General features: G+C 40.2%; 4 protein-coding genes across 15 annotated transcripts; all 4 read left to right on the forward strand.

Moving 5' to 3' along the window:
- The first annotated feature begins 7,036 nt into the window (after positions 1-7,036).
- On the forward strand, positions 7,037-66,653 carry si:zfos-588f8.1. 10 transcript variants are annotated; one of them, XR_009783948.1, is made up of 45 exons: positions 7,037-7,412; positions 32,653-32,872; positions 33,001-33,220; positions 33,567-34,076; positions 43,333-43,427; positions 45,288-45,350; positions 49,004-49,103; positions 49,542-49,642; positions 50,004-50,133; positions 50,224-50,313; positions 50,549-50,665; positions 50,764-50,898; positions 51,173-51,294; positions 51,454-51,595; positions 51,721-51,916; positions 52,412-52,487; positions 53,022-53,114; positions 54,553-54,666; positions 55,493-55,532; positions 55,649-55,771; positions 55,864-55,944; positions 56,118-56,228; positions 56,513-56,638; positions 56,733-56,882; positions 57,014-57,174; positions 57,283-58,464; positions 58,957-59,032; positions 59,152-59,270; positions 59,853-59,968; positions 60,245-60,438; positions 60,544-60,651; positions 60,763-60,933; positions 61,021-61,062; positions 61,160-61,271; positions 61,352-61,425; positions 61,678-61,870; positions 62,035-62,163; positions 62,444-62,549; positions 62,748-62,879; positions 63,025-63,148; positions 63,331-63,381; positions 64,162-64,277; positions 64,361-64,512; positions 64,614-64,668; positions 64,958-65,037. XR_009783948.1 is itself a non-coding variant. In XM_061738303.1 (45 exons), exons 2-44 carry the CDS (start codon positions 32,718-32,720, stop codon positions 64,625-64,627), a joined length of 6,450 nt encoding a protein of 2,149 aa, XP_061594287.1. In that variant the 5' UTR covers positions 7,037-7,412; positions 32,653-32,717; the 3' UTR covers positions 64,628-64,668; positions 64,958-65,093. The 10 variants fall into 10 exon arrangements, 8 of the variants coding, with proteins under 8 accessions (XP_061594287.1, XP_061594282.1, XP_061594288.1 ...); XM_061738303.1 differs by having other exon boundaries at positions 64,361-64,500; positions 64,958-65,093; XR_009783949.1 differs by lacking the exon at positions 63,331-63,381.
- A 5,145-nt stretch (positions 66,654-71,798) lies between these two features.
- Positions 71,799-77,133, forward strand: use1 (unconventional SNARE in the ER 1 homolog (S. cerevisiae)). Its single transcript, XM_061737145.1, has 8 exons — positions 71,799-71,931; positions 73,362-73,411; positions 73,652-73,730; positions 73,969-74,121; positions 74,470-74,485; positions 74,615-74,645; positions 74,754-74,916; positions 75,863-77,133. Exons 1-8 carry the CDS (start codon positions 71,833-71,835, stop codon positions 76,043-76,045), a joined length of 774 nt encoding a protein of 257 aa, XP_061593129.1. The 5' UTR covers positions 71,799-71,832; the 3' UTR covers positions 76,046-77,133.
- A 21,449-nt stretch (positions 77,134-98,582) lies between these two features.
- insrb (insulin receptor b) lies at positions 98,583-182,386 on the forward strand. Its single transcript, XM_061738306.1, has 23 exons — positions 98,583-99,915; positions 121,873-122,421; positions 154,313-154,521; positions 154,608-154,741; positions 162,342-162,481; positions 162,575-162,719; positions 162,806-163,020; positions 163,653-163,779; positions 164,088-164,338; positions 164,794-164,961; positions 166,515-166,713; positions 167,927-168,065; positions 168,519-168,672; positions 168,984-169,132; positions 171,075-171,231; positions 171,496-171,592; positions 171,741-171,808; positions 171,923-172,152; positions 173,061-173,171; positions 173,293-173,455; positions 173,564-173,693; positions 173,798-173,932; positions 174,238-182,386. Exons 1-23 carry the CDS (start codon positions 99,822-99,824, stop codon positions 174,590-174,592), a joined length of 4,119 nt encoding a protein of 1,372 aa, XP_061594290.1. The 5' UTR covers positions 98,583-99,821; the 3' UTR covers positions 174,593-182,386.
- Positions 182,387-185,481: 3,095 nt separating this feature from the next.
- arhgef18b (rho/rac guanine nucleotide exchange factor (GEF) 18b) lies at positions 185,482-243,212 on the forward strand. Of its 3 annotated transcripts, XM_061738308.1 has the most exons (33): positions 185,482-185,584; positions 186,406-186,624; positions 190,803-190,957; positions 192,201-192,832; positions 193,150-193,267; positions 195,107-195,233; positions 195,319-195,376; positions 195,985-196,029; positions 196,470-196,538; positions 197,933-198,041; positions 198,397-198,577; positions 214,095-214,162; positions 215,928-215,973; positions 217,497-217,704; positions 218,915-219,021; positions 219,700-219,840; positions 220,259-220,509; positions 220,688-220,813; positions 220,910-221,027; positions 221,132-221,386; positions 221,539-221,615; positions 221,819-221,997; positions 223,292-223,365; positions 223,640-223,825; positions 223,998-224,144; positions 224,430-224,545; positions 226,896-226,964; positions 227,092-227,139; positions 227,323-227,604; positions 228,744-228,893; positions 237,785-238,142; positions 238,821-238,964; positions 239,375-243,212. In XM_061738308.1, exons 2-33 carry the CDS (start codon positions 186,549-186,551, stop codon positions 239,683-239,685), a joined length of 5,031 nt encoding a protein of 1,676 aa, XP_061594292.1. In that variant the 5' UTR covers positions 185,482-185,584; positions 186,406-186,548; the 3' UTR covers positions 239,686-243,212. The 3 variants fall into 3 exon arrangements, with proteins under 3 accessions (XP_061594292.1, XP_061594293.1, XP_061594294.1); XM_061738309.1 differs by lacking the exons at positions 185,482-185,584; positions 195,985-196,029 and having other exon boundaries at positions 185,601-186,624; XM_061738310.1 differs by lacking the exons at positions 185,482-185,584; positions 195,985-196,029 and having other exon boundaries at positions 185,601-186,624; positions 195,322-195,376.
- The last annotated feature ends 17,068 nt before the right edge of the window (positions 243,213-260,280 follow it).

Below are 260,280 nucleotides of genomic sequence, written 5' to 3' on the forward strand. Positions count from 1 at the left end.
GCCAGCACATCCAACTCACCACCAGGTGGTGATCAGTTGACAGCTCAGCCCCTCTCTTCACCCGAGTGTCCAAGACATGCGGCCGAAGGTCAGATGAAACAACAACAAAGTCGATCATTGACCTCCGGCCTAGGGTGTCCTGGTGCCACGTGCACTGATGGACACCCTTATGTTTGAACATGGTGTGTGTTATGGACAAACCGTGACTAGCACACAAGTCCAACAACAAAACACCGCTCGGGTTCAGATCGGGGAGGCCGTTCCTCCCAATCACGCCTCTCCAGGTATCACTGTCATTGCCCACGTGAGCGTTGAAGTCCCCCAGTACTGTTCCCAAGAGTTATCATCATAGAGGTCAATTCTCTGACTATGTTGGCTGAATTTATGTTTCTGTACTGTAATTGTTTATGAAATACTAACTTTTTTTTTAAATGTACAAATCTAATGCAAACTTTAAACAAAATCAGACCAATGCCAACCTATTTAAAAAAAAGAATCCTTTTGCTTATCAATTTAAAATATTGTTTTAGAACTACAAACTGCATGAAATCTTTTTTTTAAATGTATAAAAATAATTAAAATTGCATGGTGTCTCCATCAACAGTAATACAAAAAAAAGAAGAAGAAAAAATTGCATTGCAGCTACGAGACACTTGACCTACATTGTCTTCAGCTGCAGTCAAGCATAACATTTCGGTGCATCTGTCAATGAAGCCTGAGTGGCTAATTTCTTCTATGACTTCCCCTTTTTTAGTCTTAAATTGTCAACCAATAATAAACTTGCATCAATAAACAAAAAATGATGATGCAATATGGATAGATCAAAAGATATTTTGGTGAGTCGTAATGGAAATTTAAATGAGAAAAGGAAAAAACAAATTTGAAAAAAAAAGAAGTGTAAAACGCACCCATAACTGTTAGTGAACGCCCTTTACTTTGAAAATATATCTACATACGAAGGTGAAACCACAGTGTTTGATAACCACAAGTATGTGTGTGTGTGCGTGTGTGTGTGTGGGGTGGGGGGGGGGGGGGGTGTACTGCCCCTGCATATTTTAGTAAGTTGGTTATTCACAATGCATTTAATACACCAGCAAATTCCTGCTGTTACACGGACATATATATACTTCGACTGGCATGCAACAAATGTCTTTTATATCTTTTTCAGGACTGCAGATACTGAATAGTTGCACTGTGCTGTGGCTAAGCGGGAGCACCCACAGTTGCACTGCGGTGCCGTTGCAAGGATAACACCCAAACAGGCTTTCATGGGCTGCCTCCTTTTCCAAACTGTTATTGGGCGAGAGACCTGGATGGTCATCACAATATCAACCAGAGACAAACACAATAAATGACCTTTCACACTAAGATTGACAATTCAGAATTTTATTCAAGACCTTGAAGAACCACCTTTAGCAACAGTGGCTTGAAGTAATCCTTTCCTGTATGATGTTATGAGTCTCTCAAGTTGTTGTACATACGTTTTGACTCACTACTCTTTACATTTCTTTAGTTTATTGAGGTTCAGGGGGGCACTCATTTATACGCTGCTCTCTTAAGGGTTCACCATAGCATTTCAACTGGGTTAAGGTCTGGGCTCTGATTGGGCCATCCCACACCTTGATTTTTTTTTTTTTTTTTTTACTATTCTGTTGTGCACATATACTGGTATGCTTTTGCTCTTTGTACTTTTTTCTTTTGCATCATAAAATTATAACTTCATCTTTCAGATGATTGTCTGCACATTTGACTCTAGAAATATTTTCCGTACAGACGAGTTCACGCTCAGCTCAGTGACTGAAAGAGGCCCAGGCCTTGAAGCTGTGAAACAAACCAACACATACACATAAACTTTCCAGAGCAGCACACCACAGACGTTTGCTTTCATAGAGGCGATCACATATCAGTTCAGTGTGCAACAACCGCCTGTTCCAACACTATTACAAAAGCAGTCTTTGCATGCTATCATACCAGTTTGAATTTCATTTGAAGGAATATCTGATTTCTTTTAAAAGGTGTCATGTAGATCTCAGTCTATCATCCATCCTCCAATCCAAACAAAGCAAAACAAAGAAGAAACATCAAAAGTAACTCTGGACTCCCATCCAGATTGTCTCTTGGTCAATGATGAAACAAGCTCACAGAGCTACAGTGGAGGTGACTAAGAAGGAGTAACCGAGCAAGAGACTGAACAAGAGTAAATCTCTGACAGCGTTATAAGAGCCAGGTAACCTCCACACCTACAGAGAGACCCACTGAGCTAGAAAGAGCAAATATTTCTTTGTACCAATTTAACTACTATGAAAGCAGTAAAAGTGTAGTTTAATTCATTTCCAGCACACTGCCTCTGTATTTTGGCATAGTTTTAGTTAAATACATAATAATGCAGTGTAAAAGGTCACGTTATACTGTTCATCCGAGGTTGTATTGTTTGTTCTTAATGGATACATTAAACCTTAGACCTGCAAGAGATTGGGCTTTCTCTTTCACAGGACTGGATTTGTGGCCCGGGAGAAAACGTACATCAGCATTCATTTATTCATTTTTTGAGTTGCATTACTGAATTGGGGGGCGTTCCATCTTAGTTTATTTTCTCTGGGGGGGGGGGGGGGGGGGGGGGTGCATCATAAGTTAAAGGCAGGGTGTGGATATTCAGTTTCCAGTGTGAGTCACATCTCTGAATTGATAAAGACCTGACAAGATTTCCTCAACCTTAAAAAAATGTCAAAATATTCTAATGAAAGCCTGCAAAGAAAACCGTGCAGACTGTTGGCTAACAACAGCACACACTAATGTTGTGCGCGATGTCTATGTCAGCAAACACCTCCCTAATTAAAAATCTATTTCAGCACCACAACATCAACATAAGTTGATGAAGTGCCACCATGAGAAATATTGATTGAGATCCCATAAAACATTTAGTGAAACCGCCTTTCTTCCTGCTATTTTTCTTTTGATGTCAATATCCATTGGGTGTTGGGGGAAAGTAGTGATACTGTACATGTCAAAAGTGCCTGATTAAAAGATAACACAGGGCCATGTAATTATGATTATAATTATTATAATTATAATGGCAGCCACACTCCATTCGTAAAAATGTCATTCTAACTCACAAGAGTTTTCCATTATAGTGACATAAAGCGAGTTGATTTTCAGTCTGAAAAAGCTAATTTCTTACATGTTGAGCAAGTCTATTCCAGTTAGAGCCTTTTAGCTAAAAAAGACTGACTGGCTTCTAGTGACAGGGCAACACCTGGTGACCACAGACTAGTACTACAACTGGGAGTTTTTCATATGGTTTACATTTTACAGTATGTGTCAGAATCTAAATTTGGAAAGTAGTAGTGGAAACTAAAGCTTTTGGATAATTTTAGTATGTCAGTTATCTAAATAGTTATCTCTTGTGTGGAGTACAAGTATCAAAATTATGAATACTCCAGCAAAGTAGCCCAGTTTTATGCTTACTTCTAATGTTTGAGGAAATGCAGCTACATTACATCACTAAATATGAAAAAAATCCATCATGACAAGAAAAAAAACTATAACATCCGCACCTTTTTGCAAGTCAGATATTCACCCTCTAGTATGTACATAAAGGTAATTAAGCAACTACCAATACTCATGGTCTCTGCAAGAAGGAGTAAGAGTCTACCACAGAAGCTTGTGTTAATTAATAAATGCAGCTTTGAAGGCTATGAACAAAACATTAGCCTCTACATGCTCACTACACACAAATTAGAGGAAATAAGAATTAATAAGTCATTAATCAAATGTCACAAAATCATGCATTTTTAAGGCTCCCATCAAAACATTAATTTAGAGGATAAACAATGCCTGTTAATGTTTGTTCATTCAAACATTAAGCATATATGAACATGTGAATAAATGATAATGATCATAAATATAATAGAATAGATTAGAATAGACTAAATAGAATAGATGGAATAGAATATAATTTGAATTCTCTTATATTGAAGTAGTATTAAGATTAAAAACAAACAAATGAATATAACCCCATTTCAAAAAGTTGGGTTGATTGAGGCGTGCACGACCCAAATCTATGAGACGTTAGAGGCACAAGTAATAAAAAAAACGTCCTTTATTAAAATTCATGTCATCCAAAACAGAGACAAAAAAAAACAGGAACATGGTGGGGTAGTAAATAAATTGACTGGCTTGGAAAAAGGAGGATGACTCTCAGAAGTAAAGGTGGTGAGAGGTTTGACTCACAAATTGTGAAAACGTTTCAGGTAATCTAAGGTACATGCAGCACCAAACAATTTTGAGGATCTGGACAAATGTCTGTGCGTGGGAAAAGGCAGAAAATCTATTCCTATTATCTGTAAACTCCAAATCCACATCTGGTGCTATGTTTGAATCAGGCAAGATTGTGTAAGGAAACTTCCATAAATCACTGTCTAAGAAAACAATTTTCTGTGGCATCCACGAATGCAAGTTAAATCACTATCATGAAAAGTAAACACTATTCGTGGACATGGTACTGAAACCCCAGCCTTGGTTGAGCCAAAGTTAACATTTAAAATGGACTGAGGCAAAGTAGAAAACTCTCCAGCGGTCAAATTCATATTCAACCCCATGATGCTCTGTCGTAAGGAGGAGAAGGACCATCTGGCTCATTAATAATGTTCTTTTCTAAGGAAACATTTATGCTGAAAGGTATATACAGGTTTAAGGGCAACATATGCCTCCATCCAGGCTGCCTTTTTTAGTATTTTGTCAGGGAAGACTACATCTTTCAGCAAGACAATGCTAAACTGCATTTCCATCCATTAAAAATATTTTGTACATGGCTGCACAGTAGATGAGTCAAGATGCTAAAGTGGCCTGCCTGCCAGTCCAGACTTCACTTAACAAAAGATTTGATGGTCATCAATAGTACCATTAGTAACAATATCATGTCAATAAAATAAAACAAACAAGAACAAGATGGCTGAGTAGTTTGAAATGTTATTTATTTAAATTTAATTTGTCATAAAATGCCATAAATATGTTAAATGCACTGCTCTCTACATTTGAATTCAGCTCACTAAATTAATTTAAACATTTCAGATGCATTAACATCTGACTGCTGGTGTTATGACTGATTGTCACATGTGCTATCTATGACAAATCTTGAAGAATTAATAATAAGTGTCTGTTGCCTTACATATATTTACATACATATATTCTTTTTTTCTTTTTTTTTTTTTCTTTTTAGATACCGAAGACAAAACTGACTGTTGATCTCCATGAGCGTCAGACTTCAAGCAGTCATGAACTGCAAAGGATTTTCATCTGAGTATTAAGAATGATTGTTTTATGTACAATTACTTTTGACCTTTGAAAGTGGAGGATCTTTTCTTAAAGTTGCTGGTCTACAAAACACTGAATGGTCTTGGACCAAAATACATGCTGGATCTGTTGGTTCCCTATGAAGCTCCCAGACCCCTGAGGTTCATCTGGATCTGGTTTGTTGTGTGTCCCAAGAACCAGAACCAAGAAAGGTGAGGCAGCGTTCAGTTATTCTGCTCCTCACCGGTGGAACAAACTTCCTGTAGACCTGAGGTCTGCTCCAACTGTCAGCTCCTTTAAACCAGGGCTACAAACATTACTGTTTACTGAAGCATACTCTTAGATTAAATACTTACCTGCTGGACTCTACTGCCCGTACTTTTTAACAACTTTTGCTTTTTATTATTTTACCTCTTTTCTTATCATTTTATTTGTTATTTACTGTTTAATTGTGTCTTGCTGCTTTTAATGTTGATGTAAACCACTTTGAATTTCCTAGTGTTGAATTGTGCTAGACAAATAAACTTGCCTTGCCTTGCCTTAAAAGGGGAATAATTGCTAAACTTTGAATAGCCAATTTTTGTGAAACCCCTGAAATTAAAGTTGAGAATCAACACTTTTATCATATCTTACTGCACACCCATTGTGGTGGTCAGGGGTGCAGATCTGATGTCAGGATTGGGGGGGACACCAACGTGATTTTAATTTTAAATTTTTTTGCCAATATGCAACTCATACCATGCCATAAATTGGTAAAGGCTCGCCAAAAAATACTGCACAGGGAATAATTTATTGTGCTTACCTTTCTGGTTTATTTGTCCTAAACAGCCAACAGTGTGTGTCACTGCTTACTTAACTGTTATATTCGTAAATCATAATTTTAAGGGTTTTGGACATGTAGTGTCTACTCATCTCAAATTCTTCTCACCATCTTCCTTTTATCCTATGGGACTACTGTATGCACGATCAATTGATATATGAATGAAATATGGAGCCCTAAACAAGTTGTTTAAACTAACTGATCATGTTTTAACACAGTTATGGTGGTAAACAGTTCTAAAAAAAAAGGACCCATTGCTAAGAGCACAACACAGCACAAGTTGACCCAACATCAAATTTATTTACATAAATGTCCATGTTCGTTTTCATCTGTCATTTTCCAGGACTCCCTGGAAGAAGAGATCCTGTATCTTAACAGGCTAACTCTTCTTGTCTGTATAAATCTTCTTATCTGTATCTAGACAACTCATGGATAATACAACTTGACAATAAATTCATATTCATTCATTTATATAGTCATTTATTTAGAGAAGAGACAACAAAATCATGGAAATGATCAACAAAATGTACCCATGTTGCCCTGTTTATCATCAATCTGACCAGTAGACACAACAAAATCCAGAAAATCATCAAAATTAAGTCTGAAAATACATTTGTTCAATTTTGGATAATTTAGGGTATTTTTATTGGGGGGGACAATTCATGTTTTTCAGAAATTGGGGGGTGGGGCATGTCCCCCCCGTCCCCCCCGGGATCTGCACCCAATGTGGTGGTGTGTAAAGGCAAAATCATAAAAAAGACAATCACAAACACGCAGTGCCATTCGGCTGCACCACCGCTTCCGTCCTGCAGGGGTCGCGGTTCCTCAACAAAAGCGCCGCAGCAACAGGGCGCCCTCGCTGCGTTCAATCTGCCTTTTTCCTCAACTTTTTTTTCACCGCTCTTATTAAGACAAGGAGAAAGGAAGTAGCGACAGGCTAGCTGGTTAGCCGCTCTGAAACCAACCAGCCTGCTTGGAAACAGTCCTCCTTTGAGCCAATTTACACCAGAAAACGAAGCTTCGTAGTTTAATGTACGCGTCGGAGAAGGATGCGATTGTTTTTTTTTCCACGTTTCCTCCTCGCTTTGAAAGCTCTTCAGCTGACACAGCTCTGAGCTTTGTCTGTCTGGCTCTCCACCGCTGTTAGCCTCATACAAGTCTGCCTGGTTTCCTTTAAAGGAGAAAAACAACGCTAAAGGACTCAAAAAGCTGCGACGTGCCTAAGAAACCCTATTTTTTCACCAGTGGGTTGCTGTTGAGGATTATTTCACCAGGACAATGAAACACACGCTTGGAAAAGGTTTGTGAAGTAAATACTGCTGAACCCTTTTCCTCAAGCACAGTTTGTGGTATTATTTTGGTTTGGTTGTTGTCAAACGGTACATTTATTATCTGTATGTGTGTGTATGTATATGTGTATATATATATATATATATATATATATATATATATATATATATATATATATATATATATATATATATATATATATATATATATATATATATATTGACAAAGCTGTGTTTGAGAGTTATTTCTAAGGGGCTTGTAACATTAACATTTTCAACATCCTAGGCTGTCAGTCAGTATGGACGAATGGAGGAATACAGGACTGTCTCAGAAAATTAGAATATTGTGATAAAGTCCTTTATTTTCTGTAATGCAATTTAAAAAAACTAAAATGTCATACATTCTGGATTCATTACAAATCAACTGAAATATTGCAAGCCTTTTGTTATTTTAATATTGCTGATTATGGTTTACAGTTTAAGATTAAGATTCCCAGAATATTCTAATTTTTTGAGATAGGATATTTGAGTTTTCTTAAGCTGTAAGCCATGATCAGCAATGTTAAAATAATAAAAGGCTTGCAATATTTCAGTTGATTTGTAATGAATCCAGAAAGTAAGAGATTTTTGCATTACAGAAAATAAAGGACTTTATCACAATATTCTAATTGAGACAGTCCTGTACATTTAGTCACGTATTGAGTAAATGTGTCTGTCTGTCCTGGTGATTAGTAATAACTGCGTGGTCTCCGTCTGGTCAGTGACACATACAGTATGTAACATTGCTGCAATTTGCGTATCCATGAGCTGAAAATCTCAAGCTGACTTGTTGCAGGGCAGTATCCTCATGTGTCCCCAGTATCCCCATGTGTCCTCATGTGTCCCCAGTATCCCCATGTGTCCTCATGTGTCCCCAGGCCTGGAGCAGATTTGTCACCAGCCTGCATGACCGTGGGCAGGGAACAACCCACAGTCTCATGATTCGTGGGCACTCTTGAGAGAAATGCAGCCAGAATGTATCTGGAAGAGGCAGCTGAAGCTTTGTGAAATAACCAGTTGTTTGTAACTGGTGTTTTTATGGCTTGCATGGGGCACAATTTATGTCGGACTGCAGCTATGATTGCCAGTCATAGGTGAACTTGGTAGAAAGAAGACGGCAACAGTGGAAATCCCTAGAGAACTGTGATGTATGAAGTTGTCATTGTTCAGTGGGCTAGATAATCTCTTCTACCTTTACCCTGCTATAGTAATTAACCAATTTTACTTAACTAAACCAATTGACTGTAATATTTGCAGTGAATGCCTCTAGCTACACAGTTCACATCCGTAATGGTGTAAAAATGTGTCACTTGATCTCTCCTAGAGTAGATAGTTTTGAGGGATGTGGTTAGTTCATTAACATGACAGATTGTCTGTTGTCAAAAGGGAAACAGAATCTTCTTTCCAAATATTATTGAATTGAACCGTTTTGGGTATTAATTTCTGTCATATGGCAACATTGTCAAAACTCTGCATGACTGGGTGGTTGGAGAGAGGAAAAAAAACAAAGCAAGTTGGAAATTACCCACATTAGCTCCTTACCAAGAGGTTTCTCTCCTGGTTTCACTCTGTGCTTGTTTCTCTTCTGCTATATTTCTCACGTTTTGTGTTGAATAGAGGCCCAAGTAGCAAATCATTTAACATATACACTTCTTTCTTTCTCACTGTCAGTCGCATACTCTTGGACAGGAATTTAAATGAAGAGTCAGACCAAAGATTGGGAAATAATGAATATCAAATGTATGGCTTGATGTGCAATAGAATTTAGAGATGCACTGGTGGACTCTTTTGAGCAATAGCGATTCATATTTTAAAGAAAACTTTGTTGTAGATTTTTTTTTTTCTCAATTTGAATTATTTAAAAAAATAGAGATTTACATTATCCAACTACTGAGTTAAGGTAAAATCAACAATGCTTTATCTCAACATGATTAATCAAGTTGGGCTATTGCATAAGGTTTTGATGACTGATCAGTGAATTATCTCAGCATCGGCCCCCAACACCCATATCAGATTATATTGGTCTCCATTTCTGTTAAATTCACCATTCGTTATTAGGTTATAATATTTAACAGCAGTGGATAGCCAACATTTTGAACAATTTTAACCTGACTCAAACTGCATTTCACTTTAGTTTAATTTTAGTTTTTCAGCAGCTATCTTTTGTTTGTTGCTGATGTTACCAAATCAGGGTTTTAATGTGAGATCTTCTAATGAAGTTTCTGTGTTAATTATGCTGTTTCTTTGCCTAATGATATTTGAATTTTGGGATGGTAAACTCACATTTCATTGATGTAGCATCAATGTATTCATAACTAGTGCAATAACTAGTCATTTCTTTACCACATGTGCATTTATGTTTCTTCCACATGCAACCTAACTGCACATTACATCTCATTAAGAAGCGGAGCATGTCCCGACGGCTCCTGAATCAAGTATTTTCGTTCACATTTTATTCATACAGTATATGCAACATTGCATGAATACTAATGGAACTAAAATCTAATTAGGGCTTATAATGCAAGAGAACTGCACAGTAATAATGTTAAAGTCCTTGGTTGGTTTCCATGAGTAAAGTGAATGGAAACAGGAGGCGTGTGGGGATGTTGTGGCTGTGTGCACATGCTAGCTTCACTGTGTAGAGCTCGCCAGCCAACCAAACATTAGCATATTCATTATAATGGAGTACCCAGATGCTGCATTCAAATTTCAAGAAACATCTAAGCCGGTTGATAAAAGCTTAATCAATTCAAGACAGTCCTAATTAAAGCTCAACAGTTTTGAATTATACAAGCTATATAAATGGATGGAATATAATGCTTTCTGAATATGCATAGATTTATTTCTATATTTTAAGCTTTTTTCAGCACTGTTAAGTGTTACAAATACATAGCCCAAACCTTCTTAAAGGGCTTCAAAAGACTCAGGCTCTACGGAGTGGCTCGCTGCCATCCATTGAAAGAAAAGGACCATATGGCCCCCCGCTAATGGTTTGTGCTCTGAAGCCCCTCCACAGATCTGTGACAGTGGTTAAGGATAAGAAGGGGGAGGGGAAGGAATACTAGTTGCCCTCCAGCTCAGCTTTGAGTTTAACTGTCCACACATCCTGTGGATGTCATTTTGTGAAACTGTGGATGAAGAGATAACTGGCTCAATCCTAGCTTTGCTGATTTCCATCACATTCGATTAGATCCTGCTCTTCAGCTTTCTCATAATCATTTGGATTTACTAGATGTCAACAGTGCTACTATATACTATTTTGTTCAGCAGGTAACACACCGTAAATCTGCTTTATTAACTCTGTGTGCTTTACAAGTCTACAGGGTTGTTATGTCCGAAAAGGCCATGGTCTCTTTATTGTAATATGCAGGTGTTTTTAAATAAAAAACGTCCTGCAGCTAAATCACATTAGTGAAACTTTTATTGTTTTCTACTGGAACTCTTATCAAATGAAGAACTTTCTGCTATGAAACTACAACCTAGTAGGCATGATAGTTTAGGCCAATGTCTCAAAAACAAAAAACGAAAGAAAATCCTTCAACAATCATTTTTTCTATAACCTTTTTTTAGCTGCTCTTGCTAAATCAGTGAGTCATTTGTGGTCAGCTGCATATGAGCATTTTATTTTTGATTGATGACATAAAAGGTTTGGGGGTCGGTTCTTCAGGTCGAACAGATGAAGAAACTTTGTTGAGGCTGCAAAAGATCTGTCAACGGCTCAGTCTGTGTATCTTATCTGAAAGTGTTTTCAGGGTCAGATGGGTTAGGGTTTATTTTGTTGTTTTTTTGTAAAGAATGACAGAACTCAAGTTTCCCACAGCAAATTTTTAAATCCTGAAAAGTAGTGAATATGATTGAAATGGGGCCTGTATGTTGGAAGTTCACATCTGATTTCATTAAATGTAAAGTTTGTGGAATATTTCAGGTTGGCTAACCTTATTTTTTTTCAAGATACAGGTGTAAAAGTGCTGTCTGGAGCCCCGTTCTTGTTATTTTAATAACTTTTTACTCAATTATTTCTATACTTTGCTTCAGAATCTGATGAATTTAAGGCCCCGTTTGCACGGAGCAAAAACGGAGGCGTTTTCATGCGTTTTGGCCGTTCGTTTACACGAAAACGCAGCTCAAAGCCCCCAAAAACGATCATTTCTGAAAACTGGAGATTTTCAAAAACTCAGTTTTCACGTTTGCGTCTAAACAGAGGAAAACAGAGGAAAACAGAGGAAAACGGAGATTTAAGCTTCAGAACGTCACATTATGCACCAGAAACTCACCAGCGTCATGTGTGCGACCTGTGTTTACAATTAGTTTGGCCACCGTCAATATTTTCTTGTATTTTACCTGTTTTATATTCTAAAGTCACACTTAAAAGTTTTTCCAGGATTCTGATTGGCTGGAATGACGTTAACAGCGTTTTTTTATGCGGGTCCGTGTAAACGAGGATATTTTTGAAAACGTAGAGGGGAAAATATCCGCTTTTGTAAATACCCGGCTACGTGTAAACGTGGCCTAAGTCTCTTACAGAACCAGGGCAGATGAACAGGTTGAACTGTGTTGTGATGTGGCAGCAGAGAGAAATTGCTAATGAGTCCCTTAGCAGCATCATTGTCTCTGAATGCACCTGGTGCACTTCTGTATGTAGGCTACTTGGGTTGGGACGCAGTTTTAAACCCCAGCCTCACTACGTAATGTAGAAAAACTAGTTCAACACTCATAAGCCCTGGACAACGCAGCTTTCATCACTAGATCAGTGATTTAATTCCTTAAGCGCTGTGGTTGACAGATTCAAGTTGTTTTAATATCTGATCACTGGTGAATATTAGCCGGATTCAATGCAACCTATTTCATGTCGTCTATTCCTGCATGCACTGCTCTGCAGGTGATTCTCTCCCTGAAATGCTTCTTACAAAGAAATATGTATGAGGGAACATCCTCCAAGGTACTGTTGTAATGGCAACTGTATGTGTTGATATCAAATTGACCTTAAAATATTAGATGTTGGTTTCTGTTGGGAAAGAGGAAGAAGCATTGCTGTATACAGACACATTTTAGAACTGCAAAAGATGGTAAATATTTCTGTTTCAGTTGATTGAGACAATATGTCTCTTTTTTTAAATAATATTTACACATGGATTTGACCATGTCTCAGTCATTTTGGTCTGAAATGAGGTACAATGAAGGGCTCAATGTAAAAGGCTTGTCAAGAGCACTGATACCTGTAGGGACTTGTCTTTCTATTTTTGTTTGTACTCATCGAGAAAAATGTCTCTGCAACTCAGTTAACTTACTCTGCTGCTGAGGAATGTCAAAACAAGATTGGCTAGATGTCATTCTGACTGTTATAATTGTTTGTGCTCAGGCTCTCATGTTATAACTTCAGTGCAGATAAATTACCTGCGGGCTCAGCTCCCAAATGAGCTGTCCATATCTTTCCACCAAACACCGAAAGCTGATTTAAAAAGGCTGCAATTTGTAAAATTGGATATGTCCCATTGGTGTTGACCATTAACCTCCTGCAGCAGGCTTGATCAATGTAAGTAAACAGTGAGTTAGATGGATGGAAAGAAGGGTCGAAAGAAGACTTGGGACACCTGCATATTCCACAGAATTCCTTTCAAAGAGATGAGAAAGGAAGAATTAGACAGTATCCCCCTATTCTGCAGAAACAAGTAACCTTATTTTGCAGCAAGTAGTCTAATTTTAGTCCCAGTGTGCTGAACCAGGTGTGGAGCAACATAAAAGATACTAAGTGAACTATGTAGTTTATCACCACTTAAGTATCTCTTTGGTCTGGCTTTTATGTAGCATCACATTTTATAGTTTTAGTTTTATTCCGTTTAAAATTTTTTAAAGGTATCTGTTTTATTTATTTATCTATCTCTTATAATGTTTTTACTGTTTTTATTGTTGTAGACTGATTTTTTTTTGTAGCCTTAATCCTTGAACCTTTATCTTTTTATAAATTTTATATATTTTATATTGTATGTCAGGGTGCATTGGTCTCCCAGTTTTTATCTTTTTGGTCTCCCAGTTTTTATTTGTTTATTATGCTTATTTTTCAATCAAAATGTCAAAGCACCTTGTATTTCATGTACTTGGACGAAAGGTGCTATATAAATAAAATTTGATTGATTGATTGATTGATATCTATCTCAATCTAAATTATCTATCAAATACTGCACTTATTTAATGAGGCTCTGAATGTAGATTAATTATTTTCCTGTTGTACTAAAAAGCCAGATGTTAGCTGATGTTGGTGGGTTTTTACCCAATAGACAGGCTTATTAAAGTAATCGAGTACAGCTATAGAAGAGGAGAGTCAAGGTGTTAATATGCCACCAACCCTTTAGTAACTGGTTTCCCTAATGATCTTTCAGTGCAGTTAGGTGAATTTATGGGCTTTATAAATAGATGCAAAGTGACTTTTCAGGGATGGCCTAGTTACAGTGCATTTGTATGTTGCGTTTTAGTCCTCATTTTTGTACCCCTGTGCTGCTGAAACACCTTCATACAAGCTGATCAGGAACAAAGCTCTACTGTAATTATGATTGTGCTAATATTGCATGTTTCTGTTCTGTTTATATGGTCAGGGAAAAGTCAGAGGTTTGACTTAAATATGCAAGTCAGGACTTTTCCGCAATGAATGGTAAAGTTGTCCGTCAGCGTAATGGAGGACACATTGATTGGACCACTGTACGGCAGCTAGTCATGTGGTATATACATCTTTATGTTGCTGACTGTTCTGAAGGATCAAGTCTCAGTCATTTTTTTTCATTACACCTGATACTCTTTGGGGATCAATGAAGTTTCCATCTTTCCATCCATCTATCTACTCTTTTACTGCTGAAATGTTATATGTACTTCTTTTGTGTTGGTTTCTGTTCTTCTCCCAGTTATCCCCTAGTGAGAGCTTTCAATATATCACAAAATGAAATTGCTTTTTTTCCTTTTTCATTTTTCCACCAAAAATGTTTTCCCCCTGTCATTCCTTTCAGTTGAGGAGGGGTGTGTTGTGTCTGTGGATACAAACTGATTAGTTGATAGCTGTGGCGAGTCTTGTAATGTCGCCCCTTTGTTCTTGCGGGGGTCACTGATCCTGTCCATTGACTCTGGATTATGGGCAAATAGAGGTCGCTGCCTGAGGCTCTGTTAGCTGTTGCTCTGCACTAGAGTGTAAAATGAAATCATTAGGCTTGGCCATGGCTAATGAGAGCCAGTCCCATACACTATGTTGAGTATATCTTATGTACAGTGTGGCAAAAAAGTATTTAGTCGGACACTAGTTGTTCAAGGTCTGCAGGTCATTCACTAGGTCCCCCGTGTGGTTCTGGGATTTTTTACTCACCGTTCTTGTGATAATTTTTACCCCACGGGGTGAGATCTTGCGTGGAGCCCCAGATCGAGGGAGATTATCAGTGGTCTTGTATGTCTTCCATTTTCGAATAATTGCTCCCACAGTTGATTTCTTCGCACCAAGCTGCTTACCTACTGCAGATTCAGTCTTCCCGGCCTGGTGCAGGTCTACAATTTTTTTTCTCACGGCCTTTGACAGCTCTTTGGTCTTGGCCATAGTGGAGTTTTGAGAGAGACTGTTTGAGGTTGTGGACAGGTGTCTTTTATACTGATAACCAGTTAAAACAGGTGCCATTAATACAGGTAACGAGTGGAGGACAGAGGAGCTTTTTGGCCAAATACTTATTTTAACAAGGAATTTACCAATTCATTCAGTAAAAATTCTACAATGTGATTTCCTGGATTCTTTCCCCCCATTCTGTCTCTCACAGTTGAAGTGTACCTAGGATTAAAATTACAGGCCTCTCTCATCTTTTTAAGTTGGAGACCTTGCACAATTGGTTGCTGACTAAATACTTTTTTGCCTCACTGTAGCTATCTTTACTTTATCTCAGTTTTTCATTTGCTTACCCAGGTTGTGTGCTTACCTTTATGGTCACTTTTTTAGACTGCAAACTAATATTTAAAGTATCTGAAATCCTGTTTTTCATAATCGGTATGGCCGTCACTGTCTTTATTAATATATATATATATTTTTTTTTAATTGAACAGGCAACGTGTTTAAAAAAAATAATGTCTGTATAGTTTGGTTTATTAAAACTTTTTACCTATGTTTTAAATGTTTTAAAAGTATGAACGTATTACTACAAATTTGACTTGTTTACATATTTGTTGAAGTATAATGAACAAGTCTCAACAAACGAACATGGGCTGTTCCTTACTCATTTTGAAATAATGTGAGGAAAGTATGAATAAATGTCGTCAGGCCAGACAGCTGACACACTATTCCCATTACATGCGGCCTGGTCGAAAACAAGCCAGTGTGTGTCAGACAGCAGTGGACAAGATGGTAAAGACCAGTACAACCAAATTCTCAGTCTCAGTGCTGCTTAATACACAACATTTGTCATTTTTCAATATGTAGACTATCTGTGTGTTTGTGTTAATAGTTTTTTTTTTTTTATTTAAGCAAAAATTCAACTTTACAGCAAAATTACTTCTTAAATCATTGATTCATAATTCCTCAGTTCCTCTTTGATGTACATTTCCCATCTTGATGCACCAATACAGGGCTTGTATTATGGATGGTTTGGACACTCTGTATTCAGCATGAGGGTTGAGCTCTGTGTCCCAATGTGCTGACTGCAGCTCAATCTGACCACCAAATGCCTGAAGGGCTGCGAAGAGTGACAGGAGAAGTGAAAAAAAAAAAGCAGAGAAGAATACAGACGAGAGGTACAGAAGGGGAAAGAGATGGAAAAAAAATGGACAAGAGAGCATTAGAGCGGGAACAGTAGACTTTGGCTATGTGCTCACTATTGGCTGAGTTTCTTTCTGTTCTGTTTGTTTTTACTCTATTTTTACCCTGCAGTCAGACTCTGGCCACTGATGAACGACTCCATATGTAAGTTACATTTCATCTGACAAAAATCATTCAGGATGTCTGGGCCAGGTAGTTCAGGGGGAGCGTGAAGAAACCCGATATGATCAGTTAGAAGAAAACAGAATTTACTGTTGAAGAAAATGTTAGGGCTTTTGGAAAATGTCTTTGGTGGTCTTGAATTTTTTGTCAAAAATGTAATTTCTTACAGTTTTTAAAAATCTGATTTTCTTCATGTTACCCTCTATTCCACTACTTTTAAGAAGATGCGGATGGTTAGACTTCCATACCTCCAAACCTCAGATCTTGATTCTCTCTTGGAAAAGGGTGAGAAACCAGAGCAGACCCAGGACACGTGATCATAGCTCCCAAGTGGCTTGGAAAGACCTCAGTATTCCCTCGGAAGAGCTAGAGGGAGGTGACTGGGGAGAGGGAGTTCTGGGCCTCTTGGCACAAGCTGCTGTCCTCCACAACTCAAGCTTGGATAAGCAGAAAGGGATGGATGAATGGGAAGATCCACACGTTGATGCATTAAACTTCCAGCTTACCCATATGTCATCGTAGCAGACCTTTTATTCATTATGCGGTGGTGTATATACACTCACTACTTTATTAGGATTTCATTTCATTTTTCATTTTATTCTTTATTTTCATTCAAAAAACAAAACAATTCAATACAAACACAAATACAAATGTTCCTAACTTATGAATGAAAAGGGAGCAGAAAGAAGAAGAATCTTATCTGATCTGCCCCTTTCACAAATAACATCATTTAATAATAATTAAAAAAAAAACAAAAAACTAAGTGAATAAAAACAACTAAAATAAAATTAAAATAACATTAAATAAAATTACCACGCCTACGGGTATGTCAATCAAACTCAACATTTTTCGTTATATTTCCTTAACATACAGGTTTTAATTGTTCTTTTAAATGTAATGTTTGATTTGGATTCTTTGTTTTCTTTGTTCAGATTGTTCCATAAACTGATTCCTTTCACAGAAACACAACGTTCCATCAATTTTGTCCTGCATCTTGGTTTTATAAAAATCTCTGTTCCTTTTAAGTTATACTTGCTTTTTCTTTTTTCAAATCTTTTCTGAATGTTGATTGGTAAAGTTTTTTTATGAGCTTTAAACATAATTTGCAGAATACTATGGTCTACTAGTTCATGAATTATGAAGGATTACCAAGTGTTCCTAATAAAGTGGCCTGAATGCACATCTTACATCCAACAGACATCTTTTTTTTTTGCTTCAAACTGAAGTTAAAGAATGTATTAAATGTTGCAGACATTTAAGATTTTACTCCCTGTCAAAGACGATCAAATACTATTATAAATTTGTTTTACACCTACAAATAATCATAATAGATGTTCAGAAAGCGACTGTATCCACTTGTCTGGACCCTGTTTTTCTATTGAACACAGAAAAATTTGCTTCCGCATGTGGTATGCGATCAGGCATCGGTAGTAAGTATGTATTTGGTGCAGTGCGACAACTATTCTGGTTTTACAATGGAGTCATGTGTTTGGGAAGTGTTTTTAGTGTTGGGTAGCCCACATGAGTGAGCGTGTACAATAATCCCCTCTGTCTGCCTCCTTAGCCTTGCTTCCTTTTCTCCTCTCTTCCTGGTTTCTGCCTGCAGCTGCCTCACATTTCCAGATGACATGCTCTATGTTTGTGTGTGTGATTGTGGGTCATCATGCTAAATGGGCAGGAAGTGCTTCCCAGACTGGAGACTGCCCTAAGGACGTGATGTTAACCAATATCAAATGCACCTGAATCAAACAAAAAAATGAAAAAAAAAATTCAGTTTTATTTGATATCCTTCTTGATACAAGGAAATGTTAGCTTTTTTTTTTAATGAAAAAATTTGAATAGGCGTCTACTCATGCAGCCCAATAAAATGATGCTATCTCCAGTGGATTGTACGTCTGTCTGAACAATGTTTTGAGGAGGATGGGGTTGTGGGGGTTGGTGTTGGTGGTGGGGGAGTGTATCTTCGTTATGGTTTATTTCAGCTATGCTGCTGTTGAGTACAAAATGCCATTCCTGATGATTGTAATAACAATTTACAATGACTGTGAGAAAACTAGATGGAAAGCATGATCAGTTTCTTTATTAGTTCTTTTTATTTTTAAGTAGTTTATTTTTTTTTTGCCGATAATTCACTGCAACTGTTTAATTTTCCTTTTGGATTATTAAAATATTTTTCAAAAACCTGAAGGGAAAAATGTACCCATAAAACAGATTTAATGTCATTACAAATAATCACCTGATTATTATTATGTAGTCCTTAGTGTCAAGTAAACAATGCTAATTTAATAAACTAGACTTTTGTTTTCCCAAAGCAACACTTAAAAAATACTTAAAATAAAAGAGTAACAGCTCGGGGTGTAACGGTACACAAAAATCACGATTCGGTACATACCTCCGGTTTTCAGTTCACGGTTCGGTCATTTTCGATACAGTAAGGGAAAAAAAACACAAAACGTAAAAATTGCTTTTGGTTTAAATTTCAACTTTTGCAAACAAAGGTGCCCCCCTTTGTACCATTTTAACATAATAACATAACATTTTAAAATTAAACATTAAAAAAAGGATCTATTACCAAGTCCTCTCAAATTAAACAAAATATAATACAAAAAATGTATCTAAAATTATACTTAAACCCCCCCTCTTTGTCCGTTATTATCTTTCACTGGGACACTGAAGTGTTCCCAAACAGGAGACCTTAAAGATAAGGGATGGTCTTCAAGCTCCGTCTTCTTGTTATCATCAGCCATGACGTCTGCTAGCAGAAAAAAAATATGTGGGATTCCAGTGCTGACTACAAACTTCCACTTAAGGTGTCCATGTGGGAACTTGGATTTGAAGTATGCTCTTCCTGCAAAACAAGCCTGTTAACTAGCTACTGTGAAACATTGTATTCGGATCGGTACACATCTGCACCGTACCGACAGCCCTGTACCGAAACGGTTTGGTATGACTGCGTGTACCGTTACACCCCTAGTAACAGCTAATATTCTGTTTTTCAAGTGAACCAAGAGAAATTGTATTCTTTCAGAAGGATTTTCACAGTATAATTGTTATTTCCGAGAACTTAATGGTTTAGTTGTGATTGCTTACTCAATAATTTCTTAATATCACCAACCATTCTGGCAAGTCATCAGTGGCCTGACACAATCTGGCATCGAATCAAACTTTGAATACCATAACATAATATACATAATACCGATGTGATGTTATTTTTGCCACCAATGGCAAAACATATGCCACCCATCTACCCTCTGTAATACAGAAACTGCATATTTTCAATGTATTTTATTTGTCTGCTGCTGCTCTAAATATTGCTGCCATGGCTGGCTGGAAAACTCTCCCAAATCTTCCGTCACCACCAACCAGTTTGGAATGAGACGAAGCAGAATGAGACAATTTTTAGAAGCGGAGGCTTCTGGATTGCATTAAATCAGACATGCTATGGCCTCAATGGTCTGGTGTATTTCACATGAACACATTGCTGTGGATCTACAATTTCAGCTCATCACACTGATTGAAAACATCTATTCCTTTCCTCTGGTTGCTTTGTATTGTCTTATCCTTCTATTAATCTCTGCTTTAAATAACGTTGGGCCTTAGCTTTACAAACCTGTGATATACTTTTGGGGAAATTTGAACCTATATTTCCAGGAATCTGTGTGGATCAGCCAAACGCATCGGAATCTTTTTTTAGGATTATGATAAGTTTGGTGAAATTCAAAGACTTGTATTGTATTCTATTTGAATCTGTTTTGGGCTTTCCGCTCTGTTCAGCGGAGCTTGATCTTTGGTGCGAGTGTCTGAGTAGAATAATGAAGTGGCTGCTAATTAAAAACACCAATATGTGGGTGTTTATGGCAAACCCAGTTTCCTTAACATTGCACTTCTCCTCTTGCCTTTACTCACTAAGGCATGTCATCTGGACTGAGTTAAAACAGCAGTACCAAAAGTTAAGCGGTTTGGAGCTGAAGGGGGTGGCCAGTGGGGGGTCATTTAGGGGAGTTGGAGGGGATTCTGTGATCTAACAGGAGTCGTGGAAGGAAAGGCAATTTTAAGGAAACTGTTAAGAAACAGCAGTACAGCTAAAGTCGACTGGTGTCAAGATATGGGGGAGTAGTGTAAGGCTGTACTTGGCCCTCTTGGATTACTCACCTGCTGTGAAATGTACATGAACTAAGAGTTCATAAAAATGTTGGCTGAAAGTGATATTTCAATGCCTCAAGCACCAATTTAGAACATGAAGGCCTAAAGGCTGAATTATGCTTCTGCGTCAAAATGGCGCCGTGCCTACGGCGTGTGGTTTGGATCGACGCAGAGGACACGCCGTCACCTGCGCCGTCTCTGACGTGCACCTCCCGAAAATTGTAACTACGCGTCGAGGAGACGCAGACCACACGCAGACCGAGAGGGCTGTGATTGGTTCACTTGGAAGCCAAGCATTTCCGGTTTCCGGTTTGAATCAGTAGTGAACTTCCAGGGCTCTTTTCTTCGTTTATATGTGATTTTTTTTGTTTTTGTTTTTTGCACAATAGTTGTCCTTATCTCTTTGATTTACTGTGACCGGAAAAAGTCGGATAAACCATTCAGAAAAAGATCACTAACTAGTGGCCGTGGGGGGTACTGCACCGCGACCAAACGGAGAGACGGAGAAGTAAGAAGGGTTCAGCACGGCGTCACGGCTGCGGCGTGTGCTCTGCGTTGGTGTGACGCAGAACCATATTTCAGCCTTAAGAGGAGCAACAAAGTCATGATTTCAAATAGTTTGAAATTAGACTTCCCAGTATGTTTTCAGGTCACTTGGGTTCCTTGTGTGTGCATTTGTCAAATTGCACTTTTCCAGTAGTACCTAGTCGGCTCTACTCATCTCGACTCAACTTTGCCTAGTTTCTTTTCCATTACAATCCAGTACCCGGATCAGAAGTAGGCGGGGTTGGAGCGAAGCTGCTGTGACGTCCTTGATTGTGTGACACAAAGAAAAAGAAAACGCCACTAGAGATGTAGAACCTGGAGATGGTATATGTACTGCTTGGTCTGTGGCGTGTGTTCAATATCAAGTTATAAAATGAGAGTGATTGAAGGCTTCAAGCGGCGAGGCTTCTTAATTTTTTTTAGCTTGTCTCTGCACTGCTGAAAAGTCTGTTGGTAGCCATGAGCAGCTATGGACACCTGGTAGATATTTTCGTTCCTTTTGTCCCATCTAGATCCCTTTGAATTGTCTCCTCAGCCACCAGATTTAGGAATGCCTGCACCTCAGAGTTGGACCACGGAGCAGACTTTTGTTTTGTGTTATTGATTGTCGAATACAATGAACAAGAAGCCGTCGTCAGAGTCGCTCTTAAAACGATGTTCACATCCTGACTCGGACATCTGACTGGCCAACCCCCTGACCAATCAGTGGCATGTAGTGTGATGACATCAGATACAGCCCTCTTAGAACCTCGGCAGAGTAGTTACAGAAAAAGTATCTACTCGGCACGGTTAGACCCCTAGTGGAAAAGCGTCAAAACCAGTGTTGTTCACGAAAACTGAAACGAAATATGTTCGTCAACGCCCATTTTTCACGAAAACGAGACCGGACTAGACAAAAAACACGTGTATAAACAATAACTAGGACAAAATCATTATGCAATTTCATTGACTAATAAAGACTAAACGAAAATATAGTTCACAAAATAAATACTCCACTAAAATCTATGGTCATTTTCGTTCACGAACAAAGACGATACGAAATATATAATTATAATGAACGTATCACTTCCTCCTGTCTCTTTTGCCATAGAGCGCCGCTGTGCGTTCGCAAATGCTCACCGGGACTGTCCGGGAACACAGTTGTCTATCACTTTGTATTGGCATTGTGGTCAGGGTGCATATATCGAACATACCCTTCCCCCATACACACACAAACAAAGCTTTTGAAGTTGCCGCCAGCCCAGCATGCAGCCGCAGCTGCACACAGACCCAACACGGAGGTTTCATAAAATAAAATAATAATGCTTTGCACGGGGATCGGTCATAAGTTGAAAGGAAAGAACACTACAAACCTGAAACGACACATCTCCATTTACCACAAAGAAATCAAGGTAAGCTAAGTTAACATAAAGTATGCTGCTGGTTGTTTACAACATTAAATCAACGTTGTGTTGTTGAGTGTACTGTCAGCTTAATGTTACTACAATAAAACCTACCCAAAACTAGTCTACTAGTTAACTTACGTTAGCTTCTTAGCATGTAGCAATCGCAGCCACTTATAGTGTAGAATTAATGAAATGTACTATTCTATTGGTGGGGCAACTATGGTTTCAGTTGGATTGCAAGTTTAGCCTATTTAAAGCAGACATACGTCGTAAGTGCAGTTTTCAGGAGAAAATATCAAAAACAAGAAATTGCCAAAATGCTGATGTTTACAGTAGACTATTTTGTTATACATTGGGAGTGAACTAGCCCATTAGGCACTTTATTTTATTTTCATCGCAGATGTATATTTATTTTAATGTAACCATCAATGTGTCTGAATTGTGATCCAAATAAATGTGCAAATTCATGTCAATTCATGTTCCCTTTCTAGATGTATTTCTTAAAATTGACATTTTTATCAAAAGGATGAGAGAATGCGATGGAAAATATTTTTCGATTTGATCTAGTGATAAATGTCTAAAATAATTGTCAGACTAAAATTAGACTAAAATGCCAATAGTTTTTGTTGACTAAAACTAAACAAATAAATTTGCGGTTTCATGGACTAAGACGAAGACTAAAATGCTCGACTTTTAGTCGACAAAAATGTGACTAAATAAAAAAAGGATGAGTTCGACTAAATATGACAAAAAATAACAACGGCGATTGAAACAAGACTAAGACTGAAACAAAATTTAAAAATAGCCGACAAGAACAACACTGGTCAAAACAAGGTCGAAGTGAGCCGATCCGACTAGGTACTAGTGGAAAAGCGCCAAAAGAGATGGGGTCATAAATACCTCAGAGGGATGTCAAAAGAACAGCCGCCCTCTGTAGTTTGTCAATACATGACTCTGACACATGATATTGGGAGTGGCAGATCAATGCAGTGCACTCAGATGAATGATTGATTATCATTCTCCATCACTGTCATGGTAATTATTTTGGGGTCAGACAGCTGGTTGGCTTGTATATAGTCATGGTTTGGAAAACTAACCAAAGTAAGAGAGATGTGAATAGTTTTGTCAGTAGTTTGGTAAACATTGGTGAATGTATGATCTCCCTGTTCCTTTGTCCCTTTTTCTAGCAGTTCACTCGTGGTAGGGATGATGGCCTTGACTATAAGAATGTGCTCTGAATGAATAGGCTAATATCACAAAGTCAAAGACTGGATCCCTGCGGCTTCTCTCTCTTTTATGTGTTTCTTTTGACGGAAGCAACAGATGCTCCTTAGCTCAGTTTTTATTGTTTGCGACCAGCCAGCCTGGAAGCTTACTTAAAGATGGGGGGAGGTGATGAGCAAGTTTCTTTTGGGTTTTTTTCTTCACACTCGCTTCATAGTTCTCTGTTTGTTTTGTTGAGGCCAGTTGGTGTTTCTTGGATAAGTTGATTCCCTATTCTAGGCTGTAGTGCCTTTAAACAAAAGCCTGCATATTTAAGTAGATCACATGGCTCTAGCCGTTTTCAGCACAAGTGCACCTTCTAAGTCTGAGGCCTGAGGCTGATTTACCACTACTCGGCAGCAACAGGAGCAATCACCATCAATGGCTCTATGAATCTTTTAGAGAGCATAAGCCCGAAAACCGCAGGGTGAACACATACAAAGAGATGCAACACAGAGTGAATCTGTACTTTTCCTGCTTTAGTGTCTCCTTTTGCCCAGGGGACAATACTGCCTGCTTTGGCATTGAGCCAGCCCCTCTCATCCCCATTAGGTCATGCAGAGAGAGTTGTAGCGGTGATGGATACTTCAGTGGCCCCGGCTCCACTTTCCCTAGGGAGGTGATAGGGGCTTGATATACGTCATGGCAGCTAGGCACACTTATGCACCCTTGAATGTGTGTAAGCCCACCAGGAAATTTCTAAGTCTTTAAAATTCACCTTAAAGCAAAATGGTTACATTAAAATAAGGCACACATGTATTTGTAAGTGAACTTTCTTCACCCCACAAAGCCTAAAGCACAGTGACTGCATTTACATGCAGTCAATAACCCTTTTAAAACCCGAATATTAGCAATAACTTGGTTTTGCACGGCCATGTAAACACCAATAACCCCTTTGAATAACCTGAATTTGCTCATATTCCGGTTTTTAAAAACCCAAATATGACCCCTGGGTTACTCCCTTTTTAAAACCTGAATATTCGGTCATGTAAACGCCAAACGGTATATCCCGATCAAACAGAACATGAATTTGTTTTCTGCGCATGCTCTTTTCGCAAGGAATCTTGGTCTTTTGAGTCCAGGACGTACTTATAAACACGGAGAAACGCAAGACCACGCCACACTTTTGGAGTGAGGAGGAGACTAATCATTTTATAAATGTAATGAAGGATATGAACATTTTGGCATTTGTAGACGGTAGAAAGTACGGGGATAGCAAGATTTAAAAGAAGGTGAGTGAAAAGTTGCGCGAAGCAGCATTTGTTTTGAATTTGGATGCAGGAAGAAGAAGCGGAAATGACGGTAATTGCGTCATGATGTTCTCTGCGCGCCGCTGTTTTGATCGAGATATCCCAAATGATTAATTACCATGTATACAGGGATAACCCTGTTTGCTCACGCATGTAAACGGAATATTCCGAATGTCTCAGCAACCGGAATATTAGCAATAACTTGAATTTTGACTGCATGTAAACGTAGTCAGTCTGTCAGAAAGTCAGAAGAAGGGCTGTTGTAGAATCTCATCAGTATCAAGAGTTGTGAGTTATGCAACTATATTTTATAATAAAGCTATTAAATTTAATTTACACAATGTATTAAGTAAACAGTCATATTTCCAGATTGTCATTTGTTGCTATGAAGTTGCAATTAGAAGTCAACTACTTGCACACACAGAGTGTAGCTTTGCATTAGCAGAGTGTCAGCTTCAGTGCTCCAGCTCTGTCTGTACAGGGTGGCTTTTAGCACAGGAGGACTGAGTAAAATACCTCATACTCCTGTCTCTTTTTATATCACTCCAATCCCTTTAAATAAAGGAGCAAATTACATGTTTTGTTACAGAGCATTTATCATGCAGCTGTTTAGTGCAATTAGCCCTAGAAAGTTTGTGTTATGTTACTGCTTTCCTTCAAAATGTTTTATATTTTAAGTTTGGGGTCAACTAAGTAAACCAGTCTCCTCTTCCAAATGTTGAATCACACAGAAAGCGTTACATGAAATACATTTTGTTATTACAGTCTTTGCTTCATTTAACTCAGCATTGCCATTAGAAATTTGGACCTAAAGCTCACATGAGGGTCTCAAAGAACTCTTTAAAAAATATGGACCATGTTGCAAGCAGAAGTAACTGGAAGCCAGCTTGTGCAATCATCATGCATTGTTGTGATGGCAAGAACCTTACGCCTGCTCTGCACTTTGCAAGCAGTGCACACATTTTTTGTCCAGTCCACCCTCATGCTTCAGTGCCCATATAAAAATTTAAAGCAAAACAGAGCATTTTAAAAATTCCTAACACGGAAGGTCCCCTTATATGTTTGGAGTAGCTTTTACAGCACTGTCCAAGAATTGTTTTTATTTCGTTTCTTGCTCTGTCACTCATTTTCTCTTCTATGATTAATTACTTGAGTGACTTAATTGCCTCTGTTTTGAGGTCCACTCTTGCTATGTTGGCTAATGGCTAGTTGCATCGAGGTTGATGTGTCACATAGTGCTATAAAGAAAAACGCTTTGATCAGGAGTTAGATTGTTGGGACGGGAGATGGCAAGAACTACACAATGCTTTCCAAAGGAAATGAAATTGAAATTGAAAGCTTGATGTCGAATTTAATATATTGGTATATACATTTATTGTATTTCCCACTTTTCCCCTCATTCTAAACAACTCTTGTATATGTATTTTTATTTACATCAACCCGGTAGTTGAATTATTTGTTGAGAATTCTGTTGTTTTTTGTTTTTAATTTTTAACTGATTTTTATTCACACATTTTAAAACTGTCTGAATTACTTACATCATTTTCTTGTTTCGAAACTTGGAGATCTTGCAATAATCATTCCCACTTTAGCTAGTATTTTTTTCCACAATTACAGGACTCTCTCAGAAAATTAGAATATTGTGATTTTCTGTAATGCAATTACAAAAACAAAAATGTCATACATTCTGGATTCATTACAAATCAACTGAAATATTGCAAGCCTTTTATTATTTTAATATTGCTGATCATGGCTTACAGCTTAAGAAAACTCAAATATCCTATCTCAAAAAATTTGAATATTCTGGGAATCTTAATCTTAAACTGTAAGCCATAATCAGCAATATTAAAATAATAAAAGGCTTGCAATATTTCAATTGATTTTTAATGAATCCAGAATGTATGACATTTTAGTTTTTTTAATTGCATTACAGAAAATAAAGAACTTTATATCACAATATTCTAATTTTCTGAGACAGTCCTGTAATTGTGGAAAAAATACTAGCTAAAGTGGGAATGATTATTGCAAGATTCGAAACAAGAAAATGATATGACTGAGTTCATAGGGTCTAAGGCCCCATCCACACGAAGACAAACCCAGGCCTAAACGCAATTTTATAAAACCACCATATCATCCATACGAAGCCAGTGTTTTGGGGGTCCGTAAACGATCATTTTTGAAACAAGGTTCCAGAGTGGAAATATTTGAAGACATTGTTTACATGACTCTGTTGTTACTGGCTCTCTGCTGTTTACAGATTTCTGCGCAAGTGTGAATGTCCAGTGTTTTGCTGCTTGTTTTAGCTTGTTACCGTCAAGGTATCACAGTTCCACTAACAGGCCTGGCATGCATTTTACAGCATTTTCAGGTGTATTGAGTACATTCCTGTGGATGCACACATTTACTGATACATCCCAGTCTTTACGAAGAACGTTTTTGAATTATAAGCATTTTGTCTTCATGTGAATATAGCCTAAGACTTTCTTGCTTGTGTCGGTGACCAGCTGCGTCATCGGTGAGGCATGCTGACTCATGAAGTCTGTCAAGGATCCTCTTATGATGCTGGAATGGAGTCTGGGGAGTCGCTGCATTTTTGCCCCATAGACACACAAGGCTGACATCACAAATAGCTTCCTTTTTTGAATTTTTGTATTGGGATTGCGATTCTAAAAGTAAGGTATCAACAGTGGCAGAGAGAAACTGAGTTATCATTAAAGAGACAGATGGTACAATCCACTTGAAGTTTGTTGACCTTGCATATGTCATTGGGTCATTGACTTCCTGCCTGATATCTGAGTCAGCCGCTGGTGTCTCACTGCTGACTCGTTGCTTTGTTTATACAATCTGTACGAGTTTGAGAGTTGACCTTGGGAGGTCCATTAGGAAGAACATTTTTACTGTTTGTAGTACAGAGAAAATGCATAACACCTAAGCTCACACATCCGTAAGCAAGTTCATAAACCTCTCAAAAACTGCCCATAAAAAGACAAACTATTTTTTCTTACTCAACAATAATTGGCACTCTAGTTTTGCAATCACTCACCCTCCTTTTCATTCCTCTCTGTGTTACATTACAATATGCTATTTGCAGTTTGCTTGAAGGTAGGTTAGGAAGATCTCGTTGGCTTAGACTGACTGCCAATTCAATCATCGGTTACAAATAACTCCTTGTTTCATCCAGCCATTTCTTTTTCCTCCCTCAGATGATTCTTTACTTTGCTTAAACTTTATACAATTAGCTGTATTGCAAAAACCAGAGGTGTATAATCCAGGTGCCATAAAGTAAAAACCCTGCCATGTTTCTGGATCAGCCTGTACATTTAGAACAGGGGTTTTCACTAACGACCTGCCATCTACCTGCAGAGGAGCTGGTTTAGTGATTGGTTGGAACAACCGCTGGACTGGATTTTTACTTTATGGCACCTGGATTATACACCTCTGGCAAAAACCTAGGATTTATATTGCTATTTATTGCTATAACTTTCAGTATAAACAGAATAGTTCAGCAAAGTATTAACATCACCCAGACAACTTTCTTTCATAGCTACTGAGCGGTAGGAATAAAAATCTGTTTTTTATGGCATGCGTAAGTGTAATATATCTGTTTAGGGAATAGCAAAGAAAGTACTTATAGTTGCCAACATTTTAAAGCGTCTTATGTGTGTTTGTGCATGAATAAAGTAGCAGGTTATTAACATTTTTGATATGGCTGCTGCTGTAGTTGTATTTATGTCTTTGACTTAGATAAACTATGGTTGATGTCCACAAACCGTACGGTGGAATTAAATTGCTGCAAGCCTATTTTGCTGCCAGGATAATGAGGGGTTAGATAGGATGACTTAGTTCTGTTCAGTGGGGATGAACACTACCAGTTCTTTAATAAGAAATCTCAGTCATAATGAGCTTGCTCCTTGGGCCTTCCTCCTCCTGCCCACAGTAAGCAGGTCCATAGCCCACTCGGATGTATCCCCATCAACCCCCTGTAAGCAGCTAAAGTGCCGGGCTAAGCCTGTGCAAAGCAGACAACTCCGAGTCTTATCTGTGGTATGCTGGGCATCGTCACAGAGGATCTCCTCTGCAGGGAGGAAGCAGTATAATCTCAAAGCCTCCGTCTCCTTTGTTTGTCCCATGAGACCTCTCCCACTTTTAGATGTTTACCCTTCTCCCTCTCTCTCCCAAAGCTTATGTCTCTCCTTTTTGGCCTTTTTATGCTATATTTCAATTTTGTTGCAGCAGGAATAGGGATGAAAATCTTTTATTTTTACACGTATACAATAGTTTTATATTTCCTATTCCTTTGAATCTAGTTTGAGAGCAGCTCAAGAGTTAAAGTGACAAATTTAAAACAGACAGAGCTCATGATGGAGGATAATGATGATGCTGTCCTCTGTGGTCTCTGCAGTTTTGCATGCCATAGCATTTTACGGGCTTGCATGTTTTTGGGACTGTGGTCAGCTTGCCTGGCAATAAGCACAAGCTCATGAGTCTCCAGTTGTTCTATTTTTCCCTGATTCTCTACTGTGACCCAGATCATTCCAGTGGGCTTTGTGAGGATATCTTTGTTTTCCCTGTTTCCATCTGTGGTTTGCAGTGTTCATATATCCGTTATAAAGATTATTACAGGCAGACTCTGAAACAAATTGATAATGCTTAATCATCATATTGGCAGAAATGTAAAGGACGCATTAAGGCAACTCCACGTTGACTGGATAAACACATCCATCTAGTTAGTTCTGGGAAGCACCATGTGGTCTGCTCATTTGAGATCTTGTGATTAATACTTCTTAAGATGTTCCAGTGATAATAGAGGCAGAAACGAGATATTATGGTTGCCATTTTTTCTTTAAAGAGCTAATTAGAATATATCTGCAGCTGTAAAGTTTCTATGAAACGGTCCCTGAAACCTTTAAATTGACAACTAAGCCCCAGTTCCCTTCTCTTGATTATTTTGGCTGAATTTCTGCTTACCGGTATTTGTTATTTCATGTTATACTTAGAAAATGAACGCCTTGCTTAAATTACAGAAGTGTGAAACTGTGGCTCTGTGCTTGCAAGACCCAAACCAGGATCAGTTTACCAAAGCAGTGAAGTCTGCTCGCCACGCAGAGATGTTAAAACAGTTTCTCATTTCCTCAAGGGGTTTTAAGCATGCATTACTGATGCTGCGACTTCCTACATGATCCATCATTAGACCTAACTTTTCTCAGCTGCCGTCTGTGCAATTTAACACTTAACTTTAGATTACTATTTATCTTTTGTGACAGACTGTATTTACTTGGACAGTATTTCTTTTGGTGGCGATCCAGCAGGACATTGGACAGAATCAGATGTGAAACACTTCAGTGTTGGTTGATACTACTAGACTTGACTTTCAGTGACTCTGTAATGATGATAGGGCTTTCTGCTCTGTGCTGATGCACAGCTGTCATCACTGTTGTCCTGACTGGGTAACCACAACAACAGACTCTTATCAGTAATTGGTGCAGTGTGAAATGAACATGAAGTTAAACAAATAAGTATCATTGTGCAATGATTTTAATGCTAATTGCAGATTTGTGTAAACCCAAACGATATCTGCAAAGACGCTACTGAATAGTGTATTACATTGTCTAAAACTAGTTGCTGAACGTACGGCTCGCAGTTCTCACTGCTTATTTTTATACAATTTTGATTGTTTAAATATGCTTATTTATATGCTGATTGTTTATTGTAGAATTGTTTATTTCTGAAGGTTAAGATTTGATGCCAGCCTTAGTTGGTTTATAATTTTTAGGTCCTTTGGCTCAGCCCTAGTAGACAGAAACATTAAAGGTGCAAACACCTCTAAGGCTTGATTTCTACTAAACTTTACTACAGTTTACAGAACATTGTGTAAAAATAGTTGTCAAACCTGTTCTTTTTTTATTCAAGCTTCTGTAATTAAACCTTGTTAATCTGAACAGTAGGGCTGGGCCATATGGATGAAATATTATACCGAGGTGTTTGGCTGATACATTGTTAGAAATACAGTTTGATTTCTTCATGAAATCAGTTTAAATTGACTTGAAGGGTTTGATTCTGCAGCTGAATACCAACCATTAATGCCAATAATGTAACTCATTAGTAAGAGTTGTATCCCTTAAATGTGTTTGGTTTGTAAAAACCCTGGCTTGAAGTAGCAGTTTGACTTAGAATTTCTATTGCATTAATGTGGATAGTGTTACCATTTGTTCAGTTCAAGTTTATTTCTAAAGCACTTTAAGAACAACAGCTGACCAAAGTGCTGGATAAGTGAAAGAAAAAAATAAAAACAAAACAGGACAACGTAAAACACATAAATGAAATACAACAATCATGGCGACTTAAAAGCTATTGAGTAAAAAATGAGTTTTAAGATGAGATTTAAAAACAGCCATAGAAGGAGCCATTTGTTATAATCGTATTTTGGTGCTATCCAGGCTAGAAATTGGACCAGTTTATCACTGGTCACTGATGCTTATCCCTTCTTTGCAGCTAAAAATAATTAATCTGGGAGTGCAGAAATGAATTGTGTGTGTTGAAGAGAGGTTAAAAATCCTTTTATCCTGTCGCCATTTCTACAGTCGTACACCATTAAGTGTTTTGACTTTGAGTGAGAACCGTGTCTGTGCAGTCATTACATAATTTGTGGTCTACCCGAAGTGCTCTGTTTTCATATTTGTTGTCACTAAGCAGAAGGGTTGAATTTTTGTGCACCATCTGCAGCTGCAAGTTATGCTCAAGTTTCAGTAGCAAAACCATTTACAGTTGCCATGAAACGATGCAGCATCAGAATACTTAAGCAGTATGCCTCTTTGTTTTGTTGAAATGGATTTTTCTTAAACCTGCTCTAATGATCAAAGCATAGTTTAAGATGTGAAGAAATGACAAACTGAATTGCGCTGGTTGCATTTACTCCATTTATCCATTAACTTTCTTTAAGTCAAATCAAAATATCTTTAAAATATGACTCCAAATAATTGTGTTTATATTCAGACTTTCATATTTTATCTTGTAACATTCTTTCTTTTTGACATTTTCCATTTTGGCATTAGCTGAAAAATAATTGTCTTTAGGTTTAATATTGTCCCCCTTCTTTAACTGAATTGTTTTCATAGTATGCTGGGGCAATTTTGAGAATTTAGTGAAATGATTCTCCTGTTTTTATCATGAGATAGAAAATCTGTGTATATATAGCCACTAATTACACAGAAAGAGGTTTAGATAAATAAATAGCTTGGCAGAATGGAGATGTCACAGCCCTCTGACTATTCATTATCCTAAGGCCTGTGTGCTATCAAACTCTTACTTTTAAAGTGTTTTGGCCTTTTTCCTGGACAAATTAGAGGCACACCTCTGATGTCATGCGTCTGTTCAAAATGAAAGACGGTTGAATATCACAGGTTCCCCATGCCCTCTTAAACAGTTTGAAAATGAAAAATTGTATTTTCATCTTTACATACTTTGTCTATAGGCCATCTTATTTAATTATTACTCAGCGGAGGGGTAAAATATTTTAGATTCTAAATGTGATCATATTATGTATTATTAAGTATTGTGTGTCTTTTAAATAGTAATTTGCAATTACTGAAATTAGTCATCTCTTCAGCTCTCAACTCAAATATTGGACCATGATCAGCGAGGGTTACATAACATGAAAATAATCAATTATGAATTCATCTGTCATCTTCAGGTGCTGCTTGGTGAGACAGAGGCAGTGGCTGTGCGGCATGCTGAGGCCACTCCCCCTGGCTCAGGATGAGTGTCAGAGATGGCGCTGCAACCGTGGCAACGAATGCAGGTGGAGGAGGGGGAGGTGGGTCAGATGGCCCTAAAGATCAAGATGGCCGCTCATACGTGCTTCAGATCTATCCACGTTTGGCTACCCAGTCATCTACTTGTTGCAATCTTAGGTGAGTGTCCCACTATGTTTTCGCTAAAGAGAGTTGATGTAACTTCACCATCATCAGCTTAGCTATTATTATTGTAGTTAAGGTAACGTAATATATCTAATATTTGTTTCCTTTTTCCTGCTGATCAGAGTGCAGAAAGATGCAACAGCAGCCTCTGTGATCTCGGATGCTGCTACAACACTGGGGCTGGACCCTGGCCGCATGTATGTGCTGGCAGAGGTGAAGGAATGTGGTGGGGAAGAGTGGGTACTGGAAGCTGGAGACTTGCCAGTGCAGAGGTTTCTGCTGTGGCCTCGGAAAGCCCAGGAAAAACATCCTCAGAGCCTTGGCTTTTATTTCTTACTACAGGTAAAACCGACCACTCACTGTTTACTTTAAAGTTGAATTTGGTCAGTGTGGACGAATTGGAGAAGCTCTCCTACAGAATAATTCATTGAATTTCTCTCTTCCTCTTTGTTGCCATTTTCAGTGAGAAACAAAAGTAAATAATCTAAGGTTATAAGTTGTATGGTAAAGAGGCAAAATATAACAACAAAATCTAGAACAATATATCACAGCAGGATATGTGAGAGGAGCCTTTCTCCAAAATGTTTGATTAAAGAAAGAAATTCAATTAGTCAGTTATGCTTTCACTGTTTCTGAATGCTGTTGTATCTGTCTCCGTAATAAATCATGAACCTTTTCCTTCATCCAGGAGAGGAATCATGATGGCTCTATCCATTATGTCCACCTCCCACCTTTGTCCAAGGAGCAAGAGGTACAGCGACTCGCAGCCAGGGGCTTCCTTCCTCCTCCCCAGGATGACTTTGCAGACCTCTGCAATCTCCCCGTCCTCAATGAGGACCGCATATTAAATAATCTGCGCACACGCTTTCACAAGAAAAAGATCTACACCTATGCAGGCAGCATTCTCATCGCCATCAACCCCTTCAAGTTCCTACCCATTTATAACCCTAAATATGTCAAGATGTACGAGAATCACCAGCTGGGCAAACTGGAGCCTCATATTTTCGCCATTGCAGATGTGGCCTACTATGCAATGCTCAGGAAGAAAGTCAACCAGTGCATTGTCATCTCTGGAGAGAGCGGCTCAGGCAAAACCCAGAGTACAAATTTCTTAATCCACTGTCTGACTGCGCTCAGCCAGAAGGGCTATGCCAGTGGGGTGGAGAGGACCATTCTGGGAGCAGGACCAGTCCTGGAGGTAAGACTTGTGTGACCCCGCAATATTTATAAGATGTCACAACGATCTTGACTCAGTGTGGCCCAAAGCCTAGTGATGTGAACTGGTTGGAAAAACAGATTAAACACTGCAGTATAGAAGGCAATATAAATGTTATAAAAAAAGGATACATAAGGCACTAAAAAATACTTTGGATTAAGGTTGGTAAAATGCAAATAATCTCACGAGAGACGAGTTATTGCAGCAAGTATATTGCTGCATGTTTATGCTGCAATATAAATTGTTTTGCTCTTCTAAATTACATGCAGTAATGAGTGCTTCCTAAAAAGTGACTCATGTTGATACATTATGTAAGAGCACAGGATGACAAATATTATGGGCTACATTGAAACTTTCAAAAAAGTTGTTGAACCGGCATTGTATAGAGTAAATGTAATTTTAGGCTATTTTATGGGCTGCACTTGATAGTTTGTGTACAATGTAAAAGACTTTCATAAAAGCTGTGGTGTAGCCAGAAAAAGGAGAAGAGGAAGTTGCTATGTCAATGTTTTTGTGGTGCCTTTTGCTTAAAAAAATTATGTTTTGTTTCTTATGTTTATTATTCTTGCTCAATTGGCTTCCTGATGGTGGTGTTTTTTAGTTTTTTTTGGTTGTTGTTTCAGTCAGGTGACTCTACTTCTCTTCCTACTTTCTCCTCTATGAGAAATTACGTGCTTGTTCTCTGGAGCTTCCTCTCTGGAGCTCCTGAGAAACCAGCTTGAACCAAAAATACAACCAAAAGGGCTGAGCAACTGTTTTCTGAGGCGCATCTTTCTTCACGCAGAATTAGTATTTATTGAACATCAGTGTCAGATGCTGGTCATATTGGAAAAAGACCAAAAAGTATTTCCTCGTCAAGTTGTAATTTAACATCAGCTTGTTTATGGTAATTGGGTAGAATCTTTGCAGACTGGATCTGGCTTCTGGTCTGGACTATGGCTGCTTTTAAATAATAGATGGCCTTGTTTGTTTCTTAACAGTTCTGTTTTTGATCTGTCATGGGTCTTTGTTAGCCCAGCCTCCAATTTTTGGAGCCACGAAGATCCTAATGCTCTCAGCAGTCTGACTTCCTGGACGTTAACAGGTGGTATAAAAGACATTTTTTTCTGCTCATTGTAGCAGCGCCTCTGCATATAACTATTTTTCAAAAACCCCTTTTGCTCAAACGAGCACATTTTTATTTATTTTTTAATAGTTCAGTCTTGGAAATGAGCAATGGCCAGTTCACTATTAAACTGCTTTTGCAACTTATTTGTAACTCAGCCAATGATTTGGCTTTATTGTGTGCATGCACAGTAATACGTGGCCTTTTCTTGCAGAGCTTGCCTTCATGCTGCACAGCAGATATTCAGGTCATGATTCAAGCTACAACCCTGTCTTTGGTGGCAAAACTGTTGCTCTCAAATCCATCTGTTACACATCTGTTAGCTTTTATTTTGTTACAACAAAAACTGGTTTCACTTTGAAGGGCAAGTTACTCCACAGTATCACTATCGCCAAAGATTATTTCCTGTGGTACCTGGCAAAGAACAGACAGCGTCTCTGTTGTTTATTTTTCATCCTTTTAATGAGAAACGGGGCCTCGCTCACTTTCAAATGTGGAAAAACTTACATTTGGTGAGCTATTGTGCTGCGTTATTTTGGTGACATCGAGCTTAGCACTCGCATCACTCCTGTTCATCAAGATTAAAGGTAGGCATACATTTACAGGGATGGAGGCTTACAAAGCAAGGCAGTACTCATAATAAACACGTGTGCATGTGTGGCTGTGATGTGGCATATTGGGTGGTATGAAACCCCCAGGAATGTGGTATGTAACCCAGAGACATATTGTGTTTTCAGAGAGTGATGAAATCTTAATGCTTGTAATTTTGGATAACTGGAAGGAGTAAAGAAGCAAATGAGGCTGCAGAAACAAATAAGTCTAGTAGGAATCTAGTAGGTCGGGGGAAATTAACATGTAGACACAAAACTAGAAATCCCAGACGGGTCCAGCTTGATAGCCTCTTTTGTTGTGGAGAATTATTAGCTCTCAGTCCTGATCTTGCAGTAAATCTCTCGCGCATACTTTTCAGTTTTATTTCACAATAACGTGGCCAAAAATAGACCTTTTATCCAGAAAAGCCTTATGTGGAATGTGGTTTAAACTCAATAAGGAAAAAAACGACACTAACAAGCAAAGGAAATATCTGTAAACTTTATTTGAACATATAATACTACAGAATTATGCAAAATTAAATATATATTTAATTGTCATCTTGAAGGTAATGGGAAAAATGGAGGATCAGCATCAGTGACATGACATATAGACATGTTTTTCTTCTACAGTCTTCACCTCTGCGTTGTTTTCAACTATTTTACTTTGTTTTAAGATGCATGTGAATACGTAGTGTTGGTCCCTTGATACGTGTGTCAGTCTGACAAAGTTTCTTGTTCTGGGCGACCGATTCAGGAATGAAGAAGGAGGCAACAGTGATATTTTTCCCCTTCCATCAGCACAGTTCTGGTCCCTTTGGCAGACTTGCTGCCACTCTGCCGCTCACTCGCGGAAAGCAGTACGTGTGTGTCAGCCCAGTCGAGAGCTGTGGTTGTGGGGCTAGACAGGGAGACTGGCCCAGGGTTAACTGGGCCGGTCAGTCGAGGAACAGATTGAATTACATCCGGAACCAGTTGTACAATCATCCTGCTTATTGAACAGGCATGTGCCTCATCCTTGTTTTGACCTTGTAATAGGATGTATTCATTAATTTTACTTAAAAAGGTTGAAAGATTAGATAACAACGTTGCTTTAAAATTGGAATTTATAAACAGATACTCTCAGTTGATGTGAAAAGATTCTATCAAGCATTATCGTGAGACGGCTGGTTTACTGAACAAACTCCTGCAGGTTCATCCCTTCACCAGATAAAATCTGTTTGTCAAAGGATATTATTTGGTACCCTTTTCTTGTACCCTTTTTTTTTTTTTTTTTAAATGTGGAACTTGATCAGATTACAGTGGTTTAAAATGTGTGCTCGAGTGAATGCGTGTGTGTTTCCTTGAGCTATAGTGGAGGTCTTGAGGGCTGTGTCAAATTTTGGAGGAGATGAGATCATTTGTGGTGCTGGATTCTGGCTTTGTGCTGTGTTGCTGGCAGATAAAATAGCCCCAACTTCAAACCATTTGGAAAAGCTGCTGTCCTACTTTAGTACAGCGTACCAGTCTTTTTTTTTCTGCTTCTTTTTCCTCCCTTCTACATTCACTACCCTATAAGTTGTCTCTTTGTTTTGAATGTAGTATACGGGAGAAGAATGTATATAGTCTGTGGTCTGAAAAAACCCCATCTACCTTCAGTTCACTTCACCGGCTCTAAAACTATTCCCCTCAGTTGTGAACTGGTTGAACTTGTTGGTCCGCTGTTGTGTGGTTACGTGTTGCAAGTCTTTGTGTTCTTTCCGGCACGGTAGCTTATATGTGACAAGCTTTAAGTGTGAGTAGTAGGGGAGAGTTGTTTTTTTTTTTCCTGATCTGATAGTGTCTCAAACATTCAGTTGTTAACTCATGGCCTTTTTTTTTTTTTCGAAGGCAATAAACTAAAGATCTGCAGACTTTTATGTTATTATAAAATGCTTGTTCTAAACTTTCTAATAATTTTCAGCAGTATTTTGACCACATCAAAGTGAGGAGTATTACTTGTTAAGCAACTTGCTCAGGATAATATCAGTCTTTCAGGGTCCTACAAATGAATTTCCACTTGGAGCTTTTTCAAAGTATAACATTTTTTTTTATCTAGACATGTTTATGCCTTAGATTCCTCTTCATAAAAATGAAAAGTAATTTGTTGTTTATTTTGTTATTAACTCTAATCTTTTTGATGTTGTAATATAGAGAGCAATAAGGATTACTTACTACTACTTTTAGGTAAGATTGACTACATAAATAAAGGCCAATATATACTTTATTTAACAAATAAGTCCCATAGTTCATTAAATAATTTTTGATGAGAACAACCTGCAGCAAATGAAGGCCTTGGTCTGTGAGATCAGTTCAGATTCCTGTTCAAAGTCCCCGCCCTCCTCCATGCCACCTTGTCTCGCAGCTTCAGACAGGAAGTCCCGATCTTCCGGAACCCTTTAACAGGAAGCATCTACGACACGGGAAGTAAAGGCAGTGGTTCCCTCTGCTGTTAGCTCAGAGCCGCGAGGGGTGTGGACGGGCGAGTGTATTGTATTGTTGTTCAGGAAGTGTAGAGGAGTAGCTGGCCATTCTGACTGCTGATCTGTTGTTTATCTCGTGTTTGAGTGGTTACTCAGAGTAGGTGGCATTGTGCACAAGCCTGGAATTATAGAGTTTATATCACCATGTCACACTCATGAATCATCTCAATCACACACAGATATATACATATATACACATACTTTTCTTTAATCAAACTATTCAGAAATGTACTGTAGAGCTTTTCTTTACAAACCACGGAGCAGCAGGCTGCCAGCTTGTTCAGGGTATATTCATGGTACTTTGACCACACCACAAGCTTCGGTTTGATGTGGTGCTCATCTAGACATGGGTGGAGCAGCTTTAAATGTCTCAAACTGGTAAATCACTAGACCACAGTAGGAGCAAAACTAGTACTTGAAGTTTTATTCCAACTATTGAAGCATTGACCTCTTCTTGTGCTTTAATTGTAACTTTAACCCTGATAAACCAGCTTACCCAGCTCACACCTGTGTCTTTGTTCAGGTAGACTTAAAAAAAAGAAAAGGAGAGATTGGGGAGCAATGAGAAGAGAGTGATGAAGAAAGTAATGAGTTTGCTTTAAAAACTTTTGTTTAATGCAACACATAAGATTGTAAACGTTTCACTTAAATGTGTTTAAAACTTGTCCACATTAATTTGTCCAACGTCCTGGTACACAGTGCGGGCTTCTCTTAAATCCACCACAAAAGCTATGCTTTTTCAGCATACTCGATGCAAATTTGGGAGGAGGGTGATGCAAAAACTGGGGTTTCCACTGTTCCAGACTTTGTTTTATGGCATCAAAATGAGGCATCGTAGACACATATTTTTTGCTAATAACAAAGAGAATTAGAAATAACTTTACTAAGTCTGACTTAAATCAAGGAACTCAGTAAAGGTCTTGGTCTTCATTTGAGAAAATGAAGCAGTCCATGTTGGTCATAATACTTACATTTCAGGGAGGTCTGTGATGTTTGGACTAAACATGCTTGAAAGGTAGAATAGTTGAAATGCTTGCGTTAGACAAATAAAGGAAAAGTTGTTTTCAGTTTCAATCTGTATGTGCCTCTTTTTTCCTATGCAGGATAACTTTTCACAGCTTTTCTCTTTTTTTGTCACAGTTGTTCCTGTTTTTGCTTCTGTGTTCAGTTTACTGTTTATAGATATTGTGCCCTGAAGTACAGATAATTATGCATTTATTATGATACTAAATCCGTGCAAAGATCATTCCCTTCTGTGGGTGTTCAGGTGGTGCATGTTTAAGTGTGAAGGAACAGCTGTCAGAGTTAATGACTACAACTTTACACTATCTTGTAAATACATTTTTATATAGCTTTTCCATTGCTCAGAAAAGCATAAATATCAGTATAGTTATTTTGTGGATGTGTCTTATTTCCTTTCAAGTGACTTCTAAGAATAGTACTAATCCAGTTCCATCAACTGTTGCATCCTGAAGCAATTACTGGTTCTTTTTTTCCTCTAACTGCCACTACCAGCACTATATTTCCATCTTGCTGCCATCCAACACAAGCTAGTTTCCACAGCAGTTCACTACAGCTGCCTAACAGTTGTGTGATAAATACTTCATGATATTGTTGATTTTCTTTTCGCTTCTATAAGTCACAAGGACTGCAACTAATCACTGTAGTTTAAAATGAATCTGCCAATTGGAAAATAATCCCTCATCATGCTTGCTTTTGAATAAAGTCCGAACATCGTTTACATAATCTATCACTTCATACATCACACTTGCGTCATTAATCTTGCAATCATCTCTTGTGTGTTGTTTTCAGTGTGACTACCTCTATGAGTTCAAGACAGGAACTGTTTAAAGTTGCATTTGGTCTGGCTTTTGCAGATGCACTCATGAACACATTTACAGTTATATAATGGCGACGGCGGCCTCCCAGAGAGCATTGATGTTGCTTTTTTACTTTAAAAAGCCATTTGTTTGTTAACAGCTCAGATCACAACTACACCCCGCAGCTTGAAGGGGGTAGTTCTTAGTATAACTAGCAATCTGAAAAAAAAGTGGAGCATAGAAGAGGAACTGGCGTCAATGTGGTTGCATTCAGTCACATGTGATCTCACCAAAACATTTTTCACATTCAAGACCAAAAACTGTGATTATTTTGCTACAGAGTTGCGTGTATGTTTTGCAGCTATCGGTTATCACACACTTCATCACCCTGCTGCCAGTGTCCAGTCATCCTGTCGTTTTCAAATGTTGTTGTTTAATGCGGTCTGAAGTACATCTGGTGTAGTTGTGGGTTTAAAGTTTCTGCAGCTCAAAAGAATTAGCATGTCCACTAAGACTTTTTATTAATTTTGTACGATTGGCTGCTGTTTTTCCATCCTGAATGGAGGACCAGTCTTTGTGGCAGTTGGATTTTTTGAGTCCTTTCTGGGTGTATCCAAGCTGTAGTGAGGTGTCAGTGCGTGAGGGCCTTGGCAGAGCCCGTGGAAACATGCAACTGAAAAACTTTTGAGAAACAAGAGTAGAGGAAGCCAATGTTTCAGACTGTTAGCCTGTAAACTCCTAAAGCCAGTAGGTTTTTGCAGTCTTAGTTGCACTCTCAGTAGCAACATGTGAAATGGTACATAAACTGGGAACATATGAAGGCACAAAGCACTGCAAGATGTCTCCCAAGGAGTGGACATCAACAGTGTTTCTATGAGCATTTGATTATTGTACACGTTACACTAAAGTCTTATTTTATTTGACTTTTTTGGGTTAATTTTTAACTTTTAACTATGCTGTAACCAATCTTAAAGATCGTGTGTGTGTGTGTGTTTGTCCTGCTTTCTTGTTGAAACAAACTTCTCATAATGTGTGCTATTTGGAGACACACCCCTAGTTTGGTTTGTGAGCAGAAGTTTGTGTGTGTATGTGAAATAGGCTAAATGGGGATGTGAGACTTCATATTAGTGGATCTGGCTGTGTTTACGTGGAAACGCACAAAGAGCAGAGTTCTAACAAGCTGTCTCACCACAGAAATAACTCAGCATTGTGTTATAAGATGGACGCCGGATATGTACGCTGTAGTGACATTATGCACATGTGGACATACAACAAGTTTCTGAAGCCATATATGCCTCTTCTCTTGCTTCTGTTTCTCTTACTCTTTTTTTTTTCTTCTTTTGCTTGTGTACAACCCCTGTTTTGTAAGACTGCAGATTAGCTTGTGTCTTCCCATGGCCACAGTTTGGCAAGCTGTTGTTCTGCTTCCTCATACCTGCTGAGCCTTCCAGCCAATCAGACTGACTGATGATGAACATGTTTGAATACGAATAATGCTGTGAGATGTTTAGAATTCCCTCCATGGAGTAGCAGGACTAAGGCTTTCACAGGGTTTGCTAGGTTTCCGGAGGGAGGGCTTTGAAAACAGCAATAGGCTCGGTGGGCATGATTGAACACTGAAACACTGTCAGAAAATTGCATGAATGAATAAGGTTTTTTTAAAAAAAGAGATGGGGGTATGGAACTTAAAAAACAAAAATTGCACTGCTTTGGTTCTTGTGTATTCTGTGCATTGCACACCAAAGTTTTCTTGTCTTTTGTTTTATCTGAGCAAGACCACGTTAGACTGCAGATAACTGGTCACAGACAATTGAGCATGTATTTCGTCATGCATGAACAAGCTTCTAATGTTATGTGTCATGCTTCCTTTAAAGCATCAACTATTTCGAAATAACATCTTATACTAGTTGTAGTGCACTGAAAAATAAATTACATTGTTGGCCCAATGTACTGTATAGTTATCTGTATTCCAAAAGTATTTGCACAAAATTGTATAACAGAAGGAGTGCAAAATAGGAGTGCAAATTAAAAAAAAAAAAATATATATATATATAAAAGGTCATTCAGTTCATTCAAAGGAATTTCAGTCAGAGGTGTGTTTGTGTGTGTATTTGCATGTGTCCCTGTCCTCTGATCAGCTCCAAAACACTATATCGAATTCACTCTGCAACAACTTTGAAAACTACAATGTGGCTCCTATTTAACATGCACTGAGTCAACTTCCCCTGCGGTGGTCTTTTGTGAGTGCGAGCGTGTGCGTGTGTTACCATGTGAACATGCGCATCACGCAGGAAAAAACACTGCTATTCTGTTACCATATCAATGCAGCAATCGGGGCCCCTCAGTGAGGCCTAGTTTCTGGGATCTTTGCGGTTCTGGTCGATGTAGAATTTGGTTTGAGTCTGGAAAGAAACCATGATCCTCGATGCTCCATTTCCTCTGGTCTTACACTGCTATGCAGAAGGGCCGGCCCTGCGTCATTCATCATTTCTGACCTATGCTCTCGCTTTCTCCTCGTCTTGCTCGTTTACTCCTCTTCGTACACATACTCACACAAATTAACACTGAGAATGAAGGAAAAGATACTGAGAAAAAAGAAGAAAAGAAAGAGGTGAATGGAAAAAGTGTGCAAGGAAGGCTGAGGAGACAACGAGTTGCAGATGCGTGCCCCTGTCTAAGAACCACCCATCCCCCTCTTGCAGTTTTAGCTCCTTTTTTAAAAACTACATCTAACGTCTGGAATTATGTGCACTGTTCTTGTTGACTTCAGTAAGGCTACTGATGGAGTGAAGTGTTTAGTTGGAAGTACACTCTACTCCAGATTCAGTTTTTTGCTCTCAAAAGGACTTCCTTATATGGTTTGAAAGCCACACAGTTCACATTTGAGCTTTCAGACATTATCAATGAGCTGCTAAAGACTGAAACTGTAGTCTGTATTTGGAGCGCTGGTGGGAGTCACATTACGTGCAATTTCTTCTTCAAAATGAAAACTGATATGATGTGTTGCATGCAATACAACTGTCTGGTCTGAAAGTGTACACTTTTACCTTGCTTTTCTCTTTTTGTAAAATTACATGATTGTTGTTTCTTTAAAAGGATAAGATACATTAGGAAGAAAGCCAGCTGCAGTGATAGTGTATTAATCTTTTATCACAATTAATGACGTTGGTCTCCCTGATAAATGTTTCTTCTGTTTCTGTCCTTGTCTCTCATCTCAATCAGGCCTTCGGTAACGCCAAGACAGCCCATAACAACAACTCCAGCCGCTTTGGTAAATTCATCCAGGTCAACTATCTGGAGAGTGGAGTGGTGCGAGGGTAAGTGAGCCTGTGTTTATTTTTGTGTGTACAACAAATGCAATTTATTTTAGGGGACATCTAGTGGCATTTAAGTGTTTGTCATCCTTGTTTTTCTCTTTTCTTAATTGTTGGCTGGTAATGTCTGTGCTTCTTCATATGCTCAGTGTGTATGTAGGCTGAAACTTTCGACCACTAGCATGCTCTTCCTTTTTCTCAGCAGTCAGCTTCTGGTTAGGAGCTGCATCAAAGTCTGGTTAGCGGTGTCACTTCCTCATTTCCTCATCAGGAGAGAGGAACAGCTGCTCAATATAATGTTTAAAAGAAGACGACATGTTGTTCTTTTAATTGTGGAAGACTGAAGGGCTGAAGAGAACATCAAATACTTTGTCTAGACTAACAGTCATATTTATGACGCTTTTGTATAAGCAACATTCTCTTGTCTTAAAATAAACAGTGATTTGAAAGGTATAAATGTCTTTGGCAGCAGCTGGTCAGTTCCTTAGAAAAGTGAGCATCCCCATCTTTGAATGGCACTCACCGTGCTCCATTAGATTGTTTACCGTGAAAAGTGTGTGTGTGTGTGTGTGTGTGTTTTTTTTTTTTCTGTTAGCAGATTTGATTTTGGTTAGCTGAAGCTATTTTTGGCTAAACCTTTGAGGCATCTGCTCAAAGCAAGCCGCATCACATAGTTTAACACTATGGTCAGTGCTTGTGTAACTTTCTGCTTCTTAACAGTAAAGGATTCAGAGGGCCAACACAGCTCAGTTCTGTAGACTTAACAAAGGCCGCCTGTGTGTCTATCCATCTCCAGTGGCAGCCATTCAGACTGTCAATAGAAGAGATTAACAAAGAGGCGGCTGCTGTTCTGCTGTCCTCTGCTCTCTTGAGAGATTGACTGACAGTCTGGATGTTTTTATGATCTCTCATGGTGTCCATTAGGCCTGCCACCATTAAAAATTCACTGTGTAATCAAGATTCTCCTGGTTCATCTAGTTTATCGTCTCTGTGTCATTGTTATTTTTCACCTGTGTGAATGCCAGTTAGCTCACTTGGTTGAGCAGATGCTCCATATACAGAAGGTACGGTCCTGTGCATCCAGCCCCAGTGTGATTCTCCGCCCTGCTGCACGTCTTCCAGTATCTCTCATCCCATTTCCTGGCTTTTCACTTTCAATAAAAGCCATCAAAGCCACGTGTATACTAAAGCACTTTTCTGTCATTGTTTTCAGTTTTAGTCATGATGTAAAAATAAATCTAGACTACAGTGGTTTTGTCTTTGACAAAATGACACATCACAGAACATCACACTTTAAGACCACCGAGAATATGATTTTACAGATACATGTGCTAGGTGTATGACATTTTGTTGTTTAATTTTGTCACAGTGTAGGCTGCACTTTTAGCAGATTGACACAGTTGTGCTCTTCACAGCACAATTCTTGTTAATGTATCTTGAGGCCTGGCATCAGAATTGTTTTTGCTTTGGCTACAGAAAACACTGACTTATAAAATCTGATTTAGAAATCTTAATGGCCTTGGCCTGTTATTCCCGGTAAATCCCACTGCTCTTAAAATGGCATACCTCATGAGTCCAGTGAAAGTGTAAGCTGAGGTTCCTCCAGTGTTGTTGGTATGGGCTGCTTTGTGCTGTCTGATGTGCTGCATTAAACATCTGACTCTTTTTTACTGATTGCTCTTACCATCTGTCCATACTTCTGCTCCTCCCGTCACTTTTGAACACCAGTCTTGTTTTTACACATACACACTGTACCCACACAGAGGGAAAGTGACCTTTACTGGAAAGTGATTCATTTTTGCTGTTTGTTTTTAATATTGTCATCTCTTTTTGTTCTCTTTGCCCTTCCCCTGACTGTCTCAGGGCCGTGGTGGAGAAGTATCTCCTAGAGAAGTCTCGCCTGGTCTCCAGAGAGAAGAATGAAAGGTGAGGACGGACATAGGTGTTTTCACAGGTCCTCAAGAGCCTGTCTGTACAAACATGAGACGCTTCCATCTGGAGCTTGTTGTGATTGAATATCAAGTTCAGTTGTAGACTTTTTGAGTTAATATGTTCTTCCACTTACACACTTGCACTTTATTATTATTATTATTATTATTATTGTTGTCCCGCAAAAAAACTGGCTTTTATCAGAACTTTTCCATACTCCAAACTCACCAAATCTTGTAGAGCTATCAGCTCTGGCAAAAAAAGTTTTAAGTGTGCTTCAAATAAATGTGAAAAAATAGCTCAATAGTGCCGACTTAAAAAATGTGTTTAAATCGACCCCCTAGTATGACTTTTGCCTACATGTAGGAACATTGGTAGGTTTATGCATATTGGTGAGCCACACAGAAAAAGTCTCAAGAACACATGTGATGTACAGGAAGTCTGCCATTTTGAATTGAATTTGTGATTTTGGGCTGATTTTTGAGATACGAGGTGATTTGCAGACCTCGTATCTGAACGAACTCCTCCCAGAGATTTCATCAGATTAACATCATATTTGGTCTTTTTCATCTAAGGGCTTTGCTGAAGTTGAAATGCAAAGCTTTTGAGTTTTTCATCCAGGGACTCTCCCGTGATGTCGTGGCAAAATTCGACATTTCGCCAACAAAATTCAACTTGCTCTTATTCGGTCCTGCATTGTCCCAGAGGCTTAAGATGTCCTGTGTATGATCAGAGTCCAGCTCTGAACGGGTCCATGTGGTCTTATTTAGTCGTCATCATAGCGCCCCCTAGTGGCAACAGGAAGTGACTCGCTTGACATTTCGATGTGGCTGTTCTGACATGATGGTCAAAGAGATGTCAAATCCACTTTTAAAGCAGCACAACGTAACTTTCAGCTTTTGTTGAGTTTGGCGGCTCCTTTGGACAAAAGCGGTAGTGCTTTACCAGTAGTGTGGAAGGGTTCCTACCATCCACCTCAAAGTTACATAGTGCCAGTGAAGGCGATACAGACCCCTCAGACCATGACAGAGGTGTCATTACACCTGTTGTAAGTTGATGTACCATCACAATGACTCTGCAAAATATGATATTAAGGTGGAAAAGTTACATAGTGCTGCTTTAAGAGGTTGAGTTTTCATAGGAGGACCTTCCCATGGTTACGCAGCGATTTTTCAATGCTTTGCCATGAGTGGAATACTTATTCTAACGTGCCCATCCATTGTCCAATCTGAACAAAATGCATACGTTTGAGTGGGCTTCCATCCTGAACAGGTAGATACGACTCCATAGCGCCACCTTCTGATGAAAGGAAACTTAATTTTTTTTCTCATTACGTCCTATAATTATGTTGTGCTTCATAAGATCAGCCTAAGATTTGTATTGAATGCACTCAAAACTGTTCCCACCCAACACATAAAGTGTCATGGATTTACTAATTACAGCGCTTGTGTCGTTTTCCATGAAACAGGAAGTGATCAGATCACTTTCACAAAGGCAAAATGTTCATACACTGCAACATAAGGTCTAATAAGAAGTTCATCACTCTTAATTTTTGAAAATATAAAATCTTAACTGATTGTCATATCTCTGCCATACTTTAAACGATCAACTTCAAACTCACCACAACCACAGTCAGCCCTGAGCTCAGTAAATCCTGTGAGTTTCATCCAGATCAGTCAAACGGTACACATAGTAACATTTTTAAACTTTGGACACTAAACATATTTTTTTATGACCAGTTGTATTTCAGTCTGTGTCACCAAACACTATAGAAATGTACATGAATATGTCAAAGTTATTCAGGATTTTTTTTACAGAATTGTTAAGTGAATGTTTAATTTTGATTATTTTGGTTTAACAATTTACAATCAGCAGAGAGAAGCAGGGGTGGATATAACATTTTTGGGGACCAGACTGTATCAATGGCTATTACTTTGCCATACATTTTTTAATCTTGTCCAAATTTGGTGCATATGTTTGCAGGCCAGCTCTGAACACATCTGCGTGTAATATTCAGGAAATGGTTTAGTGCCACCTGTTGGCAACAAGAAACACGCTTTGTATAACATTTTGCATTGTCCTAGAGGCCTCAGATTTTCTGTCTCTGATAAGACACTGCCCTACCACATCCATGATGACACCTGGGTAACCTTTTTTGTCATAACTGATAATGCACCACTGTCCAATGTGCTTTAACTCAGTGGTAATCTCTTTTTGATTCTGCCTGGATCTGCATCACCGTTGATACCAATAATACTTAAAATAATTGTAATTAGGTGTCAGTTAGGCTTCCCTCCATTGTCTCCAATTAATTCAAAATGCTGCAACAAGACTTATTACTGGTACAAAAAAGTATGAGCACATCTCCCTTATACTTGTTTCCCTTTACTGGCTTCCTGTTGAATCTAATATTGATTTCAAAATCCTACTGATCACCTTCAAAGAATTAGATGCTCTTGCTCCAACCTAAGTCTAAGTGGGTGGGGTGGCCATACATGCGAGGTCCCAGCCAATGCTGCTGGCAATTTTAATTTATGTACACATCTTATTACAATTCTCATTACTGTTGTAGTCCAAAGGTAACATGCTGGGGGTGGGGTGGTTTGCACTCTGTCACTTCTGAGAGGCAGACTCCCTCATCTTTTCAGCTCTCACTCCTTGTGCACGTCATGGGAAGCTTTGTTACTCATAGCAACATTCACTTAACAACTAGACTGCTAGTCTGTTGGTACTTGTATGAGTAATAGTAGACAGATATGTGGGCCATGGCAATTGTGTAATACAGTCAGTGTTATGGGTGTGACCAGATTCTCAGTCTTTGTTTGATGTTGTAGTCAGAAGAGGCCTACAGATTGTGATTACTACCAGTTTAAACTGCTGCATTACTTGAAAGCAATACAGAAACCTGAGATTATTAGATCACAAGGTGGTAAAGATGTTAGTTATGTTAACAGACAGCCGTTTGGTTGCTGTGAAGTTCTGAAACCGCGACAAAACTGAGCTGCTCGACTGACGCTGTAAATCCCTTCTATAAAAACATACAGTAGCTGCTTTTGTGGGGGAAGAGCATAACTCTGTCCATATTTTCTTCAGTTATTTTTTGGGAAGCCCATTCATCTGTCACTGACAAATGTATCTCATAACCATCCGCCTACTGCCAGCCTGCGCAGAGTACTGGAGATCACCTGGCCGACAGTACATTTTGCTTGTCTAGTTAGTGAGACGGACTACTGTATGATGTCATTGTTTGATAAGTAAGGAAACTCATTAATCCTGTGTGCTATTACAACAAAGCTCTGTCACATTTCCACCTACTTGCTGATAGCACAAGTGGAACAGTGATAAGAACATCACTGAGATCCAGGCATTGTCTACTTTCTTTTAGCCTTTTTACAATGTTTTCCCTCTTGGTTTATTACCAAAACCGTCTCTTTGTGTAACCATAAACATTAGGCTCCTGTACACTCATACTGTAACTGCCCACCAGATAATGATAACAAACAAATGAAGAATGCCAATAAGATTTAATTAATTCACTGAAGTGTTTGCTTGTGAAATGTGTTTAATCAGGATATAGAAAACTTTGCCCAGTAAGAGCTCAGCACTGCATACAGTATACATGACTCTTTTTATTTATTTATTTAATTCAGGAACTATCACGTCTTTTACTACCTGCTTTTGGGTGCTTCAGAGGAAGAAAGGAAGGAGTTCAGATTGCTGCCACCTGAAGAGTACTTCTACCTCAAGCAGGTACACTTCTGCCACACTGTCAAATGCAGCCAAGCCCTCAATGTTATAAACAGAAGAAATGTGTATTATTTACTCAGTTTAACTTAACTTGCCCTGTTTAGACCACTCAGTAGCTTTGTACTTGCATTAATGAAGTATAACCTCATTCACTGTGAGAGTTTACCCTACAGGTAACACTATAATTTGACACATTTGAGTGGATGTGGCATTCATGAAAACTGCTGAGTTCCAGAATTAGTTCCTGAATAAGCTCTTGTTGACGCTCCCAGCTTACTTCACGCATGTGCACTGCATGCTAATGAAGCAGTCTTTGTTTCTTTACTTGCTTGTATTGCCCTTGTGTTCATTTGTTCGTTTTATGGACCTGTGTAGTCTGTTTTTGGCTCGATGATCTAATTCTCATATATCCCTATCTATTGTTCCTCTTTAAACCTTCAGCAAAATTTTAAGATAGAAGATGAGGAAGACTTGCGTCATGATTTTGAAAGGCTGCAACAGGCAATGGAGATGGTGGGCTTCCTCCCAGCCACCAAGAAACAGTGAGTATATCAGTAAAGATCTGTTTAATAAATGCAGGAAAGTGGCCTCTAGTTTTTCGAACACATTGACGGGATTGTGCCGGATGCCACTTCTAAAACTTTTGGTTTAAACATTGAGTCACAAATATAAAGTATAAATAAACATACTTTTCAGAGAGCAATAATCTGCATCAAATGGCCTAATGTAGCAGTTAATTAGAAACGGTATGCCTTAAAAGCTCTGCACAAGGCATCTATTCAGTTTAAAAGCAGTTAGACGTTAAAAGATGATCAGAATAAAGAGAAGCATAGATGCATATGTCATATGACTTTCTTATCTTTCTTGTTTTCAGACTATGTAATATTCCTAACTGTGTTGCAGGATCTTTTCTGTGCTTTCTGCAATCCTGTATCTTGGCAACGTGACGTACAGGAGGAAGTCAACAGGGAGAGATGAGGGCTTGGATGTGGGGCCACCTGAAGTGCTGGCTACCCTTTCTGATCTGCTGAAGGTGACCTGTGCATCTTTGCAGTGCGTTGCTTTGCTGTTTCTGGGTAATGGTGGGTGACTTACAGCTTTAATCTGTGGCTGTATCTCTCAGGTTAAAGAGGAGCTGCTGGTTGAGGCATTGACGAAGAGAAAAACGGTAACCGTCAATGACAAGTTGATCCTCCCCTACAGCCACTGTGAAGTAAGCTCACACAACATCTCTTCATCCTCTATCTCTCATATTTTCCAAGTATATGTTCTCTACCTGTTTCTTCCTCTTTACTGGTGACTTGTGTGTTGTTGATCTCTTTCTGTCCATATGTATTGCTTTTAAAAAAAATGTATCTTAAATTATTATCTGAAACCTGTGAAATCCCCCTTTTTGAAGTTAAGTTCAGTGAAGTGACAGCACACGTATCCTCTCTGTCACCCATCAGGCCATCACAGCTAGAGACTCCATGGCCAAATCGCTTTACAGCGCCTTGTTTGACTGGATCGTCCTGCGCATCAATCACGCACTGCTCAACAAAAAAGACATGGCAGAATCTGTTCCTGTAAGACAATTCACGCTCTCCAAAAAAAAAAAACAAAGTTAGAAGTCCTGGTATGTGTGGTGGGTGTCTTTAATTTTTTTTAAATTATTATTCCCTAGTGTTTGTCCATCGGTGTCCTGGACATTTTTGGTTTTGAGGACTTTGAAACCAACAGCTTTGAGCAGTTCTGCATCAACTATGCAAATGAGCAGCTGCAGTACTACTTTAACCACCACATCTTCAATCTGGAACAGGTGAGCAGTTTGATTTAATAACCACATTATTCGCTGAAGGATACACAACCACATATTTTGCTACCATGTAATATGAACTTTAAACTGCCTGCACTGAAAGGTTAGGTGAAAACTACTTCTAAATGTATCATGACAAGAGTCATCTTAGGTAACTTTAAGAAGATTTGTAATGGTTTTGTGAATAGTTCGGCTTCAAAGGGCTCCATATCTTCTGTAGAAGGCCCAAAGACATAAAGATTTACTTCATAAAAATGTTCTTTCTTGCCTCATCCAGGACGAGTACCAAGCAGAAGGAATAACTTGGCACAATATCGACTATACAGACAACGTGGGCTGTATTCATCTCATCAGCAAGAAACCCACTGGCTTATTTTACTTGCTGGATGAGGAGAGCAAGTAAAAACTGATTTATTAATTCAGTCTTATGTTCCATGCCACGTACCTGTCAATTGGAGCAGTTCTTTAGATTCACTCAACGTTGTTCATTTTTTAACATTTTCTTCTACTTTCCTCCACTTTCCAATTCCTTCCTGCACCTCTTTGCCTTCACTTCAGCTTTCCTCATGCCACCGATGAGACTTTGTTAGCCAAATTCAAGCAGCAGCACCAAGGTAACAAATACTTCGTGCCCACACCAGTCATGGAGCCTGCCTTCGTCATTCAGCACTTTGCAGGCAAAGTGAAATATCAAATAAAGGTAACGATGAAAGGAAAAAATTACTTTCAGCCTTCCATCAAATGTAAACACGACACCTTTAACACAAAAACTTGGCCTTCATTGAACATTTGTGTTATGTAATGTCGTTGTAACCCCCTCCTCAGGATTTCCGTGAGAAGAACACAGACCACATGCGTTCAGACATTGTTGCGTTGTTGCGCAGCAGCGACAGAGCGTATGTGCGGCAGCTCATCGGCATGGACCCGGTAGCCATGTTTCGATGGGGGATCCTGCGAGCCACGATCAGGGGCATTGCTGCCTTCAATGAGGCTGGTCGCTCCTGGGCAGCTAAGACTTCAGGTACACAATGTGAATCATCCGCAAAGTATATTTTAACATTTACCATTTGAATTAAACTCTTCTTTAGCTTACTTTATGGTTTTGATACTTCTGTGATAATCCATCATTTTAAAGCTGGTATGAAGTGAAGGGAGTAGTGCGTTAGTTTAAACAAAAGTGGAAATATGTTACACAGCTGCGTTTGTACCACAGCCTCGGAGCAGTGCTGCTTTCTGCTCTATAATTAGCATGTCTTGTCAGCATGTTAGAGCATTGAAGAGACCACAAACTTGAGGCCTTTATCCAATTTTGACATTTTCTCTGCAAATCGCAATCCCTCAGATTATTTTGGTGCACTCGGAGGTAGCCTAGTGACGTCAGAGCCGTTTTATGTGGATTCGCAAGAGGGCAAAAACCAGAACTAGAAACATTGATGCACTCAAGAGAGTCTCCAGTAAAGATAATTAAATCAATGATCACACCTTTTATCATATGGGTTTCTGTTTTTTGTCATAGGTGTCGTCCGTCCAGTCTCCAGAACTCCCTTAGGAGAGCTTCAACGATCAAATGCCCCAATAGAGAGAATGTACAAGTAAGTAACCTGCATAGTTGGATTAAAGAAAACAGAAACATTTCCTTGCTTTGTGTTTGGACTGGTTTTCTTATTCTCAGGTTTCTGGAGGAAATCTGTCTGTCATGGTACCTGCGGATGTGGCATCACACTGTTGGTGCTGTTTACTTTGTGGTTAATGACTTTTTATTTCCACACTTATTTTAATCATCATAATTATAGCCTTTGTGAAAGGGCCTATTTTCTTCCTGTCATGAACTACACGTTGTAATAACTGCTGTGAAAAGCTTCCTTTTAAAGGTGATGGAAATGTTTTACCTGGTGTAGTATGGACCCTCCACATTTATCCTCTGGAACTGAATGAGATGAGGAAAGATACCTGGAATCTGCTCAGTTCAGTTAATGACATTTGATTGGACCACATTCAAAAGCTCATCTTTGGGCATTACCCTGGTTGTTAAATTTTCTCTCACCTCATCTCAGTCATCCATTTCTTTTCCACCTTTTGGTGACCCCAGTATATGCGGTTCTCTCCTCTTCCTCTCCCCTCCACAGACGAGCTTCTATGCTCGATTTCTACTTTGATCACTCAGAGGAGCGCCCTCTAGAGGCCTTTGAAGACATCTTTGCTAGCTATGAGAATAAGAAGTAAGTGAATTTAGTGAAAAGGAGAAAGAAATGAGGACAAGAGGCCAAGCAGGAAGGAATATGATTTGAATCAAAGACAGTGGTTTGTTCTGTTTTCTGAGTTTGCTCTCATAATTCTTTTTTTTTTTTTACATATAGTTGAATCTACATAAGTGTTTTGAATGTATTTGATCAAAAATGTCAAGTTTAAGTGTTTCAGCATATGAATGCCAGAAGTTTGACAATATTCAGTCCAGCTGTACTTAACAGTAGAGCAGAGTGGCCCTTAAACTCGCTCTCTCTGTAATCCTCTTCCTTTTTCTGTAGTTGCAATAATCCCTTTTGTTCCTCACATTTGTTATTTTTTCTGCTGTGGAGCACAAGAAACTGTTTGTACAGGCCTTTCTTTAATTATCCACTCAGATTACTTTGATCAGCTGCAGAAGCTTTGAAACACACACACACACACACACACACACACACGCACACATATTCAAACACATACAGAGACACCTGGTCAAATACACAAAGACAACTGTGAGAGCGTTCTCAGGAAGGAATCAAACCATGACGTTATTTTTGAATCATTGAAACATGACCCTGTACCTCTTGCTTTCAGATCTGAAATGACCCGGTCCTTAAGTGGATTTTGACCACAATTAGATATAATTAAATCACCTAGTCATTTCCAAATCTGCAAACAAGTGGGGTGTGGAGTTTAGATCCACTGTGGCTCATTTATTAGAGGGTTTTCGTCTCTGCCTGGCCTCTGTTTTCATGATAAGTCTTGGTAAGTATAGAAACATACTGCATGGACTATCTCTGGGATATGGACACTTAACCTCACCAGAGCCCGTGTCCAGTATAACACCAGTCACGGTTAAAGAACTACACGTACAAAAACTTACCAGTAACAACTTGCTGTCGCACAGATGGCAGTAACAGTGGCAGCATGTAAAGACAGCCAACCACACCAAATGACAGTTCAGCTCTGCATGTTAACGATCACCACGGCAGCCATGCGTCTGCTTACAACCCCTAAATACCCCAATCTCTCTTTTTGTGTGTTTGTATCTTTCTCCTTTTCTCAAAAAAGAATAAGATGGCATGGTTTGTTGCTCTAGTGTGTCTTGTGGTTTCCTTGTACATGAGCAATGGAATCAGAGGGTTTGTGGGTTACCAGGTGAGCACTGTGGCAGCTGGGGTTTTTCTTTAATATCACGCACCTAGCTTTTATTTGATGTCTTTATGGGTAATTTCTGCAATCTGTTTCCTTTGGAGGTGTCCTAACAATGGTGTTCTGTCACTCCCTTTATTTTTTTGTCTCCTTCCATCTTTCTTTTGTGTGATTTCAACATTTTTCTTTTGCAATACCCCCCCCCTTCTCCCGATCCCCATACCGTTCCCCCCTTACCTTTCCTATTCACACTGGTTGCGTGTGTGTGTGCGGGGTTAATAGAGATATGCATGCAGAGATCATCAGCTCCATTAAGAACTTGCAGATGGATGGTGAGGACCCTCGCAAGCTGTTGCAATCCTGGGGTCGCCTCCGCTTCCCACGACACATCCTCCAGTGAGTCTGCAGACAGGGCTGATGCCAGCTCTTCTCCAGATCAGTCCAGTCCACTCCATTCAGGCAGAACATGCTCCTGTTGAATTGAATTAAATTAAATTTATTTTCTTTTTTTGTTCCAACAAGAACAAATCACAATTTTGAACAGGCAGCTTAGTCACAATTTGCTTTTAATTTTCATGGTGGATTGGATGGTCCCATTTGATGTAGTTGAATAAAAACATCAATTCCATCCTGCTTCCCCATCCCACATTATGATATAATGTGTGATGAGGAGGCTTGTTTGTAAATGCATCCACCTTTTTGGGGGGGTGAAGCTTGAGATGCTATGAATTTTTTAACTGTGGCATGCGCGTCAATAAGCGACTGCTGGCATGCGCTCTTTTTCAGAGCATCTTGTGAAAATATGTTCCAGCAGCCTTTCAGCATGTTAGACTTTACACAAGGTTCTGCAGGGTGACACATGGCAATAGAGAGAATATGATAAGAAATGTACAACTCTTTACGTTGTGATGAAAACAAGAGAGCATGTCTGTCTTTTTATGGTGAGTCTCTGCTGGGCTGATTGTTTAGAGCTGCATCCTGTCTCCTGCAGCCAATCCTGTAATCTCTCTCTCATTTTTCCTTCATCAGTACCACACCTTTTGTTCATCATTCATCCAGTCTAGGTGCAAGCCTTCATTTCATCACTGACATGACGCATGAAGAAGTCACCCATCTGTACTAACCCGGCTTCACAAACTTCATCTGCTTCTCTGTTCCATCCTCAAAGCTTCAACCCTTTAGCTTCACTCATCTTCAACTTTCTTTGTCATTTTGTCAACAGGAAAAACAAGAACACCAAGCCGAGGCAGGCCATCCCCAAGGTAAGTGTTAAGACTGGAAAGAAAAAAAGAAAATAATAGTGAATCATTCAGCGTTATTAGTCTTGAATGATCCAGTTGCTAACAGATTATTGATCTGCTTTATTGATACTGTGCAGAGTTTGCTGGATTCTCGGTCTTTGAAGTTTATTGTGAGTCTGACCCTGCATGATCGCACTACCAAGTCTTTGCTCCACCTGCACAAGAAGAAGAAACCCCCCAGCATCAGCGCACAGTTCCAGGTAACATCAGCTGCATTAATATGCACCATGTACTCTGAAACTGGAATTTTTTTCTGTAAGTTCACCAAAACTTTCTTCTTCCTTTTTCCCAGAACTCTCTGACCAAACTCTTAGAGACTCTGAACAGAGCCGAGCCTTTCTTCATTCGCTGCATCCGCTCCAATGCTGAAAAGGTAAGAAATTATCGTATCATTTATTTCAAATGATTTGGCTATATTAGTGGAGGATATATTAGAGTACTGAAGCCCTTTTTCTCTTTGTTATAAGTTTGAGTTTGTTGCCCTTATACAATTGAAATCCATCATCAGATCGGCTTCTCTTGTTACTCTTAATTGCATGTGAGCAGAAGGAGATGTATCTGGACGAGGCCTTGGTGGTTCAGCAGCTGCGTTACACAGGAATGCTGGAAACTGTTCGCATCAGGAGGTCGGGTTATGGAGCCAAGTACACATTCCAGGTACTGCCGACCTATTTCGTTCATATGTAGCTGCACACAAGATATTGTCAAAACATTACTGTGATAAACTAAATCTGTACAAACTGGCCATATCGTGTCAGTACACTCTGCTTCAGAATATAAAGTGTTCGTAGTTACTGTATTTTAATAATAGAAATGGTGAGGGATGGCGTTACTGTGTATAAAATAGTGTCAATTAGATATTGCTCATCATGCAGTGTGGAGCAGGTAAGACACATCATTCATCTCATACCTGCTCTGCATTTCGTGAATTATTCCTGCAGGAGTTCATAGAGCAGTTCAGAGTTCTGCTGCCAAAGAATACCTCCCCCTCTAAAGACGATATCTCAGCGCTGCTTGGGAAGAAAATGGGCCTGGATCCCACCATGTACCAGATAGGCAAAACTAAGGTACCACACTCAACATTCGGATTAACTCTGGCTGCTACTGAACATTAACACTCTCGTTTCTTCATACAAACTTTGACATGTTATGTATGTTCAGGTGTTCCTAAAGGAGCTGGAGCGTCAGATGTTGCAGGATGTTCTGCACAAGGATGTAATGCGGAAGATCATTTTCCTTCAGCGCTGGTTCAGAGCTCGCCTGCAGAGGAAGGAGTTCTTAGACATGAGACGGGCTGCCATTTTGTTCCAGGTAACATGGATGCACCCTTTGTTTTTTGAGGGTTCTCATGGCAGTGTACGATTTACTTTCCTCACTCTTTACTTGCCATAGGTGGGGGGCGACTGACGTACCATTCTGAATTTCTCTGTGTTGTCTCTTAGCGTTTGTGGCGTAGGTACTGCAAAGAGGAGCAGAGGCGACGTGCAGCCACTGTGATTCAGGCTCTGTGGAGGGGACACAGACAAAGATCAGAGTTCCACCGACAAAGACACGGTGCTACAAAAATCCAAGCGTTGGTCCGAGGACATTCTGCACGCAGAAGGTGAAAAAAGGGATCTTGATGAAAATATCTATCACTTGATAGAGACATGATGTTTAGGTGCAATATGTTTAACATACTTTGGTTCAATAAATGTATTTTGCATTACAGATGTCAGTCAATTCGTCAGGAGAAGCGGAAAAAAGAGGAGGAGGAGGAAGAAGCAGCCCGGAGAAGAGCAGAAGAAGAGGAAAGGAGGAAGAGAGAAGAGGAGGAGGAGGCAAAGAGGAAAGCAGAGGAGGAAGAAAGACTTCGAATGGAAGAAGAAGCCCGGAGAAATGCAGAAGAGGAGGAGGCCAAGAGGAGGGCAGAAGAGGAAGAAGCTGCCAGGGAAGCACAAAGGGAGGAAGAGGAGAAAAGACTGGCAAGAGAGCCTCAGACTAGAGAGGATCCAGATATAGAACTGATCACGGAGGAGACGCTGGATAAAAACCTCCCTGCCAAGGAGACACAGCTGGGTGAGGAGAGAGGGGAAACTGGAGAGATAAATACAAACTTGCATACGAATGAGGGACAGAGCAAGGTTGAAGAGCTGGAGGATGAGGAGTTGGATTTGGAGACTTGCGGTACCCAGGCTGAGGCTGGACCTCAGCTAGATGAGGCGGATGAGGAGGAACAGATGGAGGATTTGGAGAACCAAACACAAGGACTGTCAGATTCAAAACCTGATCTACCTTCAGATGGAGTCACCTCCAGTGCACTTACACCCACATCTCCACCGCAGGGGGAGGCGAAACAGGCCAGCACTACCTCCGAGCCTGAAAGAAAGAGGGTACAACCTCCTGCTAATAACAAGGGCCTTTCATCCAAGAGCCAGGAGAAGAGGGAGCAGAGGAGACGGAGGGGGCTGGAGCACAACCAGAGAGAGACTGAACGAGCTGCCTCATCCTCCTCTTCTTCAGCCGCCAGCAAAGACCAGACACCCTCACCTCAGAGCAAAAGCCAAGAGACATCAAAGCTAAAAGAGCGGTCAGACAGCAAAGAGCTGGACCAATACACCTTTGTGGCCTGGAAAATGAAGGAAGACAAGGGAGTGAAGAAGGAGGGGAAAAGTTCTTCTCCTTCACCTGGTCCTGTCCGTCCAACCACGTTATCACTTCAGCCCGCTGACTCTTTGCATGAGAAGAATGGTGACGGCGACGGCGCTGTAACTGTAAGCCTGCAACGCAGGCCTGGAGCAATAAAGGAAAAGCCAGATAAGTGGAGAGGGAGACGGAGTAACGGGGAACACTCTGATGGCACCAGCTCCTCTCCCCCTCAAGACGGAGGGGAAAGGATGACAAGACCGCCTCTGTATGTCTTCCTTTAGTTTATTCAGATCAGATCTCATGTTTAAGGATAAATTTGGTGATGGTTAGTTTGAAAGTTTGAGCAAATGCTAAAGTTTTTTTTTTAAGAGCACAACCATCCTTTTTCTACACGCGTTTTTTTTTTTTGGTTGTTTTTACTGAGGAAATGAGGTCATGAGTGCACCAAATTCACATCTTAATGCAAAACTAATGATTTGCTATTTTTATTAATTTGACTAAGCTTGGCTAACCAAAAAAACGGCAATATCATAAAAACATGTCAGAGGGGTCATAAAAAGCAGTAGTTTTGAATTCCTTCCCTTTTTGAAGGCTTTGTTAAACCAATAGAGCAGAACTGTTTTATTATACGTTTCTATCCACCTGTATGTCTACAGTATGTACTATGCCAGTTTTATTTGGAAGAAATCATGCGATCAGTTCTGAACTCCTTATTTGAAAATAACGTGATAAATTTATTCTCATCAATTCTATGCAGGAGCGAAACAGTCTCTTCCTCAGTTGACAGTTTGTCTCCAGGTTCTGAGGGGGCCGGTTTCATTTCAGCCAGAGAGGTATTTTAAGTGTTTTCTCTGTTGTTGTTGTTTTTTTTTTTTTATTTATTTTGTAAAATCGGTTGATTTTTAACATCTGCACGTCTCATCTTTTGTAAACGATGATCTCTTTTCTGCAGATCATTTCCTCATCAGAAAGTAATGGTGATGGCTCAAAAGGAAGTTCCTTCAAAAGAAGGAACCAAGAGGGTTCTGGTCACCAAGAAGGGAGCCAACACATCCCGTCCACACCAGACAGGTACAACACCGCTGTGAACTGACCTAAAAACATTTGAGGCCAGTGTATCTAAAATTAAACGTGTAAAGGCTTTTTCTTACATTTAAAGTGCAACTGTGCACCTCAGTGATTCTTGGCACTAAAAATAAACAGAAACTGGAGCGAGTCGACATTGTCTGACCTAGAAATGGATAATTGGATCAAACACAATTTTATGTCAGATAAAACAGCTTTCATTTCTCATTATTCATCATTCACTTGCATCTTTTATTAATATGCTGAATTCATAATTAACACGCCGCGAGAAAAAAACAACAACCAAAAACCTGCTTTTATTTAAGCTTTACTTTCTTTTTGATGGCTTATTCTAGAGTTCACTAAAGGGATTTTTGTTGCCACAAAACATCTTGGTGCATTACGAACACACATCAAACACTAAGCAAGACAGAAACCTAAACGGGAACCTTCCAGGTCCAAATAAGTTATGAAGTTAATACTAAAATCTTTCCTCATGTCAAGCGTGATTAGTCCAAGTGTTGATATTGGAATACAATTGAAAATTTGTGACGATTCTCTGGCTTCTTTTGTTCCCGTGCTCTGCAGATCAGGCGGCTTCTTCAGCAAAATCTTGAAAAAACGACCTCACAAAGAACCCCAGACTCCAGACGGAGAGCCCACATCAGCTCAGAGTCACAATGACAAGTCAACACCAGGAGAAGGTAATTTACACTAGTTTTACATTCTCTTTGCAGAACAGCTGCATTTCTCTTTTAGATAATAATTATAACTGTAATTTTATTTCACCTATTAGCTTACTTAGAAAACAGGAACCCATGCAGGTTCTTGCCTGGAAATGACAAAACTTCACAGCTTTTTTCCCCTCGATAACACATATTAGTCCATAGATTATTTTTTGTATTTTTGTATGAATAAATCTTCAGATGTAGTGGATATATCCAGTTACTGGTTTTATGTGGAAACGTTCTCCCTTTCAGCGGCACCATCTGGACACCCGTCTCGACCCGTTCAGCAGCCCCACGGTGAACGAGCTGTTAAGAGTTTAGGCAGGAACCCAACCATTAAGATCAGCCGCGCCACACGGGTCTCCGAGCAGTGGAACGCCTCGTTGGACAGAGAAATCCCCAACGCCAACGAGCTTCGGCACCTCGATGAATTTCTGGGTAATCAGGTGAGTGCAAGAGGACTCGATCTTGGCTTAACGTAGCAAAAAATGTATTCTGATTTGGAAAAAGGGACACTTTTTTTTTTTCTTTTTGCTTGCAATTGTCTGTAGGTCAACGATTTCCGCTCCAGGGGCAAGTCGCTGTCAGCCACAGAAGCAATCTTTGTCACAGCCACCATGCAGTTCAGGGAGAACATCAAGGCCATGTATTCTTGCCCTGTAAGTCTGCATTCAGGCCTAAAACAGATCCGTCATACGCACCGATCAAAGTTATTCCTCAAAATCCTGTTCTCCTCCTTATTTTCTCTCCTGTTGACTACATTTTGATAGAAACCCACCATGCGCTACAAAGATCTGATGACGGGCTACCAGAACAAAGTGATCTCCTTGGCAAACAGCAAACAGACTGAAGAAGTCCAGCTTGTGGTTAACCTGTTCCAGTCGGTGCTGGATGGCTTCATCAGAGGAGAAATGAAGAAGGAGGAGGGCGAACCTGCAAAGGTAAAGCACTGAAATTCATGCTGAGAATTAGTCACATTAGTTAGTGTGACAAACTTAGGTATTAATGGCCGTGCTTCTGTATTTCAGCCTGCTAAAGCCAGAAAGAAGAGGAGGAAAAAAGATAAGAATGTAAGTCTGCAGTTTGAAAATCTTTTATTTTTCCATTAAAAATGATTTAAGTTAGCACTTGTGTACAACTGAATGTCTTATCTCCCTGTTTCGTCAGATGGAGAGTCCCCTGGATCACGTTTTTGTTAACTATCAGGTCAACATTATGCAGTCATGTGACCAATGTAGCTCTTACATCTGGGGGATGGAGAAAGCCTACATGTGTAGCTGTGAGTAAATGACTCAAGTTCTCAAATATAAGGTGCAGTTCACATTTAAGTAGATACAACTTTCAAATCTTTGTCCACAGATTGTAAAATGATCTGCCATAAGAAGTGCCTCTCCAAAATAGTGACTGACTGCTCCACCTTTTGTGCCAAAAAGGTTTGATTTTTTTTTTTCGTTATTTTCTATGAAAAGAAACGAAGCTAAATGAAGCTGCAAATTAGAGACTTGCTCCAGCTTTATATTTTGTCCCTAAACTGGTTTTACATTTGTGCTCTTAACCTAAATATGTTGATGAATATATTTGCATGACCATAGTGTAATCATAGTAAAGAATGGTTGAAAGTACATTATGAGTACTGGTACAAGTCGACTACATTTGTTAATGTTTGCTGTCTGTTGAATCTGCAGAGTGATGAAGAGTTCACTGGACAGCACTTCGGGGTGCGCGTGGGTCACCTGTGCAGTGATAAGAACCCAGTACCTGTGGTACTGGAGATGATGCTGGAGCATGTGGAGATGCACGGCCTCTACACCGAAGGCATCTATCGCAAATCTGGATCTGCCAACCGCATAAAAGAGCTGCACCAGAGACTAGAGACAGGTTAGACCCCAACGATGAATTGAAAAACCGTATATCTCTATAATTCTCTTTTTCTACCTTCTTATTTTAAAATGTAACTATGTATTTGATCTTTTTCATATGTTGTATTCCAATACTCCTAGTGTGGCAGCACATGACTGTACTGCTGTTTTTGATATATTTAGACCCCCATCTGGTCTGCCTGGAGAACCATCCCATCCACACAGTAACAGGCCTGGTAAAGCAGTGGCTGCGGGAGCTGCCGGATCCACTCATGACCTTCACGCATTACAGTGACTTCCTTCACGCAGTGGGTGAGGAGGACATTTCCCAGCACTCAGAGGGTTTAAGACGTAATGATGAGAACAAAAACATGGGCTTGGCTTTCAGTTGTTCCTGTTATCTTCTACTTTGTTGGAGAGTTCATAGGTTTTTGTATATTTATTTTGATCACATGACTACTTGTATTAAAATATGATATTTTAGGTCAAATATTTATTGATCACGGTCAAAAAGCTAAGCATTTTTAATAACAGACCATTACTGTTTATAACTTCTTGTAGATTTGATTTCATGTATTTTTCTCATCATTAGAACTGCCAGAGAAGCAAGAGCAGCTTCAATCCATCTATAAAGTTTTGGAGGAGCTTCCCACAGCAAACTTCAACACGTTGGAGCGACTTGTTTTCCACCTTGTCAGGTAGGGATGCAGCAGTGATCAAAGTCAATAACCAATTGAATTGAAAGACCACTCCTCAAATTGTTACTAGTGCACTGTCGATGCATCTTTGAAACCATTTGTCTCAGGTATTCACTCAGCTTTTAGCAGATAGGTCTGATTATTAATAGAACAGATGTTGACAAAGTTTGCATGACCTGAAAACTAATGTTCCTGCAGGGTTTCTAAAGAAGAGCCTCACAACCGCATGTCTCCCAACTCGTTGGCCATAGTTTTTGCACCGTGTATCCTGCGCTGCCCGGACAGTGCTGACCCACTACTCAGCATGAGGGATGTTGCCAAGACAACCACGTAAGACTGCTGTGAAAGCAAAAATGAACCAAACCAGCTTATTCTACCAGGAGATATGATGCTTTTTGTCTGTTTTTCTGTGTACACATCAATATTTGTGATCAGTGTCAAGCTTGCATACATGTTGTCTCTCTTTTGTCTGCAGGTGTGTGGAGATGATCATCGTTGAGCAGACCAGACGCTACAATGAGAAGATGGAAGAGATCGAGCAGCTAGAATATGCAGAAGAGTTGGCCGTCAACCAGCTCAAACTCAAGAGAAAGAACACGGTGAGAGACAAAACCTTGCATCCCTTTTAGCTTCGACATCAGCCCCAAATGTGAGGATCTGTTGCACATTTACACTTTTAACAGAGACAAAATGAAATGTGACTTGAAAATGAAGCAGCCGCATCGTCAGTTGTTCATAGGTTACATGGGTAACGTGGCCGATGTTCCTTGTCTCTCTTTAGAACTACTGGCATTTACCTCTAAGGTTCTCAGCTCCTTACAAAGGAGTGGTGGTATGTATGACCCAGTTCTCCAGTAGACCTTTAGCCGTAGTGTGTAGTAGTTCTCCATGTGGAAGTGCCTGTGCATGGCATGTTAGATGCCGGTGATTCTCTGGCTGTTTATTTTTACTTTTTATCTACTTATTTCTTTTTTGTTTTTCAGTTTTTTAATACTGTTTACTCTTCTGTACTAACTGGGGTTAGACTGCATGTTCCTGTTGGTTTGGTTTACGCCCTGCTTGTCATGTGAAGGGTTTGTTGTTGTTGCTGTTTGAATGAGAGGATACGGTGGTTCATAGGTTGGTGTTGTGATTTGTATCTTTGGAAGACCTTGAGCTAACAGAAATAATGACTCGTAGAGCTTAATGGTAATGATGCATTATTGTCATCTTTACTGTTATCTTTTATTTCTACTGAGCAAAGACCACAAAGCTCTGAAAGTCATTATTTATTAAGTAGTTTGGACTTTTTTTGGATTGTGGTGTTGTTTGAGAGGGATGAATGCGTACATCATTTACATCACTGTTTATTTGTTTATTTTTTTCTTTTTAAATAATTCCTGTTCAAACATGAGCTGGAAGAATTCCTGTGCAGATGCATGAATGCCACAGACGCCATTCACCCTGCATCCCTTTTTACCTCACTAACCATTTTTCCAGTGCCAGTTTTGGATTAAATTAATATGTGCGGTAGTTTGTGGTTATTCCCTGTTTGCGATTAACTCCATTAACATAATAGTTACCTGATGGACATTTAGTTTGCGTAATTAGTTTGGATTTGTGTCTTGTGCAGGTGCACGAGAAGGTCAGTTCTGATCTCAGCGTGGTCCCTGAGAACGAGCCGCTGGACTCGGACACTGAGGCCGAGAAGAACCTTGTGGAACGCATTAAGTCCATCAAACAGGAGAAGTGAGGATGCTGCGCTTACCTTTCATTCTTTTATTTACATTTTTTTCACATGTCTGATGCGATTATGGTCTGTCCCTCCGCAGAGAAGATCTGGCCTGCCGTCTGCCAGATTTAGAGCAGCCTGGTTCAGATCAGGAGAACTTGGACTCTGAAGCGTCATTAAGCTCGGAGAGTCTCCTGGACGAACAGCAGCGATCTTCTGCTCACAGCTCGGAGCCTGAAGGTCAGTATTAAGGTATAGTCTGAACTTTTCTTTCTTCTGCCTGTTTCTCTAACTCACCTGTGGGTTTCTGACCGGGCCACTGGGTTGGGCCCTTCCTGTCTTTTGTGGTGCAGGTCTGGACCAGTGATGAGGATGTGGGCGCTGATGTCCGCTCTATTAACAAAGCAGGTTGGGGGACAGCAGCCGAGTTTGTGTGTTTATGTGCATGTAAAGTTACATGTGGCACAGAAGCATGCTCGACCTCTTTCCAGAGTGAATCAATGAATCAAACATTTGGCACCCATTCAAATCCAATGCCTGTAATTGCCACTTCCTGAATACATTTTCTCTGAGATAACATGGTTGCATGATCTTCCATTTCTCCTCACCCCGTTATAGGACCGCTGTGTGAAATGTCGAGTGAAACGTGGTTGTTTTCCTCTTGATTAACTACTCGTCTTTCCTCCTTCTCTTCCAGGACGAAGATCGCTCCGGCTGAGAAGACACAAGCCTATTTGTCCTCCCAAACCACCAGATCTCGCCCAGCGACCCAAAGTCCCTGGTGGACGCATGTCTCTGTCAAACCTCACCCCTGCCAGCTCCACCTCCTCGCTGTCTAGCTGCGCTTCTTCAGCTTCCGAATCCTCCAAGGCGGTGCTCAGACATCCTCTGCAACGCCGCAACCCCGTCATCCCGGACACAGTTAAACTGCCCCCAGGTGTCCACTCCCACGCTGCAGCCTCAGATCGAGCTCACACTTCCACTTCTCCTGAAAGTGGAGCATTCAGACACGCTGTTAGGAAACGAGAGCAGCCCGGACGCCGCAAAGACAGCACCCAGTCCCTGTACATCGATGGCGCAGAGCGTGACCTTTTGTTGCAATTTTCCTCGTGCCCTCCGTCTGCTGCAAACTCTTCCTCCTCCATTTCAAAGGCAGTGCCCTCTTTTCATCTTGAGCACCCCGAGATAGAAGCTTCTAAGGGACAGAGACGCTTTTCTGACCCAGACATACCTTACATGGATGATGATGTCTGACCAGGTGGAGTAGCAAATACTGGTAAAGGCAACATCCCACCACTAAACAAAACAAAACCACACTCAGTGTGGAAGAGGGGAGTATAGTAGAAGAATGCAGCCTGGATTACCTGTGTGAGTAAAAACGAGAGAAACAAAATTTGCTCCTGTGGTTCCAAGAAGTTAGACTTGACAGAAAATGGAGGCTGTTCCACCTGTCTGAGAGAAACGAATCAAGGCACTGCAAATGCGTTTGACAGTTTTGTTTCATCTCATTTGACAGTGAAAATAACTGGACGAATTGTTGCCAAGCACCTTTTCTATCGTTTTAATATATTGTGGTAAAGGATGATGAATCAGTTGGACCAGAGACTGTTTATGTAGCTTCAGAATGATTTTTTTTTTTGTATTTTTTTTTTTTATTATTATTATTTGAGCAAATTCAAGAAAATATTGCAGGTTCCAGTCGCACTTTTCATTTTTTTTCTTTTTTTTTGTCTAATGAGTAAAATATGCTTACTGAATTGTTAGCTAGTGCCTTGATTTTGTACAGTGAGTTAATAACTCATTTCTCATATCATAATTATGGAACAGCGCTCATAGAGGGAGGGAGGGTTATTTGGAATAAAGAGGGGCCTTTGTCTCAGACTTCTTTGTTTATTGTACTGAACCGACACAAAAAATGGAAGACATGGTCAGACCAAGGAACTGAAACATGCACATTCAGTTTGAGTTCATCTTTTAACCTGCTGCACAGCAAACACCAGATAGGAAGTCACTGCTTTCAGATGGCTAAGGGAAACGGGAGCAGCACACGCCACTTTCTCCAACAAAATAAAGAAAAACACAAGCCCCACCATACCGCCATGCCACAACGTCTTTAAAGCTTCCTGAACTCGGCCTCTTCCTGAATGAACGTGGTTCAACTTGGATGTGGACTGTCTGGTGATGAGCAAGTTCTGCTAAAGCACATCTCTGGCCAACATTGTATGAAATGTAATACTAATGCTCGTCTGTGACTGCTGAATGTTAGTTTGTCTGGATTAGTAGGAAGATGTTCTGTTGTATAATGTGTAACAGAGTGTTTGTTTGGGACTGAATGACATGAGCTGTAATGGTTATTAGTATTAACATGAAAATACAGTACGTGATGCTTGTAACTCCTGCTGCTGTGTGAGTCAATTATAAAAAAAGAAAACGGTTTTAGACTTTTCATTCTCAAAATATTTAGATGTAAATGTAAATTTCTGTCACTTTTGGGGAGACGTACTAAAAGTATACAATATAATCCATCCGTATTGAATTATACGTTTAGGAAATATCAGATATTGGATCCAGCCCTCCAGTCTTATTGGAAACATTTAACATAATCATCAGTATGTTTTAATTCTTTTAGAAACCTGACTGTCTGGAACCCGTAAACCCTTTTTTGTGATGTTATCTGCCTTTAATTTTGTCTTCAGGAAGTGAAATGCAGTCTAAAGATAGCCTGTGTCATCGGCACTGAGAGCTCCTTTGAATACATGCTTTGAGTTGACAACAGCTTGAAGTTAATTATAGATCATTTGTGTATTTATGTGCTTAGTTGATGAGTAATGAAGGAATAGCCAACAAGTGTCTATGAAACAGCTTTTCAATCAATTCTCTTATTACATTTGAAGCCCTAGGGGGGAAAGAGTTCCTGCATATCTGCAATCCCTAAACTCTACTTTCATTCTGAGTATGAACACTAAAATTAAAGTCGACAGGTTTCACTTTAGCCCATTTTCGTTAGGCTTATGAGCCAAAGTAACGGTTCTATCTGTACATAGATATTTCAGGATTTAAATGTACATTTTAGTAGATGTATCTAATAGTTCATTCAATGAGTTTCTCCATATTTGGCTCACTGGTATGAATTTAAAAGTGACATATAATGAAAGTCCCATGTTGTGTGACCATGCTTTTGGGTGTCAGTAGCCACCAAGGTCTGGAAAAGTCAGTGAGCCATCCTAATGCCAATTATCCAACCTCTCCATCTCCACTTGCAACTTCATTTCACTCTACATTTGTTGAACTTTCATTTATTTTGTAAACTGCCTTCTTGGGGAATGACCCAAATTGCAGAAGTTGGAGAGAGATGACATTTACCCTCGTTCCTAATTAGGAAATCTGACTACTGGCAAGATATAAATTAAGAGTTTCTATTTGTTATTCAACGCAGCATGAATAGACACTGATGTGTGGTTTTGACTGTCAGGGCATCATGTGGGTTAGTGGTTCACAACCTGGAGAAACTCATTTAACACAGCTGCACAAGATCACTAATTAGTTTCTCCCTCGACTTAGGTAGTTCCATGCTGGGACTTAAAGAAGAGAAGGACTTACAACCTACTTGCAAAGAATACGCTTCCCTATATTGTTTTCTCTTGAAAAGGAGTTAAATAAAACGAGTACACCGGCACACCAGGAAGACTCACAGAAAACAAACTTGAATTGAATGGTACTTGTATTGTAGTACAATTTAAAATACATTAACTCTTCACAGTTCATCACAAATGCAGACGGCATAGAAAGAATCTAGGAGCCAACATTTGGGGTGTATATATTCTCAGTCACAGCACTAAACAATTTGTTAACAAGCACTGCGAGCACTCCCACCCTCCCTCTGTCAGTCTGTCTGGAGTCTTGTCCTCTCTTTAATCCATCTGCATTTTAACCTTTTTTCTGATCATTATTTGTCTTTGGAAACTAAATCTGCTGCCTCCAGTCGATCTGTTCAGGCAAAGGTTTAGGGGTACACCGTGGACAAATCACAGGGTTGCAAACAGACAACCACATACGCTCCTATGGGCAATGCAGATTCACCTATTAACCTGGCATACATGTTTTTTTGACTCTGGGAGGAAACCCATACAAGCACAGGGGAACAGGTAAGACTCCATACAGGAAGGACCCTGCCGGGATTCACACCAGGAACCTTCTTGTTGTGAGTCAACAGTGCTAACCACCAAGCCACCTTCAGCACTGAACCTGTTCAACCAATTAGGACATAATTTCAACATGCAAATACACTAACAACAGAAACGCATCCCAGAGATTCTCAATGTGGTTTCTGTCTTGAGTCTCGTGTGAAATATGTCTCATGTTTCCTGAACCACTCTATCACAATTTGAGCTTGACATTGTCATTGTGAATTGAATTGCATCCAGGGCAGGAAAAAAATATATTCAAGGAAAAAAACTAAATTCACCTAAACTATTTCGTTGGGCACCTAATGTAACCGAATCTAGACCTTACCAAGAGAATCAACGTCTGATCATATAATACTACATAATACTGGCCCCTCGGCTCAGCCTTGCGTGTGAGACACAATGCATTATGGGTGTGTTACTTCATACTAACTAACTAGTTGATTAACTAATTAGATTTGGACTCATCAGACCACTGGACTTTTCTAAGTTACCCCAGTCAAAAATCTTTATGTGCGACCCAATTTGATTGTACGTTTCAGAAAAAGAAAATATATATTTTGATAATGCAAACTTCAGATTGTGTAAAAAGGATTACATATATTGTAGATTACTGTTTGAACCTCCTAAGATCTGGTGCATCGCTGCAAGATCTATTTTTTATTTGTATTTTTTTTTTTTTTATTGAACACAATTTATAAACAAAAAACACATTTATTCAAACTGCTTGTGGAGGAAATACAAAACAATATAAGGAAATAGAACATATGTTGGGAGGTATCATGGACAAGAGACATATACACAATCAATAAGGTAAATATAAATAAAATTAATAACAAAAACTACAGTTTTTGCAGTTATTTGACTTAATTTTTTGCAAAAAAAAACGTTTGAAATCATTTAAAAAGCGTTAGAAAGAGGGATTCATTTTTCTCCACTTACAACAGTGTATATGATATTTAGCCAGTAAAAGAATTACATTAACCAAGAGAGACACTGATTTGTCAATTGTATCTATGTAAAAAAACAATATTTGAGATTTCTAATTTTGGGTTGTCGTTCATTTTTAAAGATAGCCAATTTCTAATTTCACGCCAAAACGTTTGTGAGACAGGACACAATAGGAACATATGATCAAGTGATTCTTCAGATTCATTACAAAAAGCAGAGGGGTCAACTCCGGATTTAAATCTTTGTCTCAAAAATTAGGCGGTTGGATAAATTTTATTGATCAATTTAAAATGAGTTTCCTTGACTTTGGGGTGAATGGGCCATTTGATATAATTTGAGTGGGCTTTTTCTAGTGTACGGTAGAAGTTAACTTAAAGGGGACCTATTATGAAAAACACGTTTTTTCTTGTTTTAACATATAAAGTGGTCTCCCCTCAGCCTGCCAACTCAGAGAAGGAAGAAAGCAACCAAATTCTGCAGTGTCTGTACAGCCGCCCGGATGAGCCGTCCAGTGTGATGTGGATCTACGAGCCGTTCAGATTCTGCTCCCTTTCGTTACGTAACCAAAATGCAAACCAAGCCCCCAACTAAACACTGTGTCCTAACTGCATGCGAGCGTCCGACTATCGCGTAGCACTGCGTGACATTGGACGCTCTGTGTCCATCTCCCTGCAGCCAGCTGCCACTTTATTGAGGTTTTTGTAGTGAAATGAGGAGGTATCTAATGGCGTTTTCGCATTAGTACCGCCTTAGCCCGGCTCGGCTCCGCGCGGCTCATCACGGCTCTTCCCGTTTGTCCCCGTGTGTTTTCGCACTGCCAGGGGAGAAGTGGGCAGGTTGGGGTGAAGCTGCTGTGACGTACTCGATTGCGCAACCACTTTGTTCATGTCGGCGCTGATCAGAAATCAGCTGGAGCCGCGAGCGGCTGAGAGTAAAACAGCCCGTCTACATCCCTTTTTTAATTTTCTCGACAGCCACCAGGTTTATGAACATCTGCACCTCAGAGTTGGATCACCAAACAGACGTTTTGCGCTTTATAATAAAATCGCCGCGAGTCGCCTCGCGCTGACTCCCGCTTCCTGATTCAAACGTCTGCCGGCCCCGCCCCCCGACCAATCAGAGGCGTGGAGGGTGGTGACGTCCCCGCCCCCCGACCAATCAGTGGCGAGGAGGGTGGTGACCTCAGAAATAGTCCCTGCTCAGCCCGCTATAGAACCTGGCTGAAATGGTTACAGAAAAAAGTATCGACTTGGAGCGGCTCTACCCGTCTCAGCCCTAGTGCGAAAGCGCAAAACGGGTAGAACCGAGCTGAGTTGATACTAATGCAAAAGCGCCAATAGAGATAACTTCTCATTTCAACTAACTGGATCAGCCGTTCCCCATCTGTGACCGTTTCCTACAGCGCTTTCAACCGGCTTTCAACGCGAGTGACAGGAAGAAAATAGAAGCAGGGAGTCCGACAAATGTTCAGCTCAAAACAGCGCGCTGCGTTGCGCTGCGTCGCGCTGCGTCGCGCTCCGTCCAGTTAGGACAGTCCAATTGAAAATAAAGGAATGGAAGTAATTTTGCTGCTCACGCTCGCTCGCATCGCATACAGTCAGGACACGGTTTAATAGTTTACGCAGCCGGCTGCTCTTCTGCCCAGAGCGATACTTTGTGCCCTCCCCTGCTACACATCATTCAGGCAGCCAATCAGCACAGTGCCTCATTATCATAGCCTCCCCGCCCACTCAGAATCCCTCATAGATAATGAGGTTAGAGAATGGGATGATAAAGACATGGCTCAGAGGCTCAATTTCTCATTTATTTAACAAAAATAATCAAAAGCTTGTTTTTCAGACATTCAAGGCCTGTTTAAAATAGATATTACTTGCCTTTAAAGACTGTGAAGTGTCAGAATATAACCCTCTGTGATAGTCATGAAATGATCTCGACTTAAAGACAGCACTTATAAACGTGTTATTACATTTCTTATCCAATAAGCAGTACTCCAGTTGTAAAAAAGAATCAGGTGGGATGGTGGATTTTATCATATGGGGACAGATAATTTGTGCTGATTACAAATAATATAATATATTACAAATAATAGCAGTGACCAAAACACCTGCAGAAATACTGCAGGAATGACATAGCAGCAGTTAAATGCAGCCTTCTGTAAGCTTTAAATATCCACTGGGCTTACATCAAATACATCAAAACACAACAATAAAAAACAGTTTTCTGAACTTATCAATATGACTCTGTCCTTCAGGGAGGATGCCATCCCCCCTCACCCCCCCTCAACTCGAGTACTGAATGTAACCAATAATCCTCAAACTGCAGTATTTAGCAGGTTAAACACTAAAACCACGTGGTCTCAGGACAGACCTAAGCCCCGCCCACATTCTCGCGCCGTCAGGTGACGTCACACCTGCGCGACTGTTTGTTGGCATCAAAAATGTCTTCTAGACTAGAGATTAATTTCATCAGATTGCTGTCTCGCTGTGAGTCTATAGCCTCGGAGAAACGAGGGGAGGCGGAATGGAGGTTAGAAAAGGTAACACGGCTCGGAGTGAGTGAGTTGAGTGAGTGGAAGCTGTTAAAACGACTGTTGTTAGCTGTTAGCCGCTGTTAGCCACGTCGTCACTAAAACCAGACGGAAGGTTGAATTATGGTTCTGCGTTAATTCGACGGCGTAGCCTACGGCGTACGGTGTGCGTCGCCGCGTACCTTACGCCGTAGGTTCTGCGTTGTTGTAACGCGGAACCATAAATCAGCCTGGAGTCTCACAGTTGACATGGAGCTGCTTTTAATGCTCAGCTTTTCCTTTTATTCAATCACTTAATCACCTTGCTTGAATATGAGTTACTGCACAGATTTCCCCAGCGCATGCATGTGACCCAGCATACATTTCAATATAATCGAAAAATAGGCATTGATTAGGTTTAAGCGTCTCTTTCCAACAAAAATGGTCTAAATTGAATGTCATCAGTCAGTTTACATTGAAGTATGAATGTTTAACTAAACATGTCATCATGATGAATGTGGAGCCAGCTTTGCTATCATTTTTGAAGCTGTATATTGTGTAGTAGTTGTAGTTGTTATTCTATTAGCAATAGATAATTACTTTCTCTGACTTTCATGCATAAGAGCATGAAAAAAAAAAATCATCTCATATGAGCATTACATGTTATTCCAACTGAAATAGTTCTAATCTAATTAGGTCCAGAGGAATTTGGACATTATTTTGCTTTCATACAACACAGTGAAGTTGTAATAAAACATAAAACAGCCAAGACATGATCAAAATGTAGACTTTTCCATCTTTAATGTAAAAGGTTTCAAGAAATATTGCATTACCCATTTTAAGGAAAATATACCTCAACTTTCAGGGGCTCAACCATGTCCGGTCCAGTCCTTTGGTAAATGAAGACAAATGAAGCAGATAACACTGTCTGGAGTTAAAAATCAGGCATAGAGGTGGTTTTTGGCAGCGATTTGACTAGGACCAAAATCAACATAAACCTCTATGAGAGGTTAAACCTAACAAGCTTAATGAATAAAAAATTATATTTGTGACCATAAGAGTTGTGGTTTATTCTTAAAAAGAAAGAAAGCACTGGTGAGGTCAGCGTATAGTTATATTTACAATTTTATGTCACAAATGCTTTTGAGCGCCTAAAAAACTGAGCTACTTTGTCCAAAATGGCTGTATTTGGTAAATAGCTTTATCTTTGTGAAACCTTCAAAACAAAGCTAAAAGTCTACACTTGGATAACATCTAAAAATCAATTTTGGTTATATATAAATATATATATATATATATATATATATATATATATATATATATATATATATATATATATATATATATATATATATATATACATTTAAGCTCATTTCATATTATTTATTTTCAACTCTTGTGTAATCTAACAGTTAAATGTCAGCAGAAATGTACTTCACTGTTTGTTTGGTCTCCTTTAGTACGTTGGTGCTTTGGAGGAGATGTTGGTGGCTCTGAGGAAAAACCCAAGGTAACGGGACTTTCCTGCTTTCCCTCACTGTTTTGTTTTTAATGTTACTTTTAAACATACACCATATATAGCTAGGTTTAAGTTCATTCTTTGTTCTAAGGATTTTTATTCATTGTTTCATCAGAAGAATAGATGGATCACTGGTGTCTCTGTGGTTAATTAATACAGAGTTCAACACGTTTGTTCTAAAAACATACAACATTAATACTTAATTTAACAACCCTTTGTGTCTTTTTCCAGCAAACCAACACCAGAGGTCCTGACCGAGTACATAAGAAAAGTGGATTTTTTGAAAGGGCTCCTAGAGGCGGAGAAACTGGTGAGGTTGAGATTATATCCGATAGCAAGTGTTTTTATTAAGTTACATTTTGTACCTGATGTGTAGAAGCTTCTCCATGTCGTGTTTGTTTTGTCTTGCAGTAATAGTCTCTCCTGTACACCCAAAAACCTTTAGAATTGCTCTAATATGGTCATTAAGTGGGATCGCTTTGTATAAATACACAGTTGGACAGCATTTTGATTACTATAATTTTTTTCTTCGTTTGGTTCTTTCTCAGTCTTCACCAACAGAAAAGGCTTTAGCGAACCAGTTCCTGGCTCCTGGCCGAACACCCACAATAGCCAATGAGAGGATGCCTGCCACCAAAACAGTCCACATGCAGACGAAGGCACGGTGCACAGGAGAAATGAGAGATGAGTTGCTCGGCACGGTGAGATGAGACATGGCTGATGTTTTGTTCTGAGCTGACTCTCGTCAGCTGATGTCCCCTTCCCCCCAAAATTAAGATCTGAACAGCGATTGTTCAGCTTTGAGTCAACGGTATTCAGAAGTCATCTGCTTGCAGTACTTTTATTAAACTATGTTTTAATGATACATTTTCATGCTCTATGTCTAGAGGATATTTCATAAAATATGGTAGTTTTGGCAGTTTTTCTGTAATTATACTGGCAGAGAGGATAACCACATGTCCTCTTGGCTCTCACCTTGACACAATAATATATTTTAAGAGCTCCATCTTTGCTCAGCTTTTAATTATTGTTCTTTTGTGTCATTGCAGCAGGCTTCAGGCAAAGGTAAGGAACATTTTGAACTTCAAGGACATTTAGTTTTCATTATCGGGACTAAACAGATTATTTGAAAAGCTAATGTGCTTTTTTGTTAAAATGTACTCTTTTATCGATCCCCATTTCTTTCTTTACCAGGTCTGTCAGATAGAGACTTAAGAAACAGAAGGTAAAACTTCCAAATGTTACCTTCCTGTAAGAGCTGCTATCCTTTTGACATTGTGGCTCTCACTGTTCTTAAATCCTCCTGAACGCTTTGGTTTTTGGTTTTAAACAGAGGTCTTCCTCTGGATGAACGTCAGTCCGCTGCCGAGCTGGACGCCGTCCTGCAGCACCACCACAACCTGCAGGAGAAACTGGCAGAGGACATGCTGAACCTGGCTAGAAATCTGAAGAACAACACTTTGGCAGCGCAGAACATCATCAAACAGGACAACCAGGTAGCTGGATAGATAACTGAACTGTTTGACAGAAATATATGCCTAAAGAATTGACATGCTTTTTTAAAATAATATCTCAGCCTGTGTGCTTGCCGTGTTGTTTAATTAATTTGATGCCACGTGTCTGTTCCGATTCTGGCCACACGTGGGCGCTATACAACAGAAAATGTTAATCCTTCTCGGCTTGATATCAGCTTGATGTTCATGTCAGGTGTGTGCAGAGGTGTCAAGTAACGAAGTACAAATACTTTGTTACCTAACTTAAGTAGAAACTTTGGTTATCTATACTTCACTGGAGTAATTATTTTTCAGACGACTTTTTACTTTTACTCCTTACATTTTCACGCAATTATCTGTACTTTTTACTCCTTACATTTTAAAAACAGCCTCGTTACTCTATTTCATTTCGGCCTTTAAAAAAAACTATCCAGTTAAATTGCTCCATCCAGATAGAGTGAATTTGGTTGTGGTTGTTTCAGATGTTCTTGTCCAGTTTTGTTCTTACATCCGTTGCCCTCAGATTCCTGCAACTAAACTTGGATGTACATTCCAATAAAGGTTAGGATAAATGATAACATGCCCCTGAAGTTTGACTTTTTGCACCATTACAATACTTATAGTCAACTAGTCATCGTATCTTCTGCTCTCTGAAACACATGTTAATGCTCAATAGTACACATATATGGTTCTTTAATATATTTGCATTATACTAAGGTGCATTCATTTTCAATGGCTTTTGTCCTTAATGGCTTTTTTCCCCCTTAAATTACTTTTACTTTTATACTTTAAGTAGTTTTGAAACCAGTACTTTTACTTGAGTAAAAAACTTGAGTTGATACTTCAACTTCTACAGGAGTATTTTTAAACTCTAGTATCTATACTTCTACCTGAGTAATGAATGTGAATACTTTTGACAACTCTGGGTGTGTCTCCCTCTGCCCCACAGACTCTGAGCCAGTCTATGCGTCAAGCGGACCTGAACTTTGAGAAGCTGAAGACGGAGTCAGATCGGCTGGAGCAGCACGCCAAGAAGTCTGTTAACTGGCTGCTGTGGCTGATGCTCATCCTGGTCTCTTTCACTTTTATCAGCATGATCCTCTTCATCAGAATCTTCCCCAGGCTCAGATGATGATCATGTTACAACCCAGAACTCTTCATCCAATGTCCTCCTACGTTTATAAGAGCAGTAACTACTCTGGTCTCCGCATATCTATGCAGCACCATCCATGTGTGTCAGACAGATCAGCAGTGGTCAGAAGCAACAAAAGCCAGTTTGATTGACTGAAATCATTTCCCTTTTGGGATCAAAGTCCTCTTCTGCAGATACTCTGAAGCATTAATGTTCCTTTTTTCAAACTGAGCAGGATATAAGCTCTAGGTAAAGAGCCACTTGGACAGGGTTTGGGAGATAGTCTTAATATGTAGACACCACGTTGAGCCTTTTATTTTGATTCGTCATCGGGTCAGCTACCAGCCATCACTCACACGTATACACTAAAGCACTAAAGCCAGATGCGTTTCCACTGTGTGTAAATTAAAGAGCATTCATGTGCTGTCCAGCACCAACTCTACAAGATTAAAATACATTAAAACCTTTTAAACTTGGGAGCTGTTGGACCCGTTTGTGGAATCAGAGCTTTATGGCTTGATTGAGTCTGATTTAAAAAAAAAAAAAAAATCTAATTTATTTGCAGTTTTGCGTTCTGTGCCTTCTGACAGGTGTGTTATGCATTACAATGTAGATTTAAAACTGTATGGACACTTTAAAGGCTTTAATGGTGTACTGTGTATTTATACAAAAGCCTCCCTGTACAGGTGTTTAAAACATCTGCCTGTAACTATTGTAGTGCATGACAATCCTCTTCTGACATAAGTGTTTGTCTCAAATGACACAGTGCAAAATATCCGACTTGGGTCTTGTGATGTTGTGTTAAAGTCCCCCCCCCTGTGTTTCCAGTGCTCCCGGTCCTGTTTTCTGTTCTGCTGAATGATGAATGAAATATGCTTCGGGTGACGGTGTTTGTCGTAGTTAGAGACGACCGCTGAGGCTGCAGGTGTAAATGAAGTGAGATCTAGTTACCACTTATAACTGTAATGTCATGTCTATTCCAAATGTAAGTACTTGTGACATAGTGTGAAAGATGTCTATTTAAGATCATAAAAAAAAGGATTACAGAGAGAATTAAATAATTCGATTCCTCCCGTCATTTTTTTAAATTTTGAGTTGCGTCACCTGATTATGGTAAATAACACACCCACATTTAGATAGATGCACCTGCAAAGCTAGTCTACAGTTGCTAGTGGTACATCTTGGACTACAAGGCTCTGTGACCCTGGAACTGCCTGATGTAGTGACCGCCTGTGGCCACCGTGTGTCAGTCAGCTGTGAGCGTGGACCGGCTACGACCTCCATGACCCTGGTGCACCGATCAGCCCCAGTTCATAAATTAAATCCACCGCTCATTTACCCGCTCTGAGTATGACTAAATAAAGAACATGTTGATAGAGCCTTTATATGTGTCTCATAGTGCATGTGCATTTCTTACTTTGCTCTCTAACCCAATAAAACTGATTTAAGAATATATTTTTCATGTAAATCTAGACACTGGAGGGGCTCCTAACATTCCTTGTGTGTTGCAAACTAGCTGTTGTGCGAGGCCTGTGCAGCTGACCGGCTTGTTCAGGCTTGCAGCTCGGCCTCCAGCCCTTCCGCTCCGCGCTTGTTGACTGACTGGGCAGAGGCTTGGTCTGCTGTGTATTTTAGGATCCCTGGGGGGTATTTTGCCCGCTGGAAGCTGAGGTATGCAGGCCACCACGAGACCAAATGAAGCCGTGTCAAAGCGGAGGATCGTCATCCCCCCCAGTTTTAATCACAGCTGTTTACTCCTCCCTGCTCAGTCCTTTGCTAATCCCCTGTAGGGCGTACATGACTTCATCCCCGGTGTGGTTTCTCATTTCCACGATGCTCGTATTATCCCATTAGCAAAAAAAAAAAAGACTTCAGAGTCCCTGATATAATAAGTATGTTTGTTCCTAGAATCAGAAAATACTTGAGTGAGGCTCATTAAAGGCTCCTTCGACCTCTGACCCAGGACACTGAATAGGTTCCTTCCTGAAGTCTTTTCCCACAGGGGTCATCTGAAAATAACTTTTGACTCACTCAGAAACATTTCGTCCTAATCAATTCATTACCACTTCCTCATGAGGAACTATTTTTAGGGGTTACAAGTGCTCGCGACAGTCTAAGAATATCAAGGTAAGGGCAGCCATGAAGCATAATTGTATTAAACTTCAATAATAGGCAGAACACGACCGCTGTTATAGACTAAATAAATTACATTTTAACGATGTGCTACTTTGGTTTGTTTCTGAATACGCTGCCACTCTTGCTGGCAAGGTTAGAGGAGGGCCGGGTTTGAAGTTTACAACCTAGCTCCTTAATAAAGCTTCAAGTTGGTATATTTGCTTTTCTTAAGAACATTTATGATTATCAAACATTTATATATTGCAGTTCATCAAATGCCCACTGGGGTCTGGGCTGGGGGAAATTTGATCAACCTCATCAGTTAAAATGACAGAAAGCCACAAATTTGTGCATAATAAGGTTTTTTTTTGAGTGACAGCTGGCTGTCATCACTTTAGCTACTTAGCAATGAACGCTAGCTGTAGATAAAGACATGAAGACATAGTTCATAACCATTTTTCTTTTAAAATGTTTTATTTGTTCAATATATGTTTAGTGATGCTGTTAATTGTACTAAGAGACCGTTGTGACCGGCTCGGTGATGGCCTAGAAGGGTGTGAGAGCTGAGTTTAGCTAAGCAGGACTCAACGGCAACCCGGACTGGCCGTTGGAGGAGCTCTTGCTGGTGCTGGCGGGGATGAACACCCATATAAAGATAAAAAGATAACACATTTTAAATAAAGATACAAATAAAAAATAAATAAAATAAAAGGTGCAGTGCCATAAAATACAATTATATGGATAGAAAATAAATAAGTGTCATGTAATATTGCATAGTTATTGCTGTCTGGTTATTGTCTGGTTTATTGTTGGTCAGACTGACTGACGGACCCCCAGTTTCTTTTACTGATTAATGTAAAAAATATAAAACAAAAAAAAGTTTCTTTCCCGCCACACAAAAACACTGAAATATGTAAACATTCCTCCCAGCATTTATAACTTTTCCACAAACGAGTCGACTGATTCCCGATGGTCAATGAACTGGGAAATAAATCTGGATTTAAATAAATTCAACTATTGTGGTGTGATCACGTGATTTTTAAAAATACGATTTCAGCCAAATCTACGTAACAGTTTATTTGCCACTTCATTATCTATTTTGAAATCACACAAAAAAAATAGATGGATAGATCTAGATCTAACGTATTTCATTCATCAATTTCTGATTTACTGAAGACTGAAATTGGAAATGATATTTTAGCTGGAAATTTGAGACTTTTGGCAAGATTTTTTTTTATTAATGGTATCTCCATAGGGGGTTTCCTGTTTTCTTTTGTCTGTTTGGTCAGTAAAACAGTTTAATTTTAATCGTTACTTGTGATTGGCTGGCAAAAAGAAGAAAAAAAAAGAGTTGTGACTTCAAAATAGTGGAATTTAGGAATAAATAGCACTGAAAAAATGGGTTATAATGAGTACACAGACAGACAAGATCCATCTCCATCTTCTCGTGTATGTAGCCCTGCATACATTGTAAATCTGTATCAAAATAAAACTTATTTCTGCCTCTTAATAAGACCAGATTTCAACACCATCAGTGCCTTTCATGTGATAGTTGGATGGGTGGTTGTCTGTTTGTTGAGACCACATTCATCTCTGCGACTGCTGATATTTTAATTGCTGTGCTGAGTGTACGTGTAGTAGTAGTGCACGTTTTTAATTGGTTTGATCCTGCTAAAAGGCAGAAAAGCGCAGGAACAAATAGAAAAGCTTCATCCCTCCACAGCGCTGTGCCTGTTAAACATCCCAACAAGCCATTCTTTTTAATTTAGGTTTTGGCGGCTGCCGCTCTGAGGATTTGGGTTGCCTACAGAGATGAAGGAGATTTTTCTTTCATTCTCTCTCTCCCCTTTTTTTCTTTTTCCATGCATTTCCTTGGGGGATAAACGAGGTGAAGAGGTTTTTTTCTCAACTTTTCTTCTCTTCTATCAGCATTTTGAATGTTCTGTAAAGTAAATAGCCTTGCGATAGGAGAAAGGTCAGCTCTTATTGAACTTATGAAGAGAATATGAGCGGGTGAGACAGGTTCATACATTTTATTGATACATCTCCATTAGTCAATAATCTTATTCTAGTTGTTATCATTTTCTTTTATAGGTGGGTTTTTTCAGATTTTCTTGGTTCTTAATTTTTCCGGGATTTTTTTTATATATCAGAAAGTGCAAAAGAGAAAAGGTCAAGTTGTAAAACGCCATAGACAATGCCAGAAATAAATATAATTAGCAATGACGCATATTTTAAACATACGGTGTAAAACAAGTTAAAAGGAGGATTGTTTAGTTAAAATTAAATTTAGACCGAAACCTTTAGTGAGCCTTTAAAGTTGACGTGGTGTGTGTACCACTGCTGGAGTCCGTGTCCCAGTCTCTCGTTTGCACAGGTGCTGTGGAGGTTTTGCTGCTTTCAATCTGCCGTTGCCGTTTCCCACACGAGCACCTGCCTCCCTGTGAGTGAGTTTCTGTAGCTCTCTCCGTGTGGTTGTGTTGTGTCTGCGGCTCATCCTCTGTCTTAACGCCCTAATGAGGCCTCACACACACATACAGCTGTGTTGTGGCAGTTCTCAGGTGGGAGTGTGAAGGAGTTAAAGCAGTCAACTTTCCCCTCCCTCACTGTATCTTTGACCTCAGAGGATCATCATTTTTTTGCCTGTCCATGCATGTAGATTTACTTCACCTCAAAGAGTGGCCCCTCCATCACTCCCAACATTCCCAGCTTCGTTCCCACATGTGAATAATGCGCCGAACCCTCCAGCCTGTTTGTCAGCTAAGGCAGGCCTGAAAGTACGCACCAGTGGAAGAAAAGCCTCTGTGCTGATTTCCACTCAGCCTGCGATGCAGAGAGCACAGGTCGTGCTGCTGCTGAGGCTTCATTTATTATCTCTCTGGTTCCGTGCTCCATTTAGTAGTTCAGGATCACCCAGCAGGCAGGACTGACCGCCGTTATACAGGATTTGACGCTTGATGCTGAGAAGATTATAAATGATATCAGCTACAAATCAAGCCAGAAATATTGTTGTAATTATTGACTCAGACCTGAACCTCAACAGCCATCTAAAGTTTATCACTAAATCTGCCTATTACCACCTGAAAACCATTGCTAGAATTAAGGGGTTTCTGTCTAAACAAGACATGGAAAAACTTATTCATGCATTCATTTTCAGGTTGGATTATTGCAATGGCATCTTTACAGGCCTTAACAAGAAATCAATCAGGCAGCTGCAGCTGATCCAGAACGCTGTTGCCAGAGTCCTTACAAACACCAGGAAACTGGACCACATTACACCGGTCATGAAATCACTACACTGGCTTCCAGTGAGTCAAAGGATAGAGTTTAAAATCTTACTGCTGGTCTACAAAGACCTGAATGGTCTTGGACCAAAATACATGGTTGATCTGTTAGTTCCTATGAAGCTCCCAGACCCCTGAGGTTCATCTGGATCTGGTTTGTTGTGGTTCCCCAGAACCAGAACCAAGCAAGGTGAGGCAGCGTTATGTTATTCTGCTCCTCACCGGTGGAACAAACTTCCTGTAGACCTGAGATCTGCTCCAACTGTCAGCTCCTTTACATCAGACATTACTGTTTACTGAAGCGTACTCCTAAATTAAATACGTACCTGCTGTACTCTACCGCCCTTACCTTTTAACAACTTTTGCTTTTTATTATTTTACCTCTTTTCTTATCATTTTATTTCATTTTATTTGTTATTTACTGTTTAATTATGTCTTGCCGCTTTTAATGTTGATGTAAAGCACTTTGAATTACCTTGTGTTGAATTGTGCTATATAGATAAACTTGCCTTGCCTTGCCTTATATATACGTAAAACATATCTACAGCCTATGACGAGAGACCCCAAGTAAAGTCTTTTTTGTTTGTTTTTGGCATTCTGTGTCATTTAATGTCACATTTTAACAAATATTGTCCATTAAAAGTAGAAGTGTGGAATAACACGAAGTGGAAATCTTCAAGTACATTTTGAAGTATAGTTCTGATTGCACATGTCATCTTTGCTTCTCTTTGCTATTTTGTGAAATGTTTGAACACTTTACCTCATATTGAAAACTCGAGAAGGTTTCTGTGCTGGTGACTTGAAATCTCTTAAAGGAGAAGAGGCTGCTCGGAAACTCCGGCCTGATCCTGAGGCTAGAGCTCAGACTAGCTGCGTCTTGTGTGTGGACAGAGCTGCATAACTGAAATAATGAGCTGTTTAACAAAACAGATAGTTGGAACCAGGCGTCCCTCCACCAGATGCTTCAGTGTTTTTCTCACAGGGGTGCCTCATGACCACAGCAGGTGCAGGACGCCTCCTCAAACAAGGGAGGCTCTTCAGAGTAGCTGATAAAATGTGCATCTGTATAAGCACTTCCCTCTCTGTAATTTCACAACATGATAAATGCATGTTGTGATAAAAGCATGCGCTTATAGAAAACTGGTGAAAATTAATTTTCAGTTTCATGATATTCAAAAAGTCATTATTGTGCTGATAAAAAGGACTTGATCCTTGACTTCGCTGTTTGGAGGGATGTTTGAAAGCAAGGCTTCTCCCAAGGGCAGCGTGAGCGTCATTCCCCCTGTCTTGTCCGCTGTGGCGGCTGGTCAAGGCCAGCCAGATGGCCTGGGATAAACTGTAAACACAAAACTGTAACATTTTGGAAAAGTTCTTCTCCAAGGTTTTCAACAACTTGTTACTTTCTAAGTGCAGCTTTTGGGAAAGTGTAGACCAAACTGTGAATGCTTCCTCGATAAGGCTCTGAAGGAAAGGGAAAGAAGTACTTTTAATACTGTGACCTCTGCTAGTCCATCAGTCTTTAAACTTGACTTGGGATTCTTTTCTTCCTAGAGTTCCACTTACTCATCAATCACTGCATTTGTCACACTAAAATATATAATGTGTTCATACTAGATGGAGACTAAGGAGCTAAGGATGATAGCAGGTAACCAGGCCTTTATTCTGTGATATGACCTGCAGGAGAGAAAGGTGAATGATACTCGAGTCATGTGACTCACATGACTCGTCACATGATGGGACGTCCGTGTGGATGATGACAAAATGTAATGATAGCAAAGCGATGGCAGATGACCCTGGAAGCCATGGATAGGTTTAACAGCTGGGAGGCAGTAAAGAGCACAGCTGTGGAGGCTTTCCCCAGACAACAGGCAGGACAGTAGCAGAGCAACAATGCGTCAGTAATGTGAAGATGGCTGGTATGAACAACGCTGCCGGGGAGCAGGTGTGAGAGTGAGGATGACTGGAATACTGTGTTCACAGCCCTTCGCGTTCATCCAAGCTCTAACGCAACAACTTCCGGGTCGAAACCAACACAGTCCAAATGTTAAAAAGTTAAAATGTCCAACTTAGCAGCAGGTGGGTGTGTTGGCTGTAAGCGTTTGAAACATGGTGCTGAGAGTACGAGGGAAAAGAGGCTTCAAAACAACTCTTCATAAAACCTACGGATGGCATCATGACAGGTTTCTCCAGTCTCCAGTCTGTGTGTTTACCCAGAATTCCTCCTCCAGAGTACAACTGAAGCTTTTTACACTGATTTGTGTTGTAGATCTGTCATTTTCAGTACAATGAAAACCTGCCCCGAGGCTGCAAAATGCTTTTGTGTTCATCAAAACCAAAATAATGTAACTAAACTATGGACAAATCTGTGAACTGAGCAAATCCCTGAGGTTTCTACACCAGCGTAACCCTTTTTAACCATATGCAAAGAACAAATAAGCATTTGTATGCTAACGGTATGTTGTATTTCTACAGCTCTACATTTCAGTTGTATCTAGCAACTTCAACTTAGAATATGTGACGTAAAAAAGCACCGACCGAAGATTGCTCTTCTCAGTAAATGTCACGCCGGCCTCCACTGCTGCTCCTGCAACTCACACATAGGTCTATTTCACCTCAGCCTTTTCCACTTTCACATATTCACCTGGTCACCTGTTCCCTCGTTCTCTCCATTGTGTCTGTATCCATCCAATAGTGCGGCACGGCAAGAGCAGGAATACTGCGGCTGAATAAAAACATCTGACGACTGATGGGAAAGCTGTGAGGAGCCTTGACCTGACATGAAGTGGGGTGTTTTCTTTATTTAGCTGCTCAGAGATCTTTTGGTCAAAGCTTGTTCGTGACTGCTGCATGTCAGTGGGTAAAGTTGGGAATAGACAACAGTAACTGTGTTGTTGTTAAGAGCAACTGAACATTTCATTTTTCCATCGACTTTCCATCGACCGATGCTGGCGTATGAATTTCCTGACCTCGCACTTACGATGCTCCATGAAGGAACGCAGGCAGAGTAACTGATCCTAGCTGACGCTAAAACACAGTAACAACAGGACAAATCTCAAAACACAGGAAATCCATGCAGCAGAGCACGAGTGAAGGCAGAATAGTAGAGAACTGAAGAGAGCAGCGGCTCTAAATCGGCAGCACTAGTGTTTTAACTTTTTCCTCTCTATTTGTATTGATTTCATACTCTTAAAGCTTTCAGGGGAGTCTGCATATTACAAAAGATGCCACGGTCTGAAATTTCAGATTTCAAAAGAACAATTTTGCCTTCATTTGACGCGAGTAGCAGAGCTGAAGAGGACTAATTTACCTTTGTGTGATGCAGTCGGTAACCACTTGTGGGTACGTTTCACACAGAGGAAATCTCCGTGTTTTGTTATATCATTTTCCAAGAAGTTGTAAAAACAACTGAAATCCCAAACCTGATCACCGCTTTGTAATTTAAACTCAGCAAATGCACCGACATGTCACACTGAAGTAGCAGCAACATGTTCCCAATCATCACCCGTCTAATTTTAGCTCACATCCTTGATAGGATTGGGTATTTTTGCACACTCTGAATATTTATGTCCTAATTTGGGCTATTTTCCTCCAGTGCTCCGGTGTTTTTTAAACTGGGGGTATTTATAGTGACAAAACAGACTGTACTCTCACACAGCCAGCCTCTGTCAGGCATGCAGTCACACCACACACACATGCACTCTGTCAAGTTAATGACTTTGCATTACAATAATTCCAGCTTGCGTAACTCTAAAGCCACAGTTTGTTTGTTGACTCCCAGACCTCCCGTTGAACTTTTACACTAGTCTCACTTCCTTGATCCCAAACTTCCGTGTTTCTCTCCATGTGAGAACATAAACAAACACTGTGTGTGTGTGTGTGTTTTTAAAAATTATTATTATTGTCATTCTGGGAAGTTTCAAGACACAACGCGGCCCCCCTGGTTCCTCCCATTTCTCCAGGGGTCACGGAGCAGTGCTGCGGTCACTTGGGCCTGAGTCGCAGGATGTTGAAGGGCAATGCCTCAGGGCTGTGGCTAGAAATAGGACATGAGAAGAGCAAACGGTTAAAGTCTTGAAGCCTGGCTTCCTCATTTCTGCTACTCTGGCACTGAAAACAAAAGGCCATAAAACACACACACACACCCAAACCTCTCTGTCAAACGGGTGACAAGGGCTCAGGGTCAGTACTTGGGCTTCATTCCATGAGGTCAACAACAATAGTGAGACGGCAGACTTTAGAGGAAACTCATCAAGGATTTTTGGAGTTTGTTTGGCAACAGTGTTATGTGTAATTTGGTTTGAGGGGGAGAGTTCAAAGGGGGAAACAGCTCTGCAGACGTGGGGCCCAGTTGCTATCCAGAGTAGCAGTTAGTCTCTTACTCCCCTGTAATTGATGCAGAAATGAACACTGCAATCTGACTTTGATCCTCCAAGAAGAAGTAGTTCTCACCTTGGATGTGGCGCTTGCAACGTCCAGGATGGGTGGTGTGCCACCAGGTCTGTTTCCTCTGTAAACACTAATACAATGCTGCTGCGTTTATCCGAACAGCCATGCCTTGTTCTGAGGAAGTCATAAAGCGTTTCCCCTTTCTCTTCTTTAGCCTTAGCTAATCCTCTTGGTAGGAGGAAAATTACTCTCATACCTCAGATTTATCTTTCAAAATGCATTTCATGTAATACTAAAAGATGAAATTAAAGCCATGAATACTAAAACACCTTTCTGATTGAGCCAAACCCAATTTGACAATAAAAAAAATATGCATTGATGCATTGATGTAACATCTGCTGATGGAAAAACTGCAACTAAAGCTAAAGAAAATCTTCTGGGATGTTTTAGAAATTGAATTTGCACCAACATTGTCACTGCAAACCTTGAATCACTTATTAAATTCTAATATTTTCTCATATGCTATCACTGACACTTTCCACCTTGACTGGACTCTACAAATGTGGAACCACGGTAATGTCTCAGAAAGAGTGAGCAATTAAACCTCACAGATGCATTTTATCCTCAAACCACCTTCTAACTCTACTCTGTCTCCAGCTTGAATGAAGTGCTGCCCCCCAGCCAACATTTGTGATATACTACATGTGGGTAATAAACGTGGTGAAAAGCATCACCCACGTGGGAATGTGTGTGGGTTCTATATAATGTCCAGGTACATGGGTGCCGAATGGGACACTTAGTTATGCGATGCGGGTCAGCGTAAACCCAGGTGGGCTCTTTAAGTGGATCCTGACTGGATCACTAACAGGAAATGTGTGCAACAGTTCCAAATGGGGTCCCCTGAATCTCAGATCAGCTCACATTTGCACCTCACATCTGGGGCCTATTTTCCAGCCAATTTATTTCCCACATTGGCATGGCACACACATGTTGGCCTGACAGAGCAGAGCAGTGAAGGTTCCACCTGATTTCAGCACTTTTGAATGTATTTTTGTGTTTTCCTGAAAAGCATACAAGATTTCTGCCCAACGGGGACACCATCCAACAACTTGAATTGTCTCTTAAGCGCATACTGTGACTTAGGTAAACAATCCGTAAAGAGCAGGTGCTCTGTTTTCTCATCCCTCGTTAAACAAATTGGATTCACAGAATTTAAATCCTGAGAGCGTTGAATGTATGCATCCACATGGACAGAGAAGGTTGTTGTCAATCCCCTGTGTCAATGGAATTCGAGGAATTTTTATCCCTGTTCTGATCTGCTCTCACGAGTCACCCCACGTTTGGTTTCACATGAAGTCAAGGAAAGAGCTAAGACAAAAAAAAACTGGAAATAGTGCAAACAACTGCTCTAAATTCCCTGAATGCTATACTAACTGTCAATGTAAAACAACATACAAAATATAAACCCAAATCCCCAAAAAGTTGAGATGCTGTGTAAAATGGAAATAAAAGCAGAATATAATGATTTGCAAATCTCATAAACCCATATTTTGTTTCCAATCAAACATAAACAATTGAGCTATAGAGAAATATGCAAGACGTGTTTTCATTACGCTTTGCTGATAAACTGGATCATCGATTCACCTGAAAACACACATTGTCAAAGCGTTTTAGTTAAGGCTGTTTCCATTACAGGTGTTCTTTTTCGATATCTGGGTTTTGTGAGAAACTAAGGGCAATGGAAACGCAACTAGTAACATAACGGGGGAGGTCGTGGAAAAAATTCAGGAAAATATTCATTAACGTGAAATAGTGAAAACTTTGAAGAACCCAGTATCTGCTGTGTTTAATACCATCACAAGACTCAGAGGATCAGGAGGAATCTCACATCGGACAAGGTTGAAGGTCAAAACTGGATACTCATGATCTGTGGGCCCTCAGGCATCAAAAACCGAGACAATCCTCTACTGAAAATCACTGCAGAGGGTCAGGAGCACTTCAAGAGATCCCTGTCTGTGAACACAGTTTGCAGTGCAGATGCTACTTATTGCTCTATCGTGTGATGAAGAAGCCATATGTGAACAGGATCCAGAAACGCTGGCATCTTCTCTGGAGAAAAAAAAAGCTCATTTAAAATGACCAGACAAAAATATCCTGTGGTAAGATGAATCAAAATGTAAAATTACTTTTGAAAACCATGTACGCCATGTCCTGCGGAGTACAAAGGAGAGGGACCATCCAGGTTCTTATCAGTGCTTAGCTCAAAAGCCTGCATCTCTGCTGGTATGGGGTTGCATTAGTGACCATGCCGTGAGCAGCTTACACATCTGGGAATGCTCCATCAAAGCTGAGAAGTATATTTAGGTTCTAGAGCAACATATTATCCCATCCAGACGTCTCTTTCAGGGAAGACCTTGCACTTTTCAACAAGACAAAGCTAACCACATACTACATCCATCACAGCATGGCTTCACAGGAGAAGAGTCCAGGTGCTGAACTGGCCTGCCTGCAGTCCGGACGTTTCAGCAATAGAAAAAACATCTGGTGCGACATGAAATGATAAATCTGGCTATGATGGCACAGGACTGTTGAGAACCTAGAGCCCTGCATCAGACAAGAATAGGACAAGGTAGCCCATCACAGTAGCATCATTCTTCCAGCTCTCCATTACCTACCCACTAAATCTTTTTCTGGGTTGAAGTTCAGCTGACTAGTTGAGAGGTGATGGACGGATCAGCAATTTGTCACGGGCCCACTGGACTGTGAGAGGCAGCTGGACCACCAAGAAACACACCCAATAGGCACTAACAGTCGACAGGACCATTTCACCATTCAAGCACTAAACTTCCACATTTTAAAATGATTAAAAAAGTACATTCTGTATCAGCACACTAATATAAATAGCACGTAATAGCTGCTATTAGGAAGAGGATCTTACAAAACTTATCAGGCAGGACAATAAAGGCCATGAGAGCTGGTTATTGTTTTTAGTCTTGTAACCTTCCTTTGTTGTTAATATTTGTGAATAAGGCATGTGTCTGTGTTTCATCATCCCTGCACAGAGTTCAAAATGACCCCGTCTTCGTCCAGCTCAGCTGATAATCTCTACGCTCTCCTGCAGAAATGTTTCCAGGAATTGAATGCTTGCATGCACGTAGGAGAAACACAAAAACACTCCTCACATGTCAGTGCGAGGGGATGTGGGGTGCCATGTTCTGAAGATTTGCAACACACTATCTTCTTCCTGAAGCTGACGCTTCCTCTCAGACCTGAGAGTGACCTAACCTTGACTGTCCGGCGTATTTACTGAGTCCGTCCGGCTGGGTGTATTGCATTAACGTGACTTTTACAATACGTGGATAAAGCTGTCACTGATATATCCTTTCAGGAAGTGTACTTAGGTTCAAGTTTGCACACACAGCGCTCTTCCCCGTCTCGGTATTCATGATAAAACAGATCCTTTAACCCTGCACGTTGTCTCGTGGCCCCTTAAGTGTGAGAAAGGTGACTATTTAATTTCACGTGTGGAGAGGTGGAGGGAAAGTAGGGGGAAAAGAGACAGATGAAGAATAGAAAAAGGGGGCAAAGAAGACAACAAAGGGGAAGATGGGTTCAAGCTTTTAAGGCTGTGACAAAGCAAAGCAGGTGATGCGACTGAGCAGGGAATCCTATGAGATACAGCAACACAGGTGACCTTTGCAGACTAATCTGTTTATAGATAAGTGTATTGTGGCTAATGTGTGGGAAAATAGGGCGCTTTGTTTTGACCCAGGGTTAAGTGTCTTACAGAGACCAGGAGCGTTCACAGAGGGACACACAACACACATGATGGAGACGGAGAACAACACGGGTGGAGTTCCACAGTTCAGGACACTGTGTCAGAGATCGTGCTCTGTCAAAGAGGAAGTTTAGACTTTGTCTTCAAAACAAAAAAACAAACTGTTACGCTGAACTGATGGAAGAATCCTCTCCATCAGTGTGACATATAAGACAAATAAAGGTTGCTCTATTAACTAAACATGAACTAAAAGCAATTTAGATTGAAACACTCATAATTATGTCTAACAGCCTCTTATCAGGAGGAGCAGCTTCCTGAAAAGGAAGGTGGTCATTATTACAAGCAGAGGTAGCAGAAAGTTCAGTTCTAAAACTATAAATGCCAAGAAAAGATAAATAAGACGAGCAGGAAGATGGACTTAAAAACATTTAAATAAATAAACCCAAAAAGCTGAATGATCTGCAGTGGTTTGGTTCTGGATAATAGTTTCTGGTTATTTCTGATTATCATTTGACATTCTTTCTTGTTGAAATTTGTTGCTCTGAAATGTGCAAATTTTAAAGTGACCAACTCCACGGATCTATAAAAATGAAAAGAACACTGATACTTTGGAATACTTTGGAATAACCATCGTCACTCAAGGAAGTCTGCTGATGCATGCAGAAATGTAAGCTGAAACTATATTACACAAGGAGGAAGCATTTATCAGCTACGTGAAGCAAAGCTGACGAGGTTTCTGGGAACAAACTCCATTATAGAGACAGTAGACATGTGTTCTGAGATCAGATGAGTCTACGTTTCAGGTTGCTCTTGAGAAAAAACGATGTGGGAGATCATGGCATGGGTGACTTGCAAATGTAAAAAGGTCAAATGAATGTGGAGACTTGGAGATACACAGTTACACACGGTGTTTGTTATCCTTTCATTAAAGAAAGAAACCCATAATATTCTTTAAAAAAATTAACTGAAACTGACAAAAGGAATAATTCATTGAAAACTGAGTCATGAAAATTAGACATTGGTTTTAAATTGTGGTTTAAAAGAATAATTTATCATATTAAAAAAAGAAAAAGAAAAGAAAAAACACATTCATAAAAGTGCTCTTGACAAAAATGATTTGACTTTCAATATTTCTTTGCACACCCTTCTGTCGAAATCTAGCTTTAGACTTGGATTGGGGCTCCTAGAAGTCCACTTCACAAGAGACTAATGTTTTGTTTCTACTTGTGTGTTTTGCGTCATTATCCTGTTGGAGGACCCATGACCTGAGAGTGATACCAAGCTTTCTGACAATGGCCAGCACATTTCACTCTATAATACCTTGATTGGCTTGACATTGCGTTATGTCCTGCTGTGCACCACTGATGCACCTTTACCTTGAATGTCTCTGGAAGTCGTTCTGGGCTCTTTGGCTACTATTTGTATTATCTCTCTCTTGAGTTTGTCATCAGCATTCCTCCTGTGTCCACCCAAGTAGACTCACTGATCGCAAGACGGAGACACCTCTGATCACACTTTAGATTGACATGCCCCTATGGTCAAATTAGATTTCATTTTTCCAAAGGGTACTAACTAATCTGCAGTTTTATTAGTTTATGTTTATCTATTTTTCATGTTATTTTTTGAAACCATAGTTACAAAGCAATTCCTGATTTTCATTAGTTACTTGTCAGCGAACTATTATTGTTTTTACACCTAAAACACATTCTTGGACCGTTGTGAACAAAAGTGATTTTGACAGCAGATATTTTATCGTGAAATTCCAGACAAAAGGGATAAATGCAAATTTTGAGGAAAGAAAAAACAAGGTTTTAGTCTTTAATGATGGGAATATGAATGGTTTCATGGCAACTTTTTATATTATGGCATTTATGTTGCCGCTGATCCTTCCACAGGTGTTTTTAATATTTTTTAGAGTTTACTAACTACTTTACTACTTTACTACTACTTTACTACTATACCTCTTGAGCCTAGATTCTAATATATTGTCTGAATTTATTATTGCATAGATGTATTTATTTGTAAGTACGTTTATTGTGCAGCAGTTGAGTGTTTTTACTGCTAGTGCGTAAAACCCATTGCATCAAATTTCAATCAACTTTGTCAACATGGCAATAAAGTATTGAATCTTGAAAGTGGACAAAAATAAATAAAATGAACATGTGTCAATGCTCAAAACTGTTTATCAGCTATATTTACATCCGTCATTGTGGATGCACACACGTTCCCCAGACTTAACAAACATGTCAACATGTTAACAATAGGCACTAAATGGAGAAAACCGCACTTTTATGTGATAAAATGTGAACTCTTTGACGGAACAGTGTTTAGGAATTTTAAAAGCCCTAACATGACCTAAAGTCCTTATTTTTCAATTAAAATTTCAAAGCTGAAAAATTCCAGCATCCTCAGTGCTGACAAAAATCACATTACGTTTATTTCAGGGACTGCAAAGCTCTCTTTGTTGTCTCTTTGGCCAAATTTAATCCTGTTTATCCTCAACACTCTATCCTATTGTCCTTGTCTGACATTTCTAATAAGTCAATTTGCTGCTATTTTTGGTGCCACCTAGTGAAATTAAGTTGTAATAGAACAAAGCAGGAGCTTGGCCGTAGTGGTGGATTTGTACAATCATGTAACAACAGCATTCTAGGAAGGTTAGTGGGATTGACCTCCTCTACTCCCCAAAAGAAAAAAGAAAACAGAAACTGTTATGTACGGCACCTGGGAGGAAGTGGGACAAGTGTGAGACGGGAGGAGAGAGGCATGTGTGTGCCTCCAGTTTGGCGTCAGACAGCGTGACTACCACAAAGAGACCTGTTTTGACTAGATTCCACAACCCTTAGTCCTTCAGACCTGTGACATTTAATCTCACTAAGACCTCATTTACTCCGTTCACCGGGTAACAACATTCCTCAGATTAACAACAAGCCTGCTCCACGAGCTCCTAGCTGAGCGGTGTGCACTCATCAAAGCACACACACATGCTTATGTGATAAATAACCTCCTTGGTCTTCTTTTATGAACCTAAACGGTTCAGGTCGCAGGAACCGTCCACATTCTCTGTCCGTTGGGAAAATCTTTCAGATTTGATTCGCACTTTATTTCTATTATCTGAGCACGTTTCATTATGAGATTATTTGTCATCCAAATCTGGGGAAACTGTGTGCTCCTTCCTTATTGGAAGCAGGTATTTTACTTTCTGGTTTCATGTTCAAGGAAATGTGTAATGTTTTGTTTAGCCCACAGTCTCACTGATCTATGACAATGTGAAAAAGGAAATGTGATGAAAATGTACAATGATCAAATAATAGATAGATGCATGTGCAGCACAAAGTCTTAAGTTTTAGTTCATATCAAAACGTTCACTTGTTATATCCTGTTACATTAGTAGTGTTTTCCTAATGGACATGGACTGAAAAAGCTGTGTATTGCTTCAAGGAAATAAATAAATCACAAGAAAACACCCAATGTCATTAAAGTACAAGCTTTTTTCTGCCATGTAACAAGAAGATTCATGGTCTCTTTGAGTACTCTAGATTCTTCCTGCAGTCCATGAAGATACCAGATAAAAGTCAGCTGCTGCTGTACTTGTTACTTGAATTGGGCCGGGGTTGTATTCTGCCGAAAGCTATGGGTCACAAAGAGTTACCAAAGAAACTGCAAAACCTGTTAAAAGGTACCTGTCGAGAGAGGGATATAAAAGAATATTGAAGGCACTGAATATATACTATGGAAAACATGGAAAAGCACCATCAGTAAGTTGAGAAGTTGGTGCACCACAGATACGTTGCACTCAAGATGAGGAAAGAATGTATCATGGAGGCTAACAGCAGCCCTGAAGGAACAACAGGAATTTCTGGAAGGTACTGGTCGCTCCTTGCATGTGAATACCACCTCCCAGATTCTGCAAGTCTGGACTATGGATAAGTGATGAGATGTAAGAATGTTTTTAAACAAAAGAAAAATATGCAAACATGTCTGAATTATGCCAAAAATAAATAAATAAATAAATTACAAAAAAAAAACCAACAAATCACCACAAAACATTGAAAATGTATTTAGGTCTGACAACACATAGGATGAACTTTTTTTTAATTTTAAAATGTATGTTTAGCTAGGGGCCAGTACAGAGAATCATCCAAGGAACATTATAGCAACAGTGAAGCATGGCGAGGGGAGCATTATGTCATGGGGCTGCTGCTTTCCTCTGGGCCATGGGCACTTATTGGGAACATGAATATTGAATCCTAAGACATTTTGTCACAAAATGTTCTGTCCTCTGCTCAAAAGCTAAAAATGAAAAGGAACTTCACATTCCAACATGGAAATGACCCCAAATCATGCATTACAATCAACCAAGAAATATTTTCTGGAAAATAAATGCAAAGTCTTGGACTGACCTGCTCAGAGACCAGACCTCAATCCCAGCGAAAATCCGTCGAACGATCTAAAAAGACTTGTGAAGCAACTTTAACTTTTTTGCAAAGAGGGGTATCCAAGTTGAGATGTTTGAAGTTAAGAGAAACCTTTTAACAAAGACTTGACGCTGTAATGAAGGCAAATGGTACTGTAGCTGGAAGAAGCGTTAAGACTTGTAGCAAGTCTGATATTTGTATTGTTATTTCTGAGATTATATTTCAAAAACCTGCAGTTTCATAAGAATGTGTAGACTTGTAACATCCACTGCATAAATATACCATGTAACAGTGTTAAGTAAGTCCTTTTCTTTTAATTTAATCAACGCTTAAAATGACCATATGCATTTCACATTTTTTGAGTGAAATAGAAATTAAATGAATAAAAATGATATTTCTCCCAACTGTAAGTAAGTGCATATATGAACTTAATCCACAATAAAAGACAGAAAAAGATGCATGTTGTGTGCTCTACTGACATAGTTTTTAGCCTCTTAACCTTTGTAATCTTCATATGATTAAGCAGCCCTAAGATCTTACAAGGGGTACATTTATTGTCTCAAATGTTTTAGTTGTTGTTACTCCACTAATCCCCCCCACCCTCATTCTGGCTGTGTAAAAGCCTCACCAACTGCTTGAATGTATCATTATATTGGACCTATATACGGTTTATTCTGTACATGCAGCACTTCCTACTTTTGCACTTCTGATTAGATGTGTAATGACAATTAAGTTGAATCAATATTCACACACACACCCACCCACATATATATATATATATATATATATACATATATATATATATATATATATATATATATATATATATATATATATATATATATATATATATATATATATATATATATATACATATATATATATATATATATATATATATACATATATATACATATACATACATAAATGCATACATACATTGTGTATATATACATACATATATATACACGGATATATGTATATTATATATATATATACACGTATATATATACACACACACACATGCATATACAGTGCCTTGCGAAAGTATTTTGCCCCCTTGAACTTTGTGACCTTTTGCCACATTTCAGGCTTCAAACATAAAGATATAAAACTGTAATTTTTTTGTGAAGAATCAACAACAAGTGGGACACAATCATGAAGTGGAACGAAATGTATTGGATATTTCAAACTTTTTTAACAAATAAAAAACTGAAAAAGTGGGCGTGCAAAATTATTCAGCCCCTTTACTTCAGTGCAGCAAACTCTGTCCAGAAGTTCAGTGAGGATCTCTGAATGATCCAGTGTTGACCTAAATGACTAATGATGATAAATGGAATCCACCTGTGTAATCACGTCTCCGTATAAATGCATCTGCACCGTGATCGTCTCAGAGGTCCGTTTAAAGCGCAGAGAGCATCATGAAGAACAAGGAACACCCCAAGCAGGTCCGAGATACTGTTGTGGAGAAGTTTAAAGCTGGATTTGGATACAAAAAGATTTCCCAAGCTTTAAACATCCCAAGGAGCACTGTGCAAGCGATAATATTGAAATGGAAGGAGTATCAGACCAATGCAAATCTACCAAGACCTGGCCGTCCCTCTACACTTTCAGCTCATACAAGGAGAAGACTGATCAGAGATGCAGCCAAGAGGCCCATGATCACTCTGGATGAACTGCAGAGCTCTACAGCTGAGGTGGGAGACTCTGTCCATACGACAACAATCAGTCGTATACTGCACAATTCTGGCCTTTATGGAAGAGTGGCAAGAAGAAAGCCATTTCTTAAAAGTATCCATATAAAGTGTTGTTTAAAGTTTGCCACAAGCCGCCTGGGAGACACACCAAACATGTGGAAGAAGGTGCTCTGGTCAGATAAGACCAAAATCGAACCTTTTGGCAACAATGCAAGATGTTATGTTTAGCGTAAAAGCAACACAGCTCTTCACCCTCAAAACACCATCCCCACTGTCAAACATGGTGGTGGCAGCATCATGGTTTGGGCCTGCTTTTCTTCAGCAGGTAGAGGGGAGATGGTTAAAATTGATGGGAAGATGGATGGAGCCAAATACAGGACCATTCTGGAAGAAAACCTGATGGAGTCTGCAAAAGACCTGAGACTGGGACGGAGATTTGTCTTCCAACAAGACAATGATCCAAAACATAAAGCAAAATCAACAATGGAACGGTTCACAAGAATGTAGATGTTAGAATGGCCAAGTCAAAGTCCAGACCTGAATCCAATGGAGAATTTGTGGAAAGAACTGAAAATTGCTGTTCACAAACGCTCTTCATCCAACCTCACTGAGCTCGAGCTGTTTTGCAAGGAGGAATGGGCAAAAATTTCCGTCTCTCGATGTGCAAAACTGATAGAGACAAACCCCAAGCAGCAGCAAAAGGTGGCGCTACAAAGTATTAACTTAAGGGGAATAATTTTTTGTTTTTTTATTTGTTAAAAAAGTTTGAAATATCCAATCAATTTCATTCCACTTCATGATTGTGTCCCACTTGTTGTTGATTCTTCACAAAAAATTACAGTTTTATATATTTATGTTTGAAGCCTGAAATGTGGCAAAAGGTCACAAAGTTCCAGGGGGCCATATACTTTCGCAAGGCACTGTGTGTGTATATATGTGTGTGTATATATATATATATATATATATGTGTATATATATATATACACACACATACACGTATATGTGTGTGTATATATAGAAATAGAAAGCCTTTATTATCATTATACTGGTAGATTGAGATTAGGCAGCAGCTCCGTAAAAGTGCACACATGCAAAGACTATGTAAATCAAAACTGCGTAAACAACAAAATGAGAAACAGGAAACATAAATATACAGTATATACACTATGAAAATGAGTGAATAATAATGCACATGAATGAGTGGAAGAATATTGCACTTGAGTGGATGGAATAATAATGCACATAAATGAGTAAAGAATATTGCACATAATGGATGAAGAATATAGCACAGTATGAGGTAGCTTATTGGTTTAGAAAGATACATATATATACCGGTATGTATATATATATATATATATATATATATATATATATATCAGGGCTGGGCGATATATCGATATTTTAATATATATCGATATATTTTCAAACGCGATATGGTAAGAGACAATATCGTTTATATCAATATAGCTTATTTTGTGACAAATTGATTGTACATCAACGCCCTCTCGCGCTGGCAGAAAGGTACCTTTGTGTGCTGAAACCTGACAGTGTTGACAGGTTAGTTTTCCTGGCACAAAATCTGTTAAATGTACAGTGGTTGACTTGTTGTAATTATTTGAGATTTGCTCAAAGAGATGCAATATCTGTTTACATGTTTTATTTGAGATTAGAACAAACGTTTTGTTATTTGACAACTGTCAACCTCAGTGGAAAAGTCTGCCTGTTACTGTCTACTTTGTATTAATTGCACAGTGTATTTTAATTTAGTTGTTATGCAGGAAAGAGATATTTGTTTTATTTTATTCAAGAAGCATTTTTATTCTATATATGCAGGCAGTTTATTTTTATTTCATTTGTTTTATACATTTTGATATTGTGCAGACCTCTGTTAATAAAGGTACCTGTGTGACATTTGGCACGTGGCTTTGTATTAAAACCGAGAAAAATTAAGCTAACAGAGATGCTATGGTATAATGCTTTGGGGGAAACCCCAATTATATCACAGAAAAAATATCGATATACAGTATATCGAGTATCGCCATTCAGCTAGAAAAATATCGAGATATTATATACATATATACACCATCAGAGCGCTGGAGAGCTCTTTCAGCGACAGGCTCCTTCACCCTAAATGTGTAAAGGAGCGCTACAGAAGGTCCTTCCTCCCTGCAGCTGTGAGACTACACAACCAGCACTGCTCACAGTAGACCACAACCATAACAACCTGTCAATAAATATACATACCGGAAAATAATGTGCAATATCATTCTCTGCAATGTGCAATTATGTAAATAACATCTGTAAATATCCATCTGTTATTCTTTTTATATACTAGTATTTCTTATTATTTATTTTTATTCTCCTTCTTCTTCTTCTTCTTCTTATTGTATATACTGCTTATAGTGTTTTTATTATTATTGTGTGATATTGATGCCTCTTGTGTTTTGCACTATCCCCTTTGCTATATATATATATATATATATATATATATATATATATATATATATATAGGCCCTATGTATGTATGTATGTATGTATGTATGTATGTATGTATGTATGTATGTATGTATGTATGTATGTATGTATGTATGTATGTATGTATGTATGTATGTATGTATGTATGTATGTATGTATGTATGTATGTATATATATATATATATATATATATATATATATGTATATATATATATATATGTATATATACCCTCCTCTCTCAGTGCTGCTGCTGGTCCCCGGGCGGCCTAAGCCGCTCCGGATCCAGCCTCCCCGGCTCCGCGCCGTGTCTTGGCTCCGCCCACGTGCGGCCCAGCTGAGGTGACTGGCAGGACTTGTTTACTGGAGACTATAGACACCGAGAGGGACGTGAGGGACGATCACCGCTACACGGGAGTACAAGTTTACACACTTGACCCGGCTAAACAAGCCCCTTCCTCTTTTTAATCATCATCCTCGTTTACCTCATCTCGCTTTGACTCTACCAGAGACGGGATTCTCACTTTGCTCGTGTTTTCAGTGGTTTATTTTCCAACTCTATCCTCGTTTGTTTTGGAGCAGCCAGCTAGCTAGCCGTGATCCCCAGCTAGCGCCGATCAGCGTGGTGGACACTTTTCCCACTTCACGGCGGCGTGTGCCGGACAAACTGCAGGCGCTGGTGTTACCTCCTCCTCCCTCCTCGACGGTTTCTGTAAAAAAAAAAACAAGTAACGGTTTTTAAAAACCCTGATATCGTCGCATTCTTTTTGGTTTCTTCCTCTCGTCTGGTCCCCCTTTTTTCTTTTTTTAAATGGGTGTTCACTTGCGGCGTGGTGGTCAGCGGGGGTGAGGGAGTTCAGAGGAAGGTCGTGCTGCTGGGGAAAGCTGAAAGCTGCACGGGGTTTGTTTTTTCTCCTCCTGTCGTGGAGTTTCCTGGGATGTACTCCTCTGTCGGGTTAAAAAGAGGCGAGCTTGTGAGGAGACAGCAGGCAGCAGGAGTGACACAAAGACCCTAGGACTTCACAGGGAGTCAACTCCAACAAAACCATATCTGGAACTTCAACAGTCTGCAAGAGGACGAGAGGAAAACACTGTTTTTGGGTTTTGTTTTGTTTTTACTTGTGCAAAAACGAAACGCATATCCACGTTTTTTTTCTGTGGATCTTTTGGAAATGAGCCCAGTGGACCCCTGAACGAAACCCCCCAAATAGCCTTCTGCCTGTGGGATATTGAGAACTGTTTTTCTCTCTTTTTAAGCTGAACACCAAAATGAAACGGATGAACTGTCGCATCCACTTATGGAAAATGAAGATTTTTACACGCACGTGTGTCGCCAGAACCCAAGATCACGTCATTTAGTGGCCTGATTTTTTTTATGATCATCTTTATTATTTTTTTTTTTTCTATAATTATATTTTTTTCCATCACAAACTTGGCTGAGGAGATAGCCACAAATTGATGACCCCAGTCCCTCCTGGTTTACGGGGACGGCATTAAATCACCTGGCTTTGATAGGACCTCTTAGACTTTATTTGGTGCATTTTTTTTGTATTGACTGAATGAAGATTCCCTCCCTGAGATAGGAGTCTTTCAGACACCTGAAGAGAGGAGGTAACTGCAGAGAAAATGAAGTGGTTGACGCCAAAGCTGCGAGCACAAATGGTGCTTTTTATCATCTGCACCTGCATCATATGCCAATGTGGACTAATAAACGGAGAAAGTAAGTATTATTTTATTGTTATGATTATTTTTCCAGCAGTTATTTCGGTGTAATTGCACTTTAACTAAAAATAACGCCATGTAACCTATACGAATGATGTATTTTTTTTTTCGTTTAAGTTTTTAAATTATTATTTAATGTTAATTGAAATATGTGTGAGGTGAGGTTATGACTTGCGGGATAAAAGTGGGATAAAACGTCACTTTGTCACCAAAAAAATATTAAAAACATATATCGACTGTACTTTTTTATTTATTTTTTGTAGTTGTACTTTAAAATATTTTGCTGTAAAAAAAACAACACATTAAATAAAAAAAAAACGGTTAATTATTGCATCTCTTGTCACGAGACTCGCCTACATTTTCGCGCATGCTCAGAACTAATTGTGAGATCTTAATTTCAGCTGTTGCTGCCGCGCTAATAATTGCTGTTTCCTCCGTAAAGTGGCGGGGGCGTCCCCGCCCTCCCGACACCGCCTCACTCACGCACATGATGGCGGCCTGTGCTCGACGCCAGGCCAGTCCCAGGGCCAGATTAGTGGCGGTATACTGGCCGAGGGTGGTCTGCTGCAGCGAGCCCAAACTGGGAGCAGCGGGATCGGCCCTGTGAGCGCAGCCAGGCCGCTCGTGGCTGCGCTTAAGCCTGAATTATGGTGCTGCGTTAAATCGACGCAGAGCCTACGGCGTAGGTTACGCGGCGACGTGTTCCCTACGCCGTAGGCTCTGCGTTGGTGTAACGCAGAACCATAAATCAGCCTTCACTCACTCACTCACTCACTCACTCACGCAGCGATGTAAACAAATCAGCCGCCAAGGCTGAGTAGTCCCTTCAAAGGCTGTGGAGAGGGTGGCTATAGATCACGATCACAAGCAAAGGCATCTTCATGCCCCCTCTTCTTCTTTTTTTTTAAATTTTCTTCATGACTTAGTTTAGTTACACAAGTTTTGATTTTAGGAGGGTGTTTGTTTGCCTGCGTTTCCTTGCGTAATATGTCCATATATCATAAGATAGACGTTTTAGATTGACATGTTAAAGTCGAGAGACTGGTCGAAGCTTTTAACAACAATACTAGTTGTATATTCAAAGTTTCCTCCTTTTATCTTACTTTTTTTTAAAACATTGGACACAGGTAAAGGGATAATTGATAATGGGATATGAGAAGTGGGATCCTGAGAAATACTGTCCTCCTTGCTTGAAATGGATGATTAAGTTGTAAGAAATGAGAAGTGTGGTGTTGTTTTTTTTTTTTTTTAAACACCTTAAAATAATGCTTGTGTTTGATGTAAAAACATTTTGTTCAAAGTAAATGTCTATACTTATTCTGAAGCCAATTAATTCTGAATTCATTTGTCTGTTCATGGTTTAACCTTTGGCCTACATGTCTCCTTGTAGGATTTGTTTTTAGTGCTGTTATTGAAGTGTTGCACAAGTCTTGCGTACAGTTTCAGTGTGGGAGCTCATTGCGACGCAAGTGAGCAGGTAGACTAGTTTGAAATGACCTTCTTTGACACATCACCTTAGAGAAATCTCTTCTGGCATATTGTTCTCTCTTATTTACGATTTTGGTAGTTTAGTAATTCTTATAAGTGGCTCCCAGTGGCCAGGTTCAGTGGAAATGAGCTGGCTACTTCACGTGGGTTATGTATTCAGACACAACAGAGGCCCCTAAAGGGGGTGTTTGTGTGAGCTGCTGCTACCTTTCCTTTCTTTGCTTTTCCCCCCTTTCTTTTTTTACCACTATGTCACTTAGGGATTGAGGTGCATGTCAGTGGCTGCTCATGAGTACTCTGGGAAGTGACCAAATTTGGAACTTGTGCAGCGTTTGGAGAAAGAGCGAGGGGGCAGGGAAACAACCAAAATACTTAGAATACTTCATTCTGAATCCACATGCAGCCAGATGACTCTGTCTTAGCAAAGGGAAAAGGGGAAGCAATATTGATTGGCTGTAATCTGCAAACTGCAATTCAGAAAAGACAATTAAGCAGCCTTTACAAGCTGTTTATTTGTTAGGACAGTTATCTTAGTCTAGTAATCGAGAAGTAGTTCTCTGAAGCCTTTCTGCTGATCTCACAAATGTTTCACCCTGATGGCAGAGTCAAATATCTAGAGCGGTGTCATTTATTCTGGAGGAGTGGTCAAATAGGTGCTCTGGCACCTTTTCTGCTGGAAGAACATGTGGAGTTCTAAAATCACGACGAGGAGGGCTACCCTCCATTTGTGCGAGCATTTGTCTGTAGCCCATTTGGATTCTCAGGCACTCTTCACTGAAGTGCACATTGGTATTTTCCGACAATGCTGTGCATGTTGTGGAATGTCTTTGAAGTGGCCCACCATGTAGGTGTGTGTGTGTGTGTCTGCGCATGTGCACCTCGGCCACTGTGCTGTCTGCAGGATCTCCTCTCTCTGCTCCTGACCAGCCCACCTCTGGGGAATGTAATGTTTTGTGTGGATTTGTGTGTACAGGGAAGGTGTTTATGCGTGAGAATAATGTAGCACGAAAGAGGGGGCTTTCGTTTAGCACTAGATGTTGTCCCCTGCATGGCCTCTTGGAGCACACACCCAATTCATCAAACGGGCAAGTTGTGCTGTGAGATGTCCTGATACATGATGACAGTGAACGAGGTGACACATGACACAATGAGGAGCAGGGGTCTGCGTCATGTGCTGCATTCCCCTGAAAGGAAGTTACCGTACACATGAAATAGGTGAACAGAGATAAAAGTGTGAAATTATTGCAGATATTAACAAGTGAGATTTTAATAGATCACATCATAGTTCTTCCTCTATTTGAAATTTACATACACATTTTCATCAGGCTGTAATAACTGAACTGCCCCCTCCCACAAACAAACACATCGTTTATCACTTATACTCTAATTTTTATGTACTTTTCTACATATTTATACCATTCTGCATTTATTGTTTCATTTTTTTCCACACATTGACTACTGCCAGAACACAGCACTTGTCTAAATACTGTATTCACACAGTCCTGTGTTGTTACTGCTGCGATTGTCGGCTGCGCTGCGTGCTGTCCTGTCCTGCTCTGTTGAAATGCACTGCTACTTTGTGCTGCTCTGTTTGCTATCATGTCGCTGAACTTGCTTTATTTCAGCATTTATTATTACTTTCTCCTTGCTCTTGACTGGGATTTTGAGATTATGTGAGTGATTTTTGTTATCCACCATCCTCTTGGGACTTTGCAGGTACTGAACATTATATTTGTAATATGACGTGTTCTTCTGTATTTGGCTGTCAGCTGCTTTTTATTTCAGTCACTCAGGGAAATTATGAATGCCTTCGACCTCTCCTCAGGCATATTGTTATTTGGGGGGGGGCATAATTAGTATTGCATTTAACAAGGAAAAGAAAACATCGTCATTCAGTATAGTGAACTCTCATCAAGGGTAAACATCTTTCGTACGATTGCTGCTCATGAACCCCGTGATTGCAGTAGTCGGTTCTACAGTACTAAATAGACTAAACAATAATTCACAACTTCCACAAAGCAGCCTTGCCCCTGATTGTAAATTGTCATTGTATATTGGGTAGTGCCGTGTTCAAAGAGGCAGCAAACAATGGAGGTCGTGACCTTAGGCTGCATCAGCTCTGTACTGCATTCTGCATGTTGGCCAGGAAGACAGTTTTGTGCTGCTTAAGTTAATTAATTGTTGAAGTCCCTTTCCTAAGAGCATCCTCCTCTGGTGTTTAGTTTCTAAGTATCCCTTTCAGCTTCTACAAACTTTCTTTCTTTAAAAAATTTTAAATTAAATGTCCTTGCACTTGTGAGTATGTGAAGACCTGTCTTTATTGTTATCTAGTTGAAGTGATGCAGTTTAGCCGATGGCAATATCTGGATTAGAATCATTGCATTACCCTATTAGAGCAATCAAAATTCCCTCTCTATTTGCCCGTTTTCTAAATGTTTGTACTGGTACTTTTTAACCTTATTTTTCCACTATTTTATTCTAATTGAAAATGTTTAACAACACCACCTTTTAAACTTGGTGTAGTCACATTTCCATTACACTTTTGCATGGAAAAAAATATTTCTCTGAATTTGCAATAAAGGTAGCGCTGCAAGGGGTAAGTGTTTCCATTGAACTGTTTGTTTGTTTTTTCAAACAAGCGTAATTCTTGTAGCTCTCATTATCTCATCCTGAAATACTTTTCTTCAGAACAACAAAAAAGAAAGAATCTCAACATTGAAGAAGATGGACGAAACCATCTTAAGTTTTTGACAAATTATTGTGATTGCTGCTACCGCTGTAGAGAAAATAGTCAGATGATGAAGGCAGCAGATGATCATTCAGGGGCAAAGCCCTTATATAATGCATTGTGACTAAGTAATGTTAAAGCACAACTGCATCATATGAATGAGGCCCAAAACAGCTGGAAACCAGATTTTGATTACTTTAGATTGACCGGCTACGTCACATCCAGCACTGCATTTCCATTACACTTTTACAATGTATTGGATTATCGTATCGCCTGGCAAACCACCTCTTGGAAGCGTAAAAAGGGTTTTGTGATATTTTGTAGTTTTTTTTTCAAATTTAGAATCGTGTCCAATACAGGATTTCATTTTAGATTTATTGGTTTTCTGCTCAAATCTAGGAGTAATGGAAACGTGACCAGTGTAGTACTGCTGCAGTACCTTCATTGTTTTAAGGCAACTGACAAAAGAGAGCCTCAGGATTTAGAAGTAATTTGTTACATTTGCACTAAAGGGGTGCTTATACTCCTTAAAAAAAACAACCTTAAACTTAAAAAAAAATTAATAATTTCCACCACTACATGCAGCAGCTGCATGCACCAGTTCATGTGTGGAAAAAGTTACTCAAGTGCTGTCAGGGTATTTTCTTTCAACTGTTTCTCAAACAAGAAGCCCTAAAGCCAATATGTCAAAACTCCAAGTACATTTTGTCAACAAATTATTTGATTTATAACAACTTAAAAATACATATGCAACAAAGATGGCGCCCCCAACACGAGCAACACCCGCAACGGAACGCAACGGAACGCAAGATCAATTTTCTCCACCCCAATGTAGTGGGTATCATATGAAACTACAAAAGCTACACTTTCAGATGATACCGAACATAATCTTTTCTGGGCCGACCACTTCGTGCCAATCTCAAAACAAACCGAAAGCCAAAACTCACATTTCACAGTCCGAGATTGCGGGTTCATCACACAATACGTCAGCTAATCCTAAAGATATTCCAACCAAAAGCAGTACATTTTATTTCCTTACCGTTTTGTTGTCATTTTCAGTCCATCCACACCACCTTTGACCATAATTAACGGCTTAATCCTTCAAAGTAGTGAAACTGCTTCATCCGCCACCATTTCATATCCTGCCGGTCGCAGCCATTTTGTTGACTTCTCGTGGCTTTTGGGAATTTACTTAAACTTTGTTGACATTCTACATGTCACGAGCTCGCAAGCAAGATATTACACTTGAACAAGACTTCATCCATCAGGTCTCTACCGTATCGTAAACTCTGGAGTGCGGCAGCCATCTTGGATCAGTGACGCAAAGTTGCACAGTAAATAGAGCGAGATGCACCGAGAGAGCCGCCCAGAGCGCAGTGATTTTTAGATGTATCATCAAAGTATTTTATAATCATATTCCCTTCAAAAGGGTAAAAAACACATTTGGCACAGTATAGGTATCCAACTGCCCAAATATGGCGCTTTTCCACTAGTACCTACTCAGCGCAACTCGACTCGCTACGCCCCGGTTTTGCGCTTTTCCACTGGGGGTCGAGGCGGGTGGAGGCGTGCCGAGTAGATACTTTTTCTGTATCTATTCTGCCCAGGTTCTAAGCGTGCTGAGTCGGCCTGCATCTGACGTCATCACAATACAGGCCACTGATTGGTCGGGGGGGCGGGGCCATCAGATGTTTGAGTCAGGAGGCGGAAATCAGCAGAAGAGAGACTCGGGGCTTCTTAATTTTATTCGACAGGCAATGGGACCGCAAAAGTCTGTTTTGTGATCCAACTCTGAGCTGCAGATGTTCATAAACCTGGTGGCTGAGGAGAGAATTAAAAAGGGATCTAGACGGGCGATAAGGAACGACCAGATCCACGAGGCGCTCAGTCACATCATAGCTGCTCGTGGCTCCAGCTGATTTTTCAGCATCGCCGAGACAAAAAAAAAAAAAAAGCGTCGCCGCTTGAAGCTTCTTTCACTCATTTTTTTAACTTGATATCGAACATAAGCCACAGACCCAGCAGCACATATATCATCTCCTCCAGGTTCTACATCTTTAGTGTTGTCTTCTCCAGTTAGATCACACAATCAAATACGTCACAGCAGCTTCGCTCCAATCCCGCCTACTTCTCATCTGGGTGTCTAAAAACAAACGAGGGCAAGGCAAGTGGAGGCGAGACGAGGCGTGGCGAGCCGAGTCACGTTGAGTAGGCACTAGTATAAAAGCGCCAATAGATAGTCCGCCTGGTACTATCCACACTAAAACCTTTATAAAATCTATGGGCTTTAAGCTATTCTCATGTAACTTGGTACAGTTGTAGTCAAGGAGTTGCTGAATCCATGCAGTGGTGTCTCTATAATTATAAGCATTGCTATCATGGTGTTTTCCACTGTGCAAACTAAGAAAAAATTAGATGAGAATAAAATTGTATTTATTTTTTTCTTTGGTTTATCCTCCTTATAATTGTTGAGATATTGTTGATTTAATTTGGATAGGCCTGTTCAGGTGAAATTCACCTCCAAAATCCCTAGGGGTGAACAGGTTAATTTTTGAAAGTTAGACTCTGTTGGAAAGAATTATACATGTTGAACTTTTCATCTGAAGTTGTTGGTCTCAAATCCTTAAAATCCAAGGAGAAAGTAGTATTATTAAAGTATAATTTGGCCTATATTCTAGCATAAAAATGAATAGAAAAATACCATCATGCCATTAACTGCAATAATCTGTGGTAACAAATTTCACGGTTGTATGTGGCATTTTAAAGGCAGTTTTAACATGTTTGATTCCCACAATCAACCGGCAGATAGATTTCTGTTGCATGTTTGGTTTCATCTGCGTTCATCAAACGCTGAAGTACAGTGAGGAGGGGGTCGGCCCTGTAAGAGGTTCCTGTCTGGTGGGCTTACCCGGAACTCCTGCAAGTGGAAATGTGCCTTTTGGTGGGTAAGAGACTGTTACTGTTGGTGCTTTTGCTACATGATGTGGAAACTATCACCTCAGTCTAAAGGTGAAGAAGTCAAAGGGGAGGATTGTGTATTATAGAAGTGGGAATAAGTTTAACACTATTTTCATTCTGGGATAGACGGTAGAAGTAGAAGACCAACCGCTGCGGGGTTTCCAGCTACACTGCAGACTGAACACGAGAACAAACGACAAACAAATGACAATTAAATTTCTTTATAGGATCAAAAGTGACGGAATTTCTGCATTTAACGCGCAGATCTAGCATGTCATGTGCCCCTTTTACATTGACCGATGTGGGGTGCCGGGTCGTGGGAGGGGTTTGTTGATCACGTAACTTCAGTACAACCCACCAGGGAAGTTTTTTATTAATTTATTATTTAATAAAATAAGGAAAAAGCTGATGAGAGTAATAACAGCAGCAGGACGTCACAGGCAAAATCTGAGACGAGGACACCATAAACTGGCGTTTGTCAGGAACCACAAAGGATGGTCAATTGTTTGAAAAGCGGCCACAAAAATGACAAACCGGGGGTTTGCAAAAAGCAAAACCCGGCCAAAAAAACGCTCATTCTGAGGTTTATTCATCCTTGTTTTGAAGATTACACCTGTCTGACGCCATATACAGTATTACCCTGCGGATGTAGGGACAATACGTCATTCTACACGCCCACACGGGTTACTTTTGTTTCACAGAAAACGCCTCCCGATTCGCCTTCCCTCAACTCGCCTTCAGGACGAGTTGACGAATAACACGCCCTGCGTTTACTTTGCCAACGTGCGTTTAAAACACGCGTTCATCATCCAGCGATATTAGCGGGATCCAATCTAAAAACACCTACTGAGTCCAAATTGAGTTTTTCCAACCCAGCACACCATCCTGTGTCAGCCTGACTGTGTGTCAGCTGTGTGATAGGCACGATACATTTTTTTCTTTTATATCTTTAATCCCTAGCTTTCCTAATGCCCTGTTCCTGCTTCTATTCCTCGATAGGCTGCGACTGTTTATGTAAACCTCTGCTCACTGCACAGAAATTTGTTCTAGTGGGGAGGGGAAGAATGGGGTGTGGGGATCACGCACACACACATGCACTGAGAAACACTGAGTGTCATTACGCCATGCTGAAACAATCTTATTTGATACTCAGTTGCTGTTTGGATCTTGTTTATTTTAACCATCGGTGACTTCACACTGTAAAATTCAAGTTAAGCCTGGCTTTTAATTCAGGGATCAGCGAGAGTATCTTTTTAGGATTTTGTTGATGGGACCAGGAAGGGATCAGGAAGTGGTAAAAGCAGTGTCCTTCTCTTCGATTCCATATCATATTTTATTATACAGTGTATATTTGTGGTTTATAATGAACGGGTGGGGAAAAGAGGAAGCTCATCATGACTGATGTATGATTTATTTATTTTATTTTATTTTATTTTATTTACTTATTTATTTATTTTTCTTTTTGTCTCGACATGAATGCTTTTAATAGTAACAAGTCTGTTGACATCAAAATGGATATTTAAACAGCGGTGTCAGATACGTCAAAATTTTGGGTTGGTCTTTTTACTGCCCCTCCGTGCGTCCGTGCGTGTGTTTCTACCAAATTAAAATATGAACAAAACATCCTTTTCAGCATATCAAGGCTGTTTAAAAGATGCAGAGTGTGTGGTTGATAAATTATGGTGTGTATTATATTGTATTGTATTGCAAGTCGTGAGTATATATACTGCTATCTGAACTTTAAAGCTTTGTAAGATAAGTATTTAAATATACTTTTGTATTTGAATATAATAATTGAACTTTGGAAGTGTATAAGCTTAACCATGATGACTTCTTCTCATGAATGAATACAGCTTGAATTTTTACCAATCAAAACAGCTCATTAGTCCGGTGTTTAGTGTTATTAATATGCTGAGTTTCTTCCGAATAAGGCTGTTGATTGTTGCTGTTTCTATGTCAGTTTAAAAAAATGCATTTGTTGCTTTACCACCTGTATGTGCAGTTGTGCACATATAAAGCACAAAGAACTTTAAAAAAAAAACCAGGACTACATACTTTGTATGTGGAGGGGGTCTAATCTAAAAACGCATAAGTAACAAAGCAAAGAAAGCACATCTTCTGTGAGTTTGAGCTAATAAATGTTTAGCGTCAGTCATTTTTACTGACATTGCAACAATGTAGGTTTCTACCAGAGTTGAAAAAGATGAAAAAATGGTAGTAGCAAGTGAGAAGAACAACAGTGCTTACCGAGTGTACCAATCACGTTTGTTATGGTTCGTGTCGACCTGGTACAAGGTAACAGTTGTGAGAGAGATACACAGCTTTGCTTACAGCGTAGGGTTCCCCTTTACGATACTGATACACCATTGATTCGACTTTGAAGCAGGCTTATGTTCCCAAGTGACAACGGTGCCTCAAAAATGTGTTGATCAGCAACACTTCCTGTGTCCCATATCCCCTGAGACGGATAACAGAAAAGCTGCTAATATAGCAATACGGGGGTTTATCTAAATGTGCCCAAAATGCAAACGTGGATACAGCTAGTTTTTTACAGAACTAGTAGCCCTCAAGGGTATAAATGTTAGTCATTTAAAGAATATGGAGTCTAAGATTGTTGTGACAGAGTAATGCTCCATTAATAACAATGTGTGACTGACACAAATGAGCACCACGATACTTCATAGCAATGAGCTGGCTGCTCATGTCGAGAACATTTTTCCTCAAGAAATACGTGACACATGACAGGATGCGATCAACTATGATAAAACAGTTAAAAGAGTTTTCTACAGAAATTAATAAATGTAGAAATGAAAATGCATGACATCGGGGATCATCGCTTCAGTAGCAGTGGGGGAGAGTGTTGCGTGGCACGTGGAGCCGCCGACCCACAGGACTTGGATATGGAGTCCGGATTGTAAGTGACAGCAGCAACCAGCTTCTGGCTGATAATAAAGAAGAGCCTCTAAAGTATCCTGTTAAGTATGAATGAGTCTGAATGTTGGCTAGCAGTGTGTTAATGTACACAAAGCTCTGTCAGATACAGTCACACTTTCTCTCCCTTGCTGTGCAAACTGACAAAGAAGCTATAGTAGTGAGGATTCAAATTATATTCTCCTTTTGAAAGATAAAGCAGTTTTGCTTCACAGGAACGTCTACTCTCCATGCTGCGTCCACTCCTCACGAGTCATTTCTCTAGTCTGCTCCTCCCTCTTCGTACTGCGGCTCCCTCTTCCTGTATCCAACCCTCTCTCTCCCTCCCTGCAGGGGCTTATACGTTCAGGGGTAAGAGGGTTCACTGTCATCCAATGATTTGTTTTTCTTTTACACTTCAGATGCACACAGCCTGCAGACTTGTCTTCCACACACACACACACACACACGCACACACACACAAACCTGCTAATCTGGCTATGCAGTGTGGGAAAGCCTCCTCTTTCAAACCTCTGAAATGTGTGACCACTATTCGTTGAGCATTTAGTCCTTTCTCCTCCCGGTTTCTGTTTTCTTTCTTATTAAGCATACTTGCTACAGCGTGGACATAAGTGATGTTAAATATCTCCACCTGCACATGGCGAACAACGGCACCCAGTCACATGAACATCTCTGATTATGTGTTTGCTCATTATCTTTTTCTTTGTGTGTCGTGTCTTTGTAATGAACATTCATGCTTGTATGGGTGATGTGTCCAATGGCTGTGTGTGTGTAGGGTGGGGTGTATTCATCGGGAGTTTTTGGCCTGATGAACTAGTCTGAGACATGTTACTATGGTGACAGCCCTGGCTGCACTGGCAGTAAGTCGTCGTCGTCCGCCCCCCCCCCCCCCCCCCCCCCCCCCCATTTACAGATATTTCAAGTCTCATTGCATTCCCTTATTTATGCAGTTTATTATAACAAAACATTAACAATGTTCCTTCTTTTAATTTCAGGTTGTATGTTGATGTGTAAACAAAAACAATGTTAGGAATTGCCAGACTCTGGGTTTGTGTTTCTCAATAATCTGTTCACAACAACATTGCTCATCATTTTTCCACGAGTGTTTTACCAACCAGATGGATTTAGCTTGAGACTGCAGTGTTTCTCAACTCCAGCAGAACAGCGTCATTATATTTGGCATAATACTTATAGAATAGCACACAAGAATACTCCACTGCATCCTCATCAGTGTAACAGCAGTACGAGATGGAAACCACCCACGTCTACAGCAGAGGTCTACCTAGCACTTCATTTTCATTTCATTATCCGTCCACTGTGGTGACCAGTCAACTTCTGCATGACTTCACTAAATGTGGTCCCGAGAAATTTCGGCGTTGTCTTTGACAAAGAAATGTCATCAGACCACTCCAGGCAGCGGACCAGGACCTCGTTCTACCAGTCGAGGAATATTTCCAAACTGAGACCAGTTGTTTCTAAAGATGATCTTGAGTTAATCATTCACACATTTGTGTCATGTGTAGACTACTGCAACAGTTTATTTTCTTGCCTTAATAAAAATGAACTGTCTCGTCCAAAGTTCTGCAGTAGAAGGGCTCTCATCACACCAATCCTAGAAACCTTCAGTGGCTCCCCGTCCCTTTTCATTTTAACTTAAAAATCCTGCTGCTGAAATCTAGAGCTCTGCATGGTCACGCTCCCTCCTATATTAGGGGCCTATTATGCACCAACACTCCATCTCAGAGGCTCAGGTGATTGGACCAAAACTTGCTTACGGTACCTCGTACCCGTTTGAAGACGCACGGAAATGGCTCCTCCCAGCCGTCGCGCTGAGGCTCTGGAATGATCCCGCCGTCTCTACGTTCGCTGTACTCCTTTGACGCTTTTAAAACTTACTTAAAACCCACCTGTTTTTCCGAGCTTTTAAACATCAGTAGTGAGAGGGTTCTTTTATGACCATCATGTTGATTTTATGTACATTTTTATTCCACGAGGTTTTATTGTATCTTCTCGTTTTTATAGTATTTTCCATGTATTGTATTTATTCTTTTGTGACATTTCCCTATCTATGAAAGGTGTCATAGAAATAAACTTTACTTACTTACTTAAAAAAAAAAAAAAGAACATTTAACTTAAGAAATTAAGTGTACTTTTACAAAATGGCAACCAGGAATTCTGATTTTGAAACCCATCAGCAAAGACGGTTTTGAGCTACTGATCTGAGTTAGAGGTTTTACACGAGGCGAAGCAAAGTGCTCAATAGCACTCTGTATTACTGAGCATGGAAGTAACATGAAAGTTGTTAGGGGCTCCAACTCGGGATGAATTGATGTCCAAGTATTGTCAAGAGACATGTAGCCGTGGCGCCTGCGATCGCTGTATGTGCCCACATCAAGCGTTCCTAATCCCATTAAATTTAAAAGGGTTCCATATCGAATTATTCCTTGTTGTTAAATGACAACATAATGAATGGATGTCATTTTACAATACCACTGTGGCCACAGAGCTTCCACTCCAGGGACCCGTCTGTCGGCTACGGCAGTGAGTGATTTGTTGGCCAGGGGCCTTTTCATGTTAATGATGTCAGCAGTCCTAACAAGTTCTACCTGGGCAGTTTACGGATATGATGCAGAAAACCCAGTGGAAGAGGACGGCAATCAAAGGTCATGGGAATGTGGGAAGGGTGTTTCTGGAAAAGTAAGTGGCATTGGAAAGGATACCTGCTTATAATCAAAACATCAAGTCTTTTGGTTCACTGCACACCCTGCTGCTTCATGTGAGAGGATGTCATGTACACCTGAAATCAGATATATTTAGATTCATAACATGTTTGTGACTTGGGAAATGGAGGGAGACACTGACGTTTTGGGTATGAGCCTCAGCAGTGGAGAAGGTAAGGGAGGACTGGAAAGAGTTTGTGTGTGTACACAACTGTGTGTGTGCATGTCAGGTTTTCCTGCAGCAGCCAGTGAGAGCTGGGCGTCCAACGGTGTAGACAGACGGATCATTAAACTGAGCTTATTCCTCAACTCTCCATCACCTCAACTTTTATCATTGTTTCATTATTATTATTATTATTTAATTTTAATCTCTTACATCTCGTTATGGTGTTTAATGCTCCCAATCTGACCCACACACAAACGTGGACACGTGAATACTGTATGCACACAAATGAGCAGTTTGCACTGGAAGTATTTTATTTTCTCCTCTGATTACATTTTTCTTAGCTTGTAAATGTAAGATTTAGCTGCATCTCAGAGTTGGCAGTGTTGAAAGGAAGGGAAAACATGAGCCACCACCTGATCAACTATTACATCACAGTTACAAGACCTATTCTCTTACATTTCTGCAGAAATACTCCATAGTCATGTAGGGTAAGTTCTTAATGCTGTGTTGTGAAGTAAAGGACTTGGGAGGAAAGGTATGATTGGAGACTCCTCAAACAAAAAGTAGTAAGCAGCAAAACAGAAACATTTTGAGAGGGAAAAGGAGTCAGGAAGTGGATTACGCAGATTTGGCCGAGCTTCTCCAGCCCCATGTGTAGCTGCAGCCTGTGGGTGGGAGAGTTGGTTGAGGCAGGTACATGGTGCTGCCATGTACCTGCAGGTCAAGTAAGGGTAAGGGAGTCCAGGCTCTCAGGCCGAGGCTCACCACACCAAGATGATGCACTGCGCTCCTGTCAGTAATATGTGCAGATAATATGAAATGTCAGATTGACTTTAAAAAAAAAACAACACAGCACAATATTCTGTGCTGTGTGTTTTCTCTTGTGCTTCACATCCTCAGCATAGTCCACATTGCAATGGATTACACACTCGTGTTTCATAGGCCTCTGGTCCAAAATGCTTTGACTATGTACGTAATGCTGTATCCCTCCACCCCCCAAAAATGCTTTTTATCTGTCTGGAGCACCACCTGGTTTAGCTGTTCTGTTAGGCGTGGTGGGAATTTTTCAGATTGTTGTTTTTGGTGTGTGCGTGTGTGTGTGTGTATATGTATATGTATATGTGTATATATATATATATATATATATATATATATATATATATATATATATATATATATATATATATATATATGTATGTATGTATGTATAATTTTTTCTTTTTTTTTTCAACTGACTGGACCTATTTGATTATATGCGCATGTTCAAAATTAATAACACAATAACATAACCATCATGCAAGATTCAAACTACTTACAGATGCATTTTTTTTATTTCAATTTATTTTTGTACGTTTTAAGTTTCTTCCTTTTCAAAAGCCTGCAGTTGTAAGGTCGTGCACTGGCATGCAAGAGAGAAGAGAACAGTCCTCAACATTGCTGGTTGACATAAAGGAGCGTTTGTTTTTTTTTTGTATGTACCGGTAGTGTTCTTATTTGAAACGTAAGGCATGTTTCATTGTCAGACTGTTTGCAAAGTCAATATGTAATGCTCTGCTGGGCTAAGACCTGAGGAACCAGCTTCTAGTGAGGACCCTGTCGCTCTCAAACCACGTGTCGAATAGGAGAGTCCACGTTATTAAGTGTTCTCAAATGATGAAAAATGTTTATTATTATTGATAAGGTTATATTCATAAGAGGAGAGGTTTGGACAAACTTCACTTCTAAAGAATGGAGTAACATGGATAATTCAGATTGCTCGCTTGTTCACTTACCCAGAAAATATCGCATTGTGTTGTCGCTTAAACAAACGTGATGCATCTGCCACACATTTGAAGCCAGGGACACCACAGCGGTGCTGTCAGTGACCATAAATGGCCACAGGTCCAGGCCTCCTTCTCAACTCGAAGAGCCTTTTTCTTGGCACTCATTTGATTTGTTGCTTATTTTTATTTTAATTTTTTTTCAGTTTTTCATTGAATTAAACGTAAAACAGAGCACCTTTTTGTTTCATACCAGGTGAAGAAAAAGAACATAGCAACATGGAAGATGCAATTTATGTAAAGAGTTTGGTAAAAGTCTCTGATATCCCCGAAACCTAAACTATAGTGGGAAAAAAAGGACCAAAGACTTTATAATTGTTAACTGGACTTATTTGTTTGCCCAGAACTGCATGACCTTGAAACTCTGTCCTGGTGTTGTCATTTGTGCTTCTTCCTTGCTCTCTTGTGTAAAGTTTTGTTTTTAACATCTTTAAAAACATTTTTTTTTTTTAAATCCCTTTTTCTTCTCATAACCTTGAACCCAAGATCAGACACATCTTTTTGGACCTGGAATATAGTTAGTCATTTGTTATAAACAAGTGACAATGACAAAGCACCTTTTAATTTCTCCCTCATTTCCTTTTCTCATGTTTATAGAGTGTCTCTTTGTTTCCTCTTGTCCGTACCAATCCTTTCTTTTTCCTCACGTACCTCCCCTTGTGTCTTCTTTACCAGCGCAGTACAGAGAGGAGAATGAGTCAATGTCACCAATGTGATCTGTTTAAGACCTCTATTGGCGAGTCATCTGACAGGACAAGGCCTGCATGTTGCTCTATTCTACCCGCCTCAATCTGCCACTCACTGGCTGTGAGCCACAGCTGTAACGGGACCCAGTGTTGTATATAAATAGGCCGGGCCATCTCTGTTTGCGTTGCTCCTCAATGGGAAGCTGAGGCAATGGAGGAACAGGTGCTCCAACCATACACTCCCTCCCTCCACTCTGCTCTTATCCTTTTTATCTGATATCTTCAAATGTAGAAGTACCCGATTCGCTATTTTGCTACATTTTACTCTCAGTCTCATGCCACTTTCTCATTGTTTTGTCAAATATACAATTTGCTTAATGGCTCTTTCTTATCTTTAAAGCACCTCCTTGTTTCATTTTCCTGCCTCACCAGCTGTTATTCTGGTCTTCAACTCTTTGTTTTGGTGGTTCATGTTGCTACATGTTAATCAAAATTCCTCTCATGCAATCTCTCTGCATCATTTTTCACTGCAGAAGCCACAGACTGGCAGTGGGTGCCCAGGGAGCTGGCTTCACTTTTCAGAACTTTCCACAGTTACATTAACAAACGCGTGCATTTTTCCAACTGGCAGTCCGCTTGGCACTGCAGCCGCATAGCCACTCTCCCGGGGGTTTGTTCAGCAACTGAGCTGTTGACAAATCTATAATCAGCAGATCACCTCATCCCGGGCAGCGTGCACCAAAGCTGTCGGGGAGAGAGGAAACTTCTCACAGTCCATAGTTAGCTGCCACCTGGTTTCATGCTGGACAGGTCTGGTTTCACGCTAAGGTAATGTGTGACTGCCCTCTGATACAGTGAAAGGCAGGCTGCTGCGCAGACCATAGAGGGCTTCACTCTCACCCTCCGGAACTGCCACCGTGATACACTTTCTCAGTGCCAGCCAGCGACCATAAGTTAATGCGTATTAAATTATCTGCAGGGAGCACACCTCTAAAAATAAGAGAAGAATCTCCTTGGAATTGTATCTGCACTGTAACGTAGGTCGGAGGTACTTGCTGAGTAGCGGGGACGGCATTGGTGACTGTTACATTGGTGAGACCTCAGCTGCTCTAAACTGCAGACAAATGAGTTTTTAAATAGTCAGCACTAATGATTTAAAGTAGTAAAAACATATGAACCTAGATTAAAGTAGGACGTAATCGCCTCCTCAACTTCTGTCTGGATTTAGTCCACTGGAAGAATTTTCAGATAACGTTGAAGATTGACACATCTCAACCCAATGCCAACAATCATCGTTGTGTGTTTTTCTTAAATTCTTAATGTTTTCTGTTACCAACTGACTAGAAATGGTGGCATTTCAGCAGGTATTTAGGGTACAAAATGAACACATCTCAATTTGATGTTTCTTGTGCAATGTAGATACCAAAAGGAGTGAATATTTCTGGACAATGTTCATGCTTCCAGGACTGTTTCCGTTTGTCTGATGCCTATCCCCGCAAACCTCTCCCCTCCAGTCTGTCCTGCTACCAAATTTAAGTGTCAGACAGGGAACGCGGGTGGACAACCTGGACTGTAGTAGTCCAGAAAATGATAGTGTGGTACAGTATGTTCCAGTCGGGACTCTGCTATTCCATCCATCCTCCATCCAGAGCCCCGTCCGTGCCCCCTGCACCCCCACACCCCAAACGGCGAAGCTCATTAGGGACTATTTGGGCTGCTGCTGTAATTAAGAGAACTTGTGCAGTCCGTGAGAAGCTGTCTGCTTATGGGTGGTCCTGAGCAACAGGGTGGCCTATAGAGGGATGACGGTCATTGTCCGCAGAGCAACCCCCCCGCCACCAACACCTCCCCTGACCTACTGTACATCATGCCTCAGTTTTTTTGTTTTGTTTCTCATTCGAAGCTCAAGTAAAAACTGCATGAGTCAAACTGCAAATGTAAAGTGGTTTGTATGTGGCTTCTGAAGCCTTCTTAAACTACTTAGATGTAGGATGATGGGGGAAATGGTGGCAGCAAGTGATCTTTGACTGTTCTGTTCTTTGTTTCTGACAATTTCCCTTCACCTCTTCCATGTCTCAGGTATAAAATATGTTTCCTTGTTTTATTTGGATAGAAATCCTCCTTGTTATTAAAGATGTGCAGTGAACGAGCAGAATAGACGGATCCATTGTGGTTCGGAATGACATAAATTAATCAAATGTAGGACATTACTACACCACTTGAACTAAATTTGAATGTTTACTTAATCACAAAAAATGTTAAACGGTGTGATTTCCGTGTGAAAGTATAAAATGTTTTGCCAATAGCAGTCTCATTTTAATAATGAGCATCCCTCAATGTCCAACATTTGTCAGGGGCTGGCTTTAATTTGTGCTGACAATGCCATTGGCCACTGGAAAAGGTCTGGTTTTTAATTTTTGCAGCATTCATTAGAAGAATTGTAATGAGAAGAATAGAATAATAATTCTTTGATTTATTTATTGGCAGTGAAAATGACATGTTGTGGCTGATTTAGCCACTGGTTTCTTTTCCCTCCACTCTTTCTTCTTCGTTCTTGATTGTCCGTGTAACCGTGGTTCATAGCAGGCCTCCATTCATGCATGTGATCACCAACCGTTCTGTAGGTCCCTTACGTCATTCTGCGTTCCTGCTTGTACTCAGGTTACACTTTTGCCCTCCCTTCATCCCTGTGCCCTCCTCCACCCCCTTCCTCTCCTTTTGCCCGCGACCCCTTCCCTCCTGACTCAATCTCCTCTGCCTTGGCTCACATTGCTTCTCCTGCATGCGCCCACAACCAAAGCAGTCAGGAAGGAGGAGATGGCTCATTATTTTAAAGACACATGGGCTCCCAAAGCGCCCCCCAGTTGCCAGTTGAAAGCTAGACTATTTTGCTGAGGGCGCTGTGAGTAGCACTGTTTATTTCCCCTGATGGCCCAGGAACATTTCTTTTTGTCAACAAGACCTCCAGCAGGAAGTGTGACACATGTGCTGGCATCTTGGCAAGCTGTGTGACAAGACGGGACTGCCTCTCCTCCAACCTGCACTGAAAAAGTGCATTTATGCAAAAAGATCATGTTTTTTCCCTTCTCAGTGTGTCTTAAAGTTGCACCCTGGCCCTTTTGGCATTGCATGACACGGTGTGTTACATTGTCATGTTTCACAATAAGTATCCGGTTAGTGCTGCAGGGTGATGACGAGCGGGTGGCCTGCAGGCTTGTTTGATGTGTCCAGGAGATAAGACAGGAGCGGTAAAGAGAGGTGTAAGGTTTCTGTTATCACCGGTAATAACACCAACACCGTGGAAGAGCTGTGTTTTTGGTTTCTGATCCAGTTTGTATCTTATAAAGAGGGTGTGCTCAACTCAAACTTACTACAATGAGCTTTGGTGGTTTCTGAAGTTGTATTGAGATGCTTAACAGTCTGAATGGATATATTGACAGTTTTTGTGAGATGTCTTTGGTTGTCAGCAGTTTATAGGACACAAAAGTGGGCTATTCACACAAATGTGCATGGATTTGATCCTATTGCTTTGTTACAATTGATGTTTTCCAGAAGAAATTGTAGGGTTTGTGAAATGACTTTAATTGATATTAGGGATGATAATTGTTTTCTCCAAAATGTATCAAAAATAGATGGTGAAAGTATAAAGTGATTTAAATTTAGAGTCTAATAGTGCTTTAATTATTTCCCACTCAATGTTAGTGTTAAAAAAAATTTTCTCCTCAGTATCAGTCTTTAGTCCTCTCTGACCAATGGGATACCTGACCCTTCTGCCCAACGTGCAGTTGTAGTAAACATAGCTTTATCTAAGAGAGTTAGGATTAAACCTTTAAGTGGCTGCTTGCCATCAAAAGAAGTCACTTACTCCATGTCATTGACGTAGTTCTGTTCAGAGTTTGTACCTGGATTGTTGATGTGAACATTTAGCTAACCATTAACAGAACTGGGAAGTTAATAGCTACCTTAAACAGGGAAATGGCAGGGCCATTAACCACAAAAACAAACTTTCTGCTGCAAGAAATTTGGATTTTATTCTCATATCAGGGTGTATGACTTTTTATTATTACTAATGTTGTCGTTTGGGCAGGATCTAAGTAGGTTTTGAAAGCGGTAGATTTGATCCAGTCTGCAAGTTTTAGCTTACTTTAATCCTGAATACACAATTCAAGTTCATGTGGGATTAACTTTTTCAGTAGTGCAACTGAGGAGACTAAATTGATCTTGGTTATTTATAAAGTTTTGCTCTAAATTGGTGGCTGTGTTTTTTTTATTATTGTTATTTTCCAAAGGAACAGGAGGACTTTGAATCTTTGGGCATCATGTGACTCATTTCCAGTTCTTGCTCTTTGAGCATTTAGAGATGATTCTCAGTTTAAAGTCATTATTAATTAAGAACTGTGCAAAAAAAGTAAAATCATATGGAATTAAATAAGAAAAATATGTTGTTGAATATATACTGAGTTTCATCACACTCCTCTCTTTACAGAAAGTAGTTTTTTGGCGTAAATCCATGCACTATTATTCATTTTAACTGGCGGAATGTTGTGTTAAACTATATTATACAAATGAAAATAGCGCATGCATAGACGTACTTTTTAGAAATGTGTGTGAGACCGGTACCTCAAGTACTGGAGCTTCAGTCCATAACTCTGCGTAAATGTTCAGCTTTTCTTTACAAATGAGAGTGGATACTTGAAAGCAAAGCATCTTCAGCTTTTAGCGTTTTATCCTTGTACAGCTGATGAAGAGCTTTTCCTTTACAGCAGCTTGATAATTTGACATTCTGGCTCAGTTGTTTAAATAAAAAAATAAAAAACTAAGCCTACATTGTCAGTTCTCTTGTACATATAATTGTTTTAAGATGTAATTTTCTACCAATTCAGAATTTACTGGGTGTTTTTGTCAGCTCTTTCTTATTTATTTTCCTCCGTGACATTAAAACATCGGTGCACTGAAGTGGGCGAAGAGACATGTAAAAATGTGTCTAATTTTTCACAATTAAAATCCTGATAATGAAAATCGGGTCATGTTGTTGCCTCACCAGTACTATCAGCATGTTTTAGACGTGGTGTTCATGGAGAGGAAATGAGTGACAATTCTGCAGGATTCATGTTTGCGTTTATGAAGTAACATTGCAACACCACATTCAAGCACCATCTACTCCTACTTAACTGTGTAAAGCAATCAATTATATATTCAGAATATGTTTGCGACGTGCACTTTATCATGTTAGATACGTAACAGCGGCATGTCCTTCCTCTGTGTACATCCTCTTAAGAAGTAAGCGTCGGTTAATGAATTCTCCGCTCCACTGATGTGTGTGTGAATATGTGTGCTGTGCATGTGTGCTAATGTGCTGCAGAAAAAGACTATGAATGAGTGTGTCATGTCTTGTCCATTCAGATCAGATACTGCTGTACAGTTATGTGCCCTGGAAAAATACCACTGGAAGTGTGTGTGTGTGTGTGTGTGTGTGTGTGTGTGTGTGTGTGTGTGTGTGTGTGTGTGTGTGTGTGTGTGTGTGTGTGTGTGTGTGTGTGTGTGTGTGTGTGTGTGTGTGTGTGTGTGTGTGTGTGTGTGTGTGTGTGTGTGTGTGTGTGTGTGTGGGGAAGAGGGAGGGAGTGCTTGTGGCCACAGATTGTAGAGGAGGACTTGAGTGAGGCGCCTTCATGAATGGCTCTGCTTGATGTAAGTCACTGGTGGCTTAACGGGTGGGGGGTGGGTGTTCATATCCATTTAAAACATTTTTTTGGGGTTATTATTGTTTTTACAGTTGTAAATTAAAAATGGAAAATGGCGATTTAACGGTTTTGGTTTTTAAAACCGGTGACGAAACCACAACGATACTATGTGCGAGGGATGAGACATGATTTTGTTTCCTCAGCGCTCATTGTGTGCCATTTTATTTAAGCACAGAATAAACATGGTAAAATGAATGTCTAGAAGACTCACAAAGAAAGAATTACCAAACAAACTAATATTTTACAGACCTTCCCGGTTTTATATGGAACCGTTGGTTTTTTGCTCAAAATTATAGATTTTTATAGGATCCTTTTGGATTTGGCGGGGGTTGTGATAGTTCCTTTTGTATTTTTGTGTTTTTTTTTTTTAAAGAAAATGCTTGGATTATTGAAATTATTGATTTTAAACGTTAACTAATGAACTAATTAACTGGTGAATTTTGTGACTACATGTCTATTTGAAATCCTATTTAATGTAATGGTACAAATAATAATAATAAATCATCTTGTTAATACAAAAAAAAAAAAAAAAAAATATATATATATTTATTTTTGTGTGTGTTTATGTATATAATTCTTGCTCTGGTATTCTGGAGATGATTTGTCAGGAGATGATAATCTCTGCCCACAGTTGAGCCGTGAAAATTCTTTCTGTAACACGTATAGAAATAATCTAACTGGCACATTCTTCTTTTTCATATCTGTCTTTTCTTGCAGTCTGCCCGAGCAAGGATATCCGAAACAATGTGACCAACCTCCAGTCGCTGGAGAACTGCACCATCATCGAGGGCCACCTGAAGATTCTGCTCATGTTTAAGACCAAGAGCGATGACTTCCGAGGCCTCAGCTTTCCTAAACTTCGAGTGGTGACCGGCTACGTGCTGCTGTTCAGGGTCTACGGCCTGGAGTCCCTCAGCAATCTCTTCCCCAATCTGACGGTGATCCGCGGCAACAATCTCTTCTTCAATTATGCTCTTGTGCTTTACGAGATGTTGCAACTGAAGGAGCTTGGTCTCCACAACCTCATGAATATCACCCGTGGTGCTGTGAGGATAGAGAAGAACCCAGACCTGTGTTACCTGGGAACCCTAGACTGGTCCAAGATACTGGACTCTGTTGAGGACAACTTCATCATGGCCAATAAGAATGAGAGAGAGTGTGGAGACGTGTGTCCTGGCACAGCGCAGGGACAAACCCTCTGTCATCAGAACACCATCAACGGACACTTCAGGGGAAGATGCTGGTCACAGAACCACTGTCAGAGAAGTAAGTGCTTGTGTGTTAATCTCGTGTCTTTTTCTCCTTCCTAACTGCTGCCACACACTTAAACAAGCTGAATATTTGTCAGGCCAAATAAAACACTGGCATAGAAACAACTGTTGTGTGTAATTTCCTAATATAGGCAGCCAGGGGTCATGGATGTGCCAAGCCCTCTTATTAGCATCCATTGACTGTAGCTGTTTGGACAAGTGATAAGTAATTACAGGCTCAGGATCTGCTTGATGTGTGAAAATGAATCACTGCTTTGTCGAATGAGGGAAATGCACACTCTCAGGTTATGGGAAAAATGCAGTGAAATAAAGACGGTTGAAGCAAGAGACCAGAAAGACGGGGATCAGGGCAGGGCGTGTCAGATGTTGTACAGATTTTCTGTCTTTTTCGGTTAAAAGGAGCTGTGGCTTTGCTCTTTGCTGCAGCTGTTCTGACAGTATGTCAGCCAGCCAGCCTTTCCTCTCTCACCATAAACACAGAGAATGTTTTCTATTGTAAGACGCGCAGAGAGATACTTATTTTTGTTAAGGTGATTATAGCTTATGTTGCTTTTTACTCCTCTGTCTCATTGTGACAGAGGATAGCTTTCAAAGAATAAAGCTCTTAGCTGTGCATGTGCATCGACTGTTACATCCTGCCTGTAATCTTGACCGCAAGATATTCTGCTGGATCTCAAAGTTGGCAAAACATTGCAGGAAACTTTTCTCTACGTGTGTGTGTTCCTGTTATAAACGCATGCATGTATGGTGGCTCGCACCGCTGCCTCACAGCTTGGAGGATCCTGGTTTGAGAGCCTCGCTGAGTCTGCCTCTGTGGAGTGTGGGTGCTCCAACTTCCTCACATGGTCCTCAGCCGTGCATGTTGGGTTGACTGTAGGAGTGAACAGGCTTGTTGACTTTTCTCTGTATGTCCTTGTGTTGACTGGAGAACTCTCCTTTATTTATACTGCCGCTGACCCGGTGATGGGTGGGATTGCCTATTCAGGACAAAATGCAAGAAATATTAGCATCTTAGTTAAATAAACTGGAGAAAACTGTATTGCAGTGAAAAGGTTCCGCTATCTGATAAAACGTTTGCATTTTCAGCTTCTCTCATCGGTGACTTAAAAGCAAGAACATATGCGCAAAAATGACAAAATTAAAAAGATAATTTATGTGTGGAAACGGATTGTAAAAACCTTACTTTACACCTGGACATGATTCCGACAGTCATTCACGGCCTGCTTTAAAACATAGTGTTAACTGGTAAGTAGGGCTGTTCGATTTTGCCCAAAAATAAAATCTTGATTTTTTTCTCTCAAAATCCGATTACGATTACTTTGTGAATTGACAAAAGGCAAAGAAATGATTTCAAATATGCAGTTTTTTTATTGAACATTTGCCCCATTGGGCTTTAAGTGCAAACTTTGCTCTTATTAAACCAAAAATGAATGAATAAAGTGCAAAACTCTGTAAAATAAGTTGAAAAAAAGTAAAAAAAAAAAATAAAATATAAAGTTTTATCCCTGGAAAAAAAAAAATCTGCAAATCAGCACTTGCAAACATACAGTAAGTCATATTTCCAATTAAATAAAACAAGACGTTTTCTAATTAAACTAAACTGGGTCTTTGCATGCTAAATAATAATGCAACCCATGAAGGAGGTAGAGATGTGTAATGTCAGTCATTACATTTGCTATTCACATTTGCAAGTTTTTTGCAAGGAACACGAGCCGGTCTACTGCATCTGGCTTGAGGGATGCCCGGTGGCATGTTACAACGCCCCCTCCTACACTAAAAAGCCTCTCCGATGGGGCACTTGTCGCAGGTATTGAGAGGTATTTCCATCAATCATTAATATGGTATCAATCATTAATATGTGTGCAGACAAGGTAAAAAAAAAAAAGAAAATTAAAAAAAAAAGTGAAAAATCGATTTTACGATTTTCACATTTTAACATCGTTCTAATTACATAATCGCGATTATGATTAAAAATCGATTAATCGAACAGCCCTACTGGTAAGTAAAAATGAGTGTGTACAATGCACTCATTGCAAGACGAGGGGAGCAGCCATGATGCTGTTTAGCGTAATGTGACTGGCACCAGCTAAGTCCATGGCTGAGTGTCAGAGCAAGAGGCCTTTCTAGACCATGGCACAATACCTGCCTACTTCGCAGTAGGTGTTTGTGTGTGTGGACTACACATAGGGGCGTTAGGTGTATACTTCCTGTCAATGTTTGTGAGCATTTGTGTGTCTTTGGTAAACTGCTGGTACAAATATGCATCAGCGGCAGCAGCCAGACCTACAGCTCCACTTTCCACAAACATGTTGTTGTTTCTTACAGGGCCTGAACTCAGTTACTGCTCTGTTGCAGCTGCTGTTCTTTAATAATATAGGTAATGGATGTACCTGCTGTGCTGTGAGTGTACGCTGCTCTGCCATGCAACTTAATAATATGAATCCATAGGATCTTACAGCCCCACAGGTCAGCCGGCACGGTGGCATGAGGAAAATCTAGGATGTTTAATTGGATCTTCTACAAGTATGAATGCAAACTCAAATGCACACATGAATTAGTCGCGGCGTTAACATTTATGTGAGTGGAAACTGTGGCGTTGTTTTTGTTGAGTTTTTATAGGGTTCCACTTGCCTTAGGTAGAAACCAGGGGAGAGCCTGCATTCCTCTGATCTTACAGCACTCCTTACAAGCAGGAAAACCACTGTGTGCATGTGTGAGAACATGCAAGAGTGTGTTTGCTGACGCATGTCAGCGTAACTTGTAACTTGTGGGCAATCTAAACACAAAATATGAGAGCGCTGTTTTCTCAGTTCTGAATATTGTGCATCTGGTTTACACATGTAATTAGTGTTTACATATATATGTATGTGTGTTTGCATGTGTACTGTATATTTACGCCTGTAAGCAGGTTGCCATTCAGATGTGGCGATGCAGGACGGTAGCTGGTTTTTGTCGAGTTCAAACTGCAATTTCCTCAGCTTTTACAAGCTGTCATGACTCACTGTGGCTTTGTTTCCTGATTGAATGTTGCAGAATACTTTTTTTGGGGGGGCGCTGTGTTTCAGAACAGGGAATCACAAATTCCCATTTTCTGACACAGATCTCTCAAGCCAAGAAATCTTTCAAAATTCATGAGATTCTCACAGTTGCATCACCACACATGGACGAGTATATAGAAACCAGAATATCAAAGCAATTGTTTCTCAATGCAGGACTGCAAGTGTGGGAAATGTTTGTTTAAACCCTGACTGGCAGGAAGCAAAGTGGAGCTATAAATGTGCAGGACGGAACGAGAAGGTTGTCAGGCCTGACATCAGTGAAGCTCACAGATCACAGGTACCCTCTGTAAATGTGATGAGGTTTGTAGGTCTAACAATGCATGTTTGCACTTGATACATCTCAGTATGAGTACTACAACAAAGAATTTGTGCTAACTCGCACTGATTCAGAAAATCAATGTGGGTTATCACAAAGTCAGTAGGTCACTGAAACTGAGAAATTGAGACTCTAGATTAATGAGATGAGTGGTTGTTTTAGATCACAGGCTCCTTCTTTTTGTAATTAGTTTTGAGACGTAAAATAAATATGTTAATGTTAAATTAAATTTGCTGTGAAATATGAAAAAAAAGTCTATTTAGAGAATAAATGAATAAATCAAGACAAATGAATTTCAAACTGAGGCATAGATGGACTGGTCGGTGGCAGCAAGCCAGCCTCCTGTTTGGTCGAGGGTCCATGTTCAACCTCACACACAAGCCGCGCTTTGCTTGCACAACTCACGCTCACATAAACATCCACACATAACCAGGAGGAGAGGAATCTTTTTGAGGTTAAAGTTCATTTTGCCTTCGCCTACGTGCTTTATTGTGTACTGCAATTGTTTTTAAGCACATTGAGTGTCACCTTCAACTCCTAATGACAAGAGTCACGTAATACTCTCCGTATTATATGTACCTTTTAGAGACGACCACCGGCACACAGGTGACCCTTCTTGGTTAGCCGCGGATCACATCGCAGCTTTTTGAATGTCCTCCTGCCCACAGGTGGATTTAAGTTGGACATTGTCCTGTGTTGTGTGGTGATTCTGTCAGTAAGAACTTTTTAAGAGACATTACAAATTAAATGTATGGCACTTTCCCATTTTTGTGTTTTTTTTTAAACATCTAGCACATGTGAAATCTTTCTACTGTCTTTCTACTGTTGCTCTACAGAAAAGTAAGTTTTGGTCGATTATGTGACCCAAAACACGTGGGGCCTCATTTATAAAGCTTGCGTGCAAAAAAAACAGGGCTTGAAAGATGCGCATGCCACCTTCTACGCAAAGGTTGGGATTAAAAAAAAAAAAACTAACAGGAAAATGTGCGTTTCTTTACGCAAACTTTCCTAGCGCATGAACATTTTGAAGATATGGGGAACTGGCGACGCAGACGGTGAGGTGGTGAAATGAAGCCAGATTCATGTCATACTTTTAATGTCATCACATATCAGACTTATAATATAATAGCGCTGATCGTGTCCCTCTGTGTTTGAAGCACAGCGTCAGTCAGGACACGGCCACTTCCAGCTGCGCCATGCGCTTGGATCGCTCTGGTGCTGCTGGTGCTGCAGCCGCGGTGCAGGACACACCGTGCCGGTGTCGTGCCAAAAAGTGATTGCCTGCCAGAATCTGATTTCTCCCCTGAAAATGGGCCTTTTTACCTGTCAAAAATGGATTGAGGCCAAATACAGTTAATGAAAGTTTGTTTCTACCTAAATATGACTTGATCTCATTCTTGAGCTTCATAATCTGAAAATCTGACGTTTCGCTCAACGGGCTGCTGTGCGCGCTCCCGCGGCCAGAAATCAGATTCGTTTACAGCAGCAACGACGTGCTGCCACTCACTCGCTTTATTTTTGTTAGTGATGCCACTACTGTGACCACCAAATAATGTTGTTTTCCTGGCCTCCACCTCATCCACAACATCTCTATCTCGGTCTCCGTGAAATTTAGTGGCACAATGGCCTGGTTCGACACATGTCTCATTTATCCTGATGATAGACTGCAGGCAGGCGCCTAAATACAGTCATCAAGTAGTTTGCATTCACCATTCATGGTAAAAAGTGGGCGTGTACAGGGTGGGATATAAGGCGAATTCACGTGCGCAACCTTCCAGGTGGACTGTGATTCGTAAAGCGAACATTGCGTGCAAGTGCAAGCACACGGTTTTATAAATCAGGATTTTTTTGTACGCACACCATTTTCGGCTTTTGAGCGCACATACACTTTTAGTATGAATCCTACGCACTCTTTTATAAATGAGGCCCTTGGAACTTAAATGCTTTGGGGCTTTTTTAGTTTTGTTTGTCCTCCTTTAAGGATCTAAACCCTTATTTAAGCTAAACCAGTTTGTGAAGAAAATATTGAAAAATGACATCTGTTCACAATAAACAGCAATTTTACTCCCTATGTTAAATTCATGGGTTACACGCCCCTTAAAATGCATAACAATACATCTACCCCACTTCGATAATCTGCATTAAGTTCTGGCAAGTTAAATGAAAACATACCTTTTGAGGAGCAGACATGTGCTCAGCTCCAAGGTCCATTAAAAGGCAACTGGCGGGGGCGACAAGACAGGTGTGTTCTGCTGCATTCACATCTTTGGTCCCTGTAAAAATTAACATAAAAGACAAGAATGAAGTTTTCTGTGAATAATGTGTCCTGTTGGTTTGCGTGGTCCCCTTTAGAGAACATATATGTTCCAGAAACTGAAAGAGTAGAGTTGTACAGTTTGTGTATGTGGTCTCAGGACATAGTGGTGCTCCAGATGGGTCCGATTACATCCTGAGAAGGTGCAGATCTATATTTATAAATTTATATTGCAACATTAGTAAAGTGTTGCTGATTTCTTCTGTTTGGTTAGATCGCCATGGACCGCACGGTGGCACCAAGCCTCAACGGGACCATAGTTTCCATTGAAGTAAAAGTGTTTGCTGTTAACAGAGATAAGAGATAAACACATGACAGCGGGTCTGTGAACAGACGAAAAAGAAGGTTAAACACATGTTCAGAAACGACAGCATCAGGTGTTTACTGATACTGACATGCTAAGTGTAAGATATGCATTTCCTTTTATGTAAGACAAATGACAGGTATTTGTGTATGTATGTGTGTATGTATATTTGTGTCATAACATTGGTTCTTGAAGGAAATTAAGAGCTTATCGTGTAAATGCCATTTGCTTATCATACACAGTTTTGTCTCGGCCTGTGGAAATTTTCCTCAGTGATATTTCCATTCCTGTTTCATTTCTCATGTTATCAAAAGAAACTGGACTGACAGTATGGATAAGACGAGGAGGCCAGCGGGGGAAGAGAAGGGGTTGGGCAAAGCAGAGTAAACAGAGCAAGACAAATATGGCGGGTAGTTTCAAGTGCGGCTCCCAGGTACACGGAGAAAAACACATTCAGAAACCACACACACACTCGTGCTCCTGCCAGGGTAGCATGTGGACGAGTTAAATGAGGCTAGAAAGAGAAATGACAATGGCAGTATTAAGGATTGGTGGTGCACCATGGAGTGTGCTCCTGGACGTTGCAGACAACCAAACGGAAACACCTTTATGGTTCTGCTTCGTATTCAGCCTGGGAAAAGGTCTCTGCTGAGGCTCCTTCCAGGCTTCTCCGTGGTTTCTCTTGCTTTGGTGTTTATGATTTAATCTCATGCGATATAAAAGACTTGGGGTGGTTTTAAATACTAACAACAGTTATACCTGGAAACACTTTTAATGGCTATAGCAAATAATATATCCTGCCCTGTTAAAATGATGCAGATTTTTATTCTTGTGTTGATCTGGAAAGCATCTATCTATTGCAGATAAATTGAGTCACGAGCCCCCAGCCAGAGGTGGTCAGTCGGTTGCCTGTATGTCAGTCACCTGGTTAGATCACACAGCTGCAGGCGCAGTTTCACATGCTGACTCGCTGTTCTCCTGTCATCAGTAGCTGTGCAAAGTATCACAACGACAAAGATGGGCAACTTTTTAGCTTTTCTGTCGTCAGATAGTAAACAGGAAGTCATTTTCATTAAGTCATTTTACCAGTTGCTCCAATGATATCAGGAGTAAAAATCATAATTTACCAGCACGTTGAGAACTGGTTCCCTTCCAAGGTGGGACAAGAGTGTGCATTTCTTATTCTTTGAGTTAGAAAAGCACTCAAAGGTTTTTTTTTTTTTTCTATTTTAGTTGTATTTTAGTCGATAAAGTAATTTGCCACCAATATAAACCTGATGGGGAGGTTCTTGCGCAAAAAGAATAAAGACCTGTGAACATTTGTTCTCATCTGTCTCTCGTTTATCGCTAATGACACGGGCGAGCTCCTCTTTGATGCTATCTAACTGTAATAGTTGAAGCTTTTTGTGGCAGCTTGTGTTACTACAGCACACAAACATGCTCCTTCAATCCTATTTGAACTAGAGTGAGTATCTTAAAAGAGACTAGGAGCGAGGGAGATAAAAACTGCAGGAGGAAAAGGACAAGGAAGGGTAAAAATAGACAGATGGAAGAGGAGAAGTAGTAATTATGCTCTTGTGTTTTCCTTCGTGGCAGCTTGTGTCACTGTTAACAAATTCAAATTAACTTTGATAAGCTGGCATCAGTTGTTTGAGTGTGTGTGTGAGTGTGTGTGCGTTTTATTTTGTGCAGAGTAGCACAGAGGTAGTGCTTGCCGGGTGCCCCAGGGGATCTGGAAAACTATCTTTCCTCTTTCCTCCATCTCATCAATGGGCTGGCGCTCCCACATCATGCTCTGTGTACACACACACAAACACACACACACACACACACACAGATGCGTATTAAGCAGACATGCTCTGCACATTCACATAGAAAACAATTACACAGTAGTATGGACAAAACTATGTGAAGCACGCTGGCAAAGCTCAGGGTGGGAAAAAGAAGAAGCCTCTAGTGTGGAAGGAATCAGACCTTTCGTGGACAAAAGCATGCTGGAGCTAATGTTTCTGCTTTGTTTTCGCACTTTTAAGAAGTAAACACCTTAGGTTTGTAGAATTAGGACAAGCAGATATCTAGGAGCCTGGTTTTATTCTTCTGAATGAGACGCTTTGATTTCCTTGTGTGCATGTGCAGTTTGATCTGTGTCTCTCTGTGGATTTAAGTAGGAAAGCCTGTTGGCAGGCTAGTGGTTGTTACCACCCGAGCTGTCTAAAAGGACTTCCTCATTACTTCCTGCCTTTGTTGAAAGTACTTCCTACTGCCGAGCTGTATGACTGAGCCCCGGTGTAAAGCTGGCAGGGAGACAGAGTTTGGGGGAGTTATTTATTTGCGGCGAGGGGGGGGGGGGGAGTGAAAAGTTAAATGGATTGGTTTGCATCTGTTTAAGAGAAATGCCAGCCCTGATGCTGCTGTAAATGTTTATTTTGTTAATAGTTTTGCAAGCCAGCTAATGTAAGCCACTAAGCAGGGAACCAGCATATCAGAAATGGAGAAAACTGGCTGCTGAGATGAGAGATGAGGAGCGTAGATTGCAGAAAGTATGTTGGAGGAAGGAAAATAACACAGGCTCTCGGGGTGAGAGAAGAGGATTGTTTGTGCAGATCAGGTGACATTCGCTGATGCACTGATGATGTGGTGCTGATGTCCAAGTTGGACATCAGCACCACATCACAGATTTCTTTTTTTTGTGAGCACTCACTGAAAAGTATTCTCTGAACCTGCACTTGAACACCAGGTCTTAAAACTCTCTCTGAAGGAGTGTGAAAAGGGTCTCCTCACTTTCTTGCACACAGAATGTCCTCATTCCAAAGTCTTAATGTCAAATACAGCCCCCCTTTCCATTAAAGATAAATAAATAAATAATACAAATACAAGCCTACAGTGGTAAATCAACAGTAGCCCCATGTTATGCTGTTTGTCAACATAGCATGGTGCTGATTGGCCGGTTGACAGGGAGTCCTAACATGGTTACTAGCAATACAGCGCTCGATTCACGAGCTGCTCGCTGCAAACTCCTGATGATTTTTTTCATCAAATACAAAACAGACACTGTGCTAAAACTGGTGCAAATATATGTGCTTACATTTATTCATACGAACCGAGCTGTCTAAATGAGCACAGATGAACCGCTAAACTTGCTCTGCTGCATCTGCACACCTCTGCACCTTTTACTTTTATTGATTTTGTGTAATGCAGTTTATGCAGAACAGGAGATGCCTTTTAAATTAGGATTGTGCAGAAATGCATTATCTTTTTGTAGGTGTATCTAGATCCCCCCCCCCCCCTTTTTTTTAGTACTCATAGTAGATAAAGACCTTAATAGACTCTTCAGTGTCTTAGTTTGTGTATTTACATAACTGCTCTTTGTTAAAGTAATTAGGGTAGAGATTCTGTGTTTTTCAAAACCAGCAAAAATTCCTATTTATCCAACATCCCTGGAATTATATATGAGCTTTAGATGCACAGTTGGCATATTCCAGAAACCTGTTCAAACCTAGGACACTTGTATGCATGTAAATATGTAAACTGTCACGACGTGGCCGTGATTCATGTCCTTTTAAAAATGTCTTTCAGCAGTATAGCAGATAACCAATGTTATTTTAAAACTCGAATCACTCCATAAATTACCCTGAGAGGTTATTTAAAATAGTGGAAATGATACTTAAAAATGTCATCCAGTAGACGTGCAGTACAGAGTTGACAAGCAGCCTGCTGAAATATTACAACCCAAAATTCTCTCAAGCTCCTGCAAGGACAGACTTCTCTGCTCGCCTGCTCGCCTGTGGTGCACGTGATGTGTAAATCTGTTTATAAACAGTTGTCTCAAATCCTTAATCGGCGTGCATGCATCACGGTCCATGCCCACAGATTTGTAAACCTTATATAGTTCCTTTCCTCTGAGAACCAGGAATGTTGCTGCAGTGTGCTGAAGTCCAGTACTGCTGTGCAGATCACTGTATAAAGTACATTATAAAAGCCATAGTATTACTGCTCTTACCATAGAGTAAGTGCATAATATGACTCGTATAAAAGTACAAGACAATTGGTATATATCTCAGAACCACATGTTGTGAGGTTTTGATGGTATCTAACTGCAGCTACTATCTTACTGCATGTGAAATAGCTGCTGATTATTCAAGCTGTTGTACAACTGCTCGGCTTTGAGGTCTGGTAGAGAGTTTTGGGTTTGAAAATACTTCAGAGCAAATAGTTGCATCATTTTATTTGACATGCACACATGAGAGAGATTTTGTGTGACGTGTTGGCTGTGGAATTTATGGCCACTCGACACCTTTTTTTTGGCCATGTTTGCACTGGTCCTTTTGAGCACCAGCAGAATAGCTGTTTCTTTTTATCTCCACAATATGTATGTACCACAGGACACCCTTACTGTTCATTTCTGTTTTGCTTTCCCAGAATGTATCCTCGTGTGACCCTTCCTATCCTTGAAGTTCCTTCCAAACCCAACTATTTCCTTGCAGTTGCATCCAGACCATTCACTTAGCTGAATGTCACGTCCTCAGCTTTTCAAGAAATCTCTTTTCCTTGAACCATTTAACAGGTCTCTCAGAGCACAAGAATACCAGTAGTATCCTCTGGGGAGTCCAGCCCTACTGGGAAAGGGCTGAATGTCTGGGAACATGATTTTTAGGAAGCAGACGCTGTAATGGTGATCAGCTCCTTCTTAAAGGATCTACTCGAGAGAACCTGTGTCTATTTAAGGTGATAGTAGTGATACCTGAGATGGGGAGTGTGGGTGGGCATGCATGGATAAGCATTGTCGTAAGGATGTGACCCTGTGTCGAAATACCTGGGTCAGAGATGAGCAGGTAGAGGAAAGAGGAAGAGAAGGGAGGCTGTATTGGTCAGGTGGAGGGCATAGCACATGTGAACATGAGTGGACTTCAAAGAGACTCACACGGGCTAATGTGGAAAAAGTGCATGGCCCGTTATACGTATGTAAAATTAAACGAATCTGATCATGAGATCAAAATTAAGACCCGCAGCCACATAAACAGAATTCTTAAGCTCATACGAGACGTTTCCGAACAAAATTACTACATTAACTAAAGCAATGATATTAATCAAAGGAAGCAGACGCCCCGACTTTCATCTGAACTTCTCTGTTGAGCTAAACGTTTGTTGGCACCAGCACACAGATTGACGTAGCATCAAATAGCAAAGCCGGTACTTTCCTTTGATCTTTACTCAGAGCGTTACATTATTTCCATTGACGCTTGGAGCAATTCTTCTGAACTCAGAGACTATATCTGTAGGATCTTCAATCAAAGAAATTGTTTACACAGAGACGCAGAAAAAAGAAAAGAAAAAGTGACATGTAACATTCAGATGTGAGTGAACTGGCAAATAAAAGGCCAGTTAAAGCGTGGTGCCTACAACATGTTTGTTGATTGTGTCATACAGAGGAATGTTAGGATGTGAAGTTTAGTTTAGGTAATGAACACGGATGCAGGATTGAAGGGAAATGCTGTTGGTGTTGAAATCGACAAGTTTCCTCTTAAGTTACTTTTTAAGCTTTATTCCTGTAGCTTGGTGCACTCCATGTCTGCGTTTTACTTGGTCTCCTCAGATAATGCTGTAATGATGATGCAGAATAAAAGTGGTGCTGTAAAAAATCATGAACCTATAAACTCTGAGCGACTTTTACCATATTTTCTGTCTTTCTAACTTGAGTGGTAATTTATATTTGTAAGCTGTGTTAAAATGCTGAGTTGTTTGTTTTCCCGACGTTTATTTTCCGCAGCCATCAACGCTGCAGTCTTCAGCGAAGAAGGAGAAAATTGTTGCACTCACTGAATGTTTTCCCAGCTCTTGGCCATGTCTCCTTAAATTCCCACCAAACTTTGATGGCCCTGCTGCCCTCAAGAGGGATGAAAGCACTTAATAGTTTTACCAACTTGGTTTGGGTGTCTGTCGCATGCGGACAAGCCTGGAAAAATGTGTCAGGAAAGAACTCGCTCTTTCTCCTCCATGCTCTTGTTGCTCTTCTTCATGTGAAAAATTATCCCTTTTCCTTGTCGCCTCTCCCTATTCATCTGTTCATTTGCTTTGTGCTCAACCCCCCCTCTTCCTTCCCTTTCCACGCTGTGGTATGCAGACATGCAGGAATTTCTGGGCCTCAAAATGATAGACCAAACTTGTCAGCCCTGGATCCTGTTACTAAAGATGGCCGCCTCAGCGGTGTCTCCGCCTGTGATTGGTGCGCATCTCAGTTACTCATCATGTGATTGGACATAACATGTTTGTCCACGCTTCATCCGTTGTCGGCACAAGTGTTAATTTAAATTTTGTGTGCGAGTATTTGTAGAAGTAGCTGGTTGCTCGGTTGTCTGTGATTTCAGAGTTGCGTCACATGTGTGACGAAACATTGCGCTGCTGAAGGATAAAAGAAAAATATATTAAAAGTGGACAACATGGACCAAAGTGGAATGGAACCTGAAACTTGATGCATCCAAAGTATATCCTTAATAACAGAACATTATTTACACAAAATAATATTCATATGAACAACTAAATGCATTTTAATGTCAAAATAAAGCTACTTGTAAGGTTTGTAATGCTCCACTTTTCTCTACCTTCCCTCAGTATTAGCAGCAGTGTGTTATATGGGCTTGAATTATTTTCTGGTCCACAAGGTGAATGTATTGATCCTGATGAGTGGTAGCCGTGTGTTGCTGACCTGCTCAGGTAAGGTAAAAGTAGGTCCTGTAAAACTTCAGTGTCCTTAAGGGGCAGTTTAGTTTACCGACAGGAGCTGAGAACAGCAGATTGAATACAAATACTGTAAATTATAAATAATACAGTACTAGACACGATGCATTCTGCAGTATCATTTGCTGAAAAAGTGCTGATTTTTAAGAGGGGGGGGCATCTTGACCTGTGCTTGGTCAGTAACTATAACAATTCTGCTAGTGCACAATTGTTATTTGGCTGACCTTCATTTTCCTGGTTATGTTTCCTCTGCTTGAGCCTGCCTCATGTAGACGATGGATGTCTCTGCAGTGGCATTGTTCAGACGTGGGAGATTTCATCAGTGGTCCCTTTATGGCCATGCACAGTCTTTAGGAGTGGTCAGAGGGTTTGTCAGCTCAATCAAGGAGTGAGCTATGCTCAGCTCGGGACAAAATGATTGATTATTGCTGCAAGTCAGCGACGGAGAACAGAAAAACTTACCATTTGATTTCTGAGAATTTTTTTCTAATGAACCATAAGTCATTGGTTCACAGTAGTTTGAAACTCATCGCTGTTGGGAAATATGTAGATACCGGTTCTCATTACGTAGATAAATCAGTTGTTTTATCACTGCACCAGATTAACTGAGGTTAAGGCGATGCAATTGTCAAATAAAACAGCTGTTTGTAGCTGCAGCACTAGCCCTACTCAGCAATAGTGACAAAAGGAGCCAGTAACGGCTTGTTTTTTCTAGAACTTGCATATACCTATATCTATCATGCACTTTGCTAAATGCACATTTACTTTTGTTAGTTAAATATCCAAATGCCTCCACCTAGTAATGGCTCCCTAAGGTTTTGAAAGGTCTGTGATTTCATAGATTAATATACAACAGCACTGAAGTTTGCAATGTTTGAAACAGAAACTAAAGAACCACTAAGCAAGGGCAAAATACACAAAGTTGTGGAGAGACGGCCCCCATAGCAATGATGATTTACTTTGAAAGTGTCTGATCTGACAAGAACAGAACACAGTGTGTTGATAAGGGCTTTCCTTGTAAAAGTAGAGCAAAGCTGATCATGATGAAATAATTTGTTTTGGATGACGTAGATAAAACAGAATAGTTTCAGTGTAATGAAACGGTACGCTGCAGGCTCTGCCAATTTCAGAGAAAAGCTACACCGAAATGTCCTTTCCAAAAAGATATTGAATATGGCATTGAGTAGGGTCCGTAACCTGTCCTTAATATAGATGATGAACTAGTTGCTAGTCTTACTATGCATGTGATTGCATGTGTTTCATCAGGCAGAATGACATCTAACCCTGCAAATGTTTGGCATGCCTTGCCTCTGCCTTCTCTCTCCGGTGTCTGCTGCTCTGGGCCTTGTGATGGCATTGTTGCAACTAAAAAAGGTTCTGGTCTATAGCTTCTGCGCTCAACCTGTTGGACACCCACAGACATACACACACGCTGCGTGGTGCTGCTGCTGCTGCTGCTGCTTCCAAACATGTGACAATGATGACTCCTCCAACTTTGTTTTGCTGGTAGTTTGGATGAGTGGCTATGCACCTGTGTTTCTGTGTGGACTGCGTAAACACATATATCAATCTGACTTCCCCTTGTGTGATCTGATTCTTGACATAGTGCAGTGAAGATGTTTTCATCATGTGCTGTTAGGTTAATAAGATCATCTAGAACGACAGTATCTGCGATGTGTGGGCAGCGAGCATGTGATATACTGTCTGTCAATCACGAGGGAGGAGCAGTGGCCATTAGGACTACTACTACCCCCGTCCACTTGCAGCCTTGCAGCAAGCTTTTGTATTCGCAACAAATACTTTTTGAACATAATGATCGTTGACTGTGTCGGAACTGGTGGATGAGCGTGAAACATAAAAAAATGTGGGGAAAAAAAAGAAGGAAAAGAAGGAAAAATAACATAAAAGCTGCCAGCTGGAATGCTAGCGGAGGTTCCCTTTATCACCAACCCTCTCTCTTCCTGACGTCTGATGCTGGGAGGGCCTGGGAGGAGAGGAGCGCCCCTCTGGGCCATTCCGCAAAACTCATTTGTGTCCGTGGTTTATGGGTAGATGGGATGTTTAGGAACTGGAGTGACCATCTGTGATCAGAAGCTTTAACATTAAGCACTTTTAAAATTGAGAACTTTTAACATAATTGAGAGGGAACTCCTCTTTTTGTCCACACGAGAAAAAAACTAAGGACTTAATTCTTAGAACTGCTGTCATACTTTGGACCACATACAGCATCACCATCATTGCTTCCATGGGTGTAGAACTCTCTATGTGATATCACAGGCATTTCATTAAGATGTCAAAAAACTGTAATGGAAGTTAATGGAAAAGGGGTCAACTGGAACAATGCAGCTTTAATGTTTAGTCTTGGTATTTAATGCAAAACATTGAAATATGGATCAGCAGTGATGTTCAGGCTCCACCAAGCTGATATACAGCAGAGACAAATGCTGTAAAACGCTGTCCGAGGGCTCGGTTCAATCAACTTCACGGTCGACCATCTGTGACGCTTGATGTTGAATGAAAAGTTGAGCGTGGGAATGGGTGTTTGAATCATGGCATATACGGCCAGCAGTGTCTGAATGACTTGCCCCACCTTTTCAAGAGTCTCTCTGCATTTGGGAGTCGCTGCTCTGCTCTCTGGGTATCCATGGCTGTTTCTTTATTTTTGATAACCGCAGGCTAGTTGTCAGCAAACAGTAGATGTGCAACCGTTTGGCTTTGATGAGGTGTACGTCTGTAGGAGGGACTGTCTGGTGTTCCATTTCTCCATACCGGGAACTTATGTTTAGATATTTAAATCTCAGTGTCATTCACTTCACTGACAGAGATAAATGTCAAAGTGCCTTCCTGGACTGCAGAAGAGCAGCTGTGGTGACGCATAGCTGACCCCCGTTCATTAGGTCTTGTTGGTTGTGGAGGATTTTGAGGCTTTTGATACACTTTGTCTGGACATTTTATTTATTTTTTTACATTTCTTTAGGCCAGCAATTATCCCACAGAAGACTAGATTAAAATAACTACATGTAGCGTTATAGCTGGTATTAAAACCAAACTCATTATGTCAAATATGATAACTGTATCTTTCATTTTATGGTCACAGAAATCTTTTTTTTGCAGAAATCGTTATGCTAATGCTTGTTGCCAGTCTTCAGAAATGTCACACATTTTCAGATTTTAGATGATTAATTTCAAATATTAGTATCATTCACATAGAATGAGGACTATTATAGTTTTATTTCCACTTCAGTGAATGGTAATATCTGCTTTCCAGGCCTGTCAACAAGTCCCTCAGTGACTATGACTGCTGATAGCATCGATCCCCAGCGCCTGTTTACTGCGTCCTGATAACCACTTCTCCCTTGACCACCCAGGTTCTCCCTTCTGCACTGATTCAATTTGGTCCTTATTCTGCTTTTTACAATTTAATTACTTAAAGACACATGACTGTTTTATCTCGTCTGATCCGATGTTCTGAGGAAGGGAATCGCATCTGTTATACGTTGGTGCCGAGGCAAGTGTCACGTTTTAAAGCTGACAGCAGAAACATTGGCTTCACGCACAAGTCATTTGCTCTGACTTGTTTTATTTATTCAGTGACTTTGCCAACTAAATGTGACAGATTGTTTGACATGTTTTTCATGTACCTGTTTCGTCAGGTTTTTCTCAGCAAATGTACCACTATCAACCAAAGCATAAAACCACGTCTGTGACTATTGAGCTGCCCTTCAGGTCACCCAAACAATGCCGATCCCTCAGGACATGGATGGGGAACCTGTGAGGTTGTCCCGTGGTGTTGGGACATGCAATTTTATTAACGCCACAATCTGCTTCTTTTTTTTTTTTTTGTAGTGTCATATTTGACACATGAATTTCTAAGACCTTCGTAGAATCCTCTTAATCAAGTTTCATACAAACCAAAACATGAAAAATAAAACTGAATTAAAAAAAAATAACTAAATGTACTTGATGTGTTCATAATAAGGAAAAGAATTACCGGTAATTACTTAGAAATTGTTTTATTACACAATTGAAGTGATTTTGATTCCAATATATTACTAATACAACTACTTCAAATAAAAGGAAACTTGGGATTTTTTTTTGTTTATTTTATGTCAGGCTTTAAAGGGTTAAAATAACAACTGTATAGTAGCCAGCAGAGCCGCAGGCAGCCTGTTTCTTCCCTTTATATTTGTCTTGGCAGCATTGAGAGATGCCATTCTTCTTCTGTCTTTCATCACTTGCTAGATGTGTGTAAATGAGTTCTGTTTTAGTTTGCCTGAGATCTATGACTTTAATAGGTCTGACATTGTGTATATACATTGCTTAATCCTGTAAATGGTCTAAGAATAGTCTTTTTTTTTATTTTAGTGAAGCTTTTCACCAATGTTTGCTGGATGATTATTCATAATTCGAGACATGTAGAATTGTCTAAATCTGTATGTACATAGGTGACATAGCGTAAAGCGTGTAGTTTCATTATGCTCTTCGTCTTCGTTTAAAATCATTTTAACTCTTTCATGTGTAATATAGCAGAAATAAGAAATCAGAGGTTCTCGTCTTTCAATTCTGTTGCTCCTTTTGATGAAGGTTGTGAATTGGGTGGTGAACATCAGTTATATGTAGGGTTGCCACCCGTCCCGTAAAATACGGAATTGTCCTTTATTTGAGAAAGAAATGTTGCGTCCCGTATTGAACTAATACAGGACGCGATTTGTACCGTATTTTCATTAACTTTTACACCAAATTCTAGTTGAATTATTGAAATAAATTAACTTTTACACCATATTCTAGTTGAATTATTGAAATAAATTAATTTTTACACCATATTCTAGTTGAATTATTGAAATAAATTAACTTTTACACCATATTCTAGTTGAATTATTGAAATAAGTTAACTTTTACACCATATTCTAGTTGAATTATTGAAATAAGTTAACTTTTACACCATATTCTAGTTGAATTATTGAAATAAATTAACTTTTACACCATATTCTTCACCTGTATATTATACATCTGGGCTGATGTGGACACATACGTAGCATAGGAGGCTATCTCAGTTGCTATATGGTTGTCTGTCTCTACAGTCATGAAAGTTCAATGCTATTAAAGCACTTTAAACTTTAAATCAAAGCATTTTGTTTTTCATATAAAATAAACACATTTTTATTCAGTTTAGAAGTTTTGGAGCTTTTTTTTGGCTCCTGCGCTGCTGAAATCAGGGCGTCCCTTATTTCTATTTCTGAAAGGTGGCAACCCTAGTTATACGTCTTTTCTTTTTCCCCTCCATTGACCACCATCAGAAGGTGTCTCCGGTATATATGCATTATATTGAAATGCCTTTCTTGTCGATATTTTAATTCTCTGCAGTCTGTTTTTGTTATTTACACCTGTTATGTCTCCTGCTGCTTAAAATGAGGCACAAGTAGGGCGTGTTGGTGTAGCGTTGTGATTCTGTACCTGTGGCTACTGTGTGCCAGTGAAAGGTTTTCCAGTCTTTGGGCGCCTCCCACTCACTCAGGGTGCCTGTTAGATGGGCCTCTGCTGACGACACCTGCACCTCCAAGGATAAACCGGGCCTCTTTAGTCCCCTGGCACCCTGTTCCCTTATGTGTGTGCTTTGTTCCTTGTTTTTTTTTTCCTTGAGTCTGGTGTAGATGTATTATGTATGTACATATATACACACACACACACACACACACACACACACATATATGATAAAACCAGATACACCTTTGTTGTTGGGCCATTCTCTTCGAGCCGTCTCTTGCTGCTGTGCAAATCCCTCTGCCCGGGTTTGTTTTCCAGTGAAGCTCCTGAAGGGACGGCCTGTGCCTGAACCCGTCATCTCGCTGAATCTGGTTCAGGACCCAGATCCCCTGTACTTTCTGCTGCTTTGAGTAGCCACGTCGTGGCCAATCTGCAGCAATAGCAGTGTGTATGAATGTTGTTTGAATAATACGGCAGCTCAGCTGGCGTGGTCCCTGCTGCAGGAGATGCAGTAGGTGTCAAAAATGAGGACAAGTTCAAACAGGTTTTAGCTGGTATGATATTCTTCCATGATATGGGATGGTATATATCATATCTAAAAAATAATAATAAAACAAACAACATAAACAGAATTTGAAAATAATCTGTAAACATCATGTTCTGTGTTTAGCAGATGAGAAATCTTAGTTTTATATTTATAATAATTCTGTATTGTTGGATATGTATATACCTCATATATATATAAAACACATGCATGTTTGGTTTGTAAAAGGGAAACAAGTTAAAATAACTGTGTACCACAATATGTACAGATTTAATGTTCATTGTGTAGTCAGCTATATTAGCCTGTATGTGTCCTAATGAGAAGAACTGGCCATTCAAGTAAACCATTTCTTTTTCCCCTCTGGGTTGTGTCAGCTTGCTGCAGCTGCTTATTAACTCCATTGACGCAACAATGCATTTAGTTGTTTTTGTTTCCCATATATACATTAGAGATTCACTGAATTGGCTGGTCATGAGAACTGGCCAGTTTTCAGCTTGGTAAGCTGTGACTTCCAGCTCGATGTCATTTATCTCACGACTTCTCTCTTATTAGTGATGAAATAATGTAGTTTTTGCAAAAAAAAACCTCTTTTATTTCCTGTACAAGGAAAGGAACGCCAAAGCAAGCCAGATTCATGGCTGTTTTGCTTCAAAGATGATTGATATATAGGAGTCTGCTATTGTTTTGTCTTTTGCGCATGGACAATGGACTCTTGTGGTAAAGCTTTACTCTTCTGCTTGCCCCCCCTTTGTCCCTGTCACCTCTCACTTCTCTTGTGCATCTGAACCAGTGTGTTTGGTTGAACGTCTTACTCTGTTTTCATCTACTGCATCCCTCCGCCCCCCCATCATCACTGCTGACATGTCAGTGCACCGGAGTGGTGTGGGTTTATGGTTGGTCTATATAACTGTTGGTGCTGATGCATTTAAGCATGCCATCCACATCACCATCTACTTTTGTTGGGGCGGAAATCCTTCCTACTTTTCATATTATATACAGTATATTGTTTGTCATCTAGGTGTGAATGCACACATCCCTTCTTCTGTGTTCACCAGGTAGTCGTTTGTGCTATATTGTCATTCTAATACACATTCAGAAACCAAATAAGTGACAACTTGAAAATCTAAACTGGCCATTATATGCTTCTTTTTTTTTTTTGCTCCAAGACGAAGCAGATGGGAGTGTGAGGTAGATGGATGAACAACCAAAATGGAGTAAATGGCACAAAAGATTTTTTTTTTTAAATCATAAAAATTCCCTACATGCAACTGGGCTTGTTATATGTCTTTCTCTCTTTCTTTTTTTTAAGCTGTTTTCTAGGCCCAGCTGTTCATGAGGTAAATTTCTTTGTCTGCGACAATCCGCAGGGGTTAGCAGATCCCTCTGGGGCCGACCGAGTGCAGCCAAAAATTTGGAGCTGTGCAACGACTACACGCGCTGCTACACCACTCACACATTCAGTGGAAAATGTAACCAAAGAGCAAAAAATAAATAAAACATGGGCTCTTACTTTGAGGAGAGACTCTCCAGATTAAAAAAAACTTCCCCAGTTTTCATAAACCAATTACCTGGCCATGTGTGTGAAGCTCTGGTCAGGTACTTTGATTAGAACAGCATGAGCATCTGCAGAGCCCCAACTGGTCCGTGCATTCGGAGCTTTACCCTCTCCATAATGAATCCCTGTGATCCGGTCCTGGGCGCTCGTAGCCCAAGGGTAGGCAACACTGGTCCTAGAGAGCAACAGTCCTGCATGTTTCAGATGTTTCCCTCCTTCAACACACCCTGATACAAAGGGCTGTGTCATTAACAGAGTTGTGCAGACCTTGATGACAAGCTGATGATGACCATTGATTAGAATCAGGTGTGTTGATGCAAAGAGACATCCAAAACACGCAGAACTGCGGCTCTTCAGCACCAGGGTTGCCGACCCCTGTCCCAGACAGTCGTTTGTGTTGTTTTTTTTTTTCTCCCCCTCATAGCGTGGTCTGCTGCAGAAACTGCCCTCATTTCAAGGTCAAGCTGAGGCTCTGTCAGTGGGATGATGATTATTTTCGCTTTACAAGACATTATTTACACAACACATACATAGTTTTAACTATGGTTCTCCTTTAATGAAAGCTGTTTATTTGCCAAGTTAAAATAAAAAAAGAAAATTAAACAGTGATTATAAACATTTTTAGTGCCCATTTGTGCGACTTGAAGTATTAATTCTAATTTAATTTCACTCTTACCGTCGGTCTCCAGCCTTGGGGTCAGGGGTGCAGGAAGGGAGGGACTCAAAGCAAAGCACCGGTGCACAGTATTTATGGAGTTTTTTGGCAATGATATAAGGGAATGTGTCCGTGTGTGTGTGTGTCCTTGTGACAAGCCTGTTTCTTTTAGCAGTGATGGAGAGTTTCCCTTTTTTCTTGCAGAACAAAATGCTTTCCCGAGACCTTGTGGGATGTTAAAAGAAAAAAGGGATGGACAGAATGGGAGCTATCCGATTTGTCAGAAATGTCCAGGACATGCCTTGTTTTTCACTCACCTGAACAAAAATAATGAGAAGGCTTTCAATTCGATCTCTGCAACTTTATTATATATTAAGTTGTTTCTTTGTCAGCTGTCATCTTGTATTTTTGTGGCAGCGTCTGCTCTGTGGGCACGTGTGTGTGTGTGTGTGTGTGTGTGCGTGCATACCAGTATTTGCGTGTGACTGTCTGTGTACTGTAGCTTTGCTTAGTGCACTGCTGTGAATATGAAATAGGACAGCTAGCATCTGCACTGCAGCCGTCCCACCCCGGCCCCCACACTGTGCCTACTGCTCAGTGCAGCTGGTCAGCCTGGAGAAACACACCAGAGCTGAGCATTTGTGTGTTTTTGTATGCGTGTATTGAGCAAGAAGAGGCTTGCATTTACTCTACGTGTGTCGGTTCCTGTGTTTGTGTGGGTTCAATTCCTTGTTTGTTCAGTTTGTTTGTTTGGTTATGAGGGTGTTTACATGCACGTCTGTCTTCACCTCCATATGCTGGTTCTGCTTCACCTTGAACTGTCCTGGAAATGAGTCTAAGTTATTTAGCGTAACCTAGTGTAAGCATTTAGCTTATTTATTGAATTTATTTTATTTTCTCTCTGAACAATCCGACATCCTGGCTAAGAAGAAGAACCCATTACCTCCAAATAACCCCCAGTGAAGGGGGAAACAGGAAAAAGGAGAATACGGTCGAAATGTTGGGATTAACTGTTCAACTGTTCTTCTCCATCAAATCAACTTTGGAGGAAGGTTTCTCCTTCTGAACACGCACAGTCCTCTCTGTCGATCTGATAGCTGTTACAAGAGATTTACCGACAGCAGTTTTCTTGGCCAATTCCCATGACTCATTTTCTTTTAGGCCTGACCTGCCACTTCCAATTTTGGATGATTCCAGTTTTCTTCTAAGGACTGGAACCAACTGCATACAAAATATGTTTTTTTTTTTCTTTTTTCTTTTTTGAAAACTCCCAAAAGTCCAACCGGTTACAGGGTATTTTCCCTCTCCATAACGGGAAATTCAAAATATGCACTGATGCGTTACCTGAATGGAGAGGGGAAAAGGGGTTTTCTCAGTGCTGCATGTACCATTCACATTGATGTACTTGTTACTCCAAGTCGTTTTTATCCCAATCAGATGCACTAACGCAGGTAGTTGGATTTAATCTCATAGGATTGAGTTTCCTAGTCTTGTTGACGAACCGCTTGATCACTTCAAGCCACATTCACCCGTCCAGACACACTCTCTTCTAGGGCTGGGCGATTTTGGACAAAAATAAAATCCCGATTTTTTTCTCTGAAAACCCGATTTTCGATTTCGATTTCGATTTTTTTGGTAAAACTACAAAAGACAATGGAATAAATTGTTTCAAATATTTTATCTTTATTTTTAAAGAAAAATAGCAAACAAATTTCCCTATTGGGAATGAAGTGCAATTGAAAGATACTGTAAATCCTCCTTGAGTTTAGTAAAGTGACAACATTTACAATTTTCTTGACCAAACAAAGATGACTAGACGTGCTCTGTCTGTAATGCAGCCAGCTGCAAAAAAGGAAAATCGATTTTCCGATTTTCCTTTTTTTAACATCGATTGTGATTAATAAATCCGATTTAGATTTAAAATTGATTAATCGCACAGCCCTACTCTCTTCATTTCTTAAAAGCTAAAGATTTCTATTTAATTTTTGTCCATGGCTTTTCTGTAATCACACACTGATTGAGGCATCAGGGGCAGTCACAGCTTTTATTTTTATTATATACATATATTTGTCCTTTTTTTTGGGGGGGGGTCATTATTTTACTTTAAAAAAAGCCTAATGGTTATCATATATTTAACATGGTTAGTTTTGCATTTTTATTTTATAAATTAAATTAATTTCCAGTAGAATTTTTGTTTATGAAATAGTTGAATTATTGTTAAAAAATCTGATTCTAAGAAAGTCTGCTCCTTTTGTCATGGGTCAGTCAGGAAAAACAAATTGAACCACATGTCTTTGCTTGCTGGTCTTTGCTTTAATCTTAAGGACCAACTGAACTCAAGGCCCTTGAAACTCAAGGCAACCTGGGGAAAAAAAAGGAAGGTGTGTGTGGGGGGGGGTGCATGGAAGGAGAGGGAGAAGCAGACAGAATCTGTGACAATCAGCCCATTGATAAACATTTTTCTCTGTGTCAAATGAGAACAGAGAGAGCAGTTTGAGTTCCCTCCGTGCCCTCTGCTCCCTCATTCTTTCTGTGACTGAGATGAAGAGATAATGGGGCATTGAGGAGGAGACGGAAGTCTCAAAAACACCTTTGTCATCACTGGGCCACCACTTGCATCGATGATTAAATTACCTTTGATCCGTAGCACATTTATCTAACAATAATTACAATCCACAAAAAAGCATGGAATAGTAAAAATGACGCAAGACTGAATATTACTGTTAAAAGGATTTTTATATTCATTTCTTCATTTTTTTTTATTTATTTATATGGCTTTATGTCTATTAGATAGATATATTTTACGCATGTAAATTACTGCTTTTTTTGGATCCGTCTGCTTTTTTTTAATGCTATCCCTTTATTTTAATCTTTCATTTTTTGGGGGGGGTATTCATGTCCCATTTGCCATTTCTTTTCTCATTTGTCTTTTTTTCATAATTATACCCTCCTTTTCCCTCCAAGTGAAATTTTTGCTCCAAGTCAAATTGGTTTGAGCCAAATTCCTTCCGCTCCCCTTAGTTTTTCAATCTTTTTTTGATAATTGCTCATTCATGTATTTATTTTTATGTTTAATTCTCTGTTTATCCTGCTTTATTTTCCTATTCTTCCTGAAATGTCATCTTGTTTTCTGGCGGTCACATTTATCCATATTTATTGTCTTCTGTTATGTGATTAGATTAGTGTCAGTAGATTTTGCGGTAGAAGCCAGATGTTCTCTTGCCTCGCTGAAAGACGACATGTCTGCAGTAGCAGGCTGCGTTTTTGATTGACACCGCGGCGCACCATAGGTGATTTTTGGGTCATTACTAACTGTTTTATTTCTTTTTTTTCTGACTGGTAGAAATCCCAGTTCCATCAGTCAGGTAGGTTAGACAAGACTGGCTGACAGTGATTGTGTCCCAGCGTAGTCCAGTGTTTACACATGTGCCTCTCAGGCTCAATAAATCATAGAGATCGCTGATCCAGACAGCAGCCTGCATGTGCTGCAGAGCTTTTGTTGATTAAATCTGCTCTGCGTGTGCGCGACTGTGGGTGATTCTTTGTGATTTTGAAGGAAAATCATGAAGATGGAGACCCATATGTTTACTTGCCGCCCTTCTCCACCTTCTCCCTTCCACCAAACCGTCCACTCAGCAAAACCCGTCTGATTACTCCGTGTGTGTGCGTGTGTGTGTATGTTACTGCTTGTATACGAGGGAGAGGTATTGTATGTTAATTTGGATTACGCCTGTGACCGTTTTGTTTACCTCTTACTGAGTGTATTTGTGTTTGTGAGGGAGTAAAATCTTCATTGTCTGCAGCAGTTCCTGCATAAATATGTGTGCCCTCCCTGCTGGTTTGTGAATGCGTTTCGTGTTTGCATGGAGATGTCAGAAAAAGTGCAGCAGGCAGCAATAATGCTGGAACTGGTGTAGCGGTGAACAGAGGGATGTCGCAGGAAGTGGGGGGGGGGCACTTCAGAGGCATGGTGTTTGGCGTGTAAGGATGATAAAAGTTTTGTGGGAAAAAGGAATGAAGGAGTGGCATTGTGAGATCTTGTGGCTTCGGCGTTCTGGATGAGCAGATTTGTCAACTGAGGCCAGACTGTATCAGAATGAGACGTGGGGAGAAGGTAAAGTGTGAGGGGAGGGTCAGTGGGAGAAGAGGGGGAGATGACGAAGGAGAACAGGTCAAACAAGGCATTTTGATGAAAGAAGAGAGAAAGGATGACTCGGGAATCTGAGAAAATGCCTGTTGGGAACATGCAACTAATTACTGCAGTCAGTCTATGTCTGGACTCATCTCCATGGTAACAGGATGGTCTAGCAGGGCTGGCCAGCACACAGGAAGATGCAGACAAGGAAATCAATGAACAGAGAGACAAAGCATGCTCATTAAGCCAGATTCACTCTTTCATTTTATCATTATAACGGTTTGTTCATGTATGTGTGCCAGGTCAGGCACTGATTTATTTCACCTTCCATCCTATGTGAACTGTTGGAAAAGAAATAACTTTCCATAGGGAAATAAAGCTTGGATTGGATCAGACGACCGCGAACCAGAGATCAGAGGAGGGTGCATGACTTCCCGATTTTGCCATTTTGGCATTGGTAATAGGGTGGGGAGGGGGGGCGGAGATAAAGGGTTTTTTCTCCTCAAAAACTTTCTTGAGCAAAGCAAGACATTTCTAGTTGCTTTGAGAAAGCATTTTAGTTTCTATTAGCAGAAGTAGGGCTGGGCGATTTTGGAAAAAAATAAAATCCCGATTTTTTTCTCTGAATACCCGATTTTTGATTTCGATTTCGATTTTTTTGGTAAAACTACAAAAGACAATGGAAAAAATGGTTTAAAATATTTTATCTTTATTTTTAAAGAAAAATAGCAAACAAATGTCCCATTGGGAATGAAGTGCAACTGAAAGATACTGTAAATCCTCCTTGAGTTTAGTAAAGTGACAACATTTACAATTTTCTTGACCAAACTAGACGAGCTCTGTCTATAATGCAGCCAGCTGCAAAAAATCGATTTTCCGATTTCCTTTTTTTTAACATCGATTTTGATTAATAAATCCGATTTAGATTTAAAATCGATTAATCGCACAGCCCTAAGCAGAAGCATTCGCAGCACAGAATTATACTTTTACTTAGAATCTCCCAGATGAGCTGCACACAGGTACTGCAGCACGTTTAATGCTAAAGCAACAAAGTGATCTGCTTTGAATGACTGACATCCAAAACAGATGTTATTGCTTTCATTTTAAAAGTTTTTCTTTCTTTTTTTTATGTGAACAGGCTTTCTTTTGTTAATACAAGGATATAGGCCGAACACTACTGTTTACGTAAGTTAGAAACCAGACGTGTTGAGGCAGATATGGAAGAGGAAAGATTATTTTGCTCTGTAAAACAGACAGAGAAATGTGTCATCCTCAAATGATAATATATACCATAATATATGAGGACACGAGATAAGTGCAGTCATTTCCTAATGGCTCTGTTTAGGAATAAAAATGGCTAAAGGAGCTGTGATTGCTTTAAATGAAGTAAGAGATCAGTATGAACTTTGTGTTTCAACTAAATCCAACTACCAGTACCTGAATATAGTCATTTCAACATATTTTAAAATAATGGGACAGTTCTGGCTGGGGTACTCTGTTGCTCTGTTATAGGTGCAGGTTAGGGCTGGGCGATATATCGAGATTTTAATTTATATCGATATATTTTCAAACACGATATGGTACGAGACAATATCGTTTATATCGATTTAAAAAAAAAAAAAAATTTTTTTTACATTTTTTTTTTATGATTTTGATATAGCTTATTTTGTGACAAATTGACTTGCATGTTTTATTTGAGATTTGCACAAATGTTTTGTTATTTGCACAACTGTCAACCTCAGTGGAAAAGTCTGCCTGTTACTGTCTACATTGTATTAATTGCATTGTATTTTAATTTAATTGTTATGGAGGAAAGGGATATTTGTTTTATTTTATTCAAGAAGCATTTTTATTCTATATATGCAGGCAGTTTATTTTTTTTTCATTTGTTTTATACATTTTGATATTGTGCAGACCTCTGTTAATAAAGGTACCTGTGTGACATTTGGCACGAGGCTTTGTATTAAAACTGACTGTTTTTTTAAGGGTTTGGCTCAGAAAAAAATGAAGCTAACAGAGATGCTATGCTATAATGCTTTGGGGGAAACCCCAATTATGGCACAGAAAAAATATCGAGATATATATCGAGTATCGCCATTTAGCTAGAAAATATCGAGAGATGACTTTTGGTCCATATCGCCCAGCCCTAGTGCAGGTTTTATAAGTTTTTTTTTTTTTTTAATTGTCTTAGCTGACATGGAGCGTTTTCTGCCCCTGCCTGCAAAGGATGGCTTGCTAAATAATGTACAGTGTGTAAAGGCATTATAAAGTGATGAGCCCCAGCACAGAGCTGATCTACAGGCATGTTTTAAATATCCAAACATTTACTCGTTTGGATTCAGGCCTCAGTGTGTGTGTGTGAGTCATGCTTACTCTGTAAAGAGATACCAAAGTGTTGTCGTTGTCATTGTCCCGGTGACAGATCTACAGGGATATATAAATACAGCTGACAGAAAAGGAGCAGAGCTGGTAATGCTCTACTTTCAGTTTGTTATTCCTGATTGTTATCTCCTTGTCTGCTTACTCTGCGATTGCTGATTCATTGATCCGTTTCTAAGGAAGTGCCAATCAGTTCCAGAGAAATTATGGTAAGCAGGTATCTTTCATCACAGCTAAAGCTTGTTTTATATTGCTGTGTAGTGTGTAAGTGCTGGGAACTTAGAATAATCTGCATTTTGATAATTGAGATGGCTTTTTCCACCCTGGACCTGTGGAAAAAAAACTATCCCAAGTTAGTGGTTGAAGCTTAGGCTTCAGAGAGATGTAGACACTAGTGTGTGGAGTGGATGTATGGTGTAGCATAACAGTGTCCTACAGTGTCCTACAGCTCTATCTGTGGCCACCGGAGGGGTAATTAATTTGGCTTGGGGTAAAGATCTGGGGCTATTATGTATCGATTTGGATATAGTCAAGGCAACCCCGGACATGGGTATCTGATTATCCCTGTGAGGAATTGTCGTTGCATGAAGGTCTACTTTCAGTTTTACTTGAACATTCACAAGGTTCCTCCTTCCCAAGACATTTTTAGCATTTTGTTGTTTTCTCACTGCATTTCCCCCGCTGTCATTTCTTTGTCCATCAGAATGGGTTGTATTTGTTTATGCTCTCTTTTTCCATGAATGTTGATGCCCCCCACCTCTCGAAAAGTCATTTTTCTTGTCCACACTCTTTCCCCTCCTCTCTCGCTTGTTTCCCTCCAACTGTCTGAAGGCAAAAGTCTTACATCAGTTCACTCAGAGCATTTATAGCAAAGCTTTTGAAGCGTAGGACTCCCACCATGGCCTAATATAGTAAACGTGCATCCAGCAGCTGTGTGTATGTGTGGAAGAGGATGGCAGAGCATGTACGTGCATGTGTTCTGAGTAAATGGCTCTGGGGTAAAAATGTGTTTGTTATTGTTCCCAGCACTTTTGCCTTTAGACAACACTGCCAATTAAAGGGGAGGTTTTATGTGTTAAGAGCAGGAAGTGTTGCAGTGTGTGGCTGCACGCTATTGGCTGCATGACTTCTCCCATGTTCTTCCCCGGGGACGGAGCAGCCAGGGCTCTTTACTGCCATGGCACAATCAAAGATAAACACAACACACCTTTGATCAGGCTTTGCATTTAAAGCCTTTACTGGAACTGCGTGTGTGTGGGGGGTGGGGTGGGGGGTTGACGAGCAAATGATTGAATGACAGCAAGGGCTGACGTGCGCGCGTGTGTGTGTGTGTGTGTGTGTGTGAGGGTGTGTGTGTGTGTGTTTATCTTAATGAGAGATAACCTTTCCAGGATACTACTGCCACCTTCTCTTGTCGCTGAAGTGCCAGTGAAATTATCCTTCCATCCATGCCTCTTTCCCTCCTTCCCTCCTCCCCCCTCCAAAGCCAGCCTGGATGAAAACAAAACAAGGCGTTGTATGAATGAAAGTGGGAGGGGCTGAGTGGCCTAGAAAGGCAAGCAGGCAGATAGAGGGATAGATAGTGGTGCAGGGCCGGGTGAGGCTGTGGTTGAGAGGAGGGGGGGGTAGAGAGGACAGTGGAGGAGGAGGAGGAGGAGGAGGAGGGGATGAATGAATGAGTGAGCAGACTGGAGCATGTTTGGCATAACAGCTAGCTTGGAGCTAGCGTGAGCAGAATGGGGAATAATCCTGCTGCAGTAGTGGTGTTATTCTGCTGTAGTACCTGAGACACAGGAGCTAGAGATCTCTGTTTGTACCTCCTATACCCGTGACAAATGAGCAGAAAAACACAAATGCCACATTTTCCTCTTTCTGTATTAAAAGGATTTGAGGATAGATTATTTCACTAGCTTCACCCATCTCCTGTGTTGGAATAGTCCCTGCATTAAGCTTGTTGTGAGCCCTCCACAGCAGCAGCAGCAGTAGATTGTTCCCTGGCACGCTGGCTTCTTAGGCGAGTCTGCCCCCTGTCTGCCCCAGCAAAGCCAGGGTTAAACCTGGGCGTCTCTCCTCCCTGACATGGAAGAGGCCACTGAATGGCTGCTTCCCCCAGCCAGCAAACACATTGGCTGAAGCTGAGGGTGGATCTGGGGCTGGAGTGGCACTCCGACATGGATCGTTGGCTGGAACCGGATCAGGGAGCCTGCTCTGTTGCGCGATGCCGTGGTTACAGCATGTACAGACAACAGACAAGCGGGAGGGGGAGGGCTGGATAAAAGCTATGCATTTTTCTATGCGTGTAGGAAACGATTGTGTGGTGTGGTGAGTTTACGGCTCGTAGTAAAGAAAACGCAATGGAGCGAGCCCTGTATGAACCACCACAGAGGTCGGATATGCGCTTTTTTTTTTCTGTTCATGCATTAGTCTTTCTCCCTCTCCATAGATGCAACCCCTTGCCCCCCTTATTATTGCTCTTTGCTTCAACCTCATTATCCCCCTGTTTTTCTCTCCCCTGACTGCCACAACCCCGTCTGTCCTCTCTGCCTCTACTCAGGCAGCACAACGGGCAGCCTTCCAGTGCAGTGAGAGAGGGTCATAGGTTTATCCTTGCCAGTGAAAAATTATGTGATTGCCTCATAGAGATGCCATCCCAAAAATACTGGCAAACACCTTATAAACAGTGTCATATACTCCCAAATAACCTTTCCCCTGCGTATAATTGTGCAAATAAGATTTAAAACTCAGATATCACAGGACTGTGTTGTTTTTTTTAAATATTTATTAATAAAGACTGTTTCTTCATTTACTTGAGATGGCAAACTTCCTTCTATTTGTTTCATCCAGGTTTAAATAACTGTCTTTTAAAAGGTTTAAGGTTTTTATTCGGTCTGGTTTAGCTGAGTGATATCAGAGCTGACAGTGCCAAACATGATGAGAGACAGTAATTAAATCGCAGTCATGGGCAAGAAATTCAGTTGGTCATAAAATCTGGACAAAACATTTTGCTGCTTTTCCAATGGGATTGCAATGTAAGATCTTTAAAGTAGAGATTTTTCGTCTGAGTGTTTTCTCCCCCTAAACCCTGTACACTGATAGCTGCTGCACTTGTTTGGAAATCTTGTAAAGTGTAAGTTGCTTCCCTTCTAGATCTGTTTACTAACATTTAGTATTAATTTTCATTCAAACCAAACCTAAATTCAATCACTTATTTAATACCTAGTAGCCAGTGACTTATGTTGAGTCTTTATTGGGTTTGTGGTCAGCTTGTACAGGACTGTCTCAGAAAATTAGAATATTGTGATAAAGTTCTTTATTTTCTGTAATGCAATTAAAAAAACTAAAATGTCATACATTCTGGATTCATTACAAATCAAATGAAATATTGCAAGCCTTTTATTATTTTAATATTGCTGATTATGGCTTACAGTTTAAGATTAAGATTCCCAGAATATTCAAATTTTTTGAGATAGGATATTTGAGTTTTCTTAAGCTGTAAGCCATGATCAGCAATATTAAAATAATAAAAGGCTTGCAATATTTCAGTTGATTTGTAATGAATCCAGAATGAATGATATTTTTGTTTTTGTAATTGCATTACAGAAAATCCCAATATTCTAATTTTCTGAGACAGTCCTGTATGTGCGGATCATGTAAAGGTCGGCGCTCTCCTTAATGTGAGATCTAATGAGTCAATTGGCCCATGGTAAGCCAGTATCAGCCAGATCAAGAGCGCAGGTCAGAGTTGACTGCTAATCTGATCACAATTGATAATCACGCTCTGTGACCAAATTATTTTTTCCCAATAGATCAAATGAAAGCTTAGATTAGTGCAATGCATGTAATGATGATGGTCATGTCTGTGGGTGTGAGGTGGACAGTCAGTGGACAGCCAGTGAATGTTAGATGACATTTTAACCACTTCTTTTCAAAGAGAGTTTCTTTTCTTCTTCTCCCCAGATATAGTTGTTCTAGTTAGATACTGAAGGTCCTGTGATTGTGTATACGTTTGCGTAGGGTAATGAAAGCTTTTGTTGATATTTTAGATGTAAATATCGAGTCACGACAAGAACATTTTTGAAAAAGCATCCAGGATGTTTGAGGTTTAGCTGCACGTGGTCTGTGCACTCATGGTTACGTTTAAGTGCATTAACAACACACTTCTATTTATCATTTTGATTATGTGGCGTCGATTTATATTTCACTGTCTGGAAAATGTGTTGTTAAAAACAACATATGTGCCTATCAGCAAATTGTATGCTCTTTATATTTAAAATGCTTTGTTTCCACAGAAAAACTAAATCATAATTTACCCCTGGTTACGCTAGTGCAACACGATCACAGTGAAATGTATTGACATGATATTAACACATCTTTCCCATTTCTCTCGTCATTCTGCTTTTCCTCAGTGTGCTTGGATAAATGTAAGCACAGCGCGTGCAGCCTCCAGGGCCAGTGCTGCCATGACCAGTGTCTGGGGGGCTGTTCTGAGCCCGGCAACGCCAGCAGCTGTGTGGCCTGCAGGAACCTCCAGCACGGGAACACCTGCGTGGAGAAATGTCCTCCTGGATACTATGTCTTCATGGGTTGGCGCTGCATCAGCCTTGCTTTCTGCCAGGTTGGTAATAGGTGAAAGTCTACACTCAGATACTTTTCTTCAGCTTGACTTACACAGTCCATGTATTGTCTTTGTTTATAATTCAGGAACTTCACAACCAATGTAAGCAGCTTAAACAACAGAACCAGGACCGGGAAGCCAGCTGCTCTGAATACGTCATCCACGATGGGGCCTGTATTCCAGAGTGTCCTTCTGGATACACCACCCTAAATTCCACTACGTATGTGTGGTTCACACATAAAGACACACACCTACACACATCTTAAATACCACCATCAACACAAGAGAACTAGCTGCGTTGTGGTTACTGAACACAGTAAACTTTAGAAGTCATCTTAAACTATTAAAGACACCATCATCGTAGGCGGTTAGGAAGATTACTTTGGTGTTCCATCCACTAGAAACATGTCTTCACATCTGTGGTCCATATCAGAGACATTTTTAAAAGCCAGTGCATGGATCTGGATATTGTCAATATCTATAGCTCTTTTCACATGGCTGTTTTAAACGGCCTTGCTGTCGGCCCTCTTCTGTTTCCATGACGCTGGCTTGCAGTTTGGGAGCGCATGAAGCAGCTCACCACCTCTGTTTGTAAAGTATTACTGTGCAAAGGCGAGCAACGGTGACGCATGCTGTGCGAGGAAAGGCTGATGCCAAGTTACCGGCCAGCTATGACTTGCTTCTCTGTTAAAACTTGAATACAAGCTGGATTAGCAGCTTAGGTTCTCGCTTTTAATAGCTTGTATTTATTTGGTGACAATTCACCCAAAAGTTACGTTATACGAGTCACTAACAAGAAGCATATCATATGACTTTACTAAGTATGCATGATTTATGATGCAGCACCAAATAGTTTCCATACAGAAAGGAAGGTATATAATTTTATCTGTAAATATTTTCTCTAATCTCAGTTTCTGCAAATGACTCCCCGGTGTTTTAATACAGATGCATTTTATTTTTGTGATTACATAGCTGCATGATGTCAAACCTCTACCCAGCTGTTGCCACAAATCAAGGATTTGTTCCTAGCAGTACATAAAAGCCTGCATACTTGTAGTATGTAGATCATATATGTTTATGTGACAACGTCAGACTAACTTGTTAAGGCTCGAGTCTGTAATGAGGTCAGAAACATTACCACCACAGAGAGAAATGTATAATCACAGAGTTTTGATTATTTTGGAAACTAAGCACAAGGGTTCACTGGAGTGAAATAATGGCCCTTTTAATAACTTTAGATATAAAGAGGTCTTGTATGTATGCTGAAATGACCTAATTGCAACTTAAACTGAGTGAAAATGTCAGCCAACTGTCTTAAATTTAAAAGCAAGTGTCACACAGTTTTGTCAACAGGTATGGACGTTACCTTATTAAGGACTCTTGTCGTTGTACGATACAATATTCCTAACCTTTTCCACGAGCAACACTTTCGGATTTGCCTCTGAAAACTGAAACACTGGACATTTAGGTGCACCACAGGAAAAAGGACTTCAAAACAACATTTTTACATGTTTCCCAGCTACATTTCTGGAGAGACTAAACAGACAATTTTGAAGAAATATCTATCTACTCTTTTACTTTAATTTCTTCAGACCTTTTTTAAATGCTTTCTAAAGTTTTAGGGGTTTCTAGAAAACATGAATCTAAATCTGTTCATCAAAACCTTCAGCATACACACACACAACATATAAAAATACATACAGTATAACCATTAGGTTACACCAACTGCTTTTATTGTGAAATACTAATTTTGACCAGTGGTTTAATAGATTTTAAAAGGCTGCATTCGGTTCTGTCTTGAAGATACTGATACTAATGTGGACAGCACTCAAGGCTATGAAGGTAAAAGCATACGTACATCAGGCCAAAATGTGTTTAATATGCTTAAAAAAATCATACGGGCAAGCAAAGTTAAGTTGTACTTTATTAAGAAAAAAAAGCCCAACAACCTTGACTCTACCTAACGTTACCTTATCTCATCCTGCTTTAGTACCTGTAATGATTTCAAGAATGGACACAATTCCAAATTGGACTTGTCCTAGTTTTTCCTAAATTTAGTCTCTCTATCCAAAGAGTGGTCACAAAATGCAACTAAATTATTGCAGTTGTGAGCACTTGGGTAAGTGAAAAATCAACATATCCTTTTAGTCTCAGTTTCTGCTGCTGGGCGAGGATGGTGTGTACATGTTTTGAGGCCAAGTATTGTGTTTTAAACCCGCTTCTGTTTTCAAAACACAGACGAGGCTTGGGCAAATCAGAATAATATTTTATTCCAGCAGGATGGATGAAATATTCATGCGACTAAAACATTGATGTGACAAAACTGCTCTCATGGGAGCTGCTAGTTCAGCTCAACTTGTAAAAAGCCCAGTCAGCCCAGCAAGAAGAAAAATGAAGACAGACTTGGTCTTTGTAATAAGCAAGTCTTTAAAGGTTGTGTAGAAAACGGATGGAACAAAGAGGCTAATACTTGTGCCTGGGTTCTTTCGACATATCCTTTCATAGATATAATACATTTGTCAACTTCCACTAACAAAGACCTTACAGGTGTTGTAAAGAAACTGCTTGTGGATGTCGGTGGATCAACATGCAATCAATGTTTTTACTAAGTTCCCACTCCTAAATAGCTCTGGTTGATGAGGAAGCACTCATGGAATGGGCTTTAATTTAACTGTCTGTGCACTTTGAGTCTTTGCAACATCCAGCTCAAACTGTCCTCACTCAAGCCAAGCTCCCTGGCTGGCTGTCATGTTCTTGCCTGGATCAGCTGATGAGAGAAGATGAAGCTCTGTATGTTCAAATCTGCTTTATGAGCACTGACAGGCAGCTGTCGCCTCCCTTTCACATACCTTCTAGGCTCAACTTCATCTAAGTCTACAATTAGTTATGTTTTCTGTGTTGTTTTCAAAGTTTTTGGTGCACTTGGGGTTCATATTGAGGTTTTATGGAAGTTGTATTTTACTTCACTGTTGCAGCTTCCAGCTGATATCACAATTACCCATAATGTATTGCGACATAAACAACAGTACCAGGTTGAGTGAAAATAATTTTCTTTAAAATTGTAAAAACAAAACAAAGCCATTTTGGGTCTTTTAAATATAATATCCACATATAAAATGTCATTGTTGATCTAATAAACCACAGAATTCATGTTACGTCTGTTCTTGTTAATGCAACTAGCAGAAATTAGGAGCAGGAGGAGAAGACGGCTTCTTCATTTACCTGAGCGTCCTCTTTACCATACAGGAATTTGACCTCTGCATTGAACCCATCTGCCAGTTTGCTGTGAACACAAACAAGGAGCAATGAGCAATTAAGCACCCACACTCTATATACAGTGAAAACACCTAGTGCAGTTGCACACACACCATTCACAGCCTCAGTGTTCATCCCGTTAAAGAATCGTAAACCTCTGTTTTAAATCACAATTCTCAAATAGTGCCTTAAATAGCTGAATCAAATAAACCATTAAAAGAGAGAACAATTACATTAACTCACCTGTTTTTAAGAGGAAGGCTTTGGGATGTTCTCAGCACAAAACTGTTACTGTAAAGAGGATATTGACTTTGTCGAGGCCTACAGGGAAAGCTTTTTCTAAATCGGGGCTCATCACTCGTAGGAATAAGGCAGACTAGCAGCCTTTATGTGTGTTGTTATTTATGCATCTGCAGAACTTCTAGGCACTTCAAATGAATCCCAAACAATATCATTAGCTTTTTATATATTACTAAATATATAACTGAGTTACAAGAGACGTATGCAGTTAACAGAAAAACCTGACCAGCTAGAACATTTGGCAAAAACACATTTGTCTTTTAAAACAACATCAATTCTCCTGCGTGCAGTTTGTCAAGGTTCTTGGCAGATGTGATGATGTTGAGATCATGACTCTGTGGAGACCATACTGACTGTTTCCAGACTCCGTGTTGCTTTCTGTCGTTCTTCTGTACGACTCTACCCACATATTTGGGACGAACAATGAATTTCGGATTCAGTCTTGTGCCTCTCTGCTTCTACGTGGAGAGTTAAGAAGCTAAATCTCTAAAGTGTCTTAAACCTTTTGAGCAGCACTCTGTGTGCACACATGTGATGCGATTAAAAACATTACTTTTCTTTTTCATGAGGACTTGGCCTCTGTGTGTGTATTTTGCTGCTTCTGTTTTAGTTATAGCAGGAACGAGCGTCATCACAGCAGCTTAGTCTGGCAGAAGATGCAGCCGGATACACACACACACACACACACACACACACACACACACACACACACACACACACACACACACACACACACACACACACACACACACACACACACACACACACACATCCATCATACACCAGACATACATACACATTTACACACACTGAGTTTCATATCCATGATATTAGAGTACATAAACTTGTGTTAGAGTAAATTTCCAGAAAACAATTGCAACTTTAAACCATAATTAGGTACTCACTGCCGAATGAAACATGTCCTCACTGAAAGATGTAATGATTGATGTTCAAATGGGCATTTTGTCATTTTGTCCAGTTCCCACAAAAATAAGGGATACCATTAGTAGTATTCACACTAATGTGTATTAACACAGGGGCCCAACGGTTTGCGTCATTGTTGTTTTCTGTGACGCCAGGAAACTGCAATAGTAAATCTTTCCTTTTGTCAGTTTCTTCTAATATCATTGAAGCAACCAAGATAGCCTTTGTTGTTCAATATGGTTGGAAATTTCCATCAGGCTCTCACCGACGCTGCATCCAATAACAACATTCCTCAAGCTGGATAGTCAAGTGTGAAGTTACTTTCTACTTTCTTATTCATATAAGGACAATTGATTTCTTTTTTAGTAACCAAATGTCTCCCGTTTGGGTTTTCTCTTCTGATTTAATCTAATTCTTGATTACTAGATATTAAATACTTTTCCCCTGCTGTATGGGAACTACTTCAGTTTTTAATATATGTATATATTTTTTTAGGTTTTCTTTTAACTGTGTATTTTTTCCGTCGGCTATTGTCTACTGTGAGAAGAGTTTGCTCATCTTTTCTGGACAAAGTGACAGCACAGTAGTACAGCTACGGTCTGGTTCGCTCAGGGTTGGGCCGAGACCAAACCTGAGCGTCAGCTGCGGCCTCAGTTCTCGATGGCTCTAACAGGCTCCAGAGTCGGAGTCACAGAGTTCAGATAAACACTGTCTCTTTAAGAGCTGCCGTTAAACCCGGCCTGTCTGCCTCCGTGTCTGTGTTTTCAGTACAACGGCCCAAAACATTCTCCCTTTCTACGCTGCAACTAGAGCGTTACTATTGAGGAGCTGAACATACAGTTTTCCATGTGGGAGAAGATGCAACATACCCTTGAATTTTGGTTATTATTCACTGGTGTTTTGCAGAGCTCATCACAGTTTCCACCCACCTGAAGTCAAGTGGTCAAAATAATGGTTTTGATTGATTTGAATCATTAAGACAACTGAAACTAAGAGGAGCGAGTCACGCAGATCAGCAAGAGTGGAAAGCAAAATCCAAACCAGGATCAAAAACCTACCCCTGTGAGTGTCGTATCTGCTCGCCGGAGCCGATAGGGGTGTGCGTGTGTGCGCGCATGTGCGTGCGTGCACGTTTCCTTGGAAAGGGGATTATAACATGCGTTACTGAAACATCAAATTAAAATCAGAGTGAGCCTACTAACAGTTAGGCCTTTATCAAAGAAATCCATCTTTTCTCTCTTTTTTTAATGATCCTGGGCTAACTACTTAAAACGCAGAAGAAAGAGGACGAGAATAACTCTATTTTATGAAAAGCCAGGTTAAAATGCAGAACTACAGACGGCGGTGGGTCTTAACACCAGCTCATATATTAGGATTCATGCTGAATGAACCAACCTCCACTCTCAAGCCATCTTCCTTCAAGCCTCGTCCTTCAACTCTTGGTTCTAATCGGCAGGTAGCAAGGAACCATAAAGAAGTGGAGAATCTGCCACGGCAACCATCAGCTTCTCCCCGGTGGTTTCGGTGCTGTAGTTTTTGCATAGGTGACTCTGGTACTACCACCAGACCAACGGACCTAAAGAGTGGCTTCCTATTAATGCAGTGATGTAGGGGATGGTGTCTACTCTGATTGGATGACGGTTTGGACTTAGCATAAAGTTGGACAAAGTCTGACATTTTTACAATCTGCCTTCCCAAGAAGACATAGGTATCATCCATGCTTCCTTTCCATGAAAAAAAGATAGGATAAGTGGACACAAGCTTTCATTGCGTTCCCGCTGGCGTGCTCACAATCGCAGCAGCTTGGCAAGATTGTTGATGACGTTTTTGAAAGTATAAGTTGCAAATTTTAATTCGTCATTATGGGCTAGAAGCCAACTGAAATATTTAATTAATCTGCACTTTGCATTTTTCCTCTCAAATCTCAACAGTTTGGTTGTTGCACCATTGCTGTGGTTCATTAATGATTGTCGGCAGACAAGCCCCCAGCATTTCAGAGCAGAAAACACTGCTCATGTTTGTTATAATTTTGAATACTAATATTATATACTTCATACCTGTTAAAGTTATTAACCATCTTGGTAAGCAGAACTAGCTATTTTTCTGACGTGCCAAATTTAAAATACTATTCACCTATGCTTTACTCTCATTTTTAAACACTTTTTTTCTGTGTCATCTCTTGGCTCACTCATCTGATTTCTTTTTTTTTTTTTTACTTTGAGGTTTCGAAAGTTATAGTGCTCAATTTGTGAATCAATCTGTGTTCTCTGCGGCGTGTAACTGACTCCTAACTGACTCCTAACTTTTGTGAATGAATGTGGGTGAGATTTAGTGCAGGAGCACATGTTTGCAGGGAGAGGAAGTGGCTGACAGAATCAAGAGAAAGAAACAGAGGAAAGCTTGTTTGGATCCGCAGCTGGTGTTTCAGCCTTGTTGTTTTGTTTGTCTGTGATTGTGCTCTCTTTGCGCATTCATGCATGTTGCCTCTGTACTAATAAATGTCAAGGAGGCACAGATGTGGATGACAGCTTGTATAATCAGAGTTTACTCCTAAAAGCGTATTTGTTTATTAATGGTACTTATCAAAATTAACTGGAGAGTGATTCATCTTTAAATATGTCAGGCCTTCCAGTGTTTAGGTTTCTAGTTTCTTGTGTTGTTGCAGCACAGAATTCATTCAGCTTTCAACCATTTCATTAATTGGGAGCATGTTTGACATTCACTACAGTCAAATAACGATTTTAATTCACAAATTTATATAGTTTTGTATGCACTACCAGCCAAACAGTTGGACACACTTCCCCATACATGTGAATGGGAACGTGTGTCCTAACGGTCAACTGGTAGTGTGGAAGAAAGGCAACAAAGTACAAAAATATGAGAGTCAGAACAATCACAAATATGAAGGCAGATGCCTGCAGAAAAAAACAGATTCCAGATGAAATGTATATCAATTAAATTCCACAGTACAGACTGTGCCTTACAGTTTAAGATTGCTGTGTCAGCCGCGGTCCCAGCCCACGCCACACAAGTACGTCACTGAGCATTCCTGCTTCGTACCAATCAGTCCCGCTCCGTTCCAGCTCTGATAACTTCATGCAGAAAATATCTGTGGTATTTTAGGATTGTACATAATTGGGGAAAAAAAATTGGTAAATTGAAACAAAAAACGGTGTGATTACGTACACTGAAAATGTAACTGGGCAACACATCCACAAATTGACACATAACTTTTTTTTTTTTTAACACATTTATGGTCAATTTTAATGAACTCTGAGACATGGATGATGACTGATTAATTAGGAATTAAACATTGAACGAATCTCCGTGTCTCTCTTTAGGTTGACCTGCTCACCGTGTGCAGGCCTGTGTCCTAAACTGTGTGTGGGAAATAAGACGATTGACTCCGTGACGTCAGCCCAGGCTCTCAAAGGGTGTACGGTTCTTCATGGCAACATGATCATCAAAATTCGCGGAGGGAGTAAGTAGTCTTATTGACCATCTTCTGCCTTGCCTTCTAATTCTGTGGTGTGATGGTGCATCTAATGGGGACCGGCTGTCTCTCTTCCCGCAGATAACATCGCAGCTGAGTTGGAGGCTAGTTTGGGACAAATTGAGGAGATCACAGGTTACCTGTCTATACGCAGAGCCTATGCTTTGGTCTCCCTGTCCTTCCTACGGAAACTGCGTGTCATTAAAGGGGAGCATCTTGAGGGAGAGTAGGTTCTCTTCTCCTCCCTTCTTTTCATTTTTGAATCTGTCATCAGGGTGAATTTCTTAACCTGCTTTCCCTCTTTGTCTTCAGTTTCTATGCCTTCTATGCACTGGACAACCAGAATCTCCGGGAGCTGTGGGATTGGTCCAAGCACAACCTGACGATCCAGCGGGGTCGTACGTTCTTTCTGTACAACTCTAAACTCTGTATGTCCGAAATCAAAAAAATGGAGGAAGTAACGGGAACAAAGGAACGCAACCAGAAGAATGACATCGCTGTTCGCACCAACGGAGACCAAGCCTCCTGTAAGAATGTCAAACTGTAAAGTGCTGTGATTGTGACTACTGATTGTCATCTTTCTCTTATTTATTTTGATACTGGTTTGTTTAGTTCAGTTATTTTTGTCTTCTTGCTGCACAGCACTGTGAGATCCTTGCTGTTACCGTCACCTGTCTAATGGGCAGCTTTTAAAGAAAGTTGCCCATTAGATTCTCGAGTGCTAGGCAGCTTCTTCTTTTAAAATTGTACCAAACTGCCGCTTAGCAGGCTATATGTAAATACATGGCACTGTGATGTCATCATTGCCAAGAAGTAGCCTGGGCTCCAAAAAAATGTATAAAGATGATTCCTGTGCGGACTTTGACTTTGCCAACCTTTTATTTGAACAAACTGATGCCAAAAAACCTAAACAATTTAAAATGTGTTACTTTTTTGTTTTTCAAACTTCTTTAATGCATGTTTTTTTCAGTTCAACTCAACTTCATTAGTTACAATTTTTCAAAAGCGATTCTTTTTTTTTCTTAGACAAAATGCCGAAATGCTACAATTTTTTTCAGAAAAGTCTAATCTTTATATTAAAGAAATCAAATTGAATCCAGATGAAGAGAAACATCTCTGTGGTGAGCTTGTGTTGAGGATTATTGGTTTTGTCTTTCAGGTGAGACGAAGCTGCTGAATTTCACCCAGATCAAGACCTCATACAACATGATTATCCTGAAATGGGAGCCGTTTTGGCCGTCAGACTTCAGAGACCTGCTGGGTTTTATGGTTCTCTACAAAGAGGCGTAAGTAAATTCCCTTTTCCCACATCACAGCACAAATAAATACATTTGGATTGTTTTGTCACAGGTGGCCAGGTTCATGGTGCTGCTGCCTTTCTTACTGTTGAAGGTTTAATCAGTAACTCAACCAACTCAATGTTTCCCAAACTAAACTCCTTACATTCAGAATTGTATTAACCTCTAGTTTTTGGTTTTTGTTTTTTTTTTTTATGAGGGATTTTGACTAAATGGCTTTTGTCACCATCCAAACTTGATTTCAATTTGATATCTTCATCTGGTTATATTCAATACTTTATTCCCACTTGCCACAGGCCATACAAGAATGTTACAGAGTTTGACGGACAGGACGCCTGTGGCTCTAACAGCTGGGTGATTGCCGATGTCGAGCCACCAAAACGCTCAACTGATGGCAAGAAAGCAGATGATCCAGCCCACCTCATCCGACCGTTGAAACCCTGGACACAGTACGCCATCATGGTTAAAACCCAGCTGTCTGCATCCGATGAGCATCAGGTTCATGGAGCCAAGAGCGAGATCATTTATGTTCGCACCAGTGCCTCCAGTGAGTCAAACATGAGTTTTGGAGTTTTTCCCCTTTTAATTCTGACCTTAATTGTCGAGAATATCTGACTTTGCAGTCAGACAGATGTAGACAGTCACAGTTTTTGACATTTTCTTTTTTGACATCCAGCAAAACAGTGAATATTTGAAAGCTCTGCTCATGTCATGCACATTTTTATGTATTAAAAACATTTTAATGAAGATATCTTTTAAAGGAGATGTTAACTTGTGATAAAGCAGAAAAATAAGAAGACGGCATAAGTGTTGCATGACAACATAGTCCGGATGGCCAGTAAAAGTTGAGCCAACTGTTAATGGTTTTTGCTGGAGTGCTCTGTGTCTGCACCTGTGCTGATTTCCCAGACTGTTATCCATCAAGTGATTTGAGGGGCAACATTATTTTATCTATTCAGACTAAAGGATTTGTGGCTCACTGTATTACTTTATCCCCTTCAGAGCCCTCTGTGCCTCTGGACCCCATCTCCTCGTCCAACTCTTCCTCTCAGATTATCCTGAAGTGGAAGCCTCCCACCAGTCCCAATGGCAACATCACCCACTACCGGGTCATCTGTCGTAAGCAGCAGGAGGACAGTGACCTGTACAAGTTTGACTACTGCCTACAAGGTCAGGATCCACTACTCCTATTGCTCCCCCCTTCCTAGTTTCTGTTACAAACTCAAACTATCTGCATTGTTTACAGTGTCACAATGGTGACTGTCTGTTTGTAAAAACATTATCAGAGGATGATTTAGACAAATGTTTGGAGCCACTTTTTGCCTAGCTTTCAAAAGAGACGTAAATAAGCCAAGGAGGGATTTGTACCAAATCTTATAATAGATACATTTGGTTAATGTGTCTTAAATTGAAGGCATGGGTTTACAGATGACCGTGCAAGCCGGAGAAGTCTAATTTTACGCTCGTCACAATCACAAATTACAGCATTCAGGTTCAACACTGCTCATGCAGTGTAGGGCAAGATTACATTTAATTAATTTACTTTTAGTTTAATTTGGAAAGAGATAATTTTAGATCTACTGTGGTACAAAACCTCAGATCTATTATTAGGTACCAAGCACTAGACCTAGTTATAACTTTGCATCTGGTGGTCATTAGCTCCATCATCTGAGGTCAACTAGAGACGATCAATGATGGATAATTCTATGGTGAGCTCGCTAACTTATCAGAGGTAAAGGTTGTGTTTTTACATAACAATTGCAATAAAAAAACCTTTGGTAATGTAAGGGGAGTTAAAGGAGACCTATTATGGCATCTAATACCTATTTTAAACAGGCCTTGAATGTCTTAAAAACAAGCTTTTGATTTTTTTTTTTCTAAATAAATTAGAAATTCAGCCTCTGAGCCAGTTCTGCAGCTTCCCTTTCTCTAACCTCATTATCTATGTGGGATTCTGAGTGGGCGGGGCGGCTATGATAATGAGGCTCTGTGCTGATTGGCTGCCTGAATGACGCCTAGAAAATGGCGGAAGCTCTGGCCGGCGGAGTTGTTGTTATTGTTCCGGCCAGAGTTAGTTGTGGGCGTGGTTTCACGCATCGGAGGCCAACCTATGTAAATCGCTCCCGTCGTTACGTAATGGCGGGAGCAGAATCTGAACGGCTCGTAGCAGCCACATCACACTGGATGGCTCATCCGGGCGGCTGTACAGACACTGCAGAATTTGGTTGCTTTCCTCCTTCTCTGAGTTGGCAGGGTGAGGGGAGACCACTTTATACATGTTAAAGCAAGAAAAAACACGTGCTTTTCATAATAGGTCTCCTTTAAGTTAGGGGTTGTTTTTTTGATTACCTTTGATTACTATTACCTTAGAATAAATGTAGACATCCTTGTTGATGTTCTGGACTGTAAGTGGGAACTTAAGTTGACGTGTAGCGTCATTTTTCTCAATGATGTTTATTTTGGAATTAGGAAATGTAATAAAACAAACCCCACTGCCCATCTTCAGGGGATACCTGGAATTAGTGTGTCAAATCCCAAAGACGTATCAATTTTTTTACATTTATTTTTTGGCATAAACTCCATCAAACAAGTGATGCTTTTCTGTGACGTCCTCGTTCCGCTGATACTCAGCAGCCACTGGCTCATCTGCAGATCTCAGAGATAGGTCAGTTGTTGGTCTGGATTGGTCTGGATTTCCCTCACGCTGGTCTCCCCTTGTCCAGGAATGAAGCTGCCGTCTCGGACCCCGACCCACCTGGACAGTGAGGATGAGCAGAAGTGGAACCACACGGATGAGCCCACCTCGGGGGGCAGGTGTTGCGCTTGCCCCAAGACGGACAGTCAGTTGAAAAAGGAGCAGGAGGAGATCGAGTACCGCAAGACTTTTGAGAACTACCTGCACAATGAAGTGTTTGAGAGCAGGTGCATAACTCACTCAACACCTTTGAACACCATTTTCAAAATGCACAATTGTGTTTCAGGGTGACAGTAAAGTTTTAAGTATTTTTTTTTTTCATTGTTATTTTATTGTTCTAGCTTTTTTTTTAGAGCCAAACGGTTAAAACAAGCAAATAGCTCTTTAAGCTGCCATTTATTTATTGGAATCACCTACCTTATGGCAAGTTACATCACTTTTATCAACTTCTGTTTGTTTTCAAAGAACTTGTGTAAATACAGATTTCATCGCACGTGCATGCACACTACTCCAAGAGCTTTGTTTGTTTGTGTTGTGACTGGTGGGCCCCTCATTCCAGCCAGACTAGATCCCTCCTTGTCTGTCCCAGACAGCACAACGTGCGTCTCGAAGCCAACTCTGTCTCATCTGTCTGAATGCGTTTGTTTAAGTTTTTTTAGAGCTGTGTTTTTGTACTGGGCACCCACTGTGAGAGGGGGCTTCAAGTGGGACGTGCTGAGAGTCAGGGCTCCAGTGCCCTTCCTTTTCCCCTGGCGCACCACACAAACACCCACAGTGCCTGTCTCTACTTCCCCAGGGGAGTGATTACTGTGCCCATTATCACTGATGCCAGTCAGGGGAGCGGTCATGCAGACTGCCATTTGGAGGCACAAAACAATCAATCTCAGGCATGGCTCAGCTTCACTTTGAGCACATGCTTCTGAACTCGCCGAGGTCTCGGTTCAGAAGTCCTTGTACTCACTCCATTCATGAAGTAAAAAAAAAAAAACATGAATAAGTTTTGGTTCAGCTTCAGCTCCCTGTAGCACAGAGGTGGACCCTCAGGGCAGCAGTTTGTGCGCTGATTAAGTACATGTGATTGTGGACATTTTTGAAAGAAGATCTTTTGCTGTGGTTTGAGCGAGTGGCCTTCTTTGTTGACTGTACTGAAAGTACACCGGCGCCAGCTCACTGGCACCACCTGGTGGAGAGTCGCTGCTCCCGCAGCAAGACACAAGGTTTTACTTGTTGATAAATGTCATAAAGTTGGTTTTGTTTCTGTAAAAGGTTAATATGGCAGAAGTCAACCATTTGATCAACACAGCTCTTCCATCTGTAATCTGCAGCTGTTCAATATCCATGAAATGCTTTGACTTTTCTATTTGCAGCTCGTGATGTTTGTATTTTATCTTGATGACAACGCTAACTGTAAATTCTTTACCTGTTGATCTGTTCCTATAGACCATCTCGTCGACGACGTTCAGTAGGGGTCGCCAACGCCACCGAGCCTCCTTTCTCTATTGCCTCGATCCCCAATCTGCATTTAGACTCCACCACCGCATTCCCTAAAGATGAAGATGAGAATGAAGAGGGATCCAAGGTCTCAAGCTCTTAGTGATGTTTACCTTTCGGGCCTATCTGTATTTCCTATGCAAAAGTAGTTGCTTAGTTTTCCGTCCTGCTGTTTGGAGGAGTTTTGAGAACCGTGTCAAATATGAAAAAAATTACATAAAATTCAGTCTTCCCAAAATGTAAATACTTTTTTCACTTTGGCTTTAATATTGCTATTTTTGAAGGTTAAATATGTTATTTCTCAGATTATTTTCTGTATTTTGCACGTAGCACATTGCATTTACTCTTGCCTGAAATCACAGCCAAAGAGGTCACTGCATGTAGTGTTTCAGAATAGTAGATGAAATAAAATTTAAAAACGACATGCACAAACATTACTGACATCACTTCAGTGTGAAGTGGAACACAGGGAGTTAAGATATGTTTTGGCTAAAACTATAAATTATTGGCAGGACTGGAGCAATTTTTCCTCTCTGCTCAGGTGGAGTTAAAGGTGTTTACTAAGGAGTCGGCTGTCATCTCCAACCTGCACCACTTCACCAGCTACAAGATCGAGATCATGGCCTGCAACCATCCCAAAGACATCAAACGATGCAGCATGGCAACATATGTCAGTGCCCGGACCATGCCAGAGGGTGAGGACTAATGCACTCTTAACCTAACAACCATGATGCGTTACATTAAAACAGGAAGAATACAAGATGTTGAACATACTAGATACCTGACCATACTAGGTTCTGAGTAATCTGTTGGATACTTCCCAACGTCTACCTTAGATGGCTTTGTTGTTGCAACCTAAATACATACAGTTTACATTTTAAACCAAAAAGATCTGAATAGCAGCTTCTTTGTTGCCAGAGATATAATTAGCTTCACCATGGTCAATGTGGAAATTATTTGTATGGCACCTGTTTTAATTGGCCTTTTCTTTGCATGCTACCTGCAGAGAAAGCAGATGACATCCCAGGTCTGGTGACCCATGACATTATGACAACTGAGACTCCATATGTGTTCATTAAGTGGAATGCACCTCTTTCACCCAATGGCCTCATCATCCTCTATGAGGTCTTTTACAAGAAGGTTGGAGACTCAGAGGTCAGTATCAGCAATCGGCAAATGTTTTGTTGCATATTTTTTTCTCTGTGCCAAAATGAATGGGTAGAAAGGTTATGGAAACAATTGCCATCAGAAATTATCTTAATAAACTATATGTGATGGAAAAGCTCAGGAACTAACACAGCAGAGTAAACAGGAGGGGTACTCAGAAAAGCGAATGAACGTTCTGCTGTACATGCTGCAGAATTGAAAAAAGGAGGGGAAAAAAAGGGAAACGACAACCACCCAAAACTACCATTCTGGGATTTGATGTCTGCTACTGTGTGTTTCATATTAAAATTTAATTGTGTTTGCTAGCCTCAGACCTTGTCCGCAACAGTGTGCGTGTCTAAGTGTTGTTGTTGTTGCTTGCTTGATGTAAATGTGGAAATTCACTGTTGGTTGCTATTCTTTGCTGCATAGCCTGACCTTAGGAGCCAGTATCAGCTCTGTTACCATAGTGACAGAGGCAGGAGGGAGGATTAGAATGCACTTGCAGGAAAAGATTTGCTTCTCAGGCGACATCTCTGTTGCACTGCACTGAAAACAAACCAGACACCGCACGCACCCTGCAGCCCAAACATATAGAATTATTTAAAGCAATGTTAAGAGCATGTTGAAGGTTTGAATTAATTATTGGGTTGGTTCACAATAGTTGCCTGCAGCTAAACTCAGCTGGATTTTTATAATTTATATGGACTTTCATGGCTTTTGAAAATATTGTTTTCAGTTTATATTACTTAATGTATTTTGTTTGGGGGTTTTTTTACACACAAAATGCATTAAGAAACAATAACACATTTGTTTAGTCAATGTTTTTTATATATACAGTATTAAAAATGTTGTGAAGCATTTTTTCTCTTTACTTACTTGGATTAAAATGCGTTATTTGTTGACGGGCAAAAATCTTTATTTTTACCTAAGATTCAAAGTTTCTGTGCTTTAATTTTGTATTCTGAAGTAAGTGCACAGGATGACTTCCCAGCATGCACCACAGCAACTGACTGATGCATGTCAGTGGTACTACGCTGAGTGTTTCATTATTTCTCTTTTTTATTTACACATTTATGCTTTTTTTTTCAAATTAAAAACTAAATTCCTAACGAAGAGGCTGGGGTTCATGGCATTGGAGGCAGAAGCTTGACTCTTGTCCTCTGTCACTGAATCCCAAATCTCACAGGATGGTGTAGGTGAGATAAGTCTATCCTCTGAACCCCTTTGGAGGCATTATGTGCTTTTCCAACACAAGGAAAGGGTTTTAATGAAGATGTAATATTTTTGAATAATAATAATTTCATAATCATTTATTCCAGCTGTTATTTGGCCCCTGAATAGTTCCTTCTATGCGAGTAATACTGTACTTTGAGTCTTTTCAAACTGCTGGTGAGGCTTGCAAGTCTCACATTTTGATCGAGTGCATGAAGTCTAACATCATCTACCATGCATAAGTGAACTAATTGATTTAAAGTTCACAGATCATTAAATGGCAGTGGAGATGTAAATAATCAGCATATGATGGAACTTTTAAGTACGTGTTTCCACTAGCGGGAGTTCCCGGTAGATTTTTCGTGCCGTTTGCAAACAGCAACAAATGTGTATTACCACCACCTTGTGGTGGGCTGTGGTATTGTTTCTTGGGTACAGTATAATGGAGACACACTGACTGAAGGGGCCAAGGACACGTTCGACCCTGTTAGAGAACCTAAAGGTTCCTGCAACAAAGGTTCTGGGAACTTTCACTTATGACATAAGGTCTATGAACTGCGGGACTCAATAGTAGTTTAGAAGTTTTTGAAATGTATTAACATCATTACCAGAATCTGACTCCTCCCTCTATACACCTGAAAGGTCACAGCTTAGTTGTGAAACTTTTTCTTTTAACCTAAACCACTATTTAGAACAACTCATAATTCATGTTATACTGTGTTTTGTTTTGGTCCAGACTCAAACCGTTTGTGTTTCGCGGCCGGCCTACCTCAAGACGGGCGGCACGAAGCTCACGCTTGTACAGCCTGGAAATTACAGCGTGAGGGTCCGGGCTACCTCTTTGGCTGGGAATGGCTCTTTCACAGAAACTACTTACTTCTACATGCCCAACCGTAAGACTGGAACTACTTACTTCATAACTTTTATGTAAAGGGTTAGTCAGCTTGCGTTAGACGGCACACATGTTGCTGTTGACACAATGGTGATTAGAGCAACTGTTTCACTCAACTTTTGACAAACCTTTGTTTTTTTACAAACTATTTAACAATTCAGGTCTGTTCTATTCTTGATATTATTTTGCTTAACAGCTTAACTAAACTCTAAAACTCGTTAGTTCTCTGACTGAAGTGAGCATCCATTACTTTTTGTTTCTGCAGCCCATTCGGGTTTAGTTTGGATCGTGAGTGGTCCGGTCATCTGTTTCATCCTGCTGCTGTTTGTGGGAGGTGGAGTCTTTGTGATTGTCAAGAAGAGGTAAAGTCCTTTCATATATAATCTGCACAGTTCTTAAATACAGTTGTTAAAATAATTTTAACTTGGTAGGTTTGCATGGTATACGACAAGATACAGTAAAGTAATTCAGTACACGCTTGCAAAACTTAATGCTCTGTGGTTGTTACAGGCAAACAGAAGGTCCGCTGGGAGATCTCATCACATCACCGAACCCTGAATATTTCAGCGCCAACGACAGTAAGAATATCATAAGATTGTATTTGCTTGTATTTTAGCTGACTGTGAAATAATGAATGTAGCGTGTTTAAAGACAAAATCCCAAACAACTTTACACGTGTCTGTTTTGTTTAGTGTATGTTCCTGATGAGTGGGAGGTGCCGCGGGACAAGATCCAGCTGCTGAGAGAGCTGGGTCAGGGCTCCTTCGGTATGGTATATGAGGGTATTGCCAAAGACATTGTCAAGGGAGACCCCGATACGCGCGTAGCTGTCAAGACGGTCAACGAATCAGCCAGCCTGCGTGAGAGAATCGAGTTCCTCAACGAAGCTTCAGTCATGAAAGCCTTCAGCTGTCACCATGTGGTACGACCAACTTTTCATCCTGCCATCTTTTTCACCTCAGGCACATTATGACTCCAAAACAAACACTCACACTCAGTAAACAATAGAGTCTGCCATAATTTTATTTTAGAACATATAAAGCAACAGTTAAATAGCGTAACTGTAAACATCTTGTTAAGGTATCGGAACATTTCATTTTTTTTATTTGAATCAACTTCTTCTCAACTAAGATGTACAAAAAATTCACAAGATACTGTTTATACAGACATAATTTGACTCTATCCATCTACCTTAAAAGCCAGGCCCTTTTTTCCTTCTGCATTTGTCAGCATCCATCAGAACCAATTAATCAATTACCATCGGTGTATGTTTTTAAACAAAGTGAGGATCAAACAAAGGGCTTTGTAGAGTAAACTGTGGATAAATTCTCTTGAAAAGAGTAAGAACAGACTGCATTTGGGAAAGAATTGCATTTTTTTTTTCATTTTCATCCTTAATCTCTGTCCAGCAGAATTGCAGCCTGACTGTGAGCTTACAAATAGGATTTAACCAAACTTGATGTTGACGAAGGTGATTTTTATCAGATGCGTTTGTTAAATTGATGGATGCTGGTCAAGGTGTGGTCCACGTGTAGGCCAAGCACGTGTTTGCTTTTTGACCCCAGGCTCTGAGGTTGGCATAGTTAATCACAAACTTGCATTTGTAAGATGCCTGAATGAATATAAAGTTGATAAAGGAGGTTAGTCTTTGATTGACGTTAAGATCATCCATAGAAGTGCGATGTCACAGATGGTATTTTGAGTCCTCCGAATCAGGGACGTTGGATATCCGGTCACATTTCCACCAATTCATCTTTGTCCCTTTGTGTTGTTTTAGTGGAGGTCTAACATTTGCATGCACATACATAAATTAGTTTGATTTCTTTGCAGGTCCGACTTCTGGGTGTCGTGTCCAAGGGTCAACCCACCCTGGTGGTGATGGAGCTGATGACTCATGGCGACCTTAAGAGTTACCTACGGAGTCTGAGGCCGGACTCGGAGGTCTGGACTAATGTTTATCCTGTGCCCTCTCTCTTTTCCTGTACAATTCATGTAGAGGTTAACGGGTGTTATATTTTCATACGTCACTGACAGGCCTTTACTGTACGTGTGTGATTTGTAGAACAATCCAACGGGCAGTCCACCCCCGTGTCTGAAGGACATGCTCCAGATGGCAGCAGAAATTGCAGACGGCATGGCCTACCTCAACGCCAAGAAGTTTGTCCACAGAGATCTGGCAGCCAGAAACTGCATGGTGGGAGAGGACTTCACCGTCAAGATCGGAGGTGTGTTTTGTTGGCTGTTCTGTTTACCTAAAAGTGTCAGTATGTTGTGTTTGATTAAGGTTTTATTTCCCTGTTAAAGGTGTTCTTGTTTTTCTCTCTTTCTCTCAGACTTTGGGATGACGCGAGACATTTATGAGACGGACTACTACCGCAAAGGAGGGAAGGGGCTGCTTCCTGTCAGGTGGATGGCTCCGGAGTCTTTGAAGGACGGAGTCTTCACTGCCCACTCTGACTGCTGGTGGGTTGCAGCTCAAGCTGCTGTCCAGGAATCTCATCCCTGATTACACACCTGGAGCAGCTGGCCCTAAATGTGTGTGTGTGTGTTTGTGTGTGTATTTGCAGGTCTTTTGGTGTTGTGATGTGGGAGATCAGTACACTAGCAGAGCAGCCTTACCAGGGTTTATCCAACGAACAGGTCCTGAAGTTTGTCATGGATGGAGGATACCTGGACCGGCCAGACAACTGCCCAGAGAGAATGTAAAACCTCTTTTTTCTTTTTGTGTATACTGTTACTGCTATATGTTTTCAAGCCCTTGTGTCCGGCAGAACATCTGATCTCTGGATAGTTGCATGCTTTGTGCTCTGCAAGGAAGAGAGCTACTGTTTTAATATTTACTAAATTGTAGCGAGTTACTTCACTGTTGCAAACATCTTTAAAGTTTTGTGGGGCGTAAAAAGGAATATACCTTCTTATACAGTACCTTTTTATTTTTATTTTAAATCGGTCGAAGTTAGTCTTTTCAGTGATTCCTCTGTATTTCGTTTTTGAACTTCTTTTCCAGGCACAACCTCATGCAGTTGTGCTGGCAGTACAATCCCAAGATGCGGCCGACGTTCCACGAGATCATTGAGATGCTGCGGGACGACCTGCACCCCTCGTTCCAGGAGTTCTCCTTCTTCCACAGCGAGGACAACAAAGTCCCGGAGACGGAGGAGTTTGACCTGGACCTGGACAACATGGAGAGCATCCCCTTGGACCCATCTTCCTATTCTCAGAGAGAGGACAACTTGGGAAGAGACAGCGGGCCCTCGGTGGCCCTGAGGGGGAACTATGAGGAGCATGTCCCCTATACACACATGAACGGGGGCAAGAAAAACGGAAGAATTTTATCGTTGCCCAGATCCAGCCCTTCCTAACACATCCCGTTTCCTAAAATGACTCGTTTAACCTTTCCCATCCCCCTTCTGTTCCAGTCAATTTTCCTGTATCCTTCTTTTTTATTCACCGTTTTCTGATGTTTCCTTATTCTTGGGGATGCCCTTCAAAGAAAAGATACAGATCTCAGGACTTTTTATTTTCTTCCTCATGGCTGCCGCACACAGGCAGGCAAGGGATGCAAACATTTTTATCTTAAGCCTGCTCCATGACACATCAGACTTTACACTAACAATCTATGGTTTGTCACCATTGCCATGTTTCCAGGACTTGAAATGGAAACGGTGAGGGAGGGATGGGTAGGGTGGAGTGAATCCTACAAACCATAGACAACCTAGAATACTGCTCTTGCTCAGCAAACCCGGGACTCATCTCTCCTTCTTTCCCACCAAATCTGTATTTCCACACTTCTGTGCTTTTCCTTCTCCTCCCGATGAAAGGTTTTTTACTCAGATAGTGGCCTTTTTATATGTGGCCTACACACAAAGAGAAGTGTCTATCAGCGCTTACACTTATTTCCTTTTGTACAGTAACTCAATCAGTGGGATGACTTGCAAAGACTCAATAGTAGAACAAACATCTATTCCTAGTGGAATGTTTTAGCTTTCTTTTGTTTTGTTTTCCGGTTCTGCAGAATTCCAAAACTACACACAGATTCATCTGGTGTTTGATAAATCATTTTAATTTATTGGCTTTATACTTATTTTCTTTTCTCGTTCTTCATTTTATTTTTCTGTGTCCTCACTATATGGCTGAAGGATATTTAAACAGTTGGACAAAAGAGTTCCTCAGACTGACCAATAGCTGCTGCTTTGATATATTTTAGTGGGTATAAAAATCTCTCGCTCTCGCTCTCTCTAAATATATATATATATATATATATATATATATATATATATATATATATATATATATATATATATATAAAATATTGGTGTCTCCCTGCCAATATTCTATATATAATATACTGTATGACGTTAATGTTTTTGTAAATAGTTCATATTTGTAATATTTTTCATCAGAGCCTTTGCTAGTATTTTGTTTTATCAGGTTTTCTTCTGGGTTTTTGAAATGTTCTTATTTTTATAGCCCCAGGAATCACACTTATCTACCATCAGTGCTTTCTGTGTCTTAGGCCTCCAGCCTCGCTAGACTTCTCGCTCCATCTGGATGGAAAGGGGGAACAAAATCCCTTTTAAGTCTGGCCTCACATCAGCAGCATTGCGTGCGTGTGTGGCACTGCTGTAGCGCAGCGACTCTCCTCATCTTTTTACACTGCAGTTCCTTTGATATTGGTCCTAAACACACTGGGGTTTGTGTGATCTCGCTTGATTATGATTCATAAAGCGAAGACAGGAACGTTTCCCAGCCTGAATAGTGATTGGTTTGGAAATATAAAACAGATATCACAAAAAAACAAGTTAATATCTCATATACTGCCTGCACACACAGACTACATTACAGGTGTGCTGCTGTTAGATATGAGGTTGATATGATCACCAAATGTTTTGGGTGTACCTTGCTGGGAGGTCGAGCTGCGACTTGATGCACATCATGTGGACACTTTCATCGAAACACTTTCATTAAAAACCATGTTCTTCGGCGCATATGGTATGCTGCAGATGTGAGGCCGAATCTTAATATTGTAAAGTCCGCAAACTTTTCAACTTAAAAAAAAATAAATAAAAAATTAGCTGTTACTTAGAGGAGCCGGTATTTGGAGGAACCTTCACAACTGCAATGACATTTAGAAAAAAAAAAAAAAAGAATCAGCAAGAGCACCGTAACCAAAAAATGTTTGAGAAGGGGAATGAGAGGCTTCTAGCCCAAAGTGCATCTGATGTGTTGGCTTCTCTGTTTCCTGTCTTTCTCTGGTCAGACCGTGCTGGGGTAAACGTCGGCACCTACATCGTGCAGTGGATCGCGCCACTGGCTTGTTGTTTTTTAGGTAGATTAAGTTGAAAACCTTTGTTGTGGTTAGAGAGAGTGTCACTTTTGGCATGTGAACAGTAGTATCTTTTCAGCTGTGCTGGTTCTGTTTGGGCAGAGAACCAGCAAACGCAGGTCGAGATGGTGACGATCCATCGTTCACTTCTGTCACCATTCAGGCTTTTTCCAGAAGATGAGAGGATTTGACATGAGGATCATTTTCACACCTCCCACTTTCTCTGTTAGGTTTGCTCCGCACCGCGCTCACCCCCTGCTCCCTATCGTTCCTCCAGCTTCCTGTCAGCAGCTAAACTTGCTGCTTCAAACATAAGGCTGGTGGAAATTTCCACATTTTGTGTTGGGGGGCTGGAGAGAGATACGGAAAGTTCCACATGTATTCACAGCTGTTAAAAGAGCAAGGGTGGCAGTCTTTCTCTCCCTCTTTCTGTTTGAGTGCATCCGAGTGAGCAGCGGGGACTGTAAGTTGATTGGTAATCCTTTTATTCCCCCTGCTATCACATGCAGTTAAGCAGTCAGGTCACAATGTGCAGCAGCTATTTCACGCAGGTCTGACATTCCAGGATTTAGTCAGAAGTCCTCGTTCCCTTCACCTGTTTTGCCTGCAGGCAAAGCAGACTCCAACACCAAAGGCCATCAGACTTCTATTTATTTTTCTCCCTTCTTGCACATATGAACTTCTGCTAACTGTTTTTAAAATACTCTTTAACCACTTCAGCTGAAAAGGTCATAATGATCAGTTGAAAAAAGAATATTTAAATGTATTTTTTTGAGGACACAGAGCAGACTAGATGCCAACCTGACTTAGAGGATACTTGTGCCGATCTCCTGCCTTCCAACATCTAGAGAATCTAGTCAAAGACATCAGAGAAGCTGCCTCCGTATCTTTGCCAGTGCCTTTTCAAACGTAGAATCTCTCTCTCTCTCTCACCCTCTCTCCCTCCCTGAGAGGCACACAGTTTCAGATAATGCTCTATGTTGCAAGTAGTTGTCTTCGGGGAATTGTTGATCTCTTTCTCTTGATCTTGTCGCCAGCGTTGAGGCGAGATGCTCATGTTCAACCTCGTACGTCAGCGGTGACGCTGTGGATCCGGTTTGTGTTGTTGGCATTCAGAGGCACCCGAAGTTATCAAGATGTAGATTTTAGCTAATTATTTTAAAGAGTTGCAATCTTGTGCTTTTGTAGTTTGTAAATAATCGAGGACGTAGTTTTGGAAATTCGGGGTAAAGGTGGAAAAAAAAAAATCCAAAAGGTATCCTGATGTCCTTCAGTTGTATGTGAAAAACGCTGGACCTTAGCTGTGTTGCTCTTCCATAAACGCCACCCTCTGAACGGAAAACTTTATTGTGATTAGTTTATTTTACGTCTTTTAGTTGTTTTGTAAATATACTACAGTATGAGCTCACTAGTAGAATGAAATGTAGACACATCTTTCATCTTCATCTAGGTTGCTTATTTTGTGGTGGTGTTCACACACATATGCAATTTTAATTAAGATGGTGCCCATATCTTTGAAATACCAGATATTTATTTTATTATGATAATTGTCATTGTTTAAAAAAAAAAACACAGTTTTGTTGTATGGTCAAAAATATGACCTTTTCACGAGTGGAGCGATGAAGAGGTGGACTTTACTGTTGTCCAGGTGGAGTAACTGGTGGTGAGCAACAGGGGCGCGTTTGTTCGTTCGTTACTTGGTAATTATCGTCGTCTTTGTGTTTGGCCACAGTCTACCTCAGTGCATATGGAGGACTCGGTTTAAAGAGCCTCGCTCATCCCCAAACGCCTACTCGATACCCCGCTGATTGCAGACAATACAGTATGATTTAGTCGTACGTTACCAAACCCACTGATGAATTCCTGTCCCCTGTGATGTGGTAACTGCCTCCTCGGTTTCTCTGCTTCTCTCTTCTTCTCGTGTTGCAGGGAAGCTTGCAATATGTAAATAAAGTCAGGAACACAGCAGTTCAGACTTTGGCCTCTTTCTGGATTAAATACTTTAATTTTTCATCTTGTTCCTTAACCTCGGTGTCAAAGTATTGTCTTTCTTTTCATTTATTGGGCTTCTTTAAAAAAAAAAAAGACGGTCAGGCATTGAATCGACTCACTGAACAGTCTGCCCTTTTGCTTCCCCGAGGCACTGGAAGAAGTGTTGAACCTCCAGACTGTTTTCTTTCTTTTCTTTTCCTTCTATCCGCTGACGTGACAACAGCGTCCCACCAGTCTCCTGACTCGGTGCATATCTGTGATCCCCCTTGTGCAGCCAAAGCTAACAAAGCTCAGTCGTGGACCTCATGCTTTTTAAATCCCACTATACCACAACATAGTCTGGAATGAAGCCCTGCTCTTCATCATCTTCTCTCCTCTCCCTTTCTGTCTCAGTTCAAATCCCACACCTCTTCCAGCTTTTGTTGTTTTTTTTTCTGATTTTTGTCGTGTATTTTATTTTATTTTTTTCTTTCTACTGTGAATATCAAGTGATGACCTTTATTTTGTGTCCCCGCCATGGATTGGGTCTGATGTGGCTTATCAGGACACAGACGTGTGATCTGGTTAAAAAGTTTTAAAGAGGAGGACCTCTCCACCCCCCTCCCCTCCCCCTCCACCCGTCTGCAAAGGTGAAACGCTGGACTGGGACAATCCTGTGTGCCATAAGAACTAATAACTGATATGAATTAAAGATTGTAACTTTTCGTCTCAGGGAGGCGGCCTGATGCTTTGTTGTTAGTGGATAAAGAGGATGAGGAGGAAGAAGAGCTACTCACTTACTTATCTGCTCTGACTGAAGCGCAAGTTCTCAGCATCCTTGCTAAAAACAAAATGGAAATATTAAAAAGAAAACGATGACAAGTTTTCAACAAACGTCCTTTTCATTTAAAGAAAACTAAAAAGGAAAAAAAAATCCCCTTTGAAGATAATCAGAAGTCCTCTCTTCTGGCTTGGATGTCATGTGGTCGTGACTGCCCTCTAGTGGTGGGATGGGAGTGTTGCAGGTCAGTAGGCCCCTGACCCACAGTGCCTTGCTGAGACTTAACCGTCCCGCCTGACCTCTCCCACCCAGCTCTGAACTGCTCCCTGACCGGCATGTCTCCCCGAACCAATGAAGAGGCTTCCCCACTTCCAAACATTAAAAAAAACCAACAAGTTATATGTTATTATGCACTCTTTTTTTTTCTTTAGCTATAACTGCAGAGATTACTGTAATTTTCAATTATATGACTGATCGTCCACCCCCCCCCCCCCAAAAAAAGAGAAAGAAAACTGTTGAACTTGTGTCTACTCTGCTGAGGTCTGGTTTGCTTTGTGCATGGAAAATGAAATCTGTTTACCAGCTTGATAATTCGATGCTTACCGACTTTGCTTCTCATCGGTCTGTCATGACAGCGACACCCCAAAGCACATGAAAACACCCCGTCATCAGCGACAAGCGATTGCATTGGAGTCTAACAAATGCACTCATTTGCTGCTGATTAAAAGTAATGAACTGATTTAATAAGCTCTTAACTGTAAATAGCAGAAAATCTTGTTGGCCCTGGGAAATAAAACAAACAAAAAAAAACAAAAAAAATAAATAACCAAGAGCACTTGATTTTTAGGTTTTGTTGAACTCTGGTTGGATAAAGCATGCTAATAACGCAGCGCAGGGTGAGAACAAAGCATTGTATGTATTATTGAGTTTTTAAAGAAAAAAGTATTACATTTTAGAGATGTTGATTTCTATTTTTTTTATCTTAAGTAGGGAGGACAAATACAATTACTTTTCTGACTGTAAAGTTTTACTACTCTTGTACATTATGAATTTAACATTATCAATGTGTATATAACATTTTCTAAATTTAAAGTCCCCCCCCTGTTTTTTTTTCTTGTTTTTTTTTTCCTCCTCTCCCCTCCCTCCTCTCATTCTTCCCACAAACCAACTCACCACACAGAAAAGAGCAGAGTCAAGTCTGTCAATGTATTCACCAGGAGCAACGTAAATCCACACCGAGGGCTGCGTTCATCTAGAAACTATGTGGCTCCAAATGTTTCGCATTCAAAGCTGCTCTTAATCCCTTGCATGTGTCTGAATGTCGGCTCCCGAGGCCACAAACTTGAACAGCCCTCACCCACCCACAGCAGTTTGTCACCCGCAAAGCCTTTTTTGTGTCACAGATGCATAACCTTTCATTTTTGTATGAAACTGTTTCTAGCAAGTATAGTTTTTGTAATTTTTGTGTGTGTGTGTGTGAGTGTTTGTGTGTGAAAAACTGGAAAAGACCACTGCACATCCTTTTGAAGAAGAGAGAAGATGAGTGATAAAATCCAGAATAAGCTAAAAGGAAAACGTAACTGGTTCTTTAACAGGAAGCGTACCTCTCCAGAGTTTAGACTGTAAAGCCAAAGGTGTTAAAATAACAGTGCAATATTTAGAGAAATGTTCTCATTCAAACTTCGTGCTGAGAGTAAAATAGAAGATTAAAAATTTGCGTGAATTCAGTTGGTTGGAGAAAGTATACCTCAGGATAATGATGGCAACAAAATACTCTGCAGTTATTTTAATTGGCTCATGTTTTAAGTTATGGAGCTTCTTAAAGAATACAAGAGGAAGAACCTTTGATGGTTTAATTGATGGGTAATACCCCCTCTCCCCCGGGTCTCTTCCTCCAATCATGTAAAACAAAATTCAGCATCCAATAAAAATGCGAATGGCCCGATTTAGAGACAGCAGCAGAAGATCATTGAGCTGGTGTTTCTTTTTGCAGAACCACCTGGAAAAACGGATTAATATTCATGCCGAAGGTGATTGGCTGTTTGGTGTGAAGAGCAATATCGGTACGAGAAAGCATGTCAGGTTACACCGAAGAGTCAAACATGCCATGATAAACTTGTAAGGAGCTTTCTCAGGACGTGTTGTAGCTCACTTCGTCCTAAGTAAACCAGTCCGGCAGCATTGTCAACCACGTCTCCCTGAATCAATACCAGTAATTCTTCCCCAAACCATCCCCGTCATGAGGCAGAGCCAAAAGATGAAACGCCTCCTGCTGTAGAGAAGTTCAATCCTCAGTGTCACGAGGAACTGTTCATAGTTGTTTATACGGAGTCGTCTGTGATGATGCTTTGAGAGAAAAACCAACCTCTTTGTGACTTTTTGTTTTTGTTTTCCCGAGTCACGCCTCTGTCAGTGGTCTGCTCCAGTTTGCTCACCTCTGTCTAGTTCCCCGTGCTGTGTGCCGTTAAATCAGTAGAGCTGACTCTTCCTCAGCTTCCTCTGCCTCTGATTGCTGCTGCTGCTCCTCCTCCTCCTCTTCCTCTCCATCTTCAAGTCTCTTCTCTCCTCAGTGCACATAGGTGGTCCCCAGAATGCTGTGTGTAGTCTTGCAGGATACCTCTATATTAATGTAATTTTTTTATTTTTATTGCTGATGAATATGCTGTTGTGTTAATTTTTTGGGATATGTTGTGTATACATTACAATGAGACTTGGGTGCGTATGCAGACGGCAGGTGTATATGTGTGTATGTACTGTCCGAACCCCGAACCTGCAAACCCACAGAGGTGGCTTCATACCCTCACACTGGATCCAAACGTGCCATTATCTTTATGTATCACAGATATCAACATATTGACTTTACATTCAAACACAAATGGAATAAATGCATATTGTACAGGATCAAACATGTGCCATGACTAAAAGAACGCTTGACAATTTATTTTTTCTATGTTTTCAAAGGAGAGCCAAGTAGACATGTAAAGAAAATGTTGCAATGATATGAAAATAAAAATCTTGCTGTGTGTAAATTATTCAACAATTAACTGTTTATATTAAAATTATGAATAAAATTATTGGAGAATATGCGTGTTCTTGCACTCTTTCAGTACAGAGTAAGGGATCTAGCAGCCATTTGTTTCTCGCCATTTCTCTCTTGTTTGATACAGTTTTTTGGGTTTCACTTTTATCCCAGCATGCTTTAACTTGTCTTAAACCACAATGGTGCACCTTTGGATACTTGTCGTCTCAGAGCCAGTTTAATTAGGGCCCGAGCACTGACAGTGCGAAGGCCCTATTGTATCTGTAGGAATTGTTCTCGTTTTTATTTTTCTCGTTTTTCTTCCGACAAAATGAGGGCCTTTTTGCCCCCCTAAACGTGCCCCAAAAGTCACCAAATTTTGAACGCAAGACAGGCCTGGTGAAAAATTTGATATTTAATGGTTTGCATTAATGGGCGTGGCAAAATGGCTCAACAGCGCCCCCTTGAAAACTTTGTGCCTCAAGCCCCACAATACGGTTTGACGTACATGCACGAAAATCGGTACACACCTGTATCATGTTGCAACTTAAAGAAAAGTCTCTTGGCGCCATGGCCGAAACTGAACAGGAAGTCGGCCATTTTGCATTGATCGTGTAATTTTGGCGCAATTTATGCCATTTCTTCGGCTGCTTCTTCGCCCGAACCGTAACGTGCACCCAGGTGTGTTATACATCAAAATGTGCATCTCGATCCTGCAACGATGCGCATTACTTTTCTCAGTCAAAAGCGTTACCGTGGCGACAATAGATGCCAAAAAGCGCGCCCCTCCCTTCATCTGATTTCATTGATAGTTCCTACTTTCTGCCATAACTTTTGAATGGTTCGACATAAAGACTCGTGGGTGGTGTCATCGGACTCGGTTTTGAGTCCTTGACCTTCATTGGCATGAATTAGCACCGCCCCTTCTTCTGATTGGTCAATATCTGATAGTTCCTACTTTCTGCCATAACTTTTGAATGGTTTGATATAGAGAGTCGTGGCTGGTGTCATTCGCTAAATGTCCAGGCCTGAAGAATCTACATGCAAGTACTACAAGCGCTTCCACTGCAGCCTGAACGTGCACAAGGGTGTGAGGGCCCGTTCATCGCTGCTTGCAGCTTTAATTGGTCCTTGTGGTGTCAACCATGCTCTATATGATAAACACTAAAATATACATTTGACAGAAACGTGAGAGACACGTGAGCTTTTGAATTTGGAAATGCAGGTTTTTCACAGGAGAGCAGCTCCAAGGGCAATGACAATTTCCTGTGATTTTAAACTGCAAAAAAAAACAAGCCAAAAACCCTCAAGCAACTTAAGAAAGTATCCTTGAATCCGACACGTATATTGATTTACAAATGATAAAAGTCCAAATAGTGCCTTATGGGATTCAGTGAAGCCTCCACATACTCTCAAACAAGCCCCTCCCGAGGCCTGGTCCTGCTGTGGAACCGCACTGGTCCACGCCTGGCTGGGGGGCACTTGGCTTCTTGTTTTTTCTACTTCATATAATTGAATTTCTCTCAGTCTGGCTTGTCCCCCTGGACCGAGTTGCCTCGGTAGCCCCCCCACCATGATACGCTGGAGATTGAGGGAGCAGCAATGCTGAGTAGCTCAGTTGAGTTAACCCAGTTGAGGTGGTTTGGGTATGGTTAGGATGCCTCTATAGAGAGGTGTTTTGGGCATTTCCAGTCAGGTAGCTACTTCAGGACGGACCCAGGACACACTGATGACACTACATCTCTTGGCTGGCTTGGGAACGCATCAGTATTCCCCTTGAAGAGCCTGACAAGATTTAGATTGTTCACCCTGTAACCCAAAGTAGGATAAGAGCAAGTTAATGGATAGATGCATGGGTGGATGGATGGACCATTTCAGTACATTTTACTGGTAATACTTGCATATTTTTACTTAAACTTCAGTGACAGAGCACCTAACCCTCCTGCAGGTTAAGTGACATCTTCAAGATGATGAACAAGGAAACAAAAGTAACAGTTTAATAACTTCACCAAACTACTGTAAGAGAATATGAGTGAAAATGGAATATGGAAATGATATGACGAGGCCATCAGTCTGACAGGTTGGTCCTGGTTAGATACATTTTTCAGTTTTATTGTGTGAAGAATACACAATGATGGAGTCTCAAATAAGATCTGTGCTGCAAAGGGACCGTGTGGTCTTCAGACCGGATGAAACTCTAGCGATGAACGGTATCCATCTTTCAGGGTTATGTACTTACAGCGTGCTGTTGCTACTTTTGTCTGTATATTTCTTTCATCGCTGCCTGAATTTCATCTTGCAGTAGTTCAGTCACAGATCTGTGGTTGTGGGTTGTTCAAATGATTAGATCACTGAAGTCTTTTTACTTGAGGGCATCTTGGGTTTCTTCTTTGCTCCCCTTGTCAGGCTCTATCCACTCAGAGCCCTGTCGTCGTAAACCCACTTTTCATGCGTAGCAATCTAGCTGGAACAGGAAAGAAGAAGATATGAAGAGACACGTTTACAGCGGATCAGTCAGGTCAAAAAGTGGCACGTACAATCCCCAGTGTACACAACAACCGAGGTAAAACTAAATGTAGTAACATACAGATTATCCAGCATTGAAAAGAAAAGTACCACACATAGTGAATTTTTTATTTTTTCTTCCTCCTGCATGTGAACCATATTTCCAGATAAAATGTCAGGCTGGGCGGCCAGTGGGTATGAGCCCGAGCTTTCATTCACAGGAAGATCTTAAAGTTAGAGAACAGTCTGTCATGACCTTAACTACTATGAGTGCAAATAGTTTCATCCAAAGCTCTTCATCAAGACTGCTGCAGAGCACAAAGATGCGTTAGAGCACTGGAGTACAATCATGCCACGATGATTGGTGTACATGCACAATGATGTTCAATCATTAATGCTCTGCCTAAGGACGGTACTGTAAACAGAATATGATGAGGTCAGAACAAAGTTTTACTGTCAATATGTCACTCATTGTCCCTCTTCAAATCCGAAGATACACCCAGTCAGCATTGCTGTGCTACCTCTGAGCGTGCCAGCTGTCACATTATGTTTCACAGCAGCAGTGATGTATGAAGATGTTCATGTGGGCTAGTCAGCTGCACGAAAGAGGAAGTAGCTGGCTGGGTGCAGTCGCAGCAGGACCAAACGACGGTTCTCACAGTCAGTCCTGAAGGATTTCAGTCATCTTCTGCTGGTGCTTTCTCCTTCTGCTGGTGAGGGAAACATGCAGTAGCCCTGCAGTATCATGTAATGTAAGTAGGAATTGTGTTTTGTTTTTGAAGTTTGCACAGTGTGTGCTCTACATCAGAGGTCAGTTCTTTGTTGTTTATGCATTGTTCAGTTGTTTTTGAATATATTTCCACTTACCTTCTCATCGCTGATGTTCCCCTTCCTGTTTGTGGGTAAGCAGGTAGAGTTTCCTTCTCAATGTGCATTTTGCTGAACGTGACAGCAGTTAGTTGCACAGATGGAAAGTAAGAAGCACAATGCTTGCAATAACTGTCAATTTGTCTTCTGGTAGCTGTTGCAGATAGACATATACATTTGTTTTTTCTTTTAAACATTTTCATTATTTAGTACTTCACAAAATACGTGGTGCTTTGCAGCGCCGTGAGTCAGAACTGGAAACTAACCAAAAGAGCAGCTTGTTATTCCTCTAAACTTTCATTGCATGAACTTCCTTCTCTTTTTCTCTCTTCTCTTTTTCTTCAAAATGTTTACATATTTAAACTTGTCTGAACAATTGCTACATTTAAGCCATTGAATTTCCTTATAAATATTGAATGCAAGCGTGTAGATGAAGCAGATATTAATGCAGCTTCCTGCATCACCCTCCTCTGTCTCTTGTCAGCTGAAAGCTATGATTTTAATGTTTTCATCATAGATCATCAATGTGGAGATCTATATGCATTCAGACTGCATAAAAGCAGAATAAGTTCAAAAATGCCCTTGAAATCAGACTACATCAGTAACTATGTTGCTGACATTTTTTTTGTTCTCTGAATGTCACTTTTCTTTTTCTAATTTTGCTTTTCTGCCATTTTTCTTTCTTCTGGAGGCAAACCCCCACTAGAAGCTCGCTGATCTGAACCTCTTTCACTCCCCTCCTTCCTCCCTCCTACCACCCTCCCTCCTTCCTTCCTCCTCTCGCTAAGTGCCAGCGCTTCAGTGCAAGCGAGCTCCAGTTCAAGCAGGCCTCTCCGCTGCGCTGCTCCTATGGCTGACTCGCCTCTCAATCACTCCTGGCCGTCCTTCTCCAAACTCTGGAACAAGAGATGGTCCTTCAAGAGAGGTAATCCGGTTTTTAGGGTTTACATCAGTCTTGTGTTGTAATCGGGTACAGGCTGCAGACAGGATGTGACCTCTGAGATGTGGCAGGTATCAGATTTTCGAGCCTCGGCTTCTCTTTCTGAGATCCATTCAGTTCTTTTCAGATGCATGGTTTTTAAAAATAAGTTTGACTTTATTGAGGTTTGCAGTGAGTGACAGTGGCAGTAAATCAGAAGTGAGTCATTTCTCTCCTGCATATGTTGTGTAAAATGTGAAAGTGCAGAAATCTCAGAATGCATGCTCCACTTAAGGAACAAACCTGCGTTGATCTGTCAGGAAACTGTAATTTTGTGTCTGTAGTGCTACTCTACAGCTTGAATGAAAAGCTCTTCACACACCACACGTGGAACACCTCATACTCTCCTCTTGGAACCTGATGCAAAAAACACACAAGTGTTCTCTGCAACGTGCAGAGTCCTTCTATTACTTGGCTGCAGCAACTGTGTAGCTCGATACTTTGAAACTGTAGTCAAACGGATTTTTGATCAAAGAGCATCTGCGACATGATGTTGTTTTGATGTGCACCTCAACCTCAGATCTCATAGCCTCTGTGTTCTGCTTTCGCCCCCACACACAACATTGTCCATGCACAGCAAGACACAGGCAATGTTGCTATTTGAATCATAAAATCACTATGTGGTCACCTCGAGCTGAATCAAAGTTTTCACCCCAGAAGTGTAAAATAACCGTCATTGCAACAATGATCTTATGAGCTTACTGGAACTGTGATCTTAAAATATTACCAAATATGTTCATTTTCAGTGTATATTTCACCAACATCAGATGATTTCATCACATGCTAACAGCTCCCCTTGTGATTATGGTGTATTCTTGCAAGCACGCTACAGTAGAGATGTTTCAGTAAGCATGTGTTTCTGTTTCCTTCTTTGTCACATTTGGTCAAATCCTCTTTTTTCCCACAAAACCAAAACACTAAATAGAAACCGTATTTAAATATAACAAAATTTGACATGTAATATAATTATACACATTTTATGCAAATTTTTATGTTAAGTGTTTATTATGTATATTATGTTAAGTAAGAACACCTCAGACTTTGTCTTTATTTGTTTCTAAATAATACATTTTTGTGTCATTATGAACACTTGGTCATATTTTGTATCTTTTTTATTCATTTGTTTGATATTATCTATTTATTGTATTGTATGAACTCATATTAACATTTTTTATGGGGTCTTAGAGAGGTTTCAGAAAGTAATGTATTAAATATGATACATACGTCATTATAGGGTTAAAACAAGTATTTCTCATATGCATCCTCTTATTTCCAACTGTTGATTTCAATTGTTTATTCACCTTTTATTTTTGTGAAACTATTAGTACCCTTTCATTTACGCTTGAAAGTCCTTTGTGGCTTTGAGAACATTTTAAATAAAAAGAAAATGAGTCACTCTTTAAGTAATCAGCTGCAAAACTCCTAATTGTTATTTATTTGTAAATCTTCTTGATGTAAAATATTAGAGTGCAATATCAATTAGCTCAAAATGGATTGATTAAACACACTAATCAGAGATATGATTGGTGCTTTGAGCACAGAGTACTCAGAGATGAATGTAGTGGATTTTAAATATATAAATTAACTCTAGAAAGTCTGTAAATGATTTATTATTTCTTATTAATTACTAGTTTTCATAGCAAAGTCAGACCTCCTTCTTTATGCAGAGCCAAACTGAAAAACTTGCTTGACTGTGACAGAGTGAAAATGCTTGGCTCAAACACACACACACACACACACACACACACACACACACACACACACACACACACACACACACACACACACACACACACACACACACACACACACACACACACACACACACACACACACACACATACACACACACACACACACACACACACACACACACACACAGATATTAGTTTTTTGGAGTCTTGTGTCAGGTCTCAGGAGACACCAGAGGGCAACCATAAAAGGCCACAGCGGCTCCTCGTGTTGAGCAGCCGCTGAGTGTTGAAGTTTACACATAACAAGTGGGGTGGAGATGCAAACAAAGTTTCCCTCCAGCACAGACGCTGCCACCCCTGCAGCTCCGAACAATGATTTAATAATACAGAAGTTTCTACAGCGTGTGTGTCTGTGTATATGTGTTTACACAACAGCATCTCTGGCTGTCGCGCTGATGACGTGTGGATGCAGCAAGTTTACAGCAGGACATGATGCAGGACTCAGTCACCGTGGTTTATCTCGCCGTACAACAAGAGCGCAGGTCACAGAAGTCTGCTGATGGAGAAGCCTTGATCAGCCTGACAAACCCCTAGTTTGGTTTTTATAGCTTTGTTGTAGGGTTATCCGTAGTGTAGATATCTATTTAGAGCTTTCATTTCTAACTGAACTTCCTCTTTTTGTTTATCAGAAAGTCCCTCTAGAAATCCCAAACTCTTTTACAATAAAAAGACTTAAAGACTTTCGTGCATACACATTATTATTCTTGAAATGATTTCAAAAGATTGGGTAGTTCATAGACTCTAGTGTTGTTAGTTACAAATTCAATGACTACAGTATCATTTGAACATATTAGTGTATTGAAGTTCTCTGTATTCTTGCATTTAATGTCTTCCTCTAAGGCCCAAAATAAGTAGAAGATATAAATACAATTCAATATTGTACATATGTACTGACTATGTACTATGTACTGAAGGAAGATGAACTGTTTTGAACTGTTCATGTTGGTCAGAGAGAGGTGAAAGGGTATGGTTTGACAGTCCCATTCCCTTAGGGATTTTTTACTCTTGGTACATATATTTTTCTGCAACAGGTTCACTGATGCATATCCACCCTGTATCCCCACACAGCTGCTCACACTTTCATTGGTGTGTGACTGTATATGTATGAAACTGTAGATCTCTTCAGAGTCAGTAGTGCTTTATGTGGTGAACAAGAGAAGCTCGTTGGTCTGGACAGCCGTATCTATTCACTCTGAAAATACTGGTTTAGGGACCAATTCCACTCCCAGCCATTTTCACGGGTGCAGAATGTACTGAACCAAACTCAGCGGGGTGAATGTGCAAAACTGGACTCATACAGGACTGTACAAGAGCCACCATTTAAACCAACCAAGGTGGCTCCCATCAGATGCTTCACCTCTCATTCTGGTTGTTTGGCTACCCGGTGGAGTACAGAGGCAGTTTCTTCTGTGGTTCTTGGAAATCTCACTTTGGATTTGACTGAAATCCAGAGGAACCAGAATAATTGTTAATACTTAAGAGTAAAGGAAGGCTGACCAGGCTAGCCCCATTTGGTACGTTATGTCCGTCCGTCCGTCCGTCCGTCCGTCCATCCATCCATCCATCCATCCATCCATCCATCCATCCATCCATCCATCCATCCATCCATCTTTTATACCCGTTTTAATCCTATACACAGGGTCACAGGCTCTGCCGGAGCCTGTCCTATTACAGACGAGAGGCTACACCTTGGACAAGTCTGGTATATTACTGTATATATTATTGTTAAATTAAAAAAAATTCAAATTTCACCAAGGAAGATAACTGTATTCAAATGATGGGTCAGTCCAGAGTTGTGAAGCTTTGACCAGCTTGATTTCACCCAAGGCATCACATATAAAATGAGGATTATGTAACCTGTCAGCTGGACTGAAACTGCAGCAGTACACATACTCAGACATCATAAGGCATCAAAACATTTGCTCTCAGTTTGTATAGCAATGCTAAAATTGCATAGGTGTTACCTCAAGTATGCTTTGACAAACTCCTCATTGCAGTATCATCATGTAATTTACAACTCCTGACCATTTCTCTAGCTGAGGGAAACTCAGAGGAAGAAACTCCAGCTCCACTGACATGGAGACTAATGCTGACTGAATGACTGGTTGCTAGTGGTGACAGGGGGGTTGCAGCATCATGTGAATCAAGGAATCTGTTTATGCAATGGAAATGTAAAGAAGCTTTCATCACGGGCTTGAGCAGGAGCAGGGACTGCACCTGCGCTTATCATCCATCAGACGCAGAACTGGTCAAACTGATTACACAGGTGCTACGCGGCTGATTAAATCTGCGGCCCGTCTGCTGTCCTCTGTGTTCCTGTCTCACCGTGGTGTTATAAACAAAACTCTAACGTCTAAACCTGTTGTCTAGCATCTGAGAGCAACGCATGCAGTCATCCCTGTGTGAATCCCAGCGCCCAGCTCAGTGTCCAGTCTCACACCCCCAGTGGAAAAGGATCTTCCCCTTCATCATCCCCAGTCTCCATCACTGAAGATGTCTTCTTTGGAAGCACCAGTGATGACCAGGTAAACTTCTGTCCTCTTCATTCGGGTTATCCTGATTTTCACATTTCTACACGCTCTACCACTTAAATAATATGGACAGCACCTAAAACAGACCCAAAGTCACGCAGAGATTGGCTCTAGTTCCTAAAATATATGTGTAAATGTGATATTGCTGGTATGAAATTGAATTTAAAACCCCTACAAAATGATACGACACACTGAAATACAATTTCTAGCTGAAAGGCATTTTGAGGAGGCATTTTGTTTATTAGATAGGGTCTTACCTGCAGGAGACAGCAGTCGCAGCCATTAAAAATGAGAGCCAAACAGCACTTGAATGCATCAGGCAGTAAACACTGGCGGAGTCTGCGAAACATGCTCTGTGTTGTTGCTCATTGTTGCAACACAGATGATGTTTCATTGACTGTGTTGCAACATGGATTTTCTGCAGCAAAGAAAATGTATAGGCAGAGTTAATAACTTGTACAAAACATAGTAAAAGACTATGTGAAACGGTTTTCATACATCACCGTCCTCTGACTGTAGAAACTGTAGACGGTATATAAATCTACCTAATATCAGACACCTGAAACTGATGCAAAAGTGACTTTACTTTCCACTTATGGCAAATCAGTACTGGGTTTGAAACATCTCTGGCTCCAATACGCTTTCCCACCAACGTCAGCTTAGATCACAAATTTCTAAGTCATGTTGAATTTCCCCAATTATTTACAATGTCATTGTTTGGATTCACTTACTTCGGTTCAGTCTTGCTGGAAGTCATTTTCAAAAAAAATTTACAAAAAGTACAAGAGATCAAATGTGAAACTTGAGGCCTCAGAGTGGAAATCATCGAACAGTGTGTGACATCATGGCAGCTATATTCACTTCTTACATTCGGGTATATACCATCATTACTATCTGGTTTTATCTCTGGTTTTCACATCTGTGGTTCGAGGATATACACCAATATTTTTGAGCTGATAATCTTTCATCCAGTATAATTAAACCTGATCTAATGGTTTATGACAAGAGCCTGCAACACAAAGGACATACCCATCAGTTTTGACTGTGCCTGTCCTCTTAAACAAGTTAGGAAGGGCGGTAAACATCTTACCTGCTAATTATTATCTCATACCTCTTCTAACGTACCTGTTATCACTTGTTTATTTATTCCTAATTTTTCCTGTCTTTCCTGTCTTAGTTTCTCCCTCTCTTAGACTGTTTGCACCTAACTGCCCTTGCTGTTCTCTCTGACACGTAGGATACATCGTCGGTAGTGAGTGACCACCACTGTCTCTCTGTGGAGGTGAGCAGCAGTGTGGAGGACCTGCAGGCCTTCGGCTGCTCTCTCAGAGACTCCGAGTACTTTAAAGACCTGGAAGGAGATGCACCGGTCTCCCAGGCGACACCGTCCACTGTCACCTCTGCAGTCCCAGGACCCAAAGCCCAGCAAACTGTATGCCTGCAAGTGCCTCTAAACAGAGACAACCCAACTCCAACACCACTGACGCAGACTTCCCTGACTTCTCTGGCCACACACTCCCCACAGATCATTGCACCATCATTTCCTTCCTGCATACAGCCTGCAGAAGAAATTCCTCATAGCGTTGCAGTTGTTCAGTTCAATCCTGGGTTGCCCGGTTGTATCATTGACAGCGGCGTCTCTCACAGTCCTCCAGTAGAGATAAGCTTGACAATTAAACTAGATGGACAACTGGGATCAATGGAAACAGTGAGACCACTAACAGGAATAGACGGAGCACAGGACCAACCCACAATGGATTTAGATGGAGAGCCGGACCTGGACAGCTTTCCTATCCTGGTCAGATCCATGTCCACGTCTCGGAGGCACAGCTGGGGAGTTCCTCTGTCACCCTCTACCCCTGGCAGGAGGTAAGACGAATGCATGGATGAGGCTAAAGGACGGACTCTCATAATTCAGAGTAAACCTTCAGATGTCAAAACATTGTTGTCAGTATCTCTCAGCAGTGCTCTCTGTCACACACAGTTGTTTGTCTTGGCTGTGTTATTCTAGCGAGACTAACCGGTGGTTTAGTGTCCCACAGCTCATGGTTATGTGTCGGCTACTTTGAGGTTTGAAAATGAACAATGTGAAAAAAAGATAAACAAACATTATAGAGGGCCTCACTCGAATGTTTTGTTTGGTTATGTGTCACCTTGTGCTTTCTGTTACTCTGCTGTGCCGCCAGACTGAGTCTGGACACCACGGCGATGGACAGCGATGAAGGGAGGGAGGAAGATGAGGAGCAGCAGTCTGAAACGTTCTCAGCGTGTCCTGGAGATGAGCTTGACAGTTCCAGCTTGACGGTAACGTGCCTGAGCGTTTGGGCCGCTGGCTGACTAACCAGCAGGCTCACGAATCGATACGCCGGACGGGGGAAAGCTGTTTGTAGAGACATAAATAATGAAAATGAAGTTTTTATTTAAAACTGCAGGTGCCGTCAATATTAACCAACATGCATGGAACTATTTTAGTTTTAATCTGAGGATTGACATTTTTGACATATGATATGCTCTAGTGAGTTGAAAAAGTGTGGCTGAGTAATACGTTAATAATACGTAATACGTTGGCAAATGCTGGACTTTAATACTTATCAGTTAGTTGTTGTTGTTTTGTTAATTAAAAAAAATAAATAAATCAACATAATGTAAACAAGTAACATGTTCAAATGTCCAAAGTTATTTTTTTTTCTTGAAAAAATAGAACTTTGGGGTTTTACACTACGTTTCGACTTTTCTTTTTATTTATTTTTATTTTTTTATTTCGTTTGTTTCGGCATGTTTATATAGACACATTTCATCTCCAGAACATTATACATTGCATACTCAGCACATGACGAAAAGGGTACGGGAGAAGCTGACGCTTATCAAAGTCCCGCCCCGTTCTATGTAAGATTCATGATCACATCAACAACAGAATTCAGTAAGATACATAGTTTACCACATAGCAATTTGTCTAATTTCATCCTTCACAGTCCAGATAGAATATTTGATTTTGTTTTGTCGTGTTTCATTTCATTTGCAAGACTGGAGTTTGAAAGATATTATTTACTATGTGGAGACTTAGTTTTTAACGAGAACAAAAATGTGCCATGCTGGCAGAAGTGACTAATGATAAAAATTGTTCATCCTGTCAACAAGTTTATTCTGTAAAAGTCTGAAAATTGATCTTTCAAAATGATTGAGTGCTTACATAATAGTGGCCATGGGAAGTTATTTTATTTCTTATTACTGGCTGTTGTGGTTTGTCATATGATTGTCATGAGATCACGTGGGATCAAGTGACAAACCCTCCATTAGATCAGGTGGGTCCACCAGTTAGGCATCACTTAATGTCTACCTGGGTCCACAGTGTTTTTGTCAACACGAAAAAGGAGCGTTACATAGCCATGTTAAATGTTTTAATTTGTTAACGTGAAAGACAAAAAGAGAAAAAAACATCATCATGTTTATTTCCACTTTCTGTTCATGTATTGTGACATTTTGTTGTTCATTTAGTTCTGCAAAATTGTCCTCGCTAAAGGGAGTTCCTCTCTCTCAAAAAACTCAGTTCAAACCAAGGTTTCCTTTCTTTTTCTTGTCTGCATCAGCTTGTAGCACATTTGTATCAAATCTGGCTCATGATCTATTTTTCAAGCCACAAACAAAGACACTGCAGCTGTCCTGCACTTTTGAGTTTTTACTGTGCATGTCATGAGTCAAAACGGACAGGTTTTACAAGAGAGAGACAGGAACTAAGATGTACTATAGCAGACATGGGAGGTTCTGCGGTATTGTGAAATATTAGAAAATGCAAGCACTTTGAACACCATGTCAAAACCTATATAAAGTTACTTAAATAAATCAAAAATCTGCAACTGAGCAGGGGGATTACAAGGAAGCAAAGCTTATAGTTGACTTTAACTTATGCATATGATACCAAATAAGTACTCACTCAGAGTAATGGTTCCTATTGGTGCTATTGTGCCAAACTGCAGAGAACTTCCCCAGCAAGGTGGCCAAAAATGATTAAACATAGAAAGACAGCTAATGAAGGCTACTGTAAGCAATGTTTATCTGAATGCAGTGTCTGCTATATTTTGGAGAGTGGAGCTAAAGCAGATGAGGCTTTCATGAGACGCACATGTGTGTTTACTCTTTTCTCAGACCGCCTGTGTGCCTGCCAGGCTGCTCTACTCTCGTTCAGACATCCTCGCCACTGATGAATGTTCTCGAGCAGCACACATTTCTCGTGTTGTACAGACATCCAAACAGGCCGCCAGGGCAGCAGGAGGTGGGTGCTTCTGTGTGTGGAGCCCATGAGACTTCATGTGGTTTACATTTGTGGTTAATTCATACAATTTTTTTTTTCTTTTCAGTAGCAGAGCAGTTTGACCCTGAAGAAAACCTACACTCTACCGAAGAACAGAGCCATATGTAATTATACATTATAATCAATTCAAACCTCATGGAATATAAGTGGAATTAAAGAGGCCATTGCATTTTCCAGAGAGCTACTCGTCCTTTCCAAAAGATGCTTCTGTCAGACAGACAGTACAGGTTTATTGCTGCTTGAAAGAGAACAAAAGATGCAACTCTGAGTTGATATACTGGAGTCGAAGTGTTTTGTAAATGAGACTTTCAGCTCTTGAAGGGTTCCTACACATACTGTTCTGCAGTTGTAAATAGTCTGTTACAGCAACCTAACTCCCACATTAGTGAGGGGCTTTCCCCGCTCTCTACTGACATTTCTGCTCCATGTCATACGTCTGCAATCTCCCCCTCCCACAGTTCTCGCTTTTAGCTCCTTAGATGGCCCAGTAGTGTGTATGTGTGTGTCTTTGTGCAATATACATGTGTATTCTGGCAATAATGTGGACACAGCAGACAAGGGAGGGCTGTTTTCTAAATCACAGTTTGACACCCAGTTCCAGCAATCTCTTCGTCCTCTCGTCTCCTCTCGTCTCCTCTCGTCTCCTCTCGTCTCCTCTCGTCTCCTCTGCTCTTCTAGTCACCACTCAGTGTCAGTGTCTTGTTTGTCTTAGGCTGTTGGTACAGAAAGTTCTGCAGGAGCTAAAGTTGTATCATGGGTAAGTAAACAGGCGAGGGAGGTCTGCATGCTCCTGCTGCTGTACTAACAACCAGCCGCTTTCCAGAGCTGCAACTTTATGACAAGGGAGTGTGTATGGTTGCGTGTGTTTCCACAAACAATACGGTAAATGCGCAAGTGTTTGTTTTTTTTTCTTCGGTGCATGTCTGTTTGGATGTGCTCGTTTGTTCACTGATAAAGTACCGTATGTACGTCACAATCCCTGGATCCCTGGAAAGGATCTGTGGAACATTTAAAGTGTTTTAAAAGTCACAAAATTATGAGTTGTCATCAGTTCACAGCAAACTAAACCATCTTACACTAACACAGTTCCTTTTCTTTTTTCTCATCTTCATAAACTTGGGTATATGGCAAACTCATCTCTTGTGTGTTTATATTTGGACCCGTCTTCCGTTGAAACCGATACATTATCCTTCACAGAGCGAAGCAGAGGACCAAAGGGCCCAAAGAGGCAGGAAGTGTCACTTGGTACGAGTTTCTCAACCACGAGTGAGTAATACAATTTCTTCAGACTTCAACCCAATGGCCCATTGAATAATTAAAACTGGCTACAAAACAGATCAAAATGGTGTTCTGTTAGTGCGTTACATAATCAAGAAATGTGGTTTTGAGTAATGGACGTCAAGTTGAATTCTGTAAGACCAAGTGATTTTTGATTTATACCCATGGGACTATACTATAAATAATATCCGATTAGACATTTATGAGGGGGAACACCGGTCTACTGTGCATAAAATAAATCTTCAAACTAATTTCTCTGAAATTTACTCCAAACTTCACCATCTGACTTTCATGTATCTACATCTAAAAAACGCTGCAACCATTAACTAGAAAACAAGTCATGTAAAATGACCAAACTGAATGAGGACGTTACAGTCTTGTGATTTCACGAGATGGCTCAAAAGCCATGACAAACAAAGGGAGATACGCTGGTGGGAGACCAATACGTGGGAAAGGCGACCATGTATGGATGAGTGAAAAGTGGATGCATGTTGTATGACATAACTTAAACCAAAGAGACGAGGGAGAAAAGAACTCCACTCCACTACGAGAAGGGTGGAGTTAAACAAAAGGAGGAACACGGGGCCCAGATGTTCCCAATCACTCCTAGTGTGTCTGAGCATAAGAGGAAAACAGATGTTACCCTCAGACCATCACAGTGAAAAAGGGCTTCAAGAAATATGTGTTTTTTAAAAAATGTTATCACAACAACATTTATGCAACTGTCAAGCAGGGGAGTGGATCAATAACGCCATGGGGCAGTGATGCACTCAGTGAATGTTAGACAACTTTGATGAGGTATTGCTTGGATAAATGTTAATTAAAGGATCATTCCAGAGTTAAAGCAACATTATGTCTATTATTAGATTGGGAGGAGAGAAAACTTTCATTAAGGACAAAAACAATGTGAATCAAGCAGTTTTGTTTCCTTTTCATGCACTTTTTGTACACATACAAAGTGAACATCTCCTCGGTTTATCTTTAGGAATCCTTCACTTAAGTGAAATGACATTTCTGAGTCTCCTAACAGGCATAAATGGCAGTTTAAATTGATGTAGGTCTAAAGCACACAAGGCGAAACTCAGAAATTAAATATATTTCTGAATACATCATGTGTTACTAATGTTAATTATTTCATAGTTATCTTTTTGAATTTTAATATTTTCATAACATTGCAGTTATTAAAAAAAGTTAAAAATGAAGTTATCACACAAATGTGTTATCTTTAACATGTGATCATCACCATGTGCTCCGAAAAGTTAGTATTTAAACATGATCACATACATATTTTCAATAAATATAAATGATTATCAAACATAATCATGAGATGATTATTTAGATTTATAATTAGTTGTATTTTTATCTTTTTTTTTCTCCACCAGAAATGATGAGGAGGAAGACCGTGCAGAGAAGGTGGAGAAAGGCACCAAGGTGAAGAGGACCCTTAGCTCTCTGAGGAACAGGATGACCGGCTCCTTTAATAAAGATAAGGTAAACACTACCAACAGGAAGTGGATGCTAAGCTCAAGGACAAATAAGTGTGATAAAATAATCTATAAATTGATTTCAATTTGCTGCCCTATTAGGTATTTTGTAATATTTCTAAAAAACCCTGATGTATGTGTGTATATATATACTGTATATATATATATATATATATATATATATATATATATATATATATATATATATATATATATATATATACATACACACACATACTGTATATCACATCTCACACATGAGATGTGATAGGCAGCACTCTAAGTGGGCAGCAGCAAAAGAGAGCACACAAATTTACATTTAAAAACCATTTCCTGCATTTGCCCCTCTTGTTCCTCTGCAGGGTAAGAACCGAGAAAAAGAACATCAGAGGGAGCGGGTGAAGGAGAGGGAGAAGGAAGTCAAAGATAAAATGTCGTGCAGCATCAATGTACATCATTTGGTGCCAGGTTCCTTCTCCAGCTGCGCCACCTGCTCACTGTGCAGCAAGACCCTGCAGACAAAGCATGGCCTGCAGTGCATGAGTGAGTAAGACCACAGTCACAGGTGCACATGCATCACACATATTCACACCCCTCCACGCTTGTTCACAGGCGCTGCTTTTGAGCACAAATGTACATCTATTTATAGCATGCATGTTCACTCCTTCACTTACACACGGAAATTAACAGAACACATGTGTGCACACGCCTTACAGTAAGAAATTGAATACCCTTTTCTGGATTTCTGTTGTTTTGATACACTTGTTAATAACAATGATGCATGTTTCATCACATCATAGATCACAACATTACTGGTTAATGTGCATTCTACCACCAATTTTGTGTGGATATCCAGTTTATTTTATATTGGTTATGTTATTTTTCTTTTAGCCTTGAGAGTCGTATTACAGTCGCTTGTGGTCTTATTTTTTTAGCACTTTTGTTTTTTAGCTTAAAAGGAATTGGTTTTGAATTTCATTTCCCTTTTTATACTTGCAAAAACACCCTGAAGTAGTCTCCACGTCTTTTCAAGCATTGCTCTGGATCTTGCGTTGTTGTTTTCTAATGAATTAATTCAGTCTTCTTAAAAAGGTTTTAGGTGAAACCAAAGCACACTGTAGCTGTGTTGCTCTGACTTGTAATATTAGTTCCCTTGGGTGAATCACGTGAAAGTAGGGCCTCCTTTGTCTGGAGAGATTTTTGAAGTAGGTCTGTGCTGCACATGTCAACACTTCAGGGGTCCTGTATCGCTCTCTAGCTACTTCACTGAGGCCTACAGGTCAACTGATAACCAAGCGATACTAAATAAAACACATACAAAACCGGTGGCTTGGCACAGGCAGAGGTGGATGCATTATAGAGGAATACTCTGTATAAAGTTACAGTACCTCTAACTGAAGATCAAAAAAAGTAATAATACAAACACTTTTCATTCAAGTGATCATGATAATCAAGTTATTCAATGCACATGTTCAACCTTTTTTTTCTGGGTACACTACTGCCGATTAATTCCAAAGACATGAAACATTAATGTTTGGTTAATTGGTAACTTGATTCCAAACTTACCCATAGCAGTGAATGTGTGTTTGTGTGTTTGTGTGTGTGTGTGTGTGTGTGTGTGTGTGTGTGTGTGTGTGTGTGTGTGTGTGTGTGTGTGTGTGTGTGTGTGTGTGTGTGTGTGTGTGTGTGTGTGTGTGTGTGTGTGTGTGTGCAACGGACTGGTGACCTGTCTTTTGCCTGTGTCCAGATGCTATTTGATAAGGATACAACCAATCTCGGGAACGAAGCATGATGCCGGCAGAGCAACTACTGTACTTAAAACAGTTCCTATGCATAGTAGGACTGCTGCTGAATGGTTGTTGTAGGTTTTGCAGTGATAACATGTTGATTCAATGTGTTATTAGCAATTCTGCAGCTGTCTTGGTTGGTTTAACCCACCCCAACCTTGTAGGGATTGGTTTGATATGTTATCTACCAGTGGATATATCAGGTTACCAGGGCCATTTCACAAGAGATATTTTGCAGAGTGCAAGGGTACGGCTGGCCAGGCTAGATTTGTTTTTTGTTTTTTTGACAGGGTAATATAAGAATATAATATCAAGATACAAGAAGTTTGTTTAGAGGCTGCTGTTTGACCTGAAGGAAAACTGTTATGATTATTATTATTATTGTTATTATTATACTGTATTTTTTTTAAGTAAAAAAAAAAGAGGTAATTTTTCATTTAAGCTTTAATAATTTAAAGACAAGCTACTGGACCTTGTTAGGAGCTGGCACAATATATATATATATATATATATATATATATATATATATATATATATATATATATATATATATATATATAATTTTTTTTTTTTTGCTAAAAAAGTTATGTATCTCTATATCTCAAAATCTGTGTATCTCAAAATCTTGAATTGTGTAAATTACATGCCACCCATACTTGCACTGATAAATTGATCTTTAATCCACTGGGAGGACTTCTGTAACACCTTGGCTGGTATTTTTGGAACTAGAGACTGCTTTCTCGTAAGCGACACACGGTCTGGTAATGGATAATTTCACATCACCAAACAAAAGTACAAGGGAACAGATATGTTCTCATTATTAGTAGCATTTCTCTATCCTTCATAGAGCTGGGTCATATGGAGAAGTGCATGAGGGAACCTTTAATCATCCTGTGTCCTCACTTCTTTTATTTATGTCTGCACCCGACTCTGTTCCTGGCATCTCAAAATCCTTAATATGTCCCGAATATTTATAAATCCTTCAGTGTGATCATGGGGATGTAATGTATGATGGTTTTTAACAGCATGTTTATTAAACAAAAGTGTTCTGGCCTATTTCACGAGGCACAGGGCACCACACAGTGTGATTAAGACTGGAGATTGGAGATTAACTCATTCTCTCTTCCAATCTCAAAATGGGAGGCTGATTTATCTCTTAACACTAATCAAATTTCTTGGTCACAAATATGTTTAAATACTTTTACTATGACCAAGAATCCAAACTTACAACTTATACAGTATAAAGTTCTTTACAGAACACATTATACAGGACAAAGGATGTTCCAGATGGGTTTTGCCACCTCTAGTATCACAGTGCACAGAGAACACCCCTGATAATTATATGCATGCTTTATGGTTTTGTGCACCTGTGCAGAGGTTCTGGATGGAGATACGTGAAGATTTACCCACACGGCTCAATAACAGAATTCCTGTAGGCCCCACACTATGCATACTAGGTCACCTGGTCATCCACATGGACACGTCCATATTAATCAATTTATGAATCTTTTGTCAGATCATATCAGTAATGAGATAAGTGTCTGCCTCTACTAAACATCATTCAGCAGAACTACATTCTCTCCGGCCCCCGATTATAGGCTTTATTACCTAGTGGGGTCGGGTGGGTGGTGATCCTGTAGCCCTTTGGACTGGGGGTTGATTTGGGGTGCTGGGATAAAAAAAAAAAGAGAGAGATTGGACCCTTTTTGATTTAAGACAAATAATAACAACATAATTCCTTAATAAAAGTCTCCCGTCATCAAGCATCACTGCTGAGAGTGAGATTAAGTCATAAAAACCTAGATTGTTTTGTGTATACCTGTCAAGTCTCCCGTTTTGGCCGGGAAACTACCGTATTTTACCCCTCTTTCCCACTGTTCTCCCATATTAGTATTTTCCCGTAAATTTCCCGTTTTATAATATAATTATTTTTAAACTGCAAACTGAATTGTCACTAGCCTGGCGAGAATTGCCACCTGCTGCAGCCTGGTTGGTGGTTCTCGCGAGGTTAGTGGCAACAGGCGCAAACTCGGAACAACAAATCAGAGATGAATGGATGTAACGAGAGACATTTCTGCCAAAAAAAGCTTAGACTTCGTGTAAATATCTTTAAAAATTGGAAACCGACTTTACTTTCCTAAAGAGGAGCAGGGTGGGGTTACGAGTTCTGAAAGATATAACAGCTGGAGACACATACATGCGTCTGTGTCATCAGTCATTAATACCAGAGAGCCACATGAGTGAAAATGACAAATTAAAAAATAATGTAAATATTTCACTTGAAGACAACCAATGTGTATATAAACTAAAAATATTTAAAATAAATAAATGTGCTTTAATTCCCCTTTGTGTTTTCATCTAGATTCTAGACTATTATAGGAAGTACACAGCATTTCAGTGTCAGAGCACATAATTGCAGTTTGTAAGTGGTGGACAGGTAAATTATTTTAGATTTGTTGTAAATCTGTTTTAAAATGAAAGATACTGGACCTCGGTTAGCCTGGTGGGACAGCGGCTGAAAATGTTCTGTATTTTTTAAATCCAAAACTTGACAGGTATGGCTTTGTGGCACACACACGTCTACAGGACTGTCTCAGAAAATTAGAATATTGTGATTTTCTGTAATGCAATTACAAAAACAAAAATGTCATACATTCTGGATTCATTACAAATCAACTGAAATATTGCAAGCCTTTTATTATTTCAATATTGCTGATCATGGCTTACAGCTTAAGAAAACTCAAATATTCCATCCATCCATCCATTATCTATACCCGCTTTATCCTTTTCAGGGTCACGGGGGTCTGCTGGAGCCTATCCCAGCTATTTTCAGGGGAGAGGCAGGGGTTACACCCTGGACAGGTCACCAGTCCATCGCAGGGCCACATATAAACACACAAACCATGCACACTCACGCTCACACCTACGGGCAATTTAGAATCACCAATTAACCTAATAACCTAATAAAACTCAAATATCCTATCTAATATTCAAAAAATTTGAATATTCTGGAAACCTTAAAACTTTTAAAAGACAGTTATTTAAACCTGGATGAAACAAATAGGATAACAAATATTCTAATTTTCCGAGACAGTCCTGTATCTGCTGAGAAAACCAGTGCGTGTGTCCCTTTAACTGGAGCCGATCCCTGCGGGGATTCATGAAGGCTGATTTATGGTCCTGCGTTACACCAACGCAGAGCCTACACCGTACGGTGCGCGTCGCCGCGTTCCATACGCCGTAGGTTCTGCGTCGATTTAACGCGGACCATAATTCAGGCTTCAGCCCGAGGAATGCGGCGCTTGTGTGCCAGAGATTGTTCCCGGTGGAGACGCCAAACTGCACAAAACCAAGAATGCAAGACACTTAATGATACCGGATCTCTTCGGGCGGCGTGATTTATCCAATTCCCCGTGAGTCTGCAGGTGCAGCAGAGTTGCAGGTGAGAGCAGCTGCAGGTCAGGTGGACCAGCTCCGGGCTGGAGCTAAAGGCTAAATAACTATCCACAACATAGTCCTTCCGAGCTTGGATTTGAAATACTGCACCAACGGGAGATATACTTTTTTTTTTTTGCATTTTTTTTCCTTTCAAAAACTGTAAATATAAAGTTAACAGCCCAAATCTAAACCCCCAGAAAGTGTGTGTTGGCTAACTGCTAACACTAGCCTCTTAACTGCGCTTCTGCTGGACAAAACAAGGTTAGTCGGGTAAAAGGTTGGCTTTCATTTGCCGTTTGTGTTCAACTTCACTCGACTTTGGGTTTTATTCTGCTTTTCCGGAGGTCTCCATTGATGCTTGTTAGACCTCAGTCGGAGCTCAACAGGTGATCTGCTAATGTTGCTAAAGGCTGATTTATGGTTCCGCGTTACACCAACGCAGAGCCTACGTACGGTTACCGTACGTTGCGCGTCGCCGCGTACATATCGCCGTAAGCTACGGCGTCGATTTAACGCAGCACCATAATTCAGGCTTAACGCGACATCCCAAGCAGTTTGTGTTTCATTTTATTCTTTATTTCATTCTAAAAACAAAACAATTCAATACAAACACAAATACAAATGTTCCTAACTTCCTAACTTATGGGAACTTATGGGAATGAAAAGGGAGCAGAAAGAAGAAGAATCTTATCTGATCTGCCCCTTTCACAAATAACTAATTAAAAATAATAATAATAAAACAACAACTAAGTGAATAAAAACAAATACAATAAAATAACATTAAAATAACATTAAAATAAAAATACAGTTTGCATGCACCGATATGCGTTTTCTTTTTTTTTTGAACTTCTTTTTATTTCTTTTAACAAGTTTAGACATATAGTGCAGTCATACAGCCAAAAATACAGCAAGGGTGTCAGCATGAAGTAGTCCGTGGGTTTCTGCATCTGTCCATTGTCCGTGTGTCACATAATCCCTATGAGGATGAGAGTCCATAGGCAGAGGGGGTATGAGTGCACATGTACCACAGTGCACAATTAAGAGAGAAAAACCACAAATAAAAAAAAAAAAAAAATTAATAAAAAAAAAAATCAAGAATACCACAACAAAAGAAAGTCACTTCTCACATATAGCAGATCACATCAGTTGAGGAAATATGAAATAATTGGCGACCATTTAATCGAGAAGACATCCATTTTTAAATGTAGCCTTGCTGTTATGTTTTCCATGTAGAAAATCTCCTTAACCTTCTCCTTCCATTGGGTCACTGTGGGGGGCTGGGGCTTCAGCCAGGAGACCGTGATCATCTTCTTAGCCGAAACAAGAAGGACTCTCAATAACAATCTTTGATTATCATCTAGATCTTCTGGTAATATTTCTAGTATAAAATAAGATGGCTCTAAAGGTAGTTCAACGTTTAGACATCCCTTAATTTCATCTTTTACATTTTGCCAGAATCCTAGTAGTTTTGGGCAATCAAATAGAATGTGGGTATGATCTCCTACTAGCCCACAGCCCCTCCAACACTGATCTGAGGTGCGAGCAAATTTCGACGTGATAAGAGGGGTCCTAAAGAATCTCATCTTAATTTTCCACTCAAATTCCCTCCACATGGGGCTATTTGTCGTTTTATGTCCCTCCCTGCATGATGTTTCCCAATTTTCATCTGAAATTATGGTGTTCATCTCTAATTCCCATTTTTCCTTGATGTCCAGGCTGTTATCTGTTAGTTCTTCCTGTAGTATTCTATATAGGTGTGATATTATCTTTTTCTTAATTTTCCCCTTAATTGTTTGCATAAAAAACTGTTCTATATTGGATGGCAAAGCAGTTATTGCATCCCATTCTTTGTGTTTCTGTAAATAGTGCCTTAGTTGAAGGTACTTAAAAAAGTCATGGGTTGGAAGATTGTGTTTGCGTTGTAGCTGTTCAAAAGACATCAGGACTTCTCCTTCAAATAGTTGATCCAGTAAGATTAAACCATTCTCTTCCCACTTCTTGAACCTTATGTCTAATGTAGAGGGGAGAAAATCCACATTATGTGCAATTCTCATTACTCTAGATATCGAGGTGGGGAGTTTCATCTTTTTTCTCACCCTTGACCATACTTTTAAAGTAGTTTTCACCCACTGGTTTGGGATTTTGTTTTTCCCCCAGATTTCACAACTCGTGAATGGAAATGTATCTAAGGGCAGTTTTGGGCACACACTCCGTTCCATCTCGACCCAAATGGTGTCCTTATCCTGAGTTATCCATGCGACCATTGATCTGATCTGGGCTGCCCAGTAATATTTTTTCAGGTTAGGAAGATTTAGGCCTCCATCTTGTTTTGAGCATAACAGTCTTTTAAATTTAATTCTGGGTCTTTTATTTTGCCAAATAAATTTAGATAGCCAGCTGTTAATTTTTTTAAATGTAGAAATGGGGACCTCTATGGGGAGGGACTGAAACATAAAGAGCAGCCTGGGTAGCACATTCATTCGTACAGTTTCCACTCTTCCTATTATGGACAGAGGGAGGATTTCCCATCGTGTAAGATCGTTTTTAATTTCACCCAACAATTTACCATAATTAGCCTTAAACAATTGCGATACATCAGAAGTTATAATGATTCCTAGATATCTGAACCCCTGGTTAGACCATTGAAATTTAAAGCTTCCTGCCAAACTTGCTGGCCAATCCCCTACCAACATCATTGCCTCAGACTTAGATTGATTAATCTGATAACCAGACACTTCACCATATTCCTTTAAATTTTTTATCAATGCAGGGACAGAGGAGATTGGGTCACTGATGTATGCTAATAGGTCATCCGCGTAGAGCGAAACTTTGTGTTCTGTCTGACCTTCATCTTTTATGCCTTTTATAGTTTCGTTTTGCCTAATTGATGCCGCTAGGGGTTCTATATTTATGGCAAAAAGCAGGGGACTGAGGCAGTCCCCCTGCCGGACCCCTCTCTCAAGGTTAAAAAAGTCTGAACAACAACCGTTCACTCTAACTCGCGACCTTGGGTTTGTATATATCACCCTTACCCATTCTACAAACTTCTGGTGGAATCCCATTGCGGCTAATGTTTTGTACAGAAATTGCCAGTTAACGGTGTCAAACGCTTTCTGTGCGTCAAAACTGATTAGCATAGAGGTTTGCATGTGCTTCTTAGCACATGTTATAATATTCAGTGTTCTCCTTATATTATTGGTTCCCTGTCTTTCAGGTATGAAGCCTGTCTGATCCACGTCAATCAATTTTGTTATAATCTTCTGCATCCTTTTTGCCAGAATACTGGTTAATAATTTTTGGTCATTACATATTAAACTAATGGGTCTATATCCTTCACAAAGTGTCGGGTCCTTACCATCTTTGTGGATCACTGAAATAATAGCTTCCGACCATGTATTTGGTGGATCGCCTTTGGAGAGAGAGTGGTTAAAAACTTTTGTTAGTACTGGCACTAAGTCATCTATGAAGCATTTATAAAATTCTCCAGGGAGTCCGTCGCTCCCTGGGGATTTGTTGTTTTTTAGTTTTTTGATGGCTTCCCGAATTTCCAATTCTGTTATATCTGATATCATGTGTAATGCTTCTTCTTCTGACAGTGAGGGTAAGTGTAAACTGGCCAGAAAAGATTCAGCATTGTCATCTTTTGTTTGTAATTTAGGCTCTGCATAGAGGTTTTTATAGAATGATGCAAAAGCATCTGTTATTTCTTTTGGATGAGATACTATTTTTTTCATTGAGGGGTGCATAATCTTGGATACCACACGGCTAGCCTGAGATTTCCGGAGTTGAAAAGCTAACAAGCGGCTAGCTCTGTTCCCCATTTCATAATAACGTTGTTTTGAAAATCTTAAAGCCCCCTCCGCTTTATATGTGAGCAGCTTATCTAAGGCCTTCCTAGTTTCTTTAAGTTCTAATAGGATATTATGTGCCCCAGTGGTTTTATGTTCCAATTCCAGCCGCTTTATTTTGCTTTCTAACTTAAGTTGTTCTTCCAATCGCATTTTCTTTAGTCTTGATGCAATTTGAATCATTTTCCCCCTTATTACTGTTTTAGCTCCCCCCCACAGGATTGATGGTGTTACCTCTCCATTATCATTTATCTCAAAATATTCTTCTAGGTCACGTTTCAGCTCTTGTACTACGCCTGTATCAGTCAGTAACGAAACATTTAGTCTCCAATACCTAAAAAGGTTTTCTCTACCTAGATCCACATTTAAAACAACAGGTGCATGGTCGCTCAGTGTTATTGGTTCCATGTGGCAATCTGTTATTTTATATAAATGTTGTCGGGATACACAAAAGAAATCGATCCTGGAATAGCTGTTATGAACATTTGAAAAAAAACTGAAATCTCTCCCTTTTGGATTTTTAAATCTCCAAGGGTCAACGAGTCCTGATTCTGAAATTACATTGTTAAGTATCTTTGTTTTTTTAGTTTGGGGACCGCCCTCCGCAGGTATTCTATCTAGTCTTCCATCTTGTATGGAATTAAAATCGCCCCCGACTATTAGCATGCCCTTTGCGTTGCTAGCAATAACGTTTGCTATTTCCCTGAAAAATTTTTGATCGCATTCGTTTGGAGCATACACGTTCAAAATGGATATCTCCATCTCCCCTATTGTACCTACTATCATGACAAACCTCCCCATTTTATCCTCAATAACTTGTTCTAAAGAAAAGGCCAGTGTCCTATTAATTAAGATAGCTACCCCCCTCTTTTTTCCTGATGAAGCACTATATACTTGATTTACCCACTCCCTCTTTAATTTTCTATGTTCTCCTTCTGATAGGTGAGTTTCCTGTAGTAAGGCAATTGAGCAATGCATTTTTTTTAGCTGGTTATGTATCTTTTTTCTCTTGATGGGATGATTCAATCCACGTACATTATAGGTGACAATGATCAAGTTATTCATTTACATATGAGAAAAAGTTAAGTTTGTCTCTCAGTTTTGTTCCCCCACGAATCTTCAGCTTCAACACAATGCACCTATTGAATGTCTGCAATACGGCATCTGACTGCACACTTAAAGTAATAAGAACAAACATCGAACATGATGTAAATAATGAACATACACACATAGAAAGGCAAAAATTGACTTCCAAACATCCAACTGGTTGAAAACACATAGCCTACTAACCAGTTTCCCTGAGGACAGAGAGTTGTGACTATAACCTCTCTGGGTAAACGCACGTAGTGCTGCTGCAACTATCTAACAGCCAAATTGGTGATTAGAGTTGCATATTTGCTATAGCAAAATAAAACAAAACAAAACAATAAAAGCCCTTTCTCAACCGAGGGGGGGAGAAAAAAAAAAAACAAACCCTGTTACTTCTTAAAAATGTTTCTTCATTTTTTTTCTTTTCCTTTTTTTCCTTTTTTTTTTTTTTTAAATATTTAACAGTCTAGCCAAATGTATCTCTCAGATGCCTGGTCCATAGCCAGCGCAGTCTTATTTTTTTCTGAAACAGTTTACTTACATCTCAGAGTCTTTTATTTTTCACCCTGAACAAAAGTCCGCAGGTCCGCGTTTGTCATCCTTTGCGGCTCCTTTGATGATGCCGGCGCCCTAGATGAAGAGCCGCGCTGCAGCAGTTTCTCCTGAAGAAGCTCCCATTCATCCACCTTAACATGTATCCCCATCTCCTTGAGAACGGGGGCCGCGTCTGCGAGGGTGGAGAAGGTCCTGACGCCGGAGTCCAGATGTATTCTCAGCTGGGCAGGGAACGGGGATTGCGCTCTGACGTTTCTCTCCTTCAGTTGTTTGATCACCTCTCGCACCTGCTTGCGCTTCTTCTGCACGTCTGATGTGTAGTCCTGATCAAAGAAAATCTTCTGTCCCTGATGAGTCACCCCACGTTTTTTCCAGGCAAGTTGGAGTATCTTGTCCTTAATCCTGTAGTCAGAGAATCTAACAATGATAGATCTCGGAGGAGCGGGGTCCTTTGGTTTCATGGTTAGTGCGCGGTGCGCTCTCTCCACGCACAGGTCCGTCTCCTCCGGTAGATCAAAGGAGGTGCGCAAAAAGTCCGTAACGAACTTGGCCATATCATTCCTTTCCTCGCCCTCTTTCACACCATATATGCGCAGGTTGTTCCTTCGTGCTCTTGACTCAAGATCATCACATTTGGCGGACAGTTTAGCCTCTCTCTGAAGTAAATGGTGGATGGCCCTCTCATGACGCAGCGTTTTATCATCCACATCGCTCACCCTCTGCTCCACGTCGGTGACCCGCTGCTCCAACATAGTCGTGCGCTCCAGAACATCTCCCAGGGTGGATTCAACCCTGGATAAGCTTACTTTCGTGTCTTGGGAGGCCTCCGCATGCTCTCTTCGCAGGTCCCGTAGTTCTGCAAGCACCGCCGCCATGTTCTCCTCCGTACACGTTTCGGCGTCCGTCTTATCTCGTTTCCCGTCTTTTTGGGACAAGTTATTCTTCTTTTCGACATTCTTTCTTGAGGTGGACATCTTGGACTATTTTTGGTCGGAGATGCAAGTTTTAAATATTGATTTGGCTAGCTTTTAAGGGTTTTTCCCCCGCAGCGTGAGAATCAGGCAGCTTCTCCTACCATGACGTCACCGGAAGTCCCGATATGCGTTTTCTAATTCACAGACTTCATTATTCACGTTTCCACTGAAATCATGTGTGAGTCAGTGAAAACAGAGAGCTGTCTCCATTAGCCCTCAACTTTACATTGGATCAGAGATGCTGTTAACCGTCTCAGTTTCGGTGCATTTCTCGACCTATTGACATTTTAAACATGTGCTTTTTGTGCCAAAATTCTTGCCATTCCTCCGGGCAGGTGATTTCCTCTGCCAGGGTGTAATCAGACTGGAGGTAGTAGGAATGTCCCGGGCTGAAAGGTGACCATTCATCCTGTCCCCTCACACTTCAACCTCTCTCCCTGATCAGGTCACATGGGGCTGATCGTGCTTGGCAGGTCTGCCAGTGCAGAAAAGCCCATTCAGAAACAGGTTTATTGGCCAAGTCAGGTTAAACAAGACGGGGAATATTTGACTCCGGTTATTTCGCTCACTGTACAGTCAATAGACAAATGGCAGCTCTTATTAACATATATACAATTTTTTTTTTAAAAGTGCAAGGTGCAGCAGTATGAGGTAGACATTGTTATTGAAAGGTGCGTGTTACAGCAGTGGTCCCTGTGAAATATCTTTTCAGCCAAGTACCCCCTAACCAGAGCAAAGCACTTTTGGTTGTAAAAAAAACCTAAAACAGAGCACTGTGCCATCGGTAACTGATTTATTAAACGTAAAAATATTGCTGCTATGCTTCAACCATGACTCCATTGTTGGTCCAAGTGATTGACAGGTGAAGCCAGGTGATTGACAGGTTAGGTGGAAACATCCTGATGTGGGGGATACTCTGCGGTTTTAGGATAATAAGTTGAATAACCTACTCCTGAAGATAAAATTCATTTTATGAATTCAGACTTAAATTTTCCTCAATTATTTATGAAATATTTATTTTTAAAGGATTTTTGCATGGATGCTACTTTTTAAATATATGTATATTTTAAAATTTCACGTACCCCCCTTAGTGCCTTCACGTACCCCCAGGGGTACGCGTACCCCCATTTGAGAACCACTGCTCTAGGGTGCATACGCCGTTGACAAATGTCCTTCATTTCACTCGGCTTTTATTATTATTATGATTATTATTGCACAGATGTTACCTGCCCGTTTCCTGGTCCTGGACCGGTACAGGTCCTGGATAGATGGGAGGTTAGTCCCAATTATCCTCTCCGCAGACCTAATTGTCCGTTGCAGTTTGTGCCCGTCTAGTTTGGTGGCTGATCCGAACCAGACAGTGATGGAAGTGCAGAGAACAGACTGTGTGATGGCAGAGTAGCAGGCAGGTCAGCAGCTGCTGTGGCAGGTTATTTCACTGACTCACCTCGTTATGTTTAGACACCCCTTCTCTGTGCATCATCGCTTTGCTTTTCGGCATACCTTTCCTACCTGGAGGTTTCTCTTTGTTTATATTTTTCAACTACATTGCTGTTATTATCTATACATGGTGTCTGTAGTGTTGACCCATGTTAACAGCTACTTGAGTTTCAGTACCTAATTTTTCACTGGATGATGTCGTGGGTTGGGTTTAACAGTGAGTGTTTTTCTCACTGTTGTTTCAGGAATCAAAAGGAACTATCTCCACATGTACAAATGCATGCTTGCATGAAAAGTGGTTTGGTTTGACTCTTCGTGTGGTAGGGTGGTTTTTCTTTGAGAACGGAGTGATCAGGTCACACTTAAATTTATTGTATTCCATTTTGTAGTGTTCTTATTGAATTACTCCAAGTAAGTTTTACTTACATTTGGGGCATTGATCATCAAATATTTTGCTGTGGAAGTTAAATGTGTATGTAGACTAGACTCACAGGACAGGATGTCAAATGCTTGACATGCATACACTCTAACCATGGCTGATGTAGTGTCAGACCTCAATACCCAGGCCGACAGAAACCACTTCTATTTTTGACATGCTGAAATTGTTTGAAGCTTATACTAAAATGTATTCATTCCTATGTGAGTGAAAATTATTTTTGTTTTAAGCATTTTGGGTGATAGCCAAGTCTAAGTTCTTGTGTTCTTTCCAAATTAAATTAAAATCTGTTTGTAAAAAAGCCAACAGTTTGACACAGTGTTGAATTGGAAAAAGTTTTTACAGCTGTAACGGTATGAGCTAATACTTTTCTGGAAGAACGCACCCATTGCTATCTGGAATTTGATTCAAGTAGCCTTGTCCTGCCAGATAAGCCAAGGCGGCAAGTACTGTGCAGTGAATATCTCTGAGCCAGGCCTCGGGTACGTTTCCACATAAGAGTGACTCATTGTAGCGTGTGCTGTACACCATAATTGTACTTCTTGTGTGATAGTGTATTTGCCGGTCAGCAGATGTTGATGGAGTGGTGGTGGTGGTGGTTTTGATGGGGGTGAGTGTCCCATGGATCAGTTGCTGACATGACTGAGTGACTGAAAATTATCACATTGCTCTAGAGTGGTAGAGCTGGTTGCCAGTCAGCCACCATCTCCACCTGATGATATGTTATCACATCTTCATACATGAAGCTGTGTCTGCATACTTTTGATTTATTGATTTGGGTATCACACACTTTTGTTGGCAAACATGACAATGGTCTGCAGCCCCAATGAGTTCTGATAAGCTTTGTCATATCAATATGCAGAAAACACTGTGTTCTTGCTTATCTCTTGTTAACATTTGACTTACAATAAATATGCTTTTCTAAAGAAGGCAGTTTGGTTATGATCACCTCTACTTCAACATGAAGGATTAACACTTGGTCTCCTCAGTGATGCTATTTTAATGACATGGCTCTATTTGTCATCTATAATTGCATACTATATTCTCTTTATCTTTTCTTGGCAGTACTTTTCCAAGCTTAGCCCAGTGAGTGTGATTTAGCTTTGTTAAAGATAAGATGTATGTTTTCACTCTTCTTTTTCATTGATTAGTTGCAGCAGATTAAAAACAAATGATTAAAAAATATTCAGGCGGCATGTTTGGGCTTTTTTGGCGGTTTCTTTCCTCAACACTATTACATCAGCTCAGTGTTCCTGGATCCAAGTCAAAGATGGTGGGAGTTTAGGAGGAGCACTGCTGGTGGAAAAAGTCAGTTTCTGCTTTCTTTTCCTTTTGCTCAGGCAGCAATCTTTCTTCATTTACCATGGGCGGGGAGATTGAGAAAAAAGGGTGGGTTAAATGAAATGAAATAAGCAAAATTACAGAAACACTTTTAAATGTGTAGTGTTGCCCAACATGAGTTAATTGCTTATGGCTGATTTTCTCTCCTGCAGACAGACGTATTGCTTTTTTTTTATTGAAGAAGATGTATGTTTATCATTGTCTTCATTGAACCAACACACAGTAGACAGCAGGCCAACGAATCCCTGTGGATTGTTCAGCAGGCGGTGCGAGTTACTTATTTGGTCCATGTTTACCTTTTTTTTGCTACAGGGCAGATTATTTTTGTCCATGAATTATGATGTCAGTCAATTGCTCTACCACCACTCTCGTAGTAAAAAAAAAAAATCCCTGTATTTCTTGTGAGTACAAGACCTACGCGTTTCAGTTCATGTGGTATTTTTCTGAGGCTTGGCCCTTATTTTAGTGTTTTTTGTCGTTGGCGCTTGTCTCTTGTCTACATCAGGCTGGACTCACCTGGCGGGGTTAGGATCAGATCCTTGTTTGCATATTGACAGCTTAATTTGGTTGACGAGCCTAATCCCTAAGGAAAGGCTTCTGTTGCTTTCCTTACACAGCATGTGCCCTGGCAGCCAGACCGATATTGTTTTGTTTCAACAGGAGTTTGTCTTTCCAGTAACCGAGCAGGATGAGGGGACATGTAACCCTCACCATGTTTTTTCCATAACAGTTCTGATCCGTATCTCTGCTAAACGGCAAAGATACAATCATTCATTTGACTAAATCTGACGTGCCTGGCTCATTTTCCATTATACAGAAGATGGTGGATAAAAAGAATTATGTATGTATGTGTATATATATATATATATATATATATATATATATATATATATATATATTGATTGAGAATACTTGTCAGAAAGCTAATTTTGATTGGTTTTATTGTTCTTTTTGCTTTTTCAAGGAGTCAAACCAGGATTTTTTTTTACCTCCATCTTTTATTTGAGGTATTACTTCACAATTGGGTTTACTGTATCACCATTTCTATCCATAGTCCAACCGCCCTAATTGTTAACTTTTCTTGCTGTATCTATCTGGTCCAGCATGAGTAATGGCACACAGACTCCAAGTTCCTGTCCTCTTGTTTTTCAGATTGTGCTGTTAACGTTCACAGGGGCTGCAAGTCTCTGCTGGGTGAGTGCACCAACAGCAAGAATAAGGTAAACATTACATTATTGCATGTGCAAATGAGAGCCACACTTCTGTGCAAATGTCTTAGGAACCTTGTGTGTTAAGCCTGATTTATGGTTCTGCGTTAAATCGACGCAGAGACATAAATCAGCCTTTAGTGTTTGCCTTGGTGTTTTTAATTGCCATCCAGGCTTTTTTTCATTGTTTTCATGAAGTTACAGACAAAACTCTGAGGCGAGACCTAATATGGCTGATTATTGACAGTAGGAATTCGTTTATTGGTTGACCTCTAGATGCTAAAATAAACACAATGTTCAGAACAAAATGACTAAATAATATATATTTTTAAAACGAACAAAAAAAACCTGGGGAAAAAAATATGACATCAGACACAAAAAGTTTGGATTTTAAGAATTACATTTTGAAGTTGTAGCCCTGGGTCACACTAGGCACGGACAAGGCCCAGTCCAGCTGCATCACCGCCAGACCTTGTGAATTGATGCCATTCCACTCAATGAGAGTGAAGCTCTGTGGTGCATTTGAGAAGCAACTTTCCACTCAGCTCACGAAAGATACACATCCAGTTTGCTTTGGTTTTCAGTAGGGGTGGGTTAAAAATATCTATATTTTATCGATATACGGTACATGTGTAGGAACGATTATCGATCCATAAATCCATATCTATTTAAAAAAAAAAAAAAAAAAAACAACGGACGTGGTGCGTGGAAGGATCACGTTATTCCGGCCAGATCTTCCCCGCCCCATCTGGCGGCCCAGCTGTCCAAAGGGGGCATGTACAGCTCAGGACTGCTGCATGTTTTTGTGAGGGTAGCTCATATTGGCTACCCAAGGGAACACGGGGAGAACATGCAAACTCCACACAGAAAGGCCCTTTCCAACCCTGATTGTTGATTTATTTATTTTTTGAGAATCCCTTCCATTGCCAAAGCAAAATTGGTATTGTAACTAAAATATCTATCGTATCGACTTGGGACCTAGTGTATCAGAATCATATCGTATCGGGAGGTCAGTGATGATACTCAGCTCTAGTTTTCAGCCACGTCAGTTTACACACAGCAGAACCGTCTGGTAGGATGTCAGATGGAAGAATTGCATAGAGAATCCTGTCAGTTTTCAAAGTATAACACCATGAGCAGACTCGTACATCTATATTACATTATAAATTAGAAGGAGGTCCCCGGGAGACAAGTCAGAGGATCAGAGACGAGAGTTCTATCATGGATGCTGATGTTCATTTTAGAAGCTGAAGTGTAGGAGTTATTTTTAACCGGTCATTTTTTTTTTTTTTAAATAAGGATAATTAGACTGGGGGGTATGACCTCAAATCAATATCACATTTAACTTAACATTTTATCTTTGTTACTAATGAGCACTTTTTTTTTCTTTTGCCCTACAGATCATTGACAATTTTTTTGTGGCAAATATGCTCAACTAATTAAAACAGAAATGTATTCCCCATTAAAGCCCCCACCTGTAACTTGTGGATGTCCCCCTACATAGAAGCATAAATCCACTTCTTCAAGCTCGTTTATAAGGCAACTTATCTTAAGACTACATTCCTGTATGAGTCTGACGGAGATGGGGCTGTGCTTGTTTAACTTTGTCCTACTTTATATGAGAAATGTGGTCTTTGTACAGTGTCCGAAAATTATATTTATTTTTATTTTATTTTTTTTAATGAATAGTGTTAATGAAAATGGTTAAGATTAAATAGTGGCCTTTTGAGTGGAAAAAAAACCCTTTTTCTCATTTCTCTTTATTTTCTGCACCCAGAGAGATTCTCATTTGAGGGGCGGTACATCAGGATCTCCAAACCTTGGTAAGTATGCAGATGTACCAGTCATATTGGTTTAATTAAAGAGGGAGCACAGGTGGATGAGAGGTTAGCTTTAGTCCTCCTTCAAGTCTCATTAAAAAGAGTGTGTGTGTGTCTCTGGTGTATACGTGTCAGCCTACATACTGAGAATAGAGAAGGGAAATTGGTCTCCAACAGTCGGTAGGTAAAGGTGATGATGAGATATTTCTAATAGGTGCCAGGTGGTTTACTTGTGGTTTCTTTCGTTTCTAAACTTTTTAAAGACTGTTTATACTGTGTAAGCAAAGATTTCTCTATGGGGTTTCAATGATGGTGGAAAAGAGATGTCTTTGCACCTATATTCAAAGGTAGACTCCACTTTGTAATACATATAAAATATTAAAGGTGTTACTTCTTTGCTACTGAGCTACTTTGTAAAAACCACTACACTGATTTGCACGGTTGCAACTGATAAAATGTTCCTCCTTTTAATAAATATGGGCACTGTTTATGAAAGGCTCACTGAACTGCAAACAGCAATAACTTTCACACTTCTGCAGTGTAGTTTCTGCAAGGCTTAAGTGTCCTGGCTTTTGATCTTTTCATGTGATTTGTTGGCTAAAGTAGCAAAATGCTTTAAGTTATCCTTTTAAATGAAGCTCAGAATTAATGTTGTGTGCTTTCATTTGTTGTTTTTGATTGATATCAAGTGGTTAATTCTAGGAAGTTGTCATTGATTTTTGTAATGTTCAGCAGGTGCTGCTGCATGTGATTGAACCCACAGGAGACTCGAGCGGCTACAGCAGCGGCAGCTTTAGTTAATCTCCTGTAGCAGTTGTTATTCTCCCCAGAACAGCTGGAGTTCTGTCAGCTTCATCTGATTTCTCTTCATGTATTGCTCCAGCCAATCAGTGGTTTGTGTAGGGGGTCAGGAAGACAATAGACAGAGTCAGAATGTGTGAGAAATGTAAAAGGGTTCATGTCTTTCCAGAAGTTACTACAAGACTCTAGATGTGGGCTGGTCGCATATAAGAACAGGGTTTGTGCTGTCCTCTGCTTCTTGTTGTTTCTTCAGTGAAGTCACAACGTGTGTTGCTAGTGCAGTAGAATTCACCAATATCTTGGCTGTGAGTATTGAGCTTGGAGCTTGGACTTGTTGCGCTACTATTCATCCACTTTTGAGGCATTTATGATGGACCCAGCTGTTGCCGAAAGTGTGAGTCAAACAAACTGGGCTTCCAAAGCCCCCTCCAGGACTGTCAGGCCATCCTCCCCGTCTTCCTCCGCCTCATCGTGGGGGCTGTCTGGACATGTGGGCTTGCGAGTGTTGATGCACCGTGATATGATAAGCTGCCGATTCTTCCGATCACTTCCTCGATCTTGGCTGAAAAAATACTGGGGTCAACATGGACAGAATTCAAACAAAACATCCTCTTCTACTCTTCGCTGGTCGTCGTCTCCTTTTTCTCTTTCCTCTCCTCAGTTGTCGTCATCCTCCTTCCCATCGCATTTCCACTGTTCACCTGTATCCCGTATTTTGTTCCCAGCACTTAAAGCCCGGGACAGAGAGAAAGATCAGGCAGGCACAACCTCGTCTCATGCCCTGAATGGCCACCGAAGTTATCCCAGTGCCCCAGGCATGACAGTTGGTTTGTGGGGACCTAGCACGCAGCAGACTGCCGCCCAATACCCTAGCTCCACGGCTTCCTCTGCCTGCAGCCTCGGCCACAGTCTCCGTCACCACAGTAGCTCAGGGTGAGTAGCTCAGCCATACAACTTAAAACATTTGTTTGTTCAAGGATTTTTCCTTTTTCTTTTGCTATGTTGCTCAGTTGAACTCTGACAGTGTGTATCAGTAAAATTTGTTCAGTTAAACGAAACACCATTCATCTTAGACTGCTGTTTATAAACTAACTTACACTGGTCTTGTATATGCACATTTTTAGATAGTTAAATTAAAGTTTCCACTAGGGCTGTGCGATTAATCGATTTTAAATCTAAATCGGATTTATTAATCAAAATAGATGTTAAAAAAGGAAAATCGGAAAATCAATTTTCCTTTTTTGCAGCTGGCTGCATTACAAACAGAGCCCGTTTGGTCAAGAAAATTGTAAATGTTGTCACTTTACTAAACTCAAGGAGGATTTACATTATCTTTCAATTGTACTTCATTCCCAATAGGGAAATTTGTTTGCTATTTTTTTTTTTAAATAAAGATAAAATACTTTAAACAATTTATTCCATTGTCTTTTGTAGTTTTACCAAAAAAAATCAAAATCGGGTTTTCAGAGAAAAAAATCGGGATTTTATTTTTGTCCAAAATCGCCCAGCCCTAGTTTCCACATATGTTTTAATTTAGATTTTCTTTCCACTTGAAGCAGATTAAATGAAACCATTTATTATTTGTGTTTGCAAAGAAAGTTTGTTCTAATTAGTTTCCCTTTTAGATAAATTGGTTCTATATGACACCATTCCTTTCTAAAACGGAGATAAAGAGTTAAAAAACCACCACAACAATCGTTTAAAAAAAAAAATTAGATATTTGTGAGACAGTATTTATATATCCAGACAAACTATTTTTTTAGTTTCCTGTGTTTTGAACTCAAATATTATCTCATATGTGCCACTGTCATTTATAGCTGATAAATTAAGTCAAGCTGTCATTCCTAATAAAACACCCTTTGAAGGAGAGTCTAGATGGATCTCGGAACACTTCCTCTCCGCAGCATGGAGAAAGAGAGTGACAAAAGACAGAGTAAGCAAGTTGACAGAGATACTTGGAACCACAGATGAGCATTAATGTTTGAGGAAGGAGAAAGGAAAGTCAATGCTGTTAAATTGATTTGTCTTCTGCCTCTGATTGAGTCACGTTGAGTTATTCAGCTTCTCTGGGTAAATACTTGTGCTGGTTCTGTAACCTTGTCAACATGTTGACCACGTTGGACCTGTGGTTGTCTTCTCTCAGATCCCTCCCAGGGGAGATGGATGAGACGGATGCTCTCCGCCCCAAACGCTGCAATGAAGACGCCGTGTCCCTTGCTCCTTCGACTGCTGAGCCCATCATCGTAGAAGGTGAGCTGCTTTGTATTGAAAATGAGCTCTACTTTTTTAACACCTCCACTTCTGTTGATCTGATTAACTGTAAGAGGACACATATGGTGATAATGCTACTTTGATAAACATGACTACCTTTTCACAGTTTTTTAGTCTTCTGGGCCCCGTTTTCCTTCAAGAAGCTTTTTTTTCTTACAAAACCAGAGAGGAGAATGTGTGGAGGGTGTTTTCTGGAGTCCCGGCTGACCTTGGTCTGTCTCATTAAACTAAAGTGTGTGGGAGAGAAAACCAGGCTCAGTGGAAATTAGTGTTTAATGTTTTCTACCTCCCTGCCTTGTTCCAGGTTTTGTTGTTTTATAATACACATTTGTAACATGAATGAGCAAGTGCAGGGCACACATAATCCTTTGTTCTTTTTGCAGTCATAATTAATGCACATGATGCATCATATGACAGGATTAGACTTTCTACAGCCTATCTGTTGTCATGTTTATGAAATGATTGTTGAAATTAAAGTTAAGCAGGACAAATGTTTGTTCAATCAAGAGTACTTAGTTAATTCTGTCAAGTTGTCATTTGATTTATTCACATTAAGTAGTCCAAATTGCTTTCATCTTTGCAGTCTGTTCTGCTGAATTTTATCTCAGTAAACGATCAGATCCATTGGATGTTTGAAGACTCTGCTCTTTTCTTTAGATGCCCACTACGCAGCCGTGCGCGCTGACCTGGAGTCAGAAGCTCAGGACTTGGAGGTAGACTCCTGGAGTTTGGCAGTTGACCAGCAGTATCTTAAGAAGCACTCAAAAGAAATGGTGAAGAGGCAGGATGTAATATATGGTAAGTGTGAATTCTCAGCTCATCTGCATGCTTTGACTCATGCATTTGACTCACTCGAGTCCCATGGTGTGATGCACTCTTGTTGAATCTTGGCACCACACCTTAGTTCAAATTGATAGTACAGCGATGGTGTGTCATTTCAAGATTCTTACTAAAGTGTTTGTTTTACACTCCTTTTAATATCATTAGAGCCATTTCTTTCACATATTCAACGAGCTGTAAATTGACTTTGTTGTGTTAAATGTTGTCTGTTTGCAGACAAGCCTGTAATTATTTTTGATGTAGGGTTCATTGCAAGGAACAACTTAATTCAAGTTTATGGGCAAGAAAAAAAAGCTTGAGCTGAGGTTGCATCTAAAGCAGGAACAGCATAGTATCCCATTATATTTTACTAAAACATTTTTTTTTTTTTTTGCAGAGCTGATGCAGACAGAGATGCACCATGTGCGAACATTGAAGATAATGCTGCGAGTGTACGTGCGGGAGTTGAAGGAGAACCTCCAGATGGACTCGGGCAGGCTGGACTGTCTTTTCCCTCGTTTGGAATATCTACTCGACCTTCACACGCATTTCCTGTCACGTCTCAAAGAACGACGGCGAGAAAATCTTGTGTCACCCAGCAATAGAAACTACACTATTAACAGAGTGGCGGACATCCTAATTTCACAGGTAGAGAGGATGTATGTTGCAAAATGTCTATTAATGGTACACATGCATGTACATGCCTTCTGCTCATTTCTCTAAATGCAATTTATCACATATCAAACATGGGCAATTTTTGTTCAGTGCAGAACATGATGTAGGCAGCCGTCTGGATGTGATAGATAACAGTTTCCTTGTTGTCCAGTTCTCAGGTGAAATAGGGGAGAGGATGAAGAACAATTATGGAGATTTCTGCAGTCACCATACTGAAGCTGTCAGCTACTACAAAGACCTGCTGCAAAACAACAGAAGGTTCCAAAACATCATAAGGGTGTGACACATTAGCATTCATAGGACTCTCTAACGCAGTACTTTTGAAGAATGGCAAGTGTTGAATTATTTATTTATTTGTTTTTATTCATCACAGAAAGTCAACAATCTGTCCATTGTACGGAGGTTGGGAGTGACTGAGTGCATTTTGCTGGTGACGCAGCGGATTACGAAGTACCCAGTGCTAGTGGAGCGCATTCTTCATAATACCGAAGGTCCATATGTTAATCAATTTCAATAACTACCAAGAATGTAAGGGTGTAAACTCAGAAAACCTTTCTTATTCATTTATTTTTTTCAATCTTTAAATTGCATCTAGTGGGTACAGAGGAGCATGAGGATCTGACGCGGTCGCTGGGTCTCATTAAGGACACCATCGTACAAGTGGACACCATGGTAAATCTCCAGGAGAAGAACACTCGACTCCGAGACATACACAACAAGATGGAGCCAAAGTCTTCGGGGAAGATCAAAGATGGCCGAGTGTTTCGCAGGGAAGACCTCGCACAGGGCAGGAGACGACTGCTACATGAGGGCACAGTGAGCTGGAAAGCTGCCTCTGGGAGGCTAAAAGGTACGTTATAATCTAACCAGATAGAAATGGTTCTCAAGCAAGATGTGGAAACATTCTGTTCCTATGAGGGGAAAAAAATGAACGGTGTGTAACTTGTCAAGTCCATTATCATCTGCCTTTTCTAAAGACGTTACTTCTGATTATCTGTCCAGATATTGTTGCTGTTCTCCTGTCGGATGTGTTGCTCTTACTACAGGAGAAGGATCAGAGATATGTATTTGCTACAGTGGTGAGTGATTTTTCTTTGTGTCACACTGAAATACAGGCATACGTTTTCAAAACATGTCCACAAGTGTCCAATAAAGAGGAAAAACCTTTAATAAGCAGTAACTGAAGTTTCAGTGATCACCATTATGTAAATGTCATTATATTCTACCATAAGTACCAGCGGGTCTTCTTTCTCTTTCACCCCACCCCTTTAAATCTCCCCAGGATAACAAGCCGTCAGTGATATCTCTCCAAAAGCTCATAGTCAGGGAGGTGGCCCATGAGGAGAAAGCTATGTTTCTTATCTGCGCCTCGTCCAATGAGCCAGAGATGTATGAGATCCACACCACCTCTAAGGAGGAACGAAACACTTGGATGACGCAAATACGGCAAGCTGTGGAGAGGTAACTAGTTACGCAGCTACAAAAAGGAGTCGCTTCTTTTTCTCCAGGACACTTGACTTTTTATTAGGGGTGTAACAATATATCGTGCCACGAAATTTCGCGATACAAAAATGTCACAATACGTGTCGTGGAGGTGACAAGGTGTATCGCGATATTGGGTTATTAATATTAATCTATTGTGTTGACTAGAAACGCGCATCCGACCGCGACCGCGGCCGGGCCGCGCGGACCAAAATCTTCCTCCGCTCAGAAAAAACTAGTCCCGGGTTGCAGTCCCGTTTTGAGGTCTGAACCTTTACTTATGTAAGTCTGGTGTAGAGTTAAGCCTTACCTTATTAAATTAAACCTTTTTGGGGTCGTGAGTAGGATAAACACGGAGACAACTTCTGCTAAATTCCAGTGTACTTCAATGTCCCTCAACAGTGTAGGATTTTAGAACATCAACACAGCACCTAGTGCTGTATCACTCCGCCCAATCTAAAACAGACTAATCACTACAGATTAATTGACTAGTGTAATTATAGTCCCTGATTTACAGAATATAAAGAATATATTTATAAAATAATGAACCCTGAATTAACAATATAACCTTCTTAACAAAAATAAATCTCCTCTTACACTTATAAGGTGAGCATGAATCAATCTTTTTTATGATGTAAAATTGTATGTACAGTATTTATTTACTTGTATTTATTTATTTAATTTTAGTTGTTAAATTTCTGGAAAAGAAAAAAGTCAAATCATATATGAGAGAAACTATTCAGTTTGTGGCAAAATATTTGTACTTGTATGAAACTGAAGATGCATAATGCAAACCTGACATTTACTTTTAGTTCAGTTTGTGGAAAATGGTTGGCCTGGCTTTCTCTTTAAAACTTAAACAGTTATAAAGCATTACAAACTGGAACAATAGGGCAAACGCAAAGCATTATTTTGTATTTTGTGTGTTTCAAATAAAAGACAATTTCCTCATGACTACCTCATTCAAGGTTGTTAAAACAATACTGCTATATCGTATCGTATCGTTATCGTGACCTCAATATCGTGTATCGTACCGTATCGTGAGATTAGTGTATCGTTACACCCCTACTTTTTATGTATACTCATCTAGAATGACTACACTGATTTAACATTATGTATTTCACATTTCACTACATATTTTGCACAAAGTAAAGACAGATGTGATTTGTAGGACATTGTGTAATTTGGCTGAACATGCTGAGTACAGTATGCACTTGAGCCTTCGTGTCTTCACTGGTCCACCTGCTCTGGTTTTTGTTCTCCCCTCCATTAGCTGTCCTCACACAGAGGAGCGGCTGTTTAGCGAGGAAGAAGAGGCACGAGCTTCCAGACTGAAAGAATTTCAAGGTACCTGCTGATCAAATAAGCACAGTCAGGCGTAAATAAATCCTCCAGAGAGTTGCTTGATGGACCACCAGGAGGTGCTTGTGTGTTTTAATGATCTTAAAACAAACAAATAAAAGAATAACAACCAAAAACCTCACTTTATTTAACTGACTATGAAAGTATTAGAATACTTTTGGTATGAATACATTTTGTGTACAGTATAAGGTTTTATGACTGGTTATTAATCATAGTTTATATTTTTGAAAGTATGTTCATCTATCTCTTATGTTTGTAGACCGGCTGAGCCACAAGGATGCAGTGATCGTGCAGGCTCTTACCGAGAAGCTGCAGCTGTTTGCGGACATGGCAGAATCTGTGGCCGGCCTGGAAGATGCAGCTGCTCGCTCCAGACTGATGCTTCGAGGCGATACCTCAGACCTCCAGCAGGGGGAGACCCTGCTTAAAGGAGCCATCACTGAGGGTAGGATGATGCTGCACAATATCTGCATCTGTTCAGTTGCAAAGTGTGATACTTGAACACAGATTTACTCTATCTTACATCCATGTACTGTTGTTACAACACTGTAATAAATTAGCAGATGTTATTGTTTGCTAAGTTCTTCTATACCTTTTTTTTTTATTTTAATCTTTAGTGGAGAACCTGCAGAACCTGCTCCAGTCTGGGGTTAGGGGAGATGCTCAAACCCCCCGAATGGAAGACGGAGGTGGATCTGGGGTTCTGCCTAGACGAGCAGAGACCTTTGGAGGATATGACAGCAGCCCCACCATCCTCACCAAGAGTGAGTCCATACACAACAGCGTCTAATGGATTTTCACTTATATTTTATTGGCTTTTATGCCTTTTTAATAAAACATAAATAGTGATATCCATAAACCTTGTCCACCTGTTGAGTTTTCTATTAAACTTTTAGTCATTAATTAAATAAAAATTGTATTATTTTTAAAGTAGCTGTGTACTTGCATATGTATGTATATGTGTGTGGTTTCTGTGTTCCATTAAATGTTTTAAAAATTGTTTGCCATTGTCTCTACTCTGTGTATGTGTTTTGATGCGTCCGCACCAGATGGTGGTGTGAAGAAGAGCTTTTCTGGCGAGTCTAGAAACAGGGAAAGGAGCCAAAGAGCCAGCTCCGACCCTCAGCTCAAAGACCTCTGTGGCAGCCACACCCTGGAGCAGACGGTAGGAGCTCTGCAGACGCACAAACACATCAACAACTTTGGATGAGTCAGTGGGTTATTTAAATGGTAATAACTACACCAAGCTGTATAGAAATCTTCCATGTCCTCAGGTTTCTGGAATGCTGGTAATGCAGGTCACTGTAGTTGTTTATGAAAAGATAAATCTTTGATAAGAACATACCACGACTTCCAGTGAGTCGTGGTCCTTGCAGTCTAAATATAACGACATGTTGGCAACAGCGAGCACTGTGTGAGAAACAAAGTCACCAAAAAACATTTTATCCCCTTTTAGAAATGAGATACAACCTCTCCACTGTCTCTGCTGTCATAGAAGCCAAACCACAGAAAAAAACAAAAGCCCTCATAGAGAGGTTGTTTTCATTCTTTCTTTTTTTTTTTTTTAATAACAAAATTCTGTTTTGCAATTAAAAAATGAAGTCCAAGTTCACATGCACACTATATTTTGTTTAAAATGTGGCTTATGGGAGGAGTAGAACATTTTGATATAAGTTAATGTGCAACTAACAACAATCAAAAGTTCTCAAGAGTTCTCTTTTATTTTTAATTTTGGTTTAGACACAATTTCCAAAAAAATTACTAGGGCCGCGTTCAGACTGCCAGCCACCTCCGGGAGGTAGTTTCATATCGCATTTGGGCAGATGCGTGTCAGTCTGAACAGTCCAAACCCTCAGATCGGATATGACTGTCCCAGACGCTCCAAACCACCTGCCCATTTCCAGTTGTGGAGCTACTCATCCTTTCGCAGAGAGCATGTACAATCTCTGATGTCACGTCAAAAACTATTATTTGTAGTTTAAGTGTTGCAAATTCACATTACAAATCATGTTTTAATAGCAGAAAAAAAGACCGCAATTCCACGTACGGTGCGGGTCGACGCGTAACCTACGCCGTTGGTCTGCGTTGGTGTAACGCGGAACCATAAATCAGCCTTCAGTCGCGCTGTGAGCCTGAACCTCCAGCCCGTCAGCTCATCAGGAGGAGAGGTTAAAGAGCGGGGCTGCCAGTTGTTCATTGCTGGTTCGTTTTGTTAACTCTGAGCTTTGTTGGTTGGTTTGTTAGTTTGTTTTGTTCTGAACACTTTTCTCTGTTTCTCATTTTGCTGGGACGCCGGGTCCCTCCGCCGAAACTTTTGCGGTATGCGTTCATTGTTATGTCTAAAAATGATGCGCAGTGCCAACCCAATAAGAAACGGTACAGATATTTTGGGATTTTTTATATATATATATATATATATATATATATATATATATAAAAAAATAAAATTATAAAAAAATAAAGGATCCCCATAACCTTTGATCGGGTGGGCAGGACGCACGTTTTGCCCCAAAACCAGCCTCGAGTTCCAGTACACAGAGGTCCGACGGGAGGATTAGAGTGAGATGGGGCAGTCTCATATGATTTAAAATATTGCACAGTGTATGCCCAGCTTTACAGGTATGGAACAGCATGTGAGCTGGCTCCATATTGTTATTGTTTTTGATGTCGCAATTACATGACTTCCCACAATACACGCGCTGGGTGACGCCTCCGCTCCGACGTCGTTGCTACAGCAACCCGTCAGATCAGTCAATGATGTGGCCCAGTCTGAACAGAGCCAGATCCGATTTGGACACTTGCTAAAAACAGTGTGGACAGTCAGCCCTGAAAATCGGATACGAGAAGGAATCAGATATGAATCAGATTTGCCTGCAGTCTGAAATGTGGCCTAGGTGCTTCAGTGACTATTGTAGGTGAAGCCATGGACAAGAACAGTAGAACAGTACTGGTATTTGTTTATTAAACCGTGATCTTTAGTGTTATGACAGCACTACAAACGTATTACCAGGTCTACTATCGTCAGATTGCCATCAGAAAATGTTACATAAAGCACTGATACAGATGTGACAAAGCTTTAGACACCCTGAAACAGGAGATGAGGTCTCATGAGCACCCAGCTATATTTTCAAAGAAGCGCGCCTTATCAATAGCTGCCATTAACTGTAAAAGGAAAATGAAGATGAGTGAGGGGTGGAAAGAAAACACATTATTCACCTCCTTTTCAACAATGTTTTTCTGTAAATGTAACCATTTATAAACTGAAGATAATGCAGCGTTAAAGAAGACTTTGATTTGAATAATAATTTAGACAAATATTCATTAAGATAATTCTCTTGAACATGTATATATTTGGACTTCTTGCTGCTGTAGAATTTAACCTTTTGTGGGTCATTAGATTGTATTTTCTTTTAATATGTGGAGGTTATGTCTTCTTTTATCTGTTTCCTGTGGTAGTATCTGATCCACACTCACTTTGTTTTTCTGTTTCTGTTTCTTTGGTTGTCGTCGCTCAGGTTGAAGAGAGCGGCTGCTCCCCAGCTCGATGGAACTGCATCTGGTCCAACTCCTTCCCTGAAGCGGAGGTGAGCCGATCATTTGTCGTCTGCGGACCTTAGAGTCACGACTATTGAAAAAAACATTTTTTTTACCAATCACTCAATAGTTGTTTTGTTTCTTAATGCTAATCTTTCTTCTGTCTTATCATTTTAGTTCTTTGACAGAGTGCTGATGCTCTCTCAGAGGCTTTACAGTCTGCAGGTAATCTTTACAACTCAAAACATGCTGTATTTTGTTTTCTTTCCTTATTATCTCATTGATTAATGTAGAATGGCTTTTTTTTCCCCTTAGCTGAACGTATGTAACATGTTGTATTTTTCTTCTGAAATGTTCACTAATACACTGCCTTTTATTTATGCAATCTGTTCCCATCTCTGTCTCCAGGCCATCGTATCGCAGCAGGACAGTCAGATTGAGCTGCAGCGGGCTTCACTGACGGAGCGGGCCTCCCTGCCTGGTCGTTATAAAGGAAACGTGCTGCTGGAGCAGGAGAAACAGAGGACACTAGCTCTGCAGAGAGAAGAGTTTGCAACCTTTCAAAAACTCCAATCTCAGCACAGGCAGGAGCAGCAGCGCTGGGAGAAGGAGAAGGAGAGGCATCGCCAGCAGGTGGAGGCTACTGAGGCCCGGCTGCGACAAAGAGACGAGGACTGCAGACGGCTAGAGGTGAAAAGCTCATTGCTGCCTTTGGAAAAAGGAGATTCTTATGATTCTTGCTGTACATAGATAGCTGGCTGAAAAAAAAAAACAGTCATAAAAACCCTTCCTAATGAGGCTTTTTGAAATTCTTTTTTTTTTTTTAATCAAAATAACCATTTTGGTTCAATCAGCTACACCTGCACCAGTATCATGTTGTGGATGTTAGCCATGGGACTGATCCAGTACAACATGGGTTTCAGTGGCTTTAAATAATTCAGTGATTGCGAAATTAAAATAAGAGCACAAATCAAAACCATTCAATTCAAATTAAAACCATAAAGTAGGGCTGTTCGATTTTGCCCAAAAATAAAATCTCGATTTTCTTTCTCTCAAAATCCTATTTTCGATTACGATTACGATTATTTTGTGAATTGACAAAAGGCAAAGAAATGATTTCAAATATGCTGTTTTTTTTATTGAACATTTGCCCCATTGGGCTTTAAGTGCAAACTTTGCTCTTATTAAACCAAAAATGAATGAATAAAGTGCAAAACTCTGTAAAATAAGTTGAAAAAAAGTTTTAAAAAATATTATAAAATATAAAGTTTTATCTCTGGAAAAAAAAAATCAGCAAATCAGCACTTGCAAACATACAGTAAGTTATATTTCCAATTAAATAAAACAAGACATTTTCTAATTAAACTAAACTGGGTCTTTGCATGCTAAATAATAATGCAACCCATGAAGGAGGTAGAGGTGTGTAATGTCAGTCATTACATTTGCTGTTCACATTTGCAAGTTTTTTGCAAGGAACACGAGCCGGTCTACCCGGTGGCAACAACGCCCCCTCCTACACTAAAGAGCCTAATTCTAATTCTAATTACATAATCGCGATTGCGATTTAAAATCGATTAATCGAACAGCACTACCATAAAGGTTCTGCTGCTGCTTCTCTATCCCTATTATGTATCCTTTTCAGATGAAGCATAATTCATTTAAAGTGTATTAGTGGATTGCTTTTCCACTTTTATTGAAAATATTTAGTTTGAAATGACTACGAGAAGTCCCCTTCGATATCAATATCATTTATCAGCAGGTGTATATCTAAGTTGGACTGGAACCCTAAAAAATGGTGAATGTTATGTTTTGTAACCTTTTTAATGTAGGACCAACTTGCAAAAGAGAAGGAGGAGCTGGACAGGCAGAGAGAGACATATCAGGAGGACTTGGAGAGACTGAGAGAATCCACCAGAGCTGTGGAGAAAGAGAAGGAACGCCTGGAGCACCTGAAGAAGATCAAGAGGAAGACTATTGAGGTGCGGTGTTTGCAGCAGTTGCCATAGAAGAAAATGACAGCATTTATTTTAAAAGGGAAAAAAAAGCAACATCTGTTTGGAGTAAGGACGAGTTCAAGACTTCCAAAAACAAAAATGTTTTTAGTGACAAAACATTTAGATCACATTAACTTATGTTGAAAAGAACAATGTTATTGAGGAGAACAGTGTTAGAGGGGCTCTACATTCAGATGAGTCTTCAAAGGTATATTATTCTAGTCTCTATCTACAAGACATAAAGTCTTATGATAGAAGGTCAGTTTTAGTAAGTAGTGAGCACTGCAGAGACTTTCGCTGACTTTGGCACTGTTGGGACACTAATCCGTCTCTTTAATGGTCCGGATCCAAAATCATCATCTGCTTCTGGCAAAGGGATGTGATCTTGGGAGAATATTGAACAGTTTCCTCTCGTCTTTCTTGGCAGTTTGAGCAGAATAACTGCCATGTCATCTCCGCTTGTTTAGGAGCTTGGCTCTGACTAACGGACTGGGAGGAAGTATATTATCTGTCCCTGGGTGGACATACACCTTTTTTGTTGTGATGTTGCACAGACATCTTGTCACTCATGCCTGTAACAAACAGAACTAATTCTTTAGCCATAAAAATCAGAAAAATGTAGATCTTCAGGAAGGTTTTCAACTAAGCATGTTTGGTTCTACTATAATGTCAGAGAGCACTAGCTGTATTTTCTCTGTAGAGGTAAAAACAGTTGGTCATTCATGTCATCAGTCACACAAGTCAAGACTTCACAAAGACAGAACCCACTTAAGGGGTTTGTAACGCCCGCCAATGTAATAATGCCCACAAACGTAATAAACCACAAACGTAATAAAAATATGCAGCTTTTAATGTAATAATCCTGCAAATGTAATACATTTCCCACAAACGTAATAGTCGCTGCCTACTACAAACGTAACAAGCGAATTCCCACAAATGTAATAACTATTACGTTTGTAGAGATTTATTACGTTTTGGGGAAGTGAAAATCTTCAACTTTCAATGTTGTAATAACTTCCCACAAATGTAATAATGCAATGAATAATGGTTGTTGTTGTTTGATTGTTGTCCTTTCTAGCCGGTGAATGTGTAAATTATAATAAAACCCATCCGCACTCTCGCAGCCTGCCCTGCATAATTAATGCTGTAGATGTGTCAGACCCGACCCTTTTTAGGCCATTCATCTGAACTGTAGGCTATTCTGTAGTAACTGGACTCTATCTACCAAATGAATTACGTTTGCTTAGTTTGTTTTGGTTTCATCAATTTGTGCAAATGGAGGAGGAGATACCTCATCTCATCATGAGCGCGCTTCGGGTTTGCGCGATTCGGGTTTAGGAGCGCACCTTCCATGAGAGAGACGCAACAACTGTTTGTCTGTTTTGGAGGTGGCAAAGAGAAGAATGAGATATTTCCTCACAAAGACTGTTAGTGTGAGACAATTGTCTCGAGCTGACCGGAGCATCAAGACTGGAGAGATGATTAAAAATGATGTCCGAGCTGTCATGTTAGTCTATGTCCAAAATAAAACAGAAAAGATTGTCTGATTACGCTTTTAGTTGTCATCCATCCATTCAATACACGTAACTGACATTGATGTATTCACAGTGATTCATTATCAGCTGTAAATACTTTTTTAACCGAGGTGGCAAAGCGCAGTGGAGTGCGCTCTGAATTTGGGCACACCGTAGGTCTGGGTAATGTACTCGCAAATATCCAGTGTAACAGTCTTTGTGAGGAAATATCTATTCTTCTCTTTGCCACCTCCAAAACAGACAAACAGTTGTTGCGTCTCTCTCATGAAGATGAAGCTCCTAAACCTGAATCGCGCAAACCCGAAGGGCTCTCCTCCTCCTCCATTTGCACAAATTGATGAAACCAAAACAAACTAAGTAAACGTAATTCATTTGGTAGATATAGTCCAGTTACTACAGAATAGCCTACAGTTCAGTTGGCCTAACGTTACACTCCCCGAAAAAGTGTCGGGTCTGACACATCTACAGCATTAATTATGCAGGGCAGGCTGCGAGAGTGAGGATGGGTTTTATTATAATTTACACATTCACCGGATAGAAACAACAACAATCAAACGACAACAACCATTATTCATTGCATTATTACATTTGTGGGAAGTTATTACAACATTGAAAGTTGAAGATTTTCACTTCCCCACAAACCTAATAAATCTCTACAAACGTAATAGTTATTACATTTGTGGGAAATCGCGTGTTACGTTTGTAGTAGGCAGCGACTATTACGTTTGTGGGAAATGTATTACATTTGCAGGATTATTACATTAAAAGCTGCATAATTTTATTACGTTTGTGGTTTATTACGTTTGTGGGCATTATTACATTGGCGGGCGTTACAGGGTTTCCTCGTTAAATCTTTGAAATCGTTATTTAGTCTTTAAAAAAAGGCCAGTGTGTTTCAAAATGTTTTTGTTATTATAATCCTTTTTTGAATTGCATCTAATATGCACATTTTCCTCTGAACTGATCCCCTCCCCTCTCAAGTCTATTCGTCCCCTCACTGTGCTGCTGTTAGGATTCTTTCTTCTCTCTTACTAAGTAGCAGACTGGCACAGAAAACCCCAGTTGTTAATATAGCATCCTCTTGAAGAAATATATCTGTTAGGTCAGCATCAGTCAGTGTCGGTATATGTTTGATGACGAGACTGACATGGTCTCTTTTTGTCTCATTTTGCACCTCAGGATTGTGCTCCCATTTGAATAACTACAGAAATTCAGTCTTAAATTGTTGCTTTACAACTCTTTGTCTAGTTGGACTCGTATTAACCATCACAGTGCAGTGTAAATGATATTATGCTGTTCATTTCTGTAGCTCATGAGTTCAGCGCTTCTATCAAAGTGTCACCTTGAACGACCTGTTCCATAGATGCGATGAACTGATAAACACAGGAACAGCTCAATAATTTCCAACCACTCTACCCAGGAATCCAACTCGACACAGAGCGGTCTGTTTTCACTTTCCTTATCCTCCTTTTTCATCCGTGTTTCCTTCCTTGTATCCATCATTCTCTCCTTGCAATACAATGCGGGCCATTGTTTGTGACTTTCATGGGAGAAAGCTTTTAAGAAAGATCCACCGACTGTAATTTCATGCACGACGCAAACGGATCTGTCAAGGAGTCACAGCAAAGTTGCTTAATACAAACCCTGAAAGTTTACAAAGGCCCGTATCACCTTATCACCCCTCACTTGATTCTCATTCTCTGTGACAGGCTGAGGAGAGGTAATGCGTACTGTGACTATTTGACATTTTATCTTGAGATGGACTCTATATTGGGTTCAAAAAAGAAAAAAATGCAGCCAGATAAGGAAAGAAAAGCAGGAATATTTATAGAAGCTGCACCACCTGATTCACACATGACTCTTTCATCCGAAGGAATTCAGTAAAACACACTAAATGCTGTTATATTTACTCTAATGCTTCCAGAAAGGACAAAAACTTAAAATAATACAGGTACATGCATATGGACTAGGGCTGTTCGATTAATCGATTTTAAATCGTAATCGCGATTATGTAATTAAAATGTTAAAATGTGAAAATCGTAAAATCGATTTTTCACTTTTTTTTTTTTTTTTTTTTTTAACCTTGTTGATGGAAATACCTCTCAATACCTGCGACAAGTGCCCCATCGGAGAGGCTCTTTAGTGTAGGAGGGGGCGTTGTAACATGCCACCGGGCATCCCTCAAGCCAGATGCGGTAGACCGGCTCGTGTTCCTTGCAAAAACCTTGCAAATGTGAATAGCAAATGTAATGACTGACATTACACACCTCTACCTCCTTCATGGGTTGCATTATTATTTAGCATGCAAAGACCCAGTTTAGTTTAATTAGAAAATATCTTGTTTTATTTAATTGGAAATATAACTTACTGTATGTTTGCAAGTGCTGATTTGCTGATTTTTTTTTTTTTTTTTTCAGAGATAAAACTTTATATTTCATTATATTTTTTAAAACTTTTTTTCCACTTATTTTACAGAGTTTTGCACTTTATTCATTCATTTTTGGTTTAATAAGAGCAAAGTTTGCACTTAAAGCCCAATGGGGCAAATGTTCAATAAAAAAACAGCATATTTGAAATAATTTCTTTGCCTTTTGTCAATTCACAAAATAATCGTAATCGGATTTTGAGAGAAAAAAATCGAGATTTCATTTTTGGGCAAAATCGAACAGCCCTAATATGGACACATTTCTCTCAAATGTTGCTTCCACTAATGCCATCACGTCAGTCCTTTGCTGTGTACGGTTTCATACTACATACCAACTTGACTTACAGATGAGGCTCTCGTCCGTTCACATCCAAACCCACCAGTTGACATGATCTGTTTTATACTTAAACTAGTACTGTAACTTTACTCCTGACTCCAGAACTATCTTACTCTCCATCTGCCGTTTGTTTTTGCGTGTCATCCTGAAGATTTAAAAACCTTTCCATTTCTCATCTAACTGGAGTCTTAAAATACACAAACATAACCAGCTGGTATGAATGATTCCACTTATCAGATCATGACTGGCCACAGAAGGTCTTTTGAATTTGAGTTGAATCGAAAATACTTCACAGCAGCTCATGGAAAGCCACATCAAGAGCTAATTTGAAGCAGTGGAAGCCTCTGCATGAAGTGACTTAATCTTCTGTGACAAGTCTAATAATTATAGAGGGCTTTAAACACTTAAACAGTGACTCTGAATATGATTTTTGTCCAGGGTTTATTTTTTGCAAGATTATATCCAGATCCTCACAGCATTCAGTACCTCCTCATTTCCTGCCGCCGATATTTAGTATAAGTCTACCCGTTCATGTTTTGTTCTCAGTTCTTCACTGTGGGACTTTCTTGGCTGGGATTTTGAGATATGTGGAAGTAGTTTGTTCCCACTCGGTGTCAAACAACATCAAACAGTCTTTTCATTAGCTGAAACCACAGGCTCCGTTCCTGGCTCGGAGCCAGTCTGGTATCAACAGACATTTAATCACTAATGCCCAAAATAAAGGCTCATCAGCAAGCTCAAAAAGTTAGGATTAGACCTCATAAAAGGTAAAGTGTTGTGTGTTTCTGAACACGTGAACGTTAGAGCTATAGCGATGGGAGTGGTGCCGCATCCTGACTTCAGAGGAACTTGGAGGCATTTCTTTCATCTGTTATCTGATCTGATCAGTTTGTTTTATAGTTTTTATTGGCTTTGAACAGATGCATGTGTGTTATTAAAAAGTCAAAAAGCATGTGCATAAGCAAGATTGAATGGCAGTAAACAGTCAAACTGAAACCTTAAAGGACACACAGCTTGTCTTATGACTACAAGATCAAAGCATGAGCCCCGGCTCCTCTGAAAGTCTTGCGTGCATCGCTGAATAACCGCTACTTTGCCCCCTTAACATTTTTTAAGTTGCCTCCAGGCAGTTTTTAGTAACCTTTTTTTTTTTCTTGTTTTTGCTTAAGAGCTAAAACTGTAAACGTTATCATCTGACATGAATAGCTGCTGAAAAGACTATTGCTGAAGATGAGCACATAGACTCTTCATCAACAGAAACAACAATATAACCTGATTATAACATGATTACATATGTGTAATTTGCTTTACATTGTTTGAATCGCTGTCTTTTATAAGTAGTTCTAATGTTTACTCTTCAGTTTGTTATATTGATGTGCACTTAATTGAGGTGGAAATGTACAAGTATAATTTTAATTTGGGAGATACTAATTTACATTTTCTGGCGTTCAGAAGACGCACCGTCTTCACACTTTGCATTGCTGCAGCACCTGTCGTCATTCTTTGTCTCAAACCTTGACTTTTAGATCCTGTTTCTTCAAGCCTCTTCATCCTCTTGTTTGAGACTCGACATGTTCTCACTTGTTAGAAATGTTTGGGTGGAGGCAACCGTTGATTCTTTATTCAGGCATATTTAAATAGCCTTTGGCAGAAATGCTGCAAATGATATGAACAAGAAAGTTTAAAAACACCTGGTGTCTAATGTCGCTCTGGTGCAGCACTTGCAGAACTTTTACATGCACAAAAAACGGCTCAAGAAACTGAAGGAAAAGAAAAGTCTTTAGCTCTTTCTCTGCACATCTTCAGTCCATTAAATCCCAGTAAACACAAACTCCTTTTTACGCAACATTGACATAAAAAAAGATGTCATTGCTGCAAGCCATTATTGTTTCTCTACGGAGTAGCGGCAGCTTAAAAGTTTGCACCACATCAGTTATTGCTTCCAAACAGGAAGCCTGCAATGCAGAATCAGCTGAGTGACCTTGGCATCGATAGCGTTGGCTCTGACTACTTCTGTTTGCCAGCGCGTACCCTGTAGGCCTTCAGTTCCTGCTCCAAACCCAGGGCATCGATGTGCAACAAAGGTGCATCAGTCCCGCCTCCAATTCTCTTAAAAGGTCTATTGAATAACGTACATGGCAGCAGCTCATTTAGAATCAAAGCCAATAAAAATCACTTTACTGTAAAGTAGAACAGTTTCTTTCCGGATCATTAAATATTCCATAGTTTATTCATTTATAATGTAGTTCTTGATTAATTAATTAATTGGATGAGTAATCCATTATTCAAATGAGTTGTGAATAATTTTCATTTATACAAAGTTGCCAGTTTTTTGTTGTCGGGAATGTAGTTCAGTCCAAGTAATCCTTTAATCTATAAACTGCATGAAATACTTGGACACAGTTTGATTTTGGGTTAGATATGTTTAGCCAGAATTGTTTCCTAATCTTGTTAATTCGCTGCAGATCAGAGCTGCAGATGGTTCATAAAAACCCATTCATAACTCAGTTTGACATGTTACTGCTTTGCACATTATTCAGTTCGTTTCCCTCCGGGGGGTTTCCATTATGTATAAGACACACATTGTGCAGCATCGGTGGCGATATGTTTTAATATGTGAATTTTCCATGCCGTTGCGGTGATGAGATGAACCTGGCTGTATAATTGGCTACCCCAAACATGCTATTACCCGAGCTCTCAGGGAGGCAGTAAATTGTAATTGTTTATGTGCCGTCAATCAGGGCTCTTTGTGCAGCCTTCTGCCTGTTTTACTGCCCTGCAAACTTGCTGTTTATGCCCCTTAAATAAAGATCACCTTGTTCCAGAAACAATGAAACATCTGTGTGCCAGGATGAGTGATTGCTGAGATATGAGAAATGATGAAGGCAAAGGTGGAGCCATAATACCTTCTCTTAAGAAGGTGTGGAGAAAGTTTCTCCATACAAGAACCCCTGTCTTTCTAAAGTCATCAGGTCATGCTTTGCAGCTACTACTGTGGGACTCATCATGTATTCTTCATGGCCATACGAAGTGTTTAGCACATCCATCGGTTATGTGGCCTGAGGAGTCCACAACGTACTAGGGCTGGGCGATTTTGGACAAAAATAAAATCCCGATTTTTTTTTTTTTTTTTTTTCTCTCTGAAAAACCGATTTTCGATTTCGATTTCGATTTTTTTGGTAAAACTACAAAAGACAATGGAATGGCGTCCGTATTAATGGTGCCATCGGTGTAAACCGGAGTCAAGTTCTGTCGTCTGATTTATGTCTGACCTGGCAATAAAGCTTTTTCTGATTCTGAATAAATTGCTGAATAAATATTTTATCTTTATTTTTGAAGAAAAATAGCAAACAAATGTCCCTATTGGGAATGAAGTGCAATTGAAAGATACTGTAAATCCTCCTTGAGTTTAGTAAAGTGGCAACATTTGCAATTTTCTTGACCAAACAAAGATGACTAGACGGGCTCTGTCTGTAATGCAGCCAGCTGCAAAAAATCGATTTTCCGATTTTCCTTTTTTTAACATCGATTGTGATTAATAAATACGATTTAGATTTAAAATCAATTAATCGCACAGCCCTACATCGTACACAACAGATAAAGCTCGAGTTAGCGCCACTTCTTAGGAGCTTGGTCACATTTACAGTTTTCTAAAGGTTTCCAAAAGTTCTCTCCGAGAATCGCGGCTGACTTGTGCTGCACCCAGTGGTGGACTTAGCACCGTACGTTACGCGTCGCCGCGTACCCTGCGGTGTAGGCTCTGCGTCGATTTAACGCGGAACCATAATTCAGGCTTCAGCACATGTCGCATTCAGTGGGCGAGAGGCTTCCAACTGGCACTTATTTTGTTTTTTAAAGTCCTTTTATAAGATATGACTTGTGGGATTACTAACACAAACACCAGGGCATTCCACTGATGGTCCGTTTCATTGAATTCTTCTTGGATAATTTAGCTGACTCTAACTTTAGATCATCTTTCCTTCAATCTAGTAATAAAGCAGACAATGCCGTCTGTGTTTTTTGTTTTTTTTTATCCACTGATGTCATGAAGGCCCATTTCTTGCTCCGCTGCTCCTTCAACAGGCTTGTCTGTTTTGTTAGACACGCCTTTATTTGAACAGGGACCATTAGGGATTTTATGTTTCTCATTTTGTGTTTGCTTGTGTGCACATTGTCCTTGTGGGGGATATCAAAACCAGCCATAATGTTTCCCGTTCCCTCTTTAGCCCGTAAATATCCTCAGCCTAACCAGATTGTGTGTCTCCAGCATCACGCACGCGATTTATACCGAATCTGTGTGTCTTCTCTACTCGGCAGAAAGTCATCAAATATTTTACTAGAAAAAAAGAAGGTATTCTTTACTGGTGATTATGTGTGAGAGAAACTGTATCCTGAGAAACTGTAATATCTGTATCCCAAAGATATTTAACCACAGAGGGGAAAATGATTATAGTGCGGAGCTGGATGCCATCCTTCAAACTTGAATACTGAATTTAAATGTCTTAAGATCTTTTTTTCTACAAGAACAAGCCTTCAGTCGCAGCTTGTAGAGTAATGCCCAATATTCTCTCTCCTTCAGGTGGTTCCTTTGGCTGGCAGCCTGAATGGGGATCTCCTCTCATCCTCTGGCCTCAACAGTTCCACCAGTGTTTCTGAGATACCGCTTCCCCAGAAGCCCATCGTGCGTGGCAGCTTGTCTGTTGCACCGGCCGACTATGCAGAGCGCCCCGAGGTGACGCTGCGGCGGGAGATGAGCTCGTCAACTCTCCCGCTGCCGCTGAAGACAGAAGTGCCGCTCCATCTCTTCAGCACCACAAACCAGCAGCACAAACCAGTCGGGGTGCAGCAGCAGATTCCCACCAAACTGGCAGCAATTAACAGTGGCAAAGGGAAAGGAGGGAAGGGTGGCAAAGCCTCGCATCGCACCGATAGCACTGGTGAGGACTCTCACTGTCTTGTACAGTTATTTACAGCTTTATGGATTTTAACAATATTTAATAAAATGCAAAGTAATCACACAACAACAGAAATATTCCACAGGATTTAATAAAAACATGTGCACCCATGACACAATGATTGGCTCATTCCCTGGTATTTGGTTGCAGAATGTCTGGCATCAGAGACGTTGTCAAGCACCGACATAATTCAGAAATGTTGACGTTGCTCTTTGAAATGGCCACAAATATGGAAGAAAGTATGTTACGAGATGCCTTTAAGCTTGTCAGTGCTTGTTTTAGATGTCTGATTATCATTGAGATTATTTCTGCTTTTACTTTTTTACGTCTGCATTCTTCTGTTAAAGCACATCTGAAAGGGAAGTGATGCCAAAAAGACGAGCAGTTTAAAAACTACAACCATTTAGATTACTGATGCTCCTATTCCTGTGTAAAGTTTGATTAAGCTGGGTTTCTCCTGGTTACCAGCTTGACGAGATCACCCTTATTACAACCACAGCAACTGTCTAAATTAGCTTTAAATTGGACGTATCAAATAGTGGCCAGAGAGACTGCTCCAGTTTATCACTGCAATTTGATTTAGATTTTTAATTTACTCAACCTACGTCTCTCCTTTTTTTTCTTTTTTTTCCCCCTGTCCTTTCAACCTCCCCTTCTCAGCCTCTGTGGACATGAAGCAGATGCTTCCTCTGAAACTATCTGCCCGAGAGGATAACATCCTCAAGGCCAAGCGCTCCATCAGCCCCCACCAGCAGCTCCCGCTGTCAGGCCCTCCTCCGCTCCACTCCCTGCATCACCACCCAGGTATCTTTCTGCACACACGCTGCCTCCGCTTTGTCTCAACAAACCCAATTACAATCTGGTTTTGTCTGTGTTTGCTTGCTGCATTATTCACAAACATCAGACGTGCATTCTTCCGCTGGGCAAGCCTGGTCTCACCCAATCACCCTCCCCTCTGAAGCTCGGTGCATGACGGCCTCGCCCTGTGTAAACACCTATCAATTTCACCTCCTTCCCCTGTGATTAATAGGCGGCTGCACTGCTGACACAGACATTTTAATCTGCTTCTCTCTACAATTACAGTTATATAAGGCATTGGCGGCGTTTCATGTGATTGATTGAAGTTTGATTGAATTAACCGTACTAAACTGCGACTACTGACTGATCTGCCGTTTTGATATTTTCTAATGACCTTTTCTTTATGTGTCTGATAGATCAGCTGAGTCCTCCAGACAACACTGGACTAGACATCCAGCCCGCCTCCTCCCACCCTCCAAACCCGCTGAAGCCCGCCGTGCCTCCTGCGCCATCTCATCCTCAGCCCCCGCTGCAGCCGCCCGCCGTGCCTCCCCACGCGCAGAGCACCGGATCTCTGCAGTTCCAGCCTCACGGGCCGCCGCAGAGCCTCGCTCCAAACACGCAGGCCCACATCCCGGTAAACATTCACGCCCCCAGCCACAAGATCCCCACACTCCCCACCATCCCTACAGAAGACCCCAATAAGGAAGACGTCATATTTTTTTAAGATCCAACATCAGCATCGAAGGAACCATTTTCAATCCCTAATCGAGCACGGGAACCATCGACAGGAGCAGCGTCTGTGATGGGGGTTTTTAGCGTGGGCCAGCTCATTCTCATTGATGACTGGGTACAGTAAGACAGTTTAGATATCTATGCATAGGTACACCAGTTGTTTTGCTCGCACAGTGTCCCGTCATTTCATTCAAGAACATTTATGAACCCTGCTACTCCATATTTGCTTAGAAACTGCCGGTAATCTTTCATTATGTGGAACCCAGAGCAAAACAAAATCCTTTGTGGTGAGTTGGAAAAGATCAAATTAACTTTTATCAACCCAACGTCATTAGCCACAAGAGCTGAAGAGGATATGACTGAAAGAAGCCTCATGGAAAAGAACTGGTGGGGTTATTGTGGAGAGCAGAGCAGTCACGCTGGTTAGTGAAACATGAAAACGTAGTGAGCCCCAGATTTAACTGCAGTTTTTTTATTTTTCCTTCTTTTCTGTGGCTGGATCTGGTTCATGAAGAAATTCAACAAACTAGCAACCTCTCATTGATTTTATTTTCATTTGCACATTTGTGTAAAATACTCCATTCCAGACAAATGAAGAAACTTAATTGAAGAAAAAAAAATGTATATTTTTGATCGTGCAGCTGTTAAAATTGTGTCTCATCAATTAATTTTGTTATTGGTACTCAATTGTGCTTATTTCAGAAAGTAAAATTGTTGCTTACAAGTGTAGCTTTGTCACTGGTTGTGAAACCTGACTGTAATAATACTTCAGTTCAATAAGGGAGACGTTTTTATTTCGATCAATTGTATATAAACAGGAAGTGAGACAAAAATCATCCAGCGGCGTGTTTTGGCTGTCTGCTTTCTAAACTGAGTGAAAAGTTAATTCTTTGTAAAAATGTGGGAAAAATCTGCAAAATTTTGAGTATGGTATGTACTCAATTTAAAACAGCATTTGTTGTTAAACCTGGCTAAAAGTGGCACCAGCATCCCCTGCAGATGTGATAAAGATGTAGTTTGTGTCACCTGACATGCGTTTCCCAAAAATATCTCCTTTAACAGACATCTGTTTGGAAGATTTGTTGCCTTTTTTTTTTATTTGAAAATTAGTGAGCATACTGTAACTTTTGTACTGTATCTGTGTTAAAGATGTCTGGAAACGGCTTCAGTCGGACTGTGGCCTTCCTCAAAACCAAAATAGTGTTTCAGACAGACTTTTACGACCAGAGTGGTTGTGAGTACATGACACTATTGCTGCCTGATGCGAGTTAGGTCACACATCGCTCTTCTGTCTTTTTCATTATCCGTATGTGCTAAATGGAGGATGGCAGAGCAGCACACAAGTCTCAAGCAGTTTATAGTCCCTGCTCGCCAGCTCACGCTGCTGTCCTGGTTTTTCTTTTCTTTTTTTTTTTTTTATAAAGCCAATGAAAAGTTATCGTGAATGATGTCCTGCTTTTGAAAGATTGTGTCACTGGACTTCAGTTCGCTTATTTCCCACTTTGCAACGTTATCAGGTTGTTTTATTTTCTTGGTGGTCTATATTTCAAGTAAATATGAAGTTTTAATTCGTAAATGAAAACCAGAGATCTGAATTTAAAAAAAGTTTTTGTTTTTTTCCTTCTACATACACAAGATAACCTTAAATCCTGAAACGGTTGACATGTGGATACGTTTTATGTCCGAAGGGAAACTAAGCTGGTGTTGAAAGCAGGTTTTTGTGGATATGATGTATATTGTTGTACATACGGTCTGTGATCTCTCTCCCTCCATACACATGATTGCTAAACCCATCTAGACCTGGTACATCTGTGAGATCCAGTTTCAGTGTTCAGAGCGTACCTCAGGTCTGAAAGGGTCAAAAACAGATTTGACACAAATGAAGATGTGAAAATCAAGCATAAGTCTGTTTTCAATCTGCGTTTCTACACTTAAAGTACGCAGCTCTGGTGCGCCTCCCTTGGAGAGGGAGTCTTCGTCGTTCGTGCAGCTGTGATCATTTGATGCTGTTGTGCAAATGCGCTGATAATTGCAGGCGTGCATGTTTGATCTCCAGATGTGTGTTAAAGTCGCGGTGCACTGTCCGTTGGCTCTCTGGTACATTTCATGAGTTATGATTCATTGAGATTACGTAGCAGTTAAAGCAAAACCGTCTGCTTGTTTCAGTGGGTTCAACCAAAGAGATAATCGGCTGACTCGGTTCCTCTCTGTGTTCCTGTTGCATGAAGGATAAATGACATGTGGTCGTCCACAATGTGTTTTTACTTTAACAAAAAAAAAATCCTTCAGGGAGTGTCCATAACTGGTGCGTTTCAAGCATGTTGTACTCCAGGTCCCATCTGGCATAAGATCTGGTTTTTGGATTTGTTTCTGTCATTGCCTGATCACAAACATCTCTGCATGTACAGAATAGCGATCTCATAACGGATAATGTACATCATGACGTTGCCCAATATGTTGGAAGACGATATGAAACACACAACTATCTCTGTGATGTATATCTTTTTTTTTTTAATGATCAGGCTCAATACAGCAGAATTGTTCCCAGACTCTGTCAAGCAACGCAAGCTCAAAGCCCACTCAGTGGTGTTTTTTCTGAATACTTTCAACCTTAACCCTGTAGTCATAACTAATTTGAGCCTAAATTTAACTTAAAAACAGGTGAGCGAGTTGATTTCATGATTGCTGTTGTGCCCGCAGATCAATCTTCATGTCGGACGAGGAAAGTCCACCTGCTTTTGTAGACGATAACTGATGTGCTAACAGCTAAACTTTAACCCAAATACACCAGCTCATGAATAATTTAATGGCTACGTTTTAAAACTTTTTTCAAGGTTCTGAAGGAGAGGGGCTTCACAAAAGGAAAACTTGTGTAAGATCGCTTTAGTTTTGCTCCAGGCTTTTATTAAACCTCAGCAGGGGGAGGTGGATGGAGGCCGTCAGTGGGCGCCGCTGTTTGATCAAATGAAGTCTTAAATGTTGCTTTGCTGGACTGAAATTCTTAATGTATTTTGCTCTGTTGTATAATTCAGAAGCCAGTCAGTCACATCACTGTACGAGTCGGTGAGTGTGTGTGAGTGTGTGTGAGAGAGAGAGCGAGAGAGAGTGTGTGTGTGTGACGAAAACGAGTAAAAACAGCTTAGACTGATTTGTTTCTAGTTGGTTTTGTTTTTATGCTGTTTTTTGTTTTTCTTTTCACATACCATTGCATAGTTGTTGGACCTGTAATATGTAAATAATCATGAATATATTTTATTTCTTCAAACAATTTTACACTAGTCACTTTGGATCGTAGCATACTTGAAGGGGAAAATGAATGTATATAATTCCCATTATTGTTTTTATTATTATTAATATTATTTTATGTAAATGCATTCACCAGACATCTGACATCTGTAGCACACAGCTAAACTCATTTTTGTACAAAATTTTAGTTTTATTCACTTTGCCACATTAGAAAGACCTGTGAGCACAAACTGCTGCCTTAGAGACATTTAGTAATAAAAACTCCTGAAAATATTATGTTTCTTTGCCTGAATTTATTGCCATGCGACTTCTTTTTTTTTTTTTTTTTGCAGATGTGGGTGTTATTTAGAAGAAACTCAAGCATGCAGTGAATGGTATCCATCAGACTAAACTTGTGTAGCATGTAATTTTGCCTAATTATTGAGGTTTTTATTCACTACTCATCAAAATAATCCTGCCCACCCAATTAGCCAGCTGACTTGTCTCTTCTGGGTGTCTGGAGGTGCAGTAACGGTGTTATTGACACCATGTTTAGACCATCTAATAACAGTCTACTCTCAGACAAAGGTCTATTTTCAGGCGCTGTGGTTGTAGCTGTTTAATCCCTCCGAAGACCTCTAACAGCAGGGCTGCCTGTTCCTGCCTTATTGTCATTTTAGCCGAGCAGACGCTACAGTAGTGGCCCCCTTTTCTTTTTTTCTGCTGTCATTAGTGGCTTTCCTCTGTCTCCTCTCAACAACTATTTTTCCAGGCTGCCTCCCCCTCCGTCTTTGTCTGTGTCTCATTCCTTCCGCTGCTCTGCCCATTTCATCTCACCCTGTCTCTTCCCTTCTCGTCCTGCGTCTCGGATCTACCTCGGCGTGACGGCCTCAGAGCTGCGAGGCGTTTTATGTAATGTGCAGAAAGTCCAGCGTCTCAGCTGCTGTTATTGTGTGTGACAGGCTGCTCTCTGAACAAATAGACTCTTCCAGAGCCAGACGTGCAGACAAACATCATAAAACACTGAGACAAATCTTAGTTTGATTGACTCCATGTCGGTGGCAGTTTTCTCTTTGTTTTTGCAGTGCAGGGTGTGTGAACTTGAAGAAGGGCTTCGGTCCCCTAGACATCTTTAAAACCAAGAAATGCATTTACTCACTTTTTTTTTTAAGAAATCACTGCAAGACAATAATTTTTTATGTGAGAAAATTTGAACCAATTGCATCTGTAAGAAAGGAATGCATGTAAGCATTTTTGAGCGAGAAAGGAATCTGGAGAATTGGAACTGATGTTAAAAGACATTTATGTTTTATACCTCTAACGAGACTCAGACATGTCATTCCACTTAAGTGATAGTCAAACTGAAGGCATTTAAACTTTTGTAGATTACCAAACAAAACTGTACAGGTGATGCCTGACTTGATATCTCCCTCGGGTTGACGCAACGTTGTAAAAGCTCACACCAAATATCACGCAATCTACCGTCAATAGATGCAAAAGGAAGACACCTCTGCTTCCGTACAACTGGATCAGTACTTGGATATGAAGAAAAAAAACAAGTGCCAGCATGTAAAAGTGTAAAGGAGCCTCCAACATTCACAGAGGACTCAGGAAGTCCCATATTGTTTTATATACTTTCTGTACGCTCACAAGTTAAAATGACTGTGGTTTTTAGACATTATCCACTCACTCAAGTGACATTTTTCAGTCTTGTCAAGAGGCTTGAAACAGTGATTTATTTTGCTGTACTTTGATCACCTCAAGTGCTAATATTAATTACCATTTTGCTGCAAACACATATCCCATTGTCACTCAAAACTGTTTCAGTTTATGTTCATGGTCCCTAACGAAGGTTTGAGCTCCTTACCATCTAATACTAAACTGTTGGTTGTTTAAATGCTGGAAGGGTCTGTAAAGGACCCATGTCATACTTGTCCTAACTTTCAAGGGATTCAAATGATCTTATAAGGCCCTTTAGCTATCATTTTAAGAGATGCATGACTGATTAAGCTATAAATAAAAATCTTGAAGAAACAATCATAGCAGGAGCCTCTAGAGTTGTTTTTGTTTTCTTTGTTAAATAACTCTCTGCTTATGCAAAGCATTAATTTCATCTTTTGTTGAAATTTCATGAACTAGTAGACCATAGTATTCTGCAAATTATGTTTAAAGCTCATAAAAACACTTTACCAATCAACATTCAGAAAAGATTTGAAAACAGAAAAAGCAAGTATAACTTAAAAGGAACAGAGATTTTTATAAAACCAAGATGCAGGACAAAATTGATGGAACGTTGTGTTTTTGTGAAAGGAATCAATTTATGGAACAATCTGAACAAAGAAAACAAAGAATCCAAATCAAACATTACATTCAAAAGAACAATTAAAGCCTGTATGTTAAGGAAATATAACGAAAAATGTTGAGTTTGGTTGACATACCCGTAGGCGGTGGTAATTTTATTTAATGTTATTTTTATTTTATTTTAGTTGTTTTTATTCACTTAGTTGTTTTTTTTTTAATTATTTTTAATTTGTTATTTGTGAAAGGGGCAGATCAGATAAGATTCTTGTTCTTTCTGCTCCCTTTTCATTCATAAGTTAGGAACATTTGTATTTGTGTTTGTATTAAATTGTTTTGTTTTTTGAATGAAATAAAGAATAAAATGAAATGAAATGAAATCTAAGATCTAAATTCAAAGCACAGATCAGTCCAGCCCCTGCATCTGTCCCCACATGGGATAGACTTGACTCATCTCAAAGAGAAACATGCAGTTTTCTCTGTTATCCTGGCACGTGACCGGCACTAATGTGTGTGGTTTGAGAAGGTAACCAATAGCAGCAGAGTGAGCGGGGAGCCATGGGAAGGGTAGGCCAGAAAGGCTGCTCATGGCAACACTGAAAAAAGAGGATTAATACTGCATGATCTAGCAATGATCTGAGCTGTGACTTAATTAAATTGACTATTGCAGTTCTTGATCAATATGAAAGAGATCAAAATAGCATCACATGAGACTTTTACCTTGCAGGCTCACACAGGGGTGCCAAATTAAGGCTCAATGGGGGGTTTGGACATGAGATTGTCATACCATAAACAGTATGTCACATTTCTTTCTACCTTGACACAAATAAGCCACACTTTGAAACCCCCCCATCCACCAGCTGTGTAGCCACAGCTCAGCTGACTGATGCAGTGAAGCGTAAAAGCTTGATAGTTGCCCAACTTCCCTCAGAGGCAAAGCTGTCCTGTGACACGAGGAACCCACAATTCCTGTTCAGGAACCCTTGACGTCACCTGATTCAAAAGGAATCGGACGCTTCCAGCGCTTAGGTCAGAGCCCACAGCTAAAGGAAGTAGGGTCCTGGGAAGTTGTTATGGGTTACTAGTCTCTTAGCCACACAGACAGCCGTCCCTGCTTTTTCAATTTGGAGAGTCAGGAAGGAATACTGATGGGGAGCTAGGCTAACACCTACTCAGAATAAAGCTCATGGAGGAGTACATTTCCATCTAAAACACATTGAACCTCATAAATGTCATTGCTGTTCAAGTAAATATTGATTTTTAAACCATGTGATTTTTGCACCAGGCTGAAATGCTGTCTGTTTTGTAACAGAGTTGCAACATGGACAGTGCTGAACATACCACAGATCGTGTTGCAATGTGGAGTTTCTGCAGTATAGAAAATGTTTTGACGAGGTGAATAACAATCGAATAGAGAAGTGACTAAATTTAATACTTTTAACACAGAATTAACTTTGAATTTAGCAGCAGATCTTCATGACCCTGAATAGGAGGTGGCAGATAGTGATGATTAGGCTTGCCACCCGTCCCTTAAAATACGGAATTGTTCCGTAATTGGGAATTAAAAGTTGCATTCCGTATTGAACCAATACGGACACATATTATGCTCTTATTTATTGATGTAATAATATACAGGTGACGGTCGGAAAATGTGAATATATTGCAAAACTTCATTCTTAGTAAGTTCAACTAAAGGTGAAACACATGTATTATTTCCCACTACATTCAAAGTGAGATATTTCAAGCCTTTATTTGTTATAATTTTGGTGATTATGGTTCACAGTTTATGAAAACCCCAAATGAAAAAATCTCTATATTAAGAAATCAATAAACAATTCAATCATCAAAATAATATCAAATAAAGGTTTAACATATCTTGCTTTGCATGTAATTACACTAGGTAATATATTAGTTTCACCTTTTAAGTTGAATTATTGAAATAAATTAACTTTTACACCATATTCTAATGTTCCGACCTTCACCTGTAGGTTATATTCTACATCTGGGCTGATGGACGTACACATCATGGGAGGATATTTCAGTTGCTAGTATGGTTGGATGTCTGTACAGATAAGATAAGATAAGAAATCCTTTAATAGTCCCACAGAGGGGACATTTCCAGATTACAGCAGCAAAGGGGATAGTGCAAAACACAAGAGGCATCAATATCACACAGTAATAATAAAAAAACACTATAAACAGTATATACAATAATAATAATAAGAAGAAGGAGAATAAAAATAGTAATAAAAAATACTAGTATATAAAAAGAATAAAAAGAATAACAGACGGATATTTACAGATGTTATACAGTCATGCAAGTTAAATGCTATTAAAGCACTTTAAACTTTAAATCAAAGCATTTAGTTTTTTCATATAAAATAAATACATTTCTATGCAGTTTAGAAGTTTTGGGGATGTCCCTTTTTTTGGGGTCTGCGTTGCTGAAATCGGAGCGTCCCTTATTTCTATTTCTGAAAGGTGGCAACCCTAGTGATGATGGGGGGCGGATCAACTATAGGCACAAGCTAAAACATTTTATCCTTTGTGGTATTTGCTCAAAGGTCAGAGAATAGAGGAGCATAAAAACAAAACAAAAGAAATATGTGTTGGTCTGACTTGTTCGGTGACATATCAGTTTGATCTTTCTACCTATAATGGGGAGCATGTTTCAAAAGCCACTTCCTGTTGTTGCAAGTGATGCTGCGAAGGAATGTGCTACAAGGCTGTTTATCTGAACACCGCTGCGCTGCTCCTGACTGACTTAAAGACACTATCTGTCCTCTTTTCAAGCACCCAAAGTAAAAACAGGAACATAACCAGCAGAAGAACAAGTCTTTGCTTCATGCTCTAATCACTTAACCTTCTTGGCAGCTTGCGGATAACGAGTGTAGGGCGTGTGTGTGTGTGTGTGTGTGTGTGTGTGTGTGTGTGTGTGTGTGTGTGTGTGTGTGTGTGTGTGTGTGTGTGTGTGTGTGTGTGTGTGTGTGTGTGTGTGTGTGTGTGTGTGTGTGTGTGTGTGTGTGTGTGGCTGTTATCAGTGACAGATGAAGAACAGAAGAGTGGGGAGGGTTTTGTAACTTCCATGTATGTTTCTGCAGATATTTCTCACGGATTGTAAGAATGTGATATCTGCATTTGCTGTCATACTTTTGGTTTGGCTGAATGAGAGTCATTGTTCCTCCAGCCTTCTCAACTGATCTCTTATCTTGCATCAACAAAGGGAGTCTCTGTGCGGGGGGTCGTGGTGAGAAGGGCTTCATTGAGAAAGATCATGCCAGGTAGAAATCAAATCGGACGGAGAGCCATTGTTCAGTCACAAGAGATGCCTCGGGTGAATTGAAAAGGTGGATTATAAAGGAAGTGTGCTCGGCGCTGACTCTCCCTTTGTGCTCTCAGGATTTGCATTTTGCAGTCAGCTGTAGCTTGGTGAATATCCTGTTGGGCCAGTTTTACTTGCATGTAGTTGTGTACTGCTTACACTATCAGGAGGTGATGAATAGACACCAGTGTGACAGAGCAGCCTGTTCCAGGGAACAGTAAACACCACGTTCTCATATTGCAGCGTCTGTTGAAGCTGAACTGAGATAAATCGGCCTGCTGACAATCTCTGTTTAGTTTAAGATTCTAGGAAATGTCTTTATCTGCATTTTCCCACAAGAATAAGACATAAAAAAACAATATTTAGCAGATACCAATAATAATGAGGGACAAAAACAATAAATAAATCTTCCAGCTGGAACTTGCTGAAGCGGATCATGATAGTGCAGAGATGCAGTACCAATATATCTCAGCTATTTGGAGCAACAGTGTGAATATGCTCGTTGTGGTTAAACAACAAATATCTCAAATGTTTAATCTAATTAATTGATTACGATTTCAATTAATTCCAACATAAGTACAGTTGTTTTTTGTGTTGTGTTTGCAAGTTAGTTTAAAAAGACATTGGAAACCTCCACACGGTGAGACGGTTCCTGGTTTGCATCCTCTTTGTGTGGCATTTGCATGCTGCCTGCATGGATTACCAGGTACCCTGACTTCTTACCACGGCCCAGAAATACGCGTGCTTGGCTGATTGGCTAGCCAACATTGAGTGTGGGCATGCGTGGTTAGTTGTCTAGGACTGACTGGTAAACAGTGCCCCTCGTGGCCTCTGACCGGCCGTCAGACCAGGGGTCCGTTTCACAAAGCAGGTTCAACAAACTCTGAGTCTAATCCTGAACTCTTAGTTGATCTACTCTGAGATCGGAAACTCTGAGTTTTCGGTTCCAGAACAGCGGATTTGAGGTAATTTACTCAACTCTAAGTAGTTTCACCTGGAGTTAAGCGCATGCACCACAACTATAAAAAGCCAGCATCAATGGAGCCCTGATACAACGATTCACCATGGCAACCGGCGACAACAAAAGATCCACATACTTTTTCTTTTTTTTTTTTTTAACTTTATTTAACATTTCAATTTACAAAATTGCATCTGAAGATCCACATACTTGTCCTTTTTCACCCGAATGGAATTAGAGATTTGAATGTGCGTATACGGCGAATTTGAACATGTTTTTCGAAAAAAGAGTAACACTGCAGCACAGAATATAATATAAAATGAATTTAACAGAAACGGAAAACTCAGAGTTTCCCTCATTTCAGGGTTAACAGACTCAGAGTTTTCACTAAACCTGCTTTGTGAAACGGACCCCAGATCCTTCCATCTGTTGCTTATTTCCCGTTTACTGCATCACGTCCATGAGCCGAGTTGAAAGCGATGGATGAGAATCTCCAAATCTGAGGCCTGGTTCTCAGTCAGAGAATGGTGGAAGTCGCTCTCTTAGCTGGCTTGGGAACACCTTTGTCTTCCCCTGGAGAAGGTTCCCAGAGAGAGGGAGGTCTGCTGCTCCTGGGACCCGGACTTAGATAAGTGATATTTAATGGATGGGTGCATGTCTATTCCCAAATGTTCTTTTAATGATCATTAAAACTAAATGCCTAATATGGCCCACAGAGATGTGGGTTCTGATGGCATCATGTGGTATCACACACACAAACTAGAAGCAGATCCTGGATGTCCCTTACGTTATGATGATCAACCTTTACTGTGTGGATAAATCTCAGTCAGATCTAAACCTTGGAAAATCTTGGGAGTCTGAGAGTCTTGTTGTGGTTTTCAAATCATCTCTGTAAAAATTTCCCTCCTAAAAAAGTCCCAGCAGAGTGGGATAAACATCTTCATAAAGAGGTTCCCGGCATCGTTATCGTCTTTTACATGATGTATCTGCCAAAGTTAAATCCACAGCAATGCAAGGACACATTGCTTCCCAAAAGGACATTTTCAAAAAGTGCCCCCGACTCCCACTCCTTCACCCCAGGTTGCTAACACGCACAGCACCATGTGGAAGAAAACATGATTCATCAGATCCGGCCACCTTTTTCCACTTCTCCCTGGTCCAGCGCTGAGCATTAACTGGCTATTGTGGGTGTTTTTGGCAGAGGAAGTGAGTCACCGTGGACACTGTGTCTGGTCTGCAGCTATGCAACCCCATCCTCAGCTGCTTCTGCCATGTGTTGTGTGTTTCTTTTTGTCACAGCAGCACTATGGTTTCATTGTTTGCGCTGCAGTATCTCTTGTGCCTGTTCGGACCACACAGGACCACGAGTCTGGTTTCCAAACGGTCTTTTCTTGGATTGCTGTTGGTGGGTAACCGCTGTATAATGGGAACACCTCACTAGACCTACCATACTGAAAATGCCCACTTGTTTAGACATCAGCTTGGCTCTTGTCTCCGACTCATAAACGCTAATAGCAGTTCTGCTGCTGTGTAATACAGCCTAGCCCTTGATAAGTGCCATAGTGACAAGATGATCTATGCTACCGGCTCCAATTGCATGTCGCCAGTTTTAATGTTGTGGTCAATTGTAGATTTGAACCACAGTCAACTTTCCAGTTGCTCAGTCACAAATATATGCCCCTTCAACATTTTACAAGACGATACATTTGAGCTGTCCACAACTTGAAGTATTTTCCATCCGTGTATCAGGATGCAGCGTTGCTTAATATCTGTAGTGTGCAGCGAAGGCTTGGGACTCCCCTCGTACGCAAGCATACACACACACACACACTTTTAGTGGTTAATGTCAAACGCTTTTGTTGCCAAGGCAAACAGCTTCCTGGCAGCTTCCGTGGAAAACTCTCGAGCTGTGTGGAAGATGTGATTAATTTAAGTTGTGGATTTTCTGCCTCCCCGGAAACACCCGAGAGTGTTGTGTAAAAGTTTCTTCCCATCATTAAAGTTGTTTTTACACATCAGGAGAACACGTGTACTGGGGATTAGAAATATAAAAAATGATCACGTACATGTGTGCCACGGTAAAAGGCGGCGTTAGGCCTGAAGGAGGGTCTTGCACGGTGATGGAAAATGGATTTAAACTGGGTAAAGGGAAGCTGGGAGCAACTCTCTAAACAGATGTACTTCTGTTGATGGTGCACTTAAACCTGCCTGTGTTATCTGTAGGAGCTCTCTGTGAGAAGTTGTTGTCCCTTTCAAAGATACAGCTTGAAGCGGTGCACAGCTCCTACGGCATCACAAGTGCAGAAAGCTGCTTTCTCCATCTAAACAAGATGGTTTTGTGTCTGCATGATGCGATCTTTGTTATTTTCCTCAAGCACATTACAACCTTTCAACTGGGGAGGGAATTCAGAGAAGCCGCCTAATAAAAAAGATCAAATCAATCTCTAAAACGATAAACAATGGTGAGAATAACTCCATAAAGCTTTGATAGCAGTTCGTCTTTCAACTTGGAAGAGTGGAGCGCTGGAAAGCTGGTGTTGCGAGCGTAGCGGTGCTGCACAGGGGGATCTAAACACAGCCTCTCGGATTTAGGAGCTGCAACGGAGCAGTTGCTGCCAGAGCTGGCAGCGTCGGGTGTGCTGTCTGGCTGCTGTTGAAGGGAGGGTGGGGGAGGACGGGGGGAGAGGAGTCGGGAAGATGCTGCCAAAAGAGCAAAAGGCCACTAACTGCTGCGACGCTAAGACAGGGCAAGGGGGTGTGCGCCTGCCTCCAGAATGAGAAAATCTGCTTATGTAACCGACCGAAGGTGCCGCACTCGTATACGCCATTTTACTAAGCAAAAATCAATAAAGAAGCCCCTCAAAAAACACTCAGCTGACATTGTCATGCATCTGTTGTGTGTTTTGGACCGTGAAATGAAATCTAACTGCTGACTTTTTTAACGATAGGAAAAACAAGATAACGTTTGGTCAGCAGAATGTGTTTCTTTCTTTACTTACTGACGTGTTATTTGCACATAGTTGCACAAACACGCCGCAACCAAACAATGAGCAGAGTAAAAAAACAACATCAAAGACTGCACACATATTCTTGTCAAACGCTGACAGTAAAAGTATAAGAATATATATCAAGCGCTTGCTGCTGGTTGAAGAGCAGCTCAGTTGAGTTATTTTACCCTTCCTGTTCTGACAAATGCAGTTGTCTCACACATATGCAAAACACGGACCTGGTTGTTTGTAGGGTCATGCACTGAGCTGAACAACAGTGAAAGCAGACTGCAATTTTGAACTTTGAATTAATTTACCAAAGAGAGAGTTAATGCAATATGTTTTTCTTATACCAAGACTTAAAGAGCATCATACAAAGAGGTTTTTCTTTCCATCTCTGAACTGTTTTTGCAGTTTAAAGCCTCCTAGTTCTCACCTCTACTGTCTTTAACTTGTGCAGCAAAGCAGAAGCAGTTTGTAAACCAGGCGAAGTCACCCTGGGCATGCTCTCACATGCGTACTGTAAATACACCCACCCAAACACACATGCTGAAAGTTTTTCTTGTATTTTATTATCCGTAGATCTTATTTCGGGCCATTAACATGCCAAAGATTATTGGTGGAGTGTTGAAGTGCATTAAGCAGGATAATGAGATAATGTGACCTTCATTCCCATCAGGGCTCCGTCATCTACTGTAACAGCACCAGAACCGGTTCCACCGCAAAAGGATGACTGTGCTCTTGAGCACAAAGAAAATCTCTTCCTGCCTCCTTTTTTTTTCCTTCCTCCGCAAGGCTTTGTCCTTTATTCTGTCTCTATCTGTCTTTTAATTATCTTTCTTTCGGCCTGTGGCCAAATAAAGTCCTCTTATAAGCTCAGCTCTGAACAATACACCTAGCAACAGCCAGCTTTTCACTCCGGTCTGGTCATAAATCATTCAGCCTTTTTGCTCTCGCTTTGCAGTGACCAGCCCGCTCTGAGCTTCCCTTTCTGAATGAGGACTCGTTTCGTTTCTGTGTATCCAGAGCAGAGCTTCTTCAGGGAATTTGATGAATCTGAGATGAGACGGCGGTAGCAACGCGGCCATGTGGCACCGTCTCTCCACTCCGTCAGACCTCCGCTTGTTTGTCTGCGTCTGTGTGTATGTTAAGACAGCGTGTGTCTGCTTCATTAGTTTTGTATAAGCCCGTGCGCCGGGCTCTGAATGAGGAGGGAGGATGACACACGTCAGCCCCAGACAGAGACAGATGCTGCTGACACGTCCGAGTATCTCTCTCTATTGTATTATTCATCCTCGGTGTCACATCTCATCCGCAGTGGTCAACTGAACACGGCTCAACAGAAGGGGTCGCTTCAAAAAACACACACTCACACACGCACGCTCAAGCATGTGGCTTATTTTCATAATTCTGTTTGGTGTGACTTTCTGCTGAGAGCCAGAGGGCGGATTTACATCTGCCACCCTCCGGCTCCGAGGCCTCTGATCAGGCTGTGGAGGATGCTTTTGAAGTTTTCTTTTTTTGTTAGGGGAAAGAGGGCTTTTGACTGGAGAAGCAAAGAGGTTTTGTAGCTCTGTGTGTGTGTGTGTGTGTGTGTGTGTGTGTGTGTGTGTGTGTGTGTGTGTGTGTGTGTGTGTGTGAGAGAGAGAGAGAGAGAGAGAGAGAGAGAGAGAGAGAGAGCGAGCACAAGTGTGTCACTCCAGGCAGCATCTCCAACCCCTGTGTGCCACCCCAACTTCCAGTCACCCCCCTCCTTGATCCTCATTTCAACCCAATTGGGAATTAATCTCTGTTTTATTAATGAGAAGCAGAGGAAGCAGCAATTATATACATATAGAAAAAAAAATTCTCTGTTCACACAGAGAATACAGGGCTTTGGAGAGTCTTTGTGAACAAAGAGGAAGAGAAATGTGTCTTTTTGTACCACATGAATCCAAATATTCCCGGCTTGCCTGGAATGTCCGCTCAGCCCACAGTCTTTGCTCATCAGCAGCTCTGAATGGTCCAAGGCTTTGTGCAACTTTCCTGTGAATGAAACTAGCCTCGTGTTGACTCTTGTGACGTGATTGGACGCCACAACGGCTCTTCTACCGAAGGAAGCGCACGGTCCAGATTTTCCTCCTACCTTTGTCTGAAAGGAAGATGAAAAGTATTTTTAAAATGCTGCTGTTTTTGGAGAGGCAGGCAACATTGATTCAGATGGGGGCGGATATTACAAGCAGTACACAGCCTCTTTACTTCAGAGAAATGTGAGAAAAGCCTATCTACATCTTTACCTCACAGTGTTTTATGATCAACAGAAATTTAAATTAAAATAGACAACGTAAATGTCCTCCATCTGTAGTAAAATACCTCCTGTGCTTAAACATCCAGGTCTCCCTTGACCTCTTATTTTTGTTGATTTGTTAAATGGAATAAAATCGCAGCTGAACTACAAAGGTTTGAGACGGACACAACTTCAAAGTACAGGAAAATAGCGTAGCAGCTGAAGTATGTTGAGGCCGTATTGAGCTGTAACGGAGAAGAAAGGGATAAACCACAAGATATTTGGTCGGGCTGGACATCTGCACTTACTGACAAGTGGATGGTGACTGTAGAAATAAGTGCTGGGAATGAGCTTTCTCTTGGAGTCTGGTGGTTTTGTGGTTAGCAGGATGGATTTAAGAGGTCACTACTTCTCTGCTTCAAAGGTGCTGGAGTCTGTCCAGCATACCTGGATGCATGGATGTTCTAGTGCAGGGGTCGGGAACCCGCGGCTCTAGAGCCGCATGCGGCTCTTTAGCGCCGCCCTAGTGGCTCCTTGGAGCTTTTTCAAAAATGTTTCACCTTTTTTTCCTTTTTTTCCCCCTTTTTCTTCTTTTTTGCTTTTTTTTCTTCCTTTTTTTCTCTTTCTTTCTCGTTTTTTTTTTTTTATCTTTTTTTCCTTTTTTTTCTTTCTTTTCTTGTTTTTTTTTGCTTTTTTCTTCTTTTTTCCCTTTTTTCCCTTTTTTCTTCTTTTTTTCTTCCTTTTTTTCTCTTTCTTTGTCTTTATTTTCTCTTTTTTTCTCTTTTTTCTCTTTTTTTCCTTTTTTTCTTTCTTTTCTTGTTTTTTTTTCTTTTTTCTTCTTTCTTTCCTTTTTTCCACTTTTTTTTCTTCCTTTTTCCTTTCCTTTTTAATCTCGACATTTCGACTTTTTTCTCAACATTTCGACTTTTTTCTCGACATTTCCACTTTTTTCTCAACATTTGAACTTTTTTCTCGAAATTTTGACTTTTTTCTCCACATTTTGATTTTTTTTCGACATTTCTCCTTTCACCATTTGTCTTCATTCTAAGGCTGATACAAGACCTTTCATTTTTTACGGCTCCAGACATATTTGTTTTTTGTGTTTTTGGTCCAATATGGCTCTTTCAACATTTTGGGTTGCCGACCCCTGTTCTAGTGGGACTGTCTATCTCACTGCAAGAGGAAGTGATGAGCTGTGTTGATCATCTCCAGGTTTAACTTTCATGGAGTGGGTAATCAAAATGAAAACATCTGAGATAATTGCTTCATGTACAAAGAAGAGATGTCACTGTGGTCTGTCTGCTCACAGCTCATCACCTGCAACCGGATTATTGTAAAGGATCAGAGGACAACAAAAGGGTTTGAGATTTAATCTGAAAGATAAGTAACCTTAGCCTTTAAAAGAATGTAGAAAAGTTAAAAGTACCTTTCCCTTGAAATGTAACTTACTAAACGTGTAAGTAGAAGAAAGTCAAACCTAGTCCTTTTTGAAACTTCCATTTTTACAGACCACTAACAGCAAAGTGGCTGGATTTTCGTTTGCTCGTTGGAGTTTCAATTCAAGTACACAGAGCAGAACTCATCAAAGCCTTGAGATCTGAAACAAAAGGAAAAGATCTCTCCTCTCCTCCTCCCTGCAGTTTGGTAATTATTCCTTTGGGTAAACAACTATTTCAATGGTTGAGTCTTGGCAAGCCTGAAAGAGCTCTCCTGTCACAAAGCTCACAGTTCTCCCTTCCTGTCGGTCAAAGCCACTGGTGAGAAATAAATGGAGAGAGTCAAATAAACAAGTCTGCGAGAAACAGTCTGCACCTGGAATCCAGTGGTATTCAATGAACAATTCAAGAAATCTGGAGGAGACTCAGTAAGTAAAAGGCAATGTAGAGAACCTGCACTTGACACCTGTGATCTCAGATCTCTGCATCTAGAACTGTCACTGTTCAGTAGCTGAAATGACCTGGCTGCTTTGACAAATGTAACTAATGACAAGTGGAGGTGATGTCAACAGGTGGTGACTGTTGTCTCTGAATCCAAAAGCTCTGTGATGGCAGCATTAATGCAGAAAAGTGCGCTGAGATTTTAGAGCAGCATATGCTGCCTTCCAGACATAATCCTTTGTAGATTTTTTCAACAAGACAACACAAAACCAAATTCCTCCCACATTTCAAAGCCATGGCTGAGGAATAAGACGGTACAGGTACCGGGCTGGTCCGCCTGCAGTCCTGACTTGTACTCAATAGAGAATATTTCAAGAGAAATGTCACAACGATGTCATGCTGCTGCACACTTGAACCCCTGAAAGCCCAGAGTTCACCAGTACTGCATCTGAGGTTCAAAAGGTAAAAACTCGTTTGCAGGACAAATGGGACACAAGGACAAGTGGAATACGTTATTTCCTTGTTATCCTGATTGCCAAAATGCCTTTCATGAGTTGTGGAAAGGAATTACAACGTTACAAAGTTTTACTCTCCCTTTTACTCTCCCTTGAAATACCTTAATACTGTCAGGAAGGACAGAAACAACAAAGAGTCTGTTCAGTTCCTTTTAAATTGACGTTTTCCATCATAACTTGCTTGCTTTCATAACCGATTGTACATGAGGTACAATCATACTTGATTGCAGAGGCAGTCAGTTCCCGCAGACTTGTTTATTTGACTCCCTTCCTTTGTTTCGCTCCAGATTTATTTCACCTCCTCTCTTCCTGCGTGTGTGTGCACCGAGGACCAGCAGCTTTGACAGACAGGAAGAGAAAATAGCGAGTTTTGTGACAGGAGAGCGCTTTCAGGCTTGCCAAGACTGAGCCATTGAAATAGCTGTGAGACGAGGGGACAGGAGATCTCTTTTATGATTTCTTTTTTCAAATTCCCAAATTCCCCCACAATTACTTGGTCACAAAGTCACAATAAACGGTTTGTAGCCAAAACAAAACCAGTTTTATTGCCTTGATCAAATCTAACAGAGTGATGATGCATAATTGTTGTACAAGTGTCACTAGTTGTGTATGCAGTGGAAAACACCGATGAGTATTTATTTACCAAGTTCTTCCATCTCAGCTCAAGCACATTGGAAAGGTGCAGAATTATGCATCCATGTGCCTTAGAGGTTATTGTTAGTTATTTTTATGAATCTTTATTTCGGCTTGTACACACTTTTTTACAAAACAAGATGAAAAGGTAAAAAAAAAAAATTTCCTTTGCCGAAAAGGTGTAGGCTGAAGCCGTAGCTTACCCTTTTTTTCTTATGATCAGCTTAAATATGAGATATTAGCATTATTCCGTGGAAACAAAAAATACATAAAAAATACAAAAATAAGTAAGACAAAATATAAAATTGACGTTTCACATTCTAGAATGTTTTTGATAATATACTTTATATTTATAGTGTTTTATATTTATTTACAGTATTTTCTTTAAACATTTCCTTAAACTTGAAGATAGAACTGCACATTTTTAGGTCGTTGTCACAACTATTCCATATTTCTCTAGCCTTAACTGATGTACATCTCTTTTTAATATTAGTTCTTGCTGTCGTCATCTCAAACATGAGTTTCCCCCTCAGGTCATAGCGGGTTTCTTTTATCTGGAACAGGTCCTGAATGTAGTTTGGTAGCAGTTTCTGCTGGGCTCTAAAGGCAAATAAAATGGTTTTCTGCTCTACTATATCATGGAATTTTAAAGTATTATATTTAATAAAGAGATTATTTGTTGGTTAATAATAGTCAGATCTATTAATTATCCTTAACGCTCTTTTCTGTAATAGAAAAATAGGGTTTGTATTTGTTTTATAGGTGTTACCCCATATCTCCACACAATAAGTCATGTATGGAAAGGTCATTTAAATGTCGCACCAGATCCAAATAATCAGCTTTACATCCCCCAAGTTAGTACATGTATGTTCTTTGGATTATTTATTAATGTTCCTAGATGCTAAGAGGTCACGTACCCGATGATGTCATCTTGGAGTACCACCCATCTCTAACAGAAACTGAATCCTCAGACCCGAGTCCATGTCGGTAGCTCAGTCTGAGAGCACATTCAGTGCAGGAATACAGGTCACACACACACACACACACACACACACACACACACACACACACACACACACACACACACACACACACACACACAGTGTTCGCTCCAGTGCTTGGGCTGTCTGACTGGCTGGCTGTCTCCTCACACTCTGTTTACTCCTCATGTGTTTAACCAGTCAGTTCTGAAGGAGAGGTGCTGCCAGCCCAGATGCCACAGCTGGGGTTTGTGGAGGAGGAGGTCAGGTTAGGTCCAGAGCAGGGAGAAAGAGGCACATTTAACACCAGCAAAGCAACAGAGCAGCGGAGTAACATCTTTGGTTGGGTTTTCTTGGTGTTTCAGAAAATAAAAGAAAGTGAAAAGAACTGACTTTGAAAGTGAGACAGCGACAGAAGGAGAATGTGGAAGAGGAAGATTGATGTTTGCTGCTTTGCAGCGGGGGAGACTTATATAAGAGTGAGATTGAAAGCTCCTCTCGGATGGACTGCAATTTTTATGATGAGGTTCCTGCTGGCATTTTCAATACACACACACACACATACATGGAGCCACGGGGTCCGAAACTAAATATTTATGAGTTCAGTCAAACTCTTGCTGCAAATCCCTCAGATTTAGGCCTAAAAAAAGCAAAAAAAAACCCCAACAACCTCAGAATGAGATTTAACTGTGGCATGAAACAGTCCGGGCAAAACATTTATGTCTCAATCTCAGACATAGGTTAGTTCCCTGCAAAAACAGCCCCTCTAGAAACGGCTTATATTCCATTAACCTAAGCAAAATAAACGTATTTTAAGCAAACAAGAAATATTTTTCTTGACTACGATTCTTAAAACTAGCAAAATAGTCTTAAAATTCTTGAACAAGGCGTTTTACTTTCTTAGAAATTAGTTTTTGCAGGATTCAAGTAGGTTTCTGAGAAAAATACTGAGAAAATAACAGCGTTAAACCTGTAAAAAGAGTAGAGAGTCTTATAGGGCAACTTAATAGCCCGTGTGTTAGACCTTAAGTCAAATTCAAAACTTTACATTACGATTCAGGCTTCTGTTTTACACACTCCTGACTATGAATCCACCTTAAATCAAATGGGTGATATAAACAGAGTTACCTGAGTGACTTTCTCATGCTACAGTGTTTGTACTATATCTGAATAAGCCAGAAGGTCCATATTGATCCAGTCATGCACACAGAGGTTGCCTGAGCTGGCCTTCAGGGACTCCCTGGGGAAGGTTGATTCTGTTTTCTTCTTTCATCAATGTGCCTTTGTCCCTGTCCAGAGCAGGCGGAGGGCCCAGGTGGGAGTCTCAGGCCAGCAGACACACGCCGATATTTGGGTGGAGAGGCAGGAGCAGCGTCCTTGTTCGTTCCACTTGGCTGCCTCCTTTGTTACATGTTCAAGAGCACTGCAAGGCTCATCCCCCCACTTCACAAACACAAACACGCATGCATGATGCATGGATCCGCATGCAGACGCACGCAAGGAAACCTCGCCTCACTTCCAGTGCA

The sequence above is a fragment of the Cololabis saira genome, chromosome 13, assembly GCF_033807715.1.
Source record: "Cololabis saira isolate AMF1-May2022 chromosome 13, fColSai1.1, whole genome shotgun sequence".
NCBI lineage: Eukaryota > Metazoa > Chordata > Actinopteri > Beloniformes > Belonidae > Cololabis > Cololabis saira.

Excerpts from the sequence above, each read along its gene's own strand:
- si:zfos-588f8.1 (XM_061738298.1), top strand. The coding sequence starts at position 32,718 with ATGAGTGTCAGAGATGGCGCTGCAACCGTGGCAACGAATGCAGGTGGA. Across the intron at positions 51,295-51,453 it reads TTGCTGGATGAGGAGAGCAA|CTTTCCTCATGCCACCGATG; the intron begins GTAAAAACTGAT and ends CCTTCACTTCAG. Across the intron at positions 59,033-59,151 it reads GTTTCATTTCAGCCAGAGAG|ATCATTTCCTCATCAGAAAG; the intron begins GTATTTTAAGTG and ends TCTTTTCTGCAG.
- arhgef18b (XM_061738308.1), top strand. The coding sequence starts at position 186,549 with ATGGCTGACTCGCCTCTCAATCACTCCTGGCCGTCCTTCTCCAAACTC. Across the intron at positions 215,974-217,496 it reads ATCAGGATCTCCAAACCTTG|CACTTAAAGCCCGGGACAGA; the intron begins GTAAGTATGCAG and ends TTTTGTTCCCAG. Across the intron at positions 219,022-219,699 it reads TGAGCCCATCATCGTAGAAG|ATGCCCACTACGCAGCCGTG; the intron begins GTGAGCTGCTTT and ends TCTTTTCTTTAG.
- use1 (XM_061737145.1), top strand. The coding sequence starts at position 71,833 with ATGTCTTCTAGACTAGAGATTAATTTCATCAGATTGCTGTCTCGCTGT. Across the intron at positions 73,412-73,651 it reads GCTCTGAGGAAAAACCCAAG|CAAACCAACACCAGAGGTCC; the intron begins GTAACGGGACTT and ends GTCTTTTTCCAG. Across the intron at positions 73,731-73,968 it reads TCCTAGAGGCGGAGAAACTG|TCTTCACCAACAGAAAAGGC; the intron begins GTGAGGTTGAGA and ends GTTCTTTCTCAG.
- insrb (XM_061738306.1), top strand. The coding sequence starts at position 99,822 with ATGAAGTGGTTGACGCCAAAGCTGCGAGCACAAATGGTGCTTTTTATC. Across the intron at positions 164,962-166,514 it reads GTTTGACTACTGCCTACAAG|GAATGAAGCTGCCGTCTCGG; the intron begins GTCAGGATCCAC and ends CCCCTTGTCCAG. Across the intron at positions 171,232-171,495 it reads TTACTTCTACATGCCCAACC|CCCATTCGGGTTTAGTTTGG; the intron begins GTAAGACTGGAA and ends TTGTTTCTGCAG.